This window comes from Leopardus geoffroyi, chromosome C1, assembly GCF_018350155.1.
Source record: "Leopardus geoffroyi isolate Oge1 chromosome C1, O.geoffroyi_Oge1_pat1.0, whole genome shotgun sequence".
NCBI lineage: Eukaryota > Metazoa > Chordata > Mammalia > Carnivora > Felidae > Leopardus > Leopardus geoffroyi.
This window is the reverse complement of record NC_059328.1, coordinates 96,029,465-96,266,738: the sequence shown is the minus strand read 5'-3', so window position 1 is coordinate 96,266,738 and position 237,274 is coordinate 96,029,465. Positions and strand designations below refer to the sequence as shown.

The 237,274-nt window shown below is 42.6% G+C and overlaps 8 protein-coding genes and 1 long non-coding RNA gene across 24 annotated transcripts; 4 read left to right on the top strand and 5 right to left on the bottom strand.

Annotated features, from left to right (window-relative positions):
* Positions 1-7,971: 7,971 nt before the first annotated feature.
* On the bottom strand, positions 7,972-13,846 carry TAFA3 (TAFA chemokine like family member 3). 2 transcript variants are annotated; one of them, XM_045478678.1, is made up of 6 exons: positions 13,791-13,846; positions 12,491-12,544; positions 11,050-11,165; positions 10,219-10,368; positions 9,228-9,352; positions 7,972-8,120 (listed from the first exon to the last, which is right to left on the bottom strand). In XM_045478678.1, exons 3-6 carry the CDS (start codon positions 11,162-11,164, stop codon positions 8,109-8,111), a joined length of 402 nt encoding a protein of 133 aa, XP_045334634.1. In that variant the 5' UTR covers position 11,165; positions 12,491-12,544; positions 13,791-13,846; the 3' UTR covers positions 7,972-8,108. The 2 variants fall into 2 exon arrangements, with proteins under 2 accessions (XP_045334634.1, XP_045334633.1); XM_045478677.1 differs by lacking the exons at positions 12,491-12,544; positions 13,791-13,846 and having other exon boundaries at positions 10,219-10,827; positions 11,050-11,156.
* LOC123598462 (atherin-like) lies at positions 11,161-14,466 on the top strand. Its single transcript, XM_045478676.1, has 2 exons — positions 11,161-12,552; positions 13,610-14,466. The coding sequence occupies exons 1-2, from the start codon at positions 12,468-12,470 to the stop codon at positions 14,227-14,229; spliced, it is 705 nt and encodes a 234-aa protein (XP_045334632.1). The 5' UTR covers positions 11,161-12,467; the 3' UTR covers positions 14,230-14,466.
* Positions 14,467-17,072: 2,606 nt separating this feature from the next.
* Positions 17,073-22,788, bottom strand: LOC123598461. The gene is made up of 3 exons (XR_006712614.1): positions 22,719-22,788; positions 21,554-21,653; positions 17,073-17,210 (listed from the first exon to the last, which is right to left on the bottom strand). It is a non-coding gene; the product is annotated as an uncharacterized LOC123598461 (long non-coding RNA).
* PPM1J (protein phosphatase, Mg2+/Mn2+ dependent 1J) lies at positions 18,048-23,382 on the top strand. 2 transcript variants are annotated; one of them, XM_045478668.1, is made up of 11 exons: positions 18,048-18,430; positions 19,776-19,890; positions 20,402-20,512; positions 20,612-20,689; positions 20,975-21,087; positions 21,373-21,457; positions 22,005-22,123; positions 22,328-22,391; positions 22,544-22,651; positions 22,768-22,919; positions 23,064-23,382. In XM_045478668.1, the coding sequence occupies exons 1-11, from the start codon at positions 18,105-18,107 to the stop codon at positions 23,209-23,211; spliced, it is 1,419 nt and encodes a 472-aa protein (XP_045334624.1). In that variant the 5' UTR covers positions 18,048-18,104; the 3' UTR covers positions 23,212-23,382. The 2 variants fall into 2 exon arrangements, with proteins under 2 accessions (XP_045334624.1, XP_045334623.1); XM_045478667.1 differs by having other exon boundaries at positions 18,049-18,430; positions 20,402-20,689.
* Positions 23,383-25,886: 2,504 nt separating this feature from the next.
* RHOC (ras homolog family member C) lies at positions 25,887-31,958 on the top strand. 4 transcript variants are annotated; one of them, XM_045478673.1, is made up of 5 exons: positions 25,887-25,992; positions 29,273-29,436; positions 29,970-30,090; positions 30,425-30,555; positions 31,307-31,958. In XM_045478673.1, the coding sequence occupies exons 2-5, from the start codon at positions 29,281-29,283 to the stop codon at positions 31,478-31,480; spliced, it is 582 nt and encodes a 193-aa protein (XP_045334629.1). In that variant the 5' UTR covers positions 25,887-25,992; positions 29,273-29,280; the 3' UTR covers positions 31,481-31,958. The 4 variants fall into 4 exon arrangements, with proteins under 4 accessions (XP_045334629.1, XP_045334628.1, XP_045334631.1 ...); XM_045478672.1 differs by lacking the exon at positions 25,887-25,992 and adding an exon at positions 26,518-26,612; XM_045478675.1 differs by lacking the exon at positions 25,887-25,992 and adding an exon at positions 27,943-27,994.
* Positions 31,959-32,375: 417 nt separating this feature from the next.
* MOV10 (Mov10 RISC complex RNA helicase) lies at positions 32,376-56,770 on the bottom strand. Of its 6 annotated transcripts, none has more exons than XM_045478658.1 (21): positions 56,674-56,770; positions 56,249-56,472; positions 42,608-42,811; positions 42,098-42,333; positions 41,670-41,928; positions 39,926-40,060; positions 39,096-39,264; positions 38,249-38,403; positions 37,812-37,988; positions 37,551-37,698; positions 36,977-37,135; positions 36,614-36,717; positions 36,348-36,445; positions 36,037-36,253; positions 35,072-35,189; positions 34,683-34,874; positions 34,368-34,442; positions 33,352-33,477; positions 33,182-33,270; positions 32,790-32,911; positions 32,376-32,715 (listed from the first exon to the last, which is right to left on the bottom strand). In XM_045478658.1, exons 2-21 carry the CDS (start codon positions 56,383-56,385, stop codon positions 32,624-32,626), a joined length of 3,012 nt encoding a protein of 1,003 aa, XP_045334614.1. In that variant the 5' UTR covers positions 56,386-56,472; positions 56,674-56,770; the 3' UTR covers positions 32,376-32,623. The 6 variants fall into 6 exon arrangements, with proteins under 6 accessions (XP_045334614.1, XP_045334613.1, XP_045334612.1 ...); XM_045478657.1 differs by lacking the exon at positions 56,674-56,770 and adding an exon at positions 56,575-56,669; XM_045478656.1 differs by lacking the exon at positions 56,674-56,770 and adding an exon at positions 56,575-56,659 and having other exon boundaries at positions 56,249-56,437.
* Positions 56,771-60,553: 3,783 nt separating this feature from the next.
* On the bottom strand, positions 60,554-112,575 carry CAPZA1 (capping actin protein of muscle Z-line subunit alpha 1). 2 transcript variants are annotated; one of them, XM_045478670.1, is made up of 10 exons: positions 112,474-112,575; positions 88,002-88,065; positions 85,441-85,492; positions 81,849-81,912; positions 76,007-76,213; positions 73,265-73,344; positions 72,315-72,393; positions 65,123-65,194; positions 62,560-62,622; positions 60,554-62,176 (listed from the first exon to the last, which is right to left on the bottom strand). In XM_045478670.1, exons 1-10 carry the CDS (start codon positions 112,510-112,512, stop codon positions 62,036-62,038), a joined length of 861 nt encoding a protein of 286 aa, XP_045334626.1. In that variant the 5' UTR covers positions 112,513-112,575; the 3' UTR covers positions 60,554-62,035. The 2 variants fall into 2 exon arrangements, with proteins under 2 accessions (XP_045334626.1, XP_045334627.1); XM_045478671.1 differs by lacking the exon at positions 112,474-112,575 and adding an exon at positions 111,756-111,990.
* Positions 112,576-112,734: 159 nt separating this feature from the next.
* On the top strand, positions 112,735-195,720 carry ST7L (suppression of tumorigenicity 7 like). 5 transcript variants are annotated; one of them, XM_045478666.1, is made up of 15 exons: positions 112,735-112,843; positions 115,639-115,721; positions 119,797-119,959; positions 122,001-122,055; positions 125,413-125,528; positions 131,752-131,830; positions 141,450-141,604; positions 143,100-143,197; positions 143,467-143,581; positions 146,288-146,360; positions 147,444-147,546; positions 162,680-162,830; positions 167,177-167,269; positions 172,935-173,074; positions 195,036-195,720. In XM_045478666.1, exons 3-15 carry the CDS (start codon positions 119,797-119,799, stop codon positions 195,096-195,098), a joined length of 1,404 nt encoding a protein of 467 aa, XP_045334622.1. In that variant the 5' UTR covers positions 112,735-112,843; positions 115,639-115,721; the 3' UTR covers positions 195,099-195,720. The 5 variants fall into 5 exon arrangements, with proteins under 5 accessions (XP_045334622.1, XP_045334620.1, XP_045334619.1 ...); XM_045478664.1 differs by having other exon boundaries at positions 112,804-112,918; XM_045478663.1 differs by lacking the exon at positions 112,735-112,843 and adding an exon at positions 113,172-113,253.
* Positions 188,696-205,742, bottom strand: WNT2B (Wnt family member 2B). The gene is made up of 5 exons (XM_045478669.1): positions 204,318-205,742; positions 198,390-198,610; positions 197,068-197,345; positions 196,141-196,405; positions 188,696-193,009 (listed from the first exon to the last, which is right to left on the bottom strand). The coding sequence occupies exons 1-5, from the start codon at positions 204,503-204,505 to the stop codon at positions 192,780-192,782; spliced, it is 1,182 nt and encodes a 393-aa protein (XP_045334625.1). The 5' UTR covers positions 204,506-205,742; the 3' UTR covers positions 188,696-192,779.
* Positions 205,743-237,274: the final 31,532 nt, after the last annotated feature.

Below are 237,274 nucleotides of genomic sequence, written 5' to 3'. Positions count from 1 at the left end.
ATAGAGAACTTCTTGTGAGACCATAGGTATGGGGTGAGAAAGAGGAGGCGGTTTATTTTTGTAAAATATGTATTCATTTTTGAGAGAGAGAATGTGTGAGCAGGGGAGAGACAGAGAGGGGGACAGAGGATCTGAAGCAGTCAGATCTGTGCTGTCAGCAGTGAGCCTGATGCAGGGCTTGAACTCACAAAACGCGAACCAAAGTCAGATGCTCAACCCACTGAGCAACACAGGCACCCAAGGAGGTGGATTAGTAGGAATCAGAGCCATGGGAATCTGAGGCACATGTTCACGCAACTTCCTTTTTTGCCTTTAGAACTTGCTCAAGTCCAATCGTGTATACATACTACTCCCACTGATAATGGAATACTGCTGTGAATGCCCATTTTTATGGCTTTGTGGCCAAAACACCCTGTTTATGATGGGCAGCTCAGGTCATAGGTAACATGGTGATTCACAAACATTTAATCTCTAGTAGGGTCCAATAAGTGCTGGAAGCTATCCTTCAAAAGGAAAATAGTTATCTGAAGAGAATGGCATAGTTTGATCCATTATCCTAAGAGTTTACTCTGACTCGTCTTCAGAGGCTGCCAAAGGCTCTCTACAGTGTCTGTGGCTCCATACAGTGCCAGACATTTTAAGCACCATTGGATGTGACAGTTAGTATGGCCCAAGGGGCAGATAAGTTTGCACAGCAGCCTGTAGTTTTTGCAGAGCCTTCCCTTGTTCTGGATCCTACTCAAAACTGGCAGACTTTTGACTTTTCTGACAAATTAGTCAGAGCAGCATACCCAAATGAAGAATATGTTATTTTCAAAATCCAAAAGAGGTCTATGAAGCATTGTACCTCTTCCTTCCTGGGAGGAGATACCAGGGGCAGTGGCTTGTCTTTTACCACGAGAATATTTTGATAGGCAAGAATACTTTGATAGGCCTCCAATCGCCAGGATCCTTGAAAATTTACCAGAGTGGCAAGCTCCCTAATCTCTGTAGGATTTATTTTACACCATCTGGCATGCATGTGTCTTACCAAAGCGTCTAGAGCACTTACTGCTTCCTACTCAACAGGTCCATCCAACATCATGGTATCCGTGTGGTTGACAGAGCCCTGAGGAAAGAGAGTGAAAGTGTATTGCTGGCCTTGCCAATTGAAAGTAAACTGTTTCTGGTGATCTTTACGAACAGGTGCAAAGAAAAGACATTTTCCAGATCAATACCTGAATAACAGGTGCAAGGGATGTCTTTGCTCCAGTAGAGAAACCATGTCTGGAACGGAAGCTGACACTGCAGTCAGCCTGATTAAGTTTATGATCATGCACTGTTATTCTCCAAAACCCATTTATTTGTATTCTACACAGAGTAAACAGGCAAGCTGAGAGAAGATAATCGCCACTACCACATCCTTCAAGTCCTGCTGGTGACACTCATGTCTGCAATCTCTCCGGGAATGATACCACTTACCATTTTGGTAGGTACAGGCCATTCTAGAACCTTCTGCTTGACATTTCCCACCATAATAGCCTCATTGTATGTGTTAGTGAACCAATATGGAGTCGAAATAGAAGTGGTTCTTCTCATTCCTATCCCTAACGATTCACTAGCAAAATGCTACTTCTCATTCCTAAAACTTAGGGCACTGCTGATTTAGAGGTATTAGTTTCCAAGAGAAAGATGTCTCCCCCAGGGGAGACAAAAAATGATCCTATTAACATAGGGACTAACATATGCCACCTGGCTATGTAGAGACTGCCACCTGGCTACTTTGAGTTTGGTTTTCAGAAATCTCAATCCTGCAGCTACAGGAAATAAAGGTTTATTTTACGGCAATCATAGAACAATCCTGCTCCCTTACGTATGTCTTGAGTTGGGAACTTATAGCCCTTCGCTTATAGTTTTCTTTCTCTAAGTTCTTGAGTGCACTCAGAAGCAACTAACTAACCTTATTGTACTCTTTATTTCCATTACATTGTTCAGTGGTAGCAACTACTTGGTCACCCAGAGCCCTGCCTACTGTAGGTATCTGGTTCTAGCTGAGTTCAGGTGGTAACTAATGTACCTGTCTTGCCACCACCTGCCATGGTCTACCGGTGTCTCCTTTACCATGAGCAATAGGGTCATTAATGCCTTTAAATCTAACCATATTAACTCAAGATTCCCATCCTTAAGGTTCTATTCTCTGGAACTATTTCTACTACCTATAAGGCATTTGCTATCAATTTGATAATGATACTAATGGTGTTAGTCAGGGCTCTGTCAGGAAGGGAGAAATAGTAACAGTAATTGTGTAATAAGGGATTTAGTAGAGGAACAAAGCTTTATACATTTTTGGAGAAACTAGGGAAATAAGCATATGAATGGAAAAGTTGGAAGATCAGAGAAAAGTCACTAATCAACCTTCTCAAATCAGGCATATCCAACTGTTAGAGCAGGATCTAAAGAGCTGGTGGAGAAGTTTATGTGGGACACTGTTTCCTCTCCATCTGAGGGTTGGCTCGGGATTGCTGTGGGTCAGAAGGGCTAGATTTGCTGAGAATAGCTTGATGTGGAATGAGGGAAAATGAGTACAGCCTGGAACCTGCTGGCACCTGTAATCATGACAGCCTTCAGAGAGTAATTGCTATTGCTGCACTTCTCTGCCTTCCAACTTCAGCAACTCTAATCTGGAACTATGCAGGGAAGAGAATTCTGGGAAATATTGTTTCAACCTACCCAAACCACCACAGTACAAAACCGCCACATGCCATGTATTAGCTGCCTGATGTTGAGCAAGTTGTTTCATGTCTGTGAGTTTCTCTAAGTCTCTTTTCCATCTCAGGATTTGGACATTGTCTTCTGGAACATTGTCTCGGGTTTTCTGGAATATGCCCTGTTGCTGCGTATGTCCCACTTACAGGTCTCTTGACAGGGGCACTACCTCCTCTCACTGGCCACCTATGACTCCCTCTCAGCCCTAGGATTTGTGGCGGCCTTTCCCTAGCTGGGGTTACCTCGCGCTTCCAGGCAGCCCTCTTGGGCAGTCCGCATAGGCCCTCGGAAAACATACAAACATCTGTGGTCTGCTGAGCTCTGGATGTGCAGCTTGCTCCCAAGAGAGTTCTCTGGGCTTACTGTCCAGGACCGCAAGCCGACCATAGCCACTGACCTTTAGATCATTTTCAGGCCTGAGTCCCTCTGTCCCCCGCTGTCCAATTGATTTAAGTCAAGCTCTTTTGAGTTCTTTTCTGCAATCCCCCTAAGTAGGGTATAGTAAGGATCAACAGCTAAATCTTCCCCTTGGCTGGGGAAGGGAGGAAGTGGCAATCCTCTCCAGATAGATCATCACTACCAGCTGCCTTTCTACTTGAACTCTTAGCCCTCTCTTATATATTCTGGAGGTGGGTAATGGACTATTGATCACCCCTTTTACAAATCTGTAGAAATACTCTACCATCTTGATTTAGAATGTGGGGGTAGTTAAGAATAGTTGATACCTAGCTTTCTTTTCCGAACTTTGGAGCCTCTGTCCACATTTTGAGATGGGGAAAGTCCCATTTAACATACTGTTACCTATATAAAGAGCCTAGCATGATGCTTACCACATGGTAGACATTCACTAATAGAGGCGATGATGGGTTGTCAAACACGTGGATCGATCCAGACTTCTAAATGGCTGGAATCCTCTCCCCCTAAACCAGTCTAAAAAGGAGTTTGTAGCCTCACGTAAGGCTTAAGAGGTAGTTGCCTGGTCCTCCTTATGCCCAGTCTACGTGTCTATTACAAATACAATGTCTAGAGCCACCTGAGTCCAGTAGCTCCTGTACCCGTGCACACACCCAGATCCACAACCCACACTCAGGGACGAATTGCAAGCCCAAGGAAGTCAGGAACCAGCTTAGCTGCTCACACTGGGGGAAGAGAGAAATGAGCTTTCTCCTGTTCTGAAGTCACATCTCAGCCACAGAAGGTGGAGTGGGAACATGCAGTCGTGTACTGAGCCATGTGTAGCCAGCATGCCCTGGTCTGACATGCAGGCTGGCATCTGTCTTCATTAGTCAGTCTCTGTGCTAATCTAGTTTTTATATATTTTTGAGTAGCAGCCTTGTTTGTGGGCATGGAGATACTCCAATCCACAGATGCACAGAAACACCAGCAGCATATGTATATACACAGCACATGCAGTTACTTTCCTTAAGTTTAAAAGCAGAAGCTACATGAATTTGGAAAATATAAACTCAGCGGACTGACCTGGGGTGTGATAACATGCTAAGGAAGCATTATTCTATTTCAAAGTCTTTCTCTTGGCCTCTTAGCCTTTGTGACTTCATTTCTTCCGTTGTTAGGTCTCACAAGTGGCACCGGAAAGGGTTAAAGGAGACACAAGCACAGCCTCCAAGAAATCCCAAACCCAGAAATACATAACCCAGAGTTGTCATTTTCCAGATTGCAGGCGCGTACTGAGAAAGATTCAATTAAAACACTAGGGCTGGGATTGGCAAAAGTTTTCTATAAAGGGTCCGACAGTAAATATTTTAGGCCTTCTGGGACATATGGTCTCTTTGCAATGTCTCAGTTCTGCTGTCCTAGCAGGAAAGTAGTCATAGACAAAACAAACAAGTGAGAGCAGTGATGTTCCAATGAAATTTTATTTGCAAAAGGAGTCAGTGGGCCAAATTCAGCCCACGGGCCTTAGTTTGCGGTCTCCCACACTAGAATCTAAAGAAGCCAGAAGTCATCAAGACTGGCTTCACAGGTATTCCAAAGGTTGATAGGGCCTTCACACTATGTCCTCCAAAAAGGACAAAAATCAACTATTTTGGGTGTGGCATCAGTTTTCTTCTATTACGCGCTGTGCCTTGATATTTTGATGTTCGTCTGAATGAGTTATCCCAGTCCCTCCTTTTTGTCTTTACTTCTCTCTTTCTGTGTATATTTCTCTAAAGGCTTCCCATTCTTCATTCTGTCCCCTTGCAGTCACAGGGTTTGGAGACTTTAGAATAAGACTCTATCACATCCATCCTTGCTACAATCCTGGCTTCTTTTCAGGTTCCTCATCTGTACTGGAGTACAGAGACATGTAAAGAACACTTGTCTGGATCACTGGGTAGGACATACTGTGTGACTTTGAGCCAATCACCTAACCTCCCTGAGCCTCCCTTTCCAAATCTGTCAAAGGGAAAAGTTGCCTAATTGATCTCTCAAATTCCTTCTAGCTCTAAGCTTATGATTTTAGGAAGCTTCAGCCTCAACCTGAGGCAACTGTCTGGGACCATTCATTATGATGTCACTCTCAGACCTTAATGAGACTGCCAGGAGGTCACAGAAATTAGCCACATGATCTCTGGTAGTCGGCAACCTTCCTAAGGCCTCACAGCTGAGGAGGTGAGGATACCAGATAATGTGAGAGAATCTGGAGAGTCCAGCCCACCGACAAATGACTCCAGGACCCCTATGCTCCAGGAAAATTAGTTTGCATTCCTAAACTGCCTTTGAAGTTGCTACAAAACGTGCACTAATATTGACTTAGTTGGAAACATGACCCTAGGGAGCTACTGTTGGAGGTGGGAGGCTTTCTTTTCTCCACCAGACCCTCTTGTGTTGTGTGGAGCTCTCCTGGCTGTGTAAGGGACACCCCTCAAAGCCCACCAAATAAGTATATGAACAGGTCTTGAGGAAATGGAGGCAAATTCCAGCATATGCCAAAGGAAAGAGGCTTTTTCTGTAAGCAGAGATGAGGGACATCAGGGAGGGTCAGGGAACCAGGACCTTGGGTGAGGCGGGAGCAGGTGGAAGTTGGCAGTTGAGGTGGGGGCAGTGGGGGAATTTAACACAAAATCACCCCCATTCTCTTTGCTCGTAGTCCAGTCGTTTGTGGATGCAGCAGATGGGCAGGGGGCTGGCGCCCTCCCTCTGCCTCCTGGACACAGTCTCAAGGGATGGGGAGGGAGTGGAGAAGCCCTCCTGGCCTCCAGGAGAGCAGGCTCTTATTGTCTGACTCTGCTAAAGCTGCCTCATTTGTAGCCTAAATAATTCACTCACCAATCTCTCAAGGAACATTAGAAGAAAAACAAAACCCAACCCAGCCCTCATGCTCAGGTTCCCACTGCAGGCAAGTCCGGCCAGGAGGCTGGCAGGCAATCCCAAGCTGCAGAGATGGCCTGCCTTCAAAGGTTCATCGGGCAGGCAACCTTCCAAAAATGGCTTGGGGTCTGGTTTTGGACAGCTTTTTGAGCTAAGAATGGTTTTTACATTTTTTAAAGGCTTTTTAAAAAGACAAAACAAAACAAAAAAACAGCAGCAAAGAAAAATATGTCAGAGACTTCCAGTGGCCTGCAAAGCCTAAAATAATTGCTAACTGGCCCTTTCCAGAAGACTTGCCAGTGCCTTAATCCATTCCCTGGTCTTGAAGGAAGTGATGACAACCTCTGACCTATTCCTTCACTTACCCCACTCCCTGACACCACTAGGTGCAGAGATTCAAAGTTGGCAGACTTCTGATATTTACAGTCTAGTGAGAAGCTGGCATCATTTCCCACTCCATTACCAAAAGCAGAACTAAATACAAACAGGAAGATAAACCCTCGAGTAGGGTGAATAGTCTTGGTTTGGCTGCTTGGGGAAGAAGGGAAAGAAGCAGGGAGAGGCTGAGATTCAGCCTCAACCCATCCTCTGGGGGGGAGAATTCAACATTGGTCTCTGCTGACACCCCTCCCCTCGAGCTCCACTCCCTTCCACACATGCCCTGTGATCCTGGTGATCCCAGCTGATCCCAGCTCATCTTCACAGTCACTGAGCCTGTAATTCTTTTACTGATGAGATATCCAACTAGCCCATATCTCTGAGTCTCTGAAGCCTGCGTGTCATTCTGACTCTGACAAACCTCAATCCTGGACAGAGGCTCCATCCAGCCCTGCAAGGGCTCCTCTACTGCCCAGCAGGGCCTTTGAAGGGAGAGGACTGTGACCAACTCTGGACTCCACCCAGAGCCTCTCCTGAAGCCAGCGCCTCTGGGAGTTACATACAAGCCTAAGCATTCGGGGAGGGATGCGTCAGCCTAGACAATAGGGCTGCCAGCTCAGAGTATCTCAGGTGTAACTGGGCCAAGTGACCTCTGAGCTATCATGGGGGCTGTTAGTAATTTTGGAGGCTGAAGGCAGAGTGGAGATCCAGTGGTCCCACATCCTAGCATCTAGGTATTCTGGATTACTTCAGATAACAAGGACCTGTTCTGGCGTCTCCCAAGAAAAATGGTGCTGCTCTCCTGCCAGTCCTTTGCAGGCTCCTGTTCCTGCAAACATGGAAGGCCCAGGTTGGAATCCCACATCCGGGCTAAGTGAAAGGTCTGAGAGATTTGGGAGCCCAAACTGGGAGATCTTGACCAACTCATCTTAGTCTCGGGGACTCAGCTTCCTCATCTGTTGAAATAAGCAAACAAACAAAAACCTGAGGTGCTTGGATGGTGGTAATTTTAAGGTCCTGTCCGTCCCATACCCAATGAAGAGCCCAAACCAGGCCACACCTCTGCAGAAGCTTTGCTGGAAAGTTGACTGGCTTCATCTCAGCTTTCCTTCCCCAAGTCAACCCGGTCCCATGCAAATGAGATACAGCTGGTCTCTCATCAAGGGGAGGGGGTTTCCCCTCAGCATGTTGGCAGCTTGCTGGATGTTCAGACCCATGTGAGGGAGGGAAGTGGAGGGGGGTGGATGTGACCTCTTGTCTTCATGCCTTGTGGTGAGGAGGTGGCTGAAGGGCCGTGGGAGTCTCACCCTCGCACCCCCAACAGGCCCACAGCATGTGACCCGGAAGCCGCACACAGTGTTTTAACCTGAATTAGCTCAATTGTCTTTCAACAACTCTCCAATTTGACTGGACATCCCTCAAGGGCAGGGACGGTATCTTGACCTTCTTCTGGATCCTCCAGGAGAACCCAGCACAACACTAGGTATGTGGCCGGAGATCCGTCCTTATCGGCTGAGCAACTCAGTTGAAATGTCCCTGGAAAAAGTGATCTTGCACTTGGCACAGGGCGTGTGTCCAGGTAAGTGAATCTCCATTTTTGCTGGCTGATAACGATACCATTCTTCAGTCCAGGGCTCAGTCAAGCTGTCTTGTCCAGGCCGTGACCCCAGGAGCTATCTTGTGACCTAGAGAGTGGGTGATGGGGGAAGGTTAGAGAAGGGAATGCCCAAGACTCCCCAGGAGATGTAGGTCATATAAAGGTCGTTGCTGTTGATCCCTTCTCCCTAAAGCAGTGCAGGCTGGGAGAGCATGGCTGGCGTGGCCCACACAAACATAAATCAAGCACCCCTCACCACTGCTTGCTTCGGAGTAGCTAACCAAACTGCAAACACCGCAATCTATAGGCTATAAACCCAAACCTATAAAATAGTGACAAATGTCACGAGCTCTCTGGTGGGTCTCGCCGTCTTCCGGTCTTGACTATACTCAGGATGGCGTCTCCCTTGCCTGCTTGCAGACAGGATGCTCTGCTTTACATCTAGTCACACTTTTTCTTGCCGTAACTCCTCCTGTTCTGTGTCCTACGAATATGTTGCTCTCTTCAGAACCCTGAAGGCCACCTTCTCCTCTCTGTTTACATGTCTGCTTGTCTGCTGTGTGTGGTGGTGGGAAGGGAAGGCAGAAGGCAGGCTTCTGGCTTGCCCCAAGTGTCACTGATCTGCACAAATGCTGATGACAGAGCCATGCAACTGATTAGTTATGACACACATGGAATTGCTAATGAGTTTGATAAAATTTTAATTACCCCTTGTTCTGCGGGGCAGGCAGCAAACCATGAAAGTAATAATTCTCTTGGGTGCTGTTGCAGTAAGATGAGAGGAGGACAGGTGTGAGCTGCAGGGAGTTAATCCCGGGGGTGGGGTGGGTCTGCAGCAGGGGTGGGTGGGCAGAGATTCCCCTCAGAATTATCTGAACAATTTCCTAATTCTCTACTTCGTTCTTAAGGACCTGACATTTTCTGGGAGTCAGACTCCCCCTGGGAAGAAGAGGAAACGAAGGCATATGGAGCATTAGGGATTTGCCCAGGACACATAAGATTTCAAATCCAGAGGCTCTAACTCCAGTCCCTGGAGTCGAGACAGTCCAGGGGACTGACCAGGGATGTGCCCACATGTTTCACGGATCTCCCCTTGGGATGCCGACAGCCTAGACTCCCAGGCTCCCGTGCCCCCGGTTCCAGCCCACGTGAAAGGGGAAGCGTAGGGTGGGGTGAAGTGGCCATCGCTGGATACCTTGGTGGTTTTGACTTTGTGTCCGCTGCTGCAGCTCCATCCCGACAGGTCCGGGAGCACTTTACACTCCTCCCCCGGCAGGCAGGGCTCCATCTGACACCACCACTTCTGCAGGACGATGGAGGCTGTGGGAGCAGGAGGCAGTGAGGGCAGCTCTAAGCTGTCCTGGAGTACAGCATGCAGTCAAGGGCGGGGAGTCTGTGCAGAATGAAGTGCAAGTTTGCACACCGCTGGCTGTGAGCCCTGCCTTCCCCTGTCTTTCCCCTACTCCGGGCTGCTCAGAAAGGCAGTACTCAGGCTGAGGCTGGGGCACACAACCGTATCAAAGTCAATCCCACTGACCCCTACGTGTCACCAAGACAGCACGGGGTGAAGGCAGGGGAAGTTCTCCAAGGAACCCTTCAGTTGAGTCACCATGGCATTAGCAGAGAGGCACGGTCTTCAACATACCCACTTGGCGGTATGTGAGCAAGTGTGAAAGGGCTCCACAGACCAGGAGTGCAAAGCAGGCATGCATGTGAGCACAGGTGGGCACGTTTACAACATGGTCACGTGAGTGTGAGCCTACGAGTATGGGTGCAATCATGGGGGGGAGGGGTGAGTGAAACATCTGTGTCCATGTGAGGGGAAGGTCAAGGCCACAGGAGAATGGGCAGGGGTGTGTGTGTGTGTGTGTATAAGAGACCTCGGAGGCGCAGGAGGAGAGGTCAAGGTCTGGGGGAGTTAAGTGTGAGTCTGGCAGGATACGTGAGAGGATTCGTGTGACAGAATGCATCTGCGTAGCGCCTGGCAGCGAATGTGGATGAGAGGGAGGGATGAAGTGGGGATGGTCCGTCTGCCCTCCTCCCCCCAGAGGTACCCAGCATTTGAGACTGATTGCCAAAGCCCTGGGATGGTATGAAACCATATCCCGAGCAGATGGTGTGGCCTAGACAGACCTCCTTATCTCTGTGATCAGGCCCTCCCCGCCGGGTCCCGGCCTCTCACTCACCGTCCACGCAGGAGGGCTTTGCCCGCGTGGTGCCGGCCACCTGGCCGGGAAAGCAAGAGCATTTGACAGTCTGGGAGCGCTCCTCGATGCGGTTCCGGTTGCAGCAGCGATGAGCGGCAATCACCTCGCAGGTGCCCTGCTTCACAAGGACTGAAGTGGCCAGACAAGATGAGGTGCCCAGCCCAGGCCTGCAACCCTGCTCCCCTCCCACCTGCCCTGCACATCCTCCAGGCCCTCCTCCCCGCCGAGGGGAGGGGTGTTCAAGAGATTTCCAACTGCAGGGGAGGAGGAAACACAGGAAATCCTCCTGCTGCTTCAGTGTTCCTATCCTTCCTTCTTCCCCAGTCAGGCCACACTCAGCCCTCTTTGGCGGAGCCTGGCCCTTGGGTGGAAGAGAGGTAGGATTCCCCACCAGCCCCCACTTCCTCTGGTTTTGTCCGGTTGAGGGCAAGGGCCCCGGGGGCTTACAATGCGTGGAGAGGATCGTGGAGAGGATCATCCGCTTACACAGGCTTTAGCCATCCCAGAAGGAAAACCACAGAATTAGGCCAGGAGGCAAGACTTAAGCCTCCACCCCAGGGCCTCTCTCCCTGCAGAACACCTTCTGGCCTGGAAGGAAAGGTGAGCAAGGGGTTTGCCCACACCTTCTCTGGGCTGGGATAGCAGAGGGGGGGTGGATATTCCTGGGCGAAAACCAGAGAAGGAGTCAGAGCCCCTAGAATCTGCACCCTCAGCCTCGGAGATCTGCCTGTGTGGAATAGGGTGGGGTGGTGTCCAGCTCTCCAGGCATCCTGAGAAACCCTGTCCCAGGCTCTGCCACCTCCCCCAAACCTGTGGGAGTTGGCGGCTGCAAGGAAGCTGAGGCGAGGAGGGTCCACAGCCAGGCCAGGTAAAGTGCCAGCAGCCAGGGGCCCGTGCTCCAGTTCTGAGAGGTCCTCTCACGCATCCTGCGGAGCGAAGCACACACCCTGCTCAACTCTGGGCAGGAGCTCCCCGCAGTCCAGCCCCAGCACCTCCGTGCCACGCGCTCTGGGAGGCACAGAGGTGGGCAGAACATGCACACCTTGTCCCCAGGCAACTCCCGGCCTGGCACAAACCATACAAAGTGGTGAGCTCTACAGTAGGGAAAGGGAGCAGGGAGACTGTCCTGCTGGGAAAAGCACAGACAGCTTTGTGGGGGAGATAACATTTAAGAGGGTGTTGAAGGATGAACCAGACGTGGTCCCTTGGAGAGCTGTGACACAGAAGGAACCATACTGCTGACTCCCAGTTTTTGAGCCCTTGACCCAAGCACTTCACATACATGCTTTTGCAGCCTTCACAACTGTCCTACAAAGTAGGATTATTTGTACCTATTTGACAGATGAGCAAACTGATACTCGAAAGGCTGGACGCAACCTAAACAGCCATCAATAAGGCATGGGCTAAATACATTGTGGAGCATCTGTACAAATGCAGTTACATCCAGGCAGCTATAAAATAGACTGAGGAAATGCTTTAGGTACTGAGCCATGCAACGATCTCTAACGATAATCCACCATTAAGGGGAAAAAAGCGAAGTGCAGGATGGTGTGTATTAAATGCATAAAAGGGAAAGATTATATATGTTGCTTAAATATGCATAAGCTAGCCCTGGAAAATATACCAACGAAACATAGTAACATTGATTGCCACCAAAAAGGGGAACTGGTTGGCTGAGAGATGGAGGTAGAAGGGAGACTTATCTATTGCTTTTTTATTTTTTCGGGTTTTGAACTGTGGGAATGTGGTAGCAATTCAACTTAAACAGATTCAAATTAAAAAAAAAAAAAAAAGAAATGAAATGAAATGAAACTAGGGCTAATAGTTAATAGAAGTCAAATGACTGTCCAAGGCCAGGCAGCATGTTGGGTGGCAGAGGCCCAGAGCACAGAAGCCTGCCCTATTCCTCCTGCACCACTTTGCTTCTCCTCTTCTCCCATCCCTGATGGGTCCCGCCTCCCATCTATCCCAGAGGAGGAACCGGAAATGGAAGGGATCCCAAGGAAGCAGAGGCATAGAGCAGCAGGGAGCTGCCCAGGCATAGAAGGAGCCTGGACCATCCTCTCTGTTGCACTGCTGGCCCCTTGGGACATTATTGGGGTCCCTCAGGTGTCAGCACCATCCTGGGAACACCAGAGGCCAAGCCAAATGCCAGAACTTTGGACAGAGTGCTTGATTTCTGTACCACGCCCCCCCCCCCGACCCCCATCCCCACTTCAACTGTCTCCATGTCAACTGTCTCCTCACTCACCTTTTTGGGGATCTTTCAGCTTCTGTCCATCCACTGGCCTCAGACTCACTCTACCTGGACAAGTAAGAAAGACTCTTGGGGGCCTGCAAGGGTTAGAAGGAGCCCATGGTCCTGTAGGGGGTGAAGGAGGGCCCAGGTAAGGACAAGGGGTGGCACTGAAGTAGAGGCCAATTCTGATGCTTCCCCAAGGTGCAGGGCAGGACACAGAGTCTCTCCTCTGCCTTAGGAATTCTCAGGGATCCTTGCAGACTGTGGGAACAGGTAGGGCAGCTAGCCTGAGCAACCTAAGGGTTCCTCTGCCCCATGGGGGGGGGTATGGGGGAGGTGAAGTGGGGTGGATGGTAGGGAGGGGTCTAGGAATCAAAGTTATCTCTGCTCTGGCCTTGGGGTGGGGGGTGGGGGGAGCTGAAGGCCAGTGAAGGATTCCTGAGCAGGCTCTGACAGAATTCTGCTCCAAGAGACACCTGGAAAAGACCCCAAGGTCTTGAATCCTTTTGTCTCTACTCCCAACCCTCACTGCACCCCTGTCCTGGACTCACACAGAGCTGGCTTAGCTCTGCCACCCTCACCATTTCCCTTCCAGAGGGCTAGAATGGGGTTCCTCTCAGTCTCTAGCCTCAGGGGCCCCAGCTCAACAGCTTCTCCATTTCTCCCTATGGCCTCTCATCCCTCAGCCTCTGAGGGGAGGTGGAGCGGAGGCAGGTGGGAAGGTGAGGCCCAGAGAGGACTATGGGGATGGATGGAGGAAGTGGTGCCAATACCCCAGGAGTGTGCTCCGCGGGCAAGAGCTTCCCAGAAGGTTTATCTCTTTTCTGAGTAGGTATCTCCTCTCCCCGTCGCCCTCAGGAACCTTCATTCCCATCATTACAAACCCAGCTTTGTCTTCTCTCAGGCAGTCCTCATCCCTTTTCTCTCTGAGCTGCCACACCCTCCAAGCCAACTCTCCCATGAGCCCCAAGACCCAAAAGATGGGCAGCGTGCATTTGGGCTGAGCTCTCTGGAATTCTATTCCCTCCTTCAGAGAGACGGTGGAGGGGGCGGGGAAGGGAAGCTTCTGAGATTTTCCTGGGCTTCCACTCTCCTGCCTCAGTTTGCCAGGCTGTTTTTCCCAAACCCAAGATGCAGGCTATGGGGAGGCTGAGTTAGCAGCCCGCATACCAGCGTGGAGTCGAGGATGTGGACCACAAGAGCCTTTAAGCTTGCACTGCCTTCTCCCGGCCTCCTCCAGCGCTCGCCCACTCCTCCAAATTCTGAGCCCCCACCCTCCGGATCTATCTGCCCCACGGCGGTGCCCACTTGCCTCTGAGTCCGGCACCAAGACTCCGAAAGGCGGACTTCGGGCCGGAGCGGCCGGCTTGGGTGCGTGTCGAGTCTGGAGCCCTGTGTCCCTCACCAAGTTGCGGCGTCCGGCAGGCGACGGGGCTCCGGCCAAACTGGCATCACGGTCGTGCCCGGCGCCGCTCCGCAAGGCTCAGGCGGGGTCCTTCCGAGGCTTCCGCCGGCAGCCCAGGGCGCGCGCAGCTGCCGCCGCCTCCCGGTCGCCGGGGGCCACCCCCGCTCCGCCAGCCCCTCTGCGGGCGCCACCGCCTCCTCTCGGACAGCTCCCGGCGGGCGGGCGAGCGGGCGGGCACAGGCGGGCGCAGCGGCCCCTGGCGGCCGACGGAAGAAGAGCGAGGAGGGCCCGGCCGGCCCCCGCCGCAGCAGTCCGGGTGAACACCTCCCTGGTGCAGGCCGGGTAAGCCAGAGAGGTCCCCGAAAGCTCTCCGTCTTGTGGCTGCTGGGGTGGGGTGGGGGGCTGAGTATAAGAAGGGATTGCCAAGATCTCCAGGGGGGTTGAGTCTTGAAGATTCTAGAAGTGCACTATCCAGAATGATGGCCACTAACCACAAGTGGTTATTGAAATTTACTTATGGGAGTGCCTGGGTGGCTCAGTCGGTTAAGCCTCCAACTCTTGATTTCCGCTTAGGTCACGATCTCACAGCTGAGTTCAAGCCCTGCATCTGGCTCTGTGCTGACAGCCTGAAGACTGCTTGGGATTCTCCCCCTCTGGTTCTGTCTGCCCTTTCCCTGCTCATGCTCTCTCTCTCTCACTCACTCCGTCTCTCTCTCAAAATAAATAAACTTGAAAAACTAAAAAAAAAATAAATTTACATATAAGTTGGGGCGCTTGGGTGGCTCAGGTGGTTAAGCATGGGACTTCTGCTCAGGTCATGACCTTACCGTTTGTGACTTCCAGCCTGCATGGGGCTCTGTGCTGACAGTTCAGAGCCTGGAGCCTGCCTCGATCCTGTGTCTCCCTCGCTCTCTGCCCCTCCCCCACTCTCACTCTGTCTCTCTCTCAAAAATAAACATCAAAAAATTTTTTAATTTAAATTTACATATAAACTAAATAAAATCTAAACATTGTTTCTTTTTTTAAATTTATTTATTTTGAGAGAGAGAGAGAAAGAGAGAGAGAGAATGGGTACCTGCGCATGAGTGGGGGAGGGGCAGAGAGAGAGGGAGACAGAATCCCAAGTGGACCCTGCACTGTAAGCCCAGCGCTCTATGCAGGTTAGAACTTACAAACCATGAGATCTTGACCTGAGCAGAAATCAAGAATCAGAGGCTTAACAGACTGAGCTACCCAGGTGCCCCTAAACACTTTATTTGCACTCACCACATTTCAAGTGCTCAATAGCTACAAGAAACTAGGGACTACTGTACTGAAAAGATACAGAACATCCCCAGCATTGCACCAAATTCTATTAGACAATGCACTTCTAGATTGGTATGTTAGCCCTCCACTATGAAAATGTTAAAATCCAGGTGGGAAGAGCAAATGATCTTTGCTCCACCCACCCCGTCACAATGGGAAAGTTCTAGCTGATGTCTAATCTAGAGGGTGTCCTTCCCTCTGTCCCCTTCCCACAACAGCAGACCCTTCTTCCCCAAAGAAACTGAGGCAGAGTGGAGCTGGAACCAGGTGGGAAGAGGCCGCAAGCCAGCGGGGCGGTACCGGGGGTGGGGGCGGGCAGCCCAGAGCAGGAGGAATGGTGTGGTCAGGGGCAGGAAGGACTAGCGGAGGTATGAGGTAGAGGCTGAGCAGGCAGGAGGGCTGATAATTGGTCTCTATGGTTGATGGCTGTGAACCCCAACTTGAGATCCAAACTTGAGCCGGTATGTTCATTATATAAGCTACAATATAAATGCAATTTCTAATTCTTTACAGGGTAAGATTTTGGATGTGAAAGCCTTAAACAAATGGAAGAAGGAAATGGTCTGTGAATTTTTCTCTTAACAGGAGGAACACTCTTCTACTTTAAGAGGGCTTTGGGATTGGAGTAATGGGGTGGGGAGAGGTAAGAGGGGAAAAGCCTAGTTCTGAACTCTGAGCCACTGCACATGGCCTAGGATAAAAGGGGTCTGTCTTGAGGATGCCCAGTTGCCCTCACTGGCTAGGGCCACACACATTCCTGGCAGGGCCAGGCACTGAGCAGTCTCAGCTCTCAGCAGAGAAAAATATCTCCCAAGTCTGCCTTCCTACCCCACCCACTTTTCCCACTCACTTTCTGCTGCCTCAGGGATGAGTAGAAGTGATGACCTTCTTACCAGGTTCTGGGGCAGTCTGAGGAGGGAGGAGGTGTGATGATGCCAGGGATCAGAGGTAAGATGTTCAGAGACAGGAGAGCCTTAGGATTTAGTCGGGGGGTGGGGGGTGCTGTTCTGGAGACCAAGAGTGCTGCTGACATCCCTGATGACCATCTGGTGCTAGAGCTAGGGGTCTCTCTGTCCTGGCTCTGTGGCCTATTTGCAGCCACACCATGATGGGTGCTGTGAAGAGCAGGGATTAGGGAGCAGGGTGACACAGAGAAGTGGTAAGCAAACTGCCCCAGAAACACTGAATAATAAAAATAGACGGGATGTTATATTTTTCCATCAGTCTTTGCTTGTGCTGTTGTTTATGCCATTTATCTGACAGCTGGTTCCTGTTTTTCTCAAACAGGAGGGAAATACCCATAGCAGCACCATGCTGTTTACCCCCCCTTTGCGTTTGCCACTCTATGTGCCTTTGGGTCTGATTTTTCTTTTCTTTGTGACTTCTATTTTTCTGGCTGTCTCTGCCCAGAGTGCAGGTATAATTACAGCAAATATAAAGACCTGAATGATCATTATGAGATTTTTATTTGGAAGCTGCCAGGAAAGCCACCCCTTCTGGGGGCACACTTCAGCTCAGGAAGAGACACACCTACGTTCAGGAAGCATTCCGCCCACAGAGCACAGAGATGGCATCCCAACCACAGACTTGGTGCCAGTGATTCCTGAGGGCTACTCCTGTCTTGCATTAGGGCCACAAGGGCCTTGTCCTCATTTGGACAGTGCATGGGGTAGGAGGTTCTCTGGAGGTCTACTGATTAATTCCCTGTAACCAGGTTTGGGAACAGGGCTCTTTGAACATCAAGTTAGTGCCACCTTTTCCTTTCAGATAGGTGCTTAGCCTGGCCTCTGTCTCCCCCTGGCGGTACGTACAGAACTTGTTCGGCCTGCAGGTTTGGCCTCTGTCTTGAGTTGAAGGTGGAAGAGGAAGAAGCCCTACTCTTTGCCATTCACCTCCTCCTTAACCCTTCTTCCACCATCCCGACAAATTAGCTTGGTTCATCAGACGGAATCGAGTTTGGGCGTCTGGGGACTGGCACGGGTGTGAGTCTCTCACTGACTGTGTGACCTCTTGAGGCAAGTTCTGTAAAATGACAGGTGCGTCATCGGTAAAAAGAACGTAATAAAATCTACCTTTAAGTGTTGCTGTGCAGTATAGATGGCCTACTATATAGAAAGCGCTTTGTAGCGGGCCTACTATATAGAAAGTCCGCCATAAATAGCAGTTATTGTAGTTATCCTTACTAAATATTCCTCTAGCCCTGATTAGACCTCAGGGGAGGTCTAAATGGGGCTGGGGGAAAGGCGGGAACAGGGAATTGGATCCTGAGAAAGAAAGTGAAGTCGGAGTGGTAACCGCTCTCCCAGATCTAGAGGTCATGGGGAGCAGGGCCCTCTCAGGAGCCCAGGAAGTTACCCCCAGCTCCCTAATTCAGGATGGTCCACTCCAGCCCGCCTCGTTCACACCCCCACAGCACACCCAGCACCAGCTGGCTCGCCTTCACTCTCACTCCAGCAGCCCCAGCCAGAGGTGTTGTCACACCAGGTGCCTCACACCCAGCGGTCGCCGAAGCTGCTGGTTTCGCTCTGAGGTCATCAGCTCCATCATCCTCCGGGCTAGCTGCTAGGAACGGAAGGCGAGGAGACACCACCCACCCCGTCACAATGGGGAAGTTCTAGCTGATGTCTAATCTGGAGGGTGTCCTTCCTTCCGTCCCCTTCCCACAACAGCAGACCCTTCTTCCCCAAAGGAACTGAGGCGGAGCGTAGCCGGAACTAGGTGGGAAGAGGCCGCGAACCAGCGGGGCGGTGCGGGGGCGGCCCAGAGCAGGAGGAAGTTTTCCCGGGACCCGCCCTGCCCTCGCGGAGCCAATGGCCGTGGAGAGCCCGCAGGAGCGAGCACCGCCCACCGCGCGCCCTAGGGGGGCGGGGCCCGACTCGGGGCGGGGCCACGCCGAGGGCGGGGCAGGGAGGCAGCATGCTAAACCGGGTGCGCTCGGCCGTGGCGCACCTGGTGAGCTCCGGGGGCGCCCCGCCTCCGCGCCCCAAGTCCCCAGACCTGTCCAACGCGCCCTCCGCGCAGCCTGCCGTCCCTCCAGAAGCGCCCAGGAGCCCTCCGGCGAGGGCTGGGAGCGGGAGCTCGGCGCCCGCGAAGACAGTAGAGGCTCGAGCGAGCTTCTCCCGACCGACCTTTCTGCAGCTGAGCCCAGGGGGGCTGCGACGCGCTGACGACCACGCTGGCCGGGCTGTGCAAAGCCCCCCGGACACCGGCCGTCGCCTGCCCTGGAGCACGGGCTACGCCGAGTGAGCGTCCCCGGGAACACCCTAGCCAGGATGGGACCCCCAGCCCTTACTTAGACCCTTCCCCAGCTGGGCATCCCCGGTGCTGGGATGCGTGCCCCTGGCGGCGCTCGGCGCTGGGAACTCCCTTCTCCCAGGACCTTTGCTATCCTCTGGGCTTCGGGCTGCACCCCCTCCCAGCCGCTTCTCAAGTCGGTGCAGTCTTCCTCAGGATCTTCCAGCTCGTTGACTTCCCTCACCCGCGCCGCCTCAGGACCTTGTTCCCTTCCAGAGCCCGGAGCCCGGAGAGCGGAGGGCCCCGTGAAGGATGAGTTGGCCAGTTCTCTGTTGGGGCCCGGCAGTTTAATGGCTAGGGGAGGCGGGGCTTCAAGGAGGCTGGGGGCGCTTTTCATAGAGGAGATGGCAGCCAGAAAGATTCGCTCCCGGGCTTCCCGACCCCGGCGCCCCAGTTCCCTGTCCCTCTTACCGTTCCCCTCCCCCTCCACACCCAGAAATAGCCCGCGACACCAGGCGGCCTCCGGCTTCCCCAGGGGCGGGGGAGGGGGCCGCCCGGGAAGCAGGAGGGTCCCCTTTGAACGCCCCTTGGCGGGGGCATTGCGCTGGCCAGACAAAGTCGCGGACCCCCGGTCGGAGTGGCGGGAGCAGCCAGTTTGCTCCCAGGCCGAGTGTATTTTTAATGCATCTACTGGGAAAGCAGAGCTTTGAGGGAGACAGGGGCGCTGAGGTCGCTGAGGGTGGTGGCTGGTAGACGCGTGGCCCCACCGCCAGCTCCTTTAGCTTTCTATCTGAGAAGAGTTGGTGGCTTATGTGGCTTCTGCGCAGTTCAGGTGGGCTTCCACCCCTACCCTATTTCAATTCCTCTTTCCCTATCTGGGCTGGAGCACTGCCTCACTGCCAAAGCAGCAGAAACTTTCACTGGAAGATTTTAAGATAAAGGTGGGTGTGCCCATGAGGGTGGGGTGCTGTGGACCAGGCACTAGAAAAGTTGACTAGGCTTCAGGGCGGGATGTAGGGTCTTGGCAAGCAGGATAGTAAGACCTCCTGCTGCCCCTGTCCAACCCTTTCCCCAGCAGCCCACAGGGGTGCCCTCTTTGCAGGGGATGGGGGAACTGAGGCAGGCAGGTGCTGCTGCTGGCTTTTCTGTGAGGTGGTGGGGCCTGACACCCAGACAGTACTCCTCATGCCTTGCCCTGCCTCCCTTCCCCTCCTCTTTCTGGCCTGGATCCCAGGTGGCTGTGACCTTTCTCAGTTTGGCCAGCAGGCTAGAGAGGGTGTGTGTGTCTAAGGTGGGGGTTATTCCAGGACCTGGTCTGGTGTCCAACCTGATGTGGTCACTCTGGCCTGGCAGGGTCATCAATGCTGGCAAAAGCCGGCACAATGAGGACCAGGCTTGCTGTGAAGTGGTGTATGTGGAAGGTCGGAGGAGTGTTTCAGGGGTACCTAGGGAGCCTAGCCGAGGCCAGGTAAGCCCCCACCCCAGCCCCTAGCCTCCAGAAACCTGGTCACATCTCTTCCGGGGGATTCTAGGCATCTGGTTTTAAATCCGAGACATGTGGAAGACCTAACTCCTAACTCACTAGCTTTCTACCTCTGACACAGAACCTTTATGTGGCATTTGAACAGTTAGAATGTCAGTATAAATGTTCAGTTTTCCACTTAGAATATAGGTACTACTGTATTTATGGATGGTAATTAATTAATTACCAATATTTATTTTTGCATATTTTATCCTTGGAGTTTGGCTTTTTTGATGCTTTTCTTTCTGACACATAATAGGCCCTTGGTAAATGAGTGAACAAATCTTAATTTGCCTTTAATGCCAAACTCTGACCTCCTCTCGGATGTTTATATGGATGCCCCAGAGTCTTAACATAATACAAGCCACACACACACACACACTCTCTCTCTCTCTCTCTCTCTCTCTCTCTCTCTCTCTCTCTCTCTCCCCCTCACCTCCAACTTTTCCTCCACCAGGGACTCTGCTTCTACTACTGGGGCCTGTTTGATGGGCATGCAGGGGGCGGAGCTGCCGAAATGGCCTCCAGGCTCCTTCATCGCCACATCCGGGAGCAGCTAAAAGACCTGGTAGAGATACTCCAGGACCCCTCGCCACCTCCCCTCTGCCTCCCGTCTACCCCAGGGGCCGCAGGTTCCTCTGATCCTTCTCACTTGGTTGGTCCTCAGTCCTGCTGGTCTTCGCAGAAGGAAGTGACCCATGAGAGCCTGGTAGTGGGGGCGATTGAGAATGCCTTCCAGTTTATGGTGAGTGGGTGGTCCTGGCAAGAGCCTGCTAGGCAGCCACTCTGGTCAACTCTGGATGGGGATCAAGTGGCCTAAGTGGGTGACCCTGAGAACCCACAACACCTTTGAGGGCCTGAGCAGAGCTTGGTTCAGTAGGGAGGGAAGGAGTAGTTAGCTATACCCATGTCTTCCCTCCTCTCCTCCAGTGTGGCTTGGCTGGGCCAGTTTATTTCTGCAGATGGGGTGGTGGTTGTGTGCCTGGAACCTCTTCTTCATTCACCCCTTTGACCCTCCTTCACGTGGCAGGATGAGCAGATGGCCCGGGAGCGGCGCGGCCACCAAGTGGAGGGGGGCTGCTGTGCACTGGTTGTAGTCTACTTGCTAGGCAAGGTGTATGTGGCCAATGCAGGTGACAGCAGGTATGGTGGGGGTGTTGAAAATGCCTACAGGGGGTCCCACTCTCTGGGATGGGGGCATAGAAGACAGTGAGGTGGTGGGTTTTAAAAATCAAAAACTGGAGGGAGGGATGGGGTCAGGAGCAGTTACAGACATAAGGAAGGACCGGAAATAGCCACAAGGGGAGGAAAGATGGGGGTCTGGGTGAGAAACCCTAAGGGTCATTATGGGGAAAGCCTGGTCTTTCTGGAATTCTCCACAAGGGGGCTGAGGAGAGCCAAGCCCAAACCTTTTCTTTCTCTGGGCAGAGCCATCATTGTCCGGAATGGTGAAATCATTCCAATGTCCCGGGAGTTCACCCCGGAGACTGAGCGCCAGCGTCTTCAGCTGCTTGTAAGTAGGAACTAAACGCTCTACTCCCATTCTTTGTGGACTCTGTGGCTCTCTGTAGCCTATGTCCCCATCCCTACTGCACAGACAGCTCCTCACCTGCTCACTGGGAAGGCTATTCTGCAGACTACGGCTGACCTGGTGGAACATGTAGGAGGAAGGAACGTGGGTTACTCCAGTGCTCCCACTGTGGCCCCAGCTGAGGAAGGAAGTGGAGTCAGAAGTGGGGAAAGGAAATACAAAGGCCCATGAGAGGCAGTGTGGCTTAGTGCTTTAAAGTCCTAACTCTGGAGCTGGACTGCCTGGGTTTGAATCCCAGTTTGAGTACTTTGCTAACTGATCATCAGACGCTTCCCTTGCAACACTAGTTCCTGCCTTAAGGGTTGTTGTGAGGGTTAAAATGAGCTCCTATACGTTAGTATTAGAACAGCGCGTGGTACATGGTAAACTCCATTTAAGGCCCTACTGTAATTAACATCTATACACCAGGGTGTGCTGTAAGCCTAATGCTCCCTGGCCTCTGCTCTTGTCCGGCCACTCCCAACCTCAGGGCTTCCTGAAACCAGAGCTGCTAGGTGGTGAATTCACCCACCTTGAGTTCCCCCGCAGAATTCAGCCCAAGGAGCTGGGGCAGAGGATGCTGTACCGGGACCAGAACATGACCGGCTGGTAACACTTCCCTCAGAGCTGGGGCACGTTCCCATGGCAACACAACCAGTCCCTCACCAGCAGCAAGGTGGAAGCTGGAGGCTGGGCCAGGCTGGGGGTTGGGGGAATGTGGTCCTTCTTAGGGGTTTGTGTGAGGGGCATGGCTCCTAGGGGAGGGGGGGCTTTGATGCCTGGGTGATGCCTCCTGTACTCCCCCCTCCCCAGGGCCTACAAAAAGATCGAGCTGGAGGATCTCAGGTTTCCTCTGGTCTGTGGGGAGGGCAAAAAGGTAAACTCCATGGTAGAGGTGGGAGAGGGCAGGAGGACCCACCACAACTTGTCTAGGGAGGTGGAGGTTCTACCTGAGGGTAGGGGTGGGAGGGCCCACAGCTTTGGAGCCTGGGAGAGGGCTGTGGCAGCACCCACACTCATTCCCTTTAGGCTCGAGTGATGGCCACCATTGGGGTGACCCGGGGCTTGGGAGACCACAACCTCAAGGTCTGCAGCTCCACTCTGCCCATCAAGCCCTTCCTCTCCTGCTTCCCTGAGGTGAGCCGAATGGGGGCTACCTCAACCATTCCTTCCCTCCTCTGGGGGCCTCAGGCTGGCTTCTTACCAGGGTCCTTTTGTCCCCAAGCTCCTTCTTCACTCTCTTCTCCCACCAGGTACGAGTGTATGACCTGACACAGTATGAACACTGCCCGGATGATGTGCTAGTCCTGGGAACAGATGGGCTGTGGGATGTCACCAGTGACTGTGAGGTAGCTGCCACTGTGGACAGGGTGCTGTCGGCCTATGAGCCCAATGACCCCAGCAGGTAGGAGTTGTAGGGCAGTGGGGGGATGACAGTGGGGAAGGTAGGGGCAAAGGGAAGCAATGCTTGGGGACCCACATGAGGGCCTGTGTATCGATCTTCCCATTTACATGTTGGTACATGAATGTGCACGTGTGCTCCTGGCAGGTACACGGCTCTGGCCCAAGCTCTGGTCCTGGGGGCCCGGGGCACCCCCCGGGACCGTGGCTGGCGTCTCCCCAACAACAAGCTGGGTTCCGGGGATGACATCTCGGTCTTCGTCATCCCCCTGGGAGGGCCAGGCAGTTACTCCTGAGGGGCTCAGCCCTGACCCTGCCCCCACCATCCTAGCCTCTCCATGCTTACCCTCTGCCAACCCAAATCAGAAGTTGTCTCCCTGACCTTCTTTAGTGCCAACTTAACTGAAGAAGGGGTGTCAGTTAGATCCAGAATTATAGCTAATGGCAAATAAACCACATGGATAAAACGTGTGTCTTTATTTACTTTGACTAGAAACTGAAAGGCCCTTTCAGGTGGTGGAAAGAACCCCCCAAAGCCGTCCTAAATATGTAGTGCTCCCAGGCTCCTTCTTCCACCCTCTGCTCTTCCCACTTCACGTGCTCTCATCCATGTCCATGGCTTCATCCACCTGCTGGCGTTTTCCAAGTCAGTATTTCCAGCCCACGTCTTTCCTGAACTTGATGTTCACATAGCTTGTCTCCTGAACATCTCCTCGACATCCCACAGGCACTTCAACTCAACGTATGTCAGAATCCACCATTTCCCTACAAATGCGTGCCTTCTGGTTCACCATGCCAGTGGGCACCAGCTTATCGGCTCAAGTTAGAAATCTTGGAGTTGGTCACCTTTGGCGTCTGTCTTTACTCAGCAAGTGAATCGATCACTACATACTGTTGATTATATGTTACAAAATATATTTCGTATTTGTCCCCACCCCAACTGTTACTACTACATTAGCCTCCTAACTCCACGCCCCTGTATGCCCCAATGTGACCTTTCCACAGCGTGAATCTGATTGGTTATTCCCTGGAGAGAACATTTCGGTGGCTTCCTAGTGCACCTAGACCAAAATCAACACTCAACTCTTGAGTATGGCATACAAGGACATTCATAATCTAGCCACTGCTTCCTTCTCCAGCCCCATCTTTCAGCCCCACCCCCACCCTCCTGGGGGTTCCATAATTCTTTGGGCCTGTTGTGGCTCCAACTCATTTAACGTCTACACATCCATCACCTTATCTGGAACACTTCACCTGTCCTTCGGGGCTAGGTATCCCACAGCCCATGCATGCCCCCACTACAGCCACTGCCGGCTATAATGTAACTGTCTACACTAGGAGTGGGTATGGGGGCGCCTGGGTGGCTCAGTTGGTTAAGCGACCTACTCTTGATTTTGGCTCAGGTCATGATCTCATGGTTCATGAGATCGAGCCCCACGTGGGGCTCTGTGCTGACAGTGAGGAGCCTGCTTGGGATTCTCTCTCTCTCTCTCTCTCTCTGCTCCTTCCCCACTCTTTCTCTCTCTCAAAATAAATAAATATACATTAAAAAAAAAAAAAGTAGTGGGTATGGAGTAGCAGTTAAGGGCAGAGGCTCTAGAGTCCAGCTGTTTGGGTTCTGGTGCCAGACCTACCACGAGCTCTGCAACCTCTCTGAGCCTCAGTTTGCTTCTCAGCAAAACGGAGATAGCAGTGCTACCTTCTAGAATTGTTGTAAGACTAAAGTAGTCCATGTGTGTATGTAGACCCAGGTGCATGTAATAAGGGCTCAATAACTTGCTATCTTTAAGTTGTTTGTATTCCAAATTTAGACTGTCAGTTCTTTGAAGACAGAAATCAATTTGAACTGAGCACATAGGTCTCCATTCACACACAGCGTGTTTACTGAGCCAGTTAAGAGGTCTGGGGACCAAACTTCTCTGGACCTCAGTTTACTCATTTATCAAATGTGTGGGTTGCACTTCAGATCTTTAAAATCTGCGTGACTGCTGACATTCATTCATTCAGCGATTATGTCTTGAAAACCTGTTGTGTGCCAGGCAGTGTGCTAGGCAGTGGTGAGGGATGGGGGGTGGGGAGAGCATAAAGGACAGCAGGAAGAGAGCACCAACTCTGGAGCCAGACAGGCCTGTCTGAATTCTCAGGTACATACTAATAGCAAAAATTTGGGCAAGTCACTTCTCTGAGCCTCAATATCCTTACAGCCAAACGGAGATGGGTATACTTAACCCAAAGATCCATGATGAGTATTAAAAGGGCCGAGCTATATAGCGTATAGGTCACAAGCTAATGAAATATTGGTAGGCTTCCTCACCTTCCAACCTTCTCAGCCACTTCAACAGGAAAAGAGATACCTGTGCAGGTAAATACCCAAGGCGACGTAATGGACCGGGGCAGTGTCCCTAGCGGCACCGAAATAATGCAATGGGGATGGAAGCTGACTTCCCAGCTGGGGATCAGAAAAGGTTTCAAGGAGCGCCCTTTGAGGGGTCCACAGTAATTGGACTCCTGGAAACTCCAGGCTGGGGGAAGGACGGGCATTGTGAAGTGGAAAGGTGACCTGAGTCTCAAAGGATGTGAAAGGTCCTCAAGGTTGGGGCGTGATGTTGAGCGGTACTTACTCCGCAGGATTTTACGAGAGGAGGGCGGGCGTCTTCCGCAGCCCCCCTCCCGCGAGGTCCCGGGGCGTGTAGGCGCCGGTGGCCGGTTGGCCACGGGAGGGCAGCAGCGGCCCCTTCCGACCCCACCCCGAGTGCCTCGCAACTTTCCCGACGCCGGTCCACCCCTGCGGGCTGGAAGGCGGAGCAGAGACTGAGTCCTCGAGGGGGCCCACACGCCGCCCACTCCCCAACCCGCCCGGCATCCCACCCTCGACCCCCGGCCAGCGGCGGGGGCCAGCAGCTGTGGCCCCCGGCTGGGCGGTGGGCGGGCAGAGCCAAGGGCCGCCCCCGGCCGGTCCCTCCCCCAGCCGGGTCCGCCCCTCCCCGCCGCTGCGCTGAAGGAGGGCGGGGCGGGGCCCCCCGGGTCAGTCTCAGCCTCCCGCATTGGCCGCGCAGCTGGAGGCAGCGGAGCGGAAGGTACCCGGGCCGGGGGCTAGGGTGGCGGGGCGTCCCAGGAACTCGACCCCGGGAGAGCACTTTCGCTCCCTTCCTCTGGGCCGGAGCTCCGGGCGCCGGCCGGGGAGGGGGCTTTGGACAGAGCGCGGGCCGCCCTTCTTCCCTCGGGACGCGGCGTCTGGGCTGTGCGGGGCTCGGGCCCTCTCGGCCCCTCCCTGGGCTGCAGCGAGGGCTCCTCCCCACCCCCCCCTGCTCCGGGAACTGCCCCGCAGGGCCTCTCGGCTCCTGTGTCCGAGCCTGGGTCCCTGCCTTTCCCCTCCCGGCTTCCCGGAACCTGCCCCGCCGGGCGAGAAGCCAGGAGGCAACTTGGGTCTCCGCGAGGGAGCCCAATTCCAGACTCTGTAGCTCCCAAGCTGGGCGGCCCGATGTGGACCTGGGGTGGGGTGTGGGTCCGGGCACAAATCCGGGTGGAGGTGGGAATTCCCCCAGGCCAGGCCGGTGGAATGGCGGGAATAGGGGCGTGGTGTGGCCAGTGGGGGCTGCCACTGCTCGGAGAGGTCTGGACACCTCCCCAGAAGCTTCCTGGAGTGTGCCTGGGGAGGGAGGTAGGGGAGATTGGGAAGCATCCAGCTCCTTTTTGTGTAAGTAAGAATCTCCTCCCTTCCAGACCCCTCCCTTACACTCCCCAACCCAGGATTATCCTGGGGCTTTGGGCTGGGAGGATGCAAGGCTGCGTCCTCTTCTCACTTCTGGTTTTAAAGTTGAGGTGGTATCTGATTCCTTTCCTAGACCTTAGGGCTGATCCGCTTTGTACAGCCTACCTCTGGTTCATCTGGAAGTCTAGGGAATGATTGAGGAGAGGGCGGGATGTCTGGTCTCAGGGAAGGCTCCAGGAGCTTCAGGCTCCATTCCAGCCTCTGTGTGGTGTTTGGTTGCCCATCTTAGGGTCAGTGGGGCAGTTCTTCTGGGGCTGCCTCTAATAGGGAGCTGTTGTCCTTGCCATGCTGGCCTTGGGCCTGGTGTCCTGGCTTGGCCTAGGCCAGCTGCCCTTCTTGCCCAACTGAGAGCCTGAAGGGAAAGTCTTCTAATTGAGCTGGGGGCTTCAGAGTACTTAATGCATGCCCTTGCCCCTGAGTTCTGGCCTGTGGCTCCCACCATGGGGTGTCATCTGAACTGTCCTGCTGCAGGCAGGTAGTGGCATCCTCACACCTAAACAACTGGTACTCACCCTGGTGGTGACTGTCTTTCATCAACACTGCCCATCCCAGGCGGGGCTACCCCAGCCTGTTTTTGTTTTTTTGTTTTTTTTGTTTGTTTTTTTGTTTTTTTTTTTCACACAGCTGGACCAATGGAACCAGTGGGAGTGGGTGGGGGGAGTTGATCACCTGGGCAGAATTTCCGGGGAACCCCCTTTTTGAAGGTGGTTTCCAGTTTTGGAGGAGATCGGCTGGCAGGGTGAATGCCTTCTTGCCTGTCTTGGGGTATCAGAGAGAGAGCCCCTTTTGTGGTGGGGAGTGTGTGGCTGTATCCTCTGAACTCCTATAAATTCTCTCTGACTCATATCCACTTCCTTTCATCCCAGTTTTGTACGTGTGTGTGTGTGTGTGTGTGTGTGTGTGTGTGTGTGTGTAGGAGTGGGAGGCCACCCAGGATCCTACTGTTGAAGAGAACTAGCTTTGGGCTTGGAGAATTCGCTTTCCTAAAAGGCAGACCAAAGCCAGGCTGTGAGGTGGTGGTATGTGGGGAGTACAAGAGTTCAGCCCAGTTTGACAGGATGTGGGACTGAGAGAAAAAGCCAGGTCTGGGGCAGAGATCAGGTTACCATCCCCTTCTCTCTTAACTACTCCTTGCCTGGCTGGTGCTGGGACTGGTCCTTGTTCAGCTCTTTTTTTGGGAGCTCCTCCCAGCTCAGGCTCTAGCCCCCTCCCCCTTCCCTACAGCCTCGACCGACCGCCTCTCAGCTCTCAGAGCCCGCCCTCTCTTCCTCCGAGGCTGGAGGCCTGGGAACCTCAGCCGGCTGGAGGTCAGCTCCTCTCCCCAGGGAGGGAGGAAGTGAGGCTCAGCTCAGGGGCAGGGAGGCTGGGTAGGTGTGATGAACTGTGCAGATGCTTGCTCTTGTGTGTTAGGGGCCGGGGACATATGGAAACCTTGGGAAGCTGACTCCTCGCCCTGAGTCACAGGGAGGGGTGGGCAGGGCCTTGGGGTGAGCTGGACAGAGGAGAGGAAGGGGCTGGTCCGCGGGGTGGGTGGAGGTGATTCCCTAGTGGATTATTCTCAGTCACTCTGCTGTGGTGGATGTGTGGCTCCCTACAGTGTGGTCATTGTCCCCTGCCTGGGGCTGAGTGACCCAGTGTTGCTGCCAGGCCCAGAAGGAAGGGGGGAGGAAGGCAGACTGCCCGAATGTGGGCTGTGGGCACTGCCGGGACTGAGCCTTCTTTGTGTGACTCGGGGCTGGCTTTAGGGACTGGGATGGGGTGGGCCAGGGAAGCCGGTTGGCTGCTGCCACTGCCCTCTGGGTTTCCTTCTCTCTGCTCTCTTTCCCATCTCTGGAGTGATACGTAGAAAAGGCTCTAACAGAGTCTCGAGTCACACAGCCCTGCTTTGAGTGCCATCCCTGCCACAGCTCTGAACACACGTTATAACCTCACAGAGCCTGTTTCCTAGTTTGGCAAAATGGGAAGCACACCATCGATCTTGCAGGCTTCTGGGAACTGAAGATGATTTTTGTGGAAATGCTCAGCATAGTTTCCCTTATCCACCTGCCACCTCGTAGCTGGTTCTACTAGCCTGTGGTCTTGGAGAGGTTGCCTTATTTGTGACTGGGCAGGCAGGACTTGTCCTGAGTGAGGGACAATGTGTTCTTGATTGGACCCTAGCAATTATTAAACTTTAGAAGTATCAGAATCCTGGTAACAAAGTCTGACTTGAAGCCCTGATATGTATAGCAGATAAAAGCTGGCCCTTCCAGACATGTCCCTGATCCCCCCCCTCTTAAGTGTCTAGGGTCCTACAGTTGGTGGATTAGATCAGAACTCCTGTTTTCTGGCTCCCTGATTCTTCCACCTCCCACCTCTGTATTCTAATCCGTCTAGGGAGACCTGTCCCTGACCCTCAGATTAGGAATTTCAAGCTCAGTTGACTGAACGATTGGTTCTTGGCAAGAACGTGCCTGGGCAAGCCCCTATCCCTCCCTTCCCTCTCTTTGCTGGAAGCCTTGGTTTCCAGGTCTTGGGGGGCCCCAGAGAAGTGTTTTTGGATATATTGGCTTTTCCCTACATTCTCACTGCCTCTTCCCTGCCAGCCCCAGCCATGGCTGCAATCAGAAAGAAGCTGGTGATTGTCGGAGATGGGGCCTGTGGGAAGACCTGCCTCCTCATCGTCTTCAGCAAGGACCAGTTCCCAGAGGTCTATGTCCCCACTGTCTTTGAGAACTACATCGCAGACATAGAGGTGGACGGCAAGCAGGTGAAGGCCAAGAACCTTCCCCGTCTCCCCCTGGGAACCCCGCCCCCTCCCTTTGGACCTTGGATGTCCTGCCTCACCACCCATGTCCCTGCTCCACTCTCCCTGCTGGAGCCAGTACAAGTTTAAGTGAAACTTTAGTTTTAGGAAATCTAGATACACCTCCTTCTTCTCTACGCCCTGGCTCTATAACCCGGGCCCAGTCCTTTTGCCTCTGAGCTTAAGCTCCTTTGACGGCAAAGTGGGGATAGTGGTCAGGCCTCCTTCAAAGGTTTTTGTCACTTAAATCAGATAGCGGTGCTCACGAGGGAGCTCATAAACTACAGAGATCAAGCACCCATGTCTCAGGATTTCTAAGACCTCACCTTATTTACATTGTGTGATGGTGATTAGCGCTGTCCCTGGCATGTAGCAAGTGCTCAATAAATGTTGAGTGAGCCACAAGGACCAGTGGTTTCAGAAGAGGACCTCTGGGTGGCAGGGGAGGGGTGTAACTGGGGCCCTCAGGCCAGCTACTCACAGGGCCTATGCATCAGGTGGAGCTGGCTCTGTGGGACACGGCCGGGCAGGAAGACTACGATCGCCTGCGGCCTCTCTCCTACCCGGACACTGATGTCATCCTCATGTGCTTCTCCATCGACAGCCCCGACAGCCTGGGTGAGGTGGGGGTGAGGGCGTCGGAGAAAAGGCACTGAGAACCCCTTGGAGTCAGCCAACCAGAGGTAGCTCTCGCCTCAGCTCCTGTCAGCCACCATCAGAGGCCAAGGCCGGGGGCCTTGGGACAGGGCCCTGTCAGCCTCCTGCACTGTGGTGACTCTGGCCCTGGGGAGGGCTCCAAGGGTGTACTGTGGGGGCAGAGGGGCTTTGATCTGTGAAAGGGACTGTTGTGCTGAAGAGCCTCTAACACTGCTGGGGGGAAAGAGGGGGATCCTGGGGGGAGCTTTCTAGCCTAAGTGGAGGCACCAACACCTGTCGGGACATGTCTGTGCAGAAAACATTCCTGAGAAGTGGACCCCGGAGGTGAAGCACTTCTGTCCCAACGTGCCCATCATCCTAGTGGGGAACAAGAAGGACCTGAGGCAAGATGAGCATACGAGGAGAGAGCTGGCCAAGATGAAGCAGGTGGGTGGGGCTGCCAGGCCTGGAGCCCCCGGGACAGATGACCTCCTTAGGGTCTTCTCTCCAGTGGACTTCCCAGTGAGGCAGTGGAGGCCCACCTCCTACTCCCTGGCGAGGAAGAACGAGAAGGGCTCTTGCTCTCCGCTACCATACCTGATGAAATTGTCAGAGAATGCAGTGATTTGTCCAGGGTCACTTGGACGTTTTATTTGCTTCCATTCTTTGGGGGTTGGGGCTATGAAGAGGAACATCCGTCTTCAGAGGCAGCTTCTTATAATAGATCTTTTGCTTGAGGTGTGGGCTGACTCCAATGCCGGTGGGCCCGCATGGCCAGAAGGCCCAGAGTGAGGGAGCTGGCTTACCTGGTAGGTGGCTCTCTAGCCAGAGGCCAGAATAAAGAATATGGACTCTCCTACAAGGATAGTTATGGCAAAACTTTCAACCGGGGGGCAGATATGCTCACGTCTGTGCGTTAGAAAAATTTTGGCATCCGTAGGGCACTTATTGGAAAAAAGCGAGAACGGGCGGGAGACTGGTTAGGGGGTGCTGGATGCTCAGGCCAGAGAAGGGTGTGCCATGGGATATAGGGCTGATGGAGACATCTGATGTAAACATTAAGAGTCTTGGGTCCTGGCCCAGAAACTGCCCAGGGCTGGAAGATGCATTTGTCCTAGTCACTACACTCATGGCTAAAGTGGGGAGAGGTGCACTTAGCCACCAGCTTCCTTTAACCTCTCGACTTCTGTCTTCCCAGGAGCCCGTGCGATCTGAGGAGGGCCGGGACATGGCAAACCGGATCAGTGCCTTTGGCTACCTCGAGTGCTCGGCCAAGACCAAGGAGGGGGTGAGGGAGGTATTTGAGATGGCCACTCGCGCTGGCCTCCAGGTTCGCAAGAATAAGCGCCGGAGGGGTTGTCCCATTCTCTGAGACCCGCAAGGCCTCCCCTGTTCCCCCTTCCCTTCATAGGGTTGCAGAGCTGCCCACCTCCTGGCCCCAACCTCTTAGGGCTCCTTGCTGAAGGCTCCCTTTTCAGTTCCTTCCAGCCCAGGACTGCATCTGAATTTCTGAATTTTGCCAGCCCCCCCTCCAGCAACCCCGTGGCGGCCGCGGCCTGGCCCTCCCTCCCTATACTCTGGAACCTAGGGCAATTCCCTGCCCTTCCAAGAGCAGAGTTCCTCCTCCTGCTGCCTTGGTCCAGGGGTGGGGCTCTTGATCCCTTCAGCCTTCCCCATAAGATCATCACACACCAGCACTTTATACACTTCTGGCTCACGGGAGTGTCTGGGGTATGGGACTTGGAGGGTGTAACCCAGAGCCCCGGGCCCCTGACGGTTCTGCTTTGGACTGGGGCCTAGACTCTGGCTCTTCTTGGTGGGGGGACACGAATAAAGGCCACAGGCTCCAACATGTGTGTGGCAGCTTCCTGTCTTTCTCTCCTGGTCCCTGCCTTGGCTGTGAGCCGAGAGTCCCATCTCTCCCAAGTTGCTTGCCAGGCTGGCCCCCCGGTCTGCAAAGGCAGGACTCCCGGGCAGGCAGGGCGGAGTCTTGGAGCAAAGGATGAGGTCATGCCTGGCTCTGGGCCTCGGAGGCGGGTGAGGGGAGTGGTCTGGAGCAGGGGCTAAACTTAGAAGCCTGTGGGTGGCTTCCTTGTGGCCTCCCACTGGGTTTCCTCCCCTGGACCTGGGGGCTGGGATCCTCTCTGGCTGGGAGGAGTAGGGCCCTGGGCAGGGTGTGATGGTCCCACCCTCCCCTCTGGGGTCGCTTTGGAGAGCTTGGGTAGGCCGCAAGGCCAGAGGGGGCCAGGCTGAGGAGACAAGGAGGCTTTTGCATAGAACAATATTTTGTTTTCAGTTTTTCTTCCTCCCCCTTCCCCCAATTGTTAGCAGCTTGATGTGTCATTCTCCCCAGCAGGGGAGGGGGTGAATGGCTTGGGTTGTAAACTCTCTCCCCCAGCCTTCCTGTCCTTCTGGAGGGGCAGCTCAGCTGGGCTCTGGTTCAAGCTGGGTTCTGGTTCAGGGTCAGGTGGGCGGTTAAGGCTTGGCTGGTGTGCGAAGGCTGTCTGCTGTGTCTTCAGAGCTCATTCCTCCACTCTGGCTCTACCTGCAGGGACAGGCCGTCTTCTCCCTCCCGTTCCTGGGGGAGGTAGTCGTGACTTTGGGGCCCTAGAAAGAAAAGAGGTGAGCCTGTCTTCTTTACCTCATCCCCTAGCGCTGTCCCCTGCCTGGCCCAGCCATACCTGAGGTAGAGGGCCTGAGCTTGCTCAGACCTTGGAGTAAGTTCTGTCCCTGCTGCAGATCCAGTTTGGCAGGGAAGGGGCACCCGGTATACCCCCCGTTTTCTTTACAGAACTCCAGGAATCTGTAGGGTACAGGGACATTCACACACACAGCTGCACAGGCCTGGCTGAGGAGTGCCAGCAGAGGCTCGAGGCTAAGCCTTGGTCCTACCATGTGGGCCTGCGCCTTTGGGCGAGTTGCTTATCCTCTGTCGGGTAATTTAAGTGGGGAATTGTGAGGAAGAACAGACCTGTGAATTAATTGAGCCACAAGAAGGTGCTCAATAGAGCTACACCTGCCCCAGGATGGGGGTTGTGGCCACCAAGAGGGATCATGGGGTAGGAATGCTCACACTTTCCAGTCAGGGTCATGGCCCAGGAGCAGCGGGTTGCCCACTACGATGAGCAAAGCCTTGGCCCGGGTCACAGCCACGTTGAACCTCTGAAAGGAAGGAGTGGTAGGGTCACGGGAGGGAAGGGCCTTAAGGAAGGAAGCATTCCTTCCACCCGCCAGGTCTCAAACCTTGGGGTTCTTAAGGAAACCCAGGTTGAAGTCCAGATCCAGCTGCACAAAGCTCTGGCTGCTCCGCACGGTGGAGATGAGAATGACGCTGCGCTCTTGGCCTTGGAACTCTTCTACGGAGCCCACCTGGAGGGCGAGACACAGGGCCTGCAGCGGGGGCTCAGGAAGCAGACACACACCCTGCCTTATGGAGCTCCCAATCCAACGAGCTCCAAGGCAAGGCCGATGCCGGCACCGGGCATTTGTCACAGGGGAGGGAGTGAGCGTCCTGATAGGAGAGAACGGGAGGATGCCCTGGAAGCTTAAGGGTGGATCCAGTTAAAGGGGTGCAGGCTAAAATTCTTCTAAGCAAAGAAAACGCGCTTGCAAGGACACAGGAACTCCGAGCAGTGGTTCTCAAACTTCCCTAAAGACAGTCACTAAACACTTGTTAAAGATATACAACCCAGACTTCCTAAATTGGAATCTCCAAGGGAGAAACCTTTAAATCTTAGAGCACTGGTTTTCAACCGCGGCTGCACGTTAGATCACCTGAGGAGCCATAAAAAATACCGATGCCCTGGCTCTGCCCCCAGATAGCTGTGTTCACTGGCCGGGTGGGGCTCTGGCACCGGTGGTGCTAGAAGCTTTCCAGGAGATTCTTATCTGCAGCCAGTGTTGAGAACCACCACCTGAGTCAAAGCACTGACTGACTCAGAGGGTGGGAATGGTGAGCTGTGACATTATCACATGACAGGTCAGGCAGGCAGGGAGTTTGGACTTTATCCGTAGGGCATAGGCCTCAAACCAGCCTGATCAAAAGCATCAAGAATCCGGTGTGGTGTTTCCTGGTCCCACCCCAGATAGACAAGCCAGGATCTGCAGGAGTGAGGCCTGGGGGGAGCCCCACTGGGTCTTAGGCAGCGAAGGCAGGGCGGGGGCAGTAACACAGGCTGGAGTGCCTGAGGAGCTCTCTGGAAGCAGGGGAAGTGTGGGGGCACCGAAGGCAGGGAGCAAATGTGAAACGGTGGTGTCACCTTTAAGTCTTTGATGTCATCCAGTCCCCGAAGCTCCTTGTCAAGTTTGGTGATGCAATAACGGATTTTTTCCACCTGGAAGATGAGGACAGGTGCCTTTCTCTCATGCCATTACCCCCGTGTAAGAGGGAGCCAGGCAGGAGACCGGGGAGCTGGGGGGCAGAGAGGGAGGGACAGCTGACCTCTGAGCTCGTCTGACAGGGCTAGCAGAGACCTGAGCTTCTAGAACCTCCACCTAATGGTCTGGCTATGAAGGGGGTACCTTCGGTGGGGGGAGGGGGGGGTCCCACCCTGGAGAGGAACTGAGGGCCTGACCTGCTTCCGGTAGGGAGAGATGACGCCCACACTTCGGGGGCTCAGGCGGGCTTTGCCCTTCTTCGAGGAGGGGGCCAGGAGCAGCTTCAGGTAGGAGGTCACTGTGGCAGCCTCTTCAGGGTTGAAGAATGACGGGCTGTTACCCTCACGCTCGTCCTTGCCCATTACGCCGTGAAAGATGATGGGAAAGCCCTGGATACGGGGTCGGGGGAAACCTTCAGCCAGGCCTCCCTTCCCTCCCACCCCAAACCCACCCAGGGAATGCGGGATCCCAGGCCAAGGTGAAAGCCCGTGGCTTCCACTCAGAGGCTCCTACTACCTTGCACCTTCGGTAGGAGGGAAGGTGGGGTACAGGGGTGGCAGCCTGACCCTGCCGGGTTCAGCCTCACCTGTCGAGGCAGACCCTCCCATCGGCAGAAGCGCTCTCGGTCCACGACGTCGGCACAGGCCTGCAATTCCCCATCATAATAGAGTCGGTTGGGAATGTCCAGTATGGTGGGGTGAGACCTGGGAGGCAAGAGGAGGAAGGAAGAGCAAGACCAGGGGCCAGGTTACTTCTGCCCTGCCCTTGGGGTCCCCCGCTCCACCTGCTCTGGGTCCACACATCCTCTTGCCACCCGCCCAAGTGGACGGTGGACTCCTTGATCTACAGCGTGCTGCTAGGCACTGTTCACTGCACCAAATGTGCACAGAACCAAATGTGCTTCCTGAGCGCATGTGGTCCGTAGGCCAGGCAGATTTAAAAGGGAAAAAAAAAAAAAAACAAACACGCAAGAAATGGGGAGGTTCTCAAGTTTCAATTTTGCCAAGGAAGGATGGTACAAAAACAACCATCACCTACTACTGCCATTATTTGATGAGATAATGTGTTAAATCTAAAAACAGAAGTAATAACAATAGATTGAACTCCCAGTGGACTTATCTAAGGAACTCCTAAGAACTTAGGAATTCATCATTAGGTACATGAATTCATTGAGTAAAGCAAGTATACTTTTTGATTTGAGTAACAATTAGCTTTTTGAAAAACTGTATCGTCTCTATTTTTCTCATTTCTCCTTGGACTGCCTCGACCCTTCATCTGGGACCCACACCAGACACATCCCAGTGTCTGGGAACCATGGACAATCCCCCGATACACAGATAAGCAAAATGCTCAAGAGCGAAGTCAGTTGCAAAGTCAGAGCCAATGAGTAGCGGTGATGGGGCTGGAATGGAGATCACCGACCTTCCAGATCATAGTCTTCCTGCATCACACAGCCTCTGAGCAACAGGACTGCAGGATGGAGCCTCCAGCGGGGGCTGCACAGAGTGGGTGAAGGCACAGATTGCAGGCGAGGTGAAGGTGCGGGAGTACCTGTAGTTGCGCAGCAGCTTGGTTATGAACTGGGGGTTATAGCCATTGGAGCCCTTCTTGTATAGGGCGTTGTAGGTCAGCAGCCGCTCCAGCAGGGAGTACCCCAGGCCATGCTTCTGGGTCAGCGGGGAGCGCAGCACGGGCCCCAGCTGCCTAGGGTCTCCTGCCAGCACCAGCTGCCCTCCTGGATTGTCTGTTTCCTTGACTTCCATCAGCCCTGAGAGGCAGGGTGCCGTGGGAGAAAGGTGAGCGGTGGGACCCCCCAACCCCATGCAGGGTGGCACGCACGCAGCCCACCCTGAACCCCTCACCTGCTATGGCCACCAGGCTCTCGGGCTCCATGGAGTGGCCGGCCTCATCGATGAAGATGTGTGTGAAGTGATCGATGGGAAACTGAGCTGAGACCAACCTGGGAGGCGTCAGGCCAAGCAGGGGTCATATCTGGGCACCCGACTAGCAAACCTGAAAGCCCACCCAAACTGGCCCCTCACCCCACTGCCAGGCACCACTCTTCCTCATCTCTCCAGCCCGCTACTTCCTTACTTATACACATGATTAAGAGACACACACTTCCCACCTGCTGGCCGTGATGAGGGTGGTAATTAAGACACGATACTCCTGCAGCTTCTTCTTGGCGGGAAACACATAATCCCCTTTCTTCGCATCCCAGTTGCAGCAGGGCTGCGGGGTGTGAAGAGAGAGGAGGAAATCAGCTGGCTCTGTCCATCCTCACCCTCACTCCGGCTCTGGGCCCCCCAGGCAGTTTTCTTTCCCTCTCTCACTTCCCACACAGGGAAACAGACGACCAAACCGGGGTTCTGACCCATCCAAGCTCACGCAGCGAGTATCCGAATCCAGGTCTAGTTTCCTGGCCCCTGAGCATCTACCCCGAGCAGCCCAGCATCTGCCCTCCCCTGGCTCTCCACACTTCTCCAGGTACCTTGATGTCCTCGGGCACCATGCGAATGTCCCTGCTGGGGGCCAGGAGGCGGTAGATGGAGCTGGGCAGGTGGACCCGGAGCCGCTGGCAGAGAAGGTCAGCTCCTGAGTTGGACGGAGCGCAGGCCAGGATGTGGGCTTTGGGCAAGTGCTTCACCACCTGGGGTGGGGACAAGCACAGTGTGGGAAGCAGCTTCTCTGGCTCCAGGGGGAGGGATGGGGGAGAGACTCGGTTGTGACTCAGGTTGGCACAGGGTGGCATTTGTCTCCCGGACCTGAGGGAAGCAGGGACACAAAAGGCGAGTTTTGACCCCCCCAACCCTCTGCTAGTCCAAGTATGCACTTCACTGCTGGGAAACTGGCACAGTAAACATTCAGAGTCTACGGTGGCTGAAACATGATTGGTGACTCCAAGAGTCACGCGGGACCCCACCCTGCACAACGATGTTCGAATGCCACACAGACCATTGACGCCAGCCCAGGGGCGATCAGGAAGCTGGAGGCACCCAGAATCTGGGCACTGCTTGGTCCCTGGGGGAGTCAGCACCGGCCCCAGGTCTATGCTCAGGCCCCACCTGCTTAATGGCTTCCACCAGGGTGACAGTCTTGCCAGTGCCTGGAGGCCCAAAGATAATGTAGGGGGCTGGACGGGTGGTGCCCATAACGATGTTCTTCATGGCCTGCAGCTGCTCAGGGTTTGACTCCAGACTGCGGTCATACAGCCTGGCAGACGAACCAGAAACATGACGTCACCCGGTGTCCCGGAGGCCTCCCTGACTCCAGCGCCCACGCCCCACACCCCAAGTGGCCCCCCTTACACCCATGCCCAGTCTCACTTGAGCTTCACATCTGAGGGCAGCAGCGGGACCCCACGGGAGGCCACAGGAAAGAGCATGGGCCACAGCAGCCAGCGCCCCGTCAGCTCCAGGGCACGGTGTTGCACCCGCAGGGGCTGGCGGTTGAAGGTGAAGTTTACCTTGAAGGTCAGCCCATCCACAAAGCGGCTCAGGAGGCTTTAGGAAGGGAGGAGGAAGGAAAAGCTCCAGTAAAGGGGCAAGGACTCTCTGCATCTACTCTGGCTCCACTCTCTTTTCAAGACAGCCATGCAATCCCTCCAGAAGAAGCTACTGAGGCATCTCAGGATCCCCCTGAAGAAAAGCTTCCTGCTCAATCTCTGGGGTCCCACTGGTCTCAGGGAGAAACAAATCAGCTCCTCTGGCCTAAGAAACATTTGTAGACCCTTCTAGCAGCTCATGGTTCCCCCAACACCCACCTCATGGAAAAGCTCAGCTTGACACGGTCCAATTCCACCTTGTGTACAAAGCCCTTGTAGGTGACGGGGTCCTCCTGATGGGTCTCAGAGGACAAAAGTGCAAACAGGTGGTCACCCCGTAGCACTGAGGGGCGGCTCTCAGTCACTCCGGGAACCTACGGGGGGTGGACACAAGCAAGCTTCTATCCCCAGGGATGGCTACTGGAGGACCCCTAGGTCTCCAGACCGCCTGTGAGGGACAAGGATTGAGCGTTGTCCTTCTATCCCAAGACCCAGGGAGCTTTGCTTCTTTCCTCTCCCGCCTGACAGGTTAAAAGTTGGGATGAGCACGGAGACAGTCTGCCCGAGCTGCACGGAGATAGCTGAGCCCAGCAGTCCTGGAAACTCTCCAGGACACGATTCTCAGCCCATCCGCATGCCCTCTTGGCCAGCTCAGTTCCCGCTCTGCCCTTGAATCCTTGTTCAAAACTCAGTTCCTGCAGGAATCGTTCCTTGATTGCCCCCACCCCCTTCTCTCTCACCAGCTGCCCTCCTCAGCACTTGCGTGCAGGAACTCTGGGCTTGTGGGTACAACACTCAGCATCTGACATCTGGAAAGGGATCTAGGCCAGCTCTGTGCTTTTCAGATAAAGCAACAAAGGCCCAGAGAGAGCAAGGGACTTGCCCAAGGCCACACAACTAGTGGTAGCAACATCTAGACTAAAACCCAGGTCCTCCCCATCAGCCTGCTCTGACACCTGTTTTGGGCTCTCTGCTCCTACTGAGCCCCCTGGGGGCAGGAACAGCATTCTACTCTCAGGCTGGCTGACTCGAGCCCACCCTCCCCACGCAGGATCCGAGCCCTGACCTCCAGTGTGAGCAGTCTGGGGTTCTGGTCTACGGGGTCCCAGGTCATGGGCACCGACTCCAAGTCGTAGTGCCGGATGTCATGCTCCATCTGCAGTTCCTCCAGGTGCAGCAGCAGCCGGAGCTTCACCTCGTAATTTCTCCACTGCAGGGCTGTCTCAAGCTGGGCCCTGGCGGTGATGGTTGGGCGGTGAGGGGGCAGGGACAGGACAGGTCAGGCAACCCCCGCACCCAGGAGCATTCACCCTCTCCCATCCGCGGCTCTGGGACTATGAAACACCAGGAATCAGGGAGGACCAGAAGGGCAGAGAAGTGGGTGGGGGGTCAGAGGCCTCACAGAATGGAATCCTGGCTCTCCCTCCTTCCGACGCCCCTACCCCCACCTCAGATCTGACGTGGCATTTATACCATGGATTCTGGGGCTTGGAACATTCTCCCCCCTAAGATAACTCCTATGCTTACACCCTCACCTCATTCATGTGCCATTGTCTACTCAAATGTCACCTTCTCAAAGAGGGCAGCACTAACTGCCCTCTGCAAGACAGCACAACCCTTCCCCTTCCCCTTCCCCGAAAGTTTAGCTTTGGTAGAGTTCTTCACAGCACTTGTCGCTACATGAAACTATAAGATAAATGCTCATTTCTCCCTACTGCAATGAGCAAGGCCCTCATGTGAAGAATTCACCTTGAACGGTGCGCAGCACGAGGTGCGTGCTCTGTACGGGAACAAAGGGAGGGGGCATGGGAGGCTGAGGACAGAGAGATGGGGCGGGGGAGGGGGGTGGAGAGACACAGAAAGCAGCATGAGGTGGGGCAGAAGGGTGTCTCTTACTTGATCTCAGCAATCTCCTTTGGGGCAGTGAAGATACTTGTCCCCTGAAGAAGGATGGGGAGCAGCTGCCGGAGGCGAGGGGGTGGGTAGTATGTCCCCAGCGCCAGGCTCAGCTCCAGGTCATAGCCCTTAGCGCTGCAGGAGCCAGGGAAGAAGAGTGGACACAAACTCAGAGATCCCTGCCCTTCAGAGAGGTGGAGAAGGCTCCTCCCTGGAAGATGCCCGAAGCCCTTCCACAAACTATTGCTGAAAGGGGTCGGCAGATTTTGTACAAGGAGGCAGAACTCACTACCCCATGAGGATGCTCACCCCAAGGCTGGACCATTCTCATTTCTGGCAAGTACTATTCATGGAAACTTCCAAAAATCACATATGTAACACCCATATGTGTAAATAATATGGATATAAAAAAATACATGCTCATTAGAGAAAAATAAGTGGGTAAATACATAACATTCTCCCCATCCGGGGATAACCAATAACTTTTTGATAGCTAAACTTCCAGGTTTCTGTCAATTTGTATTACATAATACAGTTTTAACAAAAAGAGCACAATTGCCTATCGTTCGTTTTTCTAGCTCAGTATTTCATAAACACCTAGCCATGCCACACAGAATATAAGATTCTATTCATATGAGGGGCGCCTGGGTGGCTCAGTCGGTTAAGTGTCGGACTTCGGCTCAGGTCATGATCTCACAGTTCGTGGGATCGAGCCCCATATCAGGCTCTCTGCTATCAGTGCAAAGCCTGCTTTGGATCCTCTGTCCTCCTCTCTCTGCCCCTCCCCTGCTTGCACCCTCTCTCTCAAAAATAAATAAACATTAAAAAAATTCTCTTCATATGAAATATCTGAATAGGGAAATCTATAGAGACAGAAAGCAGAGTGGTTGCTTAAGGCTGGGAGGGAGGGATGTCCAGGTGGCTCAGTAGGTTAAGCATCCGACTTGATTTCGGCTCAGGTCATGATCTCACGGTTTGTGAGATGGGGCCCCGAGTTGGGCTTTGTGCTGACAGCATGGAGCCTGCTTGGGATTTTCTCTCTCCCTTTCTCTCTGCCCCTCCTCTGCTTGCACACATTCTTATTCTCTCTCTCAAAATAAATAAACTTAAAAAAAAAAAAAAAAGGCTAGGGGGCACCTGGGTGGTTCAGTCGGTTGAGTGTCCAACTTTGGCCCAGGTCATGAACTCACTGCTTGTGAGTTTGAGCTCTGTGTCCGGCTCTGTGCTGACAGCTCAGAGCCTGGAGCCTGTTTCAGATTCTGTCTCTGTCTCTCTGCTCCTCCCCTGCTCACGCATTCACTCTCCCTCTCTCTGTCCCTCAAATACAAACAAACATTAAAAAAAAAAAGGCTGGGAGGGAATGAGGAGCAAAAGGGTATGGGCTCCTTTTTGGGTAATGAAGTGTTCTAACCGGATCGTGGTGGTGGTTGCCCACATCTGTGAATATACTGAGAACTTGAATAGTACGGTATGTGAATTATCTCAAAAAAAGCTGTAAAAAAGACAGAGAGAGAGGTCTACACAGGCTGCCTGACAATCTATCATACAATCAAAAATGTTTAACATTTTTTCAGGCTCACCTGCAACTTCCTTCCCGAAGAGAAAAAAAATCTCTGAGGCCCAGAGGAGTAACGAACTCAGTTAGGAAAGGGGGCCCTGGTTCTGGCTCTGTGCTCTTCCCCAAGGCGCCCACCCTCATGCGGGGCACCCCAAACTGGACCGGGTTGGAGAGGAAAGGAGTTACCGGTCAGGTCTCTCTCCTTCCTCTATCCGGCTGGTCACTACAGGGTTTCCAGTGATCCGGGTCCGCTTGAAGGGAGTTGTGGGCTTCAGCTGTGCAGCCAGGGGACTGTGGGCAACAGCAGCCAGGAAGCGGGCAATGTAGAAAGTGCCGGCTCCTTCCGAACCTGGCTCCCCAGGTCCCAGCAGCTCCCAGAGCACCGTGGCCGGGAAGTAGCCCACAAAGCTGGTCTTGCAGTGGACCTGGAGCTCGTAGCACTCGCCTGCAGGAGGACGGATGAGTGAGAGAAGACAGGGAGGGACCTTCCCACCAGCACCCTGCCTGCACACTCCCCCAGCAGCCACACCCTGGGGCAGGAGCCCTGACACAGCAACCCTTACCAGGGCAAGCCCCCGTCCACTAAAGGCTCTTTCCCGTGGAAACCCGCTCACCAGGGCCCAGTGGGCAGGGCAGCTCCTGGTCTCCATTGTAGAAGGCAAACTGGGGGGTCCGGCAGAGTGGGAAGAGATGAGTGAGGGTGACAGGCTGGGTTCCTCCATTCCGAAGCCTCAGGGTCAGCACCTCCTTGCGGTTCAAATCCAGGCGGATAAGGAGCTGCCCATCTCGGGCTTCATGGGGCCCCTGGACTTCCACGTCCACCCCATGTTTCCCGTGAAGATACTCAGCCCTGGGGAGAGTGGGAGTCAAGGGGGGGGCTGGGACAGGAAGGGCCTAGACAGGGGAGGCTGGCGAAGTGCCAGCGGAGCTCAGGAACCCCACCGCCTCTCCCCAGACCAACTAGCTCCTTCCCTACCCTTCCCCCACTCCTTGAAGGAGGGGGCCTTACCCCAACCTGAGGCAACCCCCTCTTCTGTCAGCCAGATGGCTTCCCCGACACCCTGACCCCTGTGTCCTTGCACCCTCTTTCACATGCACGTGCATGCACACATACAGACACACACCTGTCGTAAAAGATCTTGGCTAGCAGTGACTTGTGGTGTTTGCTGATGTCTGACCCCACCTTCACTCTCCTTTTTTCTGGGAACCACACGTCGGCCCAGCGGTCGAGTCTGAAGAACCTGACCCGAGTCTTGGTGACGTAGGCCAGATTTGCAATCTTCATTCCATACAGCATGGAGGAGAAGCCAGGGGCAGGGGTCCCAAAGCTGCCGGAAGCAGAGGAGACTGGGAAGTGAGGGAAGGCAGGGCAGCTCAACGGGGAAGGCGGGAGGGCAGGGTGTCTGTGGGTCGCTCTATGTGGGACACACCAGCCCTGCTGCGCAACAGGACAGGACCCAGGGACAGAGACTCAGGCTGGGGGGGGGGGGTCACAGGAATTGTTAATGTTTTAAGGGAATTCAATAGGACTTCCCAAGACAAAATACGACTGTTTTAAACAGCAAGTTGTGGACTGTGTGTTTCGGAGGAGAACAGCCCAGTCATGGGCTGGTGATTTGGAGGACTAAGGGAAAAGAGAGAAAGAAACGAAGATTTTTTGGGGGGGAAAACTATTTGGGACAGAAAAAGAGATACAAATGACGTGGCAGAAAGAGCTAAGGTTAAGGGGAAGCCAAATAAGTTGATTCAGAGGGGGTGGATCTGGGGTCCTGCCTGATGGTGAGGAAGGAGAGAGGGGTCAGAGAGAGCACAGGTGTCCAGGGTGTATGGGCAAGGTGGCTGATCAGACAGCAGTTTCCACCCGAAGTCAAAGGGTGCAGGTGGATGGAACCCAAGCAGGAAGGGAAAGGATCCTTCTCCAGAGATCAAATAGCTTGGTTTTGTGCCTAGAGAAGGTGAAGACAGGGAAAACTGGTCAGAAGGTCAATAACCTCAAAGTCCAGTGCCTGGAATTCAGTTTAGTCAACTCGACACTTACAGAGACCTGTTATGTGCCACACACTGCGCTAGAAGCCGGGGGTTCAATGAGGTAAGAGCCCGGCACGGACTGAACGCGTCAATCCTGGCGTCCTGCTGGGGGCGCGGCCAAGGAGGTTTCCAGGGCAGCCTGGGGCCAAGGAGGGGCACCGAGCCAGGCTGTCCCAGGACAGCGGTCAGAACGGAGTCCTGGAGAGTGAACGGGTGTCTACCAGGCACAACAGGGAGCCAAAGGGTAAGCCAAGGTGGAGGGGCGTGCAAGGACAAGAGCTGGGGGCGCAGGGCAACCTCCCACTCGGCTACCAGCTGGGTCTCCACTTCTCGGAGCCTCACTTTCCTCCCCTACAAAATGGGGGCAATGAAAACTTACCTCGGGGGGGGGGTTGTTATGAGGGTTACATGGAGACGGGCACTGCAGTGTCCACTTAGCCCAGTGCTTGGCACATAAGGAGATCTCCGTAAGGTGTGCTATGATTAGTATCACACACAGTCTGGTTGTGCTACAGTGAAGTGTGGGACAGGGGTGATGGGAGGCAGCAGAGATGGACAGGCACCAGGTCACGCAGTGTTGCATGCCAGGCCAGGAAGCCTAGACTTGACCCTGAAGGCTAGCGGTCTTCCTCTACTGGCACCCAGGAGCTGGGGACACCCCCACACGTGACATACTCCAGATCTGGACGGCTGACCACCCTCCCTCAATGCGTCGTAGGGAATGAAAGCAAATCCTAGCTCATAAGAACCATGGTAATCCCTATTTAACTATTAAGGCTGGATCAGCACGGTCACTCACTGGCATGTAACGAGATCATTTATGGTCTGGACAATTCCCTGGTGCCCCCTGCCTGTCACTCTGCCCCTCTCCCTCCTCACCCCAAGCAAATGAGAGTGATACTATTCAGAAGACTGTGAATCAGCTCTGATTTGTTTTAAAAAGGTAATAAATCATTTGAGAACATAACAGAAAATGCTCAGTAAATGCCACCTACTATTATTAGTATTCGTATTAGTAGTAATAGTAGGACTAACAGTAGCAGTGGTAGTAGGAGTAGTAACAACTTACTTTCAGCCCACAGCAGAGGCTACACTGCGGTTACAGAAGCCCCGAGGCTGGTGGGTTTTAAGCAGGGGAGTGGCAAGATCATATTTGCATTTCAGATGACTCTGGCATCAGGATTGGAGGATGGATTTGCTGGAGGCAAGACTGTAGGCAGGGACACCAGTTAGAAAAAGGCCATTGTAACAGTCCAATTAAAAGATGACAAGGGCCTGAATGAGGTGGTGGAAAGGACGGAAGAGGGGGCCAGATCTGATAATACTTAGAATGTAAAATTAGCAGAATCTGGTGGCGGACAGGAGGGGGAATGGAAGCTGGGAAGAGGGAGGAGTGCAGGACAAAACTCAGATCAATGGCTTGGCTTCCAGAACCATTTCTGAGATAGGAGGTAAAGGCAGGAAGAGGAGGAGGAGGAGGAGGAGGTTGGAGGGAGGACCATGACATTTGTATTTGGTATGTTCAATTCGAGATTCCTGTGGTCCAGAGGCAGCTGGCTCCATGAGTTGGAAACTGAGAACTCAGGCCAAAGTCAAGCCTGAGTCTAGCCTGATATTCTGGAGTCCTCAGGTGGTAGTTATAACCATGGAAGTGTCTGGAATCTCCCCAGGGAGTGTGACTAGTCTGAGAAGAGCTGAGACCAGGACAACCCAGGGAGGAAGACAAAACAGAGAAGGAAGCCCCGAGAGAGGGAGGAGAATCAGAAGGAAATCTCAAAAACAGGCATCAGGCTCAAACACTGCCGGGAGGTCCAGTCATAAAGGGACCGAAATCAGGAGGAGTCACTGTCATCCACCAGGGCCCCTTGCTCGGTAGGTTCCACAGATCGAGCACAGACTCAAATGCCAACAGAAGCCAGGCTCCCCAGGCATCTGTGATACCCGAGCACCTGTATAGTACCATTTTTGAGCCATCAGTGTTAAGGACTCACGTCCCTCATAACTCCACTTAAGAAGACAACAGTGGAGGGGCACCTGGATGGCTCAGTCATTAAAGCGTCCGACTCTGGCTCAGGTCATGATCTCGCGGTTTGTGAGTTCGAGTCCCTCGTCGGGCTCTGTGCTGACAGACAGCTCAGGGCCTGGAGCCTGCTTCAGATTCCTTGTCTCCCTCTCTCTCTCTGTCCCTCCCCTGCTCACTCTGTCTCTCTCTCTCTTAAAAATTAAAAAAAAAAAAAAAAAAAAAGGAAGACAACAGTGGAGATGCCTTGAAATGCAGCCAGCTCTCAGGGTAGTGCTGGGGAGGCAACAGGGCTCTGAGAGAGCCGAACAAACCCAAGAGTGCATGCCCTGTCCAGAGGGGGTAACTGCTAATCTCCATCATCTCCAGACAGATGTGGCCAGCAGGGGACAGAGGCCCTAGATGGCCAGCGTCCGACCTTTAAAAGAAGGCCAGATCAAAATTTTCACGTGAAATCTATTTTTGGAAACTTCTGCCTGGGCACATTGGCAGAAGGAACTCAACTCTGCAAGTTTCGCAACTTCTGCCATGGGTACTACCACCTAAGTGTTTTCTCACATTATGCCCCGTGACTATTACCACTACCCAAACTCACCTCTCCCTGGTCTAAGGTGACAGCCATAATGAAAACAATTTTTTTCCAACCAGAAACTTAGTACGTAGCTGTTGGAAAAAAGTCCTAGTTCTTATATTATGCGTCTAAGTCACCTAGATTTCTAGGAAAAACGATCAAGACTTCAGTAGAAAAACTGAATAGTCACCTTACAGAACACATCGAGATGACCAGATGAAAAGATGTTCTAAAAGCAGAGAAATTGCAGATTAAAGTCAAAACGAAGGACTGTTTTATTTCGATCAGACTGACAACAGTGGAAAACAGCCATAACATGGATCGCTGTTGTGTGTATGTGGAGAAGGGGACTCTCACACAGTGCTCCTGGAAAGGTGAAATATGACAACCTTTTGGAAAAACAATCTGGTGAGGACTCCTAACATCTCTGAAACACAGGTATTCAACTCAGCAACTGCAGTTCTGGGAATGTATCCCATGGAAAGGAAAGAATCTGTGTTTAAAGACATGTGCAAGGATGCTTACTGCAGAGGTGTTCACAGGGACCGAGAGCTGGAAACAAAAACATGCCCATCAATAGGGAGACGTTAACACACTGTCAACACCCACAGCATGGAAAATACTAGCCAGCAATGAAAAAGAACGCACCACACCCACACAGGCGGCTACAATTTAAAAGGCTGACAACACCAAGTGTCGACAAGGATAAGGACAGACCAGAACACTCATGCATTGTCAGCTGGAGTATGAACTGGTACGATCACTTCAGAAAAAGGTCTGTTTTGCAAAAAACTAAACATATGCTGCAATATTCTGATTTCAAATGAAAAGAATATTATGTGTGCAAAAAAAATGCACTAAAAAAAAATGCAACTATAGGGGCACCTGGCTGGCTCAGGTGGTTAAGCATGCGACTCTTGATTTTGGCTCAGGTCATGATCTCAAGGTTTGAGTTCAAGCCCTGCATCGGACTCTGTGCTGACAGTGGGAAGCCTGCTTGCGATTTTCTCTCGTTTCTCTGTGCCACTCCCTCCACTCGCACACTTGCTTGCTTGCTCTCTCAAAATAAACAAACATTTAAAAAGATTAAACTTAATTTAAAAATGCAAGTATGGGGCGCGTGGGTGGCTGGGTCGTTAAGCATCTGACTCTCAGTTTCAGCTCAGGTCACGGTCTTGCAGTTTCATGAGTTCGAGCCCGACATCGGGCTGTGCGCTGCTTGGGCTTCTCTCTCTGCCCCTCCCCTGCTCACGCTGTCTCTGGCTCTCTCAAAATAAATAAATAAACTTAAAAAAAAAAAAAAAGGAACTATATAATATCTAGTATAGACCTAGCACTGGTATTTATTAAAAAATACTTGCTGGATGGGGCGCCTGGGTGGCTCAGTCAGTTAAGCAACTGACTTCGGCTCAGGTCATGATCTCACGGTTCGTGGGTTCGAGCCCCGCATCGGGCTCTGTGCTGACAGCTCGGAGCCTGGAGCCTGCTTCAGATTCTGTGTCTCCCTCTCTCTCGGCCCCTCCCCCACTTGTGCTCTGTCTCTCTCTCTCTCTCTCTCAAAAAAAAAAAATACTTGCTGGGAGAATGAGTGAAAGAAATATCAAATAATTCCAGACTATTCTTTTATTAAAAAACGAAGGAGGGGACATTGCACTAAACCGCTGGCTGGCACACAGCACTGCTGTGCAGGGGCCTGTAACGTTACATGTCAGGTTGCATACACAGTCCACACGTGGACATGTATAATTATATAATGATATATATTATTATAGGTCTAATATATATATAATTTATATAAACGTTTACATATTTTATACATATTGTCCAAACTTGGAGACACATGTAATAATATATAAATATACATATATATACATGTAATAAATACACATAGAAATAAATATATATAAAGGAAGGTAGATAGTGGCACGGAAGTAAAATGCATGAAGACCTGGTCACACCACTTTTATTTATTCATTTAATCATCCATTCATTCACTAGTGTTTGTTTACTTTTGAGAGAGAGCACAAGAGTGGGAGAGGGGCAGAGGAAGAGAGAGAGAGAGAAAGAGAGAGTGGGAGAGAACCTCAAGCAGGCTCCGCACCTTCAGCGTGGCCCCACGAACTGTGAGATCATGATCTAAGCTGAAGTCAGATGGCTGTGTATATTTGGAGTTGTTAGTTGTAAGCAAAAAGAATAAATTATGGCTGATTTAAGTGATAAAAGCTAGTTACCAATAAATTGCTGGGAAGGTGAGAAACGGGCTCAGGAAACAGAAAGGAACTAGGGAAGGCAGAGCAGCCTAACCCCAGACAAGGTCACAACAGAGGACCAGTCCAGAAGACTTTGCTGCCAACCACCAAAAAAGGAAGTTAAGCAACTTGCCTAAGATTTAAAAATAACAATAAATGTATATTTACCCTGTGACCCAGCAATGCTCCTCCTAGGTATATCCCCAAGCCAAAGGTACAAGGATGTTCCCAGCGATTTTATTCAAAACAGCCCCAAACAGGGGCGCCTGGCTGGCTCGGATGAAAGAGCATGTGACTCTTCTTGATCTCGGGGTCGTGAGTTTGTGCCCTGTGTTGGGGGCAGAGGTTACTTAAATACAAAATTAAAAAAAAAAGAAATAGCCCCAAACTGAAAACAACAGCCATGAACAGGAGAATGGATAAACAAACTGATTTGTATTCAGATGAAGAATACTACTCAGGGGCGCCTGGGTGGCTCAGTCGGTTAGGCGTCCGACTTCAGCTTGGGTTATGATCTCACGGTTTGTGGTTTTGAGCCCCGCGTTGAACTCTGTGCTGACAGCTCGGAGCCCGGAGCCTGCTTTGGATTCTGTGTCTCATTCTCTCTCTGCCTCTCCCCCACTTGTGCTCTGTCTCTCAAAAATAAATAAATGTAAAAACAAAAAATTAAAAAAAATATCACTCAGTGATAAAAAGCTGCCATACACAAGACATGGATGAATCTCAAAAACATTATGCTGAAGGGCGTCTGGCTGGCTCAGTTGGTAGAGCAGTAGACTATCTCGGGGTTGTGAGTTCGTGCGCCACATTTCGGGTACAGTTTACTTAAAACAAACAAACAAAACATTATGCTGAGTGAAACATGGCGTTCAGAAGAGTGCATACCTCCTGATTCCCTTAAATGAAGTTCCAGACAGGCACAGTCTCAAAAAACAGAGTGGTGGGTACCTCTGGGTGGGGTAAGGGTGAGGATGAACTAGGAAAGATGGAGGAAATTTCGGGGTGATGTCATGTTCTGTGTCTCGATAGGGACTACACACAGTGCATGGAAAGGTAGAGTTAAAATGTGTCTACTTAAAAAAAATTTTTTTAATGGTTATTTATTTTTGAGAGAGAGAGAGAGACAGAGTGTGAACAGAGCAGGGGCAGAGAGAGAGGGAGACACAGAATCTGAAGCAAGATCCAGGCTCTGAGCTGTCAGAGAACTCACGAGTCATAAGGTCATGACCTGAGCCAAAGTCAGACGCTTAACCAACTGACCCACTCAGGTGCCCCCAATGTGTCCACTTCTATCTAGAAGTTACACTTAATTTTTGAACACCTACAGTTAGTAATAATCATGCAGACGTGTTTGGTGTAAGTTGCACTGAAGTCTGTAACTTACTTCGAAATGCATCGAAAACACTAAGATGGACCAATGGGCAGATGTACAAAATACTAACTAAGAAATCTAGGGGGTGCCTGGGTGGCTCAGTCAGTTGAGACTCTGACTCTTCATTTCGGCTCAAGTCATGATCTTAGGGTTATGGGATCGAGCCCCGTGTCTGGCTATGCGCTGAGCACAGAGCCTGCTTAAGATTCTCTCTCACCCCCTCTGTCCCTCTCCCCTGTTCACACTCTCTCTCCCCCCCAAAAAAACAAAAACAAAAACAAAAAAACTAGGTGAGGGTATATGGGTATTCACTGTACAATTATTTCAACTTTTGTGTTTGAAGTCTGTCATAGTAAAATGTTGGGAACACCATGATCAGGAATGACTTCCGTGATGTTTTGTTGAGTAAGAAAGCAGGATGTTGAAAACGCATATAACATGATCCTCTTAAAATAAAACAACCCAGGGGCGCCTGGGTGGCGCAGTCGGTTGAGCGTCCGACTTCAGCCAGGTCACGATCTCGCGGTCTGGGAGTTCGAGCCCCGCGTCGGGCTCTGGGCTGATGGCTCGGAGCCTGGAGCCTGTTTCCGATTCTGTGTCTCCCTCTCTCTCTGCACCTCCCCCATTCATGCTCTGTCTCTCTCTGTCCCAAAAATAAACGTTGAAAAAAAAAAAAAATTAAAAAAAAAAAAAAATAAATAAAATAAAATAAAACAACCCAAAAAACACCCCAGTTGATAGCTGAGTGTCCTGAGTGTGGGGCAGAATGTGGAACGGAGTTGGGATGCTGATATGGAGAGGGACCCACAGTAAACAAGGATATAGTGTAACGATCCCATGGGGGCCAACTGACATAGGTGGGATGGAAGTATGGGTGCATACAGAGATAAGTGAAAGGGTGGTCATCCAAAGCATAAAAAAACTTTCAAACACAAATATCCAACATAGAACATTAAGGGCCCTCACTCCCTCCTATCAGCTTAACTGCTTGATGTGTATTTTTCCAGACTTTTTTCTATACGTACGAAAACTTTTTAAGCACTCAAGTGTTTTGTTTGCTGCACATACTCTCCTACAACAGACCTCTTCACCACCATGGACTTCCTTCCCGGACATTTTACCAAGTCACCTCCCTCTTTTGGATGGCTGCAAAGGATAGCATAGTAGGAATGCAGGGGGCGTGTTTAACTGTTTGTCCAGCGATAGTTCCGTGCCTATAATGCTTGGCTTTTTCAAAGGTTACATACAATAACCACCCATGCACAAAAATTCTTGTACTGGTCGGTGATTTATGGGACAAATGCCTTCAAATAAACTTCTGGGTCAAACAGAATGACTCTTCACAACTTTGGCAAGTTCTGCCAAATTGTCCTCTATTTTTTTTTTTAAGTTTATTTATTTGTTTTGAGAGAGAAAGTGTGCGCACATGAGAGTGGCAGGGGCGGGAGCGAGAGGGCAGGTGGAGGGGCAGAGAGAGAGGGAGAGAGAGAATCCCAAGCAGCTGTCAGTGCAAAGTCCAATGCGGGGCTTGATCTCACAACGATGAGATTGTGACCTGAGCCGAAATCAAAAGCCCGATGCTTAACCGACTGAGCCACCCAGGTGCCCCAAACTGTCCTCTAAACAGGTTGTACAAACTTAATGTTAATCACTAAAAATTTGAGAATACCCTTTTTCCAGACCCTGACATCAGAAATCTTCAATCTTTTCGATTACTGACAATCTGATAAACCAAAAAATGATATCTTGCTTAAATAGCATTCCCCTCATCACTAACACAGTCAAGGATCTTTCCTTCTGTTTATTAGTCATTTGTGTTTCTTCCCCTAAACCAGCAGGAGTTATTACCAAACACAAGTCGGATCACGGCCCCCCTTTATGACTGCACAGTCTACAAGATGAAGTCTAACCTTTTAACAAGGCACACACGGATCTTCTGTATAACTGGGATAATGCAAACACAGTTAATTAACACCATCAACAACAGGAAAAGTTTACTGAGCACTTCCTGTGTGCTGTTTGAAGTACCCGTAAGCATTATCTCATTTAATCCTCACCACAACGTAGCAACTATCATCATCCCATTTTAGAGAAGAAACTGAGGCACAGGTTCTGACGTCAATCCCTCCTTAAGTGTACGTCCCTCCTTCCCACTGTATCACTGTCACTCCTCTCTGGACTTTCCTGCCACTGTGGACATCTTTGGTCTGTAACGCCCTGACCTTGGCCCCTGCTATTTGTTCAGTGAACAATAACTAATCTTTTTAGATGCAGTGCAGGAAAGTCTCATGGCTAGAAGAATGGTATTTCAGAACATACTATCAAATTTGGCAGCCATCTTAAAGGGACATCTAGTTCTGTGTTTTACAAACTGTGGGTTCCAACTCTCATTAGTGGGTCAAGACCAGGATTTTTAGAAAATTGGAGCGGAACAGAATAAAAACATCAGAGGGCAGGGAGTGAGGTTATATACGGTTTCTAGGGTATACATTGTTCCATGAAAGCTGTGTCCCAGGCTCCCAACTAAAATGTATTCTTTACTGTGGATAGAAGTGTAAACACACAGCCTTTCTCCATGCCAGAGACAGAACGATCTTTCCAAAACCCCTAATCCATCAGTCTCCTACTTGGAAACGATCTGTGCTTTCCTATTTCTGTTAAGATTAAAAAGTAAACAAACAAACAAAAGACTCTGCAGCTGGCAAGGTCCTGCCCCATCTAGTCCCTGCCTCCCTCTGGCCTCCTGTCAGGGCCACTGAGTTCACCCTAAGCCCTTAGGGTGCTACTCCCTCTGGGTCTGGAATGCTGTCCCCTTGCCCCTTAACATCCGTGAACTCCCGTTTATCTTTCAAGATTCTGTTTAAACATGACTTTCTCCCAGAAACCTCTGATTCCGAGGTTGGGTGTCCAAGTTACATACTCTCAGAGTACCGGACCTTTTGTTCTAAGCACTTATCACAAAAGTAATTAAATAATTATGTTTCATTGCCACCTCCTTCCTTAGGCTCCTTCTGCATCCACAGCGACTCACACTGTTTTGCTTTGCTCACAGGAAGCATTCAGCCAAAATTTGTTGAAGAAAAGAATGAGTCTCCTGCCTAAGGCAAGAGCAGTCTTCTCTTGAAACTTTTCCTGACATCAGACGTTCCTCCTAACCATCACTGTACTAATGACAGCTACCACTTTCAAAGCCCATGCAACATGCTACACATGGTAAGGGCTTTACCTGTGATAGCTCATTCTGGCCTCACACACAGCCCTGAGAGAAAGGCATTCTTTTACATGCGTTACAGGAAAATTTAGATAGTTGCTCAAAATTCAATGCAACTCCGGGCGCCTGGGTGGCTCAGTCAGTTAAACATCTGACATCAGCTCAGCCCATGATCTCACGGCCTGTGGGTTCGAGCCCTGCGTCAGGCTCTGTGCTGAGAGTTCAGAGTATGGAGCCCTGTTTCTCCCTCTCTCTCTCTCTCTCTCTCTCTCTCTCTCTCTCTCTGCCCCTCTCCCACTCACACTCTGTGTCTCTCTCTCTCAAAAATAAACATTAAAAAAAAAATGCAAACTTGTGAATGGCCAACCAGGATTTGAACTCCAGCTATCCAAACACTCTCCCAGCCCCTAAGGTACTGTATTACATGTTTGTCTACACATCTGCCACCCCCACTAGACTGTGATTACAGGCAGGAACCGAGGCACAGGCACAAGCAGAGCCTCGTTAAGTATGTTTTGCTAAATAACGAATGATGGGAAAAGGCCAAAGTTAGCAGTAGAGGATGCAACATCCTGAAATACCCTAGCTGGAAGGGATGCACCCCTCCCAGTGTAGGAAGGCTCCCTAGAATTCCGTGTTTGTGTGTGTGTGTGCGCGTGTGTGTGACTTGCAATAGCTCTCTGGTGGCCCGTTCTCTTGTAGATCAACTGTACTTACTAATTCAATTCCATTCCGCCAGCACTTACAGAGCATCTGTTACATCCCTGGCTCTATGCTGGGGACGGAGGAAGGTGCAAACGTGAGGAAAAGCCTATCCCCGCCTTCAGATCAGGGAAGCTGCTTGCACACTAGCTCCAACGCAAGGCAGTGCGATGGGGCTATAACCTGGCGGTGAACAATGAGCTCTGAGAGCCCAGAGGAAGAAGCCATGAATTCCCACTGGGAAGATGAGGGCTGATGTCACAGCATTCCTGTCTGGGTTTAAAGGATGTGTAAGAAAGTTCTCTATAATCATAATAGAAATCTCCACCTGGTATGGAGAGGGTGAGGGGAACATGTTGAATGAAGCTAGCCCAGCCTTCTGAAGTGACAGGGAAGCATAATCCTCTCCACCACGACAGACTTCAAAATATTCAAGGATTACTGCCTTGTTCTCTCCAATGTTTCTCTTTTCAAGGCAAACATTTCTCAGGTTTTTGTCTTTTTTTTTTTTTTTTTTAAGTAACCTCTACCCCCAATGTGGGGCTCGAACTCACGACCCTGAGATCAAGAGCGCCATCCTCCGCTGAATGAGCCAGCCAGCCCCCCCCCCCCCCTCAGTCTTTGACTGGGTTTCGTGATAGAATACGAATCAGCATGTAAGCTGTTTCCCTCCCCCTCCTCACTGTCAATCCTTCAAGGCCAAGGTCAGTGTCCTTCTCCATTGAATTCCCTACTAACTACAGGAGCGTTCTTATTTGCATAAGAAAACACCAAATTCCCTAATAATTCCAGGGGAACGGTATCTTATTTGCATAAAAAACAAGTGCACATAGTAAAAATTACTTTTGAAATCCCTTAAATTCACCCATAATGTGCTTTATATGTGGTTTTCTGTATGCAGTCTGACAGAACATCTTCCCCAGTACTGGAACATACTGTGTAGCTTTCGTTGAGAGCTGACAGAGACCCTCTCCTTGACCAAACTTCAGTCGGGTTCCTCTGAACCCTATTCTCAATTAGGCCTCTACCTTGCCCCCCACCTCTTAATATGTCTTTAGTAGTTTTCCATCCACTGACCCCCTCACTCGGCTGACAACTACCAATTCCCAGCTGTCTTTGCCGTGTTGGGAGTAGAGCACTCTCTCCCCTACTACAGTAACTCTACTGCAATAGTTCTTCCATAAAGTCTTTCCTACCGGTCTAACAAGCATCCAAATACATTCCTTCAGAGCCCAAAGTAGCTGGCTTGTGTTCAGAGGCACCTGTACTTGTGTTGGGGAACACAGGTGAAAGCACGGATGTGGCTTGTTGATAATGCCTCTCAATAGTACCTGCTCTTTGCTTACTTCTCTTTGACAGGTTTCCTAGTTCTATTATACTCCGCGCGTTATTTTACCATCTATGCTAGTATTCTGTACGATGCATACTGCATGCCTATCAAAGCCTCTGGTTCCCTGGCATCTTGTACTGTTCACCTTTCCATTCCCCAAAGCCCAGCACGGGGTGAGGGCATAAAACAGGTCATAACCGCTGACCCTTCCTCAGATGTTGCTGGAGGCTGTTCATGTCCCTCTTAAAATGGGACATTTCATTATTGATTTAAACAAACAACCCAGATGTGGTCTGGAGAGTCACCATTTCGTCGTCCCCCCCCCCCCCCCCAAACCACACTTCTCTTAACACAGTCTAACACTTCTTGGACTCTTTTGGCAGCCATACCGGCCTTTTGGTCTGTTGAAACCCACAGCCTTTTTCAGGAGGTGTGTTAGGAAGCCGAAATCCCCACCACCCCGCATGTATTTGTGTAAGTCTTCACATTTATCCCTGTTAAACTGTGTTCCGGCCCAAGGCTGCAGCCTGTTGATAGGTGTTTCTGAAGCACAATTCTGTGGTCTGCCAGAACGAAGCGTCTGGTTTTCACTTCGGTAGCAACAGGGGGGCCCAAACAGCCTGCAGCCACAGGGTGAGAAAGGCCTCCAGGAGGCTGGCCCTGGGTCTCCATGGAGAAGCCACAGGTGCTAATGGAGGTTTGGTGCGTATATAGTTTGAGCCCTTTTCTTCTTTGCCGAGCTGCCGGAGACTCTCCCTCCCACACTGGGTCTCCTCGGCTCCCCGGGATAGCGGACCCCCTCGGCAAGCAGCCCCTCGGCGGCGGGGCGGGGGTCCCCGCAGAGCCCGCGCCAGGGCCGGCCGCCAGTCGCAAGCAGCTCCCTCCCGCGGTCCCGCGATGCCTGGGCCCCCTCTCGCGCTCCCCTCCCCCAGGCCGAGCGCCCCCCATCCCCCTCCCCCGCGAGCGGCGCGTGGGCGCGGGACCCCGCTCCCCGCCAGGGCCCGGGCCGCGGGGGGCGCGGGGGGCGCGGGGGGCGCGGGCTGTTCTGCGCCGGGACTGGGCGCAGGGGCCCGGCCGGGCAGAGCGGGCGGGCTCCGGGCGGCGCTGGCGGGGCGTGGGCACGGCGCGGGAGGGGAGGTCTGCGCCGCCCCGGGACCGGCTTGCGCCACTGGGGGAGCTGCGTCCCTCCGCGCCCCGGGGCGGGAAGGGTGGCCCCGCGGCGAGGGGTCGTGGCGGCGAGCTGGGCCCGCGAATCTGGGCCGGGGACTGGGCCGGCCCGTACCTGATCTTGAAATCCCAGTTATAAACGGTCCGCAGCCGCTCGCGATCTGTCTCCATGTCCAGTCCCCGAACGACCAGGAAACTCTCGAAGCACTGGCCCGTCTCCCGGAGCTGCCGGCAGCTGAACTTACTGGGCATCGCGGCGGCGGCTGCGGCTGCGGCCCAGGCAGGAGGGTCCGTGGAAATGAAACTGAAAGTCGCCGCCGCGGATGTAAGTTGGCGGCCCTAGGATGAGGGTGCAGCAGGGGGAAGCCCCCTAACTCTGACCCTCTGATCTTGCAGGCTCCCTTCTCCCCACCAGGCTTTCCTCCTCGGTTCTTTTCCTACCTGAGTCTTCCCTTCGGTCTCTCCGTCCAATCCCCTCCCCCTCCTCCCATTAACTCTTTCCTAAGGAGTCTGACCCCTCCCTCAGGGCCCTCCCCTTACCCCAAGCTCCCTCCCCTGGCTCCGAGCCAGAATCTGAACGTGGCTACCGCCTGGGGCCCCCTGAGCAGCCCAGGGAGACTTCCGAGCCTCAGCTAGGGCTACTCCCACGCCCACCCCCCCGCCCCCCGGCCCAGAGCCTCGGGACTTATTGAAAAGCAGGAGAGCAAAGGGCAGGGACTGGGACCTGGGTTGGCTGCAGCTGGACTGGGGCAGCTCATCCAGCACCTCCCCCAGACTGCTAGGGACAGAAATCAGTACGGAAGCGAGCGGCACGCCCCCCTCCCCCATTCTCCCTCCTCGAGCTTTCAGACGCAGGGAGGAAGGCATAAGAGCCAAAGAAGTTCGGGGGGGTGGGGGGTGGTGGGGAAGAACCAAGTGTCTCTGAGATAAAGGTGTGTACGTGTGGGAGGGAGGGACAAGGGGCTCCGCCAGCACGGAACAGTCATTACTTTTCTCAGCCACACAGGTTTCGTTTTAGGGGAAAGGCTGGTGATCCCTGCCCTTGAGCCACACATATTTGGGCACTTAATTGCATTCCAGTCTGTATTGCTCTTTAATTGTTACTCGTTTATAAGCAAGGGTTGCCCCACTCATCAAAATACCAGCCTGAGAGCAAGAGACTGGTCTCTTACGCAATAAATGGTTAATAGCTACAGCATCAGTACCAGGAAGAGAAGTAATAGACTAGCGTGCTTCAGAAGACAATTAAGACAAACTAAAGGGGGTGGGGCTCCCACAACAAACATAAAACAAGCCTCTGCATCTATTTATGCTCCCTAATAACAAAAACACACCAACTAGAATGGGGCAAAGAACATAAAAAGTTATGTAAAAAAAATTTAAAAAAAATACCAGTTACAAAAATATTAAAGGTAGTGTTGTTCTGCAAAGTAATTCCCTGTAGGAGGCCACGCATTCAACATAACCTAGTGTGAGGAAAGTCCAGAACCCAGGTCATGCTCCAGCTGGGCTACTCTTGTACCTGCCCGCAGGCCAATAACCAACTATCGCCAGGAATAACAGATTTTAGCAACAGGAAATGCAAAGTTGGTGGGAACCAAAGCTAAGAGGAAGAGGAAAAACTGGGCAGGGGAAATTGCTTAAGAATTTATGTCTTAGAAATTGTGCAAAGTAGAGGGAAACACTAGTAAAATTGCTGATTTCTCCACCTTTTTCCTCCACAATTACCTGGTGAGGTCTGACGGTAGCCAAGAGTGAACCTCTTAAAATCACCATGTTAACTTACCATTTCAAAAACCTCCCATCCACCACACCCACACTGATGTTTGGTTCCATGCTGATGAGTAAATCTAAGTCCCCATTATTCCTGGATTTCTAACACCACCCGCCCCTCCCCACACACCACCCCCCCAAACCTTAGGCCAATCTCCTAGATGTTATGAAAACATGCAAACAGCTGTAGTATAGTACCAACCTGAGTAAAAATACGTTATGTGGCCTTGGTTACAATGGAACCTCTCTAAACCAGTTTCATCTAGAAAAATACATTTCACATGGAGTTGTAATTGTTACCACATATGGCTGTCTAGATGTCTAGAATGGTCTTCCTTCCCGGTCTCACTTCCTTGAAACTTTCTCTAAAACCATCTGCACTTGTAAAGAATCTGGCTTTAAAGTGGCTGATTTTAGTACGGGTCCAAATATCACTGAAGGCAATCTGAAAGTTAACTTTGGCCAATGACGTTACTAGAATAAACCTATAGCCTCCCAAGGTAACTTTGGAGAAGAAGCATATTAAAAGCTCTGTATTTTCTTCATTACTTCTCATTACTCCATAGTTACTTGGGCTTCACAATTAGGCATCTGAATGCTAAGTTCATGTAGACCATAGTCCTGAATACAACTAGAAATAGCCCTTAAACTGAATGCTGAAATTGGTCAGAGGCTGTGGCAGGTACAGCTGATCCTCATTATTTGCAGATTGTGTATTTGCAAATTCACCTACTCCCTTAAATTTACTTCTAACCCCCAAATCAATACTTGCGGTACCTTTGTAGTCATTCATGGAACTGTGCAGAGCAGCAAAAAAACCCCTGAGTTGCCCAATGTGTATGTTCCCAGCTGCAATGAGCAAGGTCATGTTCTGCCTTCTTGTTTCAGCTCATATTATAAACAAGCATCCTTTTCGTGGTTCATATTATGGTCACATTTTTTGTTGTTGGTGGTGACTTCACTGCTTAAAATGGCCCCCACACCTGTGTAGTGCTGAAGTTCTATCTGGTGTTCCTAAGCACAATGCTGTGATGTGCTTTATAGAGAATATTCCTATTAGATAAGCAGGAGTTATAGTGCTATTGGCTGGGAGTTCAAGGTTAATGAATAAACAATATGTTAAATGAGGTGATTTAAATAGAAACACACGTATAAAATAAGATCATGTATTGACCTGTTGGCAAAAATGTGGCCATTAGTTCCCAAGCACCTAACCCTGTATTCCCTGAGAAGCAGTATTTCCTATTTGCCAACTCAGTGTTTGCTGGCAATGAACTACTGTGAATAATGAGAATCAACAGTATATTCATATGTGTAACAGTGCTTTTCAGTGTATTGGGTTTGACAAGGTATGATATTGGTTACTGCTCTCGGTGGGCTAAGATCTACCGTGTCTTTTTATACATTCTCTGTTCAAGGGAAAATTTTTGTTAGCTCAACTTATAGGACCATCCAGTTTTGTTCTGTATTTACCAACCCTCTTTTCTTTCTTTGATTTCCCAAGCAGTAGGTGGCTTCATTCTATATGAGATTATACATTTATAAATTGACATTCAGTAATGTATCAGTCTTTTGTGAGTCTGGAGAAAATGTGCCAAGGTTTGCCAAGTATCTCATGGACACAGATGAGTCCAGCATCAAAGTTCTACATTACAGAAGGGAACAGGCACTGGAACAAGGCAGCTAACAGCAGCACAACTACCCAGGCTCAAATGAAACCAATAGTTTTCAGCAGTGTAATTTCAAATCCAAATATAGGAGTGAGGCCTCCCAGAAAACTCCTTTCCATCTGGCTAAGAAACCTTTACCCTAGGATACCACAGGCAGATTTCAGCAGCATGTGACAAAATAAGACACAATTCAAGCAAATATCCTGAAGGAGGTTAAGGAAGTAAGGTCTCTGCAGGACTTGGCAAGGAGGGCTGACTTCCTCCCGATTATACAACTAACCAAGGGCTTTAGATAGCCAAAAGATTAGTAAGTTTTTACAAAAGTCTATATGGGCTAGGGAAGTGGATGGGATACGCTAGGGGCAGGCTGACAGTTAATAAGTTAAAGGCAAAGGCAAGAATGTTTGAATCTGTTTGTGCTACAAGCACAGAGTATAGTACAACAAATATTCCCTCAAAAGGTGGGACTTTAACTGGCCTTAGATGGAGTGTGAACCACTGAAACTCCTCTGGTTCTTAGGAACCAGAATAAAAGCCTTTCCCTCATGTCTGTAGCTAAGTCCAATTTGCAAGGAAGTAAAGCTGCATTTAGAGTTAAGTCAATGTGAAATACCACCCAAGTTCAAGGTACAGGGATTCTTTCATTTCTACTTCTTGTCTAGTGACTAGAACCATACTTGGGCCTTGCTTTCTCAATGTCAGACAGAGAAGATAACTAGAAATGGAAAACCAAAGCAAAATCTTTGAACCACCCGCAGCCTCTGAGTGAGGAGCAAGGTTATCCACAGGGACATTGCTCAAACTAAAAAAAAAAAAAAAAAAAAAAAAAGGCGCTGTTCTTTCCAAGTTTTTGGATAATCACTGAATCTGTAATAGTTCAGAAACCCTGAACATCCTCATCAATTGAGACCAAGCACAGTTCTCTTACTTGAGAACAAAAACTGAAGACATGGATCGAAAAGGAAAGACTCAGACAATTTAAGAACAAAACAGGTATATTTCTATTGGACTACCTGATACAGAGGATAGTGTGGTATGAATGGATAGTATGAATGACACATAATACAAATATATTTTATTTGAAATAAACAAAAATGCTTACACAGTTCAACTGGTCACTTGGAAACAAACTTGCTTGACTGTATAACTGAGCAAAAACAAAGCTGAAGCACAAACACCCTTCTTTTTTGACATGTATTTGGATAGGTAGGAAGACACTACTTGGTTTTTTAAAAACTGACCTTCCCTTAAGGCCTGGTCATAGAAGTGTAAACAATGTAAATGAATCCACCATTACCAGCTGTCATATCATATCTATGTCACCTGTGTATTCTGAGATCATACATATACCTGCCAATATACCTGGGAAGGGTTGCTGAATCACAGTTACATTTAAGTTCTTGGCAGGCAGGACTGAGGAAAAGTAATTTGGAACAAGTTTTACATCCTATTTAGAACAAATCACTAGTATTCCCTTAAATAACAGGTTACAATAGAAAGATACTGCCTGGAACGTATCCTTTTCACTTTGGTTCATTTTTTGTTTGTGTTTGTGATTTACATAGTTGTTTGAATCATCTGCTTATAGTATAATCCTGCCACAAAGTATTAAAGCACAAGATACTATTATTCCTTCAACATCTGCATTTTTCAAGTTTTATACTCTACTACATCCCTAGTACGTCAGCAGTTCTTGAATAATAAAAAATAATAATAAATGGGTAAAACTCTTCTAAAAATGCAGATGTCTATAACTATAACGGTACTAGATGGGAAGGAGACAATGAGGGAAGAGAAAAAAAGCAAACACGTTCATGTGCAGGGAATGTGGTTCAAGTCTTTGGATTTAAAAACAACTTCCCCAGAGAAGCTGGCTATAATGGAATTTCCAGAAAACTTCCTTTGCCCCCACAAAAGGACCTGAAAAGCCCAATCCAAACTTTTGAACACTACAGTTATGAGATGTTATAAATGATAATCAAAGCAGTCAGAGGGAGAAGGATGAATGTGTCTTCCATTCAGCTAGTTTGTAGCATAGCCTCTTTACCTGTTGGTGGATCAGTAAAAACCACTAAAGTACCAGAAGTGCTTTGAAGGATAGGGGTAGAAAAGTACTGGGCATATTACCTGTCTGTATCAATAACAGGGCTTCATGGCTAGGAAAATTTTCTACAGTAAAATGACTCCAGGATAGATCTCTCTCCATCATTAAATGTGGCAGAATTAAAAAAAAAAAAAAATTTACAAGTAGAGATAGTGAAAACAGAAAATTACAAGGCAGAGAACACAAAAGAATCAAGATGATGCTATAGGTTCAACAGTATTCCATGAGGCTAGAAAACCTGTTAACTTTGAAAGCCCTAGCAAAATATCACTCTTGTTTATAAATCACTTATTTATCATATGACCGCATGTTGAATCCTTTCTTTCCACATACTGAAGAATCCTACATTCAGCCTTTAAGCATTTTGCATTTCTTTGCCAATCTTGTAGCTGAGTATCTTGTTCCAGTCGATTTTGGTGCGGGTAACCGGAAGCTGCCGGCGCAAGGCCTTGAATGTGGTGTCTGACATTGTTTGATAGTTTTCACTAATTGCTGTCTGCAACAGATAATTGAAGATAAGTTGCTTGAACAGAAATGGATAGTTGTGATTAGGAAAGTAACTCTGTAGTCAAAGGACATGTTTGAGTCTTCTAAGAAGGACAACAGGATATAATATTCCTAGTAAGCTCCTCTCCCATCTCTGAAGTTAAGAAGCCCACTTATATTATTTCTAAAACTAGAGCTATAATCCCTTCCAGTGTCAAAACCTTGACAGTAAGCACAATGCCAAGTTGCAAGGTCTGCAGCTTCCACACTTAGTTACACTGAACAACACATATATTTATGTTGAAAGGACAAAGAAAAGTTCTAACAAAATGTGTTAACAGCAAAATAATAATGTTCTAGAGATCTAGAGAAATTAGTTCCAAATCTTCTTACCTGATATTCATTTTCTGCATGCTCTATGATTTTAATAAACTCCTTGGCAGTTTGGACTTCATTCTAACAGAGGAAAAGGGGAAATAGGAATTTTTAAAAAAGTATAAACAATAAATAAAAACATACTGAAAAGATCATCTTGACTGACATTTGTATAACAACTTACAGTTTATCAAGTGTTCCCATGCACATCACCTTCTTTGATTCTCCCAACAGCCCTGTGAGGTTGATCTGTTATCATTACCTCCATTTTCCAGATGAGAAAACAGAATCCTCATAAGTGACTAGACCAAAATTACACACTTCTTGAAAGATGGGATCTGAATCCAAGTCTTCTGCCAAAAGACCCCACGCTCTTTTCAATCTACCACAGTATGCCCCAAAGACATCATCACGACATCTTGAAATGTTTATGCCTTGAAAATATCTCTGGTTTAAGATGATATAAACAATGCCCTCACCAATATCAGCCATATATGTTAAACTCATATACTCCTCTATCTGCCACTTGTGATGTTAAATCAACCAATACATTTTGCTTTACATGATTCAGGTACCATATTAACTAAATGTATCCTTTTCACTGTGGTTCATTTCTCATTCTCTCTCTTCCTTTCATCATTAGGTACAACAAAAATATAGGTAAAAGCTAAGATTTACTGCCTAAGGCAGCAGTTCCCAGACTCTTTCAAATGGTAAAAACTATCTTGTTTTCACAGCAATGCTAAGACAAGTCATTTGCTTTCCCACTCACACTCTCAAGTGTGCATAATGCAGGTCCACAGAAGCTACAAGATGTGTGATGGCTTCATCACTCTGACGGCTAATGGAATGTGTGGGCACATATGGGAATCCAGTGGTCTTTTATTAAGTCAGACACTATACAATTTGTAAAACTGTAAGTGAATGCCATTCTTTGCACTAATTTTTTTTTTGGTTTGGAAAATATAGTTCTTTTTTCATGAAAATGCTATTTAGGCCAACAAGTAATGGGTTTGTTACTGTTATTTTAAATTAACAAATATATTTAACATTTCTCAGTTTTAATTTCTAATAAAGTAAATGTAGATACAACATACATAAACAAAGCTAGCTAGTTTGTTTGTTTTTATGATTTTTTTTTTATTAGAAGGTCCACACCCAACGTGGGGCTTGAACTCACAACCCCAAGATCAGGCATCGCATGCCATACTAAGCCAGCCAGGCACCTCAAACAAAAGCTATTTGAAGGTGCTCAATAATTTCTAGGAATAAAAAGGAGCACTGAGAATGCAAAAAAATTATGTCCCTTCTTTCCAGGTATAGAACACTATATATATATACATATAGTATTATTATCTGAACAAATTATATATATATATATGTGTGTGTATATATATATGTGTGTGTGTATATATATAAATATACAAATATATAATATAATATCTATTTTTTTAATGTGTATAATTTTGAGAGAGAGAGCAAAAGAGGTGGGGGGAAGGGGCAGAGAGATAGGGAGACACAAAATCCGAAGCAGGCTCCAGACTGCTGGAGCTGTCACCACAGAGCCTGACGTGGGGCTCGAACTCACGAACCTGGAGATCATGGCCTGAGCCAAAGTCGGATGCTCAACTGACTGAGCCAACCAGGCACTCCAGAACAACACGTTTTAGTTGAATATTCCTAAAAATGTTTGGCTTCTCTAGTGATATAAATGTAGCCCTATAAGATTTGTTGGCAAACTTTCCTTCCTCATAGTATTTACTGACTGAAGATATTGCTGTCCTTGAGTAAATCTCACAATTGAGAAACAGAGAAAGTGAAAGATGTTTGAATAAAGCCATTATCACTATTTGGCATTATATCATGTTATGTTACACTGTGTTTTATATTATGTAATTATTTACTCTATTACATTTAGTCAAAGACTGTAAACTAATATAGCTGGTTGATTACATGCTTTTATAAGCTGCCAAAATCAAAGCACTGAAAACAAACTGAATTTCTAGTGGCAGAATCAGTACTCAGGATCAAAATAAAATTTTTTTTTTATTGTGCTGTTTAAAAAAAAAAATTTTTTAATGTTTGTTTATTTTTGAGAGAGGGAGACAGAGCATAAGTGGGGGAGAGCAGAGAGAGAGGGAGACACAGAATCTGAAGTAGGCTCCAGGCTCTGAGCTCTCAGCACAGAACCAGATATGGGGCTTCAACTCAGGAACCATGAGATCATGACCTGAGCTGAAGTCAGACACATAACCAACTGAGCCACCCAGGTATCTCAGGATCAAAATCAATTTTTTTTTTTTTTTTTAAATTTTTTTTCAGCGTTTATTTATTTTTGGGACAGAGAGAGACAGAGCATGAACGGGGGAGGGGCAGAGAGAGAGGGAGACACAGAATCGGAAACAGGCTCCAGGCTCTGAGCCATCAGCCCAGAGCCCGACACGGGGCTCGAACTCACGGACCGCGAGATCGTGACCTGGCTGAAGTCGGACGCTTAACCGACTGCGCCACCCAGGCGCCCCCAAAATCAATTTTTTAAAGAAAAGACACAAGTGAGACATATTAAATACTCCACACTCACCGAAACAGTTACTGAATCCTGTACATCTTTATGACTAACCAACTGAACATTGCCATCTTCATAATAGTGAACCTGTGTGAGACAATGGTTGAGCAAGTTTATGTGTAGTTCATATAAAAACCCACTGCTAAGGTACATATCCATGCCTTAAGCCACTCCCAATCTTTTTTTTTTTTTTTTTTACGTCATCACCAATCTTTACCAACACCGAAAAAAATATTAGTATGATCAATTGTAACTTACAATGGTGCTTAAAATTCACAGAACACTAAATTTTAAGAATTCTCACTTTTTTTTTTTAAGCAGAGGAAACTGATTATTAAGTTCAACAAATATTTATTTTGTGCTTATTGCATTCCAGGCACTGTGCTAAGTATTATAAATACAAAGATCTTAAATAAGATTCCACTCTTAGCAGTATTAAAAGATTAAAAGAATTCAAATAAAATCACTGGACATTAGTTTTTCTCTGTGAAAACCAAGGAATTTTAATGGATCCTAATTCCTTACACATCTCTCCATATATATAATCATCAATACTGGTAAGCAGATCTGACCAAGTGCAGGAAAAACTTACTTGACGGTTAAAGACAAATTGAAAAAACAAATATCCTACTAGTAAATTAGCTTACAAAAAAGCAAGACAAAAGCAGTTCTGAGGACATAAGGTAAAGTGGGGTGCTACAATTATGAGACCAATTAGCAAGAAGGAGGGATACATAAGAGACAGACTAAGCAAAGACATGTTAAGACTCAGGAAGTTTTGGCAACTTACAAGATAGCTCCAGTCACCTTAACAAGGCTACAAACTGGTCATATAAAATAGGATGAGGGTTTCCTTTTGTTAAGTGCGTTTGAACAAGGTTTTGAAAATAGGAGTTGTCACCTAAATGGACAAGTAGAGAAGGGCATCTAGCAAGGGGATAAGAGAAGTACAAGAGAATGGTTTAGGAAAGAACAAAGAACTCACTGCAAATGAGTTAAGTGTGGAGGGGAATGTGGCAAGAGACAGTGCTATGAAGCCAGCTGGAGACAGACTGTGAAGCAAACTGCCTTATAAACCATGTTAAGAGTCCAGACTTTATCCTATTTAAAGGTGACTGGGACTCAGGGAAAAGGAAATGTTTTAAAAAGATTACCATTTGTGCTATGAAGAAAATAAAGCGGAGGGAGCCGAAACTGGGGGCATAATCCTAGAACAGTAGTCCAGGTACTGCCTGTTTCCTTCATCTAGTCCAGGCTACCAGGAGCTATTTTTGTTTTGCTTTGTTTTTGTTTTTAAAGATTTTATTTATTTTTTTAAGTAATCTCTACACCCAACATGGGACTTGAACCCATGTTCAAGAGTCCCCAAGATCAAGAGTCGCATGCGCTACCTACTGAGCCAGCCAGGCACCCATAACAGGAGATAATGTGGATAAAAAGGAATGTTTTTAGAGATAAAGCAGAAGTAAAGAAGAAAGGAACTATATACCCTGCACTACTATGACTATTATTTATTGAGTCCTTACTTCATGTTAAACACTATGCAAAATGTTTTAGTTATTACTTACATTATCTTATTCAATCTTTACAAAAACTCTGAAATAGGGACCATTGTTATTCCTATTTTACAGATGAGAAAACTGAAGCTTGAGGCAGTTTTTTTTTTTTTTTTTTTTTTTTTTTTTATACATACCAGAAACTTATTACTCATAGTTCTGGGGATGGAAAGTCTGATATCAAAGTGCCAGCATGATCAGGTGGTTCATTGCAGGCTTCTTTTCTCTGTATCTTTACATGATGGAAGGGGCTAGGGATCTTTCTGGAACTTCTTTTATAAGGCACCATTCCTACTGATGAGGTTTCCACCCTCATGACTTGAGCACCTCCCAAAGATCCCACCTACTAATATCATCATCTGTAGGGGTTATAATTTCAACATAATGAATTGTAGGGAAACACAAACATTCAGAACATAGCAGACTGGAAAGAAAAAAATAGATTATTATTATTTAAAAAAAACTTTTTTTTTTAACGTTTATTTTTGAGACAGAGAGAGACAGAGCATGAATGGGGGAGGGTCAGAGAGAGGGAGACAGAACCTGAAACAGGCTCCAGGCTCTGAGCTGTCAGCACAGAGCCCGACGCGGGGCTCGAACTCATGGACCGCAAGATCATGACCTGAGCCGAAGTCGGCTGCTTAACCGACTGAGCCACCCAGGCGCCCCAATTATTATTATTTTTAGAAAATGATTTTTTTTTTAAAGTCACAAAGGAATTTTATACAATTAAAATATTACATAGACTGATGGGATTTACTGAATAACTAATAGATCCATAAAGGAAAGCAAGTCTGAAAGATGAAATCCAGTAGCACCTAGAGTATCTCTAAAAGTAAAACTTTTAACTGTTTGCTTCTTTCCTAATATATATATTTTTTCAATCTGAAAGAATGTCTTTATTTTTTTTAATTAATTTTTTTAACTTGTTTTATTTTTTATTTTTTTAAATTTACATCCAAATTAGTTAGCATATAGTGCAACAATGATTTCAGGAGATTCCTTAATGCCCCTTACCCATTTAGTCCATCCCCACCCCCACAACCCCTCCAGCAACCCTCAGTTTGTTCTCCATATTTATGAGTCTCTTCTGCGTTGTTCCCCTCCCTGTTTTTTTATTATTTTTGTTTCCCTTCCCTTATGTTCATCTGTTTGTCTCTTAAAGTCTTCATATGAGTGAAGTCATATGATTTTTGTCTTTCTCTGACTAATTTCACTTAGCATAATACCCTCCAGTTCCATCCACGCAGTTGCAAATGGCAAGATTTCATTCATTTTGATTGCCGAGTAATACTCCATTGTATATATATACACCACATCTTTATCCATTCATCCATTGATGGGACATTTGGGCTCCTTCCATACTTTGGCTATTGTTGATAGTGCTGCTATAAACATGGGGGTGGCATGTGTCCCTTCGAAACAGCACACCTGTATCCCTTGGATAAATGCCTAGTAGTGCAATTGCTGCATCGTAGGGTAGTTTTATTTTTAGTTTTTTGAGGAACCTCCATACTGTTTTTCAGAGTGGCTGCACCAGCTTGCATTCCCATTGAGGGAGTTTAATAACTTATCCATGTTCATATATCTAGTAAAAAAAGGAGCTAGAATATGAATTAGGTCGAATTCCAGAACTAAAACCATATCTAACATGCCTAATACCTCCCACTGTTAAGTTTTGTCAAAAAATTAGAAATTCCCTCATCCAGGGAGAAATAAAGTGTCTCATTAGGGACTTAACTCTTCTAAAATATCATTAGAGGGGGATTAAAACAGCCAAGCCTTCATCGAGGCAGAAACCATGATCCTATTAGCAACAAAAAGACTTCCCTGGGCAACATGAATCGACTACAGAAGCTTGTTTAAGGGAACAAAAATAGCTGGCTCTGTCCAGATGGGCAAGAGAAACCACAGACTTTCGATACCCTCTCCAAACCCTTAAATTTCATCTTTTGGCTTTCTAAAGGAGGTTGAAGAGAAAAAGACAATTTAAGAATACACTGGAGAAGCAGGGAGTTGATAAATGCCTATAATACCTACACACAAGAATCACAACAGCAAAGATCTGAGGAAAAAAAGACCTGGCTAATAATGACATATAAAGGTTAAAGTTCCAATAGACAAGTGAGATAGGGAAACTGAAGGGATTCCATTCCTGAAAGGCTCCATTTCTGCTGTTTCTTTAAGTTCCACTCACTCATATTCTGTATTTTGCATCTGAGTAAACCAAAGAAGCTTTGTTCCCACTCCAAGGGGGAAACAAGACAGTTAATCAGTCTCTAAGTTTCATCCTAGGCCTCCAAACAGCTGCTAACATCTAAGAAGAACCAGATCCCAAGCATGTTCCAGAACATTACCTTTGAACAAACTCTGGTCACCACTAGCATCAATACACTCTTACCTTCGGTGATTTATGGACTAACACCTATTGTTCACCTGGCACTCACCTTTGATTGGACCCTACCCTGGATTCCTGATGGAACATGTACCCTGGAACGTGATCCCTTTCCAATATAAATCCCTAACCCCAAGTGATAGGGAGACTCACTTTTCCTTTTCTGAGTCTCCCAGACATTCCATCTGCTATACTGTATCACTTATGTCATTCAATAAACTCTGCTCTCACTTTCTCCTGGCTAGAGTTTGATTTCTGTCCTATGTGAAGCCAAGAACTCTCTTGGTCCTGTGGGACCCCCTCAGGGTCTTTAGTTCTGGCCTGCCCACAATACCTGAACAAGGATGTTCAAAACACAAGTGGGTCACACCCAAACACTATTTTGTTTGATCATTTTAAACTAAGAAACTGAAAAGTCCAGAGGCTGAAAAGAACACTAGGAAGAGCAGTGAATATGAACAAGATGGGGGATATTTAAAAAACAGAGCTCTATGGGGAGGCACCTGGGTGGCTCAGTCAGTTAAGCATCCAACTTTGGCTCAGGTCATGATCTCATGGTTTGTGAGTTTGAGCCTCACATCAGGCTCTGTGCTGACAGCTCAGAGCCTGGAGCCTGCTTCAGATTCTGTGTCTCCCTCTCTGTCTGCCCCTCCCCTGCTTATGCTCTCTCAGAAATAAATAAACATTAAAAAAAATTTCTTTTAAACAAAACAAAGCTCTGTCCAGAAAAGAAACAAGGACTTATATATTTGAGACAGGCATCTCAGAACCCATTTGAAGGAAGGAATTATGCAGGGCACATCTTTTTTGTCCAAGAATAAAGACTATGCAATTGGTTTGAATTTCTATCATAGTTTTTTTGAAAATTTTTTAAAATGTTTATTTATTTTGAAAGAGCACGCGAGCAGAGGAGGGGCAGAAAGAGAGAGAGAAGGAGAGAATCTCAAGCAGGCTCCATGATGCCTACATAGAACCCAACTTGGGGCTCGAAATCACAAACCATCAGACAGTGACCTGAGCTGAAATCAAGAGTCGGAGGCTTAACCACTGAGCCACCAAGGCGCCCCCTATCATGTTTCTTAAGAACTAGGACATGAATAGGAATACCACTAAGTCTTGCTGTTTATAAACTCAATTGAAAATTCTAAAAATATTGATTTCATTATCTAATACATAAATGATAAACTTAAGCTCTGTTTATCTTTTTTAATTTAAAAAATTTTTTAAGATTTTATTTTTAAATAAATCTCTATACCTAATGCAGGGCTTCAATTACGACCCCAGGATCAAGAGTTGTGTGCTCCACTTGACTGGGCCAGCCAGGTGCCCCAAACTCTGTTTTAAAACAAAAACTCTTTTTGTGGTGGGGGAGGGGGCAGGCAAGGGAACAAACCATTTTACTGGGGTGCTTGGGGGAGCAGTCAAAGGGCTGGGAGGACAATGAGATCGGATATCCTTGCCTTGGCCAGGATCTCCCCAGCTTCAAAGTTGCCAAAAGCAACAAAAACCTTTCTAGGTCTCAGCTGCTAATAAAAATTTCAACATGACTATCATCAACATAAATCCTCAGAAACTGTTGACTTCCCAGAACTACCCTTTTGCCTACAGAATAACCAAAGGTCTACATATCTTAGTGACTCCTCCAAGTAATTCTCACTCTGATTTTAAAAGATCTGTAGAAGAAGCAAGCCCTTCTCCAAGGTGTGATCAGACAATCTGGTTAAAAGGTATACATGAGGTCCGGGTAGTGGCCCTTGTTTTAAGCCTTATCAGAAACTATTACCCTTTATGATATGTACTCTTAATTTAGGTTTGCATTGGCAAAGCTGAAACACAAGTAACTATCTCCTTCTGGAAGAAAAATCAAGTTACCTACATAAATTTATAGTAAGCTGCCAAGTTAATGCTGATGCCATAGTTACAGGAGATCTAAAGCATTAGGCTACATATATATATGATTAAACAGAAATAGAGCAATATATGTTGTCTTAGCTTGGGCTCCCCCAGAAGCAGACCCCATGATTAAGATTTAAGAGGAGGTGGTTTACTTGGGAGGTAATCTCAAGAAAGGCTAGTAAGGGCTGAGGTAGTAAGACACAGAAGGGAGGAAAGTGTTATGGGTGCATTAATGAACCCAGAGATGACCATTAATGACCCACAGACAGCTGTGGGTCCTGGACTCTGGAAGACTAAGGAGAACACACTTCAGAGTTGTCCCACCTGATGGGTGAGGAAACTGGCATATTTATCTATCAACTCTTGTATGGCACTAAGGGCTGCTCCAGAGCTGTGAACTTAACATTTTCAGCTTGCCTCATCTGAGTTGGGCATGCTCCTGTGGCTAGGAAGAGCTCCCAGGAAACAAGTTACTGTTACTTGTAGCAGGAAGCTATCCTGAAAAGAGGGGGTACAGATGACATGTACCATATATATTTTAATTAAATTATATCATTAAGAAAGGCAGCTCTTGCTAATTGTTTTGAAAGTAAGACTTAACACAATATAATAGAAGTATGATTAGGTACTGATCTCAGGTATCAGTAACTGTTTAATCCTACCTGAGAGTTGGCTGGGCTTAAGAATTCAATCACCCTGAATTTGAATTTCAAACCTCTGCTAGGATATCAGAAGACTCCGATCAAGACAGGCATCCACAAGCTCCTTATTCACCTGCCTACCTGTTCTGACACCAGCACTAGAAATCTACTCTGCTTGGTTACTTATATTCCATACACGATGACACTTGGTCATTCGCTCTAGTTCCTCTGTTTTATTTACTTGATAATACAACCTTCTGTCATTACTGTAAAAAAACAAAACAATCCCATTCATGTAGCTGTCTTCAAAGTTAAGAATTATGTTTTATATGTACACGCACATACACACTTACATGGGCTAACATATACGAGAGACCCTAAGTAAGTCACAGCAGCTGCTATTTAGTCACTTCTTAATAATCATTTATTTTCTTCTTTCCTAGAACTACTATTTGATAATTCCTGGAAAAATCTTGTTATCTTTGAAAGAGAAAAATAATAAGCAAGCAGTACATGCCATATGACTATCCTTTATCAACCCAGAATAGCTCTGCTTAACCATTTCCCCATGAAGGAGGCTTCTATTTCTATTTACTACCATCAGGTTGCATCTACATATAGTTGTTCCTTATTTCGAATACCAGAACAAATACCAACTTGCATGTTTGTTCTGAAGATGTGACATTTTAACATGGCCTATTAACACATGGGGATCTCACCTGAATCTTAAGTACTCCAACCACCTGGGCTGTAGGTGGTGTGATGGTGAACTTCCACTCTGATCTCCAACGACCATTCCTATTAAAACACACACAAGGCTGAAGAGTTAGCAATAAGCACAACAAAGAGGTGATTTGCTGCTGAGGGAGAGAATTTGGGAAAGAGAAAAAAAACAAAACCAAAACCAAAAAGAAACAAATCATTTCTAGTTTGACAAATCCAAGGCTCTGTCTACTCAAATACAAGTTTGTATCCAAGTGTCTAAACGTAAGTTTTTTAAAGTTATTCTGACTTTCATTTTTCAATCATGGAACAGAAAACCATGCTTATACTATTCATGGTAGGCTCTTCCACAAACAGCTAGATGGGCTGCTGAGTTTTGCAATTAACTCAAGTATTATTAACTAAAACCAAGTAAAACTCAGATTTTCCACTGGGCACTTTCTTAACCAATCACTTATTCTCACTTAATAGAAGAGCATTTTTTAAAAAGACAAGATTATAAAATCTTGGCATTGAAAGGAATCTAAATGTTCACGTCTAAACCCCTCATTTTGCAGATGGGGAACTGAAGCCTCTCAAATAACTGATTCTAGGGGCGCCTGGGTGGCGCAGTCGGTTAAGCGTCCGACTTCAGCCAGGTCACGATCTCGCGGTCCGTGAGTTCGAGCCCCGCGTCGGGCTCTGGGCTGATGGCTCAGAGCCTGGAGCCTGTTTCTGATTCTGTGTCTCCCTCTCTCTCTGCCCCTCCCCCGTTCATGCTCTGTCTCTCTCTGTCCCAAAAATAAATAAAAACGTTGAAAAAAAAAATTAAAAAAAAAAAAAAAATAAAATGGTTCAAATAACTGATTCTAAACTAGTTAGATTAAAAACCAAGTTTCAACTACTGGTTTGTTTTCTTCCCAACAGAAGTTAAGACACAAATAGAAGAGAACATCTACTTTCTTACCAGAAGTTTTTAGGCTGAAACTGGTGGCTTTCAATACACGCAATAATGGTCTGTTGCCCATCTATAGTTTTAGCATAAACCTATTGTTAAACAAAAAAAAAAGTTAGCCTCTGAAAACACATTTAACCTAAATGCCAAACACTGTACAAAAACAGCATGCTAAATCCTCGGAGGAGACAAAGAATCAGGTAACTCACAAGACTCCATGGGATACAAACACAGAGCAGAACATGTTTAGTTCCACAGGAGATACTGGTACAATGACTGCAGAAGGCAGTACTGCTCCTGATTTGGGGTACAAGGGAGGTGACAGTTGGACTGGGCCTTACAAGACAGGTGAGATTCTCATAGGCAGAAACTGAGAGGAAAGATGAGTAAACTCTTCAGACAGGAAACTGGGGGCTTGTTCAGTGAATGGCAATTAGTGCTTTCAGGTTAGACAGTACGTGTGAAGTGGACTAACTGAAGTGGGTGACAATACAGGGTAGAAGATATAAATCCCACAGTAATAGATAGAAGGTAAGAAGTATGGACATTATTCTACAGGACAGACACCAAAACAACATACCAGGCACTATTGTTTTGGGAGAATAATTAATACTGGTATACAGGCTAAAGTAGAGGAAAAGCTAAAGTTGGTTAGGAGGCCAGAGCATTAATCTAGGCAATAAGTCAGGGTAGTATCAGTGGGTATCAGGGTGCAAAAGCATAATCAAGTCTAACAATACACTGCAAGTGAAGGACAGAAAAGGGGAAAGAGCCAAAGTGCTTGCATACTGGGATGACCAGATAGACAGTAGTATCATTAACAAATTGGGAAATTCAGATAGAGATGTGCAGCTAGTAGTCAGAAGCCCCAACTGTTCCTTAATGTAGGAGAGGTGAACAGAAATGCAATCCCAAGAAAGAGGAAAAAAAATAAATAGAAGAACTTTATAGTCCACAAAATATTTCCACATGTTTACTTTCCCTATATTAAATAAACCATGAGTTTTCAAGAAAGAGAAATAGAGTAGTGGGGAATGCCTACATTTAAAAAGGTAGGGGAGAAGAAAAGAACTAGAGACAAACTGAGAATGAGTAGAGGGTGCTGACAGAGCAGTCTAAGCAAAAGGTAAGTAGTTGGATGGTCTCAGTGTGAAATGCCATAAAGAAGTCAAGGACAAAGAAAAAGATACTGAGGCAATTCAGGAACCATTAGTAAACTCAGAGAACAGTTTCTATAGACTAAAGACTGAAGCCAAAATTCACAGGGTTAAGAAGTAGATACATAATGAGGAAATGACACTAGTAGGAGCAGAATGCTCCCAGGTTTGGTTACATAGTAGAGAGAGATGAGGGAAGAAAGGGAGTGAAGAAGAGGGAGGAAGAGCAAGGTAGAAAGGGAAGAAGAAAAGTAACTGATGGAAATTATGACTGAGGAAAAGTTTGTTCTCCTTAAGAAGAGAAATAAAAATATTTAAAGAGATATGTATCAGATAGGATAGTATAAGATCAAGAATAAGGATCCCCCTTTCTAAGATTCAAGTACAGTGGAAGAGAGGAAACACTGCTGAGTGTGGAAAGCAGAGAAAGATTTCATGTCAGTCTTACTAATATGTGGGGGATCAGACAGATGCCTAAGGACAATGGGAATGAATTGGAACACACTATATTGAAAACATTATGGGAAATATTGAGATGAAATCAAGAATTACCACCAAGCAGGACAGCTCTGAGGATATAAGACATTTGGGGTACAACAGACACTGTTAGAACAATTTGATGGCTTTCTGTAGCTCATTTGTTGGCAGAGACAGTGAGAAAATGGCACGTGAGGTTACTTGGTGTGGAGGCTCTCCAAAATAAGAATGAGTAGTGTCAAACTTTAAATACATAACAAATGAGAAGTTGAAAGTATATTTAGGATTGCAAAGCCAATTTCTAAAAGAGTATGCCATGTCTTCCTTTGTAATATCAACTGTAATTATCCACCATAATGGGTTTTCTCCATCATTTAAAAAATAAAAAACATGTAATAATAATGATATTCAACACTTATGCAGAACTTCCTTTGTGCCAGACATTTTCCAGGCATTTTATATGAGTAATTACTTCATTCAATCCTCACAACATCCTATGAAGTAAGAACTATTATTTCCATTTTATAGGTGAAAAGAATTGAGGCAGACATGTTAACAAAGTCACAGAACTAATTAAGTGGCAAGACTAGGATCAAACCAGTTAGTATGGCTTCAAAATAAGGGCTCTTACCCAATATTCTGTTATCGCCATTTAACTCATCATCGTTAAATATTGAAAATATTCTAACAGACATTTTTCTTAATCATATTCACAACCTTACAAAGGAAAAATCATGATAGAGCCAAATTTTAACATTAGTAAAAAAAAAAAAACAAGTCAAATTACTCTTGATTAAAAAAATTCAAATAGTTTTGACAATCCAGTGAAAGCATCTAAACTATGTAAGTAGCTTTCTGTAAAAAGGCCTATGCTAAAAAGTCATGAATGTGGCAATAGCTGTCTTGACAATCTAAATTTATTTACTTATGTCTAAACTAAAGATGTTAAAGAATTTTCCATATAAAATTGTCCATTTATACCCTTTCAAAAATGCAGAGGAGAATAAAATGCAGAGGAGACTCTAAGAAGAAGTGATGTTTGGCTAGCCAAAGCCCACAAAGGATAAGGTAAATGTAGAAAATAAAACATCTCTAATAATGAAGCAGGCAGATACTTAACAGTACAGAAGCCGTTGGAATAATGATCTTTCACATAGGCCCTTAAAGCACTGTCACAGGATTCTCTCCAAGACTTCAGACCTCCATCTACGTCCTCTGGCTGGGGGTCACTTGCTTCTTTCCGTAGATGGTCAAACTTAAAGGAAATTTTGTTTCTTGGATCTAAAAATCTGCTATTACCCAGGTCACCATGTTCTGTAATTAAGACCTTCCAAAGAATAATTATAAATATGAGTAACTCTGTAAAAAAAAGTTCTTGTCAAATTTAACAAAACAAATAAAAATTCTGAAGACAGTTAACTTTTCATTTACTCAGATTTCTCTTTCATACTGATTTTTCAATCAAGTCACATTTTTAAAAAATTTAACTTTTTAAGTAAACTCCACCCCCAGGGTGGGGCTTGAATTCATGACTCTAAGGTTAAGAGCAGCATGCTCTACCAACTGAGCCAGCCAGCTACCCCTTAAGTCACATTTTTACTCTTATTAAAAATATTATGTTTAGGGTTAAATCAGCTCTAAAACCACATTTCTCCAACCTATCCTTCATTTCTTGGTTTCTAATGTTTTGCCAATGTATATACTTTATACATAGCTGCAACAGTAACTTCTCTATACATTTTAATATCATTTTTTTCACATATTTCATAAACCTTTTCTAGTCATTATACTTAGCATTTAAAATAGGTAATATTTGTAAAATAGAAACCCTGGAAGAATATATCAGGGATTGGCAAATTTTTTCTGTAAAGGGCCAGACAGTAAATATTTTCAGCTTTTCTGGACATAGAATCAGTTGTGCCTACTCAACTCTGATGTTAGCAGGAAAGCAGCCATAGACAATACAAAAAACAAACAAGCAGGGCTGTGTTCAATAAAACTTTATTTACAAAAATAAGTGGTACCTGCCATGCATAGCTTGCTGACCCTTGCTCTAAATTAATAAAAATCAGTTGCCTTATGAGGAAAGGGACATTTATTTGTTAGGAATTTGGTGGATATGAGATAAAGATGAGAAAAAGATCTCACTATATATATATTTTTTTTTTCCATTTTTGAACCATGTGAATGTATTATTTATTCTATTTATTTACTTGTTTGTTTAAGTAGGCTTCACCCCCAGCACAGACCCAACAGATTCATGACCCTGAGATCAAGACCTGAGCTGAGATCAAGAGTCGCATACACTCAACTAAGCCACCCAGGCACCCACCCACCCTTTTAGTTTACACAAAAACTAGCATACTATACTGTGTTTCACTTTTTACTTTTTAAATTTAATATACCTAGAAAATCTTTCCATAGGAATACTCAGAGAACTTCCTCGTTTTTTGGTTTACAATTGTATACTGCTCCATTGTATGGCTATACAAAAATTTATTCAACCAGTCCTCTATTAATGGATAGTTGGGTTGTTTTCAATCTCTTACTATTATGAACAATATTGCAATAAATGTCCTTGTATGTTCATTATGTATCAATTATGTACATGTGCCATGTACTCATGTGAGGTAAATTCTCTGAAAGGGGAACGGGATCAAAGCGTAAACGTATTCATAATTTTGTTAGAGACTGACAAACTGCCCTATATCAGAGATAGGGTGTGGTACCAAGTTACAAACACACTATCAGTAGAAATTTTAACTGCAATTTCTTTTCACCTTTTAAATTTTTTTTTTTTTTTTCAACTTTTATTTATTTTTGGGACAGAGAGAGACAGAGCATGAACGGGGGAGGGGCAGAGAGAGAGGGAGACACAGAATCGGAAACAGGCTCCAGGCTCTGAGCCATCAGCCCAGAGCCCGACGCGGGGCTCGAACTCACGGACCGCGAGATCGTGACCTGGCTGAAGTCGGACGCTCAACCGACTGCGCCACCCAGGCGCCCCTCTTTTCACCTTTTAAAAAGTCATTTACTGTATTTTCCCTTCTGTGAACAGTCTATTCTTATCTTTTGCCCACTTTTCTATTGGGTATTTGGTCTTTTTCTAGTTGAACTCTTTTTATTAATTAGGCAGATAAAACTCTGCATGTGTTGAGTTTCACAATTTTTTCCCTAATTTGCCATTTGTCTTTTGACACATTTACCATTTTTAATAATTACATATAATTTCACAATATTGACATACCATAATATATTTAATTACTCCTGAATTGAAGCAGGTTTAAGTTACTTACCATTTCCACTATCGAAAGCCACTATATATTCTCCCACAAAAAGTCTTCTGCTTAAAAATAATTCTTTGGAAAGAATTCCTAGTTTTGAGATTCGTGTCCTTATCATCAGACTACCCTTTAAAAGCTTGATTATTTCCTTAGTCTTACTCTCATAAAGCTTTCTCATCACAATCCTGCAACTTTTGTAATTAAAAAGTAAATATGTTCACATTAAAATTTTAATCTGCACTACCTTAATTACTATTTCTGGGCGATGTAACACTTTTCCAAGTTTGCTTTGTATTTCAGTTGGGTGCAACTGAACCAGTTGGGTGCAAATGGTTCATTTCTGTTGCTCATTTATTCACTGAACTCTTGGCATCATCCTTAGGTATTTGAATAACCTCTTTACTATGCTTGAGGCACATATTTTCTTCTTTTAAAATCTTATTTTAAGCCCATTATACAAAGGTCACTTTCTTTTATAAACTTTTCTAATGTTTCATCATTACTTAAAAGTTATGATTCTCTTTCCATTTCCTACTAAATTTTTATGTTTTAAAAAATATTTAACCTTTAATCTCCACCTGGAATTAATCTAAGTGTATAGTTGGCACTGGAAATCAAAGTTAGAGTAATCTCATAAATTTTATCAATTGTTTCCTTTTCCTTTCTGTTTTATGATACTTAGTTTAAGGGCTTTCTGATTCTTGCCTTGTGTCTTTGTTTGCTAGCATTGGTTTTTTTTCATTGTTGTTCCTGATCAGAATAATCCTATATGGTCTATTTTTCATAAGAATTGTATGAAATCTGTTTGAAAAACAAAATTTCCATACCATTTATATTTCCTTTTTTATTCTTTTTTTTTTTTTTTTTTTTTTTTTTACAGTTTATTCATTTTTCAGAGACAGAGATAGAGAGTAAGGTGGGGAGGGGCAGAGAGAGAGGGAGACACAGAAGCAGGCTCTGGGTTCTGAACTGTCAGTACAGAGCCTGAAGTGGGGCTTGAACCCACAGACTGTGAGATCATGACCTGAGCTGAAGTCGGATGCCTAGTCAACTGAGCCACCCAAGTGTCCCTCATTTATATTTCTTATTCAAACAAGCTTTCCATATTTATATTTCTTATTCAGAAACACTGTATTTAAATCTAATTTCCCATTTACTTCCCAGATTAAAGTGTGTGTGTGTGTGTGTGTGTGTGTGTGTGTGTGTGAATTGTACAGCAGACTCCTGCTAGTTTCCAATCCGATATCCATTCTTTCCTTTTCCCTTACTAACAGAACCCCAAAAGTTTCCAAAAAGACTGTGTATACAAATACAAAAATGATACTTCCCCACTAGGAATGACAAAGTGATAGGAGTTCTGGCAATAACTTATCAGTGAAAGTTGCTTCTGGAATGGCCAGCACCTTTTCCAACTTCCTCCTTCTTCCTTCCTACAACTATGGATTTAGTGCCCTGAAATAGAGCGGCTCTCTTAAGAGCATGATAATGAAAACAGTACCTGGAAGGCAGAAAAGAGAGCTGGAAGCAACGTGGGTCTCTGATGACATCATGGAGCTACCACGTAACAGCTCATAACAGCTCTAAATATTACCTCCGGATTTCTTACATGACAAAAATCTCTACGTAGTTAACCCACTGTAGTTGATTTTTATTATATGCAGGGGTGGCATCTACTTTGGTTTTGTCTTTTTAATTTTTTTCCTTTGTGTGTGTGATGTTTTATGGCATCTACTTTATTTATTTTTCAAAACATTTTATTTTTAGGTAATCTCTACACCCAATGTGGGTCTCACACTTCTAACCCTGAGATCAAGAGTCACATGCTCTACCAACTGAGCCAGCCAGGCTCCCCTATGGCATCTTCTTTAATAACTCACGTATCTTTCCTTATTTTAATGTCCAGGTAATAGGTTTTTGTTGCTGTTGTTATGGCTAAGAATGCCATCTCCTTTTGACTACATTTTTAAGCTGGCTACTACTGGTGTATGGGAATGGTCTTATAACATGTATCTGGACACAGATCTTATTTCAATAACTTGTCTATATTACATTAAATTATACAATATCAATTGCAAGCAATATTTATCATTTTCTCCAGTATTGTTTATTGTTTATACTTGTAATTAATCTATTTTCATTAAGAAAATTAAGCAAAAATATAAACCAAAACAAACAAAAAACAAGCGAAACAAATTCCAAAAATCCTGTAATTCCAAGACAGAGTTAACATTTTGGTGTATATTTTCCTACATTTCCTTTCCTATGCACATCTATATACTTTATACCTTTGACTCCTAAGATGTGTATATCCCTCCAGGGGCACCTGGGTGGCTCAGTCAGTTAAGCATCTGACTTAGGCTTAGGTCATGATCTCACGGTTCATGAATTCAAACCCCACATCAGGCTCTCTGCTGTCAGCACAGAGCCCTCTTCCGATCCTCTGTCCCTTCTCTCTCTGTCCCTTACGTGCTCTCTCTCTCTCAAAAATAAACAAACATTAAAAAAAAAAGATGCATATGTCCCCCCATCACTTAACATTTCATAAAATGGGATACATCTTATACTTGATGGCATCTTAGGACTTTGCCAATTAAAATTGGCAGTGTTTTTTCTTAGTGGTACATAAAATGGTGCATCTTTTAAAGAATTTAAAATGCATTAATTCTAATACAGCTCATTTAAATATCTATTTGAAAAATAAACTAGCACAATTCTACATATGTTCTTTTATGTTTTAGCTTAATATACCACAAAAATCTTTCTAGATCAATACTTTAGCATATGTGTTACCAAAGGGAGTATATTCCCAGATCAGTTTTTACATCACTTTTCAATGTAGTCATAGTATTTTGGTCTATAGATAATTAATTTAATGTTGGTTGAGCATTTAGATTGTTCCCAATTTTTCACTATTATAAACCTTGTTTCACTGTCATAAACCTTGCTATAATCTTTTTAATACATTTATATACTTATTTTCCTAGGATAAATCTTATGGATCTGTGGGTTCAAAGAAGATTCAGACTTTTTTCTTTAAGTTTATTTTGAGAGACAGAGAGAGAGTGCAGACATTGAGAGTGGGGGAGGGACAGAGAGGAAAGGAGAGAGAATCCCAAGCAGGCTCCACACTACATGGGGCTTGATATTGCGACCATGAGATCATGACCTGAACCAAAATCAAGAGTTGGATACTCAGCCAACTGAACCACCCAGGTGCCCCTCAGACTTTTTTAAGAAGGATTTGGTATTTAGTGACATACTGCCTTTGAAGTGCAATTAATGAATTTGCAAAGTCCTGCCAGACAATGTTTATAACTATGACAATAATGGAAATGTTTGCTTTGTTCCTCTATTTGAATAGAAATGTCTTTTTCTATAGAATATCAAATATAATGTCTCCTATTATTCGTACCAAGGAGAATTACATACAGCTATAAAATCTGTATAAAACTCAATTCTTTTACTTTCACTATTCTTGTTAGGGGCAACTCTTTTTTCCTGTCAAAGAAACTCCTGGTATTATCAGAGAGGGGAAGAATTTTCTTATATAGAACATTTACAAAAGCTCTGATAACTACGGCATGAATTTATTCAGCATCTTATCTTCAGACATTTGCTTTGGTTTATAGGATTTCTACTACCACCCAGGCACAGCCTACTAAAAAGAACAGTCATTACCTGATCTTCATATCCTTCTATCTTCACAGGCGTGAACTGATCCATGTTATACTGGGCAAATGCACTGTATTTTAACAAGTGGAAAAAAAGGGGGGGGGGGTTGGGGGGGGAGAGAATTATACATAAAGAAACACCAAAGGTAATTCACATAATAGTGAAAGAGAATGTGAAAACACTCCCCAGTGCTCTTCCCTTTCTCTCTCCAGGCAACTAGTGTTATCCTAATGCCTTCCCACTTTCTGAAGGAACTCTTCACAGTGATCTCAGATGTGCCCTAAACTCTGAAATTATCTTTTCGTCTCCACTTCTAAGCTCCAACAGAATTCCCCTTAGACAATTCCGAAGTTTTAAGTAATCTGATTTTTGTGAATTACCGACTTTTAGATAGAGGCTTTCAGTAGTTTAAAGAAAAAACAAAAAACCCTTCAGTTGATGCACTATTTTAGCAATGCTGCCTTCTTTATTCTGGACTTTCTGAGGCAGGGCAGGCAGGAGAGATCATAATTAAATGTACTGGAAGGCATTTGACATGGGGAGAGGGTGAGGCAAGAGCGGAGCATGAGTCAAGTCTCAGAGGAGAGCTTAAGGCAGAAGAGATTATTATTTTTTTTAATGTTTATTTTATTTTTGAGAGAGAGACAGACAAATAGAGCATCAGCTGGTTAGGGTCAGAGAGAGAGGGAGACACAGAATCCAAAACAGTCTCTAGGCTCTGAGCTGTCAGCACAGAGCCCGATATGGGGCTCAAACTCACAGACCAAGAGATCATGACCTGAGCCGAAGTTGGCCGCCCAACTGAATGATCCACCCAGGCGCCCCAGAAGAGATTATTTTAAAAAGGAGATATGAATAATCAAAGTACATGCCTATTAACTACCATTTACTTGTCCAGTGCTAGATTTGTAAAACTGCATTTTCAATGGCTCCCTAGTACATCTAAGTAAGCAAAAAGGTAAAGGGAAAGAAGCCTGAGGTAAACTGCAGTGTAAGAAACGCGTAACACACAAAATATCAGTATTCTCACCCACTGGCCAAGGGAAGAGTTATAACACCTCTTCTGCCCAAGTTTAACCTGCTAAAACGCCTGCTAGACACTTTTTTTTTTTCATTTTTTTTTCATAGACACTGTTTTTAAGCAAAGTATCAAACTTTTCTTCAAAAGAAACCAAAGTAACAGACATTTAAAGCTAATCCTCAGTCTTTTCATTTTAGGTTATTGTTATGTTTTTAGATAAATCATTTCTATGGTGTTATAAATCATTATATATCCCCATTAGCAAAATGAGTCTTAAACATGGTGGTTCTTCAGATAGGAAGATAAATTAAATGTTCATGTAAAGTGGATTAAATATTATTATTATTATTATTGATTTTTTTTTTAGAAAAGCTTAAGGAGTAGAGAGTAGTAAGTATTCCATTCTACGATACGTCCTAAGATTACAGATTACAAACACAAATACCAAAGATGGTTAATATTTAATCCCATCTCAAGAAAATGGTATTTTCATTCTACCAGCAGTGTGGACCAAAAACTTGAGATCTTTCTTGATTCTTCTTTCTCCCACATTTCACATCCAATCCATCAGTAAATCATATGGGTTCTACCTTGAATACATATTCAGAATCTGACTCCTTCCCACCACCCTTACACTAGTCCAAACCACCGCCATTTATCTCTGAACTACTGCAATAAGCCTTCTAACTACTCCTCTTACTTCAATATTTGCCCCCCTGCATGGTAGCCAGTAATTATTCTAAAATATAATCTCATCGAGTCATTCTCTGCTCATAATACTAATAATTTCCCCTCTCTTTCAGAAATAAAATCCTCTCTTTAACATGGCCTACATCTCCCTACTTAGTCTGGAAGTACTGGGAATTAACAGAGAATGGTTATAGTGGTCAAGAAGCATAGGTGAAAATCCAGGAAATATGGTTAAATTCTCGGTTGTTCAGTCCTCCTTCATTTTATATAGAAGGCAATAATGATGATTACCGAAACAACATTCACTGAGCCCTTACTATGAGATCTGCAGCCAAGGGACTGAAGCATCTTATTACAGGAAGAAAAACAGAATTTTTTATCCCTATAGAAAAGCAAATATTTGGGCATAAGACAGCTGTCCTTTAGGAAGAATGTTCTCTGAAAAGCTACAGTCTATAAGAACCAGAATATTTATAAAAACAAAGCTTTATTGTCAGTGCAATTAAAGCATCTGAACTATTAAATACCAAATTCTACTGTTACCTAATTAAAAATGTGACAACAGGCTTAGGATGCAGTCACTCTTGGATCTTGGCATTCCACTCCCCATCTCCTCTTCAGCAGTACCTTATCAAATGAAGTACTGACTACATTTATTTTGAGTAGCTCTCAAGGATAAAACTAAGACCAATATATGTCAGGCAAGTTGAAGAACCTGCCTTGTTAGATGGTGAATTCCTTATTATTAGGAGCATTCAGACTGGATAATCATCTGTTGACAAAATATAGATGAAATTCTTTCAATGACAGGGCAGAGGATAGACAGGGGTTGAATTAAGCAAATCATGAATGCCTTTTTCTATGGCATTTTATGCAACTAAGAGAAACCAGCATTAGAATGTATCTTCAGTGTGTGCCTAAATCAATGTATAATGAGAATATCAATCATGATGAAAATTATAGGGTTTGTAGAATTTGGTCCCAGAATGAGATCCAAAACAGCAGGGCAGAAGAAGGGCAGAAGAAGATGATTGCTTCTCAGGCAGCAACTCTTAAAAGTTTTCTATAGCTAAAATCTAAACCAACTGTATACCATACCAAATGCCTTTATGACAATTATTTGTTGCTCTATGTCAAAATCCTTGTTCCATCCTCTCTACCCCATCTTTACCCAGTCATTATCCTTTTCTGGTTTCCTCTTTACAAAGGAACTCTGGGTCAGTTAGACAGACAGTGACTGAAATAGAATTTTGTATGTAAAGGAGAGTAGTGATAAAGCCAGATAACAGAGGGCCTTGAAAGCTGACAGTATTTAGATTTGAAGAAAACAAAACACACATCACTCTCATGTTTTTGAGGACAAGGATAAAAGGAAAATGGTATTTTAGAAAGATTAATTAGCGTGGTGGTGATAAGGAATCCATGACTGGGTTGAACAACGATGCTATTATTCTATGGTTAATTCTATTAGGGCACTTTTATGAAGATCTACTATTTTGTGGCAGTTTAAGAAACACCCCTCAATAGCAGCCTTATCTTTCTATAGCTAGCAATTTAAAAAAATTCAATGTGAACTAAAAGGAGTATAGAAGAAACCCTAACCACTCGTATTAAACTCTGCTTTTACAGGGGGAATCTGGAAAAATAAAAAATAAAAAATAAGGTCGTATATAATAAGCTTTAAGGGAAAAAACAACTTTGGGGGGAACATGTTTTCTCCAAGAAAAAAAAAAAAACAACTAAAACTGCTAAAACCAACTGCTTTATATTGAAGTATTTTAGACTTAGTTTCCAGGGCACAAATTTACTATCAATATAGTTCATCCGAAATTAAAATAATATAGAAGTGAAAAAAATATATGTAAGTGGATTTTGAAAGATACTTACTGTGCTGCCCCTTCCCTGAGGAGATTGTCATTGTTAAGTAGTAGCCGGACATCTGAAGAGGAAAAAAATGTTAAAAGACGTTAAGAATAGAGCGCCTGGATGGCTCAGTCAGTTAAGCATCCGACTCTAGATTTCGGCTCAGGTCATGATCTCACAGTTTGTGGGGTCAAGTCTCGCACTGGGCTCTGCCCTGACAGCATGTGCAGCATGCTTGGGATTCTGTCTCCCTCTCTCTACCCCTCCACTGCTTGTGTGCACACTTTCTCACCCCTCTCAAAATAAACATTTTAAAAAACCACACCTTTAAAAGATGTTAAAATTCAAATGTTCAGTAAAGGATAAGCTTCAGAAATGTTTAACAAGTCAGGCTTTGCAAAGTTGATCTTCAGATATCCTACATGCAAATGAACAGATGCTCACGTTCATAGATTTTCATGTAATTATTTGCGGTACAATAATCAAACAACTTCTCAAGGAATTTCATAGCAAATAAAAAGCATGGTTTAAAGAAAGTTACAATTAGAACTGTTAATTTTGCATCTAAAGAATCCTTTAAAATAAGATTAAGAACTGGAGGCTTTTCTATAACATCAGACCAAGAAAGCTGGGCAAAATTCAGCCAGTGGCAGTGAAACTGCCAAACATATTTTTCCACGAAGGATTGAACGTGGGGCCTACATGCTTTTAAAAAGCTGTATGTCAAGAGTCTAGTCATGCTTATTTTTTAAATTTTAATTACTATTTTTTAATGTTTACTTATTTATTTTGAAAGAGAGAGATAGAGAGTGAGCAGAGCAGGGGCAGAGAGGGAGACAGAATCCCAAGCAGGTTCTGCACTGTCAGCATGGAGTCCAGTGGGGGGCTCAAACCCACAAACCGTGAGATCATGACCTGAGCCGAAATCAAGAGTTGGACCCTTAACCTACTGAACTACCCAGGCACCCCTATAGTCATTCTTCTTTTATAAGAGGAGGGTCCTTGTTATAGAAGAAACTACTAAGCATTCATTAACTCCAAGAGGAAAGACTAATTTAATTATAAGCCAAAGGCCATAGACTCTTAGAGCTTCTGAAAGAGGCTGGCAGAGGCCAATGTGTAGCATGCCAATAAAAACTAGTCCTCATGCCACAAGTAGCTTGCCAATTCTTAATCTAATTCTTTCATATCAATTATTCTCATGATATTCCTGTAAAGTCCATTCAGTTGTCAGAAATCAAACAGGGACTTCTAACTACAAAGGCCATTAATTTTGTTAAGAATTTATCTGAGCTGGGGTGCCTGGGTGGCTCAGTTGGTTAGGCGTCCGACTTCGGCTCAGGTCATGTTCTCATGGTTCATGGTTTGAGCCCCACGTCGGGCTCTGTGCTGACAGCCCAGAGCCTGGAGCTTGCTTCCAATACTGTGCCTCCCTCTCTCTGGCCCTCCCCGGCTCATGCTCTGTCTCACTCTCTGTCTCAAAAATAAATAAACATTTAAAAAAATAAATAAATAAATAAAAAAGAATTTATTTGAGCTAATCAGCTTGATAAAGTTCAGGTCGAAGGAAAATTTCCTAAAAGCTCAAGTTGTTGAAAATTTACATTTGGTCAAAATGCAAAAAAGACTAGGAAAATAAGGCTGCATTTGTTTATTTGTTTCTCTTGCTGTTAGTGCTCAAAATCCACAAACAAGTCTATAAGGATACATGTTCTGATTTATTTCTATTGTATTATTTACTCCTTAAATTATTATATGTTCTCCTGGTTACTCTTTCTCTGCATCATTAATTATTTTTATCACTGGAGATTAGTGATTGTTCTATGATGTGTGGGGCTCTGGGCCAACTGCAGATGAGTATCACATAGCTCCTCTCAAGTACATAGCCCTCTAACGTAAAACTCGAATTTCAAAATAAATGCTTGCTAAAATGAACCAAGATACACAAAGGACTTAAAGATGAATTTAACAACTTAAAATGGGATTATAATGATTGATTTTATCATAAAGCTCAAGATGCCTCATCTACATTTTTCATTCTATATGTTAAGCCAGTGAATAGAAATTTATAAATGTATTGGAATAGCGGTTCCCAAACTGGCTGTGACTCAGAATCACCTGGGAGAACTTGAGGATGGTAAGGCTGGAATCTGTGTATGTAATAAGCTTCCCAGATGTAGTTAGTTCAGCCCCAATGGCTTTAGAAAGTGTCCTGTATATACTACAAGCATGTGTTGAGTGAAAGCACAGAAGAAGCTGAAGCTATGATTTATAGTGATACAAAACTATGAAAATAATTTAATATTGCTTCCATATTCATATTAAGCTACTTTAAATCTTTTCTCACATAAGATAGGTATCCTAATTTATGGGTTAAGAGTATGCTTTTAACTCAGACCTGGGTTTGAATCCTTGTTCTGACACTTACTTGCTAGATGACATTGAATAAATTATTTTAACCTCTTTTAATCTTGATTTCCTTAAGCTATAGCTATAATGTGCTGCAAGGATTAGAAGAGATAAGAAACACTCAATAAATACTTATACATAATTATGGAGGGCTTAAAATACTAATGTTTACTCACCATTGAACACTTCATTAAATTCCCCTGGGGGTGCATGAGTGATGAATTTAGCAGCTATGCGTACCTAAAGAGAAAGAAAGAAAATAAGAGAAGAGTAACATATAAAGGAAGAAGCAATTAACAGATTACAAAATTTTCATCACATTCATGGAGATAAAACTTCCTATTCAAACCTTTACTATTTAGGAGACTTCAGATTTTTTTCACAAACTATCCCAAAGCTTTCATCATCAATAGAGGTTTGTCCTGATTTTGAGATCTACATGCGGCTTTAAGTTTTAATTCTTCTTTAAAAAGTTGAGGGACGCCTGGGTGGCTCAGTCAATTGAGCGTCAGACTTCAGCTCAGGTCACGATCTCGCAGTCCGTGAGTTCGAGCCCCGCTTCGGGCTCTGGGCTGATGGCTCAGAGCCTGGAGCCTGCTTCCGATTCTGTTTCTACCTCTCTCTCTGCCCCTCCCCCATTCATACTCTGTCTCTCTCTGTCTCAAAAATAAATAAACATTAAAAAAAATTTAAAAAAAAAAGTTGAATAATCAATTTTTGGTCAAAATATACTACAGGCACAAATAGAGAAAGTTATGATCCTAATCACTCATGAACATTTAAGCAAAACTAAATGAAAGAGTAGTGAACTGGTAGGATACCAATGTGTTTATAGAGTTTATCCCAATGCAAAGGTGGTTCAGTATTAATAAATCAGTGTAATTTACAAATTAAAGGAGAAAACCCTTGTGATTCTCTTAACTCATGCTGGAAAAAAAAGATAAAATTCAACATTCGAATATCATAAAACAACAAAACTAATTTTTGGTAGGAATAAACTTCTTTAACTTGATAAAGGATTATCTACCAAAATTCTACAGCATACTTAATAATGATGCAACATTGCAAGCAGTGTCCCTAATTTTATTTTATTTTATTTTATTTTTAATTTTTTTTTTTCAACGTTTATTTATTTTTGGGACAGAGAGAGACAGAGCATGAACGGGGGAGGGGCAGAGAGAGAGGGAGACACAGAATCGGAAACAGGCTCCAGGCTCTGAGCCATCAGCCCAGAGCCTGACGCGGGGCTCGAACTCCCAGACCGCGAGATCGTGACCTGGCTGAAGTCGGACGCTTAACCGACTGCGCCACCCAGGCGCCCCGAAGTGTCCCTAATTTTAAAAACAAGACAAAGATGACTGCTATCACCTACTATTAAACACTGTACTAAAGGTTCTAAAGAATGCTATAGACAGTACTACTTCTGTTCTTCCTTCTAACTCCCTCTCCTGCCCCCTACTGCCATTCTACTTTTCTGGATCTCCTTTTATAGACAGACACTGAAGTCTTAGATTTAACTTGCATATCCCTTTTTCTCCTGTATTTTTATCTTCTTTTTGTCATTTGGTAGTTTATTTGGGGAGAAGGCCTCAGAGCTCCATTTTTCAATTCACTTAAAATGCTCTTCATTCATGTCTATTGTGCTATTCAGATAGTTATTTTAAAACCTATTTTTCATTTCCAAGACTTTTATTTGTGTGTGTGTAAGAATTATTGAGTCTCCTTGAGGGTATTAACTATACTTACTTTAAAGTATTGCTCTATTGACTGTTCCCTAAGAATTTAGATCTACTTGTTTGTTGAGTTTGATGCTTTTCTTTCATAGTACCAGTTTTCCACAAATATTTGGTATTCCTCCTTGAATTTAATTTAGCTTGCCTGTTCTGTTTACCAGCAGTTTGTCTCTAGTGATTGTAGGGGAGGGAGAGAGGAGACTTGCTGCTGTGAAGTGGATATGAGCCGATTAATTTCTGAGTAACCCTCATAAGGGCCAGAGGCTACCTGGGGCATCGCCCTGCCTCTCTGCTCTTAGTGCTCATTCTCAATGCTATATTCTGAAGACAAATGCATTTCTATCTGCAGTTCAGCCCCAATGGAAGAGAAAAGAGGAGCCAATGGTACAGTTAGCTTACAGAACAATTCCGCAATTAATCTACTCCAGGACTGTTGTGAGTCCTTTCCTTCTTGCTCCTTAAGTTGAGCTCCTCCAAGTGGCTCCTACTTCCACAACAGTTATCTTCTGATCTTACCTTTTTTTCCCTCGTGTATTTACCATTCTGCTTTCTTTCTATCAAAAGAATTGCTACAAAACTTTGGTCCAACAATGGCACTCTCACTTAAAAAAAAAAAGCTTATTTGAGAGAGAGAGAAAAAATAGAACGGGGGGAGGGGCAAGGAGAGAGAAAATCCCAAGCAGGCTCTGTGCTGTCAGTGCAGAGCCTGACATGGGGCTTGATCACACATACCATGCAATCATGACCCAAGTCAAAACCATGGAGTCAGATACTCAACTGCCTGAGCCACCCAAGCACCCATGTTACTAATTCAGTTCTCTTCTCAATCTGTTTTCCCTACTTTTTTCATTCTACTAAGGTTTGGCATAAAAGATGAGGTGAAACCATGTGCTCAGTCTGCCATATAATTTAATCTCTTTGCTTTTATCAAGTAAGATGTGAAATACAAAGAATTTAAAAATCTATGTAAAAGAAAAAATAATTTCGAGTATCATTTGGCAATATACATATATAATTATGATGCTAGCAATGATAATAGGACTGACCTCTGGCAGTCTCATAGTACAATTCTTTTTTTTTGTAAAGTTTATTTATTTTGAGAGAGAGTGTGAGCAGGGGAGGTGTGGAGAGAGAGGGAGAGAGAGAATCTCAAGCAGGCTCTGTGCTGTCAGTGCAGAGCTGGACATTGGGCTCGTTCTCACAAACCTGTGAGACCATGACCTGAACCAAAATCAAGAGTTGGACATTTAACCGACTGAGCCACCCAGGCGCCCCTCACAGTATAATTCTAACACACTATGACAGAAAGAATGTTGAAAATTCCCTAATATTTGATGTGATAATGAGTACGAAGATGATTCAACTCACTGATGAGGGGCAAAGAGGAACACAGTAGATCTACCAATAAACTGAGCCCTGCTTTCCAAGTAGGCATCCTCCATTAACCTCTTCATTTCCTTCAAACAACGTTAAGTTCTTGTTGACCCACTCAAATCAAGGCTATCATCAAAGCCAAACCATTCTTAAGCAGAAAAAAGACTTTCAAGAGTCCTTTGAAAATACAACTGGGCACTGAGAAGAGAATTAGAAAGACAAAAAATACTTTGCAACTTCAGGTTTATACAGAAGATCTTATATATGACTTCACTCATTCTAAAAAGAATAAAAGCAAAGCTGCTCCATGGACAAATTTTACATCTTCAGTCAAGAAAGGCCTACTGATTGATGGAGCAAGGTAGATTGGAAAACCTGGATTCTAATTACTGGCTCTATTGGTCCATAAACTAACTAGGTTTGTAATTCTAGAAGCATGACTAACCTGTTTTGGTCCTGAGTTTCCTCATTATAAGCCAACTCCTAAAAGAGATGAGAAGTTCTGCAAAATTTCTTTGAGTTATAAAGCTCTACCTGATTTTTTAACCTTAGAATACAAAACGTGTACGTGGATTACCTGGAAGCAGAGATGAGGAATCCATAACACAAACACCTTAGAATATTCTTATGTACATAAAGCTTGAGAACCCTGTCATGACAGGATAATTATAGATAATACATTACTTTTCTGGAATAAAAGCTGCTGGAGACTAAGAGGAATACACCATAAAACTCTTATATTAACAAGCAACAACAATAAAAAGAAAATAATTAGGAAGTAAGAAATGCTGCTCAACTCATGAAAATTACACTACACAGGACTTAACAGTTCCCATATAGATTTACAACTCGGTATATTTATATTTGCCTTGGCATGTGCAGTTAATCATATTTCTTTCTTCATCAACTGTTGCTGTCAATCATTTATTTAAGAAATTAGTAAACCTACTTTGATAGTAAACCTATTTCTTAGTCTATTCAAATCTGCTGAGGGGCTATGATCTATCCCACTTGTCAATGTGCATCTCCCATAATCCTTACATCATTGTGAAAGTCCCCTTAGTCAAACAAATTTAAGTGTGTGTAGTTCAAAAATATATTCATATACAACCCAAAAAGCATATTCCCTAAAAAGAATAAAGGTATATATTTTACATACTACATATATAACATAATGTTTGAATATGCAATAGTAAAGCTACCAAAATGAAAATTCAAGATACTAGTATTCCTGAAGTTATCCCTGAAGTTTTAAAAGTCATACAATCTGATGGATCTGGCATAATTAAAACAAGTATTTGGATAATCAATGAACTGACAATGCATATTAAAAAAGTAATAGTTAACCAATTTGACAATAAATTTCATATATTGGAAAAAAAAAGTAATAGTTCATTCATTCAGCAAACATTTACTGAGCACATACGAAGAGTAAATAAAGATTAAACACTGAGTAAGATTCTGTCACTGTCTTCAAGGACCTGACACACAGATAGTAATACAGCAAGCAAGTATTAAAGGCCACGGTGAGGCACAAGGAAGATGCAGTCAACTTTATATATGTATATAAGGAGTGGTGGGGTGGCCTTTAGATACAGTGATGTTTGAATTGGATTGAAGAATGAGTAAATACCAAGGAGCGCATCCAGTCAGAGGAAACAGTATGCACAAACTAAGACATTATAACACAACAAATTGAATGTAGATATTTAAAAGATTTGCAGAATGTAAAACAGTGCTACTTTTCCCACTAATTCTTTTGTTTTAGAAAATAAAGTTTGGGTTTTTTTTTTTTTTCTTTTTTTCCTCAAAACAAAATACCAGGGCGCCTGGGTGGCTCAGTCAGTTAAGAGTCCGAAGACACTTGATTTTGGTTCAGGTCATGATCTCAGAGTTCGTGAGATTGAGCCCTGCACCGGGCTGACAGCCTGGAGCCTGCTTGGGATTCTCTCTTCCTCTCTCTCTGTCCCTTCCCCGGCTCACTCGTGCTCTCTCTCTATCCCAAAATAAATAAACTACAAAACAACAAGAAACAATATTCCAATTATTTATGTTAACATATAAATGTTTTTAAATGTTTTTAAATGAATTAATACTTTAAGAACTCTTAAGTTTTAATATCTAGTACAATAGCTATAAACTACATAAAAAGTTGACTCCTAAGAGTATAAAGGGGTCCTGAAAACAAAAACGTCTGAGAAGTGCTCTGTTGATACAGGTTGATGTTTTATCATATGCCATTGAGTGCAAAAGTTCACACAATGATATATTCCTGTTTTATTAAAAGTAAATACACTTACATATATGTATAGCTACTAATTTTAATTAAGACTTCTTCTGGTGGTGGTTATTAAAAAGTTGTTTTTCTTTCCTTTTTTGGCTTATCTCTATGTTCAAAAAGTTGTATAAGGAATATAAATTACTTGTAATTTTTTTCTGGGAGTTAGTACCTCTTAATCCCCTTTATTCTACTTCACCCACTACTTTATTACTTGTATGTTAAAGATAATTTTTAAATTTTTAAAAAATTTAAAAGAGGATCATGACAACATCTACCATCTAATAAATTAATTTTGTTAAAGATAAAAAAGGACATTAACAACATAAAGGCTATGGAGTGACATCAAAACTGCAAGCGATGGATCAAGGAAACTACAGGTCAAGGAAGCTAAAGGACAGAGTAAAAAGGGAGGTTGGTAAAAGGCAACAAGGAAGACTTTTTAAAGTTTATTTTTATTTTTATTTATATTGAGAGAGATATAGAGAGCAAGTGAGGATGGGGCTGAGAGAGAGACAGAACATCAAGCAAGCTCTGCACTGTCAGTACAGAGCCCAATGCAGGGCTCTACCTCACAAACCGTGAGATCATGACCTGAGCTAAAATCAAGATTTGGACGTTTAACTGACTGAACCACCCGGGCACCCCAAGGAAGCTTTTTAAAGTTACACTTTGCATATGCTTCTTGACCAGAAGCTTAGCCTTATTTACCTCCTAGCTGCATAGTGCCTTATGCTGGAATGTATGGGATAGTTGATTGGTTAAATGAAGGGATTATATAGGGAAAAAAATGAACTAAACTAAAAGACTGCTTCCACTTCCTAAAGGGGGGAAAAAAACACACAAAGTACACATAACTCAGAGAGGGAGGAATAAAAAGTAAGCAATATTTGAATTCAGGCTTAAGTGCAGAAGAATTCTAATTAAAGTGCTGGAAAAACAAATGAGTGATACCCGTAAATCTAAGAATATCAAGAACAGGAGAAATGTCCAAGTAAAGAAACGAAAACATCCCCCAGTTTTTAAATGAAAGCTGGTAAGAGGTGAAGACATATATATGCAACAGCAAGGGTGAAATTCTAAATGAGTGATTAAAAAGAATGTAGTCATCATTAGATGCCAAAGGTAGATCCCAAAACGTGGTCATTGTCAACAATCTCCATGTTATTTTCTGAGAGGTACTAAAAAAGTGGACCACTCAGTATTAAATATTTGGCAATCTTTGACAACAGATTTTGAAGTGATAAGTTGATTTGTCACTATAACAATACCATAAAAATTCCTTGAGACAGTAGTTGAAATCTTAATGCTACATTTACACATTCTCTATAAAAATCTAAAGTCTACTCCATGGACTGCAAGGTCCTTCAAAATGTGGTTCCCTCACCCTCATCTCCTACTGCCTAGCTGCTAGACTTCACGGCTAAATTCCTGCCTCAGGGCTATTGCATTTCTTGTTCCTTTTTGCCAGATACGCTTTCTATCAGAGCATCTCTCTTCATTCAAGTTCCTGATGTCACTTTCTGACTTCCTGACTCCTATCTACAAATTAGCCATTATACGGTCTGCATCCTTCACAATTCTAGCCCATTTACTCGCTTTTTCTTCAAGGAACTTGTCACCACTGAATGATATTTATGTTTCCTGCTCAACACTCCAAAAGAAGTCCAAGAGCATAGAGCTCGGGTGAGCAAATTGCTAATACAAAAGGCCAGACAGTGAACATTTTAGGGCTATATGGGCCACATGGTCTCGGTCCCAAATGAAAACAAATTAGCACAATTGTGTTCTAATAAGATTTTAATTGTTTATTTATTTTGAATGCTTATTTGAGAGAGAGAGAGAGAGTGGGGGGGGGGGGGGAGGCAGAGAAAGAAGGAGAGAAAGAATCTCAAGTAGACTCCGTGCTATCAGTGCAGAGCCCAATGTGGGGCTTGATCTCATGAACCTGAGATCATGACCCGAGCTGAAATCAAGAGTCGGATGCTCAACTGACTGAGGCACCCAGGCACCCCTTATTTTTTTTTTTTTTTACCATTAAGGTATTATTGGTAAATAAACTCGTAAGATATTAAAGTGTACAACGTGATTTGATATACGTTGTAAAAGTATTAGCCCCACTAAGTTAATTAAAACATTATTTTGGATTCTCTAATTTGTATTTCATGTAATTTTCACATGTCACGAAATAGTCGTCTTCTGATTTTTTCCCCCAACCATTCAAAAAACATTAGCTTGTAGGCTATATACAAACATGCGGTAGACCAGATTGGCCAAACCCTGGCATAGGACGTTTGTTCACTGCTGTACACTCAGAACTGAGACCTGGCACATGCTAGCAATGTAAATGAATGACTATTTTATTGTCTACAAAACTTTTTCATAACCTGTTTCTCTTCTGATCTTGAAACAGCTTAATAGGTAGGTGAGACTAGTATCCCCACTAAAAAAGGAATAGATTCAGAGAAAGTGCTTTGTCAAAGGTCACACACTTATACAGAGGTGGGCCTTAGAACTATTCAATCAACTATTCTGTGCATTAGTAACAGGTATTTAAATTCAGGAGGATTATCTTTAGTGTGGTGTCACATAGATTTAGCTTAGTCCTTTTAGAATTTTTTTTTCTTTTATCCAGGAATTGAGTCAAAACCTTGCTTATGAAAGCTACAGTTGAAACAAAGTTGGAAGGAATAAATACAATGATAAATAGTAATGTTAAAAGTCAGTATTTTCTCATCTAGCTTCAAAACTGGGTCAAAACAAGATGAAATTTGGTAGAGGTAAGAATTGGTGGCAGAAGTAAAAGGGGAGAGAGAAATGGCTAAGTAGCGACAGCAAAAATATTTTTGCCGCAATACAAATGAGGGATGACATTTTTAAAAACAGTGATTTAGTCATTCTTTAGAATGGGGTGGGGAAACAAAGTTGAAAGCAAGTATGTCCCATAGAGGAGAGGCATGCCATCTCCAGTGTAACTGAGAATCACTGATATGGAGGTTTTGGTTGAACAAAAACTTAATTCTGCTTTAAAAACAACAACAAAAAAGGCTTTTAAAAAGCATCCCTATTCCATAAAGTAATAGTTTCACTGCACATAACATTCATCAGATAGTATCTGAAGGGTATAACTCCATGTATATTTTAAAGGGAGAATAACTCAGGCCTTATACACAATTCCAATCCTTCATAGATTTAAATATTCCAATAATGTTAATTTCATGGAACCAACTGTATTATGTTTCTGACCTAAAAAGGTGGAATTTAGGACCTTATAAGCATCAGTTAAAGATAATTTTCCTAGATTTCAATTTCTTCCCCTTCTCCGTATCTTCTCACCTCTTCAAGAGGGAAATAAAAAAAAATACCTAATCCTTGAAAGACTCAAAATTTCATTATTAGTAATACCTGTACTGAAAGTTTAAACATCAAACTGAGAAAGTAATATACCTTATTGTTCCCCAGAATCTGCTTAATTTTGTTAATTTTGATATACTGTACTTCAGTAAGAAACTTTAGAAAATGTATTAAAAGACACTTGGAAAATTTATAAAACTTAAGTTTTTATTTATTAAATAATCTTTTAATAACAGATGCCACATATTTCAACATTACATCTCTTCATAACTACCTTTTTAAATGATTTTCTTGACAATCACATACAACAGGATTCAAGTTGAGTATTTAACAACTGCAGCTCTGTTTGAATGTCAGTGGATAACTCTAAACAAGCAGGAAAGAAATTCTGGGCTAGATAATAGCCACATTCTACTTATCAGCAAGGCCCAGGTCAGTTTATACTGCCCAAACTTTGTATACTTCAGGAGCCAAATCTCCGCCAGCTTGTCTCCCTGGTGTCTACCGAAATCTTTACCTCCCTCCTTAGACTACTGCCTGTATTAAAGACTTCGCTTCTGGGCTGGACTTACATTGTCCTTGAAAGTTTTGCCTCTCTCCTTATCTTTACCTGTCTAAACTCTGCCTGTCTTTTAAGGTTGGGTTCTTCTGTTTCTTTCCAAAAAGTATTCCCAGTATTTGTAATTGCAAGAATCCTTTACCACATTAAACCTTACTTTACCATACTTTGTTTGACCATTTATTATAGCACCTAAAATATAACTGCTATTGATAATTTGTTCTATAGATACCATTTTGTCCCTAAAAACTAGTTTTCTTTGGGCAAACTGCCTTGCTTTCCTTTTCCTTATTATACAGGGTCTAGCAAAGTAAATGGCACATAGCTGGCTGGCAATTAGTTAAAGGTTTACAAAACCCCTTCTACATAAAATGACACTATGGAAGTGTTGTTAGTTTTTCAGATTATGAGATACTATGGCAAAATGGAAAGATATAGGCTCTGGAGTTGGGACAGATCTGGATTTGAATTTTAATCACTTAAGGTCTTTAAATCATATCCTCAGCCTAAAGTGGGGCAGTATCTACTTAGAATTGTTGTGAAGATTAAATTGCTGTGAAGATTACATTTAGCAGTATATTTAAAATATAGGGGTGCCTGGCTGACTCCATTGGTAGAGCATGTGACTCTTGATCTCAGGGTTGTGGGTTTGAACCTCATGCTGGGTGTAAATATTACTTGAAAATAAAATCTTGGGGCGCCTGGGTGGCGCAGTCGGTTAAGCGTCCGACTTCAACCAGGTCACGATCTCGTGGTCCGTGAGTTCGAGCCCCGCGTCGGGCTCTGGGCTGATGGCTCAGAGCCTGGAGCCTGTTTCTGATTCTGTGTCTCCCTCTCTCTCTGCACCTCCCCCGTCCATGCTCTGTCTCTCTCTGTCCCAAAAATAAATAAACGTTGAAAAAAAAAAAAAAAAAAAGAAAAGAAAATCTTAAAAATAAATACATAAATAAAATAGGTGCAATAAATGTCAGCTACTGTTAGCTGGTCCTAGCAAGACAACTGCTGCTTTAAATTATTAAACTAAACAACCCCCTCATATTATTAAGAAAATAATTTCCCTTTTCTAGAAATTCTTTGGGTCTTAGTAACCTTATATTCCCCATCATTACAGTCTTTATTGTGAACTATAAATAGTGGCAACTTTTGTGCTGACCAAAAGTTCTCCAAAATATCACTGCTTCACTTCCCTTTTTATTTTTTTTTTTATTTTTTTTTTTCTAGGCCTTTTATTTTTTTTATTTATTTATTTTTTTATACTATATGAAATTTATTGTCCAAATTGGTTTCCATAAAACACCCAGTGCTCATCCCAAAAGGTGCCCTCCTCAATACCCATCACCCACCCTCTCCTCCCTCCCACCCCCCATCAACCCTCAGTTTGTTCTCAGTTTTTAACAGTCTCTTATGCTTTGGCTCTCTCCCACTCTAACCTCTTTTTTTTTTTTTTTTTTTTTCTTTTTTCCTCCCCCTCCCCCATGGGTTCCTGTTACGTTTCTCAGGATCCACATAAGAGTGAAACCATATGGTATCTGTCTTTCTCTGTATGGCTTATTTCACTTAGCATCACACTCTCCAGTTCCATCCACGTTGCTACAAAAGGCCATATTTCATTTTTTCTCATTGCCACGTAGTATTCCATTGTGTATATAAACCACAATTTCTTTATCCATTCATCAGTTGATGGACATTTAGGCTCTTTCCATAATTTGGCTATTGTTGAGAGTGCTGCTATGAACATTGGGGTACAAGTGCCCCTATGCATCAGTGCTCCTGTATCCCTTGGATAAATTCCTAGCAGTGCTATTGCTGGGTCATAGGGTAGGTCTATTTTTAATTTTCTGAGGAACCTCCACACTGCTTTCCAGAGTGGCTGCACCAATTTGCATTCCCACCAACAGTGCAAGAGGGTTCCCGTTTCTCCACATCCTCGCCAGCATCTATAGTCTCCTGATTTGTTCATTTTGGCCACTCTGACTGGCGTGAGGTGATACCTGAGTGTGGTTTTGATTTGTATTTCCCTGATAAGGAGCGACGCTGAACATCTTTTCATGTGCCTGTTGGCCATCCGGATGTCTTCTTGAGAGAAGTGTCTATTCATGTTTTCTGCCCATTTCTTCACTGGGTTATTTGTTTTTCGGGTGTGGAGTTTGGTGAGCTCTTTATAGATTCTGGATACTAGCCCTTTGTCCGATATGTCATTTGCAAATATCTTTTCCCATTCCGTTGGTTGCCTTTTAGTTTTGTTGGTTGTTTCCTTTGCTGTGCAGAAGCTTTTTATCTTCATAAGGTCCCAGTAATTCACTTTTGCTTTTAATTCCCTTGCCTTTGGGGATGTGTCAAGTAAGAGATTGCTACGGCTGAGGTCAGAGAGGTCTTTTCCTGCTTTCTCCTCTAAGGTTTTGATGGTTTCCTGTCTCACATTCAGGTCCTTTATCCATTTTGAGTTTATTTTTGTGAATGGTGTGAGAAAGTGGTCTAGTTTCAACCGTCTGCATGTTGCTGTCCAGTTCTCCCAGCACCATTTGTTAAAGAGGCTGTCTTTTTTCCATTGTATGTTCTTTCCTGCTTTGTCAAAGATGAGTTGGCCATACGTTTGTGGGTCTAGTTCTGGGGTTTCTATTCTATTCCATTGGTCTATGTGTCTGTTTTTGTGCCATTCACTTCCCTTTTTAAACATATCTTCCAAAGTTTACCTATGTTTTCAATTAGGCTATACTTAAAAAAAGCATAGTAACCAATTGTACTTTTGTATATGTTTATTTTCCTTACTTTTATCCTGCATCATTACAGAAGTATTCAAGGATAAATAGCTACATTTTTCTTCCTAAAGAGATTTACCTTATTCTTACCCTGTTAAGACAGTAAGTTCTATTTGCATGGAATTCAATACTGTTTCCTAACAGGTTTTTTGCTGTTTGAAGACACTTAGATATTGTTATTTTTTTAAGACTTTACTTTTTTTTTTAAGAGCAGTTTTAAGTTCACAGCAAAACTGAGAAGGTACAGAAATTTCCCATAGGGTCCGTGCCCTCCAACATGCATACTTCCTCCACTAACACCCCCACCAGAGTGGTTCCTTGTTCATTTCATGAACTTACACTGACACATCATTATCATCCAAAGCTCATGGTTTACATTACGGTTCACTCTTTGTGTTGTACATTTGATGGATTTGGACATATGTACAATATGTATCCACCATTAATAGTATCATAGAGAGTATTTTCACCGCCCTAACAATTTACTGTTCTCTGCTTACTCTTTCCTCCCTCCCCCTAGTATGTTATTTTAAAAAGGAAGAATTTTTTTTAAAAATACATCTTGCCTCAGTGTGGTTCATTTTTTCATCTGGTTCTAAAGCTTTCAGTGTATCAACAATAAACTATCTGGGGCAATAATTTAATAGGTACAAGTTCCAAGCTGTTGACATGCATATGTAATAGTATCAAAGCCCTGGAATTTCAGTTGCAGTGCCCTTATCAAATAAACAAAATCCCTCCTGGCTGAGGGTTCTCAGAGGCTAGTGAGAATTTAATTTGGGGCTGCAATTCTAAAAGAAAAATATATTCTTAGTGATGTCTAGGACCAAATGGAATATTGGTTTCATTAACTAAAACTTATTGTTAGCTGCTTTTTTATTTATTTACTTTTTAAATGTTTATTTACTTTTAAGGGAGAGAGAGAGGGAGAGAGAGAGAACGAGTGGAGGAGGAGCAGAGAGAAAGGGGGACAGAGGATCTGAAGAGGGCTCTGCAGTGCTGACAGCAGTGAGATCATGACCTGAGGCGCTTAACCAACTGATCCATCCAGGCACCCCAATAGCTTTTTAAAATTCCAAATAAACTATTGTTTTCCCAGTTTCCCAGTTTTTGACCTAGAGACACTATAAAGACTCAGAATGTACTTAAAAACTTAGCTGTATACAGTTTATATTCTATCATTTTCAGTAATAGCTAAGGCTTAAAAGCATAAAGATATGTTTTAAATTAGGATCAATATTATATAAAACAAAAGATGGCACTTCCGAATATTTTGCTTTGTTTACTCTTTTAAAAGTTATTTTAAAGTAGCTCTTAGAAACCGTTTTCTCTATTAGTAACCAATTACAAATTTTGTCAGATATAGACAATAGGTGGGAAAAGCAGGCAAGTTTGCTTTTTTAAGTACAGCAATTTCATTCACTCACATTCATTCTCATGGAAGATCTAATTAGCTTTATTAAATGATTCATGAATTGGGCAGCATCCCATGCTATTTAAATAGAAAGGAGCTTCCAGCAATTACGTTTTAAAAATTTTATCAACTCTAAGGAATAATTGCTCGAAAACTTATTAAAGTAATTACATAACATACATTTAATGTCAAAGTCTCTCCTTGACCAAACTTTAGTCAGGCTCCTCTGAGCCCTCTCTTCTCAGCTAGGCCTTGATCTTGGCTCCATCCTATGTCCTGTCTAACCCAATCCTAGCAAGAACCTGTTGTCATTTTAGTGAGAATACCCCCACTTTAGGTATCTGATCAAGTTCCTTATTCCCCACCTTTGATGCAGAAGTCCTCAATCTGTCTTTAGTAAGGATCCTGTTAAATCAGTTAAGTAAGAATCCCTCTACCCTTATGTGTCTTAGTAATTTTCCATCCACTGACCCCCTCATTCTGCTTGCTGGCTATAGATCCCCAGTTGTCTTTGCTTCATCTGGAGCTGAGCTCTAGCTCTCTCCCCTAACACAAAACTATTGAATAAAATCGTCTTATTTTTTTTTTTTAATGTTTATTTATTTTTGAGAGAGAGGGAGACAGTTTGAGCAGGGGAGGAGCAGAGAGAGAGGGAAACACAGAATCCGAAGCAGGCTCCAGGCTCTGAGCTGTCAGCATAGAGCCCGATGTGGGGCTCAAACTCACAAACTGCGAGATCATGACTTGAGCCAAAGTTGGACGCTCAACCAACTGAGCCACTCAGACACCCAAGTCATTTTAACAAGTATCAGAAGAATTTTTTCTTTAACAGGGTCATCATTATATATTTATGTCACCTAGTATAATGGTATATAAAAATGACAAACTTAAGCATAAAATTTACAACAGACAAGAACCAAAAAATAGCTCTTATCTATTTTATAGTTAATCTTTCCCAACCATTCCCTCTATGCACCAAGTTACAAGGAAATCATCCATTAGTTCTTATTCTGGACTCTTCTAATATAAAACATCAGAATGCTGGTAAAAAGATTTCCAAGTATACACCTTAGTGTTCATTTAGAAGTTCAAAGTCAGTGGTAAGCCTTAAGACATTAACTACTGAACAGGAAAAAATTTTAAGTACTGACTCATTCTCAGTGAAGATTTAAAAAGCTGAATTACCTTAAATCCAAAATTGCACTGATATTCATATGGAAGGAGGTAAAAGACAATACTTGTTTTTTGTTTTCATTTTTTTTTATTTGAAAGAGAGAGAGGGAGTGCAAGCTGGGGAGAGGAGCAGAGAGAGAGAGAGAGAGAGAGAGAGAGAGAGAACCTCAAGCAGTCTCCACATTCAGTGCGAGGCCGATGAGGGCTCAATTCCATGACCCTGGGATCATGACCTGAGCTTGAAATCAAGTCAGATGCTCAACCAACTGAGTAACCCAGGTGCCCCAAAAGGCCCTATTCATTTTAATTATAGGATCAAAATGTCTAGATCAAGAACTGAGGAAGTAGAAAAGTCTGAGATATAATGTTCTAATGAGTCAGAAAAAAAGATAAAAATGTGTGAAAAAGATCACATAAGCAACTTATTGTTTAGAAGCTTAAATGTGTTAAAACACACACATTCTCATCCCTTATTCTAGGTTACTGGGCAGACAGGTAAAGGGTTCCAAGTGCCAGATATACAATGGGCATCATTTTGGAAACAAAAAGACCAATTTAAGAAACTCGGGAAAAATTCACACCATACACTTTGAGATTCAGATGCTTGAGAGCAATGACTGAAGTCCAAAAGGGTAGAGTTTTGTGGTGAGAACCTATGCCACATGGAAACAAAAGTACTGGGAAACAGGAAGCTTCAGCCTTCAAGATCCACTGCATTTCTGGCATGTTATGGCATTCTAATTCAAAGGTATGTCTTTTTACCAATTTTATCTTCAAAAACTTTTGAAGTCAGACCTGGTTTCACAAGCCAGCTTTAATATTTCATTGCTTGGGTCTTAGTTTCTTCATTTGTGGATATAATACCTGCTCATATCAGACTGTTTTAAGGATCCAGTGAGGTAACATGAGACGGACTTAATACATAGCAGATACTTAACTTTCTTTCCCTAAGCAAATGCCTACATGTTACTGAATTTTGAATAACATGTTTTCTTTAAAGTTCAGATCTTTGTGTTTACCAATTTGTCCATTCACTCAAAACAAAACAACTTACTTAAGAGGAAGGATGGGATAGATGTGGGCTGGGTTGGGGAAAGACACTTTAAGGAAGGGGCAGGTGAGATCTAAACTGAGCTCTACAGAGTGCTTTAGATTAGGAGGCGGGGGGGTGGGGGGGAGGCGGGTGTTGTTACAAATGAGGGAATAGTAAAATGAATGAAAAGAGGTGGGGGGAAAACAGTCTTTTGCAGGCAGACCAGTTTGGTAGAAACAGAGGATTTATTTGGAGATAATAAAAGAGAAGGGTAGAATAAGATGAGTCAGATGGCAGTAGTTATGCTAATATCAAGTCTGGTTGTATCTGTAGGTAATGGAGAAGTGCTGAAGCTTTCTGAGTGGGAAGCTCCATTAATAAAATTAGACTGTTAGTAATACGGAAGTACTGGAATCCTTAATACGGCCTCACAAAACCTGGAAATCAGTCTGTCCTCTAAGAGTTAGCTATGAAATCAGGTCAGATGCTATTAAAGTGAGATTTATTCACTCATTCAACAAATATCTGATAGTGTACTACGCGTCAGGCACTGTTTTAGGCAATGGTGATGCACCAGTGTATGGTTCTTGTGGAGCTTACATTCTAATGGGTAGAGAGACAACATTAAATAACAGATAGAGATAACATTAAATAAACTACATTAAATAGCCAGTGATAAATGCTAAAAAATAAAAAAAAAAAGGAACTTAAGGGGATAATGAAATGTTAGGGTTTGACAATATATAGGGTAACCAGAGAAGACTTCACTGAGAAAATGACTTTTGATGAAATAGATGGAGGAATTAAGGGAAGAAGGAAGAGAACTCCAGACAACAGAGCAAACACAAAGACCATTTAGGTGAGAATGTGTGGCTAGAACAGAGAGGAGCAGGGGAGAATAGGAAGGAGATGAGGTGAGAGAGGAAAGCGGTAAAGACAGAGGGACTTGTCGTCAGAGTAAGAACTTTTATTCTGAAGAAGATGGGAAGCCAATGGAGGATTCTGAGCAAAGAAGTGACATGTTCCAACTTACATTCTCCAACCAGTGTATTCTGGGTGCTGCACTGCAGAGAGCCTGCTGGGCAGGGAGGAGGAGGCAAGAGTACCAGCAGGGACACCAGAGAGAAGACTACTGCAATAACCTAGGAGAAATCACAGTGGCTTCTTCCAGAGTGGTTGGAATAAGGGGGTGGTGAGAAACCGTCTTTTTCTGGGTATAGTTCGAAGGCAGAGCCTACAAGATTTGCTACCAGACTATATGTATTGTGAAAGAAACAGGAGTCAAAGATGACACTAAACTTTTTGGCCTGAACAACTAAAGAATGAGTATGTCATTAAGAGGGGAAAGACTGAAGAAGTTGTAATACGCAAATTTTTGATACTTAAGGGTTTCCTTCCAGCTATGTAAAAACAATGTCTGCTGCTGTTAAAAGTTAGAGGGTGCTCTGCCCAAAGACCCTACATGGTCTTGTGTTGGGTACATATCCCTATTAAGGAGGAAAATGCCATTAAAATGTTCACCTATATAGTTAAAATGTTAACCTGTATCGTTAACTTCCCTCGTTCCAACTCCACACTTCAAGTGTGAAAGAACTATAATTTGATCTCCCATGTCCCTGACCTACCTGAAAGAAAGTTTCTAGTCCTTTCTATATTTATTTTTTTAATGTTTATTTATTTTTTGAGAAAGACAGAGCATGAGTGGGCAAGGGGCAGAGAGGTAGACACAGAATTCGAAGCAGGCTCCAGGCTCTGAGCTGTCAGCACAGAGCCCGACGTGGGGCTCAAACTCATGAGCAGTGAGATCATGACCTGAGCAGAAGTCAGACACTTAACTAACTGAGCCACCCAGGTGTCCCCTTTCTATATTTGTTAAATTAGTTGTTCTGCTAGTTTTATACATTAGTTTCATCATAGGCTGATGAATATAATCATATAATATAAGTTTGTTCCTGAGAGATTTAGTTTTAATATCCTGATGAATCAAGTTTCTGAGCTAAAAGGCAGAAGACTAAGATTTGGATAGTGGTTCCGGAGTTGCAGTGGAATTACTGGGAAACTTATTTAAAAATAGATTCCTGGGGCGCCTGGGTGGCTCAGTCAGTTAAGCGTCTGACTTCAGCTCAGGTCTGATCTCACCATTCCTGAGTTCGAGCCCCATGTTGGGCTCTGTGCTGACAGCCTGGAGCCTGCTTCTGATTCTGTGTCTCCCTTGCTCTCTGCCCCTCCCCCACTCGTGCTCTGTGCTTCTCTCTCAAAAATAAACATTTAGGGGGAAAAAAAAAAGATCCTGAGCAGTGATCCTCCCAGATTCTGATTCAGTTGGTCTAGGATAGAACCTAGAAATCTGCTTTTGAAAGCAGCACACCAGGGGCACCTCGGTGGCTCAGTTGGTTTTAAGCATCTCACTTCAGCTCTGGCCATGATCTCATGGTTCATGGGTTTGCGCCCTGTGTTGGGCTCTGTGCTGACAGCTCAAAGCCTGGAGTCTGCTTCGGATTCTGTGTGTGTGTGTCTCTCTCTCTGCCCTTCCCCCACTCACACGCTGTCTCTCTTTCTCTCTCTCCCTCTCAAAAATAAACATTAAAAAAAAAAAAAGAGGGGCGCCTGGGTGGCGCAGTCGGTTAAGCGGCCGACTTCAGCCAGGTCACGATCTCGCGGTCCGTGAGTTCGAGCCCCGCGTCGGGCTCTGGGCTGATGGCTCAGAGCCTGGAGCCTGTTTCCGATTCTGTGTCTCCCTCTCTCTCTGCCCCTCCCCTGTTCATGCTCTGTCTCTCTCTGTCCCAAAAATAAATAAACGTTGAAAAAAAAAAATTTAAAAAAAAAAAAAAAAAAGAAAGAAAGCAAGCAGCACACCAGCAACTCTACTGTAGGCAATAATGTTCCAAGGTACTGCTATATGATAACATTCTTAAGAGGATGATGCTCTTCACCTTGTCATGAGGACTATTATCATTAAACTTCTAAAATCAAGTGTCTTAACACTCTGAGTTTATAAGACATTTCAAATACTACTGGTAGCACACTTGAAGAAACTCAGAAGAGCACCCAGCTAATTTAGCAGTAATTACAATGTAGTCACAACCAAAGAACATCAGTATTTTAGTATCTGTAGAACTATCCATGTCACTATACCATTAAACTTGATTGCTGTTTAGGGCTGTGTCATTTCAGTAGAATTGTTTGCTACCTTAATTTACTACCTACTGTCTATTCAAAGGGATTAAAGTGGGTAAGACCACAGGTCTGGAAGCAGATTATCAACACCGAATCTGCTCGACTAATTGTGAACACTGGTTCATAGTTTTTTTTAATGTCAAATGTGCCTCAGTTTAGTCAACTGTAAAATGTGGATAATACAAATATCTATCCTGTTGGAATGTTTTGAGACAAATACATGTTAATACGTGAAATACTTAACACATAATAAGCACTTAAATGTTACTTAGATGCAAAACAAAGAATTCACAAGACAAAGTTCTCATATGTTCCAATGAACCTACCACCTTTCTTTGAAGTCTGGCATTATGCAGTCTTCTTGCTTATGTTATAATTGACCTACACTACATCATATGATCCATTCAAATGAATATTCCATCTCATAGACACTGCTTAACAATATGTAAGTGCAGTTATAGCAATAACAAATTTTACACATACTTCAAAACTTAATAGTGTGAATAACTGTGGTAAATCAATGAAAAATGTAGAGAGAAAAAAGAGGCAAAGAGAACAATTAAGAATGTTGTTAGAAATAATTCAAGCATCAGAAAAGGTCCTAAATGAAGATTAACAGAAGGAATGTGGACTGACTGGATGTAATGTTAAGTAAGAAGTATATTTGTATACGCATAGAATAGAAAATATACAAAAGAATACTGGCTGCCTCTCAGGAACTAGGTGGCTGGAAAACAGGGGTGGTGGGACTTTTTACTCATGCTTTGTTCTACATTTTAATTTTAAGCATGTAATCTGATTATAGTTCCTATACACCAAAAAATAATTTTTCTCAAAAATACTAATGGAAATGGAGGAACAGAATCTAATGACAGGAAGAATTTACAGAACTGGAATAATTGAACACGAGAGAAAAGGCTAAGAAGGAAAAAAAATGATGCTAATGTTCTGAGCCTGTGTGACTACAAGGGAACAATGATGAGATGAACTGAAATGCAAAGGATCTGCAGGAGGTTCTGATAAAGGGAAAAGGGAAAATAACAGTTAAGTGCATATTAAAATCATCACCTAGTTCAGAAATCCCCAAGTAGTTAAATTGTCTTCAGTATCCTGACTGATTTTTCCTACCCAGGGTTTTTATTTTCAGGAGCCGATCCACATAAGAAGTTTTTTTCTTTTTTTGACATGCAAGAAAATGAGAGAAACTCATGCACCTGAGGAGAAAAGCACAAACTATACCTAACCTTATAGCGTGTGTTTTTCTGAGCTCTAAAGGAGAGAACTTAACGCAGATGAAGGAAATACTTCTATTAGGGGTTCTGCAAGGCTAGATGTATATATTCATAGTCCTTTTGGTATGCATAATGCTTTGTAGCTTTATGGGTTTTACTACTAAAACGGCTCCAGAGGGATCTAATGTTCCCAGAAGTGGCATGGCAGATCATCAGTAATGGCAGCAGATACTTAGACACAATGAATGCCCGAAGAAAAACCCAGAGTGTGGACACGTTCCTGAACTCAAGAAATACCTAGAGATTACCAGAAATAATTGGGAGGTGGGATGAGGGAGCATGAGCTGGGGAAATATGAGAATGAAGAAAGATGTGATTGGTTGGTCTCCTTTGTATCAAAAGGTTGTCCCTACACTATGTACCTGGTCCTATGCTAGGTACTAGCATAAAAAGATATGCTTTCAGTTACAGAAGAATTCACAGTTCTGTTATCAGGGCAAATGTGCAAAAGCAGACAATGACAGAAACTCCTGAAACATTTTAATGTCTCAATTTTTAAAACAAAGATTTTTTTTTTATTACAGTTTGTAGAAGTTCATTAAACTTTGTTGGGTTACCTTGATCCATTTCTCCTTACCTATTTTACAAGAAAACTGAGGCCCACAGAGATAAGTGATGTTTCTAGAATCACACTGGTGGCTATAAGCTCAACAAAGAGAGGCCAAATCTCCTAACATTCAGAATCATTCTTTCCCATTACATCACAATATTTCAGTTATAATTCATTAAATGGATACCACCTCTATTTTGTTTTTTTCACTCATGGTTAAATGGGAAAAACAGTAAAGTGAAAAAAGCATGGCTTCTGAATCAGACAAACCTGGGGCCTGATTTTTTGACAAATTACGCTACTTTGCTTAGTATTAAGGCTGGTCCTAATAAAAGAGCTAGATACCCTGGAAGAAATTATAAACCTACACCAAAGATTGGGCATCTGAGTTTGCACCTGTTTATTAGGCTTTATGCTCCTGTCCAAGGATTTTGTGACAGATTCTATAAATACTACTCAGCAAAGCTAACTGAAAAAAAGAGAACATAAAAGAACAGCAGTATTAATACTAATTAATGACTTTTAGAAAATACCTATAGCAAATAAGCTCTAGAGTTTATCCTGTAAGGGTAATAACTCATCTAGTAAATTAAGGATGTAATACATAATCAAAAAATACAGTTTAGAAGTATATTTTTCATGCAGCAGCTAGGTAGCTCAGTTGGTTGAGCGCTGGACTCCTGATTTCAGCTCAGGTCAGGATCTCACGGTTCATGAGTTCCAGCCCTGCATTGGGCTCCTCTCTCTCCACCCCACCTCCTCAAAATTAATTAATTAATTAATTTTTTAAAAAGGTGTATTTTTCATAAGTTCTGAGCCCTCAAATTACCATTTTTCACATCTTTCCTCAACAATTTTGATAAACCTGTTCCAAAAAGTGCCTTAAAGATGACATAGTTGTCTAAGCTTTAAGCATTCGTTTCTCTCTTATGGCATTTTTGAGGTTGTTCACAAATATTCTAATAGTTAAGCTGAAGGGGAAAATATGCTAATTGCACTTTTTTCAGCCTTAAAATTCTCTCTGCAATTATTTTTTTAAATGCTGAATCATGAAATAAAGGAAACAGTCAGTGCAATGAGCCCAAACAAGTAATTCTTCTCACATTTCAAATTTCCTAATTATGGTATCTTGTCACTTTGGTCCTGTTAAGCATTTGGAACTGAAGAGTCAGTGACTAGAAGAGTGTAGCTCATTCTCAGAAACTGAACTCGAGGACAAAACTAAAAGCATTTATTTCTGCAAGTTATTACACTTTCAGCTTCCTGTTTTATTTAGGCAGCTCATCATGACCATTTCAGGTAACAATGTAGAAGTTAAAAAACCCAACTTCCTCTTTGTAAAGTGATAAAAACCTAAGCAGTTACTTATGAGAATGGCTGATCTTACTAGCTTTTATAGAAATACTTGCAAGGAAATCAGAGACTATCAACACCAAATTCATCTCTGGGTTCACTGCTTTCAGGAAATGCAACAAAGATAAAAAGTGATATTAAAATATATTCCATGTGATGACATATACGCCTGAAAAAAAAACTCAAATAAAACACAGTCGAGATCTTAGTTAAAAAGAGGAAAAAATGGAAACTTTAGAGTTCCTTCAAGGAAGAATCTATACAAATTATGGCTGAAAATATCTTGATTTTAAAAATTTGTAATAGTGCCTTGGTTGTGAAAATTTTATAGGACAAGATCTCACTTAAGGGTTACTTACTGTTTATGAATGCTAAGATATTCATAGCAACAAGTCTTGCTGGAAAAATACTTCAATTCCTGAATTCAGTTAAAAGGAATTAGAAGCCTGGAGGAAAAGGGCTCGGTGTAGGTACGAAGCTAAAAGAAAACTGAGGTAATCTTAGATATCAAGGCCCTTTCTTTTTACTTAGAGATTCACAACAGAGAAATACAGATCAAGTTCTGTCTGGGAATAAGAACCTAACAAAATTTCAGTAATCTCAAATCATATGGATTATATGAGACTTCTTAGTATCAGCTATTCTTAGTTGTTCACAATAATAAAGAAATGTGGCTAATCTAAAAACTGTTGATGAAATATGAAATTCATCAGCATTTTTGAGCAGATTTACAGTACTAATTTTGATTTGCTTGCTGTTTCATTATTAATTAATATTAAGCAACAAAAGAAGTATGCTGGGAGATAAGAGGACACTTCACAAATTTACTGTTACAAAATTAAGACTATTGATGTTATTAAACATTGTCAACATCCAAAGACATCTCGATTTGCACTTTAAAATACATGTATATTTTCCCAAGTTTAATTAAAAGGGCATTCTAACTTAGCCTCAAAGACAAAAACCCACAATACTGGTAAATGTAGTATTGTTTGGACACCATAAACTTTGAAGTTTATTGTTATTTAAATTTTTAGTGAAATTTTGCTGTAACAATATTTTTCCTTAAAATAAGTGGGCCATCAGTTGGGCTAACAATGTTTCATTATTCCTGATTTTTACTATCATTTCATCCGAATCGTAACTATTTACCTTAGCCAAGACATTTTATCATGGACTTCTCTTCGGCGTTAATTCATATGTAAGATGCTCTTTTCTTGTCTAAGTTTTACACGAGAATTTTCAAGAACGAGAAAATTTAATGCTAAAGTATTGTTCAATGGCTTGTGAACGTTTACCACATTCTCCAGTATTTCAAAATGACATGCTATACGTAGGTATGACATATCAAATTATTCTGTACGGAGTACTCCTGGATCATAAACAGTCACCCCTCAGTCATCCCCATCTCTCTTATTAAAAAAATAAAGAGCCCAGATATATTTACAGAGCATGCAAGAGTGCACATTTTGTAACACCCAATGTGGGAAACAAAAGACATAATTCTTGTCCTATAACAAGTCACCTAGTGAAATCATTCTAATTTCTATAGACCCTAAAATCAAGTATTTACTGAAAAGCCTGAAAAGTGTTAAGAAATGTGTGCAGTTGTCAACAAAAAGTTATTCTACCTAACGCAGAATATGCTCTTATGTTTCAAATACTTTTTAAGAAGTAAATAAGCACTTAACACGCTGATAAATTTAACTATAATCAAAGACCACACAGTGGAGCATCGAAGAAGGCACGATGCTTTGTCCAAACTTGAATGTGTTAACATGAAGTTTATGTGCTATATTAAACCTTTACAGAGTTAAAAAAAAAAATCCTCTGGCTATTCTCGATTTGTTAAGAAACAAAAAACTATTTTTCAAAAATTACCGTTAATAGGATATAAGGCGCAAGGGATGGAGTCATCGCGGGCTTACATACATGCACACGATCAATCAAGGGACTGTCTACAGAGAAGAGTGGTGTTCAAATTCTGAAGCAAATGTCCTGAGGCTTACACACTTATTACTGAGAATTAGTTCAGCCGATCCTAAGCGAGAAAAGAGTGGAGGGACGGACAACACATGGGGACCTCTCCCTGTCGAAGAGTCGTGACAGCAAAATCACTTCCTGAGGAAGGAGGAGCAAAAGGGAAGTTAAGAGGCCACTCTGACCAGGAAGTGACTCGCCCTAAACTAGCCTCAATCATATCTAAAAATGGGGGGATGGGGAGAGCCCCGACAGCTAAAGGCGGTAAAATAACTGCTTCCTGACACGTCCAGACATCACCATCGCCCCCTCTCTTAATTACAGAAAAGAGTCCACAGTCATGATTCAATAAGGCAAAATCTCGTCTCTTGCAGGAAGGTCACTGGGCTGTGCCTCAGGCCCCGCAGGAGAAAAAGAGAGTTAAGGAATGGGGAACTGGGGCCACCGTGAGGCAGAGGAAAGCCCCTCAAGAGCAAAGCGTCCCAACTGCAGAGCGTATGCCAGCACGGGCCAAGAAGCTTCTTTTTCCTGGGGACACTGCCGGGGTTCCCACCACAGCCAGGTCGGGCCCCTGTTCCCTGTCGCGGGAGGAGGCAAGAGAGAGAGGCGGACCCCTTACCTTCTCCTCATCCGACACCCGATCCTCGAAGTCGGCCATCTTGGGCTGCTCTGGCCCAGCCCGGCCCGGGCGCGAGGCAAGCCGGGAAGGAAGCCGAATGATGGAATCACCGCGGGGGCCGTCGGAAGGACCCGCCCGGAAACGCCGACCGAGAGGGCGCCATGTCAGTTACGGGCGGGGGTGGTGGCTCCGAGCGTGGGTACTCCAGAAGTCTCCGGCTGCCTTAAGGCTTTGCTTTAAATGATTTTAAGTCTAATAAAACTTTCTCACGGAGTTACATTCATTTCCCCATTTATCTATGAGACGATGGGAGCGTGATTCGACTATTCCTGACGCCCAAGCTCCATCCGACCAAATAGCAATTGCTACTGTAGGTTTTCCCAGTACCAGTGATCTCCGTGGCAGCCGAGTCCAAAGGGCTAAGTGCTGCTCGGGCCCTGGAACGGTCAGTGGCTTTTCCAAACCCAAGAATAGGGTGAAAGGTGACCCTCACTCGTATGGAAGCAAAAACATTTCACTCCGAGGTCACATTTCAGTCCAGTTCCTCCAGAAAAGGTGCCGCTAACCACCCCTTCCCGCCCTTCGAAGAAAGAGGCAGCCTTGGGATGCTCCTCCACCTTCCAAATTTTCTTGGTCCGCGTTCCCTGAGACAGCCTTCACAGAGGCCAACTTCAGGTCCGCCACTATCCCAGGATTCCCGCCTCCCGGTTTCCTGCCCTTCTCCCCTCCCAGCTCCCAGAGCCTGCGGGTGCAGCAAGATGGCGGACGGTGACGGCTTAGGTGAAGCAGCGACTGCTGCGGCATCTCCTCCCGCACCTGCTCCCGGCCAAAGCCTGTCCCTGGGCTGGAGGGAGCGGCTGCGGGCTGGGCTGGCTGGGACTGGGGCCTCGCTGTGGTTCGTGGCGGGGCTGGGACTACTTTACGTTCTGAGGGTCCCGCTGAGGCTGTGTGAGAATTTGGCAGCGGGTGAGAGGCCCAGACCTCCCTGGGGATGGGCGGGGGAACCAGGAGAGGGGCCGGGGACAAGGGGCAAAGGGCAGAGATTCTCTGCAGTCACTGGAGGGCTTCGGGCATTGAGACGGTGGTGCGCGACCTAGTGGGTTCTTTTTCTCTTGGGCCGCAACTCCCCAGCTGATTGTCAAACCTGAGCTGCAGATACGGGCTCCTCCCTTGAGCTCTTAAGACCCGCCCTTTCTCTTCTGTCTTCGTTTACCGATGAAAAGCCACCTGACAAGCTGTAAGCTTCAGGTAGTGAAACAGATGAGAGCGTCTCCAGATTGGCTGCAGAATTTATATACACCCCACCATTGGTAGGATCCCTTGAAAATCATTCCCTTGAGTCTCGCCGATTAGCTGAGCGTTCCCACACCTAGACAACAAAGATGAGCGCTCTGTATTCAAAGGCCTAAAAGGGGGAAAATGCCATGATCTTAGCCGACCATTACCATGTTTTAAGATAGTTCTGTCAAGAAATACTTCTCGTGGTATTTTTGTCCGTTCTGTGCTTTAGGCTTGAGTAATAGAAAAGTCCAGGAAGTAAAGGGAAAGGGAGCCACAAACAGTAGTGGGTTCTTAGTTCTTGCTTTAAACATTTGTAGAGAGCTTGCTATGTAGTCTGAGCTGAAGATACAGACATGGAAGAAGTGATGATCCCCGTGGATTCTGCAAATACTGTCCTTTACCTGTAGCCAGGACAAAGTGGATGGGAGCCAGGCCCTCTTACCATGTCATTACAATATTTTCACTCAAACTATGAGCAAGATGAAAGTATTTCTGTTGTGTGATGACTGTGATTACCAGCACTTGTGGTTTATTTTCTGTAGCAAGGCAAATGTCTGTCCCCTTTTCTATTTCACCAGATGACATGAAATACTGTGAGATAATGTTCTGAAATATTTTGGACTTTTCCGAACTTAGGTTTTATGTAAGTTCAGTCAGATATAACTAACACACTAAAACAAAAAAATTGGCCTTCCTAGACTGTTTGAAAGAGCTAATTGAATTTGACTTTATCAACGTAGAAAAATTATTGTTCTACATATTAACGAGATACACCACGTAGGTGAGAGTAGTTAACTATGATAGATTTTTATTTATTTCTGAAACCCAAAGTATTTATGAGACAGTTATTTGAAGTGAAGAGTCTGGTCCAGGCTTTCAGTGAGTCAGGTGCAAGGAGCTCTCAGTTTGCTGTTATTCTTTTTGGTTTATTTTGCCTCTCTAGCTGACATACCAAACACATCTACATGCTGTTTCCTTCCCTCTAATTTGAAACACTGGTTTGTATCTCACCAAAATAATTAGGGAGTGGTTTTAAACCTCATTTGTAACAGAGTGTTTAGTTAATCCTTAAAGATTTGTAAAACTTCTTGTCGAAGTTATGATTTATAAGTTCTTAATTTTATTCTCAAAAGTAAACTAAATTATCTCATTTTGATTTGCTTATTTAACAAATCATCAGTTTAAAATGCTACCCTTACAGAGGTGCCTGGGTGGCTCAGTCGGTTAAGCGTCCAACTTCAGCTCAGGTCATGATCTCAGGGTTTGTGGGTTCGAGCCCCATGTTGAGCTCTGTACTGACAGCTCAGAGCCTGGAGTCTGCTTCGGGTTCTGTGTCTTCCTCTCTCTCTGCCCCATCCCCACTTGTGCATGCTCTCTTTCTGTCTCTGCCTCTCAAAAATAAATAAATGTAAAAAAAAATTTTTTTTACGCTACCCTTACATGTTCTAAGGCATTTTTTTAATGTTTATTTATTTTGAAAGAGAGAGAGAGAGTGTGTGTGTGTGTGTGTGTGCGCGCACACACACACACAAGTAGGGGAAGGGCAGGGAGAGAGAGAGAGAAAGAGAGAATCCCAAGCAGGCTCTGTACTGCAGACTCTAGGCTTTATCTCACAAACTGAACTGTGGGATCGGGATCTGAACCGAAATCAATAGTGATGCTTAATGAACTGAGCCACCTAAGCACCCAATAGAATTTTTAAGTTACGATAGAATGGGAATTTAAAGTAGCTTTTTAAAAACTACAACTTTCTCAAATGAATCTGATACTAGATATTAATACTATTTATATTCCTCCACTCATAAAGACACCTGCCTATTTGTAACTTGAATACTTTGAATTTACATTTTTTTAAACTTTGGTATTTTGTTTTCCTTTTGGCAGTGACAGTATTTTTAAATTCATTGACGCCCAAATTCTATGTGGCACTTACAGGAACATCTTCTTTGATATCAGGACTAATATTTGTAAGTAGTTTCCATTTCCTTCATGTTTTGGTATTTATCTAAAGATCAAATCTCTTTATGTGGTTACAATAATTGTAAATACTTATAGATCAGGATTCTCAACATGTGTTCAGCATTTGGTAAAACACTGCATCTTCCTCTCCACTTTTAGAGATTGGCAGTATTCATAGTATTCATTTGCATATGAAACAGTATTGTATACTGTAAGGGGCAGTGGTTAGAGGTGGGTTGCCAACTAAATCCTTGCAGGGCTCAGTTTAGTAACAAAAATGAATGAAATGGGCAGAGTGTAAAAATTAAATTCCTTATTGGGGCGCCTGGGTGGCGCAGTCGGTTAAGCGTCCGACTTCAGCCAGGTCACAATCTCACGGTCAGTGAGTTCGAGCCCCGCGTCGGGCTCTGGGCTGATGGCTCAGAGCCTGGAGCCTGTTTCCGATTCTGTGTCTCCCTCTCTCTCTGCCCCTCCCCCGTTCATGCTCTGTCTCTCTCTGTCCCAAAAATAAATAAACGTTGAAAAAAAAATTAAAAAAAAAAATTAAATTCCTTATTTATTTTAGGACTGGGTAATTTGGACAATGCATGCCCCTTCTAAAGGGGATAAAGCTAGTTGCTGCCATATAGGTTTGCAGACCACCAGTAAGAGATCTTCCAATTTTTCATATGATTTCAAAAGTATCTGGATGCAACAAGTGTATCTCCCAATACTTTAATCTTGGCAATGTTGGGCAGGCTAAAAATGTGTGTCTTGAATTCAGCCTATAGGTTGTCAATTATCTTCTCTGGAGTGTTTAAGGGCAGAGTATTGGAGCCAAGCTAACCATCACTTTTTTTATTTTTTAACTGTGAGAGGAGATTTTTTTTTGAGGGGAGGAGGGGCAGAGAGAGAGAGAGAGAGAGAGAGAGAGAGAGAGAGAGAGAATCCTAAGTAGGTTCCATACTCAGCATGGGGCTGGATGGCAGGCTCAATCTTACAAACCCTGAGATCGTGACCTGAGCTCAGATCAAGAGTTGGACACTTAACCAACCTAGCTACCCAGGAGCCCCAGGAGATTTTAATTGGAGTAAACAGCTGACATACAATATTATATTAGTTTTCATAACGATCTCTTTAGTTGTGTGACTTTGAGCAAGTTAATTAACTTTTCTAAGCTTTAATTTCCTCATCTAATAACTGGGAATGATGATATCAACTTCATAGGATCATGAAGACTAAATAAGATAAAGTGTGTAAAAGCTTGCAATAACATGGTATCTAGCTCACAGTAAGCACTTAATGAATTTTGACCATTATTATTCAGAAAAGTGTCATGATAAAGAAACCTATTTAATTTTAATTCAGCTTTCCCTTGTTTTATTTGACTGAGCTATCATTTTCAATTAAGAAATTAAAATCTGTGTGTATAATCTCTATTAAACATCCCTGGGAACTAGTGTTTCCTAGAATAAACTTTGGAAAAACACTGCTACAGATTAAAATCTTAGGAAGTATGGCATGCATAACCAATGAATTTTTCTATGCTTTTTTCTCATCTCTAGATGGTGCTCTTCTATTATAGTAGAAATAATGGCATGTGTATTGGAGTGTTTTCTGTTTTGTTTTAATAGGAACTGATAACTTGGCCATTTTGTTTAAGTGAAATGCTGGCCAAGAAAGGGATTTTTGTATCTTGACTTAAAAAAATTACTGAGGAATTTAAGGATGAAAACTATGTGTTAATATAGGTAAAGTAGTTAAAATTTACTGATTATAAAGCTGACTCATTGTTAAGCATGTTTTAACATATTTAGTCAGTAGCATATAAAAGTCTAAATAAAGGAAATGAACGGTCTTTAAATAACTGATGACTGGGAAAAGCATTAGTCTTGGAACTAGAAGATGTAGTTTTAAGTCTCGGCTCTGCCACTTACTAGCTAATAACTTTGGACAAGTCACATAAATTCTCTAAGTCTTAATTTCCTCATGTATAAGAGGGGGGAAACTTACATATATATTATATTAGCATGAAACACATAACATGTGTATTATATATATAGTAGTTCTTAAAATTTGTTATTTTTAAGAGTTTTAAATATACAAAAATTAAGAAATTCATATCATAATAGCATTGTATGGTGACAGATGTACACTTGTGAGCATAGCATAGTATAGTGAAGTTGAATCACTAAGTTGTATACCTGAAACTAATATAACATTGTATATCAACTATGCTCAAATAAAAAATTTTAAATAAATGAATTAGGTGCGGTAAGAGATTAACAACAGTAACTAATAGTAAAATAGAGTGGTTATAACAATATACTTTAAAAAAAAATAGGAAATTCAAGTAACATTTTCAAGGTTAAACTTTGTCATTACCCTTATAATATTGATGAGTTTTTTTTTTTAATTTTTTTAACGTTTATTTATTTTTGACACAGAGAGAGACAGAGCATGAACGGGGGAGGGTCAGAGAGAGGGAGACACAGAATCCGAAACAGGCTCCAGGCTCCGAGCTGTCAGCACAGAGCCCGACGCGGGGCTTGAACTCACGGACCGTGAGATCATGACCTGAGCCGAAGTTGGCCGCTCAACTGACTGAGCCACCCAGGCGCCCCTATTGATGAGTTTTTATCAGCAAAGATTATTAGGTTTAAAATTTCTCTTACCCACTGAAATGAGGAAGCTAGCTATGCTGTTTGTGTTACTTCCACCTGAGGGGGTAGGAGGTCATGTGCTTGGGAACTTGAAGAATAGCAATGAAGCCGGTTGTTTAACAAATTCTTACAAGTGTAAAGATTACTCTTAAAGTAAAACACAAAACCCAGTAAGAGTGCATATAATACTGCTTTCTGTTCTGTGGAATCAGGGAAAGTTCCCTGAGGACCTGTCATTTAAGCTGAAACCCAGAAGAACCAGGCAAAGGTAGTTGAGAACGCTAGAGTGTCCAAATATGAAACATTCTGTTAATTCAGCACAGAGAGCTTTTTTTTTTTTTTTAAAGTAATCTCTAGCCCAACGTGGGGCTTGAACTCACAACCCTGAGATGAGGAACCACATGCTCTACTGACTGAGTCAGCCAGGCACCCCTCCCCACAGAGAGCTTCTTTTGATTACTCTTTTTTTTTTAAGTTTATTTATTTATTTTGAGAGAGACAGAGACAGCACAGTGGAGGAGGAGCAGAGAGAGAGGGAGACAGAGAATCCCAAGCAGGCTCCACGCTGTCAGCAACGGAGCCCAATGCGGGCTCGAACTCACAAACCGTGAGATTATGACCTGAGCCAAGACCAAGAGCCAGACACTTAACTGACTGAGCCACCCAGGCACCCCTTGATTACTCTTTTTATAACAGTGATAAACCATGAAAACAGAAAGAAGTGAATATCCTGATTTTTAAATGGTTCAACAGGAGAATCAACCTCAACCTACATTAATTATACTGCCAAATACAGAGTAGTACTTCATTGTTCAAAAGGCACTTAAAATTCTTGTTAACCATATTTAATAGATAGGATATTGAGGTTCTGAGGGGCTAGAGGTTAAGTGACTTGCCCAAAGCACACAGGTTGACTGGGAGTCCAATGTGGTCTCTCTAACCTTAGTCCAATGCTTAATCCACCGTGCTAATTGTTTCAAAATTGTTTATCTTTTCATTATGCTACAGATAGAATAAAATGACAATGTGACATATCAGAATTAGATTACTTACAGATTAAATGCTTCTTGCTTGTGTGTGTGTGTGTGTGTGTGTGTGTGTGTGTGTGTTAAGTAATGTCTGTAGCCAACATGGTCTTAAACTCATGACCTGGAGACCAAGAGTCACATGCTCTGCCAACTGAGCCAGCACCCTTGTTTCTTATTTTTTAATGTTTCATTTATAGATATATTTCTTATAGTTTTGCCTAAGCTTGTCTAAATTTCATGACGAAGTTGTACTTTTACCTGACATATATTATTGGAGAATCTTGTGTTTGGCTTATTTTTTGGAGGGAGAGTGCATTTAGTGTGCTGAATTAAATAGGAACATCTTGAAAGATGTTTTAATTTGAGCTCATATTTCTGGTGATCAGTTCTACTTTAAGGATTTTTTGTTATAGATGTTTGAATGGTGGTACTTCCATAAGCATGGCACGTCTTTTATTGAGCAAGTATCTGTGAGCCATTTGCGACCTCTGATGGGAGGAACGGAGAGCAGCATTTCAGAGCCAGGTTCTCCTTCTAGCAACAGAGAAAGTGAAACCAGCAGACAGAATTTGTCAGGTAACTCTTTAATATGTTTTCAGAACCGTATGGTTAAGATTGTGTTTGTCTATGGGAGACAGAAAACTCACAACAGAGAGAAACTTATCTCTCATGAAAATATAGGTCATCTGTGGCTGATACGGAGAGCAATGATCAGATACTCAGTCTCCCATCTTGTTAGCCTGCCATCTCCAAATGAAGTTTTTCCTTGTGGTCCAAGACTGTTGCTCTGGTTTCTACCATCATATCCACATTCCAGTCAGCAGAAAGGAGACTAGGCCAGTAGGCCACCTTTTCCCCCTATTCAACCCCACAGCAGCCAAGGATACTCTTCAGAGTGTTACATACTATTTCAACTTACTTCCTACTGGTCAGACCTTTGCCAAATGGCTGGCCACAAGTAGCTATATAAGGCAAGTGAGAAATTGTTAAACGTTTTCTCGGTGTACATATGCTCAACTAATAATTAGGAGATTTTATTACATAAAGGAAAGAGCAATTAGCCATCTCTGCCAACATAGCAAAGTTAGAAAAATACTTTTTCTTCTTGATATATTTATAAAGACATCAGGGGCGCCTGGGTGGCTCTGTCGGTTAAGCGTCCAACTTCGGCTCAGGTCATGATCTCATGGTCCGTGAGTTCGAACCCTGCGTCAGGCTCTGTGCTGACAGCTCAGAGCCTGGATGGAGTGTGTTTCAATTCTGTGTCTCCCTCTCTCTCTGACCCTCCCCCATTCATGTTCTGTCTCTCTCTGTGTCAAAAATAAATAAACGTTAAAAAAAAAAAAAAAAAGACATCAAAATCTCAGTTATTCACATTTGGATACCCCATTGTCATACTTTAATTGTAGGCTGTTCTTTTATATGTAACCAGTAATACAAAGTAAATATCATTAATGATATACAGTTATGAAAGTAAAAATTTGAGGGCCAGATAGAAATAATATTTTTTGGATTATTGTTCCTTTAATTTGGTATCAGTAAAATTCATATAGTGGGTGGATAGGTGTTGACCCCTTTTTTCCTCTTTCATAAAATAATTACAGAACTCCTAAGAATGAGATATATTGAGATGAATATGACATAGATCTGTCCTCAAGAAGCTAAGTCTAGTATGTAAATAATTAGAACAATAATATATAGTCTTACTCCCTGTTGTAGGATTGAGTATATCTTTACATATGGAGAGTGAAGACACTCCCTACCTTGCACTCTAGCCTGTGTGGTTTTATGATATTTCCTCTTCTTAGAACGTTCTTCATCCAGCAGCCTTCTACTCATCTTTTACCATGATTCAGTGTCAGTTCAAATGTCACCTCCTTTCTAAAGCCTTTTTTAATTTATTAGAAAAATTTAATTACTTTCTTTTTTTCTTAGAACAAAATATATCTCTACTATAGCACTTATCACACAGTTTAGATGGTAGTTTACATGACTGGACTCTCATGTGACATTCAATTCATTTAAACAAGTTAGTTCCAAATGTTGCGCTAGGCTCCAAGAATACAAAAATGAATAAAGTTGTAAGAGCTCATATTTTATTTTATTTTTCTTTATTTTTTTTAATGTTTTTATTTATTTTTGAGACAGAGAGAGACAGAGTATGAGCAGGGGAGGGGCAGAGAGAGAATGAGACACAGACTCTAAAGCAGGCTCCAGGCTCTGAGCTGTCAGCACAGAGCCTGACGTGGGGCTCGAACTCATGGACTGTGAGATCATGACCTGAGCCGAAGTCGGACGCTTAACCGACTGAGCCAACCAGGCGCCCCAGAGTTCATATTTTAAAATGAAAAAAACTGAAAACCAAATGGATAATCACATTGTAATATGGTAAATGCCATAATTGAATTATGAACTAATGTCATGAATGAACTATGAACTATGAACTATGTCATGTATGCTGCATGACAGCAGGGGTGATCCAGGCCGTGTTCATCTTTGTGCTAACTGGCTAGCACTGTGCATAGCATACAGTGACTATACAATTAATGTTGGTGAAAGTAAGATTTAACTGCATTTGATTAACCTAACTTCCCTTTTCTTTCCCTTTGTTTTTTAGAATGCAAAGTATGGAGGAACCCTCTAAATCTTTTCAGAGGAGCAGAATATAGGAGGTATTACATTTTGCTTTCAGTAGAATTATGGCATTAGTTTTAGAGTAAAAAGTATTATGGAAACATTTGTTTTATAAATATATCACAGCTCTTCTAGTTGGAGACATTGATACATAAAAAGGTAAAATGATGAGCCCAAGGTTTAGTTGGCAGCATCTTCACTGTATTTACATTTTTTTAGATTATTTATTTATTTTGAGAATGTGAGCAGGGGAGGGGCAGAGAAAGAGAGAGAGAAAGAGAGAGAGAGAGAGAGAGAGAGAGACTCAGACTCCCAAGCAGGCTCTGCACTGTCAGCACAGAGCCCAACACAAGGCTGGATCTCACCAACCATGGGATCATGACCTGAGCCGAAATCAAGAGTTAGAACTTAACCGACTGAGCCACCCAGGTGCCCCTGAAGATTTTTTTTTATTAATTTAAGTAATTTTTACACCTAACATGGGGCTTGAACTCGTGACCCTGAGATCAAGAATTGCATGCTCGTCCAACTGAGCCAGCAGGCACCCCAAGAAATTTCTTATCTTAGTATCAGGAACACTTATGCTTCCTTTTTTTTTTTTTTTTTTAGTGTTTGTTTGTTTATTTATTTGAGAGAGAGAGCACGAGCAGGGGAAGGGTGGAGAGAGAGGGAGACAGAGAATCCCAAGCAGGCTCCATACTATCAGTGCAGAGCATGATGCAGGGCTTGAACCCACGAACCATGAGACTATAACCTGAGCCAAAATCAAGAGTCAGGTGCTCAACTGACTGAGCCACCCAAGCACTCCATGCTGCTGCTTTTTTTTTTTTTTTAAGTGTATTTATTTATTTTGAGAGGAAGAGAGCATGAGCAGAGGAGGGGCAGATAGAGAATCCCAAACAGGCTCTGCACCATCAGTGTAGAGCCCAATGTGGGGCTTGATCCTACAAACTGTGAGATCATGACCTGAGCCAAAATCAAGAGTTGGATGCTTAACTGACTGAGCCACCCAGGTGCCCCATTGTGCTTCTTTTTGAATGATTAGTTTCTCTTAAAGTCTAAACTGTATTGATGATCATTGTGTGGATTTAGAAAGCTTAAAGTCCTATTGTAGCCAACCGTTAGCAAAGGTACAAAAGTCTGGTATGTATTTCAATTAGCTTCATTCCAGGCTCCACTGTATGGCCCAATTTTTGCTTTTACTGAGTCTTTTTTATGTGCTTCTAATTAGGGCTATTAATATTGTACATTATATTTTAACTGCTTTAAATCATTTTGGGAATAATGTAGATCATTAATAAATATTTTTTTATGATTTTACAATAAGTAGCAAAACTTTGCTGGGGTGCCTGGGTGACTCAGTCAGTTAAAGTGTCTGACTCTTGATTTCAGCTCAGGTCATGATCTCATGGTGGTGAGATCGAGCCCTGCATTGGACTTTGTGCTGGTTGCAGAGTCTGCTTGAGATTCTTTTTCTCTCTCCCTTTGCCATTTCCTTGCTTGGGCATGTGCACTCTCTGAAAAACAAACAAACGAACAAACAAAAACAACTTTGCTAAGTGAACAAGGATCTACTTTTTCTTTTTCCTTTATGATAATTTCTCAAAAAATAGCTAAAAACTTTAAATAGCAATGTAATTTATACTATTAAATTACTTAAAATCTTTGATCATCTACACATAAATAACACTTATAATATACTTTTAAACTGCTTTTTTTTTACATTTTAAAATGTATGCATATTCACTGTAGAAAATTGGAGAATAAAGAGATGCATAAAAAAGAAAGTAAAAATCACCTTTTCCTATCACTAAATGATAAATGCAATTAGTATTTCCATTCAGTCTCTCTTCTATATGCATGTATAGAAACAAAACTTGAATATCACAATGTGTATATAATTTTACATCCTTTTTTTCTAACACATGAATTTCTCACAGAACCTTTTTATACAGGAATTTCTTCAAAAACATGATTTTATTCTATTCTGTTATATGGAGGTACCATACCTTACCTACTGCTCCCTATCTGGGTCACAGATTATGTTTCACTATCAACATTTACATTAGAAGGGTATCTGTATATATAAATATTTAACTATGATAATTAAACACCTATGATTACTTCCTTAGAGTTGATTTGTAGTACTGGGGTTCCCGAATCAAAGGGTGTGAACAGGTTGTCTTCCTGTCTCTTCTTTAGTATTTTCTTTTTTTAATTATGGAGATTTTCAAAAATCAAAAAAGTAAAGAATGGTATGATAGAATTCCATATACCCATTTCCTAGCTAGATGTGAATATTTTTAAGACTCTTAATAGATATTACCTAATTCATTTTTGGAAAGATAAATGTGTATGACAATTTATATTTATACCAGCAGGATATGTGTGAGTCCATGTTCCATCTCATCCTTGACAATGTGTATTTTCCAATTTATTTTAACAGGTGAAAAATAAAAATTTGTAAATTTAATTCACTATTTGTTCATTACTAATGAGATTGGACCCTTAAAAATATATTTATTAGCCAGTTTGGTAACTTGCTATTAATTATTGTGGGTTTCAGGGGGATAGGAAAGTTTAAATTTCTAATTTAGTAAAATCTGGAAAAAGTTTCTATTTATTTTATCCTTTTCAAGTCCTTTGCTGTTCTGATAATCTCGTAAAAATCCACCTATGTTTTCTTCTAGTTTCTTTGTAGTTTTACTTTTAATAATTGTAATTCACTGAAAGTTTAAGTATATTTAGTAAGGTATGTATCTTAAGTCAAATTGTTTTATCCCTTCACATCTAATTTAGAAGCACTAATAGTCTAGCCTTTTCCGTTTTTTTTTTGTTTGTTTGTTTTGTTTTTAATCCACATCCAAATTAGCATATAGTGCAACAATGATTTCAGGAGTAGACCCCTTAATGCCCTTACCCACTTAGCCCATCCCCTCTCCCACAACCCCTCCAGTAACTCTCTGTCTGTTCTTCATATTTAAGAGTCTCTTATGTTTTGTCCCCCTCCCTGTTTTTATAGTATTTTTGCTTCCCTTCTCTTGTGTTCATCTGTTCTGTATCTTAAAGTCCTCGTATGAGTGAAGTCATATGATATTTGTCTTTCTCTGACTGACCAATTTCACTTAGCATAATACCCTCTAGTTCCATCCACGTAGTTGCAGATGGCAAGATTTCATTCTTTTTGATTGCTCCCTCTTGGTTTTTGATGTTTTATTATCATATTCGAAGTAGTTTGTATAAGTTTTCTTTTATTTTTCTGATTATAATAAACTTTTAAAACATTCTGAAATAGAATTTGTAGCAATATATTTTTGCATTTTAAATAGTGTTTGTTGTAGCAGATAGAGGCTCTCTCATGTTCAATTTACATATTTTCTTGTATTTTGGTAAAGATACACTTGGGTGACTGGTAAAGAGCCACTTACCTACTATGACATGAATTTGTCAGCTCAGGACCATCAGACCTTCTTCACCTGTGACACGGACTTTTTACGTCCTTCAGACACAGGTATGTGTCATATCTGTTCATGGGGTAAACAGTGGTAATGAAAATTGTTTTAAAAGCTCTTTAGAGTTGCTTATTAGAATATACAAATTTATTTGGCTTGGGGTTGTTTGCATCATTGATAAGAGACCCAGATTAAATTGAAACGAATTATGAGTGTACATTAACTTGTTACACTACCTACCCTTCTTATAAAGAATTTAAGATATTTTATAAAAATATGAAATCGCTTCTTTTGTTACCTAAAAAACGTTTCAGATCAAATACAGCAACTGCTCATGGGAAATTAACACATGAAATTATACACATAAAGGAAGAGTACGACAAAGTGCAAACACTGGGGCATGGCATGTGGATTAGAATGGAGTATATTTTACCCTAGTCATTAGTTAGGGGTGCATATAAAGTAGTGGAAGATCATAGAAATGTCTATATTTAGGTGTCTCAGTCTTCTCTATAGAAGACAGTAATGAGATTCTTAAATGCATGGTTAAAGACAGGGACCTTGGGGCGCCTGGGTGGCGCAGTCGGTTAAGCGTCCGACTTCGGCCAGGTCACGATCTCGCGGTCCGTGAGTTCGAGCCCCGCGTCGGGCTCTGGGCTGATGGCTCAGAGCCTGGAGCCTGTTTCCGATTCTGTGTCTCCCTCTCTCTCTGCCCCTCCCCCGTTCATGCTCTGTCTCTCTCTCTGTCCCAAAAATAAATAAACGTTGAAAAAAAAAAAAAAATTTAAAGACAGGGACCTTTATCACAACTATTCTTTTACTTCAAATGCTCTCTCCCTTCTTATCTATCCTCCTACTTTTATGCTTCCTGCTTTTATCCTTCAAGATCCAGTTAAAAGTCACATTCTAGAAGAACCCTTCTCTGGCAACTCCAAAGTTAAACACTTTATTCTCTGTAGTTCTATAGTCCATGCCTCACTGAAACAATTCTAGTTAATTTATTCAACCACAAACATTTACTTGTTAATTTTGTCATGTTGCTTCAATGTTTATCTTCCCTAATAGGGTATGAAACTTTGGAAAGCAGGGACTATATTCTCATCATCTTTGAATCCTTATCATCTAGCACATTGCCTGGCATACTGTAAATATTAATATTTATTCTTTGATGAAAATATGAATGAATGACCTTGGTGTCACAGATGTCTTAAGCAATTTCACTAGTAATAGCTAACACTCATATAGCACTTATTATGCACCAAGCACTGTTCTAAGCAATTTGTATAAATGTTCTGACTTAATCTTCCCAATCATTTTATGAGTTAGGTACTTTTATCAGCCTTGGAAATAAAGGAATGGAGGCAAAGGGAATCAAGTAACATGCTCTAAGTAACCTAACTAATAAATGATAAAGTTGGGTTTCAAATGCAAGTCTGACTCTTAACCACTATACTACTGCTGCTTCTATTCACCACAGTGATAGGCAGATGAAAATCAACAACAACAAGGGTCTGAAAAATAGCCAGTTTTCCAGCATTAAAGTGAGTTCTTTGTGATCTATATCTGCTGGGTTAAATATACTAAGGGTAGATAATAGCAGGAAAGCCAAGCATCTTTGGAATGGTTACATAAAGTGGTTTAATTGCAAATAGAAGAAAAAGAAATTGCTTTATGTTTATATGCTTAGTGTTTACATTAATGGCAAAAGTGTCATATTGGGGGAATAACAGAAATGGAAACTAGTATTTTATGTTAACTTTAAAGACTTCAAGAAATGAAGGCTTCACCTCCTTCTCACAAGCAGAATTATAGACATTGGTGGGCTTTGCAAATAGCAACCATGGCTATCCACTAAAGCTGTGCTCTTAGGACATTTTTGCTCACATACCTCCTAAAGGAATTTTGAGAAACTATGTATCCTTTCACACATTTTTAACTTGATATCATAAGATTAAATATTGTAAAGAATATAATTTTTGACATGTTACAGACAGTTAAAAATAAAACTAGATTACCCTATATTTGGATATATCTCAAGTAATCTAATGACTTGATACCCACCATTATCCATTGAAAAAGACATGAATTAATACTCTTTAGCAGTAGAAAATTTTATAAAGTCCGTTTTCTTCTTGAACTCATCCATTTTACACCTCTAATATAATTTTATTATAATTATTATATACTTGAGAATCTTTTATTTATCACACATGCTTTTCCACCATAAAAATTATTTGCATAAGTTTCTTAAAATTTAAATTTCCTTTGATCATAAGTTCTAAATGATAGCATGTACTTTAATTATATTTTTTGTCAAATCCTTAGAGCTACATATTTGGCTTTTTTAACTTTGGAAAATGTCCTCCATATAACCTAATTGGCTGGGTGAGTTCTCATTATCAATTCTATCAACCAAACCAGACTGACTTTCTGACAGAGAAGTCTGACTTCATTTTTCAAGTCAAATAAACATGCTAACATGCATCCCTATGACAGCCATCTCTCTTCTGAATTTAGATTCTAAGATAGAAAGATAGATAAGTCTTGGAGCTTTGCCTAGAGCCTATCACTTGGCCAAAATAAGATTCCAGTGCCTTTAGTATCCTTTACTAGTGCCCCCTTTGCTTGCTGTGAGGAGACCTCCCCTTAGGAGCAGCACATTCTTTGATAGTAAGGGGAGAGCAGTGCTGATAAATGGAATTGATAAAAATTGTTTTCACTCTCTCCCCACTACAATATACTTGAATTCAGAGCATCCAGGGGCCAGACTACACTTAGTTCTTTTTTTTTTTTAATTGTTTTAATGTTTATTTATTTTTGAGGGGGAGAGGGACTGAGTGTGAGCAGGGGAGGGGCAGAGAGAGAGGGAGACACAGAATCTGAGGCAGGCTCCAGGCCCTGCACTGTCAGCACAGAGCCTGATGCGGGGCTCAAGCTCACGAACGGTGAGATCACGACCTGAGCTGAAGTGGGATGCTTAACTGACTGAGCCCCAGGGGTACACTTATTTCTAATGCCTAATTTCATTGTTAAGTAGAAGGAATCCCCTGACAAAAAATGGCTGCCCCTAAACCCAAGCTTTGAATTGTCCTTTTTGGTACTTGCAGATGTTTATACTCTAGAGAATGCACCTTAGAAAAATTCAGGATGGGTGAAAAAAGCCTTTCTTTTGTAAAGGAGAAGAGAATAAATATATCTTTTGGGGAGTGGGGAAGCAGATGTTGGGTAGGAAAGGAAAACCAGCATGATGTACAGACCACTCAGAGAAACATTCTTCAAGTAGATCAGTTCTAGAAAAGAGTCATATAAAATTGAGACTTTATAAATTGATTCTCTTAAAACCATGCATCCTATTTTGGTCCTTGCAAAGCTTCATGTACTTCTAGAGGTATGCATACTCCCAGCTAAATGCTGAGCTCAAGGACAGACTTTTACCTGTGAATTGATCCATACTGATCTTTTCAGACACTCACATAAAGGTAATGATTTATATCTGTAGTTTTACATTAAAAAAACATGTACATATGTGATGTGACAAATTTCTCTTGACTATTGTCATCAGTTACTAAGTTAGTAGATTCTGTTCTCTTCCTATTGACTTGTTTACTTAAGGCAGAAAACAAATATATTCTCAGGGCCAGTCAGCACTGTTTTGGTTTTTTAAAAGATTTTATTTTTAAGTGATCTCTACACCCAGTATAGGCTTAAACTCACAACCCTGAGATCATGAGTTGTATGCTGCACTGACTGAGCCAGTCAGGTGCCCCTGGCTAGCAGTGTTTTTTGAATAATTTGTTTTCATGGTATTTTCAACACTTAACAATCAGGAGATTTGATATTAAAACCCAGGTGTACACTTGTTACAAGTTGGAAAATATGGCAAAACTGGACCTGCATGTCCACTTGGCAATAATCAGTTAGACCTTTTAGTTTACATATTTTTTTCTGCGTGGTCTTTGTAGGCATCTACATTTATGACTCCTGATCTTGAGATTGGCTCTTCTCTTTTCTGCTTGATAGTATACTGGAATGTTATTTAACTTAAAAAAATAGATTAAATTGATTGAATTGCTAATTGCTTGTGTTATTTTTTTGAGCATGTCAAGATCTCTTAAAGAGGACAGTTGAATACTAAATCAATATTTTCCTTTAAATTACTCCTAAGCCTTTTTTAAAGAAAGAAATACACATTTTTCTTCTTATGCTTTATTTCGCCTTTCCCTTTTAGCTTGGAACTGCATTGGTTGTGAGGATTAATCTTGAAAGGCTGGATAGAGCAGTTGAAAACATAATAAGAATAAGAACAAATGCTTAAAGGTGGATCATATGACCTTACTAGAAATAAAAGAAATGCAGGGGCGCCTGGGTGGCTCATTCGGGTAAGCAACTTCAGCTCAGGTCCTGATCTTACAGTTCATGAGTTTGAGCCCCGGGTTGTGCTTCCTGCTGTCGGCACCAGAGCCCACTTAAGATCTGCTGGCCCCCTGTCTCTCTGCCCTTCCCCCTGCAAAGAGATGCAAATGAAGATGAGATAGTTTCCACATATTAAATTAGCAAAATTGTTACTACTCAGTGTTGCTAAGCAGGGAAACTGTCTCTCTCTCTTTCTCTCTCTCTCTCTCTCTCAATCTCTCTCTCTCTCTCTCTCTCTCTCTCATCCACTGCCTGAAAGAATGTAATTTAATACAATCTTATTGAGAAGAGTTTCAGAGTGTATATCCAACCATTTAACCAACCATTCCGCTTCTAGAAAGGAAATACTTGGTCAGATATGCAAAAGTAGATGTTGAAAGATGGTTATTACAACATTTCTATAATTAACAAAAAAAATTGGGTGTAACTTCATAATCAAAAGAATTGCTTAAATAATTCCAGTATACTAGAATATCAAATAACCATTTAAAATGTTAATAAAGATTCAGCATCAAAATTTGACTTGTAAATATCATGTAACTTGAAGAAAGCCCCATCATTAAAACTGGCAAGTCTAATATTAGTCTTTATTTTTATGTAATATTTTAATGTTTCAACAAAATGCTATTCTCTTTTTTTTTTTTTTTTTCTTAATGTTTATTTCTGAGACAGAGACAGAGCATGAGTGGGGGAGGGGCAGAGAGAGAGGGAGACACAGAATCCGATGCAGGCTCCAGGCTCCAGGCTCCAGGCTCTAGGCTCTGAACTGACAGCACAGAGTCCGACATGGGTCTTGAACTCATGGACCATGAGATCATGACCTGAGACGAAGTTGGTCACTCAACCGACTGAGCCACCCAGGCCCCCCAACAAAATGCTATTCTTTACCTGGTTATTATCAGATGGGTGCTGACTTGCATCAATTTGTCAAGTTCAGGAAACATTAGCTGTCAGCCAGATGGTGACATATTTGATATGAGAAATGTATTTTTGTTACACAAGTAGAATATATTGTCTTCTTTTCTAAGCCAAGACTAATATTTTGTTTCCAAAGGAAAACTCAAACATTTTCCACATTATTCTTTCTGGACAGTTGTAGGTTTTGTTCCAAAAGCAACATTCATAGATTCTCTATTTTTCTTATCAAACTTGAAATAGGCCAGATAGTTTCATGAATATACTTTGTTTATTTGTTTATTTAATTTTTAGAAACTTATTTTTTTGGCATGAAATCTTATTTGGTATTTATTACTATGAAATTTTCATTTTGGTACAGTAATTGGTAGCAAAACTAATATTGTTATTCTAGAAAGATCTTCATTTAGGCTTTGTTGAATCTTGGTAGAGACTGACATTTTCCACAAATGGACAATATTCTAAATTAATTACTTTTTCCACCTTTTTATACAAAATTCAAATTCAAACATTGTTCCTGCATTGAATCATTGGTTAGACAAAGCCTTTTTTTAAGTGTTTTGTATATTTTAACAGTTCCATAGACTGTTTGCAAAGTGATTTAAAAAGTAGAATATTTCATATTGATTATAATTTGATGTCACTCAGACTCAATATGCATTTAGAAATATAAATGTTCATGTATAATAATGATGCAATCAAATGGATTAAACACTTTATATGTTGTTACTTAAATCAGAGAAAGAATATATTTTTATTGTATGTGAAGCTTCCAAATTTAATGCGAATTTCTCATAAGATTAATGTGAACTAACACCCCAATTTCTTGTTTCTTATGTTTAAGAACATGTTATTTAAAGTTTTGTTTACTTTCATAGCTCATTCTTCATATGTTTTGAGTAAGATTATTTATGTTTACCATCTCATCTACTTTTTGAAATATTTTTCCTACAGTTATGCAGAAGGCATGGAGGGAAAGAAATCCTCCAGCTCGAATCAAAGCAGCCTATCAAGCTTTAGAATTAAACAATGAGTAAGTTTGAAATATATGGAAAGTAAGTTTGTTTTGAAGGAAACCCAGGCAAATGATTTTATGTTATCTTTTGTCTGTTCCTAAAACACTTGGAGTCATTACCAGTCCCCTTATTTTGCATACTAGAGAGAAATTTTGCAGTGTTCACATCTGTACTTTGCTTCCTAAATTACAAACTTATCTATGCTTTTGAATAGAAATTATCCTAGAAATACTTTTTAAATGGAGAATGCTGAACTAATTGGTTATAATACTTGATAGTTAAAGAGTACTAAAATACTTATGCCACCTGTATTAATTTTGTTTTTCATTTAAGTCATTCATTTAAAGCATTCATTCAGTCCTGAGAACTTTAGTTGCTAATGGGATTGGAGGCATGAGAAGAGGATTCAAAATAAATGATATGTAGCTCTAACTTTTTTTCATGTTAAGAACATTTATTTTTTATAGCTCTTTGTATCAACTCTACATTTTGAAAAGGCAAAATGTAAAATCATAATATTTAAGTGGGGCAGATCAGTAAGTGTTAATCTTATACTGAATAAATGCCAGGAATAAAAATACACCCTAGTCAGGGTTAATCAAGAAATGCTTCCTGAATAACGTGAATTTAACATTGTCCCCTGTATCCTGCAACAAGATATATTATCCTTATTAAGAAGACCTTTCCAAGGTGGAGCAAAATCACAGTGTGGGGAACTCCAAAAGCAGTGAATCAGCTTTATTGAAACCCTAGAAACTAATCAAAAGTTTATAACATCCTGGAGAATGCATAATCAATTAAAAAAACCAGCCGAATTTCTATAAGAGAGCATTGTGGTGTTTTAACTTACACTGACCCCATCCCCCACTCCGTAGCTCAGTGGGGCAGCCTTGAAGACAAAAAGCCTTCATTTTGGGTATAGGTTCCAACTACCAGAGGAAGTGGAATGGATTTTATTCTTAAAAAATTGTGATTGTTTATTTTGACCTGTCTGGTGTTCCCTGAAAGACCAACTTAAAAGGCTTGTCTTTATTTGGGTTAATTCTGAACTCTCCCAGCATTGACACAGCTACACTGGGGGGCATTTGTTGAAAACGTTTAAAGGCAAATGCATTAGTCCCTGCTGCCCTGGGGGCAAGGGATAACAGCTGGGGCAAACAATAGACAAATCAGAAAGCTTGTGAGGAAAGGTTGGGGAATTAGATACTTTAGGAAGTAAAGGCTTTCAAAAGCTCTCACATATTCCTGGGAATCTCAAACGTCCCACATATACCTAAGGTTGGGCATATTCTCAGAAAAGACTTAAGAAGGCCCTAAGCTCTGTCTAAATGTCAGGTTCTGCACAAACAGAAAGTAAAGGCTAAGGCAGAATTGTATGCCTGACTGAATGTTGAAGGTGTGCCCCAACACACAGAACCAATCTGCAAAGACTTGGTTTTCTTGTTTTGCTTTTGGTTCCAGGTATTTAAGGCAGTCTCTATCGCATCACTGGCTGATAAATAAGGCAACAGAGCAGAGGCTTCACTGGTCATATATGATAAAGAATACAAACTTCATAAAATTCAGAAAAGTCACTAAGCAAGTAAACAACTGCAACAGGCAACAACAGCAAGCCACGGGGAGGAGGGGGAAATCTGATTTCTAGAGTTGCTAGATTATGATATTCAAAATTTGTAGTTTTCAACAGAAAAATTACCAGACATAGAAAGAAACAAAATATATCTCATACAAAGAAAAGAAAGGAAAGGAATGGAGACTGTTCTTGAGGAAGCCCAGACTTTGGACTTTCTAGATAAAAACTTTAAATCAAATATTTTAAATATGCTCAAAGAGGTAGAGAAAGCCATGTACAAAGAACAAAAGGAAATCATGAGAAGAATGTTTCACCATTAGAGAATATCAATAAAGATCCCGAAATCTAGAAAGAAATCTAGGGACAAAGTCGAAATAAATCTAGAAACAAAGACCAAGAAACTCAGTGAACCCCAAGTAAGATATAATCAGAGACATTCACATTGAGACCATAGACAAGGGGAGATTACTGAAAGCAGCAAAAAAGAAGTGACTCATCATGTATGAGGGATCTTCAATAAGATTAACAGCTGATTTCTCATCAGAAACCATAGAAGCCAGAAGGCAGTGGGATGACAAAGTCAAAATTCTGAAAGAAAGAAAACTGTTAACTACAGACTCTATATCCAACAAACCTGTCCTTCAAAAATGAAGGGAAAATTAAGACATTCCCAGATGAACAGAAACTGAGAGTTCATTGCTAGTAGACTATAATTATGCAAAATGCTAAAAGGAGTTTTTCAGGCTGAACTTAAAGGACATTAGACAGTCTTGACTCTACACAAAGCAACAAAGAACACCAGTAAAAATAATTTCATAGGCAAATATAAAAGTTAATATATTTTGGGTTTGCAATTCTTTTTTTTTTCAATATGACTTAAAAGACAACAATGTAAATAATTATAAATTTATGTTAATGGACATACAGTATATAAAAATGTAATTTGTGACAATAACAGCATAAGGTGGGGGGGAAGGAGCAAAATTTTGTACACTATAGAAACTAGGTTAGTATTAATTGAAACTAGATTGCTGTAAATTAAGAAGTTAAATATAATTGTTAATTGTTAATCACCTAAAAGTAACTAAAAAACATAGTAAAAGAAGTGACAAGGAAATCAAAATGGTATGCTAGAAAATACCTAACACAATTACTTCAGGAAATAAGGACAAAAAAGGACATATAGAAAACAAATAGGAAAATAGTAGAAACAAGTCCTTCCTTTCCATTAACTACTTAAATGTAAATAGATGAAACTCTCCAGCGAAAGGCATTTTTTGGCAGAATGGATTTAAAAAATAGTTAAATCATATGCTGTCTATAAGAGACTCATTTTAGACAGACACAGAGAAGTAGAAAGTAAAATTATGGAAAAAGATTTTCATGCAAATAGTAACCAAAAGAGAGCTGCAATGGCTAAACCAATATCAGACAAAATAGAGTTTAAGACAAAAAATATTTTTTTTAATTTTTTAATGTTATTTTTGAGAGTGGAGGGGATGGGCAGAGAGGGAGGAGGCCAGAGGATCCAAAGCAGGCTCTGTGCTTACACGGAGAACCCGATGTGGGGCTTGAACTCATGAACCATGAGTGACCTGAGCCAAAGTCGGACAATTAACCAACTGAGATGCCCCAAGACAAAATTTTTATGAGACAATTACATTATCTAATGACAAAAGAGGTTCAGTTTATTAAGAATACACAACAATTTTAAACTTACATGCATCTAATAACAAAGCCCCAAAATATATGAAGCAAAAACTGACAGAATTGAAGGAAGGTAATAGACAGTTCAACAATAGTAGTTGGAAACTTCAACATGCAATCTCAATAATGGATAGAATAATTAGACAAAAGATACACAATGAAATGAAAGACTTGAAGAACACTATAAACTAATTAGACCTAACAGGGGCGCCTGGGTGGCGCAGTCGGTTAAGCGTCCGACTTCAGCCAGGTCACGATCTCGCGGTCCGTGAGTTCAAGCCCCGCGTCAGGCTCTGGGCTGATGGCTCTGAGCCTGGAACCTGTTTCCGATTCTGTGTCTTCCTCTCTCTCTGCCCCTCCCCCTTTCATGCTCTGTCTCTCTCTGTCCCAAAAATAAATAAACGTTGAAAAAAAAAAAAAAATTCTGCCTAATTAGACCTAACAGACATCTGTATAGTACTCTACCCAACAACAGTGAATACATGTTCATCTCAAGTGTACATGGAACATTCTCCAAGATGCATCACATATTATGATATAAACAATTCTCAATAAATTTCAAAACATTGAAATTAAACTATTCACTGCAACCATATTTTCTAATAAAATTAGAAATCAATAACAAGGAAATCTGGAAATTCCACAATATTGGAATATGTGGAAGTTAGACAAGTTTTAACCAATGGGTCAAAGAATAAATCACAAGGAAAAAATCAGAAAATACTTTGTGATGAGTGGAAATGAAAGCACAACATACCAAAACTTATGAGACACAGAGAAAGCAGTGCTCAGAGAAAAATTTATAGCTGTAAACACTTGCATTAATAAAAAAAGATCTCAAATCAATAACTTAAACTTTATACCTTCCTTAACAAATGAGAAGATGGGGGCGCCTAGGTGGCTCAGTTGGTTCAGCAACCGACTTCGGCTCAGGGCATGATCTCACAGTTCGTGGGTTCAAGCCCTGTGTTGGCCCCTGTGCTGAAAGCTTAGAGCCTGGAACCTGCTTTGGATTCTGTGTCTCCCTCTCTCTCTGCCCCTTCCCAACTCCTCTGTCTCTCTGAAAATTAAATAAACATTAAAAAAATTTTTTTAAATGGGATGGGGGATGGGCTAAATGGGTAAGGGGCATTAAGGAACCTACTCCTGAAATCATTGTTGCACTGCATGCTAACTAACTTGGGTGTAAATTTAAAAAAATAAATAAAAATTTAAAAAATGAAAAAAAGAAATGAGAAAATGAAGAGCTAAATAAACAACAAACAGAAGGCAGTAACAAAGATTAGAGTGAGATAAACAAAATAGAGTAGAAAAAAAGAATGAAGCCAGAGGTTGGTTTTTTAAAAGATCAACAAAATTGACAAACTTTTTAGCTAGACTAAAAAAGAGATAAGACTCAGATTACTAAAACTAAGAATGAAACGGAGAACATTACTACTGACCTTATAGAAATGAAAAACATAAGAGAATTCAGTGAACAATTATATGCATACAAATTAGATAAATGGACACATTTCTAGCAACACAGTACCAAGACTGACCCAAGATGAAATGGAAAATCTGAATAGACCTGTAACAAGTGAAGAGATGGAATCAATAATTAAAAAACTTCCAAACAAAGGCAACCAGGACTAGATCCCTTCACTGGCAAATGCTACCAAGCACTTGAAGAAGAAATAACACCAGTTCTTAAACTCTTCAAAGAAATAGAAGGGAAGTAACTCTTCCTAACTCATTCTGTGTAGCCAGTATTGCCCTCATACCAAAATCAAACAAAGATCACAAGAAACAAAAACTATAGGTTAATGTCCATTATGAATACAGATGCAGAAATCCTCACCAAAATACTAGCATGGAAAATCCAGCAGCATGTCAGAAGAATTATATACCATGAACAGATGGGATTTATCCCAAGAAGGCAAGGGTGGTTTAAAATATGAAGATCAGGAGCTCCTGGCTGGTTCAGTCAGAAGTGCACGTGACTCTTGATCTCATGATGTGTTTGAGCCCCATGTGGGGTGTAGTGATTACTTAAGTAAATAAAACTTAAAAAAATATGGGGGCACCTGGGTGGTTCAATTAGTTAAGCATCCAACTCTTGATTTCAGTTCAGGTCGTGATCTCACAGTTCCTGAGTTTGAGCCCATGTCAGTCTCCATGCTGATGGTGTGCAGCCTGCTGGAGATTCTCTCTCCCTCTCTCTCTGCCCCTCCCCTGCTCTCCCTCTCTCTTTCTCTCAAAATAAATAAACTTTTTAAAAAATATGAAAATCAGTCAATGTAAGATACCACATTAATAGAAAAAAGAATGAGAACCACATGGTCATCTCTATTGATGCAGAAAAGGTATTTGACAAAATCCAACACCATTTTATGGTAAAAACACTAAAAAAAAAAGGACAGGAATGGAAGGAAACTTCCTTAAACTGCCACTTCCTGCCACTTCTATTTAACATTGGACTGGAAGGGTTAGCCAGTGCAATTTGGTAAGAATGGGGGAGAAATGGCTTCCAAATCATAAAGGAAAAAGTAAAACTTTATTCACAGATTACATGATCTTATGCATAGAAATCCCAAAGAATCCACATACAAAAAAACTGGTGGAGCTGACAAAAGAGTTCAACAAAGTTAATTGTCTATAGGACATAAAGAAAACAAATAGGAAAGGGCAGAAACAAGTCCTTCTTAATGTCTGTCATATATCTGTACACTAATAGTAGATAGTCTGTAAAAGAAATTTGAAAAACAATTCCATTTATAATAGCATCAAAAATGGTAAAATATTTAAGGATTAAATTTAACCAAGGAGTGCAAGATTTGTACACTAAAAATGACGAAGTATTTTTGAAAAAGTTAAAGAAGACTTAAGTAAATGGAAAGACATCCCATGTTCATGAATTGGAATACTTAATATTGTTAAGATAGCAGCACTCCTCAAGCTGATCTTCAAATTCAGTACAATTCCTGTCAGGATTTCAGTAGCCATGATTATGAAATGGACCAGCCGATCCTAAAATTCACATGGAATTGTAAGAGCCCTCAAAGAGCCAAAACAATCTTGAAAAAGAATAAAGTTGGAGAACTCACTTCCTGATTTCAAAACTTACTATGAAGCTGCAGTAATTAAATAAAGATAGACATCTAGGTTGATGGAATCAAATTGTGAGTCCAGAAATAAACCCATGCATTTATGGCCAATTGATTTTTGTGCCAGGACCATTTTTTAAAAATGTTTATTTATTTATTTTGAGAGAGAAAGAGAGAGAGTGAGCAGGGAAGGGCAGAGAGAAGGGAGAGAGAGAATCCCAAGCAGGCTCCATGCTGTCAGCCTAGAGCCCAATGTGGGGCTCACTCTCACAAACCATGAGATCATGACCTGAGCCAAAATCAAGAGTCTGACACTTAACCAGTTGAGCCACCCAGTGCCCCTGACAAGGTTGCCAAGACCATTGCGTGGGGGAAAGAATAGTTTTTTCAGGGGCGCCTGGGTGGCGCAGTCGGTTAAGCGTCCGACTTCAGCCAGGTCATGATCTCATGGTCCGTGAGTTCGAGCCCCGCGTCGGGCTCTGGGCTGATGGCTCAGAGCCTGGAGCCTGCTTCTGATTCTGTGTCTCCCTCTCTCTCTGCCCCTCCCCCGTTCATGCTCTGTCTCTCTCTGTCCCCCCAAAATAAATAAATAAACGTTGAAAAAAAAGAATAGTTTTTTCATTAAGTGATACTGGGCAAATGGATAACTACGTAAAAAAGCAACCCTTACATCACATCATAAACAATTAAAAATTAATCAGAAACCTAAATTTATGAGCTAAAACTATAAACTCCTAGAAGAAGAGAGGGTCAAATTTTCAAGACTGGATTTGGCAATGTTTCTTAGATATGACACCAAAAGCGCAAGCAACAAAAACAAAAACAAAAAAATTAGATAAATTAGACTTCATCAAAGTTAAAAGCTTTTGTGCATTGGAGGATACTATCAAGAAAGTGAAAAGACAACCCACAGAATGAGAGAAAATGTTTGCAAGCCATATTTGATGAGTCTAGCATCCAGAATATATCAAGAGCTGTTAACAACTCAATAACAAAAAGATAACCCAATTAAAAATGAACAAAGGATTTGAATAGACATTTCTTCAAAGAAGATATATAAATGACCAATAAGCACATGTAAAGGTGGTTGACATCATTCATCACTAGGGAAATTAAAATGAAAGCAACAATGAGATGTCCCTTCACAAGATGGGTGTAACAAAAACCTCCAGAAAATACCAAATGTTTGCAAAAATGTGGAGAAATCAGAACCCTCATACATTGCAGGTAGGAATGTAAAATGGTATAGCCACTGTGGAAAACAGTTTGGCAGTTTGTCAAAAAGATAAAACTAGAACCATCATATGCCCAGCAGTTCCACAGCTGGGCATATGCTGAAGAGTACTGAAAGCAGGTGTTCAAACAGAAACTTTTAAACAGATGTTCCCAGCAGTATAATAGCCTCAAACTGGATCCAACCCATATGGCCATCAGGTGATGATGAATGGATAAACAGAATGTGGTGTATCTATACAATGGAATATTATTCAGTCATAAAAAGGAGTGAAATACAGCCACATGCTACATGAATGAATCTTGTAAATATATTAAAAGTCTGTGGATGACATACTTTAAAATGGCTAATTTTGTGATGTGAATTTTACATTAATTTAAAAAAAAGCAACACTCCTAATAATTATTTCAATATTCATAAAATTAATTTCTATATTAACATGTCCATTAAAAATATTTTTGAACAAATACAAGAAAGCTCTGAGAGGAAAGAACTTCTTTTTATCATATAGCTATGCTATAATTTAAAATTATATTCATATTTTGATTCTACTCCAATTTATACCTATCTAGATCTTTTAAAAGTGCTTTTGTTATTTAAAAGCATTTGAATTATGTTTAGAATGGCAGTTTGGGAGCCTAGCGTTTAAAGCAGCAATATATCTAATGCTTCAGAGAAATCTAATATAATATAATAGCAAAATGTCTGTTGATGAGTGAAATTATCATATAGTCAATTTAGTGTAGTATTTGAAGGATGCTGAAATAGTCCAATTTCCATTTGATACGTTCAAAAGATCCTTCTTGTCTCCAGTTGTTTGATAGTTACCTTGCCATCATTTTTGTCTTATGCCTGGTCTTGTAGTTTTACCAACAATTTCTCTTCTCTTCCTAAATACTGTTCAATAGAAACATAACATGATCCATATAAGTAACTTTAAATTTTCTGGTAGCCAGATTTAAAAAGTAAAAAGAAATAAGTGAAATTAACCTAAATAATATATCTTCTTAAGCTGTATTCAAAATATTAAAATATTATTTTAACATATAATCAATATATTTTTTAAATTTTTAAAATATTTTATATTCTTCCAAGTCTTCAAAAGCTATTGTGCACTTTGCACTGACCTCCCATCTCAGTTCAGATTAGGCACACTTCAAGTGGTCAGTAACTACATGTGGTAATGACTACAGTACTTGACAGTGCAGGCTTAGATAACTAGCATATTGTCTCCAGGAGAGATGTACTTGCTGTTTCTGGAAATGGAAAGGAAACTTTTTCTCTTTTTTTGCCCCCAAACAAGTTAATTTCTCTTTATTAGCCAGCTTTTGACTTAATTGATACAAAGAGAAATCTTTGTGTTTCAGTAGGGTGAAGAAACTTAGAGTGAGTGTGGGTGTGACAAGTATGAGCAACAGTGCAGGAGGAAAGACTAGAATTCAGACCAAGGGAGTTTTGCCACAACATGATTGTGGTTAAGTCTAAGAGAGGATGGGGTAGCATGCAGAAGGAAGGCTCAGGGTTGGGAAAAAGGGCTATTTCTGGAATGATCTGTTTCTAAGTCATATGTTAAAAGTGCCTAGTTGGCTGTGGGACTTTCTTCTCAATCTTCACCATCTTCCATACCTGCCCTCATTAGATCGATATTAACAGTATAGAGTGGCTAAGAGTAGGCATGACCACTAGAATGCATAGTCCCTTGAACTGCTTTCTACATAATTCTTTATATATCTTACTTTCTTACCCCTTTCCCCAAAGAAAAATATGGGACAAACAGAGAATGGATATAGAAGTAAAATAGAAAATAAAGAGGAGAAAGGTAGGAAAGGAGAAAAATTGTGGAAACACACAAAAAATATACCAATATACCCCTAATAAATTATAAAGTACTGAGTGAAGTTTTCTTTTTTTCCTCCAAGAGATGGAAAGTCTAGGTAAAGGTAGGGAAATGTGATGCAGAACAAAGGGACATATCCAAGAGAAAATACTTGCCTTAACCATTTTACTTAAAATTGCCTTACTTGCTTTCTTCATAGCTGTGCCACTGCATATGTTCTACTGGCTGAGGAAGAAGCAACAACTATTGTGGATGCTGAAAGGTTATTTAAACAGGCACTCAAGGCAGGAGAGACAATTTACAGGCGGTCACAGCAGTGCCAGCACCAAAGTCCTCAGCACGAAGCTCAACTGAGTAAGCAAATCTGAACTGATTTTACCTTTTAGCTCCTGAAATTGGCTCATTTATGTTTAAGACACAAACAACAATAAGTAAAAAAAACAAAAACACACAGAAAAAAAATCCTTACTATTTCGAGGTTAGCTTCTTTTCAGAAGAGATAGCTAATGTATTCATAATGTCTGCAAGCCAGCAAGACAAATATGCATTAGCTAGAGAATGCTTACAGAAGGGAACAGATGTGCTCTGGTTATTGAGAGATGTGCTGCTCTTAGACTTAACAGTAATTTATTTCATGTGAAAACTGGGTTGGTCATTGGAGAAATACAGCTCAAAAATATTCAAGATTCAGGAGACCGTTCTAGTAACGATAAGCAGGTATTACCTTTATCCTCACCCTTACCCCAAGCAATGGTGAAAGTACATCATTTGGTTTGCTCTTCAGACTGTATGTATCTCCACAGAGTGCCAGGGAGTCAGCCCTTTGGTATAAAAATTCAGCCTTACCCTTGGTATTGATTCTTTCTTTGACTTTATGATGTGTTTGAGAGCCTATGGGCCATAGCAACTGAAATTCTTTCCACTCTTAGGGATACTCTCTCAGCTGTGATTGAGATACTTCCACCAAAGATGTTAGAATCTGTAGTGCTGTTGCTTCCTGCTATTTTTTGTGGCCAGAGCATTTTAGTTTAATGATTTTGGCAGATTATGGGCAATAAATTGAAATATGTTTACATAATGTATTATCTGCTAGCAGTTAAGTTCTAAATCTTTTGTTTGTGGAAATTAAAATTTGGATAATGTTTTCTCTCCAAACTAAATATTGATGTATACAGTATGTTTCATTAATGTATGTTGTTATGGCATACAACTGTGGGAATATATAATTTTGCAATCTGGAACTAATGAAACTACATCTGTGAAAAAGCCATGCCATTTGTCTTTGTATAATCTCAAATATGATTATGAGGTACTTACAGAAATATTTGTTAGCTCTTTCTAGAAATAGTTTTATAGTTTGTTAGTTACTAGCTGTTGAGCAAAAGTTCACTCTAGCCATGGAAATTTTGTTTTGAACATATTTTATCAGTTAAAACAATAGAGAATGTTAAAATAATAGGTTGTTTACGCAGAAACTCAATAGGTTAGATTTATTTTTTTGTATTTAATGTATATATTTCTTCTATGTTAATATTAAAATATACTTGTCGAGTATACACAAATTAATTTATAATGTACTCAGATTACTTACTGTTAGAGGCAAAAGTAATTCTGTATATATAGAAAGATTTTAAGCTTTTACCATAAAAAACTTCACACATACACAAAAATAGCATAATGAACTCTCATTCAATGTTCATCACCCAAATTCAATAATCATTCCATTTGGAAACAATTTAATTTTAATTGAAGCTTCCAGGGTAAGCCAATAAAATTAATGGATAAAATGTTAATGAAATAGTAGGTCATAATACAAAGTGATAGTTGTGTCATTTTTTTTTTTAAATAGGAAGAGATACGAATGTACTGGTATATATTAAAAGAAGATTAGCAATGTGTGCAAGAAAATTAGGAAGAATAAGAGAAGCAGTAAAAATAATGAGAGATGTAAGTAAATTTGATGATTGGATGTTTATAATTTTTCCTTGAAAAACTGAAAATGTGGTTTAAGTTGCCAGTTATTTTAATGCAAAATCATTATTTTTTAAATGGTAGTCTTTATAACAAGATATTTATTTAATATACGTACATTTCTTAAGGGTTGAGTCTTCACAGTTTTGTTAAGACACTAAAAAATTTCTACTTTAATGAATCAGATTCAGCTCTGTTGAGTTCCTTTGCTATAATTTTAATCTTTTTTTCCTTTTAATGTACAGCTGATGAAAGAATTTCCTCCTCTTACCATGTTGAACATCCATGAGAATCTCCTAGAATCACTTTTAGAATTACAGGCCTATGCAGATGTTCAGGCAGTCCTAGCAAAATATGATGGTGAGTGATAATTGACTTAGTTGATAGCATGGTTAAAATATTTTTTCAATTATGTAATCATAAATATGATTCTGTTCTGGTATTTCTTTGATTTTCTCTTCCTATTCTAAACAGTCAGTATTTAGAATCCATGGATACAGTTATATTAAGTACTTTCTTTATCAGGACTTTTGGGAGCAAAAGCCTGCAGGGAGGAACTTTTCTTCTGTAAAGATTTATTCATTTGTTTATTCAGCACCCAATAGGAGTGAGGCACTTGGAATACAGTGGTGAATGAGAAGACATGGACTTAGTCCTTGTAGGATTTACAGTTTAGCAAAGGAACATACAGACAAATGAATAGTAGTTGTATTGAAGCATAGTGTGTTAGGTGAGATAATTGGAAAAGTATGGGGTGCCGTAGACATAGGATGGTGCCTTATTTGTTTTGGAGTATCAGAGACCGTTAACAAGTTGTATGAGTAATTCAGAATAACATTTTTAAAATGCTTTTTGATTACAAAGTGTAATTTATTTCATATCTGTATAATACTCTTGTGAGGTGGTAGGACAAGTTTGTTTTTTTTTTTACTCTTGTTAGTGAAACAAGGAAACTGGAGTTGAAGAAGGTAAGTAATTGGGTAAGGTCTCCCAGCAGTAAGTGGTAAGCCTGCACTTAAATCCAGGTGTTCCATTTCTTTGTTTACTAGTCTTCCAATAGTAAAAAGTCAGTATGTATTGGCTATTTATTATTATACTAAACAGAGCCAGTTCACCACAAATGGAGTTGGGAGAATTTTTTTTTTTTTTTTTTTTTTTAACGTTTATTCATTTTTGAGACAGAGAGAGACACAGCATGAACGGGGGGAGGGGCAGAGAGAGAGGGAGACACAGAATCGGAAGCAGGCTCCAGGCTCTGAGCCATCAGCCCAGAGCCCGACGCGGGGCTCGAACTCACGGACGCGGGGCTCGAACTCACGGACCGCGAGATCGTGACCTGAGCTGAAGTCGGCCGCTTAACCGACTGAGCCACCCAGGCGCCCCGGAGTTGGGAGAATTTTTAAGAAGCATAGCATAATGTTTCTGGTCATATCTTTTACTGTAACAGAGCATGTACAAGTCACTTATTCATCCTTGTTCTGTTATAAGTTCCTATCCATTAGTTTGGGAATCCCCATGACTTGGAAAGTTTGAAATGTGTTACCCTTGGAAAGAGAAATTTATTTCTTTGAAACATCTGGAATTCTTAGGAAGTGCTTCACAATAGTGTAGGCTCGTGAAGAAATTTGTGAGAAATTCTTTTCATATGTAATTTATTGGGTACATGGCCTGCTTATGATATTTACATGACCAAGCTTAGGAACCAAATACTAAAAATCAGATAGGACCTGATTCATTTAAAATAAAACTAACAACTTAGATATGCTTCTGTGTTTTCAGTTGATTTTATGATTCCGGAGTTTTTACTGTTCTAGAATCTTGTAGAAGTTAAAAGCAAATTTCTTTTTCTTTCTTTCTTTCTTTCTTTCTTTCTTTCTTTCTTTCTTTCTTTCTTTCTTTCTTTCTTTCTTTCTTTTTTTAATGTTTATTAATTTTTGAGAGAGGGAGAGTGCAAGCGGGGGAGAGGCAGAGATTGAGGTGACGGAATTGGAAGCAGGCTCTAGGCTCTGAGCTGTCAAGCCTGATGCAGGGCTTGAATTCACAAGCCATGAGATCATGACCTGAGCCAAAGTTGGACGCTCAACCAACTGAGCTACCCAGGCACTCTACAGATTTATTTCTTTAGTTCTCTATTTGCTGGTATAATTCTGGAATCTAAAACTCAAGGTCCTCGGGGCGCCTGGGTGGCTCAGTCGGTTAAGCGTCCGACTTCAGCTCAGGTCACGATCTCGTGGTCTGTGAGTTCGAGCCCCGCGTTGCGCTCTGGGCTGATGGCTCAGAGCCTGGAGCCTGCTTCAGATTCTGTGTCTCCCTCTCTCTCTGCCCCTCCCCCGTTCATGCTCTGTCTCTCTCTCTCAAAAATAAATTAAAAAAAAAAAAAACGCTAAAAAAATTAAAAAAAAATTAAAATAAAATAAAATAAAACTCAAGGTCCTCAAGTCCTACTTCCCTGATAACATTATTGTGTGCATTCTTTAAGAAAGGATTTATATAATTAATTATATTATAATTCCTGATTAATTTTTTAAATTTTTTTAAAAAGTCATTTAAGAAAATGTAGAAAATACAGAAATATTGTAAGGAGAAAGAATTAAAATCATCTGTTGTATTACCTGGATTTAACTACTATTAAGTATTTCTATTTTTTTAATCTTAGTTTTTCTCTGTGAAAGGTGGAATTTTCAGTATTTCCAGCTATAACTAAATGTTTTTCCCTGAATACTCCTATGTAAGCATAACATAAACATTTGTTGAGTGCTTTTCACCATTGTATGAGGGCTTTCACAGACATAATTTAATTTACTCTCTGCCAGAAAAGTATTACTTCTCTATTCTGAGAAGAGAAAACTAAGGTTAAAGGTTGAAGAAGTTGCTACTAGTTCAAGGATGCATAGCTAGTAAATACTAGAATCAGGATTAAAACTCAGGTCTGCATGTCTAACTACATGTCCACATGCTTCTACTACTGTGTTGCATCTGTTGATTTTGTATCATGAATTATTCTTATTAAAAATGTCTTAAGATATGTTTTGTAATTCTTACCTGAGTTGAAAATTACAATTACAGATATAAGCCTTCCAAAGTCAGCAGCAATCTGTTACACAGCAGCACTATTGAAGACAAGGACTGTTTCAGATAAGTAAGTAATGAAAACTACAGTAATTTAGAAAGACTGCTAAACTCAACATGGGTTTCTCCTGCTGTCTGAAAGTTTACTTTATGCCACCTCGCTTTTACAAGAGACCTGCATTAATATATGTGTTCACTAACTGAAAGAAATCCAAACAGGATTCTCACTTTCATGAAAAGGTAATTGCTTCTTCACTTTATGCCATTCCAGCTTAAGGAAAGGTTTGATAGAAACACTCACAGATAGCAGGGGAAACTGTGTTGTTTTTCACTATCGATTTTAAACAATGCTTTTTCCTCTCTACTTCCTTTTGAATAACCCTTGATCTTATGAGGCTTCTTACTAGTGTAGTGGAAAAAGCAAGGTTTTTAGAGCTATACTAAACCTGGATTCCAATTCGAAGTCTACTGCATACCAGCTGTGGAACTTTGGGCATGTTAATCAGTTTGAGTCTCTTTCTCTCTGTAAAGTGAGAATAAAGCATGGGTGTGTGAGGATGGTGTGTGTTAAATGCTTAAAGCAATGCTAGAAAGTACAGAGAGTAGCTATAATGGTACTGATAAGGTGTGTGGTGGGGAAATAGTTTCATACTATCTGTTCTGAGATTATAATTTCAAGTTATTCTGTTTATCTTTATCCTTTGGGCTGCCCTTAATGAATTTCTCTTTATTCCACAGATAAAATTTTCAGAAACCAACCAAATGGCAACCATTTTTTTCACCTTAGATTACTGTGCCTTGATATAAATTAGAATGGAATATTACTCTTTCCTCTCAGTGAAAATTTAATAACAATGTACTTCCATTTCATGAGACTCTCTGGATGTCCCTGTGTAGCATTTTATATTTACTGCCTTTCCCAGAGTGTGCCTTCAATGGACTTCGAATGATTTCCTTACCTAAATTTGAGGATTTCCATTGCTTATGCTGCTTTTCTTTATATGTTAAACTAAATAAAGGCTTTACTTTCACGTTTACTAGTTATTTGGCTTTGTCTTTGGCCATCACCAGAAACCCCTGATTCAGGAAGTTAGATTATGATCAAAATCATGGATTTTTACATTCATTTGTTCATTTTGTGGTTTTCTTATAGATTCTGTCCTGAAACAGCCTCCAGAAGAGGGCTAAGCATGGCAGAAATTAATGCTGTGGAAGCAATTCATAGAGCCGTGGAATTTAATCCTCATGTTCCAAAAGTGAGAAATTTTATGATGAAACTACTACTTTTATTTAAGTTTATCAAATTCATGAAAGTATGTAGACCAAATTTGGGTCTCCATAATTTGAGTCAGAATTGTTTTAGTCTGTTATATTTTGATAGTCACTATAAGGGGGATGTTAAAAGGCATTTAGCAAGGTGAATAGGAGCAGGAGTTCACTCTAGGCTTTGTAATTGCTTTCAAAATAAAATTTGAAATGTATTCACCTAGCTGTTCCTTTTACTTTAGTTATAGAGAAGAAATAAAATGGCATGGTCTTAATAAAAGATCATTCATTTTTCAGATCATTAAATCAAATTTCCTGTTACTGTAAAAGCTTTTTACTTCTAGACAGATGCCTGGGTTTTTGAACTAGGGATAGACAAAGACTGAAGACAAATAGATTAAAATAATCAATGATAGGAAACAGATGTGGAAGTTCCCAGAAAAACTGCTGAGTTGATGTTTATTTAGTCCCAGATGAAACTATACCCATCTCGTTTGACTTTATATTATACACCTTGCAGACATACAGATTATTAGTTAATCTTTGTGTCTTATCACCCAAGATTAAATTTGCGGTTTTAAAAGCAATGCTCCATGTTAGGAACTATAGAATATTCAAGAATATATGCATCTGTTACCAAATGTAATTATAACTGTTGATTCCAGTATAATGTACGTTAATGGAATTTGGAAGCAAGTAAACATTAAAGAGATTAATCTCTAAAAGATAATCTCCAAGAAATTGAAGTTGTAAGTCTCTTAGAGTAAGTATAGAGTTAAGAAAATTACTGAAATTTAAGAATGACAGTCAACAAATATTCATACCATTCTCTTATTAAGTGACACTGGTCCCATAAATTTAAATTTTATTTTTAATTGTATTACATATATATCAAAGTGTAAAAAGCAGAAATGTGGATCTTAATGATTTATTATAAAGCAAATGAGTGAAAACTACCATTGAGGTCAAGAACCACCTTGCCATCCCCCAGAAACTATGCTTCCTTCCCTCCTGCTTAAAGGTAACCACTGTTGTGACATTAATTATGTTTACTTTCTTTTTTTCTTATGTTTTTGGCCTGTACTTTTCATTGTTGGCTTTATAAAATAAGTTAGGAGTGGTCTCTGTGTTTTTAAATTCTCTGGAATAATTTGTGTAAAATTAGAATTATTTCTGTCTTAAATAATCGAGAGAATTTGTTGATAGAGCCATCTGATTCTGGAGTTTCCTTTGTGAGAAGGATTTTCATTACAAATTTCATTTCTTTAATAGGTGAATTATAAATTTAGTTTCTGTATTCCATAACTATTCAAATTTCCTCATTCTTCTTGTGTTGGTTTTTGTTAAGTTGTATTTTTCTAGGAATTTATTTCATTATAATTTATTGGCATAAAGATTTCATAAAATCCTTTTATTATCTTGTTAATGTTTGCAGGATCAGTTGTGATATCTACTATTTAGTTCCTAACACTGGCTACCATTTTTTTTTTCTTGACCAGATTCCCCAGGGATCTATGAATTTTATTAGTCTCTGCAAAGAACCAAGCTCTGGCTTTGACAATCTGCTCTACTGTTTATTTTCTGGTTCATTCATTTCTGCTCTTTATGGCCTTTCTTCAACTTACTTTGGCTCTATTTTATTATTTTTTATTTCCTGTATCTTTTTATATAGGTACTTAAGTTAACTCATTAGTTTCAGTCTTTCTTCCTTCTAATATATTTGTTCAAGTCTATAAACCTCTAAGTACAATTTTAACTGCATAATATAGTAATATTTTGTGTATAATTTAATTCAACATATTTTCTAATTTCCATCTTGATTTCCTCTTTGATTTAGAGATACATTTATTCCATTTGGCTATTTCTTAATTTCCAAACATGCGAAGATTATCTTTTTATCAATGGTTTCTGGCATGATTGCATTATGTCCAGAGAATATACTCTGTATGATTTCACTCCTTTGAAACATTTTTCAGTTCTTGAATTTCTGTTTATTTTTCACATCTCCTTTGCTATTTATAGTTTCTAATTCTCTGCCAAAATTTAAAGTATAGTCTTTTATCTCTGTGAAAATAGTTTAAAGTAGTTATCTTAAAGTCTTTTTCTGATAATCTCCATATCTGGAACTTCTGCGTCTGTTTCTATAATGTGTTTTTTTTTTTCTGCTACATTATGTTCTTCTTGTCTTCTCTTATGCCTGATTTTCTTTGACTATGTATCTGATATTTTACCTGAAAAAATTATAGAAATAACTTGAAACCTCAGATAATAATATCTTCCTTCGGAGAGGATTTTATTTGCTCTTAGATGCCTAGGAGAAGCAATTAGCAGGACAGAATCACCTTAATTCAGTTTCAGGGATTGATATTTTCTGGTCTACCTAGATGACTAGAAACTGGGCTGTAGCCCGTGAAAGTTTGGGTTTGTATCTGGTTCACCCCTATTCCTAGGATGCAGCCGTTCTGGATGCCAATCCAACCCTGAGTTTTGTTCCTTTAGCCTTATAAAACTGGCAGAAAGTTTGAACAGCCTCTTTGCCATCTTGTCCAAAATTGGCAAATGTCTCTATGGTAAAAGAAGCCCCAAATGTGGTTTACTTCTCCAATTTTTGCCTTCTTTAGACTGTGGGCTGCTAATTCCTTACCCTTTGTGAATTCTCTGATGCATTTGATTGGATTTTTAAAAATATTTTGTTCAGCTTTTCTAGTTGTCTGAGAGGGTTGATTTGAATTACCCAGTGTTCCATTACTGGAAGCAGAGGTCTGAAAATAACTCCAAATGAAATGCTCTGTTCTCTCATGCTGCAGAGTGGTTAAGAGCATGGATTCTGCAACTAAACTGCCTATGTTTGAATTCTGGCCCCACTACTTCCTAGCTGTATAACCTTGGACAAGTTACTCAGCTTCTCTCGAGTGACCTCATGTGTAAAATGGGAATAATATTTCTTATCCCTCAGAGTTATTAATTGAGATTAAATGAGTTCATATCCTTCAAGAGCTTAGAAGAAGGCCTGACACACAGTAAACGTTTCAGAAGTGATTTGTATCATTATCCAGGATGGGATGGAAATCTTCCTGTGTGAGAAGATAAGCAATTGTTATTAACCGAACTATTCAAATTAAATACATCACTAAGATGTCTAAAAATTTTATTTAATTCTCACTAAGAATAACAAAATATGGACCATGTATACCCTGTAGTTGTGGACTTGGTTTCTGTTTCACAAATCCTCTCATACAAAGTGTATTCTCAGCAGTAACAATTCTGATGATGTGCATTGTGCATTGGTCTTCAAAACTACTGCTGGAGGCACTTGGGTACAAGGGAGGGTAGTAGAAATCCTAGGCATTGCCCTAATTAAATTAAATTGTTGGATAGATAATATATCCAGATTGAATCTGCTCTAGATAATCTATAATGGTTTTAGGGGATACTTTTTTTTTTTTTTTATCTTGAACACACACACAAGAAATTAAAGAAGACCTAAATAAATGGAGATATGTTCCATGTTTATGGATTAGAAGACTCAGTATTGTTAAGACCACAGTTGTCTCCAAATTGATCTATGGATTCAATCTAATTCCTATTAAAATCTTATCAGGCTTGTTTGTAGAAATTCACAAACACATCCTAAAATTGATATGAAAATTCAAAAGACCTAAAATAGCCAAAACAATTTTGAGAAAGGAGAACAAAGTTGGAATTCACCCAAATTTATCCAATTTTAAGACATTAAACAAAAATTTTTTTAATGTTTATTTATTTCTGAGAGAGAGAGCACGAGCAGGGGAGGGGCAGAGAGAGAGGGAGACACAGAATCTGAAGCAGGCTCCAGGCTCTGAACTGTCAGCCCAGAGCCAGAGGCAGGGCTTGAACTCGTGAACTGTGAGATCATGACCTGAGCTGAAGTTGGACGCCCAACCCAGGTGCCCTATTTTAAGACATTTTTAAAGCTACAGTAATTAAAATAGTATAATATTGGCATAAATATTGAAATGTAGGTCAATAGAAGACAATAGAGAATCCTGAAACAAACTCACATAATGATCAGTTGATTTTCAACGAGAGTTCCCAAGCAATTCAGTGGGAAAGGATAGTATTTTCTATGGTGCTGGAACAATCAATATGGAGAAAAAAAAGGGCCCAGACCCTTCCTTCATACCAAATATAAAAAGGAACTCAATATGGATCATAGATCTAAATATAAGAGGTAAAATTATAAAACTTCGAGCTTTGTGACCTTAGGTTAGGCAAAGATTTCTTCAAAATCATGCTCCATAAAAGAAAAAATTGATAAATTGGACTTCTTAAAACATTTGCTCTTCAAAAGACATCATTAAGAAAATGGAAAGCCAAAGACTGGGGGAAAACATTTGCAAGTCATATACTGTTGAAGTTCTGTATCCAGAACTCAGAAAGAACTCTTACAACTCAGTAAGAGGACAAAAAACTTATTTAAAACATGAGTAAAGGAAAAAAAAAATGGGTAAAGGATTGAATAGTCACTTCACCAAAGAAGATATATGTATAGCTAATAATCACATCAGAAGATAGCATCATGGGTCATTGGGGAAATGCAAATTAAAAGCACAATATGGTACTACTTTATACCCACTCAAATGGCTATACTCACAAAGACCAACAAAATCAACTGTTGGCAAGAATATGGAGAAACTGTGTACATTACTGCTAGGTATATAAAATAGTATAGCTACTTTGGAAACAATTTTGCAGTTAAACGTACACTTGCCATATGATCCATCCATTTCATTCCTAGGTATCTACCCAAGAGAAAGGAAAACCTAGGTCTACACAAAGACTTGTGTGCAAGTGTTAATCGTAGTATTATGCACAATAGCCAAAAACATGAAACAGTCAAACACAAGTAAATGAACAAGTAAATTGTAGTATCTCCATGTAATGGAACACTTCTTAGTACTAAAAAGGAGCAAACTATAAGTACATATAACAACATAGATGGACCTCAAGTGCTTCATGCTAAGTGAAAGAAACCAGACACAAAAGACAACATATATGATTTCATTAATATGAAATTTCTCAAGCAGGGAAGACTGTGGACAGAAAAGCAGATCAGTGTTTCCCTGGAGCTGAAGTAGAAGTATGGATTGACTGCACACAGACATGAGGAAACTTTTGGTGGTGATGATTGCACAACCATACAAAGTTACTGAAAATCTTTGAACTGTATACTTACAATGATGAATTTTGTGTCTCAATAAAACTACAATGTATAACTTAAATATAACCATATTCAACTAGTATATATTGTGTATATACTTTAACCTTTAAAAATTTTTTTTTCAATGTTTATTTATTTTTGAGAGAGAGAAAGAGAGAAACAGAGTGCAAGTGGGGAAGGGATAGAGAGGGGGACACAGAACCTGAAGCAGGCTCCAGGCTCTGAGCTGTCAGCACAGACCCCGACGTGGGGCTTGAACTTATGAATGACAAGATCCTGACCTGAGCTGAAGTCAGCTGCTTAACCGACTGAGCCACCCAGATGCCCCTATACTTTAACATTAAGTCATTTTTATCTGTAGGTAGAAATTTATGTATGTCCCCTCAACTAAATGTCAAAGCCAACTCCATCAAAATATCCAACTATCTCACGGTTCAGGAGTTCGAGCCCCGCATCAGGCTGTGTGCTGACATTGTGGAACCTCCTTGAGATTCTCTCTCTCTCTCTCTCTCTCTCTCTCATACCCCTCCTCTGCTCGCACTGTCCTGTCTCTCTCAAAATAAATAAATAAATGGGGCGCCTGGGTGGCTCAGTCCATTAGGTGCCCGACTTCAGCTCAGGTCATGATCTCATGGTTCATGAGTTCGAGCCCCACACCAGGCTCTGTGCCGACAGCTCAGAGCCTGGAGCCTGCTTCAGATTCTGTGTCTCCCTCTCTCTCTGCCCCTTACCCACTCATGCTGGGTCTCCCTCCATCTCTCAAAAATTAATAAATGTTAAAAAATTTTTTTAAATAAATAAACTTAAAAAAAATCCACCTAAGTAAAGTGGTGCTATAACCTTACATTACTGTTTGTGGATATACACTTTAACCTGGATATTTTCAAACAGGATAATTATTATTATTTTTTTTAGAGAAATTTTAAGGTCCAACAACTTGGATAATATCCCACTTAAATAACATTAGTATTATATGAACTAGAAGAGCTCTGGTATTTAAGGCTGTTTTTGTGAGGGATTTACAAGTTATGAAGTATGTACAGATTCAAATTTTCTTCCACCCCCACTTATGCTCTCTATCCCTGCCTCTCAGCCTGAAGCCAAGAAAAAATAAAGGCTTTAGAAATTTTCTTCCTCGGGGCGCCTGGTTGGCTCAGTCGGTTAAGCGTCGGACTTCGGCTCAGGTCATGATCTCGCGGTCCGTGAGTTCGAGCCCTGCATCGGGCTCTGTGCTGACAGCTCAGAGCCTGGAGCCTGTTTCAGATTCTGTGTCTCCCTCTCTCTGACCCTTCCCCGTTCATGCTCTGTCTCTCTCTGTCTCAAAAAAATAAATAAACATTAAAAAAAATTTTTTTTTTTAATTTTCTTCCTCAAACTTAAGCTGTGGGTTGTAATAACTTATTTACCCTAATGAACAATGACCTGTAAGTAACTAAGTAAATTAATTAATGAATCTTTTATTCTTAAAAATTTGTTATGCAAATTTGCCAAATGTTATATGACTTTTACCAGTAAGATGACATAGGATGAAGCTGTTTTAGCAGGAAAGATTTTTGGGCAACTTTCCACAGAACTACAACAGAAATGACTATAGGTCTCGGACTGCAGTTTGTTAAAGCTGGAAACTATTAGAAACGCAGTAGAAAGAGATCACATAAATCTCTTCAGGCTATGCATTTGCTTTAGATATCTCATTAATATTGATTGTACAGATTTTTTAAATCTACTGAATGAATTTCTGTGTACAGTAACTATGATAGTAATAGCAAAAAATTAAAACAATGTGTTTTCATGGTTTTTGACTTGTTCTTTATTACTTAGCTATGGTTTTGGTTCAAAATTTTTTTTTAGTTACCAAACAAGAAAAAGATTGTGTATCTTTCAACTACTATAGAAATTGTCAAGGGCGCTCGGATGGCTCAGTCGGTGAAGTGTCTGACTTCAGCTCAGGTTATGATCTCATGGTCTGTGAGTTCAAGCCCTGTGTCGGGCTCTGTGCTAACAGCTCAGAGCCTGGAGTCTGCTTCGGTTTCTGTGTCTCCCTCTCTCTCTCTGCTCCTCCCTAGCTTGCACTCTGTGTCTCTCTCTCTCTCTCTCTCTCTCAAAAAATAAATAAACATTAAAAAAAAAAGAAAAAAGAAAATGTCAGGCTTTTTTTTTTTCTTTTTTTAAGAATGGAACATGTTTCATACCTCTGTTTATTCATGATAGCCCCAAACTGGAAACAACCCAGATGTGCATTAACAAGTAAATGGACAAATTGTGATATATTTATTCACTGGGATACTTTTCAGCAAGAAAAAGAAAGAACTGATACAAGTAAACTATGGATAAATCTCAAGAATATAATGTGTACAAAAGAGTACATACTGAATGATTCCACTTATGTGGTGTCGAAATATGATCTGGGCTGGTAGATATTAGAACAGTTGTTGCCTCAGGTAGTCAAGGTAGGGAATTAACTGGAAAGGAGAACTTTCTGGGGTGATGGAAATGTTCTGTGTCTTCATTGGTGTGTGGCTTGTCTACATTTGTCAAAACTCATCAAATTGCATGCTTAAGATACGTGCATTTTACAGTACATCAGTAAAGGTAAAAGAATCTGACTCAGCATGGAAAGCACTGTCAAAGTATCATGCCTTCTGATTAAATGCGTTGATATATACGAAGCACTTAACACAATGTCTGAGTGTCAGGCAACAGTACTGATCATGGTGATTATTGCTTTTTACACCTCCATTACGATTTTTGCTTCCTGTTTAAGCTGTTCCTCTATGAACTCTTTTTCTTAGGAGTATTACTTTAGTGCTCATGGCCTTAGCATGTGTCAGATTTGGGGATTCTTTTGTTGAGATGAGGTAAAAGTGAAGATATTGAGACAGCATTTAACTAATTTGAATTAGTTAATGCCCTGAAGATAATTTGTGTCTTGTAGTAGAAGCTCTTGGGGGAAGAGAACATTTATAAACAAAACAATAACAATTTGAGTACATGTTTCAGAATATGTTATCTGTAGCTTTGAAAAGTTATTAGTTCTTATTTTATAACAAAAGCTGTTTTGTGTTTTCAAGAAACCAGACCATGCCTGGAGGCTTCTTTAAGTGCAAGGGGAATTTTAAAAATAAATTGATACAGAAAAGGTAAAATTCATTTTGGTTGATCAGAAATTGAAGCATGTAGGATGTTCTGAGTCCCATCCACTAATAGAAGATACCAGCTCTTTAGCAGCAAGCTCACATTTCTTTTTTCTTTTTTCTTCTTCTCCTCCTCCTCTTTCTTCTCCTCCTCTTCCTTCTCCTCCTGCTTCTTCTTTTTAATTTGATAGAGCATGAACAGGGGAGAGGGACAGAGGGAGGGAGTGAGAGAGAGAGAGAGAAGGAGAGAGAATCTCAAGCAGGCTCCATGCTCAGGGTGAAGTGCGATGTGGGGCTCAATCCCATGAAGCTGGGATCAGGACCTGAGCTGAAATCAAGAGTCGGATGCTCAGCCAACTGAGCCACCCAGGCGCCCCTCAAGCTTACATTTCATTGGTCAGATTACCTATATTATAGCAGCATATACAAAAGATGAGAGAGAAACAGGCACTTGATTGAGACTGAGTGGCATAGCGGTAGTAAAGGGAGAAATGGGGAAGTGGTGTTGAAGTCCATGACCCAAAGTTAGGGCACAGTGAAGGCTTTGCCTTTCTGTTATGTTATGGTGTGGTCTAGGTGGAAGAGTTGATCTAGAAAACACTTCTCTTTTGAGGTACTGCTCTGTAGGATGATGTGGAAAGAAGTTTTCCCGTGGCAAATGCCCTCTCTAGTCTCCCTTCCCTCTCCTTTCAATAGAATATCACTTTCCCTTTGCTCCTGAGACTGCTAGGAGTGTTATATTTTCTTTCAGTTTATTCATACAGCTGTTCTGTTTACTTTCTATCTGGGAACTGTCTTTAGTCTTCCCCCAATACACATCAATGTGGACTCTTTGCATTCAGCCTGCCTGTCCAATCTCATAGAATGTGCACTGAGAAAACTAATTGCAGAGATAAATTGGTTCTTGATGTGCATGACTGATCAAGAGCAAAGTACCTTAATTTCAGATGCCTTCAGAGAGATTTTTCTTTAACCTCTGCTTTTAAGAAGAAGATTATAAAGCATTATCATTACTTCAGGTCAGAATTATATTGCTTTTGGTCAAAAGCTGTTGTAAGATTTACAAAGTAATAGAAACAAAGTAATCTAAAGATAAATTATAAAGATCAAAGCAATTCAAAGTTAAAGTGAATTTGAGTGTAAGCATAGGTATGGTTTTAGATTAAAAAAAAACCATACATTATTATGTCTTTTTTTTAACTATTTATAGCTATTTATAAGCTATTTTCCAAAGTAGCTTTAATTTTTTATTTTTATTTTTAGGAAAAAGCAAGAGACTTGAATAGTCATCTGAGTATATTGTCAGTAGTTGAATACAAATTGTTCCTACAATTTCTGATTTGTTCCAGATAGAACAGTAAGGTGACTCTGAGGTAATATGGAAGGTCCTGCAGCATAGTATAGTGGGTACCGGCCTTGGTTTATGTCTTTTATTATATTTTATTTGCTGATAATTTCCAAACCTGTATCTTATAAATCTGGCTTCCTTCCTTGTCTATAAACTTGTTTTTCTATCTGGTTGTGGAAATTTTTACCTGGATATCTGGTTGGTACCTCAGCCTCTTCAATATGTCTCAAACTGAATTTTTAAATTTTTATTTATAAGTTTCTTCTCCAACTTGCCTGTCCTAACTTATTATTATAATTTGGTTTATGGCTTCATTATCATCTTCTCATCATTAATCTTTACTTCTGCTCTTTCCAAATTACTAACTCATATTATAACCTTTGAAATGTCTTTCAGATCTAGTCACCTACTCCATTCCCTTTGTCACTGACCAGTGTTTGTCTTCACTACCTGTTCTTTAAAACATGATCATTGTTGTTATAAAAGTAACGAGTGCTTTTTAAAAAAGAAATCAGACCCTTTAGCAGTTTATAGAATAAAAAGTCCTGTTCTTTCTCTCCCAATTCTACTTCTCTCACGCAACCACTGTTTCTGTTTGGTTCTGTGATGGCCAGACATATTATATGCATTTCTTTATTTTTGAGAGAGAGTGCAAGTAGGGGAGGGACAGAAAGAGAGGGGGGAACAGAGAATCTGAAGTGGGCTCTACACTGACCATGTGCAAGCCCGATGCAGTGCTCGAACTCAGCCCGATGCAGGGCTTGAACTCAGGAACCATGAGATCATGACCTGAGCCACGTTAGATGTTCAACCAACTGAGCCACGCAGGTGCCCTTTCTATGCATTTCTAAACATACACATAAAGATATAGAAATTATTTCAAATACTTTCCATCTTTTACTTGGATGATTAAAACATACTTCTTACTGGTTTCCCTGCTATAAACCCATCTCCACTCTGGCCATTGCCATAGTTATCTACCTAAATAGCAAAACTTGCTCTGCTTGAAGAGCCCTTCTTATTCCCTATCATCTCTCAGATAAGGACCAATCCCTTAGTATTGCATATACAGAAGCCTTTCCCAGTCTGGGCCGGATATCTGTCTCCAACATTACTCCTTGCTACTTCTGCTTTGCTCCTTATCTTGTTATTCCTGAGATTGGTCATGTCTCATCATGTCTCCCTACCTTTGTATATATGCTCAGTCTCTTCTCTACATGGCAACTTTCTACTCATTCTTCAGGATTCTGCTCATCTGTTGCCTCCTGTATAGAAGTATCTTTTATCATTTTTCCTAAGCAGAGATAATGACTCTCTTTTCTCTGTTCCTTCAATGCTTTAATCATGTCTTGGGTTTTGTTTTGCTTGTTTTTTGGTCTATTTGTATGTCTCTTCCTTAGTTCCCTATGAGCTTTTTAAAAAGCAGAATTCTTGTTTTACTTACCATTTTATGTCTGAAATGCTGCTTAGAACATAACATACTGTGGATTGCAGTAAATGTTTGGTAAGTAGACATGTCTGTGTTTTAGACCTACATTGCTATAAAGACCTGTCTAAGTTAAAGAAAGTGAAATTTTAGATCCCATCATTTTTTGGAATTTTTAAGCCATTTTACTTAATATTTTTATAAGCTTTGCTTAATGTTATTATTTTTGACCTTTTAAGAATGGTAGTACAATTTCAGCATGACCTTATTTCTTAACTTATAAAATAACTCAGTTTTTAATGGAATACTATACAACAATTAAAAATAATGAGATCTGTTAGAGACAGGATGAGATGTAAAGATGTATTGTGAAGTAAAAAGTGAGTTATATAAAAGTTTGATCCTGTTTTTAAGGATGTTATGCTTAAAGAAATCCAGACAAATATAACTTGGATTACCTTTTTTCTTTACTCTTTTATCCTCCAATTTATTAATATATTATTTCTCCTATGTAACTCTGCAATGTTAGAACTTTAGAACACTAAGCATGTACTTTCAGAAGCATAAAAAAAGACCAACACCAAACCAAACCAACCACTCTTCAGTTTTCAACCTCTCCTATTTTTATTCATGGAAAAGTAAAGCCTAGGTAGAAGTTTGTTTTGTTTTGTTTTTAGTTTGCCTAGAGAGTTAAACAATATCTTTAAGTAAAAACAGAAATATAAGTATGAGTTTGAAGACATTTTAACTATATATATGAGATCAAGTCAGTCAGTTAGTGTTTAAATGCCTACTTTGGTTAGTGTAGTGTGCTAGGTGCTATAGTAGAATACGAAGGATGTAATTTCCATTGTGTAGTAACTTACACCTTATACTGGGGGGCAGGAATTCCTGAGTAGCAGTTTGTGAAGGATATAAAATAAGTAATAATCCTTTAACATATTTTAAATATATTTTCCTTAAACTGAAAAATTTCCCTTATATTTTGAGGGTGCAGTTTTAATTCAGTAGTTTATTAGAAACTGAAAAATAAAAATTGCTTTGCCTTAAAGTCAAATTGGAAAGGACCTTTGGTGGTAGGTAAGACATGATAATGAAAAATAAGATAGCAAAAGAGATTTTTTTTCATGATTAAATAGCAAAGATTTTAAAATATAAACTTAAGTATCATTTCCTAATATATGTGCCATATGTGTTTGATTACTATCAGAATTGTCACTTAGATTATTAAACAGTGAAAATACAGATATACAGTTGCTGTTCAAGTATTTTCTTAACGTTTTGAATTGATATCTCCTGGATAATTGTTAACTGAATATCTTTTGCTTACCACTTGCTATGTGACTACCAAGATAGGGTTTAGTGTAAAGCTTTAAAACTTCAGGGTTCTAAAACTCATTGAAAATAATTTGGGATATTTTATCTCCTCTACCTGTGAAATGAAGCGGAGTTTTAATAGAAAGGGCTTGGTTTATTTATTAAAACAGTTTTCTTCTGAAAATGAGATACTCTTTTTATGATGGAGATTCCACTGTGATTGTTGCATTTTTTTTTTGCTTCCTACTGAAGAAGCTCTTAGCGCACTTGCTAAGAACATAAGGAGTCATGTCAGAGGTCAGCTATTTGAGTCCATTTTCCCACAGCCGCCTGGTGCGAGTGATCTTTTACTGTGTTTTAAAAAAATGGGCAAGGATTAGAGGGGATTAGAAAGAATATTACCCTCCTGAATATAGGCCCAAGGCACTAAGGGGAGAGAACCCAACCAGGCAGCAAATGGGCTTTGCTTGACCAAGACACAACCTCTGCTGCATTCCTTTAAGAAACTGAATGGGAAATGTTAAGTCCCCAAACTGGATTAGTAAATAATCTCATAGCTTGTGACATCTGCTAAAATAAATTGATGAGCAGACTGCATTCTTACACTTTTAGGAGAGAGCCAGAGACATCAAGATTAAGAGGAGCTTTTTTTCCCCCAGCTTTATTGAGGTATAGGAGTAAGAGTAATTAAAGATGGGCATTAAAGTTAGTATTGGAAAGGCACATTTCATAAACAAAAAAAAATTATTTTAGATGTATTGATACAATGTATACATATGTGTTGATTAATAGCCTAAGGCTTAAATTTTGAAGTCACTACACCTTTTTGTTTCTTCCTGCTTGTAGCAGTTTTGAAACATGTTTCACAAATTCAGCTCTTTGTGTTGTTCATCTCCTTAGTTTGTATAACAGCCCAAGTGTGAGAATGTATCATTTATGACATATCTCAGGAGTGTTTCTCTTTTTATAACAGAAGTTAATGTGGTTTAGACGTTATGACACATAATTTGCTATCAAATTATATAGAACAAAAGAGGTTGTTTCGAACTGTTTTAGTAGGGGAAGTATACTCTGGTCTTAGTCTTTGGAGGAAGTATTTAGCTAACTAAATATTTTTGAAGGTTTTGTTTTAAGTTGACCACTTTAATAGTAAAGATGATAAACAGGTGGTTAAGTTTGCACCTTTATGTAATTAGTACATTTGATTATACTGCTTTTGTTGTGGACTGCAATATTAAGGCAAGTATTTTCTTTAAGAATTTAAGGTAGCATTTAATTTTCATGTGTGAATAAGAACTGATAGGTTATAACTTCTTTAATAGGCACATCCACTAATTCCTTAAATGTGTCTTGCACTGTACTTTCTTGGCCTTGTTCAGGTTGGCCTGTACTCCAACCCCTGTGTTTTCCCACCCCACTGCCCAATCTGTTCATCCATATTTTACCCATCTTTATCTATAAGCTCAAATCCCAAATGCCATCGAGTGGTTTATTTTCACCACCTAAATCATAACCAATACCTCCTAAACATAGAGTTATCGTATGATCCAGCACTTTCACTACTAGGTATATACCCAAGAGAGGTGAAAACTTCTGTTCACATAAAACCTTGTATGTGAATGTTTACTGCAGCATTATTCATAATAGCCAAAAGGTGAAAACAACCAAATGTCCATCAAATAATGAATGGATAAACAAGTGTGGTATATCCATATAATGGAATATTATTCAGCTGCAAAAAGGAATGAGGTACTGGTATATGATACGACATGGATGTACCATGAAAACATTATACTAAGTGAAAGACACCAATTACAATAGACCATATATTATGCAATTCTTTTTGTATGAAATAACCAGAACAGGCAAATGTATAGAGATTCAAAGCAGATTAATGGTTGCTTGATTAGAGGGTAATAAGAGGATGTGGATTCTTTTTGAAGTGATGAAAATGTTCTAAAATTGTGGTAATGGTTATATATATCTGTGAATATACTAAAAACCATTGAGTTGTACACTTTAAATGGGTGAAGTGTAAAGTATGTAAATTATGTCTCAATAAAGCTGTTAAAGAAAAACTAAAAAACATGAATACCTTCAATCCAAATTCCTGTATACACTGTTTATATCTCTAATAAAGCATAGTCTTGTTATAATTATTAACTTAAAAAAATCTGTCTTTCTCATTACATTAGGAAGTTCCAGAGAATATAGTGTTTCCTAATAGATATAGTACTTGCACTCAGTAAATATTAATTTAATTGAACTTATTCACAATTAAGTTCCTCACTTGTAAAATGGGAATAAGAGAAAAAAGAATTCAATGTCACCACAAAATGTTTCCAAAATTGTATTTTATCATTTTTATACTTAATTTTCTTTTGGAAAAATAGATATTTGCTTTCACATTATTTCCTCAGCTTGAGTTTCTATTTTGTATTTAGCAAGGTCATACATAAGCCATTTATCTCCTTATTTCTGCCTTTAGGGATATTCTGATTTTTGGAATTTGCATATACAAGCATTTTTTATACACATACTATCAGTATGACCCTCTTGTCATCTCGACTAGCTTAATGTGTGTTTTTTTTAATCAAATGGACTTTATAAAATTTGAGTCTACATTTTTTGTTTGAATGTAACATAATTTAATTTTTCTCTTTTCTGTGGTGTGTTTCTCTGTGTGTCATTTTTCTAGTATTTACTAGAGATGAAGAGTCTAATTTTACCTCCAGAACACATTCTGAAACGAGGTGATAGTGAAGCAATTGCCTATGCTTTCTTCCATCTTCAGCATTGGAAGAGAATAGAAGGTGCTCTGAATCTGTTACAGTGTACGTGGGAAGGCAGTAAGTATTCTCCAAATGTCCCACTAATCTCTCAGACTATTCATTGCATCCACAGGCAGCCCTTTTAAATGAGATTTCTGAGTTTCTGTAAGGATTGGCTTCAAAGTGAACTCAGAGGTGTTTATTTGGTTTATTTGTAGGAGAAATGCATAATGTACTTATACTGATGCCATATTTAGGAAAAGCAGAATGAGAAGCCGTTATGGTATTCTGTCATATGTTCACTTAAATTACATATTTGTAAGGAAAGAAAATGAAAACTTACATCCCTTGGTTTATAAGCTTTTTAATGTGGTTGAGTTATTGTTCTAATATTTTTTAAGTTAGACTTTTATTTTCAGATGTATACATCATGAAACTATTTTCCTCACAACTAATATCAAATCTATTCTTTTTTTTCAATCTATTCTTTTTATTGTGGTAAAGTACACATAACATAGAAGTTACTGTTTTAACCATTTTATTTTTTTAATTTTAAAAAATTTTTAAAGATTTTATTTTATTTTTAAGCTCATTTATTTATTTTGAGAGAGAGAGAGAGTGAGTGGGATAGGGACAGAGAGAGGAGAGAGAATTCCAAGCAGGCTCCTCACTGTTAGTGCAGAGCCTGACATGGGGCTCGAATTCACAAACCGTGAGATCATGACCTGAACCAAAATCAAGAGTCAGATGCTTAACCGACTGAGCCACCCAGATGCCCCAAGATTTTATTCTTTTTTTTTTTTTTTTAATGTTTATTTATTTTTGAGACAGAGAGAGACAGAGCATGAACGGGGTAGGGTCAGAGAGAGGGAGACACAGAATCCGAAGCAGGTTCCAGGCTGTCAGCACAGAGCCTGATGCAGGGCTTGAACTCATGGACTGTGAGATCATGACCTGAGCCAAAGTCGGACGCTCAACCGACTGAGCCACCCAGGCGCCCCCCCGCAAGATTTTTCTTAATTAATCTCTACACCCAGCGTGGGGCTCAAACATACAACCCCGAAATCAAGAATCACATGCTCCACCCACTGAACCAGCCAGGTGCCCCCATTGTAGCCATTTTAAAATGTATAGTTCAGTGACATTATATACATTCACATTGTTGTGCAACCATTACCATCTTCTATTCCCAGAGCATTTTCATCATCCCAGACTGAAATTCTATACCCATTAGATAATGACTCCCCATTCTTCCTTCCTCTCCAGCCCTTGGTAACTATTCTGCTTTCTGTCTCTATAAGTTTGACTAGTCTAGGTATCTTCTGTAGTGAAATTGTACAATCTTTGTCTCATTAAATCAGGCTTACCTCACTGAGCATAATGTTGTAGCATGTGTCAAAAAATCATTACTTCTTAGGGCTGAGTAATCTTCCATTGTATATATACACCATACTTTGTTTATATAGTCATCTGTCAGTGGATATTTGGGTTGTTTCCACCTTTTGGCTATTATGAATAATGCTGCTATGAACATGGGTATACGAATATCTGTTTAAGTTCCTACTTTCAGTTTTTTTGGGTATATACCTAGAAGTGGAACTGGTAGATTATATAATTCTATGTTCAATGTTTTGAGGAACTGTCATACTATTTTCTATGGCAGCTACACCCATTTACATTCCGCCAGCAATGCACAGGTTTTCACTTTCCCTATATCCTTGTCAACACTTGCCTTTTTTTTTTTAATAGCCACACTGATGGGTGTGAAGTGGTATATCATTGTGGTTTTGATTTGTATTTTCCTTATAATTAGTGCTGTTGAACATTTTTTAACGTGCTAATTGGCCATTTGTATATCTTTGGAGAACTAGGTTGTTTTTCAATTAACTACCAGATCTCTTATTTGTAACTTCTTAAAATCATTTAGAAAATGAAAAAGCTTGGGGGCGCCTGGGTGGCGCAGTCGGTTAAGCGTCCGACTTCAGCCAGGTCACGATCTCGCGGTCCGTGAGTTCGAGCCCCGCGTCGGGCTATGGGCTGATGGCTCAGAGCCTGGAGCCTGTTTCCGATTCTGTGTCTCCCTCTCTCTCTGCCCCTCCCCCGTTCATGCTTTGTCTCTCTCTGTCCCAAAAATAAATAAACGTTGAAAAAAAAATTAAAAAAAAAAAAGAAAATGAAAAAGCTTGATCAAAATGTTTTATCAGTTGAATTTTTATAATAATTGTCTTGGAAAGTGAATTTCTGCTACCATTAAAAATTCAAAAATAAATTCAATACTCATTAACTAGAGTTGGTTGATCCCCCTCAGTTCCCAAACTTTGCACTGAGGCACCTTGGGGCGTTGCGGCAAATTCATAAGAGTGCCATGGCATATTTAAAAATTTCAGTGGAAACAACAGTAATACTCAATATGTGTCAGGCATCATTGTTAGTTCCATGTAGTTCAAGGTTTCACCATTAGGTGGCTCTCCATTGTCTCTTGATGTTGTCAAAGCTTTGCAAAGCTGGGTTTTTTATTAGCTGCTGTGATTAAAAGAAGTACCACACACACACACACACACACACACACACAAATCAGTGTGGAACAGGAAATGACGATGGCAGTGTCCAATCTGACTCCAAGGTTTGAAAAGGTATGCAGCGCCCAACAGGTACATACATCCCACTAGTAAGAAAAGATGGTTGTTTAAAAATGAAATAATTGGGGGCACCTGGCTGGCCCAGTGAGTAGAACATGTGACTCTTGATCTTGGGGTTGTAGTTTCAAGCCCCACATGGGGGTAGAGATTACTTTAAAAAATTAAAAAATTAAAAAAAAATGAAATAATTATTTTTTCCTTTAAGTTTTTTTTTTTTTTTTTTTTTTTTTTTTTTAAATTCACTGCTAAGTTGTTAGCACACAAACCTTTAAAGTTGTTTGGATCCACTACTTAAGTGGAATTGTTATATTTCTTTCAGCCTAGGGGCATCATAAAAAATTACTGAGACATGAAGGACACCATGTATCCTTGAGGCAAAGAGAATTTGGGAATCTATGCATTAACTACTTGCCAAGAGTCAGACACTATGCTTACCTCTGACAATATGCAGATTAATGAAATTGGGACTAATAAAACTGAGGAGCAGAATGTCTTTGTGTCATTAGGCTTCTTTTTGCTGTCTCTCTAGTAGTCTAAAAGCTCCTCAAAGCCTGGTACTCTATCTCATTGATCCTGTTTGTGTCTTCAGTGCCTAATGGTCTGCCTGGCACATAAGAGGTTTTCAATAAGGATGTGACTTACGCTGAATTTCATAAATAGTCTTCTTTATGAATGATTTTTCTAGTGTTACCACTGATTTGCTTTGTGACTTTGGACAAATCCCCACTTTTTATTGTGGCAGAACAAAATTCATATTTTGACAAAAGTTTTTTTAAATGTTTATTTATTTATTTTGAGAGAGAGAGACAGAGTGTGAGCAGGGGAGGGGCAGCGAGAGAGGGAGAGAGAATGCCAAGCAGGCTCCATGCTGTCAGCACAGAGTCCGATACCGGGTTTGATCCTGGTATCTCACGAACTGTAAGATCGTGACCTCAGCTGAAATTAAGAGTCGGACAGTTAACCAGCTGAGCCACCTATGCACCCCTTGACAAAAGTTTATAGAGCTAAGCACTAAAGGAAAAACAAAACTTAATCACAGTTTTGATGAATACTTAGCTAGTTAAGTAGTAAACAAAGATTCCCCCTTTAAGAAGTCTTCAAGAGTTGGTGATAATCTAGATCAGGGATAGGTAAATTTTTTCTGTAAAAAAGCAGATGGTAAATCTTTAGTCTTTGTGAGCCATAGTCTCTGTTACAGCTACCCAACTCTTGTAGCATGAAAGCAGCCTAACATAATATATAAATGAACAAGCAGTTTTAACATCTGTATTCTAACAAAATTTTATTTGCAAACATAAATAGTGGTCCAGATCTGGCCAAAGGGCCATACTTTGGTGACCTCAGAACTAAATTAAATTCTGCTTGTAGAAAACTTTGGTGACACCTAACACATGAAGTTAGTAGCCATTGGGAACTCTTTCTGGGCTGCCAACAGTCATGGTAACAACAGTGATACATGTTGCAATTTTATGAAGGCTCCTAGAAGAAAAGGAAGTTATACCCACAGAGTTAAGTCTGTTGTGTTTGTAGTGAGGAGACAGAGGCAAGAAGGACTCAGCAACCTTGTTATCCACTACTCCCTTCATGCTCTGAATAAATCTTATTCTTCCCCTTATTCCTTCTTTTGCTTCCTTTGTGTCTTTCATCTAAAAGATATCTCTAAAGGAATTAATAAATGCTGTATGAAAATTTTGTAAAAATATGTCTCCACAGTAGCTTTGATTTGTAGTATGGGATGAAAGTGAGTCTGAATTAAATGTCAAACTATATATTTTTTTTCCTCAGCTTTTAGAATGATTCCATACCCTTTAGAGAAAGGCCATCTATTTTACCCTTATCCCAGCTGCACAGAGACTGCTGATAGAGAGCTATTACCTAGTAAGTAAATATTCTAGTTTTCCTAAACTTAAAAGTAGTTGTGAGATTGTTTTTCATAGTATTTTCTCATGATAAAAGTGCCTTTGGTTGAAATTCAGGATACTGTTTAAAATACTATTTTAGCCATTTCTTAGATGTAGTTGCAAAATTCAGTTCATTCCCATGTATTTTGGGGGTAAAATTCTGTGTTAGATGTGATAAAGAACACAAAAATTGAAGATATTTAAAAGAACAGTCAACTAATAAGCATTTAAAGAAGAAATAATACCATTCATTCACAAACTCTTTTCAGAAAATAAAGGAGGAGGGAACACTGCTCAGCTTATTCTGCGAGACCAGTATGACCCTGATACCAAAACCAAAGACATTACAAGAAAAGAAAACTATAGAACAATATCCCTCATGAATACAGATACAAACATGTTCAACAAATATTAGCAAACTGAATCCAGCCACATATAAAAAGGATTATACTCCATGACCAAGTGGGATTTACCTCACAAATGCAAGTGGTTTAACATTTGAAAAGGCAATGCATCATGTTATTAGAATAAATGACAGTGGATACAGAGAAAGGGTCTGATAAAAATCCAACGCCCATTCATGATAAAAATTTTGAAAAAATTAGGAATGAAAGAGAATTTCCTCAACCTGATAAAGAGCATCTACAAAAACCCCACAACTGACATCATACTTAAGTGGTGAAAGACTGAATGCTTTCTCCCTAAGTTAGGAATAAGGCAAGGATGTCTGCCCCTCCCACTTCTCTTCAGCATTGTACTAGGGGTCCTAGTCAGTGCAATCAAGCAAGAAAAATAAATAAAAGACATTCATATTGGAAAGGAAGAAGAAAAACAATCTTTATTCATAGATGACATCATCGTCTATGTAGGAAATCCTAAGAAATTCATAAAAATACTATTAGAACTAATAAGTTCAGCAAAGTTGCAGGATATAATATCAGAGTATAAAACGCAGTTGCATGTTTAAATACTGGCAGTGAATAAGCAATCCAGAAATGAAATTTAGAAAACGTTTCTAATCATGGTGGCATCAAAAAGAAGAAACAATTTAGGAATAATTTGGTGAAAGAAGTGCAAAGCTTGTATACTAAAAAAAAACCTACATAATTTGCTGAGAGAAATTAAAGACAAATCTAAGTAAATGGAGAGGCGTTCCATGTTTACTGATTGGAAGACTCGATATTATTTATATGACAGTTCTCTCCAAATTGATCTATAGATTTAATACAATCCCTACCAAAATTCCAGGAGAGATTTTTGCAGAAATTGACAAGCTGATCCCAAAATTTATATGGGAAGGTAAAAGACTCAGAATTGTCAAAACAGTCTTTACAAAGAATGAAATTGGAGAGACTACACTTTGCAGTTTTAAGAAGAGCAGTCATAGACTTAGGAAGAGAACCAGAAATATGTAGGGTTATGATTGCTGAAAGTCCCACTGAGTCCCTGCTTTCAGGAAGCCAAACTTCTCAAAAGAATGGTCTATATTTATTTGTCCGAGTTGCACTTTTTTTCTGTGAACTGGTAAATTTCTGTTTAATTTTTCTTTTTATGATTTAACCAATAAATAAGCATGCTGAAGGGTGTAAACACTAGCACCATGTTTCCTTATGTGATATAAACCTGTGCCATAGTTTTTACAGTTCTGGGGCTGTTAGAGCTCAAGTCTAACGAGGAAAGTTGCAGTTTTACAAACGCCAAATTTAGGGAACTGAAAAGTTCAAACAAATAGATGAAAATTTAGGAGAGATTATGGAAGTTGAGTATGCTGATATTTTTCTCCCAGGGTCTTTTATTTTCTTCCATCCTCTGAGATAATTTACCTGTCTTTTCTTTGAACTCTCAAAGTATTTTGTGAACTTCTTAACCTCCCCCTTCTAGATTGTAAACTTGAAGGCCAGGATTCTCTTTATCATATCTTTGGGTATTTCTATAATGTTCATCGTGAAAATTGTGTAAATATTTTAATTAGTCAAATTTGTTAATGCATTCTTATAAACATGCTAAGTATATTGTAAGCACTCAACAAAAATATTAAATATTAGCACCTTTTCCTCTTTATCCTACTCCAAACTCCTGAACTGCTTACGAGTTAATACAAAGACTGATAAACAATGTGTTAAGTGCTGTGTGTATGGAATAGATTTTAAGGAAGCTGGAATGCGGAGTGCCTATCTCTCTAAGGTCAGGGATGATTCCTAAATCTGACTTGAATGACTTGAAGAATGGTAAATCCAACATACAGCACAAGGAGCAAGTTTGGGAACAGGAGTCGGGAAAGTAAATAAATTCAGGCTTTGAATATGTTGTATGTGTAACCTTTCACCCATGCCCACACACACGTGTGTGTGCATATGTGTATGCATGCTTAAATATCTTATTACATAATCTGTTTCACACACACATTATATATATACATATTATTTATATTTCTAAATAATATATGGTTCTAAGATATGTTTATAAGAAATATACATATAAATAGTAAATGTTGTAGGTATTCTTTAGATAAAAGTAATAGAGAGCTGTTTTAAACTTAAAGGGAATTTGTTAGAAGACTGGATTATCTCAAAGAATCCCAAAGCAGCAATTACAGTTGGACCTCAGAAGGGACTAGAACCAAAAACTAGAAGGCTATAAAGATTTCCAGGAGTCAGTTATCTGTATATCTTTATCTCAGGCTGCCTTTTTCAGGCTCTCGTATTCTCGCTTTTCTTTTTTTTCCTTCCCCAGTGCCATCTCCTTTTTGTGTGAGCTCTCCTTTCTGCTTCTCTCAGTGTGTCTGCTTCATTTTTATATCTTTCTCTTGGTAGTTTGGCTTTCCCTTCTTAGACACTCATGTAGCCAAACTTGATGCCCCTACATCGCTCTAGTTTACATGTCATCAGTTCAGGCAAATAGTACAGTATGAATAATAACTCAATCCTGCTTGTAAGACTTCTGGGAGACAGAATCAGATGCTGACAGAATCAGAATCCATGTGTCCATTCCTGGTTCATTTAGCTGTGGGCTAGGGACAGGGTCAGGTTGCGTAAACAAAATTGCCAAGGGTTCTGATACCTCTTTCTCTTGATATCTCTCTACCTCACCGAACCAACTTGGTAGTCATCATTTTCTAGCTATGAATGAGATCACTAAGGGAAACTGTAGAGTGAGAAGTAAGCTAAGAGCAGAACCATGGGGGCACAAAAATGTTGAAGGAATGGGTGGCTGATAAGGAGTCTGGAAGATTCAGTGAAGTAGTGGTCAGGGACAGGACAAGAACCAGAACTAGATAGGCTAGGAACTAAAAAGAGGGGAAAAAATCCAAGTGAGGAGGAGTATCTGATACCAAGGAAGGTGATTACTGAGAAGAATCCATTGACTTCAGCAATTAGAATGTCATTAGTGAGAGAAATTTTATTTTCTTTCCTAGGATGGTGCTGGTAGTAGTTGCTCTTGTTGTTTTCCATTTTAACAAAAATAAGGCAAAAGAATAAATCTTTGATTATGGAGCATCAATATGCAAGAGTATATTATATTAGGATAATACATTTAGCCTAAAATACCCCTCCCCAAAATTATAAAGGTTGCCTGATATAAGGCCAATTTTACATAGTAATATGAATAAAGTCAGGGTTTTTCGCACGTATTGCCAGAGTCCCAGCTTATGAGAACAGAGAGTTTGCTTTTTGGCAGGCCTTTATTATTTCTAGGGTACTTAGACATTTGCAAATTCCAGGAGGTAGGAGAAGAGGGATATGCTGGGGTCTTTGTTTGATTATATTGTTTGTTCTGAGAATATTTGTCTGTGTCTGACTGTGGTAGAATGAACAAATTTTTAATAATGTGGAGTTCTAATACCCAGGAGTACTTAATGTTTTTTTGTTTTCAATTCTCCTTCAACCTTGATATGACTTACAACATTCTGGAATTTGCTTATGAACCTCATAAGCTCAGACTTGAACTATTCCCTTAGTTCACATAGCTATTTAGTTGTCTTTTATGCCTCCTGATAAATTTTTCTCTACAAGCCAGTGATGAAATTTGAACTTTACTTCCAAGGGAGTGTTTCTGTACTAGTCATCCATTATATTGATGTATTAGCCAAACATTGACTGACAAGTGAATCTACAGAAAGCAATCCAAAAAGAAAAACTTAAGTCTCTCCTATAGTATAAAAATTTCATATTTTAGGAGATTATCTTACTAAAGCTATATAGTTTTCTGCCTTATAAAGTGGAAATAATATCTATCTCTTAGGGAAATTGGGAAAAAATCAAACTAATGTAAATTAAAGCACTTTGTGAGCCATAAAATGCCATACAGTTTGATTAACTTTATTAATGTTGCCATCTGTCACGTAATAAGAGTATTAGTGACCATTGGTATATTTAAGTGTTCCCTGTCTTTGCAAGTACAATGGTTTGCCTCTCTTGGTTTGCTAGAAGAAGTTGTCTTCTCATGGCTGAGGGACAGGGCAAAAGGGACTGCTGGTTTTTTGGGTGCCGAAAGTTCAATGTTGTCCGTAGCTTCTAATGTTTCTAACGTTTTTAAAAAGTTCAGATTTGGTGTGTTTCTACTTTAAAAGTGATTCAAGCCTCTGGAAATTTTCTGGATTTTTAATGAGTTTGGTTTTTGGCATATTCTTTCATAGTATAGTATAAGACATAAAAAATATGGCTACCAAAGGAAACTTAGGTGTAATCTTCTCTGTGAATCATTATGTTTAAAAAAGTGAAATTTATAGCTGACCTTGATTCAGCACTGAATTAGTCATCCCTTACTTATGTAGGATATTACATCAGGAATTCCTGGGTTTGTGTCCAGCCCTGAGCAGTTAACTTACTGGACTAATGAAGTCCCAGAATAGCTCTCAGTTTAACAGACGTTTATTGAGCACCTACTATGTGCCAAGCATGGTAATACGCTCATCAGCATTGGTATGCAGGTATTTCCAATCAAATTTTAAATAAGATATAAATGCTTGAATACTGTTAGTAATGGAATATCCAGTCTTTAGAAAAATAATCCCTGATTTAATGTGTGAATGTGGTAAAAGAAGACAGGGTACTTGGTTTATGATCAGAATCCTAGGGCTTTGGTGTTCTAGTTCAGGTTTTATAGTGCTCTATGAAGTGCTACAGATAGAACATTTATTAATAACTGGGTAAAATTGTGGTTCTGGGAAATCTGCAATCACACATCTGTCTCTTGATTCTGTACTTGTCTCTGAGCTCCTAAAGAACAAGAATTATAACAACTCACATTTAGTAAGGACTTACAGTGTTCATCATAACAACTCCATAGCAACTATGAGAGGGTTTAGCAACTTATTCAAGATCACACAGCTAATAAGTGACAAAGCTCTTTTTCAAAAGCACCTCAGCATGACTTTACAATTAATGTTCTTTCCCACGATGCCATCCTATTCTTAGTCCCCAGCACAGTCATCTGGCTCCGTAGATAGGCTGTTGATGCTGGAATAAATAATGAATAACTCTCTTCTATCTTGCTATCCCGAGATGCCTTGTTCTTTTTTTTAAAAAAAAAAAAATGATTTTCCTTTTTAGTTTTAAAAAATAAACTTTGTTTGAAAATATTAAAACTGGCTTACACTGTATTCTTAAATAAAATCCATTTCAACCTTTTCTCCCTTGCAGCCTTTCATCATGTTTCTGTTTACCCAAAGAAGGAGCTTCCTTTTTTCATCCATTTCACAGCAGGACTGTGTTCTTCTACAGCAATGATAGCTCTTCTCACACACCAGTTTCCTGAAATCATGGGTGTTTTTGCTAAAGCTGTAAGTATGATCTCAAGGACTTGTGTAGAGTATTTGTAAAACACACAAGAAACCATCTCTGATCTGTTTGTGCTAAGCCAGTTGATCAGTGGAAGATGTTTGTTATAGTAAATTACAGGAACTGATTTGTAAAGTTGCTGCCATAAATATGTCAAACATAAGTTTCTTGGTGACTTGAGCTATATTTTTGTTGCTTAAAAATTTAAAGACTACAATGGTGTAACATTATACAGTTGGTCTTTGTAGATCACTTTTGGTGGTAAACCCAGCGCTTGTTACTAGCTGAGGAATAATCCAACTCTTTTAAATGCTTTCTTTTTGGCATTTAAAAAAATTCCCTATTTTGTAAACAAATTTTGATTTTTCCATTTAAATGAAATCATCAGTTGTAAGGTTTGCTGATGGAGAATGAGTAGGTAAGATGGGACAGATGCGACATTTGCCCTGAGTACAGAATACGCTTCTTTACTCAAAGCTTCTCCGTGTTGTATCTTCATGTTCTTATTGACTTTCCCCAATCTTGGGTGTAAAACCATGTATAGACCTTTAGTTTCATTTTTGTCCTTCAATTTTGAACTACTTCCCCATTTCCTGACCCAGGTCCAGAAAGTACTTGATATTAGAGAGAGTATCCCATGATTATTTACTCTTCTACATAAAGTTAGTAATTAGTGTCACTGGCTTAAAGTAAAATTACCAAAGATAAGTCCCTTTAAGTCTCTGAGCCTTTAAAAAAATGTGTCTTTCTTGTACATCTTGGCATTTTTACCAGGTAATAATAGTTCAAACCCAAAAGGAAAATGCTAATTCATTCTAGTCCCAGATCAAAAAGCATTGAGAACTGTAGAAACACTGGCCCTTACTCGGTAATGTAATTTCTATATTTTTCTCTATATGCCTCCATTTTGACTCTCTGTTTCCTCACAATTTCTTTTTCTGCCTTAAGAACAGTTTATTTTGTGCCTTAAAGATCAGTTGGTTTTCTTTTGGCACCAGTAGTAAAAGCACTGGTTTCCCTTTTTCCCTGAAGGTCAACTGTATAATGTGTTAACTTGCCACTGGCTGTAGGCCTAGGAGTCTGCGACTGCACTTGATTCTGGGTCAGTCTTCAAGGGGAATGACTTCCCACTGTTGTTCAGGGAGTATAGATATTTGGGTTGGAAACGGACTATTTCCTTTTAGTGTAAAAGGGAAGTGTAGTGATCATACCATAACTGTTATTCGCAGTGGTGCTGCCTAGGGAGTGAGTGCATCTCAAACTGAAATGACCTTACTGTGTAATCTGGCATGGAAAAAGTTGACTAGAAAAGGAATCCTGTCCATTTAACAACTGGAAAAATATATGCAGCTGTGTATTTGAGATCACAGGCAAACAGTGGAAAACTCCTTGGGTTTCTCTCAGGGCAGTGGGGAAAAGATAAAATTGAGTGAGGAGCAAGATCTAGAATCTGGAATTGATAGGTAGCAATTGTTAGTAGTATACTTCCAGCTAAAAATAATGCGGAGTGTACTCACTATCTGTTCTGTCCATTCATGTTAGTATATAGTGTCTGTCTTTACCTGAGACATTGCTGATGGCACCGGAAGAGCCTTTAAGATTACATAGCACAAGCTCCTTAGCACTCTTCTAGAAGAGTCTGAGAATGAATAATTATATATTTTAAAGTGGACACTTTTTTTTAGACCAAAAGTTATTAATTTACTGTGATTCTAGTTAGTGAACAATAAACAGGCATTTATTTACTATCTTTTGATATTTGTATGGTTGGTGGTATATAGTGAAAAATGTGCCTCACAGCAAACTTTTATAGCCACATTTTATCCTCTGGCCTTTACATGCACATTGTAAGTTCCTAAAAGCTAACTATTTACTGAAAGTACCTGGAAATCAATATTTGGTATGCTGCAGTATCAAAGTCAGGTTTCATTGAAGACTTTATGGAAAATTATTACATAAGGGCCATCCCCATCTTATGAACACAACGTATAAATGCCTAACAGCCAACCAGCCCGCAACGGAGCTGGAGGCTCAAATTCTACTTCTTCACCTCTTAATATAGTGTGGTCTATAGAGTAGGAACGTCACCATCACCCAGCATGGTCTATGTGGTAGGAACATCACCATCACCCAGGAGCTTGTTAGAAAGACATAGCCTCAGGCACCACTCCACACGTCCTGAATCTGCTTTTTAACATGACCCCCAGGTGATCCTATATGCACATTTAAAATCTAAGAAGCCCTGCTCTCCTCTACCCCCATAGGAGGAACGTAGATTGCCTGGATAGTGCCACTTTTTTGAGGTAGAGAAGGGGCAGCATTGCAGAATGGTGATGAGCATAGGTTCTGGAGCCAAACTGCTTTGCTTTGAGTTCCAGCCCTGACATTTACTGTCTGTGCAACTTCAGATAAGTTACTTAACCATTTCTCCCCCTCATCGTGAAATGAGAGTGGTACTACCTCATGGGTTTTTGTGAGGGTTAAATGAGTTTAAAATATGTCAGGTGTTTAGACTCACGTCTGTCCATAGTAGAAACTAGGGGAGTGTTACTGTTGTTGTCACCCGTCATGGTCATCATTATCACCAAAGTGCAGCTGTAGTGAAGAATACTACCCCCTTCACGCTGCAGGAGCCATGTCCCAATAGTACATTCAAAATGTGTTTCCCACAGAAATTGTAGTATAAATGGTGGTTATGTGTCATTTAAACAAGACTGTCAGTACCATACTGCTGGTACACTATGTGTATTTGTACCACCAAAAGGGGAGAAATGTTTCAGATTCTAGGAGCTGGCAAACTGCCTCGTAGAACAGAAACTATTGGTAAATTGCAAACTGCCTATGTTAGGGTTTTCAATTAAGTCATATATTTGATAGCCAAATATAGTAGAACTCAATCTATTTAGGAAGGCAAAACAATTTAAGAAAATTTCCTAAATTTCTTCCATTGTTGTCATGGTCCCCTCCTCATCTAATATATATTTTTGTTTTAGCTCACATGCTAGAGTAATTTACTTTGAATTTGTTAAAATACATTTGTTCCAAAATTGCTTTTTTTGTGAAGCAAGGCACTACGGATTAATGATTTTTAATAACCCCATTGTACATCAGATTGAGATAAATGGAAGGGAATGAACTAGAATGGTTAGTGGTTTTAGTGCCTGGTTGTTGTTTTGTTTTTTGTTTTTTGTTTTTTGTTTTTTGTTTTTTTTGCATGGTATAAAGCTATATGGAATAAGACTTCAGTGTCAGCAAGTTAGGACTTTTTTCTTGTGTTTTTTTCCTGGCTGAGATGAAAACCAAGCCTGACATTCGACATAGAGCAATAATAATAATAAAAAAATGCATAAGTCCCTGGAGATGTGGAATGTGCTGATATCAGAGCTGATATTCTCCAAGGCCAGAATTCCTGAAAAAGGAAAAATTGCTTTTAAGTGGTAGGTCATTTTCTCACCTGCTTTGAAGCCTGCTGGGTTAAATATGAGAGTTCAAAGTAAGGGTAGCCAGCAAACCAAATGAACTGGAATCTGATTCTGCTTATCTGAAAGGAGCTTCTTTATTTAAGAGCAGCACTGCCCTCTCCTTAGAGAACCAATCTTCATCTACTCTGGCCCCTTTCATTTCTCTCTTGCAAGAAAAGCTTTCTTCTTAGTAAGCCTTGGGAGGGCGTTATCACAGCAGTGAAGACTAAAGATGGTCTTTGGGGATTTCACTAACTTGCTGATGAATTCAGGCTTGTGGCATGTGACTTTAGTACTTTGAATTCAGAAGTGTGTTTGAATATAAAAATCCCTAGTTGGGTTTTAACTAAATAGGATAGCCTTTGCAACTTGGCAGAAAAAGGTGTTAGTGGGTAAAGACAGGAATAAAAAAGATTCCCAAATAAATTGTTTGTTTCACTAAAGCAAACCTCTGTTGAAATCTGTTTCACTGAACGCATATTATAGCTGTGCTGAGGTGGGAATGGGCCCTGTTTCCACATATTTTTACTAATCTTTATGTGGGAAAATGTGGTTGGACATGCCAGTGATGAATTTCTGAGCAACTCATAATTGGCTGGCTCCACTGTAACTAGGGCCTAACAATCTGCTTGATTAATTCTTTAAGGACTACATTAGCCAAGTTGCATGATTTCCAAAGATATAGAAGGTCAGATGTTATACTAACAAAAGACCTTTCTACAGAATGTCTCACTGGGATTTCTTCAGCCCCTTCCCAAAAATAATTAATATTTTTCTCCCCCAATTACATTTTTAAGAATAATAAGCAGAAATAAATGGCCAAGTGTGTTTTACTGAATAGTGATCAAAACTTTTGAGGTTTGTACACTATTCTCATGTTTTTTTCCAGGGCAAAGATCATCCTCGTAACTAGGGAAGTTGGTAGATAATTATAACTTTATATTGAGAAACATACTGGTAGAAAAAAATATATTATTTTTAAAGGTTCCTAATTTTCCATTGTCATAACAAGGGACATGAAATCTGTTCATAGGTGAAAGTAATTTTTTATATTCTCCATCTGACTTCATTCATAGTGAAAACCTATGATAGTTACATCCCTCTTTCTTAAATAGGGTCACATTCAGAAATTCAACCGACAAGGAAAATAAGTCTCTTTACTTTGTTTGAAAATGGATTATTTTTCAAAGGTTTGAGACTTCTTTGGTTCCTAAGAACTGACATAGCTTTTAAAACATTTTTGAATTGTAACCAAGCTTATATTCGCATAAAATATTGTTCTGTAACCATGCTATTTCTACAGTAGTATATCTGAGGTATTTCCCAGAGATTATACTGATAATAAAGGAGCCCATTGTGTGACAGGTCAAAAAATGTTAAATGTTTATATTTTTGTTTCTTTGCTAGTGCCACTGAAGTCTTTATTTGGGCAATCTAGCATGTTCCAATTTTGATTTTCTTAATAAATAGCGGTATTTCTAGCAAGAGAAAAGATGTTCTCTACTTCCACTAAGGGCATTTCTCATGCTTCATTCTCATTGCTCCCCTTCAAAAAGAACCAGACTGAGAAGTTTGTGAAATCACTGATGTTTTTCTTTATCCATATTTTCTGAGTACTAAATTCTTCTTTTCAAAGGGAGGAAAAAAAAGAATAAAAGTTAATGTACTTTTTTTTTTAATGCTTATTTATTTTTGAGAGAGAGAGAGAGAGAGAGAGAGAGAGAGCGAGCATGAGTGGGGGAGGGACAGAGAGGGAGACACAGAATCTGAAGCAGGCTCCAGGCTCTGAGCTGTCATCACAGAGCCCAACACGGGGCTTGAACTCACAAACCGCAAGATCATTACCTGAGGCAAAGTTGGATGCCCAACCAACTGAGCTACCCAGGTGTCCTGGCAATGTACTTTTTAATGCATGTCTGTATTCCTTCTCCAGGGTTTAATTCAGTTTTGAAGTTTATGGAAAGCACTCTCTTTCCCAATTAACATGTGCCTGTCAAGTATGAAGTTCACAAAAGCTCACCCTGAATTTATTTGGCAGTATATTTAATCATCCTTTCTCCCTCAAAGTGAACATCTCAATGCCAAAGTTTAGAACATCCTGTCACTAACTGCTGCTGATCTATTGATTGCTTAATCATTAGCACTTGGGGCAAAGTGGACTGCATAACAGTTTTTGGAAGAGCTGTGCTTAGATATTGATGTAAATTGCTCACTCCAAACCCATTACATGAGTGATATTAAAATTCATGTTAGGAAACCTACTGATTTTTCTTTCAGAAAACATCTTTGTTTTTTGCAGACCCAGCATAGTCCTCTAAATGGAGAGAATAATGGGAATGCAGAATAAAATTATAATCTTGAGGAATAGTTTTTATTGGCTTGTTTCTTGAGTCGAACTTTGCTCCTTCTCCCACCAATCAAATTACTAATACTCAAAGGAAATAAATTTGTACTACTACTTAATATATTATGATTTTAGGGGTGCCTGGGTGGCTCGGTCGGTTAAGCGCCCGACTTCGGCTCAGGTCATGATCTCACGGTCCATGGGTTCGAGCCCCGCGTCGGGCTCTGTGCTGACAGCTCAGAGCCTGGAACCTGTTTCAGATTCTGTGTCTCCCTCTCTCTGTGACCCTCCCCCGTTCATGCTCTGTCTCTCTCTGTCTCAAAAATAAATAAACGTTAAAAAAATTTTTTTTTAAATATATTATGATTTTAAACCAGGAGTAAGTTAGATTTCTGTTAGTTATTATCTCTTCTCTCAATAGTGTGTACATATATTCTCATTTATTCTTACCTGAGCCATTGCAAGACAGACTGTGGTTTTCCAGCTTTATGGATGGGGAAGTTCGAGTCATTCAAGTTAAGCAATTTGCTTGAAATCATACAGTAGATAGCCCTTTAGTCATGATATATATGCTTGGTTTCAATAATATGTCAGTTCACAACTCACACCAAAGCAAGTACAAAAGAATAAATTTCAAACTAAATATAGTAATGGTAACGGGATATAGAATGATAGAATGGTGATAGTAACGTGGTTTTGCTAGAGAAGTCTTCCTATAGGAGATGAATTTGGAGGGTTTTTTTTTTTATTGCAGCATTTTTTTAAATTTTATTTTTTATTTTTTAAAATTTACATCCAAATTAGCATATAGTGAAACAGAGTTTTAAATGAAAAGGCTGATACTGATTTTCAGAAAATAGAAAGGACACTTAGGTTGCAAAAATGCTTCCTGCAAAAATAAAAATATAAGTATACAAACCGCCTGGGGAACTCTTCACTCATCACAGTATTAGTATATTTGATGAACTCTGATGCTTTAAAATAAAGAATGCCCATTTGCTTTTCTGTCTTCAAACTGGTTCATTATCATTTCATTCCTTTTCTTGCTAGTAAGTCACTTAAGAAAGAAGAACACTGGTTATTTACATCACATACTCAGACAACCGTATAAAGAACTTAAGTCTTTCTAACTTTTGGAAATGTGCAGTAATACTAAAGAAACAGTAGATGCTGGTTTGTAATGATTCAGAGGGAATTTGACTCTCTGAAATGGTAAAAAAAAAAAAAAGTTTTAATACAAAGTACAAATATATACGCTATGTTTCAATATCACTCTTCTTTCAAAATCAAATAAGTTTGTGAAGGATTAGGGAGGGAAGTTTAACTGAGCAGAATAAACTTTTGATCTAAAATTTAACTTGTGGGTATTTTTTGGCTAACATGGGGATTTTAGATAGTAAAGGTACTTCTAGGAGCTGTTATCAATAGGTAGGGAACTTGGGAGGTGTCTGGGTGGCTCAGTTGGTTAAGCATGAAACTATGGCTCAGAAACTATGTGCTGACAGCTCAGAGCCTGGAGCCTGCTTCGGATTCTGTGCCTCCCTCTGTCTCTGTTTCTCCCCTGCTTGCACTCTGTCTGTATGTCTCTCTCTCTCTCTCTCAAGAATAAATAAAGATTAAAAAAACATCTCAAAATAAATAGGGAACTTGGGTGTGTTCTTTAATGCTGATAAGGCCTCAATACAAGATTGGGTGTTAATGGTGCTCTTTCCAAATTAGAGGAAAAAATAAAATTATCTGCCTTAGTTCTATAGTGGCATTAGATTGAAGCCAGCCTCAAGAAAAGAAATTATTTTGGCTTTAGGTGATGCTCAACAAAATTAAGAGAACTGATATTCAGAGAGTTCAGACCACATAATTACCCTCTCAATCTCATCCTGTAATTTCAGGCATTCTGAAAATGAAATGTATATGTGTTATTCAAAGTGTTGAAAAGGCTATATTCTTATTGAGTACTTGTATATTACCAATAGGATATACAGAGAGAGAAGCAGTTTGGGGAAGAATTTAAAAGGGAGCATATTCTCACACCCTTTGTTAGGAACACGCCAGCTCTTGTTTTCATGTGTTCAATATGCCAGAGTCCCAGTTTCTTTCTGAAGCCAGAGTTCAAGCTTTTATGCCCAGGTAGCAGGAGCTTTACAATTAAATTTTAATCCCTTAGTGTTTGTTAGACTCTTATCTAGAGTATAGCGACGACTATTCTTGGCAAGCAAAGACATTGCTGTTTTTCCTTCAGTCACAATGAGATAGAAAAATGTTCTCTGGCTGGGGTGTAGATGAAGGCACTTTACTAATCTTATACATAATTCATCTTTGGTTGCTGAGGTACTCAGAGTTGAAACTTTGCCCTCTGATAAAATTCAGCTGGATTTTTTATTTACTTGACTCTGATCCCTTTGGATTTAGCCCTTTATGGGAGCCTAGGGATTGTAATTCAGCTAAGTCCTAGCTGTGTAGACTTTTCTTATTAATTTGCTCTTGCTGTATTTTAGCTATTGTTAAGACCGCCTTTAACAACAACAGCAACAACAGCTGTACTAAGAACATGCAGTTCAGAGTCCTGGATACTCTGAGAAGATTCTTCTTTCAGTATTGGCTTATTGACTGGAAGGACTCCAATAGGGCTCATCTTAGTTTGTTTTCAAAGTTTAGTTTTTAAAGAGCCTCGGCATTTAAAAACATGCTAACTGTTGTCCTATAACATGCTATAGTATGGCAGTGATTATTCTGTACTATACTCCCAAGTTTTCCACATTCAACTTCATTATTTTAAGATGTTACTACTAATGAACTTGTTTCTTCCTTCATTCAGTGAACAAATGTGTTATCAGGTACCTTTATGAAATATAAAACACAACTTGTTCACAAGTAACTCATAGTCTAGCCGTAGGGGGTTTGAGACCGGCAAGGGATGCATTCGTGTAAGACAGAGGCTGCTGCCACGGCGATAGATTAGCTCACCCTTGCATGTTTATTCATCTGACTGGAAGTGGCTGAGGAATTATTTTCACGTGCCTCACATAAGATGTAGTGACCTAAAAAGTCATTTGAGACTCAGAGAGGAGTTTTCCCTTTAGATCTAGGCTTTGCTTAGTCAGGGGTCCTTTCAGTCAAACAAGGCAGATAAGGGAGTCTCTATTTTATTCTCTTTCAAACAGGAGACACATAGGACTTTCATCTTTACACCTAACTGATGAAGTTCATGTCTTTATAAACTGTGGTACTCATTATGTCTATCTGAATAGTTTAAACTTCATCAAAAAGTGAAGTGCTCCACAATTCAAAATTGAAATAAGAAAGGTCTTGCCTTAAGAGTCACATAGTAGTCGCCATAGTAGCATAAGACAGAGGCCTCTCTCACACTTACACTTCCATCGTCCTCTTTTATAACCTCTCATTGCTAATAATGACAGACTGATAAGGGTTAAAGGCCATTCTGGTTTAGAATATGAAACAGTATGATGTCATTGTGAAGCAGAATGGGAGAACAAGAGTTAGGACTAAAATTAGTTGGGTCTGTGGCCATGTGGGAAAGATGGGAAAGAGCCACTCCAAATTTCCCAGAGCCTACCGTTAATGTTAAAGCTGCATCCTGCAGTGACTGATTCTGAACATAGGCACATGTTAATTTTAAAAAATCATAAAAGGATATTGGGGTAGGCACTGAAATAAGGTTCCAAAATTCCCCAAGCTGAATTTTGCCAATCAATTCTGCATCCTGACAATTCTGTCTTTTTATAAGGAGAGCCACCAAGATTTTCCAAGTAACTAAAAAATATTTCCAATCTTCATTGGGCTCAATCAAATATATGTGCTGGCTAGGTCATTAGGGATGACCTTGGAATACATATTTCAGAATAGGCACAGGGGAGCTGTGCCTTGGGGAGCTTATACTAATTAGGCGTGTAATCAATAAATATGATAATATGATGGAAGTATATGGAGTGGAAGAGTAGGCCTAAGGTTGTACTAGGGGTCAAAGAATATACTGATTTAACTCAGTGTGGCAGCAGAAGAAAGGAAGTGGGATGATTTGAACAATGACTTAGGGGCAGAAGACTGCAGATCAGGCTTCGGAATTTACTGGTGACTGTTCTCTAAGAGTCCATCTGAGCTTGCTCTATCTGATGGAATAAGTAGAAATTATTAGTGTTTGGGTAGGTTAACAGAAAATGTATCTCTGGATAGTGAGTTAGATGCATGACAGGATCTTCCAGTTCAGAAGTGTGATTTGTAACATGCTAATAAGGAGTCACATTCATATTTCTGGGTTGTAAGGAGCCCACTCTCATCCATTCACCTGTGTTCTCGTTTATCCTAGACCGTGTCTGCTAATGCTAGGTCTCTAGAGAAAGAGTTAAGTCGACTCCAGGCCCCGAGTTCCTACTGCCACCAATTCCCTTAGGACTTGGACAAAGATAATGAATAGAGTTACTTAAAAAATTTTTTTTAACTTTGATCTTTCAGATGGCATTGAGAGTAACCGTATCTTTTGTTTGGTGTCAAGCTCCCTATTGAATTATTTTTTTTAACGTTTATTTTTATTTTTGAGAGAGAGAGAGAGAGACAGAGTGGGAGTGGGGGAGGGGCAGAGAGAGAGGGAGATACAGAATCCAAAGGAGGCTCCAGGCTCCGAGCTGTCAGCACAGAGCCCGAAACAGGGCTCAAACTCACAGACCGTGAGATCATGACCTGAGCTGAAGTTGGACTCTTAACTGACTGAGCCACCCAAGTGCCTTGGATTATTATTTTTTTAATTGCTTTTGAACAATAACTTTTTCTTTGGTTGCCTAACCGGTCGTACAAGTTAAGACTTCTATCTTTATGTCTATTTTATAATAGCTGCCCTGAGAGAGCAGATGAAAAATAATAAGTCAGTTAGATATTTTATGAGTACTGAAATCCCTTCCATTCAGAAATGTAAATAAAATAAGCAGCATGAGCAATCAGCTTATGGCAGATTCCGTGGGTTTATGTTACATAGGGAAATTATAGTGCAACCTGAAACACACTTCTTAATGAATTCATAGTGGTGTCACAGTTGAATGAAACCCTTGAGCTTTTTTCTGTCGTGAAGGGTTTCAGAAATCACTTTTTATAAATTGCCTAGGATAGGAGGAAAAAACTAAGATGATACCAAAAAATGCCGTCACTGTTAAGTGGCTGCCTCCCAGCACCAAATTGTGCCAGTTAAGTAAAGCAAAAACATAGGATACTGCTCACCTGTGGGCTTATTCAGTGTATGTGTATGTGTACATACATGTGCGTGTGTATTCTAATGCAGCTGACCCTTGAACAACACAGGAGTTATGGGCACTGACCTGCTGTGCAGTCGAAAATCCATCTTTTGATTCTCCAAAAACTTACTGTTTACCGGAACCCACATCAATAACATAAATGGGGGTGGCTTGGGTGGCTCAGTTGGTTGAGCATCCGACTTTGGCTCAGGTCGTGATCTCAGGTTCGTGAGTTTGAGCCCCATATCAGACTCTCTGCTGTCAGCACGGAGCCCACTTTGGCTCCTCTGTCCCCCCTCTCTCTCTGCCCCTCCACCTCTTGTGCTCTCTCTCTCTCTCTCTCAAAAATAAACATTTAAAAAAAAAATATATATATATATATTAAAAAATAACAGTTAACACATATATTGTATATATATTCTGTATTCTTATAATTAAGAAAATCATAAGGTAGAAAAAAATACATTTATAGTACTGGACTGTATTTATTTTAAAAATCTGCATATAACTGCACCCATGCAATTCAAACCAGTGTTGTTCAAGGGTCAGCTTATTCTTTTTTTTTTTTTTTTTTTCAACGTTTATTTATTTTTGGGACAGAGAGAGACAGAGCATGAACGGGGGAGGGGCAGAGAGAGAGGGAGACACAGAATCGGAAACAGGCTCCAGGCTCTGAGCCATCAGCCCAGAGCCTGACGCGGGGCTCGAACTCACGGACCGCGAGATCGTGACCTGGCTGAAGTCGGACGCTTAACCGACTGCGCCACCCAGGCGCCCCAAGGGTCAGCTTATTCTTTTTCTGAAAAAAGCACAAGGAAAATGCTGTGGAAGAACAGGTTGCCCTTGTGATTTTTGTCCCCGGAAGTTGAGAAAGCTCAGTTAGGAAGTATGACAGGAGCTTGGTAAATAGCTCTGTTTTTACCTTCACAAATGCAAGAAGCCAGAGACCTAACTGAAAGTCAGGAAATTGGAATTTGTCTCTTGTCTGGCAGCCTCTTTATCTGGAAGCTTGTAGCACACAAGAACTATCTTCTCACTTATCAGTTAGCTGGTTTTGTAGTTCCTAAAGTTCTTTCTTCGCTCTCCTCCTATTCGCTGTGGCCTTGGAGGTGATGAATCCACTAGCCACAAAAAGTCCAGTATGTCAAACGGGACATAGGGGCCAGTCAAGCCCTAAGGTTGGGAATGAGGGAAAGAAACACATATTTTTAATTTCATATTATTTCTTTTTAAAATTTTAATTTCTTAAGCATTTGGCTTGATTTATGTCAGATTCTGGGCTTGGAAGCCTACATGAATGCATCACAGTTCTGGATAGAATACTTCATGTCTCTTATTTACCCTAGAATCTCAAATGGTAGTGAGTTGTAGTTAACACTTAGCATTTGTGAGGCTTTACAGCGGAGCTCTCTTTTCGTCCCTGTATGTGTAACAAACGGCCTCATCCTTGTGCTTTCCCATAGGTACCCCCGTGTTTACTGACCTAGAGCAAGATGCTGTGTGGCCCTAAGGGGCTCTGCACCATCTGACAGTCTAGGCATATGCCGCTAGCTCACATTATTTAAGCCCTTATCTCAGCGTTCTGATTTCTCTGTAGTCCCCAGTGTATATAATATGTACTTGCTTGAAATTCCTTATATATTGCTTGCACATTCTTGCTTCTAAGTTTCAGCACATACCAGGGCCTTCGCTTTAGAACGCATTCTCTGACTGCCCTCCACCAGTCCATACCTTATCTTTTAAGACTCCAACTCAAAAGTGAGTCCTGGAGAAAGTCTGATTAATCTCTTCCACCTGATTGATTTATTCGGAGACTTCTGTTTCTCTGCCCATTCCTCAGACTGGTTTTCCTTTGTGATTGGTGCTTGTGTACATTGTCACCCAATGAGCATGATGATACTAGGAATGACGATTTTCTTCTGTCCTCGTCTTTGTTTAATACACACAAACATTTTGAAGGCCTGCTAACAGCCTGCTCAGTTTTCCCTGAGTTCTAGTCCACCTTCCATACCTTTTCCCTTGACATCAGAGCTAAATTCCTGGAGAAACAGGACACATTCAGGACTTGGCCTCCACCTCAGCATGTGTGTGGCAGCCTGCTGAATAGGTCCCTACAAATAGGAAGGATCTAACCCTTTGGTTTCAACGTCTCTGCATTCTACTCAGATGCCTTCACGAAGTAGATGTGGGATCAGAAATAGGTCTGGGGATGGGAGTAGGGAAATTTTTAATGAATGCTTTTTCCTTCCTTTTTACATAAGACCCATGAAACTGCTGTCGTCAGCAGCTCACCCGACACTCTCCTGCTCTGCCTCTTTTCCAGAAGTCAGGGTTAGTTTAAGAAAAAGCCTCTTGCTAGAAGCCATGACCTCGTACTTTTATCCCCTCCATCTGGTGTGCGGCCTCATGGGGCTGTGCTGCTATGCAGGAGGTGAGCAGTGGAATTCTTTAGATGATGACTTCTGAGCCCACATGCGGAGGCAGTGGGGGTGGGGAGCAGGGAGAGCAGTGAGAGCCAAGATCAATGGACCAAAAAGTAAGGTTTGCTCTGGGACAGATCCTGACTATAGGTAGGCTTTTTCATGAGGTGTCCTTCCCCTAATTCAAGTGGGAGCCCGGGTCTATGATGGATGAACACTGTGTTCCTGCAGTTTTCCCTTCTGCCTTCACAGTTGGGGTGCGGGAGTGGGATAGGTAGGGTATGTGCAGGCTTATGCTGTTTCTGAAGGAATGCATTCCACGGTTGAACAGGGAAGGGTTCCCCTTGCACACATCCTCTCTTAGAGCTGCTTTGTCTCACTGTCTTGGACCCACACAGAAGTCCAGATTTTGAATGAGGGTGGGAGGAGGGGTTGAAAGGAGCAAAAGTTTTTGATCAAGTAAAAATCTGTTGTCTGCCTCATCTTGTAGGGGTTTCTCTGCAGGGTGGATTCTCCTTGCTTTGGTGTAGATAAATTACCTGTCTCAGCTAGAGGTCCCAAGACTTTTACCAGGCTATGAGTAGGCATCTGGCCTGGGGTAAGACATTTTTTTTTTTTAGCACTCTCATTCCCTGTTCTTACTTTCCTAGCCCAGGGGTTGACAGCCATTTAAAAACAGAGTGAAATCTCAAAGGAAATTCTAATACATGCATTAGAAGCCCAAAGCCTTAATAATTTCTTCTCATGGATTCTCAGGACTACTTGTATTCCGTGCACTTAGCATCACTTTAAAAGAAATAGATAAAATTAAAGCAAATGTTAAAAGTGTTAATCTGATGAAGAAAAAAAGGCATAGAAAGCTCTAGGAGGCAGAGTTGATTGAAGGTGGACTACTTGGCACAGTGATCATTTTGTGGTGGTGGAAATAGCGGCAGAAATGACCAAAAGGGGATGTGCTGTTGTAGTTAGGGAAGGCCTAGGCTTTTCCTTTTGAAAATTCTGCTCAGATATACTCTCCTAGAATATTTTGTATCAATTTCTGTCCTAAAGGGGCTGAGACTCTGGCCTCTGCAGCCTTGTGTATTGTCAGTCTTTGAGGAGAGCACACAGGGTTTGAAGTGAGAAGCCCTGGATTTGAGTTCTGTCTGAACCACTCAGTATCACATGACCTGGGACAAATCACTGAGCCTTTCTGAATAGTACCTGTGCAGTGAGAGTGTCTCCTGCCTCACAGGGAAAATTGGTGTGAAAATTAGTCTGCGTTAAAGCATTTTGTACCTGAAAAAGCTTCTTATGACATCATAATTATTCTCAGGGAAGCCCTACCTTGAGTTGTCAAAAAGGACAGCTGTGGATTAAACGGTCTTCCCATTTTCTTCACTCAGCTTAACGTTTCTGTTTGCTCAGGCCTGCTTAGAGGGGCTGGTAGTAGTGAAGTAAAGTCACCAGATTTCAGCTCCTTTTGGTCAAAGAAAGAGAACTTCCATGTCCAGCTGGTCCATGCATAGACTCATAGACAGTATGGAAGTGAGCAAAGGGTAGTTCAGAGTCAGGGGGCCAAGGGGAGAATGCTTTCCTTGCTGTCTCTCCTCCAGGATGACTGATACGTCTTAAGTAAGTGGAAGAGCCACTAAGATGCTCAGGGATAATTTAAACCATGAATGGGAAGTGGAAAAATGTACTTGTAAACTCCCCCTCTCTTCAATCCCTTTGACCTTTGGGGTCAGGGGAAGGCATTTACTGATACCCCACTGACTATTACCTGAAACCTGCCAGTCACCCAACGAGAAGAGCAGCTTCTGGGAAAGCTCAGTTCACTGTAGCAACTGTGACATATTTACCTTAGTAAAGTCACTGCTTGCTCCTCTCCAGTGCCTCTCTCTTGTGGAGATTATCCCTGGAACCCAAAGCTATCCTGTTTTCTAACTTAATAGAAATTAAGAACGACAGGTCGTGGGCCACAGGCTTGGTGATTATACCCGGTGCAGTCCTAGAGGCTGTGTGCCATATCCGTAGCACACAGGGCACAAATTGCACTGTCTCCAGCATGGTCTTAGCCATTGGGCTTGGGTGGTAGTCTCTCCCCTCTCCATGCACTCTCTGCATCCTTTCCCTGCCACCTCGTGGGGGAATACCAGTCACCAAACCACACAGCTGCTTGCATATTGAGAATGGACATGTTTAATGTTACTTGGTTACGGCTGAACCCCTGATAATGGCAGGAATTTTGAAGGATGTGATTGAAATCCAGTTGTTTGTTTTATTGTTAGGGACCGGGGACGACTAGAACTCTGTTGCAGCCTGAGAGAAGCTTGCGTGCGTGTCCACGCAAACACACATCACGCGTGCACGCACGCGTATCCTCATGGCTGTGCACAGGCTCACAGGGAGAGCAAGGAGTGGAAAGGAAGCATCTCTTTCTTGTTTTCCAACATTGCTTCAAAGGTGCCCAACCCCCGTAGTAGCAGGCAGTTCCCAAGTGGAGGGAGGGGGCAGAGGCTTCCACCAAGGCCATCAATAACCAGGTGTGAGCTACAGGTCTCCGTGTAATGTGAAGCTCTCCCGTATTTCATTTCTGCACCCAGGGGGCGGCTCTGCAGGATTGCTTACGGAGAGCTCTGTGTCTGGCACCTCTCTCCACAAGGCCCAGGCGCCCAGGGTCCCACCGACCTGCCCAGGAATGCATCACATTATTCTCTGGTGCTGTAATTTGGCTGCAGGAGCTAGGCTGACGGCCTCCCAGGGATGAGAAACATACTCTCCCTGGCGTCCTCCCTTGGGTTTCTGCCCTGTGACCACTGAGGGTGTTTAAAAACCTCAGGCTGAGGGGGAAAAAAAATCCCGATTAACTCTCATATATTAAACTGTGTAGAAACCAGTGTCCTGAGTGGGTCTGAGAATTTGGCAGAAGACTTAGTGGTTGGTGTTCTTGCTAAGGGAGGTGAGAAAAAGGAGAAGAGATTACCCTCTACAACAGGGAGGAAAAGAAATGAGGCCATAAGTGGTCATGAGTCAGACCTACAAGACTTTTTGCAAACAGACGTTCAGGGCCAGGCAGTGTTTAATTTTTTAAAAAATAATCTGAAGTCCCTGATTTCATTTTCCAGCATCATTCTAAGAAAGCATAAGGGCGAGCACTACTATTCAAGGCTAGCAATAATAGCAGTTGGCTCTTATCTGCAGGACTAGATTAAGGCTGGCATTCTTACTTCTACATGAGAAAAACTGGCCACGGGCTGTGCAGCTGAGGTACTTCAGTCACCTGCCTTCTCTAAAACAGTCTAAGATCTTTAAAGGATAGAGATTGTGTCTTTGAAGTTAACTTTGTACCCAAATAGCACTTTCTGCAACGCATTCTACCTAAATGTTAAAAGTTAGAAGAAATGAGGACTGACAGGAAGGAGTGTTAGAGAGGGGCTAAGAGACTGCTGCTGGACGCACAGAACTCTCCTGACCAGAGGAGGGTCTGGAGAGGGGTTAGACGCTGTGAGTGGGTGGCAGCAGGACTAAATGGAGCCCTGACTGCACCAAATAAAGTTCTCCTTTTGCTGCTTGTTCCAAATAAATTAGTTTCTGTTTGTTTTATTGCAGAATAGACGCCAGTTGTCCAAAGCCAGTCACAATGCAGAGGCAAGCTAAGAAATACGAGGAAAAATTAATTGCTTGGCCATCATCCATCCCTTCTTGGGACCACATTGCCTCTGTAGTGGGGCTCACATGGACCTCTTTTCTTTCGCTATCCACCCCACTATTCAAACTTTTCCCTCTCTGGACAGCTTGCTTTTCTCTTAACCATTTATAGTAAATTACAAAACTTGGGTCTTTATGAACTAGAATTTGGAGCCCAGGGGAAGCCCAGAGCAGTACGAGATGCCAGAAGAGGCTCAACTTCCTTCATAGGGTAAGAACTGAAAAGGAATAGGTGACAGCACAGGCAGATTGAACTTGGGTTGAAGTCCCAGGAAGGCCTAGCTATCATTTATGTGGTTACCTGGGCATTCTTGTGAGAGCAGGGGCTGACTGGGACCTGAGGCTCTACCCAAACACCCTGATGTAAATTCCTTCAGCTGTATTCTTGATTCAGACTGACTTTGACCCCCTTACCTTCCCACTATGCTAAGGCTTTCCTCCTCCTAATCCCAGCTCAAGATGTCAGAAGCTCTTCTCTTTCCCTCCCATTTCCCCCTCCCTAATCCCACCATTGGCTCATCAGTTATCCAGTTGACTCCACTCTGCAAGGAAGACATTCCCCTGGCCTGACTCACTCAGTCCCATTTCTCCACAGGAATCCCCTCACCACAGACCACAAGGGCCCTGACTAGCTCATGTTTTGTGTTAATGGATGTGAAACCGGAGCAAACCCCTCACCAAAAGAAAAACCACCCTAAACTCTCCCACACAGGTCTCAGCAGGTTACACAAATATTAGTCCTATCATCCAAATAAATCTGCCCCCATGGCCCAGAGCTCTGGCTCCCCTATCCTTCTGCTGCCTGTGCAGAGTGAAGCTGTTCTACAAACACGTGAGGACCCCAAGGGATGTTGGAGAGGAACTTGGAAGGGGGGGTGGGGTGGGCCCCTATGTTCAGAATTCCTTGTGTAGGCCCTTTAATCAACAGCCTGCTGTCAATACTTTGCAATTGTAAACGGAAGGTTTCAAGAGAAGTCATGATGGGCTAGACCAGTTAGGAACTTTGGTAAGAGTGTCTGTTGGCTGGAATTGGGGGGCACAATTAAAACTCAGTATCTGAGATAGGTTTATAACCTCATTTTACAGACGAGATGATAGAGGCTTGTAGAATTTGGGTATCTTGCTCAAAATACCAAAAACTGTAAATGGCACAACTGTGATTTCAACCCAGGTGTGTCATAACTGCAAATTTCTATACCACTCTGCTCTCTTAAATTATCAAAAGATAGCCATTGTCTAAGTCACATAAAAATAGGACATCACAGTTTTTGGGACTCCATATCCTAGCCTGTAGCTTACAAAGCCTGCTATCTCTGGAGACTCCCACTACTGCAAGCTTAGTTAGGCAGCAGGTAGTAGCATAGAAGGAACTCCCCTGTTTAAGCCAAACATGGAGTGAACAGTAATAATCCCCAGAACTTAGAGAGCCACTAAATAAAAATTTGTTCAATAAATGGGGAAAGGCTGTTTTTTAAGTTGTTTACCACTTTGGCCCCAAAGCCCCAGCTCTCTTTTCCTCTGTAGCCACTGGCTTCCATGCCCAACTTCAAAGACTAGGATTCTCTCCTAAAAATTGCCAAAGCCAGAGATCCCTACCTGACTAGTATACACTGATGCCTCATGTGGGGCCCTTGAGATCAGGCCTGCTACCTTTCCTACCCTCCATGAGTCACATATCTTTTACTAAGTGTTTCCCAAACCTAGTTGACCTCCAGAAGAATGCATAGAAACTTTAAAAAAATAAAATAAAACCCCAAAGGCCTAGGCAGGCTTACTAAATTATTCTTTCTCAGGAGTGTTCAGGGTATTCTAGTGATCTATTAGGCATAAGAACCACTACATGCCACTTGGTTTGAACAGGCAGCAAGTGAGCAAGGGGCAGTGCTATCTGATATAGGTTGAAAAGAAGAGGGAGGTTGGAAGAGAATGTATGTTTGTATAGTTATATAATTTTTTCCCCTACAAAATACAGCAGTTTATAAACCTATGAGCATGTGAATGGAACCTGTCCACTACGGCTAACTCTTACCTAGGAATCCCAGGCTCTGGGATAATGGAAGAAGGTTGTAGCCTGAGAGTTTCTTTTGGGGTACCAGGCAGTCTGCTCAAACTGACCCAGGGAAGAGATGTGGTTCCATCTCTGTCCCATCTACCCTTAGGTAGGAACACAAAGAAGCTCTCTCCAGGTACCCTTCCTCTTGCACACACAAGAAATGTAAGGAAGCCAGTGCAAAGGAAAGGAAAAATGAGCCTTGACCATGTGCTTTAGTGCAACTTATATCACTCTGAAGACCCCCACCTCTTCCCCTCTCCCTTCTAACCTCCAGAGGGGGCAGTCAGGGAGCTGTTCAGTTTCTTACATCCCCTGTCAACTCCTTCCCAGGGCTAAGGAACCAGTCAGGACACCAGAGTCCTTCTGGATTGCTTTCCAAGTCCTTAAATAGAAACTGTAGCAGCCCAGAGCTGAGGGTAGAGGAAGGCGTGCATGCAAAGATCTTGTGCTTTTGAGCCAGGAGTTTTGAAGTAGAGGGATGAGTGAGGTATTTCTACATTCAGGTCTGGTCCAGCCACTCTGCCTTCTTGGGGGCCTTGCAAGTGTGGACGTCCACAGTGTTTCTGCACTCCTTGCACCGCACTGCACAGCACCAGTGGAATTTGCACTCACACTGGGTGACACGGGTGACTCGAGTTGTGTCGTACCCTCGGCCACAGCACATGATTTCGCAACCATCCGTCCCTTTGGATGTCTTGCTACAGACACGGCCCGCAGTGCCTAGGGAACCTGGGTTGGGGAAGAGAATGAGAACCAAGTTACCTCTTACTTCAGCTGCTCTGGGTTCCCTTACCCACATCCTCATGAGGAAACCATAAAGAATCCCTTTTCCTGAAAATATGCCCAACTGGCCAAAATGACCATCTCCTTACTTCCCTTTGCACCACTCTGGCTTCTTCCCACCATAAAGGCTCCCTAAAGACCATTGACTTCACCTACTATGCTGTCCCTGCCAATACACATCTCTGTGTCTCCTTCAAAACCTAGCCTTAAAATGCTCCTAGCTGTTAAAGCTGGGTAAGGGCTCTCTGTGTTAGAAGTTTTCCATACTAAACAGTTAAAAAAAACAAAAAACAACTTAGCCTATAATTTATCTTTTCCAAGAAGTCATGCCACAACTCTGATCCAGCTACCATTTGTCAGTATTTTGGTCCTTAGTTTACATTTTAAGTTGTACCATACAGGGAAGTAATATAGGATGGCCATTAAAAGCATGGGCCTTATTGTCATATTGTTCAAGTTTCAGTTCCAGGCCTGCCGCATCTTAGCTATGTGATTTCACAAGGTAGTTAATCTCTCTAGGCTTTAACCTTCTCATATGAAAATAGGCATAATAATAGCATGTAACTCAGTGGATTGTTACATCTATCATCTCTGTTCAGATGAGGAGGTGAACTGGTTAGTGTGACTGCCCAGAGGCATATCCCTGTGGAATTGCTACAGAATATCCCTTGCCTTACCCTTTACAGTAGGAACTCTTGAAGGGTAGGAATGATATTATCCCCCTGCACAGAGAGTGCTTAGGACTTCATTTTGACCAACTTTAGCAAGAGAGATCCTGCCGACAGATATAAAAACACAGAATTTGGGATGGGATGGGCCCTAGAAAGTATCTGTCTATTCTAACCCTTCTCCAGAGATGGGACAGGGACTGACCTGGAGGTTGAGGAAGTGGAACAGATTGACTGATTCTCTTGCAGTAGTCTGTACACCCTACTGCGATATGGAAAGAAAATGCTAGGGGCACCTGGGTGGTTCAGTCGGTTAAGAGACTGACTTCAGCTCACGTCATGATCTCATGGTTAGTGGGTTCGAGCCCTGCATTGGGCTCTGTGCTGACAGCTCAGAGCCTGGGGCCTGCTTCAGATTCTGTGTCTCCCTCTTTCTCTGCCCTTCCCCCATTCACGTTCTGCCTCTCTCTCTCTCTCAAAAATAAACGACGCGGGGCTCGAACTCACGGACCGCGAGATCGTGACCTGGCTGAAGTCGGACGCTTAACTGACTGCGCCACCCAGGCGCCCCTCAAATAATTTTTTAATGAAAGAGTACGCAATCCAAAATTGTTAGAGGCCACTCTTCCAGAGTGTGGGCTAACTAGTTCTACTATCTGTGTTACTCTCCTCTAACTCCAAGGGCTGGATCTTAAGTCCTTTTGTGCACCAAAAGCCTCTTCTATACTCTAGAGCTGAGCTGTCCAGGTTATAGCCACCAGCTACACGTGGTCATTTAGTTATAAATTAACTAAAATTTAAAACTTAATTTCTCAGGCACAATACCTATATTTCAAATGCTCAGTAATCCCATGTGGCTAAGTGGCTATCTATTGGAAAACACAGATGTAGAACAGTTCTGTCATCACAGAGAGCTCCACCAGACAGGACTGCTTTGGTGGAAATTTGTGGCTCCATACTCGATTCTGAGATGACTTACACCCTTTGAATTCCAGGCCCCACTTTGGGTTTTATGAGACTTAATTTTATGCCTCCAAGAAAAACCAACACATCTGACTCACCCTTCCTTCTGACTCCAAAGATCCTTCCCCAAAGGTGCATTTTAGGTATAACAGCATAGGCTTATACCTCGGCTGCTATGGAATTATTTCAAGACATTCAGAGAGTAGTCCTCTGAATTATACCACGTGGGAAGAAAACATACCTAGTGGCAGGAAATCACTGAGAGAATCAGAAAGGGCTCTTTTAACTCCTTTTCTCCTAGCACCCTCCAAAGGGCACAAACTACTTTCTGTGTTACTTAGGTGGAGCCCCACCCTGTTTCTATGCCCAGATTTGCTCCGAGCCACTTGACTCTCCAGGAATGACAGTGATGGCTGAAAACAAACAGAACCAAAGACAGCTGTGGTTCCTGGCTCTATCTCACCCAAGTCCTGAATGCTGAGTCTGCAGAGAAGAGCCTGCAAGCCCATGATAGTAACCAGAGGAAGAGCAGTTCTTTTGCACTAAAGGTTGTTCCTAGTCTAACCTGTCTGAACCTGAAATATGAGCCAAGCCAAGATGGTGACTTCTACTCTTTGGGGGCAATAACATATCACTTTCCAGCATCCCCAAGAATTCCACCACAAATATCTGGACCAGATTGAAAAACAATTTGCTGCTTTCTGCTAGTGGTTAGCCCTACTGAGATCTCTTTCCTTGCTTCCCCAACTCCACTGTAGAATCTTCAGTGGCAGCACACTGGATATAGTCTTTCAAGGCCACTCATGGTCTGATCCTCACCTTTCTTTCTACCTCTAATCTCCTCATCCCAAACCTTCACTCAGTCAGATTCATCATACCTCTCGGTTCCTAGAACAATCATGTACTTTCCCACCTACCACTCTGCTTATTGCCCTTCTCTTCTCTCTAGGTTGTCCAGGTGATCCCTACACTTCGAGAAATTGCTTAAATTCCACATTTTCCAATAAGCTTTTCTTGGTTTCTCCAGCTTTGTGTCTTCTGCCATTGCATATGTCCACCGATTGATTACATCTTATTTCTTTAGCCAGATCATAAACAGTCAGAGACTTAGGGTTCCTCCACCTCATGCTTGTGTACAGCCCATACATTGCTTGGTATTGAAAACGGGTGACTCATTTAAACAATCCCTGAATAATACCTACTGTACCCCAGATGCTGGGGATATAAAAGAGTGAGAAATGACCTCTCCTCTGCTTGGGTAGCACTGGGACTGGTGGCTTGAGGCATTCATTATCAATCTTATTATAAGACGTTCACGTCGAGAGGAGACTGATGCCTCACAAAGTACCACTTCCCTAACTCCTGTGGCTGAGCAGACTATGACTGACCAGGGGTGCCTGCACCAAGAACTGGGGCTCCTTGTCCTTACCTGCTTTCCTTACTCACCTGCAGCCTTGTCTAAGACACAGTAGTCTGGGGAGTTGTCAAAGTAGACAAGGTCAGTCCGGGTGGCACGGCGATAACCTTGGCGGGCTGCTGTGAAGTTGGCGCCATCCTGGGTTGCTGTCACCTGCACAGCCCCATCGTAGCGCCGCCGCAGGTAATCACCTGTGCGGCGGAAGTCTGAGAGTGCACGCCAGCAGGTGCGCAGAGTACAGGAGCCACTAACACCATGGCACTTACACTCGAGCTTCAGAAACCGCCGCACAGCCTGGGAGGTGAGGGAGAGGCAGCCGGTCAGGGCACTTTTCAGTCATCCTTAGGGCTACGAGCATGAGTGCTCTGACATCTGGCCTAGGCTGGACAGTGGGTTCTCTCCCCATCAGAACCCACCCATTCAAGAACCTCTTCCTCCATGAATCCTCCCTAGACCACCAGTGCTTTCTTTCCACGATAGTGTGTTCAAACACAGAGCCACAGGATCCTGTTCATGATTACAGTTTGCCATCACATGCCCTACTTTTACATGTTCTTAGAGTTTAAGGTGCCGTGCCTTCTGCTTCTCTAGCATGTCATTTCCCAGCACAGTACTAGGCACATTGGCAGTGCTCAGAAACCAGTGAACTGCCCAGAGCAAGTTCTTATCCTCCTCAGTCTTTATGGAAGTGGTCCTTCCCCTTCTTAAAAAGTTAACTTCCCTTCTTTTCTCTACCTTTCCCTACTTTCCACATCTGTGAAGACACTTTATGCGCCTGGTTGAATCTAGGCATTCCCAAGCTCCCTTGCATTCACTACTCCTATCCCGTGGGGGTTGGGGCCACTGGAAGTGATCCAGGAGCCTTCAGCACTTCCACCTTCACATTCACTCCGTGATCACATGTACTGGTCACCCCCAGCAGATATGGACGTACATGCACAGACATGAGTACTGACCGTGCGACCACAGCGGTTGTTATGTAAGTTCATGAGGGCCCGGGCATCCTTAAGCCTCTTTTCCTTGGCATCCACAAAGGCCTTGGCAAAGCGAACACCATAATGGATGTTGTCACTGCAGCCACCCCAGTCAAAATCCCCACGTTGGTCATGGTGTCGGCCACGGGTGTAGGGGTCACAGCTGCACACGCTCAGTTCTCCCTGGCTGCAGGCACGAGTGATAGCATGGACCACCCCTGCAGACGAGATGGCATATACAAATGCTGCCTCCCGGCTACCTGGAGAAAGAAAGGTAGAAGTACATTTCTGCAAAGAGGCCTATGTCTGTCCCTGTCTTCTGCCCACACAACCCCCACTCTGAAACCTCCTCTCTTCTTGTCTTTCCCAGAGCAACTCCTGCACCTGCTTTTTTCAAGGTGGCCTTCCCTTCCAAAAGCATTCCCCAGAGTATCTGACCTCTTCCCCTCGGCCCTCAGTACTCTCTATCCGCTTCTTTGTACATCTGACCTCTTGGGCTGACCTGTACTCTTGCTTCCTTCCAAACTCCCTGGATCCATCCATTGAAAAGTTTCACAGTGAGTCATCCCCTCCCACCGAGTGCCAATCCTAGCTCAGCTAAGCCTGCCCCAGTCCACATTCCAGGCCTTTTCAGACCTACTCTGCTGGACAGTTCCCCTACAATAGAGACCCCAGCCCAGGGGTTAGCCTGTTTGGGGAGACCTGCTACTTTCCAGGGCCTGCTTCCTTCTTACCCTGCTCTCAGGGATTGATGACTCATCACCCCTGTCCCCCAGACACCTCCCGATTCCCATCTCCTTCCCTTTCTCCTAGTTTATTGTCTCACTTCTGCTTAGCTTTTTTGCTGAGCTGGGGCCAAGCCACCAACTCTCCAAATATTTACATATCACCTTTCTGTTTATCCCTTGCTGCCATTACTGTGATGTTGGGAGTGTTGGGGTGAGGGTAGTGATGGTGGCAGTGAGTACAGAGCAGCCGTTCTAGTCCTCAGCCTTACAGTGTGTGGAAACCCTCACACTGGGGTTGGGGAGGAAAGGGGGAGGGAAGACGAGACATGGAGGTGGCAGGGGACACTGTACCTTTGTGTATCATCCCAGCAACACTGGCATTTAGAGGGGTCCCTGCCTACATATCTCAGGTACTGAGGGTCTGTTCCCAACTGTATCCTGGGCACTGCCCTCAACTGTCTATCTGATTATGAGGCAGTGTGTCCGAGAGGGGAGGAGGATCATGCCTACCCTACCCACTTGCCACCCCAGGCACAGACAGGGAAGCAGTTGGAGCAGGGTGGAAGAGCTCCCTACTTCTGAGCATGACACGGCCAAAGACAGTGTGGTCCCGGTCCAGCGTGGTGCAGTTCCAGCGGTGGTGGCGGAACTGGTGCTGACACTCTCGGATCCATTCTCGGGCACCCTCGCCCACCGAGCGCATGATGTCTGGGTAACGCTGGCACAGCTGCCGCTGCCGGCTCACCAGACCAGGGATATTGTCACAGATCACTCGGGCCCCCAGTGCCCCGATGTACCTGCAAGGTGGAGATGGCCCTGTCAGAGCATCCTGGCCCTTTTCCTGCCTCAGGAGGGGGAGAAGGAGGGGGAGGGGGAGGGGAGAGATTTGGCATTCAGAACTTGAAGAGGTTCCTTCCCCTCCTCCAACCCACATTCCCTGAGGCCAACGGGTACAGCTTTCCTCACAAGCCTGGAGAAATGGTTACACGGTTGCAGAGAGTAATTGAGTGGTCTCTCACCATCACCCGCTCCCCAGCCAAAGGTCCAAGTGACACACACTCCCAGAACACGGGCCAGGCATGTGTCACATACGTAGAAGCCCTGGGCATGTCACACAAACCCATTCCCTGTTTATTTAATAAACATTAAGAGCCTCAGAGAAAAATAAACTAACAAAACAAGAGTCTGAGACAACACTCTTACACCCACATGTAAGAGGCACGTCCTTCGTAGCTGGTCCATGAAGACATAGTTTGGGGGAGGAAGGATGGAGACAGGGAGGGACCAGTGGGAAGAGACTCAGTGGGCAATTTTGAGTCATGTTTACAGCTCTTGTCAGACCCATGTAGCTAAAATTCCTCACTCCCAAACCTGAGGTCTTGGGGAGGAAGACCCCACCCCCAAATCTCCTCCCTATACCCTTCATTTCCGGGCTCCACAGCCTTTCTTAACAAATGAGTCTTGGAGGCATGATGTCCTGGATGAACCTGCTTGGGCAGAGGGCTGTTAGCAGTGGGAAGCCAAAGCCAAGATAAAGCGAGGGGGGTGACACTCCCCATATTCCAGTCCCCACTCTGCCCAATTCAAACAATTTTAAGAAGATCAGTTGGGGTGGGCTACTAAAAGTTAGGTGGGTTGCTAGAGTCACTCTCAAATTTCTCAGTATTTTCTCTTCACTCGAACATTCTTAGCTTCTTCTCTCCATGAGGTCACTAAATGAGATCTGACCCATTCATCCACTTCACACTCCCTCGCTGTCTCTCCAACACCTAGCACCTTCCTTGGCCCTCTGGGAGTTCTCTGTTCTCCTATCCTAACACATCAAATGGATACCTCTCTCTCTTTCTCTGAACAGGTGGGGGTCAAAGGGGGCAGTTGCTGCTATGGGCTGAAAAGATTTGGTTTGGGCTGTGAATGAGCCTGTGGTTTGGGAGAGATCCCAAAATGGGCCTAGAAATGGGTGAGGGGAACAGAAGGCAGCCAGTGGGGAGAGAGGAAAAGCTGGACTGCCCTGGGCTCTATGTCCCCTCACTGTGCCCTGCCCACATCCTTGTGCCTGGCCCTCACCCACAAACTAGATCACCGCTGGTGACACCAAGTCAGACAGACTCAAGGAGGGCTGATGCTTGCCTCTTTTGGAGCTCAGCGGGGCTGATGGGGCCCATCTGTCCCCGGGGGAGGGGTGAGAGGGCTGGCCCACCACTGACAAATCCCATGGAATCAGCGTCCCCAGCAGCACCGTCCATCAGGGCAATAGCTTCCAGGAACAAACAAAATAAACACCCCGGGCTGGGCCAGGCCGGAAAAGGCCGCCTGACGCACAGCCTGGAGTTACACCCACTGCCGCGGTGCTTTGTTTGGAGAATCAAGACCATTGCAGTTGGAGCTCGTCCCTGTCTCACCACCGTTTTGCTTCCCCAGTTCGGCCCAAGTACTACTCTAAGCAATGGGTGTTTGTTTTTTTTACTGGGGCTTGGAAAGAGGGGGGTTGGATGGGAATGGGAGACCAGTAATCCAGCCCTCATGAGACAGTCTGGAGTGAGGCAGGCCAAACTCTGGCAATAAGTCCTTCCTGTGGTATGACTTAAATCCATTCTGCTGCAGCCCACATTGGTCCTTCTTGTTACATCCTCACTGAGCGTGGGAACATTTAGTACCTAAGACAGGAAGATAATTACGTTCCTCTACTACCACCCAGACCCCATTAAGTAGCTGCACTAAGTGCCCCAACTGGTGTGATTCTGAAGAGCAGGGCACTTGCCTGCTGGCTAGTGGTCAGCCCCTTGTAGTTGGTGGGGGAGGCGGGCTCCAATACAACTGAGCCTTAGCCCCCTCTCAATTCAACACACGCCTGAAAAATGCCTACATGTGCCAAGCACTGAGCTCAGCTGTTAGGGCACAGAGATGTTTAAGGCACCTTGCATCTCATTGGCTGGTAAGAGGGGGAGAGATGCCCCTGACTCCAGCTCTGTTTTCCCTTTCAGAAGTTTTCCTTTCCTTCCCAGCCTCCTGCCCCAGAATGCTCCCTTCACCTGCTTTTGACCAATTCACGTCCCTTCCTTTGACAAAGTGACCCATACCTTACTCTAGCCCTTTGCTCCTCAAAGTGTGGTCCCCAGAACAGCCATATGGGCATCATCTAGGGATCTGTTAGAAATGCAGAGCCTTGGGCCCCACCCCAGGCGTACTGAATCAGATTCTGCATTTTCACCAACATCACGAGGTGATTCAGACACCCTGTTCCATGAAGGCAGAGATTTTTGTCTGTTTTGTTCACTTGGTTACCCCCAGAACCTAGAACAGTGTCTGGCACATAGTAGATACTTAATAACTGTTTGTTGAATAAACACCTAACCACTCTGATTTACCGCCAACTCTCTTTTCCCCCTGGCCAGCCATAAACTTCATTTCAATTACAGCTTTACTCCTGCTGACATTGCCAGCCTATTTGAAGATGTTTTATATTTGTGTCTTTTTAATGAGGCCAGGGATGCTCTTTTCATTTCCCCTCTTGCAGTCCCTAGTGTACACAATTCAGCCCAGCCCACACAGGGCTTTGAACACAGGAATAAAACTATTTACCTTCCCTGAATCTCTTAATACAACATCATTTATATGGTACTTTACAGTTCACGAAACATTTTTCTAAACAAAAATCCTATGAGACAGGTCTCCATTTTACAGATGAAGAGACTGAGGTTCAGGGAGATTAAGTGGTAATACCCACTCTGTCCATCAGGACTAGTCAGAGGAGAGCCAGGGTGAACCAAGGATATCTGACTCCAAAGTCCAAGCTCATTTTCACTCCGAGAACAAGACAGGCATACAATGCTTAACCAGGAATAGAGCAATCTAGCTCCAAAATTGGTGTGAACTTGGGCAAGTTTCATACCACTCCCCTCCCAGCCCTCACTTTCTTCATGTGTGAAATGGAGAAAATAATAGTATCTACCTCACCAGATTACTTTGGGCATTGAAGAAGATGATGCTCATAAAGTACTTAGTTATAGTGTCCAAAGCTTAGTAAAGATTCATTGAATGGCAGTTGGTGGTGGTGACAATAATGCTATTATTATGATATCAACTCTGTTCCTCTCCCTTCGTGAATCCATGCACGATGTCCTGCTCACGGGATTCCCTACATCCAGCCCCCTGCAGAATGCAAAATGGAACAGGGAAGCACATGCGAGGAGCCCCCTATTTTTTGCTCTGTTTGTCACAGATTAAGAACAGACCATCTGTTTCCTCCTCCAGTTAGAAGTGGGGAGAGGGAAGGAGTGACTGGAGAGTAAGGGAAGGGCTGGGGAGACGATCAGACTGTTAGCTGGTGATAGTGATGACCTTCTGCTCCAGAGTGGAACACGGACACACACAGAGTCAACAGGCATCTCTTCCAGGGTTTGGACAGAGTATCAATCTTGCTGGGTTTTTTTCCCTAAAGGAAAGAGAGATACCTTGGGGGCCTGACCTGCCTTTAGAAAGCAGCTTTCCACTGTACCTCAGAAGTGATGACCACTGAGGCAGGCATCTGGGGCCTACAGCTGTGACAGGTGTGAGGCAAGGAGATTGAACTAACCTCTGCACCCACTCCCCATCCTGGCTCGACTGCCGCCTTTCACAGCGACTGCCGAGTCCCTCCCTATCACTGTATCACTGGCATGCCCCCTCTCTGGCTCTTCTACCCAGAGTTTTTCCAAAATGTGAACCACGTGGGGGTGAGAGCAGTAGAAGGGAGAAAGGAAAAGAAGAGGGAGTAGCCAAGGGACAAATTGGGGACCAGAAAACACCCTAGTTGGGTCTTTAGGAAGCACTACCAGGATGCTGCAATTATCAGAGTGACACTTCCTCACCTAAACACCAAGTGGTCCCCAAAACTACCTCCCAAACTGGTAAGAAGCAATCAAGAGTCCCTAAAAGCAAATTGCTATCTGGGGTGGATAAAGATGCACTGTGGTCACTTCATCGTCTCTCCATCCGGCCACTGAACACACAAGTCCCCAGCCAAACTGAGTCCCTGATGGCTTTGATCTCCCTCTGAACTTTGAAAGGCTTTTCTCCTCTGTCCCCTCTTCTTTTTCCCTTTCTAAAAGAATGTTTCAAGCCAGATGTAAGATACGGGCCTCCCTTCTCCCCCATCCAGAACAAACCACCCCCCCCCCTTGCCTTCCCCAACACTGCAGAGATTAAAAAGATCCAAAAGAGAGATTTTTCTGAAACAGGAAAATGGGGGGGGGGGGGGATTGGGGATGGAGAGCAACGCATCTTGAAATGATAGGAATCTGCAGCCCAAGCTTGCTGGCCCCTCAGCCAGCTACCCCTCACCCTTCCTAGCCAAGATTCCAAGTCTAGAGGAGAAAAGCCACAGGGTGCAAGGGGAGGAGAGACCACTCTGTGTGGTGGGAAGGGGGAGGGAGGAAGGAGCAAAGTAAGAAAAGGAAGGGGGCACTGCTTGGGTAGGGAGGGGCAAGAGTGCAGTCTGAAGCCAGTTTGATGGGGGGGTGGGCAGTGAAGAGGAAAGATGAGAAGACTGTCTTTTCTCAGTTCAGTTCCCCCCTTTGCCCCTCAGAGGGTGGGGGAGTAGGGAGAGCAGATTTCTCCTGAGAGAAAAGGATGAATGCCATCCAGGGCTTGGGGGTGGTGCAGGGGGGGATTCAGAAAAGAGCAGATATCCAGTGGGTTTTTAATGCCTTTTGCCTCATCTGCCCTCTTGTGAGGTGTCTGGAGTCTAAGGCCTGCAAGAAACCTGAGGGGAGGGTCTCAATGCTTTGCGCCTCCAGAAGCCTCTAGTTCTTGGACGGGAAAGAGATGGGAGACACAGGGTCATCTGGGAAGAAAAAGGAAGGAGAGAAGGATGTCTGGGTTCGAAGTGACATCTTCAAAGCTGAAGTTGAAGACAAACGCCTAAATTATGCAGTTATGCAAAATTGTTTTAATTGTGAGAGTTAATGGAGTATTTTTGCTTTGATTCCATTTCTAAACCTTGCGCTGGGTGCTATAGTGTGAACACCAAAGTCTTACTGCCTACCTGCTGGGGTAGACTAGCGAGAGCCTCGTCCGCCCTCGCCAAATGCCCTTTTCTCCACCTCGGGGTGGGTGGGGGGGGGGTCGACGTTAGGCGATCAGGGGGCTCTGTTGGAGGGCCACTGAAGGCCCCAGATGGACGATTGGTTTCTTGAATCCACCCTGAGAAAAACTTGGAAGGTAGCATTCCCCCTAAGTCAGAGCTGAAATGGGGCACTGCACAAGGGAATCTGGAAAGCCTCGACCACCAGGCGTCCTTGCTCCAAACACCCAGGGCCCACCTCACTGGGTGAGCAGCACACCTATCCACCCCCACCCCTACTCCGAGACTTAAGTGACAGTCCGGCTCGGATCGTCTCTAACTCCGTCGAAGCAAAAGCCTGGTCTCCTGTGCAGCCGGTGCCAGGAGCTGCGTAATTCCTCTGGGCGCCTTCGGCCTCTGACCCCGCGCCTCACCCTCCCCACCCCGAGAGCCATGCTCACCACCAGGACGTGTCTACGCGGGCCGGCAGCGTCAGCAGCAGCAGCAACAGCAGGCAGGCAAGACCGAGGCGGGCCGAAGCCCGAGAGCCGTCGGGGGCCGCGGGTCCTGGCGGGAGCGCGGGGACAGGGGCGCGGGCGCGCCGAGGGGGGAGCTGTGCGGCTTCCTCCGCACCACCCGGCTTCAGCATAGCTCCCCGATGACTCCCGCCGCGCGACCCGGAGGGGCGTGGACGGGGCACCGGCTCGGGGTACTCAGGCTGCTCCTACCTCACCCCCTTGGGGGGCCATAGGGCCCGGCGGCGGGGCACCCAGGGGCACCTGGAGTCCGGGAGCCGGGGCGCAGGGTCCCGGAGAGGGGCTCAGGGAACGGGTTCCGGAAGCCGACGGCGGCGCGCGGAGCCCCGGGTCTGGGACGCGCTGCCCCGGCGCTGGGCGCGGTGTCAGGGGGTCGGTGGCGCGGAGTAGGGCTGCGGGCAGAGTGTGTGCGGACAGCCCCTCGGCCGCGGGCTCTCATTGGACGGCGCGGGGCGGGGCCGAGGCCGGGGACACGCGCGGCCCTCTGGGCGGCTCCGCCCGCGCCAGCCCCGGGCGCTTCGCAGCGCCCTAGGTGTGGCGGCCCCCTCCGCCCCTCGGCTCTCCGCGGAGCACCGCGCCGCGCCCTCACCTGCTTCGGCGGGCCGCGACAGGGTGCGGGGGAGCCCTTCAGAACCCGTAGCGCCCAATCCTGGCCGACGCAGCGCCACCGGGTCCTAGCGCCCTTCAATTGGCAACCCTAACTTCTGTGGGTGATGGCCAGGAGCGCAGAGTGAGGGGGCCGCAGACACTTCCCCTCTGTTCTCTAACCTACAGTGACACCGGAGCTGAGCCACTGAGCATGCACTCATTTCCTCGGTCCTCTCTCGGTTCTTGGGCTTCTGTGAAATGGGTAGAACCTCTGTCACGGGGAGTTGCGGGAGGATCTTAACTCCCGTTCAACGTTGCCAACTGGGGCTCTTTGGGCAGTCGGCTTCAGGTAGGGGCTTCTCTCATCTAGGGCTTGTTGCTCCTCGTTCCTCCGACCCACTGCCCACCGCACCCCCTGCACGCAAACAATGTTTAGACCTGGTTCACGCCCGCCTGCCGGCCCCGATGCTCCCCTCTGGCCTGTGGACCGGGAATCGATGGCAGAAGCAGAGGGGGCACACCTGCGGACCGGACAAGGACTCCCCGCTCTTTACCGCCCCGGCTGAGCAGAACTTAGTCTCTCCCGGCTACCCCAGTGCTTCGGTCCCCCACCCCCTCGGGCGGGGCTGCAAGCAGGAAAGAATCAGAAACAGCTGGGCGGCTTTCCCGAACCAGAGGCCAGGGTGGGGGTCCTGCTGAGAGTGGAAGACCCGGAGCCATTTCTCTCCGTCGCCTTTCCTCCTCCCTACTGCTCCCTCACCCCCTCCGTCACCCATCCCACCCCTGCACACCGCCCCGGGGCGTGGTAAATCAGGAAGGGGTGGGGAGGGGCTGACTGCTGACGGTGACACCCCTCTTCTCTCCCCGCACTTACCAGGCAGGCTGGTAGAACCTTTGGGATCAGAGTGGCCCCGGCCTTCCAACTTGGAGAGTTGGGAAGTGGCCTGATCTCTTCTCCAGCCTCAGTTTCTCCTGTCTAACCCCTCATTCCCAAGTGTCTTTATGCCTCTCCCCATGATTTATCTAAACTGTAAAGCCCTGGTGTAAACAATGCTCTGGAAACTGCCCATCTTCCTCAACCCCAAACTCACTGTCAGTTCTTGGTTGGGGGCCTGCCGGTGGGGTGGGGGTGGGGATGGGGTATTAGAGCCGCCTGAGTGTGAGTGGACACCGCGCAGCTGCAGACATCCCAGGGGCAGATATGGGGGGGGGGGGGGGAAAGGGCTCAGAAGGACCTTTATCCCCTCTCCCTACCTCTCTACCTTACTTTCTGTGGCAGGGGCCAAAGTGCCTTCATTAATTCAACAAATATTTATCTACTCCTTACCAGTGCCAGACTGTGCTAGAACAGTCTGCTAGTGAACAAGGCAAAACAAAACACTTTCTGCCCTCATGGAGTTTACCTTCCACTGGGATAACACGGACAATACACAGTATACATCATAAGTAAAACATATAGTATGTTAGAAAGGAGTAAGAGCAGTGGGAAGGACAGAGTTGTAACTAGGATGATGAAGGTAGGCTCACTAAGGCAACATTCAAGCAAAGACTTGAGGAGGCCAGAGAACAAGCCAGGCAGATTTTTGGTGGAGAGCATTCGCAGCAGAGGGTACGGCCAACACAGAGACACTATGGTGTGTATGCACTGGTGTGCAAAGGGTGGCATGGGGGCAGCAAGGAGCTGGGGGAAGGAGAGGAGTTCAGCTAGGTAGCCAGGGTGGCCCAAGTCCTGTGGGGTGGGGCATAGGGGTTGAAATTGGGGGCTGGACTGGAGTTGCATAGGAGTGGGAGAGGGTTGACTGCCGAGACCAAGCAGGGCCAGCATGCAGCCACATCCCTCCCTACCAACCAGCTGACCCTTCCCTCCCCTTCTCTCCTTTCCCTGAGTCTGAAAGTATCCAGCAGCCCTTGTGTTTCATCAAAAAGACTCTCAAAAAGCAGACTCTCTGCCGAGCTTCCCTGAGAGGGACAGGTGAGAAAGGAGTGGGCCCAGGCTCCTTCCTGGCCGGGCCCCTCTCCTTGGACCACTCTTTCACCTCCTCCCAGCCCAGCCCCACCCTGATGCTGGGCAGCAGTCTATAAGGTCTGCAAGCTGGGGCAGCCTCTCCCAGACTCCCCTGTGTGCTTAGGCCTGGGTGTGACTCTGGCCCTGTGTTTGTTTCTACATATGGGCCCGAGCTTGTGGGGTGGGCTGGAGATGATCACATCAGCCCTAACCGTGCGGACTCACCCACTTGGGCCCCAGACTCACTTCTGAGGCCCCTTCTTTGGCTTCAGCTGTCTTCACAGTCAAGTGGGACCGTGTCTTGGCACAACATAGATGCTCAACTATTAAAGCATGTTGCTGAGCTAAGGAAGCCCCCAGAAACATCAGCAGCTCTAAGAGGGAGGGCAGTGGATGAGGGGACAAGCCTTCTCCCCAGTGCTTACAGGCTACCTTTGCTGTAGAGTGGACAACCCAAGATGAGGCTCTGCTCCTTCCTCGTCTTCCTCCCCTCCCCTCCGAGCCCCCTGGCTCCCCAGGAGGAACCCCAGGCTGCAGGAGCCAGCTGCCTGCAAGAGCTGCACTCAACCACTTAACTAGAGAACAAATACGGAGCCAGAGAAGAGGTTTTCTGGGATCTGCCACTTTGGACTTCATATCTCAAAATAAACTTTCAGTCTCAAGGTCCTAGACACTACTGGAGAGCTCAGCTCCTCACGCGAGGGCCTGTTGTGGGGCTTCCAGGCCGAGGGTCAAGGCCAGAGAGGCTCAGGCTAGTGCCTGACCTGCTCCTCCCTCCCACCCCTACCCTCACTCCACCCTAATGGGAGGCAGGGGAGGAGTCACTAATTTGGGAGTCAAGTTCTCGTCTGGAGGGCACTGCATAGAGTCAGGTTGGCACTTATTGAACACCTGCTGTATGCCCAGCACTGGCCAGAGCATCCTAAATGACACAGAAGGAGACAAAGGGTCTTATTCCAAGGTGTTTTCTTGCAAATACAATAAAGCCACCCGAGAAGTGGTTCACTAGGCTTTGCTGTTCGAGGCTGCATACCTCAGATTTAGTGGGCAGTATCAACAGAGGCCTTGGGGAAGAATCCCGGCTCCCCGAGAATCCTGGATTCCCTGGGGCAACCAGCAGAGCCAGTCACCCTTCTTCCTCAAGGTGGCACCGTAGCCCCCTGCCTTCTCAAAAGTGGCTGCCCAAAGGAGAAGGGTCTCCCCCCTCACCCTTGATATCTAACCTCATGCTCTGCTCCCCCATGGGGACTTCCTTCACTCTCTTCTCAGCTGCGTGAGGCTGAATGATTTTGAGTTTTTACTGGCCCTTGGATGGGAGTGGAGATGAACTAAGGGGAGTTCGGGTGGTGTGGGTAAACAGCTCTTATTCTACCCTGGTTGACCCCCGAGGAGGAGGCTCCCCCTTCCCTGGACCCCTTTGGTGATGACCTTCTCTCTTTCCTGGTGGGTGGGAGGTGGTGTGGATGGTAATGAGCAGAGAGAAAGGCCGAGAAGGGGCTGGGGGGAGGTTTGGATGGGAGTCAAGGAATTCCTGAGCCTGCTGCTTGCACAAGGAGCCCTGAGACGCTTTTCCTGAGCTTTCTTTGCAGACCGAGGCAAGTCTTATTTGAAATGGGGCCAGGTTCACACAGGCCTCCGTGCCCCCACCTCGTCTCTCCCTCCCCAGCCACCCCATGCAGGTGTCTAGGGAAGAGGAGGGAGCTTGGGAAGAACACAGGGGCTTTTAAGGGGGGTGGAGTGGGGGAATCTACACTTTGCACACCGCCTGACTGGCCTCTCCTTGGTATTTATGAGCTCCCAGGCGAGGCATGGAACGTGTCTCAAAGAGGCCAGGCCAAGAGGGCTTTGGAGGGAAGGAGCATCCAGCCCAAACCAGTGAAGGGGGCTCAGTGGGGAAGGCCAGAGACAGGGACCCTCTTCCTCCCAGCCAGTGGCCAAACAGGAGAGTAGATTCCTCCCCCAAGGGGCCTGGGAGAAACAGTGAGCTAGGGGAGAAGGGGAAGGAAGGACAGAGGCTTGGGGAGGCGGGACCATGGGGGCGGGGCAAGGGGGTCTGGAGCCTTTTAGAGTTTTGGCTGTAATCAGACTGGAGCCAGGCGGTAGGCGGGCTCACAGCCATCCTGGGCGGGTGGCCCAGGTTCTGTGTGAGGCCAGTGGGTGTGCTGCTGGGATTCTGGGTGGTCACTGACCAGCCTAACCCCAAGGGAGAGTGGTTCCCACTTTGCCCCCAGCCACCCTCTCCCAATCTGCCTGTATCAAATAACACTGAGCTCTCTTTCTCTCCCCACCACCTGTTCTGGGTCCTAGAATGATCTGGAAGCGAGGTTTGCTTCCAGCGGACACAAATCTGCAGAACCCACTATCTTCCTCCCTCCCACTCTGCCTTCCTCACTTTGCTCTGCTTCTTGCTCTCCCCATGTCCTCTCTGTGTCTCTCTAGGTCTGTCTCCGTCTGGCTCCTATTTCTATCATGCTGTGTCCATTCCTGTCTTTCTATGTTTGTCTCTCTGTCTTCGTTTGTCTTCTCTGTGTGTCTGTGTCTGCTGGCCTTTTGCCCTCTGTCTGAACTTCTCTCTATCTTTCTCTTTATGAATCTCTCTCTTTCTCTTTATGTCTCTCTCTTGTCTTTCACTCTCCATGTCTTTTCTGACTCCCTCTGTGTGTCTGTGTTCCCCTCTGTATTTTTCTGTGTGTATCTTTGTTTCTCTTTGTCTCTGTTCGTCTCTTTCTCACACCTTCCTCCATAGGCCCTGCAACACGGTGCAAAGCACGCTGGACTGAAAGAAATCAGAAAAACCGTTTTCCCTCAACCCAGCCATGCATGATTCCGAGCCTGCTGCTTGCACAAGAAGCCCTGAGACGCTTTTCCTGAGCTTTCTTGATTTCCATGATTCCGAAGGTCACTTTTGCACTCCTGGCCTCATTTTCCTCACTGGCAAGACAAGTGGGGTGGACATCTAGTTCCCTCCGTGGGGGCCAATTTCTGTCTCTCTCTTTCTCTCTTGTTTCTGGTAGGACAGCCCACCCTGTTCTCCAAGGCCTCTGCTTCTTTGCTCCCTAGATTTGACCCTGAAGTTAGGACTCCAGCATCCTTTGGACCCCCGGTGGGAAGGAGTCTTTGATACTGTCAGCCAGCAGGCCCCAAAAGGAGGAGGACTCCTCACTCCTTCACCCCCTCAAACATCAGGGTAGACAAGGGCCCTTTCTGGGGCCATGTCTGGCACACAAACCAGATTAGCTCATCTCTCTAATCCTCTTTGTGCTGGGGCCCCTGCCAGACAGGGACACCCACAGTGCAGAGCAAGGGTGTGTGTGTGTGTGTGTGTGTGTGTGTGTGTGTGTGTGTGTGCGTGCAGATTCTTGGAGAAAGCAAGACTAAGGTTCTTCTCCCTCTGGGTACCCCCTCCTGCCTGAAAAGCTCAAAATCAGCAGCCCTCACTCTAAAAGCAACCTCATCAGGCTTGAGCCAAATCAGGGTTCTCATAATCCCAGTCTGCCCCACCCACCCAATCCTTTTTACAGCGTCCCTAGGGCTGGAAGCCACCCCTTCCTTCTCCGTATGTAACCCTTGGCATATGTGCGAATGTTATATTTTAGTCTAGGAAAAGTCTGCTTCTTCCATTCCTTCTTGAAAAGCCTGGAAAGCCTGGAGTGTAAGGCAGGGCACAGGGGACATAGGGGCAAGGGCGGGTTGTGGGTGGGGAGTAGACGGTCCCTGGGTTTCACACTCCGAGTTGGAGGCCTCCAGTCCCTCTGAAGTTTCATTTGGAGAGGTCTTTCTTGGCTGATAAGATCAAAGCATTCCCTCTGCCAAATCATTACCTTATTTTCGAGGCAATTACAGAACTTATTGTATCAATTAGCCGGGTCTCCAGCTGCAGCCGGTTATCTCTGTCTGCCTGGCGCTCGCAGAAGAAAGGGTCGGCCGGGCCCAGCCAGCCGGGCCCCAGAGGAAAGGGCAGAAGCGGGGCCGCGGCCCGGGAGCTGTCCGGCTGCTTTCAGCAGGGACCGGCAGGTGGAGGGCACTGGGGAGCCCTTGCGAGGACGAGGAACCCGGCGGCTTCTCACGCGCCCCGCCACTGCCGCAGGAGCGCTCTTGTCCGCGGCCGTCACACCTGCACGCCTTAGGTGGCCCGGGAGCGCAAACCGGCTGAGCCTGGAGGGGAGTGAGACCGATGGGCCGGCCGGGCCAGGGCCCCGGCTCCGCGGAGGAAAGCGCTGAGTCCGCCAACATGCCTGTCCCTTCCCGACTTGCTGGTGCGTGACTCACTGTGGGCCGCGCGCCCCGCAGTGGCCTTTTCTAGAAAGGCACGGCAGGATGAGCTTCGTCAGAGTGGGCGCTCGTGCTTTTGCAGACTGGGAGAAAACCTTTGGACGGAGTGCGTGGCACGGGGAAGTCGGTGTCCCCGTGGGTGCGCGAGTGTGGCCTCTGCTCCTACCCTTCCTGCAGAGCCACACCCACACGTGGTGTTGGGGTCAAGTGGAGGGTCCCTTAGAGTTCCAGTTCTCAAACTTTGTTCTCAGATCCCTTTTACGCTCAAAAATTATTAAGGACCCCACAGACCTTTTATTTATGGAGGTTATAGCCATCCGTGTGAAAAATGACAAGGAACACAGGAGCCAGCAGAGAGTGCTCCCAGTGCCAAAGCTGGACAATTGGAGCAACAAAATCGTTTTGGATTATAACCTAAAGTATAAATAAACATGCACGGATCCCTACTGATATAAATAAATGAATAAATAAATACAAGGGGAGGAGAGACAAATACCGCATGCAGAAGAATTCCAAATAATCTATGTAGCTACTCCTCCAGTGTGGGCTCCAGGTTGTGACCTCCCTCCAAGAGTACAGAACAGAAAAGGGCAGGGGTGCTGGGGAGTAACTTCACAGTGCAGAAAGCTGACAAATCTCAGTTGGGTGATCACAGTCAACATCAACAGCGAAAAGTCCTGTTGATAATATGTACCCTGGATATGATGTGATGAGAACGACACTACTCCTCTGTGATTTCCCTCCCCTTAATCCCAGTGTAATCATGAGATTACACTGATTCACACCTGTTGAACCATTCTTGCCACGAAGGGATACATCCCACTTGACCATGAGATATGATCCTTTTATTGTGCTGTTGAATGCAGATTGCTGAGATTTTGTTGACGGTTTTTGCATTTATATTCATCAGGAATATTGGCCTGTAATTTCCATGCAGTGTCCTTGTCTGGCTTTAGTATCAGGGTAATCATAACCTTGTAAAATGAATTTGGAAGTGTTTCTTCCTCATCAGTTTTTTTGGAAGAGTTGAGAAGGCCTTAGTTCTTTAAATGTTTCGTTCAATTCACCAGTAAAGCCATCTGGTCCTGGACTTTTCTTTGTTGGGAGATTTTTGATTCCTGATTCAACTTCCTTATTAGTTATAGATCTATTCATATTTTCTGTTTATTCATGATTCAGTCTTGGTAGATTGTATGTTTCTAAGCATTTATCCATTATTTATAGGTTATCCAATTTCTTGGTATATAATTGTTCACAGTTGTCCCTTCTGATCCTTTGTGTTTCTGTGGTATCCCCTGTACTGTCTCCTCTTTTGTTTCTAGTTTTATTTGTTTGAATCTTTTCTCCTTTTTCCATTAGTCTAGCTAAAGATTTGTCAACTTTGTTTATCTTAAAGAAAAACTTTTAGTTTTGCTGACCTTTCTATTGTGTTTGTAATCTCTATTTCATTTATTTCTGCTAACCTGGGGCTTAGTTCTTTTCCTCTTCTTCTTCTTCTCCTCCTCCCCTCCCTCCCCCTCCTCCTCGTCCTCATCCTCCTTCTTCTCCCTCTTCTTCCTCTGGTTTCTTCAGGTGTCAAGTCAGGTTGTTTATTTCAGGTCTTTCTTTTTTTTTATTGTAGGCATTTATTGTGACAAACTTTCCTCTCAGAACTGCTGTTGCTTCATCCCATATTGGTATATTGTGTTTCAATGTTCTTTTGTCTCTTAATATTTTTTGATTTCCCTGTTGATTTCTTCTTTGATCCATTGACTGATCAGGAGCATGTTATTTAATTTCGACATATCTGTGACTTTTTCAGTTTTCTTCTTGTGCTATACCATTGTGATCAAAGTTCCTTGTTAAGATTTCAACTTTAAGTTTGTTAAGACTTGTTTTGTGACCTGACACATGATTTATCTTGGAGAATGTTCTATGTGCACTTGAGAGGAATGAGCATTCTGCTGCTGTTGGATGGAATGTTATATATATGTCTGTTAGATCCATTTGGTCTAAACCGTACTTCAAGTCTTATATTTCCTTATCAATTTTTTGTCTGGATGATATATCCATTAACATAAGTGGAGCATTGAAGTCACCTTCCATTCTTGCATTGCTGTCTATTTCTGCTTTCAGATCTGTTGATGTTTGTTTAATATATTTATGCACTTTGATGTTGGGTGCATATATATTTATAGTTGTTATAGCCTCTTGATGAGTTGATCCCTTTATCATTATATAATGACCTTTTTTGTGCCTTGTTAGTTTTTTACTTAATGTCTATCTTGTCTGAGAAAAGTATAACGACCTACTCTCTCTTGGTTTCCAGTTGCAAAAATATCTTATTCTATCCCTTTACTTGCTGCCAATATAAAGATTTAAAGCTGAAATCTTTTGAAGGCAGCATATAGTTGGGTCTTTTTTGTTTTTTAAAAATCCATTCAGCCACTCTGTCTTTTGATTTGAGTACTTGTCCATTTACATTTAAAGTAATTTTTTTTTAAAATTTTTTAATGTATATTTATTTTTGAGAGAGACAGACAGACAGACACAGAGTGAGCAGGGGAGGGGCAGAGAGAGAGGGAGACAGAATCTGAAGCAGGCTCCAGGCTCTGAGCTGCCAGCACAGAGCCTGATGTGGGGCTCGAACTCATAGACTATGAGATCATGACCTGAGCCGAAGTCAGATGCTTAACCAGCTGAGCCACCCAGGCGCCCCTATACTTGAAGAAATTATTGATAGGTAAGGGCTTATTATTGACTTCTTGTTCATTGTTTTCTGGCTATTTGTCATTCCTTTATTTTATCCTCTCTTGATGTCTTCCTCTGTGACTTTATAGTTATACTGGTATGCTTTGTTTTCTGTAGCTTGATCTTCTATGTATCTGCTGTAGGTTTTGCTTCATTATTACTAGGATTACATGAAACATCTTATAGTTGTAACAGTCTATTTTAAACTGATAACTTTGATCACAGAGAAAAATTCTACCCTTTCATAGCCCCCTTATTTTATGCTTTTTTCTTTTAATATTTATTTATTTTTGAGACAGAGAGAGAGAGAGAGACAGAGAGAGATAGAGAATGCGAGTGGGGGAGGGGCATAAGAGAGGGAGACAAAGAATCTGAAGCAGGCTCCAGGCTCTAAGCTGTCAGCACAGACATGGAGCTCAAACTCATGAACTAAGAGATCATGACCTGAGCCAAAGTCAGACGCCCAACTGACTGAGCCACCCAGGTGCCCCTCATTTTATGTTTTTGATGTCACAATTTACATGTATCCATTAAAAAATTATTTTAGCTACAGTTATTAATAATATGTCTTTTGGGGCGCCTGGGTGGCGCAGTCGGTTAAGCGTCCGACTTCAGCCAGGTCACGATCTCGCGGTCCGTGAGTTCGAGCCCCGCGTCAGGCTCTGGGCTGATGGCTCAGAGCCTGGAGCCTGTTTCCGATTCTGTGTCTCCCTCTCTCTCTGCCCCTCCCCCGTTCATGCTCTGTCTCTCTCTGTCCCCCCAAAAATAAATAAACGTTGGAAAGAAAATTAAAAAAAAAAAATAATATGCCTTTTAACCTTTATATTAGAGTTAATTGCTTTACATACCACCATTACAATAGACAATAGAGTATTGTGAACTTGACTCTATACTTACTTTTACCAGTGAGGTTTTTTTAATGTTTATTTATTTATTTTGAGAGAGAAAGAGAGAGAGAGAGCACACGCACATATGTGGGGTAGGGGCAGAGATAGAGGGAGACAGAGAATCTTAAGCAGGCTCTGTGTTCAAAGCAGGGCTCAAACTGATGAACCCATGAGATCATGATGTGAGGGCAAATCAAGAGTCAGACACTTAACTGACTGAGCCACCCAGGTGCCCCTGCCAGTGAGTTTTACACTTCGATGTTTTTCATGTTACTAATTAGCATTATTTCATTTCAGCTTAAAAGCTTCTATTATCATTTCTTATAAGGCAAGTCTAGAGGTGATAAATTCCCCCGGATTTTGTTTGTCTAGGAAAGTCTTATCTCCTTCATTTCTGAAGGACAGCTTTGCTGGGTAGAGTACTCTTGGTTGGCAGTTTTTTTTTTTTTTTCTTTTAGTACTTTGAACATATCATCCCACTTTTTTTTAGTCTGCAAGATTTCTGCTGAGAAATCCACTGATAGCCTTATTGGGGTACACTTGTATGAGTCAAGTTGGTTTTTTTTCTTGCTTCTTTTAAAAGTTTTTCATTGTCTTTGGTTTTTGACCATTTTATGATAATATGTCTTGGTGAAGTCTTCATTTTCTGAGAGTCTTGTTTATCATGAATGGGTATTAGATTTTGACAAGTGTTTTTTCTGCATCTATCAATATGATCATGTGATCTTTCTTCTTTAGCTTGTTGATGTGATATATTATACTCATTGATTTATCAATGTTAAACCAACCTTACATACTTGGGATAAATCCCACTTGGTCATGGTGTGTAATTCTTTTTCCACATTGTTGATTTGATAAAGTTTCATTACGGTTTTTTGCATCCATGTTCGTGATAGATAATGGTCTGTAGTTTTCTTGTACTGTCTTTCTCTGGTTTTGGTATTAGGGTAATACTGGCTTCATAGAATGATTTAGGAAGTATTCCCTCTGTTTCTTTCTTCTGGAAGAGATTATAGAGAGCTGATATAATTTTGTCCTGAAGTGTTTGGTATAATTCACCAGTGAACCCATCAGAGCCTGGTATTTACTATGTTGGATGGTTATTAATCATTGACTAAATTTCTTTAATAGATATAGGCCATTCAGAACATCTATTTTTTGAATGTAAATTTTGGCAGATTGTATCTTTTAAGGAGTTGGTCCATTTCATCCAGGCTATAGGATTTGTGGGCATAGGGTTGTGCTTTTTCTATTGTTTGTTTTTGTTTTTGTTTTGCATCTACACTTAGGTTTATTTTTAAATTTTTTTTCAAGTTTTTTTTTTAAATTCCAGTCTGTTAATATACAGTATAATATTAGTTTCAGGTGTAGCTCTTAGTGATTCATCACTTATATACAACACCCAGTGCTCATCACTAGTGCCCTCCTTAATATCCATCATCTATTTAATGCATCCTCCCCCCCCACCTCCCCACCAGTAACCATAGTTTGTTCTGTATAGTTAAGAGTCTGTTTCTTGGTTTGCCTCTTTTTTCTTTCTTTCTTTCTTTCTTTCTTTCTTTCTTTCTTTCTTTCCTTCTTTCTTTCTTTCTTTCCTTCTTTTTAACCCTATGTTAATTTGTTTTGTTTCCTAAATTCTACATATGATTGAAATCATATGGTATTTGTCTTTCTCTGACTGACAGATTTGGCTAGTCTTATACTCTCTAGTTCTTTCCACATCATTGCAAATGGCAAGATTTCATTCCTTTTTATGGCTGAATAATATTCCATTGTATATATACCACATCTTCTTTATCCATTCATCAATCACTGGACACTTGGGCTGCTTCCATATCTTGGCCATTGTAAATAAAATTGCTTATAAACATAGGGGTGCAGGTATCTCTTTGAATTAGTGTTTTTGTATTCTTTGGGTAAATACCCTGTAGTGTGATTGCTAGGTCATAGAGTAGTCCTATCTTTAACTTTTTGAGGAACCGCCACTGTTTTCTACAGTGGTTGCACCTGCTTGCATTCCCACCAACAGTGCACGAGGGTTCCTATTTCTCCGAATCCTTGCCAACACTTGCTATCTCTTGTCTTTTTGATAAGAGCCATTCTAACAGGTGTGAGATGATATTTTGGCTTCAACTTACATTTCCCTGATGATAAGTGATGATGAACATCTTTTTATATGTCTATTGGCCATCTGGATGTCTTATTTGGAGAAATGTCTATTTATATCTTCTGTCCATTTTTAATTGGATCATTCATTTTTTAGGAACTGAGTTTTATAAGTTCTTTATGTATTTTGGATACTAACCCTTTATTGGATATATCATTTGCAAATATCTTCTCCCATTAAGTAGGTTGCCTTTTAGTTTTGTTGATTGTTTCCTTTACTATGCAGCTTTTTATTTTGATGTAGTCCAAATAGTTTATTTTTGATTTTGTTTCCCTTGCCTCAGGAGACATATCTAGAAAAAAAAAACTGCTTCGGGCATGATTTATATTTTAAAAATTTATTTTGGGCACCTGGGTGGCTCAGTTGGTTAAGTGTCCGACCTAGCTCATGTCACAATCTTGCAGTCATGAGTTCAAGCCCCATGTTGGGCTCTGTGCTGACAGTGCAGAGCCTGGAGCCTGCTTCAGATTCTGTGTCTCACTCTCTCTCTGCCCCTTCTTTGCCCACGCTCTGTCTCTCTCTCTCTCTCAAAAATAAATAAATTTTTTAAAAGTTTATTTATTTATTTTGAGAGAAAGAGAGGGATTGGTGAGGGGCAGAGAGAGAGAGGAGAGAGAGAATCCCAAGCAGGCTCTACACTGTCAGTGTAGAGCCCACGTGCAGTTCGATTTCACGAACCGTAAGATCATGACCTGAGCCAAGATCAAGAGTTGGATTCTTAACCGACTGAGCCACCCAGGTGCCCCTAAAAAATTTTTTTGATGTGTGTTTTATGGCCCAAGAATGTAGTCTGTCTTGGTGAATGTTCCATGTGAACTTGAGAAGAATGTATATTCTGCTGTTGTTGGATGAAGTGGTCAATAGATGTCAATTATAACCAATTGATTGATATTGCTGTTGAATTAAACTATGTCCGTACTGATTTTCTGCTTGCTGTATCTGTCTATTTCTGATAGTCTGGTGTTGAAATGTCCAACTGTGATTTGAGATCTATTTCTCTTTGCAGTTCTATCAATTTTTTCTGATGTAGTTTGATGCTGTGTTTGATGCTGTGTTGTTAGGCACACACATATTAAGGATTTCTAAGTCTTCTTGGAAAGTTGGCCCCTTTATTATTATGTAATACCTCTCTTTATCCCTGGTAATTTTTCTTACTTTGATGTCTGCTCTGTTTGAAATCAATGTAGCAACTTCTGGTTTTTAAAATTAGTGTCAGCATGATATAGCTTTCTTTATCCATTTACTTTTTTTTTTTTTTAATATTTATTTGTTTTTAGGATAGAGCGAGCACAAGCAGATGAGGGGCAGAGAGAGAGACACACACACAGAATCCGAAGCAGGCTCCAGGCTCCAAGCTGTCAGCACAGAGCCTGATGCGGGAACCCATGAACCGTGAGATCATGACCTGGGCCAAGGGCGGATGCTTAACCGACTGAGCCACCCAGGTACCCCCTTTATCCATTTACTTTTCATCTATGTTTTTATAATTAAAATGGATTTCATGTAGACAACATACAGATGGTTTTCTTTTTTTATCCACTCTGGCAATCTTTGTCTTTTAATTGGTATATTTAGACCACTGACATTTAAAGTGACTATTGATATAATTGGATATTTGTTTCTGTATTCTATTTGTTGCCTTGTTCTTTGTTCTTATTTTTGTCTTCTGCTCTTTTTATGCCTTTTGTGGTTTTATTTTTATTTATTTATTTAAAAATATTTTTTTAAGTTTATTTATTTTGAGATACAGAGAGAGTGGAGGAGGGGCAGAGAGAGAGGGAGAGAGAGAATCCCAGAGAGGCTCGTGCTGTCAGTGTGGAGCCTGATGTGGGGTTTAAGCTCACGAAACATGAGATCACGACCTGAGCCGAAATCAAGAGTTGGACGTTTAACTGACTGAGCCACCCAGGCACCCCTTGCCTTTTGTGGTTTTAATTGAACATTTTATATGATTCCATTCTCTGTCCTTTCTTAGCATATCAATATACTTTTTTTATGGTTGCCCTAGAGTTTGCAATATACACTTACAACTAATCCAGGTCCACTTGCAAATAACACAATTTGGCTGCACAGGTAATATGAGTATCTTTTAATAACACAATCATCCTCATTCTTCCCTCCTGTCCTTTGCATCGTTGTGTCATTCATTTCACTTATATTTAAGCGTACATAAGCATATGTATGTACTTAAGCAGACATACTGAAATACATTAATGCTATTATTTTGAACAAACTTTTGTTAGATCAATTAAGTATAAGAAAAATTAAAATTTTTGACTTTCACCTATTTTCTTTTCTGATACTCTTCTTTATGTAGATCTGAGTTTCTGACTCATATCATTTCCCTTTTCTGAAGACTTTCTTTTAGAAGAACTTCTTTTATTTATTTTAAAAATTTTTAAAGTTTATTTTATTTTTTATAGAGAGAGAGAGAGCAGGGAGGGCCAGAAAGAGGGATGGACAGAGGATCTGAAGTGGGCTCTGAGCTGTCAGCACAGAGCCTGACGTGGGGCTTGAATCCACGAATCATGAGATCATGATCTGAGCCAAAGTTGGATGCTTAACCAACTGAGCCACCCAGGTGGCTTAAGAAGAACTTCTTTTAGAAGGCAAGTCTACTGGCAACAAATTCTCTCAATTTTTGTTTATGTGAGACAGTCTTCATTTCTCCTTCATTTTTTTTTTTTTCAACATTTATTTATTTTTGGGACAGAGAGAGACAGAGTATGAACGGGGGAGGGGCAGAGAGAGAGGGAGACACAGAATCGGAAACAGGCTCCAGGCTCTGAGCCATCAGCCCAGAGCCTGACGCGGGGCTCGAACTCACGGACCGCGAGATCGTGACCTGGCTGAAGTCGGACGCTTAACTGACTGCGCCACCCAGGCGCCCCTCTCCTTCATTTTTGAAGGATAATTTCACAGGGTAGAGAATTCTGTGTTGGTGGGTTTTTTACTTTCAACACTTTAAATATTTCACTGTGTTCTCTTCTTGCTTGAATAGTTTCTGAAAAAAAAGTCAGATGTAATTTTTATCTTTGCTCCTCAATCGGTAAGGTGGTTTCTTCCTCTGACTTCTCTCAAGATGTTTTCTGTATGGTTGATTTTATGCAGTTGGAAGATTATATACCTAGGTACTTACATTGCCCATCTATTATTGCCTACTGTTTATCCATTAGAGCCTTTAGAATATTTTTTGAGGGTGGAAGAGGACCAGAGGGGAGAGAAAGAGAATGTTAAGCAGGCTCCATGCCTAGCACGGAGCCAGATGTGGAGCTCCATCTCAGAACTGTGAGATCATGACCTGAGCCGGAGTCAAGAGTTGGACGCTTCACAAACTCAGGTGCCCCTCAGCCCATGGCATATTAATCCTAGTTGTTTTAAATTCCCCGCCAACATCTCTGCCATGCTTGAGTCTGTTTTGGATGAATCTTTGAATCTCTGTCTCTTCAAAATGTATTTCTTACCGTTTTATTATGTTGTAATTATTTTCTTAATAGCTGGACATGAGGTAAAAGGAACTTCTGTAAATAAGCCTTCAGTAAGGTTGTGGTGAGTTGTGGGATACGGAGAAACATTTGAGAGTCCTCTGATCAGGTTGCAGTCTTTTAATGAGCCTTTTCCTCTAGACTGTGAACTTTACAAGTGTTTCTCATAGTTTTCTTCCTCTGCTTAGGTGGGAAAGAATGGATAGAGTGGGTTGGAATGGGGTATTTCCCTTCTTCCACATGGAAAAGTAGAGTGGGCTAGAATTTTTCATTTCCTCAGTTTCTTTTCCCCAGTTTGGTTAGGGTCTGAAAACACCAGCAGTTTAGGCTCTGGTAAAATAGTTTCTCCTTAGGGAAGGCTTCCTTAAGAACAAAACGCTCTGGTGTATTTCAAAGTGATTACTTTCTCATTCTCCCTGCTGGAAACTGGAGGGGATCTTTCTCTAATATTCACTCTGAGAATCAGGTCAAGCTCCTGAAGGTAAAACTCACAAAAGTGTGGGGGGTGGGGGAGGGTTCCCCTATCACTGGATTCTCCTGGAGTTTTTAAGTCTCAGACTTGTCATACTGACAACCTCTAGCAATTTGTCAATTACAGTCTAAGCTTACCTATTTAGGTTTCCCTGGCACTGTTTCCTGTGGAGGTCTGATTATCTGTATTCACCTGCCTCTCCAATTTCATGGGCACTAGTCTGCCCTGTGACCTCACTTTTCTGATGGATTTAAGATTTGTGGATTTTTCCATGTGTTCAACTTTTTACTTGTTAGGACCAAGCGACAGCTTCCAAGCTTCTTACATGCCAGACCAGAAACCAGAAGTCTTGAGTTTCTTTTCATATTGATTTATAAAAGTTTCTTTACATGTTATGGAATACAAATCTTTGTCATATATGTTGCAAATTTCTCCCCTACTCTTTTCTTTTTGCTCTCAATTTTGCTCATGGTGACTTGTCATAAAACTATGCTGTGACTTCAAGGTTACTATCTTACACAGGAAGGTATTGTCTACTCCTAAAATTATGAAACTAATCTCCTATTTTTTTTTCCAATACTCTTATGTTCTTTCACTTAAATCTCTAATAATATGGAATTTATTTTTGGTATGCTATGTGAGTTAGGAGTCTAACTTAAATATCTTCTTATATCTTCCTAACTCTTCACCCTTGCTTGCACTTTTCCCTTAGCCTGGAATACTCTTCCTGTGTTTACCTAGTTAGCAGAATCTTATTCATCTTTCAAGGCCCTGCTCCATGTAGCATTTCCTTTATTTTTTTTTTTAAAGATTTTTTTAAATGGTTATTTGTTTTTGAGAGAGACAGAGACAGAGAGAGAGAGACAGACAGAGAGAGACAGAGCACAGCAGGGGAGGGTCAGAGAGAGGGAGGCACAGAATCTGAAGCAGGCTCCAGGCTCTGAGCTGTCAGCACAGAGCCTGACACGGGGCTCAAACTCACAAACCGTGAGACCATGACCTGAGCTGAAGTTGGACACCCAACCGACTGAGCCACCCAGGTGCCCCTCCATGTAGCCTTTCTTGATCTGCTCAAAATGTTTTGGCCTCTTCTGAAATTCTGTCACATTGGTTATTTGGCTCATTGACTTATCACTTATATAATTTGCTGTCTGACATTTTAACTACTATTTACACTTACTCTACAGACAGTTTTTGAATACCCTTTGTGTGTAAGGCAGTTTACCTGCCAGATAATACTGGTCTTAAGGATCCTTCAGTCTACTGGGAGGAAGAAAAACAAATGCAACTTAACATGTGTGCTATGGATATTCAGCATATGGAAGAGTGATTTCTAGGTTTATTTAGGGGAGGGGTATTAGAGATCAGAAGGTCTTTCTGAAAGAGGTAGATTTTGACCTTGGCCTTAAGAAATGGGTAGGATTGGATATACAAAAATGGGGAAATGAACATATCAGGCCTGGAGAATGTCAATATTGTCTTTTCACTAGAATATAAATTCTTCGAGAACAAAGGAATTTATTATTCTCTTATTTCTCTCTTGAAGCCCCCTTCCTCACTCACACTTGGCAGAACACCTTTGCTACAGGTTACCTTGAGAACAGAGTCCCTTAGAAAGCCTTCTTTCCAGCATCTCTCTCAGAGTAAGCTGGTGATCACAAGGCTGATCTTCTCTACTTGCATTCTAGATTCCCTTCTCTCCCAACCCCCCTGGGACCTTCCTCCAACAGTTACTCCCAGCTCCAGAGCCTCTTATTGTCTCTTGGGCCTCAGATGCACAGAGTTGGGTTGATACTACCCCTCAGTTCTTAATACATCACAATACCATCATTAAACTGTGTAAAGGTTCTTTTTTGTTTGTTTCTTTACCCCTTTTATCCCATTCCCCACTCCTGTTCCCTTCCCCTGTTTTATAGGCATCCACTCTAGTGTGATTGGAATATGCCCTTGCACATATGAGTATCCTTATGTGTTGTTTGTGTATGTGTTCCTTGTTTTTAATTTTTGTCGATTATAACACAATAAAGACCTTGTATTAGTCAGTTAGGAGACGTAACAAACAATCTTAAAAATCTCAGTGGCTTATGACAACATTTATTTCTTGCTCACATTACATGTTAGTAATTGTGGGTTGGAGATTGAAGTTATCCACCTCCATATTCTCACTCTAGGATTGGGCTGAAAGAACGAACCCTTTTGACAGACATGCTATTCTCTTGCAAAAGAAAAAGGCAAAAGAATTGGCAGAAATTGTGATGCTTCTTAAAACTTCAGCTTGGACTTGGCATCTGTCAAGTCATAGCCAATCCTAACAATGGGATGAAGAAGTATTCCTGTTGGGAACATCAGCACTGCAAGTTTCATCCAATAAGTGGGATGTATAATCCTGTTACCGTGAAGCAAGTGAATTACTGAGAACAGCTAATCTTAGACCTCTTTGGTTTTTATTTATTTCTATCCTATTATGTTAAAAAAAAATCATTCGTGTTGCTGTATAGACATATGTAGTTCATTGCTTTTAAGCATTGCATTATATTCCATAATGAATAGTCATCATATTTTACTTAGCCATTCTCCCAGTGATGAACATCTAAGTACCTTGAGCCCATGCTATCACAATGACGGCCTTCTAAAACATCTTCATACATGACTTTTAAGTGTGCAGATTTAGGGGATCCTGGGTGGTTCAGTCGGGTAAGCATCTGATTCTTGGTTTTGGCTCAGGTCATGATCTCATGGTTTTGTGAGTTTGAGCCCCGCACTGGGCTTTGTGCTCACAGTGCAGAACCTGCTTGTGATTCTCTGTCTCTTTGGCTCTTTGCCCCTCCTCCACTCGCATTGTCTCTGTCTCTCTCAAAATAAATAAATAAACTTAAAAAAAATAAGTGTGCAGATCTATCTAGGATTGCTGGGTTTCAGGATGCTTATAATTTCACTATAGCTGTACATTGTAGCTTATACAACTTACACTCTCCCAGTGGTGAATGAGAATTCCCATTTTATTTTGTTCTTGACAACAGGTGATATTTTTCATCTGCTTGATATTAGTTACTTCATAAAGTTGCATCTCGTTATAGTTTTAATGGGCATACATCTTATCAGTGAATGTGACTGTGTACATAATTGGGGTTTCTTTTCTGTGAATTTCCCATTTGTCCATTTTTGTATTTGGCTTCCAGCCGTCTTCTTATTGATTTGCAGAAGCTTTTTGTATATTTTAATATCTCCATGACAGTTTTAGATGTTGCATTTATCTCCTTTGAGTGCAACTGTCTGCTAATTTTATCTATTGTGTTTTTCTCAAACAGAAATCCTTAATTCTGATGTAGTCAGACCTATCATTTTTTACCTCATAGTTTTGTACTTCTTGGGTTTTACTTTTTTTTTTTTAATTTTTAATGTTTATTTATTTTTAGAGAGAGAGACTGACCGTGAGTGGGGAAAGGGCAGAGAGAGAGGGAGACACAGAATCCGAAGCAGGCTCCAGGCTCTGAGCTGCTCGATGCACTGCTGGAACTCAACAGACTCGAGATCATGACCTGAGCTGAAGTCAGATGCTCAACTGTCTGAGCCACCCAGGAGCCCCTTTTTAAAATTTTATTTATTTATTTATTTATTTATTTATTTATTTATTTTTATTTTTATTTTTATTTTGTTATTATTATTATTGTTATTATTATTTATCTTGGGTTTTACTTGAGCAGTCTTCATTATCCAAGGATCACGAAAGTATTTTCTTCAGATAGCATTATAGTTTAATGTTATACTTCAGTTTTTTATTCCATCTAGATTGGAATGTAATGGTTCAAGATCTTTTACTTTTTTCCATATCATGAGTCAACCTGTCTCTATCCCTTATCCAAGTACTCCTGGTCTATAAGTAAAATCTATTAAAAAAAATTTTTTTAATGTTTATTTATTGTTGAGAGAGAGAGAGAGAGAGACAGAATGTGAGCAGGGAAGGGGCAGAGAGAGAGGGAGACACAGAATCCAAAGCAGGCTCCAGGCTCTGAGCTGTCAGCACAGAGCCCGATGCGGGGCTCAAACTCGCAAATGTGAGATCATGACCTGAGCCGAAGTCAGATGCTTAACGGACTGAGCCACCCAGGTGGCCCAGTAAACTCTATTTTTTAAAACTTTCTTTCAAAACTAATTCTCCTTGTCCTTCCTTCACCTCCAAAATTCATGAAAACACAGTTTACACTCTCCATTAAGAAGAACTCCATACTTTTTCTATCTTACTTTTTGTAACTCCTGTTTATTTCTTAATCTGCTACAATCTGGTTTCAGGACCCTAAAGTATATTTGGAATTGTTCCCAGTATCATCACAAAATGCCTCCTAGGGGCGCCTGGGTGGCGCAGTCGGTTAGGCTTCCGACTTCAGCCAGGTCACGATCTCGCGGTCCGTGAGTTCGAGCCCCGCGTCAGGCTCTGGGCTGATGGCTCTGAGCCTGGAGCCTGTTTCCGATTCTGTGTCTCCCTGTCTCTCTGCCCCTCCCCCCGTTCATGCTCTGTCTCTCTCTTCCCAAAAATAAATAAACGTTGAAAGAAAAAATTAAAAAAAAAAAACCAAAATGCCTCCTAATTGCCAGGTTTTATGGCCTATTTTCATTCCATATCTGCCTTGATTGACCTTCCTATAGTTTATTACACCACTGAAGCAAGCCCCATACTTCCTCACAAGCTCCGCCTTCTCTGCCTCTCAGGACCTTATTTCCACTTAGTTCCTCTCTCTGTCCCTACCCCACCCCCCTTTTATTACCTGTCTTCTTTTGTTCAACATAATTATTTTGAGATTCATCCCTGTTGTTGCATTTATTGATTCTTCATTCTTTGTAATTGCTGAGAAGTAGTTCATTTTGGGGATATACCACAGTTTCTTCATTCACTTGTTGATAGATATTTGGGTAATTTGTAGTTTTTGGTTACTACACATAAAATTGCCATGAACATTAGTTTACCATCTCTGTACAGGCATATACTTTCATTTCTTTTGTGTAAATATGTAGGAGTGGATGGCTGAATCATATGACAGGCACATGTAAGTTCAAGTCTTAAAGAAACTACCAAACTATTTTCCAAAGTAGTTGTACTACTTATATTCCTATGAGCGGTTCCAGTTGCCCAGTGGAGACTCACTTTAATTTTAGCCATTCTAATAGATGTGTAGGGGACCTCATTGTGGTTGTCATTTGCATCTCCCTAGTGACTACTGGTTTTGTGAGTTTAAGCCCCGCACTGGGCTTTGTGCTCACAGTGCAGAACCTGCTTGTGATTCTCTGTCTCCTTAGCTCTTTGCCCCTCCTCCACTCTCATTGTCTCTGTCTCTCTCAAAATAAATAAATAAACTTAAAAAAAATAAGTGTGCAGATTTTTTCATTTATTAGCCTCTTGTATATCTCCTTTTTTGAAGTATCTAGTCAAATATTTTCCACACTTTCATTGGGTTGTGTTTTCTTACTACTGGGTTTTGAGAATTCTTTATAGATTTTGGATATAAGTCCTTTATTAGACATGTAGACTTGAAAACATATTTTCCTAGTCAATGACTTATTGTTCCAGTCTCTCTCTCTCTCTCTTTTTTTTTTTTTTTTTTTTTTTTTTAATTTTTTTTTTCAACGTTTATTTATTTTTGGGACAGAGAGAGACAGAGCATGAACGGGGGAGGGGCAGAGAGAGAGGGAGACACAGAATCGGAAACAGGCTCCAGGCTCCGAGCCATCAGCCCAGAGCCCGACGCGGGGCTCGAACTCACGGACCGCGAGATCGTGACCTGGCTGAAGTCGGACGCTTAACTGACTGCGCCACCCAGGCGCCCCTCTCTCTCTCTTTTTTTTAATGTTTATTTATTTTTGAGAGAAAGAATTATTTATTTTTTTAATGTTTATTTATTTTTAAAGTTTTATTTATTTTTTAACGTTTATTTATTTATGCTTGAGAGCATGAGTGGGAGAGGGGCAGAAAAAGAGGGAGACACAGAATTGGAAGCAGGCTCCAGGCTCTGAGCTGTCAGCACGGAGCCAATGCGGGGTTCAAACCCATGAACCATGAGATCATGACCTGAGCTGAAGTTGGATGCTTAACCGACTGAGCCACCCAGGTGCCCCTCTTCCATTCTCTCAAAAATGTCATTCAAAAAGCAGAAGCTTTTAATTGTTCCGTATGAAACAATTTGTTCTGTGTGGATAGTGATTTTGGCATCACATTAAGAAATCTTAGGGCGCCTGAGTGGCTCAGACTCTTGATTTCCACTCAGGTCATGATCTCAAGGTTCATGAGTTTGAGCCCCACATTAATCCCTGTTGGGATTCTCTCTCTCTCTCCCTCTCTCTCTGCCCCTCCCCCATTCTCGGGCTCTCTCTTAAAATAAATAAATTAATTAATTAAAAAAAATTAAGAAATCTTAGCCTAACCCAAGGGCATAAAGAATTTCTCTTATGTTTTCTTCTACTTTTTTTTTTAAAGTTTATTTTTTTTAATTTTTTTTTAACGTTTATTTATTTTTGAGACAGAGAGAGACAGAGCATGAACAGGGGAGGGGCAGAGAGAGAGGGAGACACAGAACCGGAAGCAGGCTCCAGGCTCTGAGCCATCAGCCCAGAGCCCGACGTGGAGCTTGAACTCACGGACCGTGAGATCGTGACCTGAGCTGAAGTCGGACGCTTAACCGACTGAGCCACCCAGGCGCCCCTTTTTAAAGTTTATTTTGAGAGAGAGAGTATACATGCATGCACATGAGCAGGGGAAGGGCAGAGAGACAGGGAGAGAGAATCCCAACCAGGCTCCATGCTGTCAGCAGGGAGCCTGACGTGGGGCTCAATCCCACAAACCTGTGAGATCATGACCTGAGCCAAAATCAAGAGTCGGATGCTTAACTGACTGAGCCACCGAAGTGCCCCTCTCTTGTGTTTTCTTCTAGACAATTTATAGTTTTAGGCTTTACATTTAGGTATTCAGTATATCGAGCTAATTTTTGTATATGGTGTGAAGTATGGATCAAAGTTTGGTTTTTGCATACAGATATCCAATTTTCCAGCACCATTTGTTGAAAAGACTGTCCTTACTTCACTGAATTGCTTTTACATCTTTGTAAAAAAAAATCACCTGATTACATATTTGAGGGTCTATTTCTAGACTTTCTTTTCTGCTCCATTGATCTGTTTATTTCATGCCAGTACCACACTATCTGAATTACTACAGCTTTATAAGAAGTCTCAAAATCAAGTAGTGACATTCTCCAATTTTGCTCTTATTGTTCAAAGTTATTTGGCTATAAAGCTCTTCACATTTAAAAAAAAGTTAGAATTATCTATTTCTACAAAAGAAGGCTGTTGAGATTTTGATTGGGATTGCATTGTGAATCGACTGAGCAATTTGGGGAGAATTAACATCTTAGCAATATTGTCTTCTGATCCGTGAATATAGTATATCTCTCAATTTATTTAAGTCTTCTTCAGACTCAGCAATGTTTTGTAGTTCTCAGAGTACAAGTCTTGCACATATTTTGTTGAATTTATCTTTAAGTCTTTTAAAATTTTGATGCTATTATAAGTGGTATTGATTATTAATTTCTGTTCCCATTGCTAGTATAAAGAATATCTTCTGTTCTGCAACCTTGCTAAACTCACTTATTAGTTCTAGTATTTTTTTTTTTAGAAAGAGAGACAATGTGAGCAGGCAAGAGGGGGAGAGAGAGAGAGAGAGAGAGAGAGAGAGAGAGAGAATCCTAAGCAGGCTCAATGCTCAGGACAGAGCCCCATGTGGGGCTTGATCCTATGACTCTGGGATCATGACCTGAGCCCAAATCAAGACTTAGATACCCAACCAATTGAGCCCCCAAGGTGCCCCTCTTTTTCTTTTTTAAAAAATAGAATCCATTAGGAGTGCCTAGCTGCCTCAGTTGGTAGAGCATGTGATTCTTGGTCTTGGGTTGTGAGTTCGAGCCCCATGTTACGCATAGAGATTACTTAAAATAAAAAAAAAAGTGAATAAAAAAACAGAATCCATTAGATTTTATACTTAGAAAATTATATCTGCAAATAAAGCCAGTTTTACATCTCCCTTTCCAATCTGGATAGCTTTTGTTTCTTTTTCTTGTTTTACTGCACTGGCTAGTACCTCCAATGTAATGTTTGAATAGAACATTATAGAACATGAGTATTATTGGCTAATTCCTAATCTTAGGGGAAAGCATTAGTCTTTCATAATTAAATTTGATGTAAGGGGCGCCTGGGTGGCGCAGTCGGTTAAGCGTCCGACTTCAGCCAGGTCATGATCTCGCGGTCCGTGAGTTCGAGCCCCGCATTGGGCTCTGGGCTGATGGCTCAGAGCCTGGAGCCTGTTTCTGATTCTGTGTCTCCCTCTCTCTCTGCCCCTCCCCCATTCATGCTCTGTCTCTCTCTGTCCCAAAAATAAATAAACGTTGAAAAAAAAAAAAATTTGATGTAAGGTATAGGTTTCTTCTTGACATCCATTATCAGGTTTAGGAAATTCCTTTCTATTCCTGGTTTATTGAGTTTTTACCTGAAATGGATGTTGAATTTTGTCAGATGTTTTTTCTGAATCTTTTTTTTTTCCACTCAAAAATTCTGAATTTATTTTTTTCAAAACCAAATGCTGGGACATGATTATACACAACCAGTGGCATCAGACATTGAATCCGATGGATAATTACAATAGCCACATTCCAAAAATATTACTTTCACTGAGAGTAAACTTTATGCTCTTTTTCCTTCAGGAACTCTAATTAAACTTATATTAGGTACTTGAATTTGTCTTAAATGGTATTCTGTTCATTGTTAAAAAACTTGTTTTTATGTTTCACTATGGATGGTTTTTATTGCTAATCTTTTCAAGTTTACCAATTGCTTCTTCTATAATGTATAATCTGCTATTAATACCATCCAACTTTTTTTTCATCTCAGATAGTGTGGCTTTAATTTCTTGAAGCTTGATTTGGATCTTTTCTATATCTTTAATATCTTTAACAAACTTAACGCAGCTAACATAGTTGTTTTAATATAATTGTCTAATAATTCTAGCATTGTGTCATTTTTGGCTAATTTTCAGTTGATTGATTTTTCTACTAATTATGGGCCATATTTTTCTGCTGCTTTGCATGCCTCTCAATTTTTTACTGGATGCTACACATTGCAAATTTTAACTTTTGGGTATACAAATTTTTATTTTTCTATACAAATTCTTATTTTTTTGAAATGTATTTATTTATTTTTGGGGGGGAAGGGAAGAGAGAGAGGGAGAAAATGAGAATACTGATGTGGGGCTCAAACTCACAAACTGTGAGATCATGACCTGAGCCAAAGTCAAGAGTTGGGTGCTTAACTGACTGAGCCACTTACGCACTCCTGATTTTCTATACAAATTCTTAAGCTTTGTTCTGGAATGCAATTTTTTTTTTTAAGTTTATTTATTTATTTTGAGAGAGAGAGAGTGTTAGAGTGCACGCGCGCAAGTGCACCAGGAAGGGGAGGGGCAGAGAGAGGGAGAGAGAGAATCTAAAGCGGGCTGTGCACTGCCAGCACAGAGCCCGATGTAGGGTTCCAACTCATGAACCCCGAGATCATGATCTGAGCCAAAATTGAGAGTTGGACACCAACTGAGCCACCCAGGCCCCTGGGATATAGTCTGATTCTTTTGAGTCTTGCTTTTAGTATATGTGCTGCACTGGAGTCCTGGCTTTTAAAGTTGTTTTTTTTTTTTTCTTTTTTTTTTAGATGGGAGCAGAGCAGCACTTAAGTCTAGGGTTAATTATAGCCCACATAGAGACAAAAACCTTCTGGGCACTCTATTCAATGTTCTGTGAATTATGAGCTTTGTCAGTCTGGCTGCGGAGGACAGAAACTACTAGTGTCATGTGAGCTCTGAGTACTGTTCTATCTTCTCCTTTGGGGTGGTTTCCTCACATGCATGTGTTGATTAGTATTCAGTTGAAGATTCCGGGTGGGGGGCAGCTCTGAAGATCTCTGGAGATGTCTGTCATTATAGCTTTCTTATCTCCAATACTCTTCCCTCCCAACTCCCAGCTTTACCTCAACTGAGGGAGATTGCCCGGCCATGCCTTGACTACCCCTCACTGCTGGGACAATCATAGGATTCACTTTGTTTCCTGTTTCCTTTTTTGCCTAAAGTCCAGTGTCTTGAAAATTGTTGTTCAATATGTTTTGCTCAGTGTTTAGTTGGTTTAGGTTAGAGACTAAATCCACTCCCCATTTTTCCATCTTGGTCAGAAGCAGAACTTTTAGAGCACCCACCTGGCTGGCTCAGTCAGAATATCATGTGACTCTTGATCTTGGGGTCATGAGTTTGAGCCCCACATTGGGTATAGAGATTACTAAATAAATAATAAATAAATAAACTTAAAGCAAAAAGAAGCAGGACTCTTTAACATTTAAAAACACCCAAACATATCTTTTGACTCCATACTCTTTGATTACATCTTCATATTTATGGTGCATTTATAATTGTGTGCATTGCATTATTAAATATTTCCCTGGCAAGAGAAAACTTTTCTTTTGACTGGAGATTGATGAGAAATTAATTACCCATTATGATTTTACACACAGAATAACTGGATGAATTTCTAGAGACCAGCTTCTAGCTCCATTCATTTAAAACCTTGTTTCCACCCCACTTCTCACTTTACGTTCAGTGCCAGGTGCTATAGAATATGTCAATAGCAATACAACCTTGGGTGCTACTTCTTCATGTCGTTATGCAAAGCAAGGCAGCATGGTGACTAACGGGAGCATTTCTGGAAGTCATTCCGACACTGGGATGGCAAAAACTCAACCATACATGCAAGCGATTGCAAACCACATAAATGTATTTCACTCAAAAATAGTCCCCTTTAGCTGAATTCCAAAAATGCTTGTGGCCACCATTCCAAGGTTACCCAGTATAGGGGAAAGTATGATATAGGAGAAGTCAGAATGAAGAGAGACAGCAGTCTTAACCGATTGCAGTGAAGACATCTTACTTTTGCAAATTTTATAAAAACGTATGACCATACGAACACATTCCTTGGGCCCTTCAGGGTTGGAAAGGTGCCATGCCAGCGATGGTCCTTGAAACTTAAACCATTAGCTCCATGGTCAATCTACTTCTGCTCATGATGCCTCAATTCAGGCTCCCAGTGGCTCACCAACGAGAGTCTAAATTCTTCCTGTTTTTATCATAGTCCACATAACACGTTACTTTACGTTTGTCTCTCTCGCCAGCATTCGACCCCCCCTAAAGTCCTGTAACTCACTGGTTTCTTCATCCCAGTGCCTATCCGAGTGTGGTACCTAGCAGGATGTCTGAATGAATGAAACGTCTTTGTTTTCCTTCCATCGATCGCTGGCTCTTGCTTACTTACTGGGCTCCTTATTAAGGACTTGTTTTTTATAGCATCGACCGTATAGGAGGAGTAAACATTTTGGAAGCATAATTAAATGGATGAATGGATGAATTAGTAAATGTTGATAGAGTCATCCCGACCCCTGTTTAACAAATAGTTATCCAGCACCTATTATGTGCCAGTCACTGTTCTAGGATCTACATAATCCTAACAGCTATCTCTTGCTGAGGGTTTGCTTCTGCTCCGACTAGTGTGTGAAGTCTTGGATTTGCTCATTTAAGGCTCACAACCGTCCTGCAGGGTGGCTTCCATTATTCTCTCCCATTTTACCACTTCGGGCTTCCACGCGTGCCCCGGGAGGGGGACTGCCGCTGTGTGCCGCGCACGTCCCCATCAGAGAGGCGGCTGAGCGCCAGCACCGGGAGGGGACGTATCCCTGCTCGCGCAGCGTCTCCCAGGCGGGTCCCTTTCTGACCGTAGACCCTGCCTTTGCCCCGAGAATCACAGCGACTTAAACGCCAGGGGGCGCCAGCGATTCAGCTTTCGGACCGAGGGCGGGGCTGCCCGTCGCCCGGAGCAGCCTTGCGTGGGAGCCACCCAGCTTCCCTTCCAGACACGCAGTCCGCGGGCCGCCCTTCCACCCGCTGCCACTCGCCATAAAGGCAGCGAGTCTTCCGCCGGGCTCTCACTGTGTGCCGGGCACTTGCCTGCTTCATCGCACCGAATTCTCACAAAACTCTTAAGAGGGAGGTGCTCAGATCTTCATTGTATTGATGCTGACCCGGAGGCTAGCAGAGGTTGATCTACTTGCCCGAGGCTACCCCAGAATGGCAAAGCTCTCGTTCTGAGCTGCTTTCTTGCTCCGTCAAGCCTTTGCCTCCCCTTATCTTAGGCACACAATGTACGCACACCCCTGTCATTACAAACCGGGATCCTTCTCCCTTCTGTGTGCCTCTGGACCCACAAATTTCCCTGCTGTGCTGAACTTCTCCGGCGGGTTGGGCCCCATCTCCCGCTCTCTCGGGGACACCTGCTGCATGCTTCCGAGCCCTGCCCTGAGATGTCCCATCTGCTAGATTCGTTCCCCCATCGGAGTGTAAATTCCAGCCCTTAGCATGAGGCTTGACACGGAGTTGGTTCTTAATAAACATACGGTGAATAAATGGCTGGCACGCACAGCAAGTGTGTGTGTGTGTGTGTGTGTGTGTGTGTGTGTGTGTGTGTGATCAGCATAGCTCAGAGCCTGCACAGAGCCAGCAGCAACAAACACCCATTGAAAATATGTGATTGAGGACTTAACAGTTTGAAATTTACATTTTGTTCTCCCTTCTTTATGTTTGTATCCAGCAGGGACTGCAAACTCCCAGAAGGTGGGGATAAGGAATGCGGGCGTGTGTGTTGGAGGGGGTGGGCAGTGCACCCCGTGTTGGGGTGGAGAGGAGAAGGCACAGGGCAGGGAGCAGAGCTTTCCCATGGTGAGAATAAGGCCCACATAGAGAATGAGAGAGAGAGGAAGGGAGTGAGAGCAGAAGGAACATGAGGCCTGAATGGGAGCCTTGTGTGTGGCCCGGTGCTGCTGACTCACCAAGACTCAGGAGAGGGAAAACACGCTAGGGATGAAGAAGGGGCCTGTATGCTGTGGTCACCACTCTAAACCACCCTGCCACCCTGAGGACACCCTGTCTGCTCTGAGGCCCCAACGGTCCTGGAAGGCTCTGCTCTGGGCTGGCTGCGCTGGGGGAGCGGGAGAGTGGGCCTGGCTGAGAAGGGAGATGGGCAAGTCTTTTGAGCCCGCAAAAGGCCCTTCCCAGGAGAGCCAGCCGTGGGTTTTGAGTTCAGGTGGGGAAGGAGGCCTAGAGGAAGAGGCGTCTCTCTCCCTTAGCAGTCGGCTGCCCTCCTCTGCCAGCGGGCGTGGCAGGAGGTACAAGGAGATAGATGCTTGTGGCTTCAGTGGCTTCTTGTCCACACCTGAGAGCACATGCCTTGTGAGCAAGTGCTTCTCAGAACTGATGCCGGACAGATGGAAGCACAGCCTGGGAACAGAAGCTCTATCATCCTCCCCACTCCCGGCCTCACCTCAGCTGTCAAACCGGTTCAGAGGCAGGAGGACGGGATTTCTGTGGCAACAGGTATGGCAGGCAGCCCTAGGCCAGTGGGCAGAGGATGAAGCTTGGAATATGGGGCAGCCCAGGTGAACAAGATCAAAGCCCAGACACTGTGGAGAAGCGGGTGAGAGGAAGGAGGGAGTGCTGGAGGGAGCAGCCAGGGCTGGGCCAGGGATTCCTGCTTCCAGGTCAGCTCAGGGAGGAGCAGTCAGCGCAGGCTCAGAATGGGGGGCCTGACTACAGTCTGGGCTCTGCCATCAACTAGACCTGGGAACCTGAGCAACTCACCTGACCTTTCTGGGCCTCGTTCTCCTCTGTAATATGACAGAGCTAGCTAGCATCAAGGGTCTCTAAGCTTCCTGCCAGCTCTAACATTTGAGGACTTCATGTGTGTAGGCAAATCATCCCTCTGCTTTCTCTTCACCAAAACGCTCATTCCTTCAGGTTCTCGTTCCTACTGAAAGTCTCAAAAGCTGGCTAAGCAGTGGATTCATACTTAGGTGGGTGACTGACAATAGGCTAGTATTCTTAACTCCCCAAATGTATTATTGTTTTGTTTTGTTTTTTTAAGTTTACTTATTTATTTTGAGTGAGACAGAGACAGTGCAAGAGGGGGAAGAGCAGAGACAGAGGGAGACAGAAAATCCCAAGCGGGCTCCACACTATCAGCGCGGAGCCTGGTTCTGGGCTGGAATTCATGAATCTTGTGAGATCGTGACCTGAGCCGAAACCAAAAGTCGGATGCTTAACTGACTAAAGCACCCAGGAGCCCCTATTATTACTGTTTTGACTGTTGTGTGGCCAGTGGAAGGAGAGTGGACTTGAAGGCCAAACAGGCGAAGGTTTGAATCCCACCTGTGTCGTTGAATCTCAGCCCTGCTCCGCTGCAGGGCCGGAGGCAATTTACTGGGCCTCAGTCGGCCTTAATTACCTTGTGGGTCAAGAAGGAATCCCTGCTTCGATTAAATCAGGTAACATAGGAGATGCCCTGGCACCAAATAAAATACTCAGAAAATGTGCCTGCCCTCCTTTGGAGGACTTGATCGTGACCTAAAGGGACAGAGGAGAGTCTGAGATGGAGGCTGGGTGGGGGGTGGTTACACACCTTTGGGATGCACAGGAAGGGAAGAGAGGGAGGAAGAAGGGAGGGAAGGCTGAGCTGCATTAGTCTCAATAAAGGGCTCAGCCAACCCTACAGGGGTTTTGAACTAGGGAACGACCCTGCAGAGTGGTCTAGATTTGGGATGGGGGCCAGGTCTTTATACTCCATGCCAATCAGTCTTTGGACAGCAGCTGCCCCTTACAGGAGAGGTGACCCTGGTCAAGCTGATTCCTTTCAGTTTAGGCAATTCCTGAGGGGCTTATACCCGAGGGCTCTTTTCTGACATTTCCTGCAGCTCAGGCAATAAATCCTTCATTTCTGAAGGGGACCTGAGTGGCTACCATGTTGAGTTAGTTGGACTCTTGGCAAATTAAGTAGGGGACTGATTCCCTGGGGAGAAGGCCAACCTTCTCAGTAATTTCTCAGAGGCAACCATTTCACAGCGGCGCAGAGAGAGCCACATGATACTCCGCGTGCTCTCCGGTGTGATGGCAGCATGAACATTCACGCTATGGGGAGAAGAGGAGAAGTTGCTTTTATATCCCTCCAAGGCAAGAAGTCACTTGCAGGTGTCCCAGAAGGATTCATTTGACTTTAAAAAAAATTTTTTTTTCAAATGTTTATTTTTGCGTGCGCGCGCGCGAGAGAGAGCATGAGCTGCGGAGGGGGCAGAGACACAGAGAGAGAGATACAGAATAAGAAGCAGGCTCCAGGCTCTGAGCTCTCAGCACAGAGCCAAATGCAGGGCTCAAACCCTTGAACCGTGAGATCATGACCTGAGCCGAAGTCGGGACGTTTAACCGACTGAGCCACCCAGGCACAGGTCATTTGGCTATTTTCAAAGTTTGGTTTTCATTTCTCTTTTGCTCATGGAGATTTTGAGAGTAAGAGGGTACACTTGTGGGTAATGCAGGATTTTTGCAAGGAGGTCCTTTCTCTATTTGCCTTTTGCTAGGTTTTCCCTACAAGTTACTTGGGAATGTTTTGCAGATGCTGTGCCCTGGGGGCTCCTTCTTACACCAGCCCCAAGTCCTTGCAGAAAGCACACCACACTGGTGTCTGTCAGTCTCCCTGAAACAGGACTCAGTTCTTGGGGACTTCCAGTGCCTCTGTCTCTGACCACATCCTAAGACTAAGACAAGCCAACTGAAGCATCATGCAAACACAGGGAGATACTGCAGAACCCTAGGTAAACCAGGGCTTTGGAGAGAGAAAAGACATTTGCTCCTTTTCTAGTTAACTTTTTATCTGCCCACAAAGAGCTCTGTGTGCTACCATAACGCTTTTGCCAGAATTACCTTCAATAACCCTATATGGCATTTAAACCCCACTTACATGATTCAGTTGTCTCTGTTAACATTTCATGTGTTAATGTTTTGCTTTGCCCAACTAGAAGATGAGTACCCTGAGGGCAGGGAACACAGTTCAATGTCTGTTTTCCATAATAGCTACCTTTCTGGCTCATCTTAAATATTTAAGGAACATTGGTTGCTTGAGGGGAATTAACAAGAAAGATGCTTTTTGTTCAGCATATCTGACCTGAGAAAGGTCTCCTGGCGTTGGTTAGGTCTGAGAATCCACTCCTGGGGGTGGGGGTTGTTAGGGCCAGTGGGAAGAGCTGTGTGGTGTCTTGCAGGATTCCACCTGGTCCAGCCTTAGAATCAGCCCAGGCACTCATCTTAGAGCCCCACCTTGGATTACTGAATCAG

Bases quoted from the DNA above. Each gene is read 5' to 3' on its own strand.
- PPM1J (XM_045478667.1), top strand. From the start codon at position 18,105: ATGCTAAACCGGGTGCGCTCGGCCGTGGCGCACCTGGTGAGCTCCGGG. The intron at 18,431-19,775 runs GTGAGCGTCCCC...CTGGCCTGGCAG, and splicing joins TGGAGCACGGGCTACGCCGA to GGTCATCAATGCTGGCAAAA. The intron at 22,920-23,063 runs GTAGGAGTTGTA...TGCTCCTGGCAG, and splicing joins GAGCCCAATGACCCCAGCAG to GTACACGGCTCTGGCCCAAG.
- WNT2B (XM_045478669.1), bottom strand. From the start codon at position 204,505: ATGCTGAAGCCGGGTGGTGCGGAGGAAGCCGCACAGCTCCCCCCTCGG. The intron at 197,346-198,389 runs GTAGGGAGCTCT...TTCTTTCTCCAG, and splicing joins TGGCCGTGTCATGCTCAGAA to GTAGCCGGGAGGCAGCATTT. The intron at 196,406-197,067 runs GTCAGTACTCAT...CTCACCTCCCAG, and splicing joins ACAACCGCTGTGGTCGCACG to GCTGTGCGGCGGTTTCTGAA.
- ST7L (XM_045478662.1), top strand. From the start codon at position 113,232: ATGGCGGACGGTGACGGCTTAGGTGAAGCAGCGACTGCTGCGGCATCT. The intron at 141,605-143,099 runs GTAAGCAAATCT...TTTTTTAAATAG, and splicing joins TCAGCACGAAGCTCAACTGA to GAAGAGATACGAATGTACTG. The intron at 146,361-147,443 runs GTAAGTAATGAA...GTTTTCTTATAG, and splicing joins ACAAGGACTGTTTCAGATAA to ATTCTGTCCTGAAACAGCCT.
- LOC123598462 (XM_045478676.1), top strand. From the start codon at position 12,468: ATGTCAACTGTCTCCTCACTCACCTTTTTGGGGATCTTTCAGCTTCTG. The intron at 12,553-13,609 runs GTAAGAAAGACT...CCCAAACCCAAG, and splicing joins GACTCACTCTACCTGGACAA to ATGCAGGCTATGGGGAGGCT.
- MOV10 (XM_045478656.1), bottom strand. From the start codon at position 56,624: ATGGGAGGAGGGGGAGGGGATTGGACGGAGAGACCGAAGGGAAGACTC. The intron at 38,404-39,095 runs GTCAGGGCTCGG...CACCCCCCGTAG, and splicing joins CCAGACTGCTCACACTGGAG to GTTCCCGGAGTGACTGAGAG. The intron at 36,254-36,347 runs GTGAGGGGTTCA...CCTGCCTCTCAG, and splicing joins GAGCCTGGTGGCCATAGCAG to GGCTGATGGAAGTCAAGGAA.
- CAPZA1 (XM_045478670.1), bottom strand. From the start codon at position 112,512: ATGGCCGACTTCGAGGATCGGGTGTCGGATGAGGAGAAG. The intron at 81,913-85,440 runs GTAAGTATCTTT...GTTAAAATACAG, and splicing joins CTCAGGGAAGGGGCAGCACA to TGCATTTGCCCAGTATAACA. The intron at 72,394-73,264 runs GTAAGAAAGTAG...GTGTTTTAATAG, and splicing joins TTTCAGCCTAAAAACTTCTG to GAATGGTCGTTGGAGATCAG.
- RHOC (XM_045478673.1), top strand. From the start codon at position 29,281: ATGGCTGCAATCAGAAAGAAGCTGGTGATTGTCGGAGATGGGGCCTGT. The intron at 30,091-30,424 runs GTGAGGTGGGGG...ATGTCTGTGCAG, and splicing joins CGACAGCCCCGACAGCCTGG to AAAACATTCCTGAGAAGTGG. The intron at 30,556-31,306 runs GTGGGTGGGGCT...CTGTCTTCCCAG, and splicing joins AGCTGGCCAAGATGAAGCAG to GAGCCCGTGCGATCTGAGGA.
- TAFA3 (XM_045478677.1), bottom strand. From the start codon at position 10,717: ATGATCCTCTCCACGATCCTCTCCACGCATTGTAAGCCCCCGGGGCCC. The intron at 9,353-10,218 runs GTGAGTGAGAGG...CTGCTCCCACAG, and splicing joins AAAGCCCTCCTGCGTGGACG to CCTCCATCGTCCTGCAGAAG.